Genomic DNA, 285,992 nt, shown 5'->3' on the forward strand with positions numbered 1-285,992 from the left:
CCAGGCCCTGGCAACCTGGCAACTAATCTACTTTCAGTCTGTGTGGATTTGCTATATTTCCTATAATAAAATCATACAATATATGGCCTTTTGTGTCTAGTTTCTCTCACTGAGCATAATGTGTTCATGGTCCATCTGGGATGTAGCGTGTCAGTTATTCATTCTTTTTACTGGCAGAGAATATTCCATTTTGTGGACATACCGTATCTTATTTGTCCATTCATCAGTCGATGGACATTTGAGTTGCTTCCACTTTTCGACTAGCATGAATCTGCTGCTGTAAACAATCCTGTACAAGTTTTTGGGTGGACCTATGTTTTCAGTTCTCTCAGCTAGAAACCTTGCAGTAGAATTTCTGGGTCACAGGCTAATGAAGTTTAGCTTTTTGAGGAACTGTGAAACTGGTTTCCCAAGTGGACGCACCATTCTACATCTTCACCGACAATGTCTGAGGGCTCCAATCTCTCCTCCTCCTCCTTCTCATCACTTCCTATTAACCATCCTTTGGGTTCCAGGATCTAGTTGGTGAAAGGGAGTTTCTCATTGTGGTGTTGATTTACATCTCCCCAATGACTGATGCCGTTGAGCAACTTTTCATGTGCTTATTCAACATTTGCATGTCTTCTTTGGAGAAACGCCTATTCAGATCTTTTGCCCATTTTTAAGTTGAGTTACTTTTCCTTCTATTTTTGAGTTGTGAGAGTTATTTGATGTGTTCTGGTGCTATCCCCTTATCAGACCCATGATTTGCAAATATTCACTCCCATTGTGTGGGTTCTTTTTTTCATTTTCTTGTGGATGTCCTTTGTCACACGAGGTTTTAATTCTGTTGAAGTCCAATCGACCTATTTTTTTCTTTGCTTGTTTGTGCTTTTGGTGTCACCTGTGAGAAACCATTGCCTAATCCAAGGTTATGAAGATTTATAGCTATGTTGTCTTCTAAAGAGTTTTACAGTCTTAGCTCTTAACTCATAGGTGTTTTTATGCTTAAATTATTATGTTCAGCTCTGGGAACATGTCTTCCATTTTCAGATAATTTTTATTGTATAAAAGAAAAAAGTTAAGAAATTAAAATTAAAAAAATATATATATTTTAAAAAAAATTTTTAATGTTTTTATTTATTTTTGAGACAGAGAGAGACAGAGCACGAGCAGGGGAGAGGCAGAGAGAGAGGGAGACACAGAATCCGAAGCAGGCTCCAGGCTCTGAGCTGTCAGCACAGAGCCTGACATGGGGCTCGAACTCACGGACTGTGAGATCATGACCTGAGCTGAAGTCGGACGCTTAACCGACTGAGCCACCCAGGCGCCCCTAAAAAAATATATTTGAAAGAAGAGGTATCAGACTGTAAGATCGATTTTTGTAATTCACTTTTTATTCATCTAGTATATCTGAAACATTTCTCTACATCATAGCTTTGATTTGAGTGTTCCGTGGTTTGGATAGACATGTTTTGTTTTATCCTTTACTAGAGTCTTCTCATCAAAAAAATAGAAGTAGTACAGCAATGAATGTATGATAATTTCCTTAGAATAAATTCTCAGAAATAGTTTTTGAAGAGTAAACTCCTATTTCCAGCATCCTAATAAAACAAGTATAACAACGGTTCCCTGACGGAGAACATTCAGGAACAAAATAAAGGACAGTTAGATAGGTAAAAAAAAAAAAAAAAAAAAAAATGAACTCAATACTGTGTTCATTTTTGAGAAAGTGCCTCCTTCACCTTGTCTAATATTCACATATTTTCTGTAGGTTACCATGCAATGATACCAAGAAACTTTTCTTTGTTACTACAGTTATCATTTTAATCACTGTGTAATATTTTATTGATTTGATGTGACATAATTTATTTTTGATGTACAGATGTTGAATATCTAAGTTGCATTCAACTTAAAAAATTTTTTTTTAATGTTTATTTATTTTTGAAAGAGAGAGAGAGAGAGAGACAGAGTGTGAGTGTGGGAGGGGTAGAGAGAGAGGGAGACACAGAATCTGAAGCAGGCTCCGGGCTCTGAGCTGTCAGCACAGAGCCTGATGAGGGGCTCGAACTCACGAACTGTGAGATCATGACCTGAGCCGAAGTCAGCCGCCCAACCGACTGAGCCACCCAGGCGCCCCGCATTCAACTTTTAATAAATAGAAAACACCACAGTGAAACATATTTGATATCTGTGTGCACAGAATTTTTGTTCTTCTGATTCGTTTCCTTAGGGCAGGTTCCCAGCAGATTGATTTCAGTGTCAAAGGGTTAGAACATTTGGAGGGTCTACATATGGTTCTGTTGCTTCTGGAAAGGGTTATAATAATTTTTACTGCCTTCAGGAGTTTATGAGAATCCAGTCACCAGGCAAGCACACCTCCACTCTGACAAATGTTTTAAAATGTTTCAGCAAAGAGTCCAGGTGAATGATTCTTGAGCTAGGGGAGGGCAAAATTACCTTCTATTTTATTGCTATTTTCAATTTTAAAATTTAAATTGAAGAATGATTCTTTGTGGACTGCATATTTCACATGCCTCCCTTTCTTGTTTGCAGAGAATGAAGTTTCAAAAATTATCTTTAATAAAACAGAATATATGAGGCTAGGCTATATTAGTAGGATTGATGTTCACGGTCTCTGAACTGTGAAATGTTCAAAGTGCACAGAGAGGTATGACATAGTTTCTAAGTGAAAAAAAAAAAGCCTATTTTTTTTTTCATGCAGTGTTCTTCCAGAGACGAAGATTCTCCCCATTTTATTGTTTTGTAACCAGCCCACGCCCTCCCATCCCCCACGATGGCTATAGATGGCTCACCATCACTGCCAACGTGGATCTTTGGGGATTTCTGAGTGTGAAGAGTGTGAAAATCATTTCGCAGTTATTGTAAATTCCCTCAGCTGCCTGGGTCCTCATCACCTGAGGGAGGTGGATTCACCCACTGTGTGATGTGCCCACCTTGGCCACCGGGAGGGCCGGAGACTCAACACCCAAGCCCTTTAATGAGAATCCGCTGCTGTCCTGAGAGCACTTGGGGCCTAGACTGTTCTGTCAGTCGTTTATAACGATATCATTTCCTTGGGGCAGGTTAGCCCGAGAGGGTGTTTGTGCTCTGTCTCTCAGAAGCAGAAAACCTGCTCTTCTGTGGTCGCTGTGGGACCCTCCCACCAAGTCAGGGTGGTTTGGCCACGTCAGCCTGGTGGGTTTGGAGAAGTGGGGGGTGGAGGAGGGGCGCTGCTCCAGGGGGAAGTTGGTGAGAAAGCAAGGGGCTTTCTTGGAAAGTTAATGACAGCCGAGGGCAGCCTTCCCTGTCTGTGGAAGCCTGTGAGGACAACCGGTGCGTGTTTGGTGACCGATGCTGCTTTCTCTGGTTGTTGAGGCAGCCCGGATCCTTTGCCTCTGTTTAGAGGCGTGTGGAGAGGAGGGTCCTGGCCCTAGGAGTTTTGATGCTGAAAAATGGCTTTGGTGGGATCCTGCAGACCTGATTGAGGAAGAAAACTTTTCACCTGGAAACAGAAATGAGCCCTGCCCCCGGGATTGGTCCCCATGAGCATGGCGTCTCCCTGGGAGATAGCGAGTTTCTGGGCTGCGGTGACCCAAGGGCACCTCCAATCTCTCAGCCTGTCTTTCACTTGTGCACCTGTGTCTGTTTGAGTCTAGGCCCTCCCCGTTGCCCTGGGTGGACTTGAACTCTGGCTTCCCCCATGTGGTCTGCCACGGGGAGATCTCGTGGCCCAGTTCTGGACTCTCTGAACCCGGCCCTCCCCCACCTAGGGGGTGGGAATGTGGGCCTTTCTGGTTCTTCCTCCGGAGTGGGAAAGAGCAGGATGTGTTTTCCTACAAACCAGCTCACGTGTAGGCACGTGATGCCTCCGTGGATCCTCCTTACCCGCGCTGGTGACAGCAGTGGCCAGGAGACTGAGATGGGCTTCTGGGAAGGCTGCCAGGAGGAAGCAGACACAACACTGCCGGGAGAGTTGACTTGTCTCAGACTCACACCCTCATATCTTGCAGATGGCACCGTGGCCCTGGCTGTCTCCCCAGTTAGAGACCACTGAAACCCCATACCCTGTGGGTGACCCTGTCCTGGCGTCTGCCCTGTGACACCTCTGCCCACCCCTCCCATTTCTGCTCCCACCCTCCGGGAACCCTCTGGGTTCAGGCCTTCATCATATATCGCATAGGGACTCCCTTCTTAATGAAGGATGCACATTAGCACTTTTCTCGTTAACCGAAAGAAATCAGAAGAGCAGGGAGAGTGGTCCCCCCAAGCGCCTTCCCCGGGAACCAAACTCCGCAACTCAGCATCCGGCCTCCAGAGCTCTGAACTGTGTCTGTGAGCATCTGTGATTTATCTTGACCTATTTTGAGCATCTGTTAGCAAGATGTGTGCTAAGGTATGAGAAAAGCCTGAGAGAGGTGATTTTGGGAGTCTGGGAAAGCTCAACAATTTCTCCATATACATTAATGGTAATTGTCTCTTCGCTTCATGCCAGTTTAGCTTATGGAAGTTTTCGCAGGAAGGCTTTACTTTCGATAGCAGGGCAAAGCCGTATTTCCGTTGTGTTTTATATATTGCACGTTTATCACGCGTAGTGTGTTCACCATGTATTGTATCCTCATGGAATATCGTGTAGCCATGGTATCTCGCATACTGCGTATCGACTGTGTACCGTTCGCTCCTCGGATGTTGACTCGTGGCCATGCGACAGGGCTCACGAGTGGCCTCTGTGTCAGGGCTCGCCAACCCTGTGTGCCCCACGTGTTGGGCTGAGTGGCTGTTTTCCATCCAGCGAAGCCTGTTGCACTCACTTGCCCTGGGTCACGGGTCGGGTTACACGTTGTCTCCGTTAGGCCTGAGGGTCCCTGGCCTGGGCCTCCCTGGCAACTTCCTTGCCTGCCTGTCGCTCCTCCTGGTTCTTACATTCCTTGACGTGTCTGCTGTCTCGCCCTCCAGGCTCAGCAGAGACCTGCCTTTTCTGCCAGGATCAGCCGCAGGTCTTTTCTGGAAACGTGCAGGCAGTTACACAGCACAGGATGGCTGACACAGCGCCTCGGTGGACTTGAGTCCATTCTCTTGACCGTTGTCCCAGGGAAGTCTGGTTGGCGTCTGAGGCGGCCAGACTGAGGGGGCTCTGAGGTTGGCTGGCTGGAGCAGGGTCACGCAGCTCCGGTGAGGCGGGCTGGGGTCTGACCCATTCTTCCGCCTCCAGAGCCAGGCGATTCCATGGCCCCTGGGATTCACGGAAAGGTCTGCATTAATGCCCCTGATTGTGGAACCAGATTTATCTCCATGACCCTCACTGACCTGCTAATTGTGCTTGGTCTTTATGGGCCACTGGGGACATTCCTCTGAACTTGATTCTCCATGTGGTCTTTATCTCAGTCGATTTTAGCTTTAGCTCTGCTAAAGGGATCCCGTGGGGGATCCCTCCTGGTCCTGTCCGGTCCTCGATAACCTGCCAAGGTGCTGGGGCTCAGGGCTCAAGAAGGGGAGCTTCCTCTGGTGCCCCGTCCTCCTGTGCAGCCGTTCCCCCACTTGGAGATCCACACCTCACCCCTCCACCTGCAGCCTCCCTCCAACACACCACACGCGTGGCGCCTGCAACCTCACTCACTCACGAGCACACATGGCACCCTTCATGCTCACGTGCTTGTTCACAGTCACCACGCACGTGCTCACACCCTCATCGCACAGGCGCTCACACCAAGGGCCAGTCACGGTAAACACGCTCACGCACAGCCACGTACCACATGACGCACCAGTGCTGGTGCGCCCGTGGTCCACACCTTGACACGCACTCGCTTACCTTTTGGTCACCAATTGGTCCCGGAAGCGCCCCCCGCCCACCCAGCATGCTCCAAGGATGCTCTGTAATCCAGGTTCCGGAGGAAGCCCCACTGCCCTCTTCTCTAGGGCCCGTAACTCCCAAGTGCCAGCTGTCTCCAGATAATCAGGTAGTTTTCCCGGTAGACTGATGGATGCATGCTCAAGGTATCCTTGTCTTTCGGGTGAGGGGGGGAAGCGGGAGAAGGAGGAGAGCTGAAACAGGAAGCAGGACTGCCCGCCACACTTGGGAAATGCTCCTGGCAGTGCGTGAGGTTCCCTTGGGCAAAATTACGACCTAAGTCTCCGATTTGGGCATTGCCCCGCCCCTTCCCGACGCCTCCGGTTAGTCTGAGCGTTTAAATGCCTTTTCCTTATCGAGTATTGCAACTTCTGGACACACAACCGCATGTAGTTTGGCGAAGGTGTCAGTGTGTGTGCGTCCCCGAGGGCGTGTGTCTCTGTGTAAGGTGCATGTGTCCGTGTGTGTGTTTGGCCTTGTGCCGGAACTATTTGGGAAAAAAAGGAAAGGATTCTAGGGCGCCTGATGAAAAAGTTCCCGGTGTGAACACTCTGGAATACTTCGGAGCTGTGGAGTCGTGGTGTGAAAGGTTCACCCCTTTCTCCAGGCTCGCGCTTCACCCTTCTGACTTGGTCTGTGACGATCTGGAATGGGCCATGGGGCCTAGGATGTGGTGGGGGCCCACTGTCTTCTCCTGTCCCCTCCCTCCTGGCTTGGAGGAGTCTGGGGGCTGCAGTGGGAGCTCCTGTGGAGCTAGGGGGTGTGGCATGCTGAGGACTGGGCCCAGAGAGGAGACGAAGGGCCAGTCCCCCAGGGATGAGGCTGAAAAGTGTGTCTGGAAGCGAGGCGCGGAGCCAGGCATCTGGGCTGCAGGCCCCTGCGCAGGACCATTGGAGCAGCGGGGAGCACACGGGTGGGCTCTGTGCAGCCCGAGGGGGGAGCAGGGAGGAGCATGAGTGGGGAAGTGGGTGTCAGCAGCATCCACATGGCCAGATTGCCGTCTGCACCACAGCGGGCGGGGTGGGGGGGAACCCCTCGCAGGGAAATTCCAGCCCAGAAAGCAGGCGCAGAGAGAGGCTGCAGGAGGTGAGAGCCGGGCGCTCCCAATCCGGGGTATGTGCTCACTACGCTTTGCTAGAGAAAAGAATATTTGGAAACCACTTGTCCTGGGAAGGATGAGAATTAGCTTCTAGCACTTTCGAATTGGCTTGCTGGCCGAATGACTCATCGGAACAGATATGGGTGAGGAGAGAAGGGACACGTGCAAGGGGAAAATTTCTGACATGGGGGGGGGGTGAGCTTTTCGCTCATAGGACCGTCCTCAGCAGCTTAAGTTTGTAATCAGGTGGGAGGACGTTGGGCATAGAGTCGCTGAAGGCAGAGTGCGGACCACGTTGTAAGGGACCCTGGTTCTGGATCTCGTGGTTCTGGATCGGGATTTGGAGTGTGACAAGCGGGCACAGCAGGGATCCTTTCTCAGGCCCTGGGGCCGTCTAGTGACAGCTGGTGACTCCATGACTCACGTCCTTTCTGCTTTCTGCTCATTTGCATGTTAGTACCCGCGTGTCTTTCCAAGGAAAACACATTTGTTATGAAGACAAAAAACAAACTACCTGTTATTTACTATTTAACATTTTTTTTGGTATGTGGAATCTCAACGTGCATCTAGAAGAAAGTCATTCGAATAAAGAGAAACGTTAATTTTTATGAAGGCATGGGCTGGAGGGCAACTTTAGTCTTGGGTTCTTATTTTATTCTTTATTTTATGGGTTTTTTTTTCCAATAAAATAACAGCAGGAAAAATAAAAATTTGTTTTTATGGTGTATTTTTTCAAGGGTTTTCACCGGATGGAGAAACAGGCTTCATTGTTTCCAGCTAGGCAGAAAGGAAGAAGCCCACATTGTAGCTTGGGCTAAATGACATCTTTTGAAAGTTTAAAAGGAGCAAAAGCCATTGCCAAATGTCCTCCTGGTTTTGGTGGGTAGATGCACTTTCGGCCCGTCTACAACCCTTCGTTCCAGGCCAGCGGCTTCCTGCGGGGAAGAGCAGCCTTAGCAGTGAATGAACTTGGCTTCCCAGCCAAGAGGACACTTCTGGGCTCCTGGCAGCTGAGGTGTTCTCTCGTGAGGAAAATGAAGTTAAAGGCGTTTCCGGGGAGAGCTGGGGGGCTCTCTGCCCCGCTGCAGGGGAGGCGCTGGCCCACTTAGAACCCCACTCCATTCGACCGTCTCCACGCTCCTGGCTAGGGATCCAGCCCACCTGGGCGCCACCCAGCAAGTGAAGCTACTAAACGTGTCTCCTCAGAGCGGGCAGGAAACAGAGGCCTGGACACATTCCGTGGATGGCCCGGACCCGCTCTTAAAGTTATAGCCACATTGTTATTTATGGAACAGGAAAGGGAAATACATCATGTCCTCCAAATACATGACCATGGACGTTCTTGGTCAAGTGTGCCGTGACCTGGGGCAAAGCTTTACCTGGGGTGGGGCGGGAGGGCAGGTGGAGGTTGGCAGCGGGGAGAAGGAGAAATAAATTGAGACTGTTTCATCACACAGGTCAGCTGACACTTGAACCCCTCTTGTCACCTTGCAGAGATCTCCCCTTTCTCAAGGTGGTGCCGAAATCGGGATTTACCATGGGCTATAACCAGTGCTTGAATCAGTAGGAGCAAACTTCTCTTTTACTGAGGCATGGACGTGTGTGGGGGACAGCCCTTATAAGGACTTTGAATCCACTCTTCTAATGAGGGCAGCCACAGAATGCTCCAAAATGAGATGAAAAATATGGAGGCAAGAGATAATTATTTATTAGTTTGCTGGAACTGCCATAAAACTGAATACCAGACTGGGTAGCTTAAACAACAGGAATTTACGGTCTCCCATTTCTGGAGGCTGGAAGTTCAAGATCAAGGGGTTGGTTTCTCCTGAGGCCTCTCTCCTTGCCTTGTAGGTGGCCACCTTCTCTCTGCCTTCTGTTCCATCTTGGGATTTAGAAGACCGTGGACGGGAAGCCGAGTGGCTCCCCAAGGCTGAAGTTAGTCAGCAGCAGAGCCCAGAACAGAGTCAGGTCTCTTATCGCAGCCCCAGAGTCCAGCATACCCGTCCCTTCTGAGAACCATCAATCCCACCTTGCTGACACCTGATAAGCAGGGAAGCCACTCAGGCATGTGAATGAGGGGAGGCTGTCGCTCAGGATTCAGCCAAGAGCCCTCTTCTCGAAGCTCTGTTCCTGTTACATTCTGCTCCCCACCTGCCCCCTCCCATGGACTCTTGGCTTCTAATGATAGTCTTTGTATGTGTCTGTCTGTCTGCTAACTGGTTATCTGTCTGACTCAGGGCCTCTGTGCAGTGGGGAAATTTGTGCATTGCAAAACCCGCCCAGCTGGGCGCGACAGCCCTTGTCTCATATATAGTGTCAATCAGACTGTAACCCCCTGAATTCAGGAAAGATTTAGGGTTCAGCTTTCTGTGGGTGATTCCCAGCATGTTGCTGGGCATATAGGAAGCTCTCTGTATGCTTGTTGAATAAATGAATGAATGAATTTCAACATGGAATTTTGGATATGGTAAAAAAAACCCAACGCTTCTTTCTTCTGACAGGTGCAGACATCTCTACGATGTCTTTGACTGCATGACCTTGAATGTTGTCAGGGATGGGGCACCCACTCACCAAGTAACAATTTCCCTACTGGGAAACATGGGCACTAAAAACAATTTGTTATAGCCGTTGAACTTTGGCTCCTTCTCTTCTACGCTGTGCTTTTAGCTCAGGGCAGGACTTTGGAGGTCCCTCATGCAGGGGTTCTCAGAAGGGAGAAAGAAAATGCCTTCTGGGTGGGGCCCAGTAGGGTGGAGAAGTCAAAGATCATTTGAGAAAACTAACACGCTGTTATGTATTTTGAAATTTGGAAAATGAGAGAAAAACCCTATTATTTTAATGATAACAATTATTAGCAATAAAAGGATGAGAGATTATAAGGGAAGGGACAAGGTGGGGGGAATGAGGTGGTGATCTGTCATGAGGTGGAAACCGATTTCTCAGAGTTCACCTGGTTATGTTGTTTTGAGTTTTGGACCACATGAATATTACCGCCTGGGTGGAGTGGACATTAAAATGTTAAAATGAAAATCAGGACAAACAAAAGGAGACAAATCTCACTCAGTTGGGATGAGAAGGACATAATGATTCCCTAGCCCATCCCCCACCCAATTGCTTTTGGCTGCCAAAACAGGGTCCTTTTTCGTGAAGGTTACCAGACACTTGGGTGATTAGGCCCCCTCTCTTTGGGGGAAGAACTGGAAACTAGAGAGGTAGTGTTCAGTCCGGTTACCAAACAGTCACCTCCATTTCTCTGCCTTTTGGACGCCCCATGTGCATAGGGATTTCAGATGCATAGGGATTTAGTAGGATGCAGTTTGGCCTGAAAATGTCTGTGAACCCCTCCATTCAATTCCTTATGAGTTATTACCTTGGAGCTGACATCAGGTGTAGGTATTTGCTCCTCAGCTATGGAGAGAAACATTTGAAAACTTACTTCTTAACTTCTCTGCACCTACATTACATGACAAAATGAAAAACCAGTCACTTGGGAATACACGAAAGGATGCTCATCTTTATTGACTCATACTTGCAAATCAGATCAAGATGCCATTTCTTTTCCAATTATATTGGCCAGGATGAGGGCGTTTGGTCGTCTGCAGTATTGATGAGGTCGTGAAATAGGGTTCTCAAATGCTCTCGGTGGTAGTCCCCAGATTTGTGTAAATTGATTTAGATTTCATTTTATTTGGTGGCAATTTTACATTAAATATCAACTTCACAAGTGCATATATTTTGAGTCTTCCTTTTATTTTATTTTTTATTTTGGAAGGAGAGCAAGTGAGCAGGGAAGAGGGGCAGAGGAAGAGAGAGAATCCCAGGCAGACTCCAAGCCTGATACTAGGCTTGATCCTACAGCCCTGAGATCATGACCTGAGTCGAAATCAAGAGTAGGACACTCAATGGACTGAGCTACCCAGGCACCCCAAGGCTTCCATTTCTAATTCTAGGGATTTGTGCTGCAACAATACTCTGACAATGTGAGCATAGGTAGGTGAGCAAGGTAAGAGCTTGGTAGGTAAATTCTGATACACTATAGAACGGAATATTATACTGCCACTGAAATGAGTAAGACACTTTTTGTGTGGAAAATATGACAAGATATGCTATTTGACATAAACAAAAACACAAAAACTAGTGATGATGATATACAACTATTCTTTGCACAGAGATATTTGTACGTGTCTGTGTAGATGAAAAATTTCTGGATGGTTGCATAGAAAACTGTAGACAGTGATTACATCTAGAGAGTGAGGGGCTCTATGAAATGAGCCGGAAACTGTCTTGAGATTATATAACATTTTGGAGTGACCAAATTTGTTCTCTATGGGCACATGAAATTTTTGTTTTGACAAAGCAGCCCCTCCTGCCACCAAAAATCTAACCCCTCATAAGCCATTCTGAAAATCAGATTGGATAATTCAATTCTCAATTCAATAAACTTTTATACACACGGATAATGTTCCAGCCACTGGGTAATGTATGTAAAAAAAAAAACTGCTTCACAAACTGTTAACCACCATAAAAACTGAGAGCAACGATTTATTTTAAATAGTAAGGCTAATTAACCAAATATTTATAAGAACCAGCTTCCATTTATAAGAAGGGACCTTCTAGAACATCGAGATTCATTGCAAATAAGCAGCCATTTTATCAAGTGCGGGATTTTAACAATACAGAATCACAGCCTTAAAAAAGCACATACCTAACAGCTCCCTCCAAAGCCATCCAGAAAGCCAGAAAGTGGTGTGAAGAAATTTTAGGAGCTTGGAGAGGCGGTACATGTCACAAGGCCTGTGATGGGCGGGAGGCAAGGGGACAGAGAAGGCTATGTCGCACCCATCTGTGGGTCACGGGGCAGGCATCCTTTCTCAGGAGAGCCATTGTACCACCTTCATTCTCTGACTCATTCTTACTGTGACTTCTCAGCTTGTAGAGGTTTAAAGGTGTTGTAAATATTCGTCATTCCATTAAATAACATCTGGTCTGAGCACCCACCACCTCTGACTGCAGTGCTGGGCAGGGGGGTGGGGTTGATTTCCATCTCCCTGGACGCTCCCAGGGCACTGATGGTATCAGGCAAGTCTCTTTAGCTCAGATTTCCTCTGTAGCCAGGTGGCCTGCCAGCTCTGGGCGGGTTTCTTCTTGGATTGTAGGAAATGGGCTATAGCGTGTGTCCTAATGGTCCTACGAGGCCGCGGCCGGTGCGTATTCCAACCTCGTCCCCCAGACCAGCGTGAGTCTACAGATCAATGAGCCGGCCATCCTGGCTCTTCCAGGACTATTCCTAGTAGGTAGAAGAGGATACAATTTCTTAGAGTCCAAAAGATACTACACTGCCCTTCGGGGTTTCACACGGCCGTCCTTCCTCCCCCTTCCCTGCAGGAAGCAGTCAGTGTGCATGGCCCAGCTGCTTTGTGCTTTGGAGGAGGGAAGACAGGCTGTCCTGCAGGCAGGATGGCTACTGAGATCGGTCTCACCAGGCGATGCTCTTCCTGGGGAGACAGGCCTGGAGCCATGTGACTTGGGCTCAAGTCCCAGCTCTGGTGCTTAGCACTACTAACACCCTGGGTGGTCCAGGCAGCCTCTCTGTGCCTTAGTTTCCTGTCTGTGAAAGAGGGATAACAACAGTGAGATCACCCAGTGAGCCAGGACAGGAAGAGCAGAGGGGACTGGACTTTGGTTACAGAGGATAAAGGGAGCACGGAGCCACGGGCACCTTTCTTCTTCTCTCCTTCTAGTCATGCTTTGGCTTGCAAGACTGTTCTGGTTGATCTCTTTTGGAGGCTTTTGACCTGAGGGCCTGTGGGACTCCGTGAGGCTCTGGGAAAGCCAGGGGGGTCAGTGTGGACCCTGAGCAGAGGAGGGTGAGGAGGGCTGCTCAAGGCCAGAAGCTCTAAGGGGAGGGGTACGAGGCTCTGAAAGGTGGACCTGGCTTCAAACGAGGCTCTGCCTTTGACTGGCTGGCTCTCCGGGTTCTGGTTTCCAAATCTGTAAAACGTAGATGGCCTTACACCAAGTTGGTTCAAGAAGTGGAGAGATTAGGCATTTAGTGCAGTGTGCCAAACTGGTATTTATCACGGAGCTGTTGGCTCTGCGACTGGAACTGGGGGAGGTGGGCGGGACTCAGGATGAAAACCCTGCTTCGGGGAGGGAACCAGAGGGCTTCCCCTGGTTGTACCTGGGCCCTGCAGCACCCAGGCTTGCTGCAAAGCCCTGCCATTGTTCCGTGGCACTCATGGTTGGGGCCTGCTACGGCGGGCTGGCAGCTATGGTGACATTTGTCACTGCTGGAGGACACCTTGAGTGAGACAATGAGCTGGGACCCGGGAGATGGGGTGGATCTGGGAGTATAGGGTGTCTGTGCCGTGGAGGTGCCGCTGGTATTATCCTGTCTGGCAGCCTTCTAGCAGGCAGAGCCTTTAGGGGAAAGCCAGGTTCCCCAGGAACCTGGGGAAGGGCCCCCCCCCCCCCAGGAAGGCCGGTGGGGGAGGGGAAGCAGAAGTTGGACCGCTCACTTCCTCCCCTCCCTGGTGCGCACTCAGCACGCTGTACTCCTTGGGGTCTTGATCGGGTTCACCCCAGAGTAAAGCCGGCAGCCTCGGAGGGTCAGATGTGCCCTTCCAGCTGGGCTGGGCGTCTGCCTGGGGCGGCCTGGTGTCCACACCTGGGGTCCCAGCCCCAGAGCAGGCCTCCGGGCAGCCAGGGAGACCCTGCTATTCCTGCTGCACCGCCAAGTGCGGAGTCTGCCCTCACCCCTCGTTTTCTCACTTTACGGCAAAAGTGGGTAGAGTTGACAAGGATTTTGACCTTCCAAACTCGTCTTTGGGTTTTGCGGCACACCCATCCCAAATTTGGGGTGGCTTTAAGATTTGTGGCTGGCTCTCTTGAGCTCTTCCATGCCCTGTCTTGGAAATGAGCTGTTCTGGCTCTGGAGGGGGTGATCTGACCCAGGACTGCCTTCGCAGCCCCTGTGGGGTCCGGCCTGGTCCCTGGCTGACTCTGACTCCACCCACGTCGGTGTGGACGGCTGCTCACCCGCCCCCACCTCGCCCAGGCTCTGCCCCACCCCCTTGCTGCAGCCCCTCTCTACTCTACCCTGCGGCTCTCAACTCCTAGGCTTGTTCTTAGTGGTAAACGAACCAGCCAGAAGTCCCCCTGGCTCTGTACCCATTGCTCTGTCTTCTGAATTTGGCTCGAATCCTGCCTCCGGGACCCTTGGCACTGTGACCCCTGTGGCTTGCCCAGACCTACCCCGGCGTCCCCAGGGGTCCAATGTGAATTCGACTTTAGGAAGAGGCAGGCAAAGCTGGACATGCACAGAGGGGTGGACCGTTTCTTGCTGCCTTCCCTCCTGCCCCTCGGCCTCTGAGACCTGCCAGCCCCTTTCTTGGAGCCCAGCGTCTCCTCCTGTGTTGCCAGCAGCTGAGGGCCAGGCTCCTGTTTGTGAGCTCAGAGCTGTGTTGAGGACGGGGTGTGGGAATACCATATGATTTCACTCATATGTGGAATTTAAGGAACAAGCAAAGGGAAAGAAAGAGAGGGAGAGAGAAACCAAGAAACAGACTGTTAATTACAGAGAGCAATCTGCTGGTCACCAGAGGGGAGGTTGGTGGGGATTTGGGTTAAACAGGTGATGGGGGTTAAGGAGTGTGCTTGCCGTAATGAGCACCCGGTGATGTAGGGAATCGTCTAGATGGTAGACCTGAAACTAATACGACACTGTAAAAAAATAAAAATAAAGTTACACTTACAAAAAAAGTAAAAAAGAAGTCTAACTCCACCCACACACGAAAAACATAGGGGAAAATAAAAAAGAAGGGATGTGGGAGCTGGTATCATGGAGGAAAAGCTTCTTCTAGAAGTGCCCAGTGCCATCTCTGGGGGACCAAGTTCCGCACTCCATCGCCAGGAACCTGATCACTTCCGGGGCGCCTTCAACACGGCCACCTTTCCTTCTGTTTCTGAGCACGATGGCTTCTCAAATGTCAGTATCTTCAATTGTCACCTTGCACCGTCCATGTCAGGTGACTTGCGGCCAACTTAGAAGTGGAAATTCCAGACATTTCTGTGTGGTTTGAATAACAGTAATGAAAAAGGATCCTAAAACAAAATGCAAAAGGCCCCAGAAAACCCAAACATTCACAGATCCCCAAACCCAGTTGTGCTTCTCCTTCCTCAGGAAAGCGACGGAGTTTTGAGCTCTTGCTGCTGAGGTGTGTGACCGAGGGCACATTTCAGGTGCTCTGGTGCTGTGGGGGCTTGTGGCAACGGCGAGCGGGTCGCTCGGGTTCCAAATGGACCGGGAAGGTTGCAGCTTGTATTAGTCTCTGGACTAATACGAGGGTTCTCGGGAGAAACAGGACCAGTAGCTGATAGGAAGGGTATGTGTGCCTCCATCAACAATTTTCTCACCCATAAAACAGGTAACAATACTTTTTAACTTGTAGGGTTCTTATAAAGATTAAATTAAATGATGGATGATGTATATTTGATATGCTAGCCAACACTGGTTGAGTGTTTCCCAACAGTCCTGGACACTGTTCTAAGTACTGTACAGACTCATTTAACCCCTTCCCACAACCCTATCAGGTAGATATATTATTATTATTATTATTATTAATTTTTTAATGTTCATTTTTGAGAGAGAGAAAGAGAGAGAACTGGCCTGTGTAAGCTGGGGAGGGGCAGAGAGAGACAGAGAGAGAGAGAGATCCAAATGATCCAGGGGATACAAAGCAAGCTCCATGCTGACAGCAGAGAGCCTAACTCAGGGCTTGAACACCAAATATTATCTCCACGTATTTTTATTTTTTAAAAACAGTTTTATTGAGACATAATCCACATCATATGATTCATTGCTTCTTGGTAGATTACATTATTAGCTTTGTAAAATCGTGATAAATCATACGTAACATAAAAATGTCCATTGAAACCACTTGAAGTGACAAGTCAGTGACATTAATTACATTTACAGTGCTCTGCAGCCCCCACCACTATTTCCCAAACTTTTCATCTCCCCTAAACAGAAACTGTGTGACTGTTAAGCATATTATACCCATTTCATGGATGAGAAAACCGAGGCACAGAAAGGTGAGGAAACTTAGCCAAGGTTACTCAATAAACACGTGGTGGAGGCAAGGTTTGGCTCAGGTAATCTGGGTCCAGAGCTTGTGTTCCGAATCTCCAGTCTGCACTGGGTATCCGGTAATGGCCAATGTGTACTGACAGCCCGTAAGTGCCCCCGCTTTTCTTCAATCCTTACAGGAAGTCTACAGATAGCTATTTATTGTCCCTATTTTACAGTTGAAGAAACTGAGGCTCAGGGACGTTGCCTAAGCACAATCATGGTGTGTGGCAGGCAGAGTTGGCCTGCCTGCCCTGAAGGGTTGCGGTCTTCCCACCTTGCAGCACACCCTTGCGCCGGACCAACGGGGTCTTACGGCTCTACTGGTCCTCTAACACCCAGCACACGTCCGGTGCCCCAAAGACCAGCGGAAATGCCCTCCAAGACTGCACTTGGGAGGCAAGCCCGGCGGTTTCCAGGAGCCAGAAGACAACGCAAGGCAGGGAGGAGGAAACTTCAACCCAAAGGCAGGGCCCGGGGTTCCTACTCTGGGTCATGAGAGTCGGCAGGGGAAGGCTCAGTGTGAAGCTGGAACTGCGTGCGGGGGAAGGGATGCGAGTCGTCTCCATTCCATTCCACAGACGGTCCTCAAGGAGCCCCCAGTGTCCGGCGGTAGGGCGGCCCCGGGAATCTGCCTGAAGCACAGAGTCTGATCAGCAGTAGAGATTTGCACAAGTTGCGAGGGTGGGGGTAGGGTTTTGGGGGGGTGTGGAGGTGGGGTGATTAAAAGAGAGAAAAATTATATCTGGGTTCAGGAATAACGAAAGGCTTCCTCTAAAAAAGTCTTGAGCAAAGAAACGGGATTTAAAAAGAGGTGATTTTGAGTTACAGGAGATGCCAGGAGGCAGGCACGCGAGGGTGTAAGGCGGACCAGGCTGGGAGGTTCACCAGGTGGAAACCCACCCGGGTGGGGCGGGCGGCGCAGCGAGCGCGGGGTGGGCGCGGCCTCTCCGAGCCCCGCCCCGGGCCCGCCCCGGGGCCCGCCGCCTCTTCCCGTGAGAGGTGGGGGGCGGGTCCGGCCGCCCGCGGAACCTGCGCCTGCGCCCGCGCTGCGGACGCGGCGACCGGTTTTTCTGACCCAGCTGGAAGGGCCGGCGCAGGTGGCCTCGAGTGCGTGTTCCTCTTGGCCTCTGATGTCTGCGAGGGGAATTCAGCAACAGGGACCCCTGTCTGGTGCTCTGACCCCAGCTTCCTCAATCCAGGCTCTAGAGAGGCGCCCTCAGCCGAGCCCCGGGGTCCCGCGGGCCGCGGACCCTCTCTCCCTTTCCCTGCTCTGCACCCCGGGCCGGCGCTCCGTCCTGGGCGGATGCCCCTCTGCGCCCTGTGGGCCCGCGCCGGCGCTTGTCCCCGTCCCGACCTGGGTTGGCCATCACCCTGCGTTGGGTCGGGTAAGCACCAGTCTCCCCACCCCGCCTCCCCCCAGCTCTGAGACCGCTTCTGTTTTAAGACCGCGCGTCGTGAGGCATCCAGGGCGTGTTACGGGACGAACGCGTGAGTGTGTGATGCCCGCGTGCCTCGGGCAGAGCGCCCCTTCCCCATGGCCGTGAGCAGGTGGAGAAAACACCGTCAGGGGGCATCTCCAGGGCAGGAGTGGGGCCTCCTCCCCGCTGGGGCCCCAGCCGAGCCTCTCCCCTCAGGCCCACATCCCACAGCGCAGGTGTGCCCCTATCCTGTCCTCAGGCATTGAGTCCCCAAGCTGGGTGAGGCCTGGGGCGGGGGAGGAGGAAGCAGCTCCAACACGCAGAGGAAAGGCTCTTTCCTACCGATTTGGGGCTGGTGGGGGTGGTGGCAGCCCGGGCCCCCGCGTCTCGGGACTGCCTGCCCTCAGAACAGGAGCTGGGGGACCTGTGACTGGGACAGTGCCCTGTATTTCAGGGCTGCGGAAGGCAGCTCTGACTTCTTCAACATTCCTGGAAAATGACCTCAATTTTCTGGAAGAGGGAAGGAGGATCTGGTTCTTGGAACATTCCCACTTCTTCACACAGATGCCACTCACTCAGTTGCACGTGAAGGCTGGGGCATCTGTGGTCAGCACTGGCCACCGCCCGCGGTCAGGCTGTCCCCACCCAGGGAGCCCAGCCCTGGCTCAGCTCCTGCGGTGGAGATCCGTCCAGCGGCTCTGCGTGGACCTGCCTGCTCTCTCATGCCTGTCCTGAGCCTCCTTGACAGGAAGCCGGTCAAGCAGGCCAGTGACGGCCCTGGGGGCTTCCTGGGGGAACTCTGTTATGCTGTAAATGGCGTCCTCAGGCTGCTCTGTCCCAGGGCTGACTGGCCACCTGCCACCCATCTTTCTCTCTTCTGCCACTGTGCCTTTCCTGCGTGTGGCCTCTCTGACCAAGTCCTGCTGAGCAGGGAAGGACTAAGAGGTTAAGCAAGGGCAGGAGGAAGGTGGGGGTGGAAGGGCTTGCCACCTCTGGGCTCTGGGACCATGTCGTGACCAAGGAGGATAAGTGTCAGTGGATCCGTTTGGTGTCAGAAAAAGCAGGCGCCCTGGCCCTTTTGGAGGTGCTGGGATCCTTTCTCCAACTTTCCCTCCAGCAGGTGCCTCTGGCCTTGGTGTTATTCTTGCTTCCCTCCAGGGTGTCCTCATCCTAGAGGGCCGTCTGGGGGGGTCCTCTGGGACCTTGGGTTGGCGGTGTCTCGGGGCCACAGTCCACTTCACCTGAGCCCTTTGTGGCATGTGGCTCTCTCACGATTCCCCAGCGGGACTTGGGGCTTTGTTGCTGCATCTGGCTGTACCCGGGAGGCACTGACATGTCTGTTCACCACTTGATCCGCAGGGGCTGTGTTTGTGCTTTCTGGCATTGTATTCGGCCCCGAGCGCTTACTGGACACTCAACAAATGGCTGTCCCTTCTCTGGCTGCTGTCTGCTAGCCCTCTCACCAGCCTGGGCTCTGTCATTCGGCCTGTCTGCTTTAAGGAATATACTCAGTCTACCCCAGCACACTCCCTCTGCTTGAAGAGCAGGTGAGTTCTCTGAGTGCCTCTCCAAGCCCCGTCTCACATCCTCTCCCCCTCTCCTGGCTTTCGGTTCACAAAGGGCTGCCCCAGGTCCTCCCATGTACACAGAGATGCTGCAATTTCCAGAAGAATCCTGGGGCCCAAAGAACCCACCCAGCAGGCAGTCGGCCCCATCACCCTGCTGGCCATTTCCTGGCCTCCCTAGGCCCTTCTCTCTACAAGCCCAGCTCTTGGGAACCCCGGCTCTTCCCTGCCAAAGGGGAGGGCCTCACCCCCACCTCTGTGACCCCAGGACAGTTTTGTTCCCCCTGCCTCAGCAGCTTTCCCACCTCTGGTAGGGTCAGCAGATTCTCTCCTGCCTGTTGGGCACCCTGCTCCAGGCCACATGATCTGGGCCACGTCACAGCTACCCACATATCTGTTCCGTTGCAACCTGTGACCTTGTTCTCTAAGACAAGGCCGTAGGGTTTTCTCATTTGCCCCAGAGTTACCTAAAGGGCTGTAGGGTGGTAGGCAGCCCCCACACCCTGAGGGCCAGGGCATGATCTGATGTGGTCACCCAAGGTTTCTCAAGGGAGCGTCATGAAAAATTTCTGAGTTCCACATTGTCGCAGAACAAAATAAAACCCTAATTGCTTCACACCCTATACCACCCTACCAGGGATAAAATCAGAGATTGCACTGGGGGGGCAGTGATGGGTGCCTTTGTCACGGGGTGTGCAACATTGCGTGCCTGCCCTTTCCCCTGCCTAGCCCAGTTCCCCGAACCCTGGGACGTATGGAAAGTCACAAGTGTTTTTTCTCGTGCTCGCTTCGACAGCACGTAGACTAAAATGGAAGCAACACAGAGAAGATTAGCGTGGCCCGGGTGCTGGGATGACACCCAGATTCACGAGGCGTTCCGTGTGAAAAAAATAAAGTCACAACTGATTTTTCTTTTCAAGTCTGTTGACAAGTTGCAGAGTTTGCCTTCCGAAAGTGGATGCTCCGTTCAGTTTAACGCATTCGTTAAATAAGTAGAATTACTTGAGTCCCTGCTGTGGGCCAGACAGCATGCTGCGTGGACCGTGGGGACACAACGGGGAGCAGGGCAGACGCAGACCGCCCTCCCCGTCTTTGAATTCAGCTCACATCCCAATTCTGCCATTTACCGGGTCACCTTGTGCAAGTCATTGGATCTCTCTGCGCTTCAGTGCTTTTTCCTATCAGACGAAGATGGGAGTTCCTGCCTCACTGTATTTGCCTGGCAAGTAGTAGGTGTTCAATAAACGGCCGCTATTCTCATTGCTCTTTTCCAGGCTGGAAGGAGAAAGGTGTCCTCTTTCTGCTCATGTGGAAATTGCCTGGGAAGCTAGTAAGCTGTTGGCTCTGAAGGCAGTTGGCTGTCCTGAGTTTTCGAGTCCCTTGGAAGGATTCTGGGGAGTTGGCCGATTGGCTGCAGGTACCTGCCAGGCTGCGGGCCATGCCGAGTGACCCGGAGTTGGGGCTGCCGCTATGTCCTGTTCTAATTTCTGTTTCTCTGTGTGCTTTGTAATTGGGCCACTCTTTCAGTCGGCTAGAGCAGTTAATGACCTTGAGAAATGATCCCAGCCCTGAATATAGAATCCTGCTCTTTTGAAGTCACCCACTTCCTTTGTGGGTCTAAACGTGTTTGTGTTTTCCCTCTCGGGCATGCCTTCTCTTCCGCTTTGATGCCCGCCTCTGTAACAACAGGGCTCGGAATTATTAATTCCTACTGCGCAGTGAGGTGCAGTTTTATTACACAGAAAGGGGGAAAATATAATTGCTGTCTCGAGTAATCATTTTCTGAAGGCTGCAAGCATAACCTTTCATTAATATTTCATTCGTGGCCAGGGTGGGTAACTTGAATAGGCCTAAAAATATTGTCCCCTTTGCATGGCGAGATCAGGAGCTGGGAGCCAGTGGCTCTTCAGTTGTTTGCAATTATTTCTAAAATTAAAAATGTTTAACCCATTAACCCATAAAAAAGCAGATGAGAGACTTACAGAGACACAGCTTTTTACTGATTGGGGTAAAGGTGCAAATCCCAGGCATAACGCATCTCAGCCCCTCCATTTGGGGAGTCATCTCACTGCCCTCGCAGTGGATTTGGGGCACGGGGTCTGGGGGCCAGTGACTCACTGATCGAAGTGAGGCCGTCAGGTCATGTCCTATAGGTGCCATGAGGCCGGACATTCACAGGTCACTGGGTTTAAGGATGCCGTGGGAAGTGCCATGGTCTTTGATGTTCCCTGGAGAGAGGCACTTGAAGCCTTCAAAGTGTCTCCCTGGAGAGAGCCAAAAGCTGATTCTCAGGTTGGGAACTGGGGAGACTCTGCTCTTGGGGCAGAGAGGAGGCAGGCCAGCGGGGAGGGCAGGAGCTGAGCAGGTGGAGGGAGCATTTCGGAGCCTCGGTGATTTCTGGCCGTTCTGGGCAGCTTCCTTCAGCTTCCTTCCCAGTCCTGGGGAGTCCAGCTGGTTGGGGACCCAGTGATGGCTCCTGGGTGACTAAAGTCCCCGCTTTTCATGTCCTCACACTATTTCACAGACCCGAGCTCATCTGACGATGTGAACAGCCTCCTGAGACCTGCAGGAATGTGATGACATCAGTCCTTGTCCCCCTAGCTGGTCCACGTTAGCTCATGGGATCCTCTGACGACCTCCCTGGAAGGAGACGCTCCCTTACAGATGGGGAAGCTGGGCCTTTTGGCTGAAGTCATTGATTCCTGAGGTCACATGGTTGTAGGTGAGCTGGGATTACTCAGTGGCCTGGCCGGGTGTGGGCGCCTGTGGATCTTGGCGGGGGTGTGGGCTGCTCAGCGCTGGGTGACCACAGCGGGACTGATGTGTGAGGCCACGGCACTGTGGGTTCTTGCCTGCCGTGCCTCCCTCCACGTTTGGGTTTGCAGGGGTCCTGACTCCTGACTCCGGGCATGTCCACGTGAGGGGGGAAGATCACTAAACTCTGTAAACATCATGGGGATTTTTAAGAACATCCTTGCTCAAGGCCTGGGGTTGCTATGTTTCTGTGTTCTTGGCTCACTGTGTTTTCCTGGAAAAATAAATAAATAAAAAACACTGGCCAATAGGTTTATTGCCATATATCATTCGTGACAAAGATGGTTATCTTTCTTAGTTACTAATCACCTTGGGATTTCTAATGTTTATTTATTTTTGAGAGAGAGATAGAGCATGAGTGGGGGAGGGGCAGGGAGAGAGGGAGACACAGAATCTGAAACAGGCTCCAGGCTCCGAGCTGTCAGCACAGAGCCCGACGCGGGGCTCGAACCCACAAACTGTGAGATCGTGACCTGAGCCGAAGTCGGACGCTTAAGCGACGGAGCCCCCCAGGTGCCCCAGTCATCTTGGGGTTTCTAGATGTGCTCACGTTTGGGCCCCAAGACGTGATGTTGTCAGGGGCTCTCTCTTCAGGAGAAAGGCCACAGGGTCCATAAACCCTGAGACCGGGTTGGGGGCCCTGGGGGAGGCTGGAGAGGAGTGAGGACTTGAGGAGCAGCCGTGAGATTAGTTTTTCTTTTCCTCTGCACCCGGAACAGGGCAGAAGGTGTCAGGACAGACACGGGTGGCGGCCCCCCTGTTCCGGTTGCTCGCTGTTGAGCCCGTTTGACCTGCTGACCTCGTGTTACACACAAGGAAATGGAAGTCCTCCGAGGCGAAACAACACCCAGGCGCCAGGTGAGTGCACAGAGCATGGTTCGAAGCCAGGTCCTGTCCCCGCCAGCCCAGGGGACAGCTGACCCCACAAAGCGGTGGCTCCTGGCCTCTCCCTCTGCCGGACGTTTCCCCTCTTCCTCCCTTCTCTCCGTGATTATGTGGAGATTCTCTCCGTGATTATGTGGCTCCTGCCAGATCCAGACCCTCTGGTAAAACCACTTCTGAAGAGGTTTAGACAGTGACTGCATTTTGTTTATTTCCCCCCCGTACTCATTCCGTTTCGCAAACATAAAGTATTGCTTACCGAGAGCCTGAGTTTTCTTTCCTAATCCCCTGCCCCAGAAGGAGCCGCAGCTGATGGCCTGGTGTGTGACGTGCCGGACTTCTGTTTCCAGGCAGATATGAACCTTTAAAGATATATGTAGTTTTTTGCACGCAGAGAACTTTTTATTTATCCAGAACGAGTACCTATAAGCAGATGATTATAGCGATGCTTGTGAAAGTCAAAGATTGCCAGTAGCCTTAATAGGGGTTCGGTTCGATCTGTGATAGAGCCTTCCAGAGAATTACTGTTTGTCTGGTAGAAAAAGGGCTCTGCACGCACAGCCGTGAGAGCTGTTTACAACATGTCATTAAACGTAAAAACCGAAGGACAGATTGTCGGCATCGTGCGGACACAGTGTCCTGGGCAGCTTCACGTGGAAGCATATCTGGCTGGGGCAGCCGTGGCAGACACAGCCCAGAATCCCCTGGGCCGACTTGACAGCAGGTCGGTGGCTGGATGTCTGTGGCCCAAGCTGCCTGTGACACCGGGACGCCTCCAGAGAGCCCTGGGCTCCCCTCCCTCCGGAAGTTACTCGCTGCCATGTGCCAGAGAAGTCCTGTGGAAAGTGCTCGGGCAGGGGCGGGGAGGGGCCAAGGGCAGGGGAGACCGTGGTGATCCCCAGCTTGAACTGAATCCTCCCTGGAGGGCAGCGCCTCAGAACTGTTCCGGCGACCACACCGATCGCACCGAGTCACCTCATTCGCACACAGGCAGAAACCCAGGCCCGGAGGGGGAAAGTGCTGTGTCTGAGGTCACACGGCAGGGCTGTGGTGGGGCTCAGCAGGCTCCCCAGAGGCACTCTGGGTGTGACTCTGGCGTCTGTGCTGGGATGGGGTGGAGGGGGCTGCAGCAGGTGTCTTCTAGCCTAACGTGGCGTCTCCTCAACTTTCCTCTTCCTCTCCCTTCTCCCTCCTGTCTGCACCCCCCTCAATGTGGTCTACATACCCCCTTGTCAGAGCTGAGGAAACTGGGGCAACTTGTTGGGGAAATCGGGGCAAGCAGATCCTGGGTGAGAATCTGGTTTCATGACCCTTGGATGTTCCTGGTGTGTGCTTTGTGCCTGTGTGTGTGCGTATGGGTGTGTGTGCGCACATGTGTATGTATGTGCCTGTGCGCGCGTTTGTCCATATGTGTGTGCGTGTGTATATGCTTTTACATGTGTGCTGTGTGCACGGGTGTGAGTGCCCATATATGTGTGCGTGTATGGTGTGTGCTGTGTGCATTTGCGTAAATGTGAACGTGCATGAGTATGTGCACACATGCATGCTGCGTGTTAGAGGAGACAGGGTGACTCCCAGCCACAGCAGTGTTGGAAGTGACCCGGGAGCAGAGGCAGCCCCGGGCCGCCGCGTCACCCTTCCTGCAGGCTTCCAGGGGAGTCGTGTCTCCAGAGCCCGTCCCTCCCGGCAGAGCCTGGGGCTCCGGGTGAAGAGAGGCGCACGCTCAGAAATAGTAAACCACTGTTTTCTTGCCGGCTGTTTGCCCTTATTAATTCAGGTAGCAATTACCCATTCCGAATATTTGGCGACTAATTAGGTTTTCCTGTGGAGAAGGCAGAATGAGGGATGGTTTGCTCTGACCCGATCCACTTTCTCGGTTTCCTGAGGAGGGGGCTGGAGGGACGGAAGGAGGGAAGGGACAGAGGCTGAGAGAAACCTGCCCGGCGCCTGGGATGCCCCTTTGGCTGTTGGGTCTTTGCTGCAAGTCTACAGTGTGATAAAAATAACCCACCCAGTTTTGGTTTTGTTCTTGCTTTCATGTTGCCTGGCCTATTTCCCCTGCGGGTGCCGCTCCTGGCAGTTTGCCTGGTGATGTATCCGTGGTGTCAGAGCAAGAGTTCGAGGCTGCTTGCTAAGCGGGCGTCACCCCCTTTGGGAGTCGTGCCCCCTGAATCCACCAGGTGACCAGGGACCCTGCGTGCAGGGACGGCATGCTTGGCGAGAGGAGGGGCACAGTTGTGGAGGCTGGGAGGCCAAGAGGTGCACCTTTTGGGGGGATAGGTTGGGAAAGATAGCCACGTGTCCTGTCTGCCTGAGCTTAGCTATGAGTTGACTTGGAGGTTGCCTGTAGTCAACATCTGGCCTTGATTCATTTCGCCTTTTTAGTTCTTGAACTTTTTGTTCCTGGGGAATAGTCATCAGGGCTTGTATTGCTTGTGTGTGTGTGTGTGTGTGTGTGTGTTTAAAGTTTATTTACTTATTTTGAGAGAGAGAGAGAGAGAGAGAGCGTGCATGCAAGCTGGGGAGGGGCAGAGAGAGAGAGGGAGACACAGAATCCGAAGCAGGCTCCAGGCTCAGAGCTGCCAGCGCAGAGCCTGACACGGGGCTCAAACTCACGAACCATGAGATCATGACCTGAGCAGGAAATCAAGAGTCGGGATGCTTAACTGACTGAGCCACCCGGGCGCCCCAGGCCCTCTCTTGTTCTTCGAGGCACCTCTCAGAAAGAGTTCCAGTAGGCAGGAGGGTTTGTAAGTCAAGTCAGAGCAGCCTCCTGAAATGGAGCACGTGATGGGCATGAGTCTAGTTTGGGGAGGTGGTAAGTAGGTAAGTCAAACAAATATTGCTATACCTTTTCTGGGGACTGGGGAACCGTGGCACCCAGACTGTGCGGGGGGAGGGGGGCAGGACACAGATCTGGGCCCTGCAGCCCAGCTCACCAGAATGGGGAAGTGGGGGGCTTCCTCTGAGCCCCTCATGTGCTCGCTGCCTGCAAGGACACGCATGGATCCACGAGGTCCTGGCTCTCCATCCAGCACGGTTGTGGTTTGTGTCCCTGAAGGGCACTCTCTACCCGCCTCTCATTTCAAATGAAAATTTCTGACTGGGATCGGAAGGCCTCCCGGCCACCTTCTTCCTGCAACCGTGTCGTGGGGCCTGGTCTTGGCCGGGCCTGCCACCCTACTTCCTCGTTCTCCTCGGCCACCTAGGGCGGGCATCAGCACTCACGGCCCGACGCCGGCTGGCTGCACCGGCCCCGCCCCCGCACAGCTGCAGAGGCCTCCTCCAGCCCCACCGTGCCCCTGACCGCTCCGCACGTGCTTGTCTGTGTGTCTGACACAGCTGGGCCAGCTCTGCTGATGCAGGAATTTGGCTCTGGTCATTTGCACAGTTGCACGGCCGCCTTACAGCTTTCTGTAGTTCAAGGCCACAGACTTTGTCTTCTGGTGTGTGGGGTTTCCCCGGAGTGCCAAGGCTTGTGCTCTGTGGCAGAGGGCGGCTGACGTCCGGCGACCCCTGCGGGCTGGTTTCCCGAAACCGTGGTGGCTCCAGTTCCTGCTCAGGGAAAGTGCCAGGGCCTCGGAGTCAGGCTTGGCTCTGTGTCCCTCTTCTTCCAGTTAGGTGCGACCTCGGGCAGCTTACGTAATCTGTTTGAGCACCGCCTCCCTTGTGATGCCTGTGTCTGTGGTTGTGTGCTACCCGCATAGTTGGCATCAGAAGGAGCCGGATGCTCAGAGTTCCCAGTGAGCAGCCTGGACAGGTGGCCCTGCGGGCTCCCTTTAATTCCCCAGGAGCCTGTGGGGAACAGGCCATGGCCCCCTCCTCCCTGAGGCCCAGGCCGGGAGTTGGAGCCCCCTGTGGGAATGGGTCCGCTTGTAGCCGAGGGTAGGGCGACTCCCAGATGGGTTCCAGGTTACCCGAGGGGTGACGTTTAAATAAGCCCCCACACCACACCGTATTTCCAGGCGGGGATGTGAAGCGGCTCGGGGGCCCAGTCCAGCTGTCCCGATGGCCACAGACGGGTTTCCTCCAAGGCGTGAAGCTTCCTACACAATCCCTTCAGCTGTCTTGGGAAATGCAAAACACCAGGTGCAGGACTGTCGGTTAGAGTTTCCATTTACATTACCTGGGGCTTTTCTGCTCAGCTTCCCCCACCCCCCTCCTGCAGCTAGGACTTCGCTGTTCCCAGGCCAAAGCCACCTGAGGAATGTGCCAGTCAGCGGGGCTGCTTACAGCGGGCGAGGTACCTTCCACAGGGACTTTTGACCCCAAGAGGCAGGGCGGCACAACGGCTTTGGAGGCAGGGATCCTTGGTCCAGATCCCTCTCATTACCTGGGTGGGCTTGGGACAGCCATCTGAGCGTGGAGACTGTAATGCTTCCTTGGGGGCCGGGTGAGGCTGAGGTAAGCTAAGGAACAGAGACGTTTTGGCACAGGGCTTGACAACTGACAGCTGATAGTATAGTGACAGCAGCCACCCATGCCAGGCTTCCCAAACGTCAGCTCTGCGGAGTGCCTGAGAGCATCCCTCCTTCAGAGGGCGCAGCAGTCTTAGAAAGCATGATTGCCCCCATCTTACTGATGGGGAAACTGAGGCACGGAGAAGCGAAGTAACGTGCCCACATTCACAGAGCTGGTAATAGGCAGAAGCCCACATCTGCACCCAGGGAGTCGGGCTCCAGCGCCCGTGGGGTCCCCATTCCTCCGTCTATGCAAGATGTCACCACGCTTGGAGGCTGCTGGCCACTTTGAGCCTGTTTGAGATTCTCTCTCTCTCTCTGCCCCTCCCCGCTCGCACACTTGTGCTCTGTCTCAAAAGAAATAAATAAACATTAAAGCAAACTTCAAAAAATTGTTTTCAACATTTTTTTACATTTATTTTTTTTTCTAGAGAGAGAGAGAGAGCGGAGGAGAGGGGGCCGAGGGAGCCTGACATGGAGCTTGATCCCATAAGTGATTGAGTGATCTTCTCACTGTATCATTTCACCTTTTCCAGAACATCATATAGTTGGAGTTCTGCAGCACGTGGTCTTTGCAGAGTGGATTATTTCACCCAGAAACATGCATTTACGTTTCCTCCACGTCTTTTCATGGCTCGCAGCTCATTTCTTTTCGGTGCTGAATAATATTCCAGTGTCTGGAGCGTATTTATCCATAAGCTCAGCTACTGAAGGACATCTTGCTTGCTCCCAAGCTTTGGCTATTAGGAATAAAGCTGCTATGCACGTCGTGTGCAGGTTCTCATGTGGATATGCTTCCAGCTCGTTGGGGGCAAATACCGAGAAGCACGACCGCTGGGTCACAGGGTAACGGTCTGGTTTTGTAAGGGGCCACCCGGCTGTCTCCCAGAGTGGCCGCTCCCCTCTGCACTCCCACCAGTGAGCGTTCCTGCTTCTCCTCGCCCTGGCCCAGCAGGCTCTGGGTCTGGTCCTTCTAGTCAGCATGCAGTGGCGTCTCCTTTCAGTTCCAATGGATGTTAGCTTTCATTTCTAACCTTACCTAGGTTCCCCTGCTGTTTCTTTCTATGCTTTGCTTATTCAACAAACCTTTCCGGAGGAACTTTTCCTTTGAAGTGGGTGGGTTAATGGGCACGACTCAGTCCTTTCTCATTGCCTGTTAGAATCCGCATTGTGCCTTGTGTGGGTGCGTGTTGCATGGGTGATACCTAATTTTAAGGATGTATCGGTGAAAGGGCTCTGCAAACAGGGTTCTGGCAGAGGTACTGGGGGAGGTTGGGGGCATGAATCACTGCAGCATTTACCTGCTCCTTGAGAGTCCAGGCAGGGACCCCTCCTGCCTGTTCTCTGCTTGTTGTCAGCCCTGCAAAGTGCCTGAGCCCGGGGGGGACACTCAGGAAATGTTTGTTGAATGAAGAAGAGGAAATCAAAGAAGGCTTCCTGGAGGAGGTGGCCCTTAAGCTGAGGCTGAAACGGAATTCCTGTTTCATGAGGGAGAGCAGAGGGGAGATGGCAGGCGCCAGGCTCAGAGACGTGGAAGGTGCACACAGCTTGCAGACCGTAAGCAAGCAAGAGGTCTGGTTGGGCTTTGTTTTGTCACAAGCTATGTGTTTGGGGCAAGCGAGTTCCTGGAAGAAAGTAATAAAGATCCATCTGTTTGTTCAATAAACATTTACTTGCCATATACCCTGTCTGAGGCTTGCGGAAGGCTGGCACGAAGCTGTGGGCAGCGCTGGCAGGCGAGTGGGGGAGCCATTGGGGCTCCCATGGTGTCCTGGGCGCTGGGTGGGAGTCATGCAGGGAGAGGGCGTAGGAGGAGGGCGTCAGGCCAGGGTCAGAAAGGAGGGTGCCCTGTGGGAGTGGGTGTCAGAGAGGGAGGGACGGGTGCAGCAAGGAAGCTGGGGACGCAGGAGCCTCAGTGTGGGTGCCCTTGGGAGGGCCCTGGACATGCCATGTGGAGGTTGGCAGGCGTGCGACGTTTTCAGGGCAGTGTGCTCATGTCTCACTGAGCTAGGAACTGCTTGGTAAAAGTGCAGATCCTTGGTTTCGACCTTGGTGCAGAATGCGGAGATTTTGACCCCATGGGCCCAGGCATGTGCATTTTCGTTTTGTGGGCATGTTTTTGGCACCCCAGGAAATTCCGGTTCTGCTGACCCTTCGACAGAGCAGAAATGCCTCTCTCAGGGCCTCGGGAACCCCTGAAGCGCAAACCCATTAAGGTGCCTAACCTTGCTGCTTCTGCGGGGGCCTGAGGCTTGTGTCTGGACAGCCTGTTCTGCTGTCAGCTGACCCTTGGGGACACATGGTCCCGGAGGCCACGTGCAGGGACATCATATCAGGGCCTGATTTCCCTCCTTGGTCAGGTGACAATCTGACAGCTCATCTTGATTTCATCTCATTTCACATGTTGCCTGTTCAAGAAGCAATTTCAGGTGGCTTATAAGGCATAGAATACATGACTATGGCATAAATTAAAAGTGGGAGAAAGAGAGAAAAACAGAGGGGACGAAACAGAGTGAAGAATAATGACGCTCAATTATCGGGCGTCACTTCCCTGAAACCCGTTCTAATTTCTTGCAGGGTTTATGGCTACTTTGCGGGCCGTGTGGAGGATTAGGGTTTAAGCTGCCAGTGCTCCTTCCGCTGCAAAAAGCCTCGCGTCTCTATAGAAGCTAAAGCCACCAAATCCGTACTTGATTTGTTTAATGAAATGTGCTTCTTAGCAGGCGCGCGATGTCGAGCGAGTATTGTCTGGCGGTGAGAAAGTCTGGATGCCCGGCCCGCAGTGCTGAGCGCTGCCAGTGACTTTTTTGTGCCCGTGAATGCGGGGTCCCGCGGCTGCTCGCTAAGCCGGCCCTGAATGCACAGCAGCTGGCTGCAGGGCCGCTGGGCTCTGTCCCTGACCCAGGGGGTTCCCAGGTCCCGGAGACTCAGGCCTCAGGTCAGCTGTAGGCGGCCACCCCACACTCCGGGGCCTTCCGGGAGCCAGCGGGACAGTGGGCCCCCATCTTTAGGGTGTTGGGTTCTAGGGGAAGCATCTGTGATAACATTTGCTTCATGGAGAGAGAAACCCCTGGTCCAGTAGCGTTAAAAGCCTCCACTCTTCTGTGATCTCTGTACTGCAGACCTGCCCTCCCCCCCGCCCCCCCCCCATTTGCTTTTGTGTTCCTGGTGGTAAGAATACACTTGTGAGTGAATGAACCTCCTGGCTGAGAAGGTCAAGCAAGCTAAGCTGGATCCGCCAGAGCAACAGCAACCTCCCTGTCCCAGCCTCTCCAAGGAGGGCGGGGCCATGCTGTGTTGTCTCCAAGGAGGGCGGGGCCATGCTGTGTTGTCTCCAAGGAGGGCGGGGCCATGCTGTGTTGTCTCCAAGGAGGACAGGGCCATGTGTGGTTACCTGCCCAAACATAGGATTTTTTTTCTTTTCTTTTTCTTTTTCTTCTTCTTCTTCTTCTTTTTTTTTTAGGTTTGTTTATTTATTTTGAGAAAGAGAGTGAGGGACCAGGGGAGGGGCAGAGATAGAGAGGGAGAGAGAGAGGATCCCAAGCAGGCTGCTTGCTGTCAGCACAGAGCCTGACCCAGGGCTCGAACTTACCAACTGTGAGATCACGACCTGAGCCGAAACCGATGATGGGCCCTCAACCGACTCGGCGCCCTGAAACATAGGATTTCTGAGATCTGTGGTAATTTCAGTCAATGTTCTTGGAATAGAGAAGTTGATTCTTTAATCCAGTGATCTTTCTTGTCTCCCCTTCTTGAATTTCCTCAGGAGCGCTATGCCAGTGCAGCATCTGCACCGTGTGTGTGTGTGTGGTCGCGACTTTCTCTGCGGACTTTCTCTGCAGAGTAATGATTAAGCAAAACCAAAGGGCAGTCTTCTGTAAGGGCGCTGTTGACAAATATTTCGGTTACATAACTGTGAACTGAGGTTGCAAAGTGTTGTATCCCCAGGTCCTTAACTCACCCCTCCCGCCACTGGCTCGGGAGCTGGGCCTGGTCCCCTGGTTGACACCACCTTGTCCACAGGAGTGGCTTCTCTCCTGGGACATAGTCTTCACCCCTTCCCTCTACCCTCCCTCCTAGTGTGGCTTTTCCGGGGCTCTTCATGCAGGTTCCTGCTGCAGCGTCCTGAGGCCGTGGTGCTTTGGGTCATCTTGGCTGGTGAGAGCCTTTGGCTGTAGGGAGGAGCGTGCGTGCGGGTGTCCAGCCCAGGGCTCATCATCTTGGCCCGCGAGGCTCCTGGCCGCCAGTGGGGAGGATGAGGCAGGGCTTAGGTTGGGCTGCCGGTGCAGTGCCCACAGGGGGGCCCCAGGCGTGTGGCCTCAGGAAGTGTCCCCTCTGTGCAGCCCAGGGCTTTGGATGAACAGGGGCAGGTGAAGCAGTGGAAGAAGAAGGGTGCTCGGGGGGTGAACACTGGAGCTGTTTTCCAGGCTGGGGGTCTATGGGTTGTGTGGGCGGGGAGAAGCAGGGGCCGGGAAAAGCGAGGGGCTGGTAGAGGCGGGGGGGGGGCAGGAGAAGTGGGGGGCCGGGAGAGGTGGGGGCAGGGTTGGGCTCACCTGGGTGGCAGTCACCGTGGGTCCCAGATGGGTCACCAGGGAAGCGTGATGGGAGCTCAGTCCTCCGTGGGGTAGGAGCCGGCCTTACAGCCTCAAATGGCAGGTGGTTGGCAGAGGCCCAGACCAGGCTGGTGGGTGACCTGGAGGGAGCAGTTAGCGGGGCACAGGGCTAGGACATAACCCTCCCTCTCTCCTTCTCTCCTGTCCCTCCTTCCCTCACTTACTCATCGCCCACTCTGTATGTCATGGCCTCGTGTTAGGCACCGGGGAGATGGAGAATGCGGCACGGCCCACGCTCAGGAGGTTTCTAGCCCCTGACTTCCTGGGGTAGGAGGGTCCGTAAACACCAGAGGGCCAGGCCCCAGAATTTCCAGCAGTCTGTGTGCCTCAGGAAACAAGGATTAGGGGTGTTTCTGTAGTACCTTCCAGCAAAGAGTGACACCCCCTCATCTGGGTCCCGCCTCAGCCCTTGCTGCGTCAGGACCCCGGCTCGGGAGAGGAAGTGACCTGCCCCCGGCCCAGGCAGCGTGCCCCAGTCTTTCACAGAGCCAACCTGTTGCCCATGTAGATGGGATGCTGACATGGAGAACATTCTAGAGGATCTGTAAGAGAGGACTCTGGGTGTTAATGGGGCTTTATTCAATGTGATCTAAATTATGAGGCATAATTAGATGTATTAGGTTAACTGTATAGAATTACTGTTTTTACAGGGCAAAGATGGTCAAATACGGTTTCATAGGGTCTGGCTAATGGTTGCAGGGGATATAAAGAGAACTCATATTGTATTTTAGAATATATTAGTTGCCTCATTCTGACCGAGGCAGTGCCTCCAAGGATACCCATTCGACAGTATTTCTCGAAGAGTAACCTGAGGATCTGTTTGGGGTTGGAGTTGGGGGGTTGGGCTTCGACAGTCAATGTTTGAAGGCATAGCCCCATATTCTCCTGGGTTTAGAGATGTCCTGTGACTTGTTAGTTCATTAGCCACGAGTATATTCAGCCTCTGTTCCAGTCTGTGTGATATACTTTAGTATCTTTTGGGATAAGCAGTGTTTACCGTCTGCTGTGAAATGTTGTTCCTTTTTTGCCTCTATATTAGGGTTTTCCAGAGAAGCAGAATCAGTTAATGCGTGTGTATATTTATCTGTCTGTGTCTATGTCTGTGTCTATCTCTACCTCTGTATTTATCTATCTATCTGAAAGAGTGAGCAAGCAAGCAAGAAATTTTAAGGAATTGGCTCACATGATTAAGACTGGCAAGTCTGAAATCTGCAAGGTGGGCCATCAGACTGGAGACCCAGGGAAGAGCTGACGTTGTATTTCAAGGCCAAAGTTCCTCTGCTGGCAGATTTCCCTCTTGTTTGGGGAACATCAGTCTTTGTTCTATTCAGCCCTTCATTTGATTGGATGAGGCCCACCTACATTATGGAGGGCAATCTGCTTACTCAAAATTCACCAATTTAAATTTTTTTAAAATGTTTTTATTTAGTTTTGAAGGAGAGAGAGAGACAGAGCATGAGCAGGGGAGGAACAGAGAGAGAGGGAGACACAGAATCCGGAGCAGGCTCCAGGCTCTAAGCTGTTAGCACAGAGCCTGATGCGGGGCTCGAACCCACAAACTGTGAGATCATGACCTGAGCCAAAGCCGGACACTCACCGAGCCACCCAGGCGCCGCTCAAAATTCACCAATTTAAATGTTAATCTCATCTGAAAACATCCCCATAGGAACTTCCAGATTAATGTGTGACCACATATCTGGGCCCAGCCAAACTGGAAAACAAATAACTATCACAGCACCTAAAATGACATCTTTCAAATAGCCAGAAGTTCCTTTGGTTCTAGAAGGCCGATATAGTTAGTATATGCAAGGTAGGTTCTAGATCCCATGGGGTGACAGGAATGCTTAAAAATGATCAATAGATAGAAAGCCTGAGTTCTTTCTACCAATTAATTGGTAGGCATGGGATAGCCATTCTGTGCCCATCTTGGACAAGTGCACGCATTACATGGTTAATAACATATGTCAGAGTCTTCCTTATTGCAACTCAATTTTTTTGCCTAACCCATCCTTCCATCCTCTTCCCCTCCTTTCCTCCCCTCCCCTCTCCTTCCTTCCTTCCTTCCTTCCTTCCTTCCTTCCTTCCTTCCTTCCTTCCATATTTATTGGGCATCTAGCATATTCCAGGTACTAGGCCAGGTCCTGGGAGGTAGGGGCGGGGGGTCAGGAATGAAGACATCCTACTATCAATAGTGGCTTAGAGCCTGAGAGGGGCTCCTGGTGTAGAGTTAGTTTCCCGAAGGTTTGAGGTCAGCCTTGGAAATCAAGTTCCTTTCCCTTTCTCCAGGGCTTCCTCAACAACATGAGGTCTTAACACGCAGCCTGCAATAGTCCTGGGTGGTCCTGGGGGGCAACACCGTGTCTTTTTTATAATGCGTCTTTTCTTCTAAACAGAGGGACCTTGCCCTCTTTCCCGAAAGGAGGGATGGAGGGTCAGCACCTCACCTGGCAGCTGGTTCGAAGTGCAGACCGCAGGTGCACTCACAGCAGCCTACCCAGGGAGCACCTGCATTTTAACAAGATCTTCAGGAGATTCTTGTGCACGAAAGCCTCACATGTGCTTTCCTAGTCCTCCTTTCCCTCAAAGACACAAAGTTCCCTTTATGATCTGGAAGAAGTGAAGGTCTAGCCAATGGACTCGCTTCCTCGGGAAGATTCTCAGCAAGTGCAAGAGGTGGAACTTTATTCTGAAACCAAGCAAAATAAAGCGTCCTCTTCTCAGGCTCCGACGGATGCAGACCGAGGCTCCCCCCGAGGGGGAGAGGCTGTGTCTCTGCACCTGAGCTGTCCTCTGGAGGGAGCTTGGGCAAGATGCTTCACTTCTCCAAGACAGTTTTCCCTTCTGTAAAATGGGGATGAGAAAAAAGATCCTCCTTTCTGAGTTGTGGGGAAAGTTCACAGATCCACACGGGGTGGACGGTGTGTTGGGAGCCAGGTGTGGCTTATGATGTCACTGCAGTGGGGAGGGCTGGAGCCGGGCTCCTCATCGCTAAGTGGGGGTAATGCCTGCTGCATGGGCTGGCCCAAGGATTAAGAGGCTATGCATGCACGATGCCAGGGTGACAGCTATTATTTTCATAACAACTGGCTTGTGTAACTGCCCTGTGTGCATGGCAATCAGCCGTGGCTTCAGGGAGGCCCCGGTACCTGAATCATCCAAGGACAGGTGGGGGCAGGTGGAGGAAGAGGCCACTTTGGGCTGCGGCAGTGCCTTCTAGATCGTTCACAGAGGCACGGTTTATCCCAGGGCACTCAGGCCTAGATTCCTGAGAGAATCCGTAAGAAGCACTGAAGTTGACATGACATGTTGCTAAGTAGATTTCTTTTAAAAGGTGTTCTCTCTCTGAGGTAATGACAGATGTGAGTGTTGCTATGGTGACAGGTTGTCTGTTTGGAAGTACACAGCACAATGGTTCAGGTGGCTTGCCTACAATTTATGGTCGTAGAATGTAAGCAAGGCCCCTTTTGGGAAATTTTACCAAGGGGTCTTCTTCTGGGTTCTGGTTTCCAAAGCCGAGTTTATTTTGTGCCTTGGGTGACTGCGCAAGATGGGGAGACCATTGCATGTATTTAGAAGGACAGAATCTATGCCCACCACACGGTTGAAAGTTCAGGGCTTTCCAGGAACTGAAGGTGATTGAAAAAAGTCCCACGTGGAGCTTAGAGCGTCAAAGGGAAGCAGAATCTGCAGCGAGCCTCGAAGTTATTTTAATACGACAAGCGCTCGGGGAGTGCCCGCTGTGTGCTGAGGGTCCTACGGAGGTGGAGGGTGGGTGATGAGGTATGAGTGAGCCGCGGTCCCTGCCCTTCAGAGGTCAGGGCAGAGAGCCCAACGCAGAGCGGACTGGGCTACAGGCTTCAAGTGCTATGGACACAGCTGGGTGTTTGGGGGCTGGGACCAGTCCCAGTGTCAGGGCTGTGGTCTGGGGACTGTAGCAGGATCTTGAAGGATGAGCAGGGTTCCTGCAGAGTCCATTTATACAGCTGCCTATCATTTCATCCTATGGAAACACAACATGTGTTTTTTTTGTTTTTTTTTGCGGAGGGGAGGTATCTCCTCTTTGAGGCTCACCTAGGCTGCTTCCAAATCATCTCTGTTATGAGCAGGGTGGTGAGCACTGTCTATGCCTTTTGAGCAAGACAGTTGAAGTAGGAGATATGTGAGTGTAGGCAGTGTGTTGTTTTGTTTTAAGAAAGGCAGACTCCCACCCGCAGCGCCTCATTCGGACGTGTCTGGGGTCTTGGAAGCTTGTCTACCCTACGTTCTCCTCCCAGTGGTCCTTGAGAGCTTGCTGGGAGGTCCATTGGTAGGAGGGGAGCACAGCCACTCATACACCCTTGCCCCAAGAATGGTCCTCCTGTGCCGGGGACGATCATCCTCTTCCACCGAGCACGTAGCTTCTGGAGGGACACACATGGGCAGAGGGGGACACCCGCCTAGCCAGCCAGATCAGCCAGATCAACTCTGGAGATCAATGGGGTGACGGATGTCGCAGCCAGAAAGCCCCAGTATCCTGTTCCAGAGAAGCGTACCCCCAGGTCTCCCCGTCTGCCAGGGCCTGGCCTGCCAATGTTTCACCTTGAGCAGATGCAAATCCTCGTCTTGGTGTTTTATGGCCTCTGCATCTGTTCTCTGATTTTTCTGTATTGTGTCTCTTTTGAATGAGAGGAAAAAATGCCCGTTTATGGGAACAGAAAAAAAAACAGGTTTCAGGAAATGCGGCTCATTTCTTGGTGTACCAATGAATGGCATCTCGTTGCTGTCCAGCAAGTGGTCTGCTGTGGTTTGTTCACCAGGACCATGAGCTGTCACTGACACTGTCCCGGGAACATTCTTCTCAGGCGCCGGCTCTAAGCTCATCCTCTTGGGTTATTCTCTAGTTGCTTCTATTCTCTTTTCCCAGCACAGCCCAGAAGGCAGCCACTCTCTCTAGAATCCAGAGCCTGCCCTGCTCTTCTTCTCCTACTGGATCTTCTGATCACAGATCCACTGATGGAGGAAAGAGACACTCTCTGAGGACAGCCCCGCTCCAGTGACGTCATTTCCTGCCTAGTATTTGGACTCCTTTTGTTGGAATTACGAAAAACACGTGACACCTGTAAGGGGCTGCCTGGTACCTTTCCTGTGACAGTTTCCAGCAGGGATGGGACAGAGAAGGAAAGGAGATCGCCATCTGTGGGTCTCCATCAGACGTGGACCCTGACCTAGGTACCCACGCACCAGCTAACAATTGGCTTTGACCTCAGATCTGGGCTGTCTTGTGGCACTAAGTCACAGACTTGCCAGCTGGCTTATACAATGGCCAGTCAACTGTGTATAATCCCACAGATGTGGACCCAGCAGAACCACCCAGCTACGGCTTGTCGCTGAGCGCACAACTGGGTTTGGACAGAGTCAGTTTAGATGACAGCTGTGTGAGAGGTCACATAGCAGTTTGCACATGGGCAGTGGGCAAATTCTCACAGTCCAGGGGCTGGGCTAGCTGTGCAGGCTCAGACAACAAATCGCAAATCCCTCTCTCTGGGGTAGACTCACATTAACCACGCTCATGGCACTGATGTCTATGCTGGATGTCAGCTTGTTATTTTACAATGAGAACTCCATCTGTCGAAGGGTCTAGAGGGCTGAGTCCTCGGCTTACCCTATTCTGTGCGGAGAAATCTACCTGGCAAACGGTTGATCTTAATCCAACGGTTGCCTGGTGACTGCGGGATCAGAGCCAGGGAGCAGGTTAGCAGATTTGAATGCTTAGTGACATTAGGTTTCCATGCATTTCTTCCCCCGATGTGTTGTGAGAGGTGCTTGCCATCGGGACTGGAGAATTAAAACCCATTCCTCAGACAGACCTGTTTCTCTTCTGGCTCCCTGTTGTTCTGGGTTTCTGTGGCTGAAAGCTTCTCTGCTCTAAAGAATCATTTTCTTTCGTTATGAGACTTGTTTCACAGGCTGTCTTGACTTTCTCACTATTTCACTTACATCGTGGCTGTTCTGATCTCCAGGCTAATGGTGTTTCCTGTAAAATTGCCCGAGTTTCTCAGCACACTGTGAAAAATGACTTCTGGGGTTTCACTGGGGTTATGTCTGCCCATTGGTAGTTCTTTGTTTTGGGGGGATTTGTTCTTAGTTCCTCTTTTCTGACCTTGCTTGTCGCTGCTCAGCCTGTAGGAAGGCCTACAAAAGGCTTGAGTGGGAAATGTGCCTGCCCCTGTACAGGGCTGTGACACCAGCGTGAGCAGTTGTAAGGGCAGATGCAGCTTTATCGGGCTTATTCTTTTTAGGCTCCTCTTTAAGATGAAGGTACAAAATGTAAAATGTAGTATTAGGCACAAAAAATAACTACTTTTTGTTTTACATTTATTTTTTGGAGAGAGAGAGAGCAAGCAGGGGAGGGGCAGAGAGAGAGGGAGAGAGAGAATCCCAGCAGGCTTCACTCTGTCAGCACAGAACCCAACGTGGGGCTCAATCTCATGACCACAAGGTCATGACCTGAGCCAACAGCAAGAATCAGATGCTTAACTGATTGAGCCACCGAGGCACCCTCAAAACGACTACTTATTTAAAAAGGACCTAGGAGGGTGGGAGGGAGGGGAGGGTGGGTGATGGGTATTGAGGAGGGCACCTTTTGGGATGAGCACTGGGTGTTGTATGGAAACCAATTTGACAATAAATTTCATATATTGAAAAAATAAATAAATAAAAATAAAAAGGGCCTAGGTTAGTAAGGACCCTGAGGCTTTCAGTTTTATGAAATGCATGAAAAATTGACCTCTTCCAGAGGCTGTGGTACAGATAGGGTGGGTTTGGGTCCAGAGAAGCCTTGATCACAGACCATGGGCGCTCAGGATGGGGTCATAAAAGTTCCTGTGCTTAAGCGTAAAAAGTTCACATTGACAATATTTACACCAATAATGCATGGATTTGCTCTTACACAACACAGAACAATCCAGAGTGAAAAGGACATAATTCTCCTCTAACTAATTCTGTTTCTCAACCTGCCTTCTGTAAGTAATCCCTATGGACAATTCAGGACGCTCCCCCCCCCCCCCCCCCGCCCCGGGCCTTTTTCATAACATACGCAGATGCACACCTACCTTGTTATTTCAAAGGATGTGTAGTAATCCAAGCCAAGTGTACTTGGCCAATCACTTATTGATGAGCATGTGGGTTTATTTCAATTGGTTGCTTTTACAAACAGTGTGGCAGTGATTGTCAAAAAAAAAAAAAAAAGAGCATTTTTTTGCACATCTGGGTGTTTGGGGATATTTCTGCGGGGTAGGTGACTAGAAACGGCAGGTGGGGTGAAAGTGCGCGGGATTTAACGTGGTAGATTCAGTGACTCGATCTCCAGGAAGATGACCCCAATTTACGCGCCTACGATGGTATAATAGTACTTCTTTCTCCGTATGCTTATCAGTATCCATTTTTAATCAACATGATGGGTGAAGAATGGTATTACTGGTTTTTTGGGGGATTCTGCTTCCACACGAACGTATACGATCGTCAGGGAGTACGTAACTCACTTGACTTGGGCTAACCCCAGAATGAATGCATTATCTTAAAATCGAGAAAGCCAGAACATCCCATTGAGCCAATGTCCCAAGTATGTACAGGTTCTGGACGCTTCCGCCCACCTGCCTTGTTACCACCTGGTGGGTGCCACCATCTTCCTTGGCCTGGGCGACCGCAGTAGAGCCCTCGCTGGTCTTCCAGCCTCTCGTCTTGGCTATTTTCAGTGACGGCCGTCAGATCGTCCCGTTACAACTCCAGGGTTGGAGACCTTCCAGAGCTCCTGACCTCCCCTCCCGCCCATCAGGGAGTGTCCTGCAGGGTCCTGCAGGGCCCGCATGGCCTGGGCACCACGTCAACCCCTCTCCTCTCCCCGGTTCTTACTCAGTTCCAGGTACACCAACCTCTCTGCTTTTCCTCTCATCAGATGAGTGTCCACCGAGGGCTTTGGCACTGGCTGTTCCATCCATCTGGAAGGTTCTTCCCCCAGATGTCCACAGAGACAACTACCTCACCTCCGTCACACCTCTGTTTAAATGTCATTTTCTCAGTAAAGCCTTCCCACATTGAAAATGGCAAACTCTTAATCTCTCTGGCTGTGTTTATAGATTTTATGGCACTTTCGAACATATTATATAATTACTTACCATTCTGCTTATTGTTCATTATCTGTTTCTCTCCCAGCTATAACGTCAGATTCTTGAGCAGAGGGCTCTTCCCCCACCCCCTTAATTTATTTAAACAAACAAAATACTAAAAACGGTTCACCCAATTCTCCCAACCCCTACACCCCACCTCTGGCAACCACCAATCTGTTCTCTATGAGCTTGGGAATCTGAGTGTGGATTTTTTTTAAATTAATTTTTTCCCCCTAAGATGCCACATGTAAGAGAGATCATTTATCTTTCTCTGTCTGACTTTTTCACTTAGCATCATGCCCTTGAGGTCCACTCATGTGGCAAATGGCAAAATTTCATTCCTTTTCGTGGCCGAATAACATTCTATGACATAGATATACCACAGTTTCCTTACCCATTCATCCATCAGTGGACACTCAGATTGGTTTCCATGCCTTGGCTATTATAATAATGCTGCAAAGAATATGGGGGTGCATCCTTTGAAGCTGGCATTTTCATTTTCTTTGGATAAATCTGCAGACGGGGAATTGCTGGATCATATGGCAGTTCTATTTTTTTGAGGTACCTCCATACCATTTTCCATAGTGGCCACACCAATTTATATTCCCACCAAAAAGGTGGCGGTTGCGAGGGTGCCCTTTTCGCCACATCCTCGCCAACACTGGCTATTTCTAGTCTTCATGATGATAGCCACTCAAACAGGGGTGAGGTGATGTCTTATTGTGGTTTTGATTTGCATTTCCCTGATGATTAATGATGTAGAGCATCTTTCTGGGGATCAGCGGGCCATGTGTAGGTCTTCTTTGGAAAAACGTCTATTCAGATCTTCTGCCCATTTTTAATTGGATTTTTTTTCTTTTTTGTTGTTTTTTTGTTTGCTTTTTGCTATTGAGTTGCATGAGCTCCTTATACTCAGATATTAGCCCCTTATCGGATATAGAATGTGCAATCAGTAGGAAAACAGCAGCAGGCAATGTCGACAACCTTCTCTTGTGACAGAAATTCAGATGAGTGGTAAGGTCACTGCAAGGTGAGGGTCACCAAAGGTCCTCAAGAGGGAAGGCCCGGGTAGGACAAGACTCAGGTGAGAGTACACCTGAAGGACCTTGTGGACAGAAAGCCAGCGGCTGCTGGGTACTCCCTGGCCGCGCCCGGTGGTCCAGACGTCACCTGCGCGTGCGTGCTGTGTGCTTCGGTTCCAGGTGTCAGTACCCGTCTTGCAGGTACTTCCTGTTTGAGTCCCCTGTGCCGACTCCGCGCCTCTTGGAGTGTCTGAATCAAAATGGTCAGCAGCCTGTCCTCCGCCCCACCTCCCCTTTGCCTTGACGCCTGTCCCGGAGCACTGTGCCTCGTGGGATGGGGTCTGGCCCTGCCCTGCGGTGGGGGAGAGTCCCTCATGGCTGGTACAGGAGGAGGCCCTTGCTGGGCGGGCTGGCGCGCCCCCTTCCCGGCGTGGGGGCTGTGCTTACTGGGGTGGCCGCTCCCTCACAGCTTCCCCCAGATGCAGGGCATCCCTGCTTCGTGCTCAGCTGCCGGACTGGAGCCTCTGGGCACCCCCCAGGTCACCTGTACTGTCACCCGTGCCCCCGCCGGAAGGTGATGATGGCAGGTCGCCTGCCGCCATCTCCTCCTGGCCCCGCAGGACTCGGGTGTCGGGGGCCCTGTTGCCGGGCCTCTCTCTCCTCACTGACAGGAGGGGGAGGAGAGAGCCAGGAGGGCTGCCCGTAGTTGAACTTTTCTAGATTCCTAGACACACTGTCACCTGAGACAGGGGCCACGTGCTGCCTGGGGGGTGGGAAAGCCGACGGGTTGCGGAGGCCCTCCCACCCAGTGCAGGGCCCCGGGCCCGGCCCTCTGCCGAGTGCCAACAGTTGCCTCTAGTGAGGTCGTCATCAGGAGCTCGCTGGGTCCCCACAGCAGCACGGCCAAGCAGGCCCATTGTACAGCCGAGGAAACCGAGGCAGAGAGCAGTCGGAAACTGACCCACTCACGTGGCGGAGCCATGAGAGAGCCGGGATTCCAACGCGGGGACCTGGCTCCGGGGTCCATGGCCGGGAACATCCGTCTCACTGTTGTCCCAACCTCAGAGAAAACGAACAAGGGTGAAAGAAGCCTTGTACTGATTTTTTTAAATGTTGTTCAATGAAAAGGAATTAAAGGATCAGAATGGCTTCGTGTGGCCCAACGTCATGGGTCATCGGCGAGGGGCTGGGTTTCTTGTCCAGGCTTTCTGCGCAGCACGGTGTTGATGAAAAGGACAACTGACTGTCAAACCCAGTTGTTTCAGACCTGAAAATAAATGAAATGAGCCTATTTCTTTAAGAAAAATATCTGACAATATTTGTTGCCAATTATAAAATTGTAATTTTCAAGCGGCACCTGGGTGGCTCAGTTGGTTACGTGTCTGACTCTTGATGTGGGCTCAGGTCACGATTTCACAGTTCATGGGTTCAAGTCCCATGCCAGGCTCCGTGCTGTCAGTGGGGAGCCTGCTTGGGATTCTCTGTCTCTCCCCCTCTCCCTGCCCCCCCCCCCACCCCGACTTGTGCTTTCTCTCCATCTCAAAATAAATAAATAAACTTAAAAAAATTGAAACTTTCAAGTGAAAATTAGAATTTTAGAAAACTTGTATCCACTGCTGTGAGTTTGATAGCTTCCTAATTCAGAGTTTTCTGATGAGCTTAAATGGTTATGTTACTGCTATGATTTATGGATGTTGTATAATGAGATATGTCAACATATCACACATGCTCATAACTCAATGAATCGTATTTCCCAAGTGATGAATGCATGATGTTGCAAATGCTTGACCAGGTAAAGAAATATCCAAAATATATTACAGTGGGTTTCAATGCAGCAGTGTTTGAAAAATTAACTGATATGGTTTCAGATTTGACAGTGCAACTAACCTTTGAGAAAGTACCAGACAGGTGCCTGGGTGGCTCAACCGGTTAAGTGTCTGACTCCGGATTTCTGCTCAGGTCGTGATCTCGAGGTTTGTGGGATCGAGACCCACGGCTGGCTTTGTGCTGACAGGCCGGAGCCTGCTTGGGATTCTCTCTCTCTCCTCTCCCTCTACCCCTCCCTCACTTGCTCTCTTCCTCTCTCTTCCTCAAAAGAAATACATAAAAAAAAAAAAAGGAAGTACCATTTGTTGAGTTTTGGTGTACTATCAAAGAAGAACATCCACAATGACGTGAAAAAACCATCATGACGTTGTTCTCTCTTGTCCAACTGTATACTTGAGGCTGACTTTCCTTCACATCCCTCAACTAAAACAGCATAATGTGCACATTGAAAGCAGAAGCAGATGTGAGGATACAGCTGTCTTCCATTAATTCAGACACTTAGGGAGCTTGGGAAATGCATAAACTGTTGCCATTCTGCTCACTGTTATTTTTGCTTTGGAAAATGCAGTTATTTTCTTAAAATATAAAAATGTATGCCAATGTGTGATGAATCTATATTGTGATTTTTGATACAAATTGAAAAATATTCGAAGATTTTCTCAGTTTTAATTTCTAGTACAGTAAATATCTTCAAATACAACTCACATGAACACAAGCTCCTTAGGGATGCTCGATAATTTTTGAGAATATAAAGTGGTCCTGAGATGGAAAAGCCTGAGAGAAGGTGCTTTTTAGAAAAGCCAGCCTTAGTTTAGAATAGTCAAGAGACTTCCTTCGAGGCCCCCGGTCGGGGACGGCAGTGCCCTTCCCTGTCAGCTCGCACTAGCTCTAACTTCTGCCTTCCATGCAAATGGCCTGGACCCCGTCTGGTGTGGCTCCGAGAGCCCTAGGCGAATCTCTTCTGTGGCAGGCTATTAATTTTTTTTTTTTTAATATTTATTCATTATTTCTGAGAGAGAGAGAGAGCACGAACAGGGGAGGGGCAAAGAGAGAGGAAGACACAGAATTTGAAGCAGGCTTCAGGCTCTGTCAACACAGAACCCGACAGGAGCTCGAACCCACGGACCATGAGATCATGACCTGAGCCGAAGTCAGACGCTTAACCGACGGAGCCACCCAGGCGCCCCATGCGGCAGGCTATTTAAAAGCAAAATGTAATGTGGGCACCAGCGTTTATTTCTGAACAACGTGCGAAAAGAGAACAGCAGGATATAAAGTTCAAGAGTGAATGTGTAGTGAGTAATGTGGGTGTCATATGTCCCGCGGCCAGGGAGCGGGAGGCGGTACCTGGAAGACTTGGGGGCCACGCCGACACGGGGAGTGTGGGTGCGATGCTCCCAGTGCGCACCGCGGGCCTGTTTCACGTCGGCCTCTCACATCCGCGCCTCTGTCTGCTGCCTGCCTGTCTCACCCTGGACTGTTGGACATCGGGACCTCGGACGCACCGCCTCAGTGGCTCCACAGCTATGGCAGATGAGGCTGTTGTTCACTGTTGACCTTGAGCATCCCCGTTGTGCTTTCCTCCCTGGCAGGACGGTACCGAGTTTATGTCGTTCGGTTTTGAAGTGGAAAGATATCCTTGGATTTCTGAGCACTAAAGAAATAACGAGTGAAGCACCTTTGGTGTGTTTTATGGAGGAGTCCTATCAATGAACATTCTTTGTCTTCTTCACCATTCCTGACCATATTTTCCGTGTCTGAGCCCTGCTCTGGATTCAGGGATGAATCAGACTCAGCGGATGAAAGTGCTTAGTCTAACTGGGATTACCTGGGCAGCGGGAGATATGTGGGGCCCAGAGAAAGCCGTCTCTTAGGACATGGGGTTGGGTGGTAGCCAGTGGTCATACAGAAGGATGTTGGGAACTGTTGCGCAGGTGAGCTGGAAGGCTGAGTCCAGAGTGCCCCGGCGGGAGTAAGCAGGTAGTGGTGATGAGGACAAGGCTGTAGGTTTAGGGAGGAAAACTCAGACAACTTTTCCGGAGTGGTTTCCTTGCTTTGATGAGTATTTTTTTTTTTTTTAAGTTTATTTATTTGGGAGAGGGTGATAGAGAGACAGAGAGAGAGCAGGAGGGGCAGAGAGAGAGAAAGATCTCAACCAGGCTGTGCACTATCAGCACAGCTTGATGAGGGGTTTGAACTCACGAACTGTGAGATCATGACCTGAGCTGAAACCAAGAGTCGGAAGCTCAACCAACTGAGCCACCCAGGGGCCCCTTGATGAGTGTTTTTATTTAGCTGACCTTGTTGAACACACACTGCCTTCTGCCAAGCCTGGCCTTGGGTTGCTGGAGGAGTCTTGGAGAAGTTCATTGAGAAGGTGGGGCATGGACTTGGCCGTGAAGGGTGGCCAGGATTTGAGTAGGTGAAGAGGAACAGGAAAAACACTCAAGGCTTAGGAAATGGGGTGAAACGGAGGCATGGGAACGGGAAGATTCAAGGCACATGGACCAGCTTAACTGGACCACCGTTACGTGGGGAGCAGGTTTGGGCTGCAGAATGGAAGGTCTTGAACTCCAGGCTTGAGTTTGGAGCCACGGATGGCCTTTGAGTGGTGACCGGGCCCGTGTGCGAAGGGCTCCCAGAAGGGATGTTGATGGCGGTGCTTGGAAATGACGGAAGGAGAAACTCTAGCCCTGGAGCCACAGGGTGCCTCCTCTTTAACGGGCAGTGGGAGAGAAGAGGAAAAGATGTGGAGAGAAGCACTCTAGGGGGGCCGCCCGAAGTCGTATGGCGAGGGCGTGGGAGTGAAAACTGCTGCCAAGTTTTGAGCCCGACGCCAGCGAAATACAAATACACTTGTGTTTCCTTACATAGCCGAGTGCGCCGCTGATCTTTAAGAAGTGCTTGTCTTATTTGGCACTTAGTTTCTGGGAAGAACAGGAGGAAGAATTCTCTCAGGCTGGGAATCAAGTTTTAGCTCACTTCGAGACTATTATTCTTACTTAAGAACACACAGTCGGGATCTCTGGGGTTAGGAACCGGGGGGCAGATAATGAGCTCACGCCTCACATTGTGGATGCCTGTCTCCTCCACTAGCCCGATGTGGCGGGCGGCCTCTGAGGTGGCCCACGGCCCTCACTTCCGGTGTCCGTGCCCTACTGCAATCCGCTTGGGTGTTGGCCAGATCCGATGACCTTGCCTCTCGTCAAAAGACAACAGACAAAGGCAAAAACGACGAGATGTCGCTTCCGTGACTGGGATACAAGTCAACGGTGACCTCTGTCCTGTTGTCCCTCTCTCCTGTTCCCTCACTCTGAGCAGAGTGGCTGCTGTGATGTGAGCTGCCCCTTGGAGAGGCCCATGAGGCAAGGAGGTGAGGAATCCAGCAACAGCCAGCTGAGACCTGAGGCCTGCTGGCCACCGCGAGAGCGAGCTAGGAACGAAGTCTTCCCCCAGTCTCCCCCAGAGGGGACACGGGCTCTCTTCTTTACTGCAGCTCAAGAGAGGCCAAAAGCCAGTCCCAGATTCCCGACCCATGGGACGTGCAAGATGACAACTCTGTGTTGTGTCAGGCTGCTAAGTGGGGGGACATCTGTTACACAGCTGTAGATAGCTAATACACTCAGATCCTCTTGGTGGTGTCTGAGAGCACTATTGGAGGCCAGGCTGCATAGGTTCAAGGCCTGGCTCTGCCGTTTACAAGCTGCCCAACCTTAAGACAATTACTCCCGAGTGTCCCAGTTTCTTGTCTGCAAAATGAGAACAAGAATAACACCTGTGTTGTAGGGTGATTGTGAGAATTAGGTAAGACAGTCCTCATAAATTGATCAGAACAGTGTTAGGGCTCAGTAAGTATTAGCTGCCATTGTTATTATTTTCTGTTCTTTAAAGGGGAACCTGATGCTAATCCCTCCTGCAGTTTCTATTGTACTGCTCCGCCCATGCTGACCTCTCCTGCTTGGAGTTTCTATGGCATCTTGTCTGTACTTTATGCCCTACTTTTCCATTTAAAGCCCTCTGTCTTATTCTCTGATCATGTCAGATGTAGACACTCTTCCTAATGCTGAAGGGTCTCCAGGACTCAGCAGTGCGCTTGACACAGAAAAGGGGGTTAGGGATTAAATAAGGCAGGCAGATGAAGAGGGAAACAGGATCAGAAGTGACCTCCTTGAGGCCAGGGACATGTGGAGTTGTTGGTTACTGTGTGACCAGGGCCAAGCGCTGCCCCAGCACAGAACGGTACGAAGCCATCTTGTTAAACTGATGGATCGAGCACGCACAAGACCGTAGACCCAAGACGCGAGACGTGCTGGACCGCACGCATGTGCACAACGGGAGAGGCCAGCACAGGGGGAACATGGAGGTGCGTGCCGGGGTGGTCCCGATGACACAAAGTGGGTGCCGGACAGATGTCTGTCGCATGAATGGACACGGAACCTAAGGTGAATTCATTGGTGAAAGTTCACCAAACTGGCTGAAGTGATTGGAATCTGGATGATGGGGAGAGAGGCTCATAATGTGAGAGGAATTGCAGAGCGGGAAGCCAGAGGGAAGAGCTGGGGCCTTGATCTGGGGCAGTACCCATCCCCCACTGGCCCTCCCCTCCCTGATGGCCTGGCCTGAGAGTCTGGTTCTTCTTGGCAGTTAGCTCCACACGGGGCAGGGCTACGTGGAAGTTTGGCAGCAGGTGGGGAGAAGGCAGAGAGCCCGACAAGCAGAGAAAAGTGCCAGCGGCTTCTCCTGGGCACACGGTCAAGTGAGGATCGGCCTTGTCACCCTGTGCCCGGAGTGGCCACAGATGGTGAGACGGTGAAGGGGCTGACCGTGGTCCTCTGTGCTGGAGCTCTGGGCGGGCACCGTGAGGCGACTCTGTCGCCCGGGAGGTGAGGCTCACTGTCAAGTCCCACCACAGGCCAGATGGCCTCCTGAACCCCAACTGCAAGTCCCTGAGTGGTGCCTGCCATGGCGGCCGGCATGGCTTGTTCAAAACCCTCAGGCAGGAGCTCCGTTCCCTCATCCACGTGTGTTTTCAGAGCATCCACTCTGTACTGGGCCATCCACGGGGGGGTGGGGTGGGGTGGGGGGCAGGACAAACCTAGATGCACTCCTGTCCCCTCCGCTCTCACCATCTAGGGCAGGAGGCCGGGGGCCAGCCTGCCAGGGTGTGTGGAAATGTCCACGGGCTTCTAATGCCGGCACAGTGGCTGGGAGGGTCACAGGCATTTGGTGGGTGGGGCTGGGCCCTCCTGCCAGTTCGCAGACAATGCCCCAGGGTAAAGCATTACCCTGCTCAAAATGCTGGTCTGCTCTGGCTTTGGGGACTCCTAGCCCAGGGGGAGAGATAAATGTTAATTAACCACACATATAAGTGAATAGTTCCAAGCCTATTAACAGCTATGACAAAAATGATACAGGAAGGTCGGGGGGCGGATAGTACAAGGTATCTCCTGTGTGCGGGTAAGGAGCAGAGGTGGCACAGGGAAGAAGGAAGGTCTTCCCGCGAAAGCAGTGCTTAGGCTGGAATCAGAAGCACGAACGGGGCATTGGGTTGCACGGGTGAGTGCAGGGGCAGATAAGAGGAACATCGTTCGGGAAGAAAGGGGAGAGAGAAAGAGAAAGAGAAATAGTCTGAGGCTAGTTATGCAGGCCCTAAGAGGCCACGTTGGGATTCTGGTCTGTGTCCAAGAGCGTTCTGGGTGAGGGGGACCTGACCGCGTCTCAGGTGTGGGAGCAGACGGCAGACCGGAGGGCGAGGGTTAGGGTTAGGGTTAGGGTTAGGGCGTGGAGGTGGAAGGACAGCTGGGTGGCTGTAGCGTTGCCTGGTCCCTGAGATGGTCCTGGCTTACGCTGCGGGGGTGGGGCGAAGACAGAGGACCAAGTGGATGCGTTTGCCGGATGCCAGGAGGGAAACAACTCGGGGTACGTTAGTCCGGGGCAAGGGAAGGGATGGTGACAAAGAATCCATGTGGGTGACCATTGAGGAAGCTGCCGACTCGGGAAGCAGAACAGGTCCAGGGAGGGAGTCAGGAGCTCGGGTTTGGACGGGCTGAGCCAGAGGCGTCTCTGACCCGGCCGGCGGGGCTGGTTCGGACTTGCACTGGTGTTGCTGTGGGGGCCGAGGGGAAGCCCGGACTGAGGAATCCGGGGGAGACTGGAATACACACAGAGCAGCAGAGACCGTGGGATGGGCGAGCTTACCCACACGGCGGTTAGCAGGGGACACGTGACCCCGTCTGAGGCTTGAGGCACCCTCATTTATCGGCCAGGCAGAGAAGGATGACCCAGGCAAAGAGATGGGGAAAAGAAGCAGGAGAGGAACGAGGGACACACATGTCCCTGAGGCTGAGGGGTCAGCAGGTCCTAATGGAAAGTTGAGCAAGAGGATGATTGAGAAATGTGTCGTGGATCGGAAAGTGGGGCCACTGGTGACGTGGGCAAGAACTGACGTGGTGGCTTGACGGGGGCAGCGGGTGGACCAGTGGGCGGGAGGACAGGAAATGGAGGCGGCCTGACATCCCTTTGAAGAAGTGTCGGAGGGAGGAGAGAGAAAGCGGCAGTGAGGGGGTGTGGGGTCAAGCGCAGGCGTGTATGTGTTTGATTTGGGGTGGGTGAGCCTCTCACATGCTCCTTCCAGACCAGAGCTGGCCGGGAGAGCCCCGTGTTTGACCTCAGTTACATCATCTAAAATAATAGCTCATTAGGTACAGATTATCACCACCAGACAGTTACCCTTATAACGAGGGTGGTGCGACGGCTGTCCTCGCTTCACAGGAGAAGCCCAGAGTGGTTCTGTAAGTCGCCCAAGGCCACACAGCTAGTCAGCAGAGCTGGGCTTTAACCGGACACAGTTAACCACAGGGTTAACTGAAGTGTCCACATCTTAACTCTTACACGTATCCCCCTACGCCTCAGGCTGTCCCGCGAGCCTCATGTGGGGCGGCTGGTATATTCATCGCCAGTGATGTGCTGGACGGTGGAGCTCATGGCAGCTGAGCGTGCTGTCTTCCCAAGTCCACGTTCGGAGATCGCACTGGCCACGATGGGAGCATTTCCATCACCGAGGTTGGCACAAATCACACTGTTTCAGTCTCTCGCAGAGCCAGCGTTAGCGTCCCCCCGGAGGGCACGAGGGTGAACTCTGCAGAAAGCCACCATCTCGGGCAAGCCTTCTGTGCTGGACAAGCCACCTGAGGGCCTCCTGGCTCCCTTGGAGCGCCTGCCCCCAGCGGCGCTGCACTTGGGGGGCCTTCCACCCCTCAGAGGCCACTTGGCCTAGGCTCTACGGGCTGAACTCTAGGGGGGCGGGCGGGAGAGAGTCGGGGCCTCCAGCCACCAGGCTGAGTGCCGCCTTCGCTGCCGGTCACACGCACGGCCTGTGGGTCCCTTCCTGTCACCTTCTTCCCCTCTGAGTGTGCGCCCGCACAGCGTCAGCCCAGAGCGTGCCACTCTCACTTGCCAGAATGCAGCATGGTTTAAGTAAGGACACGTGAGAGGGGAGAGAGGCTGAGGACGCCCTCATGCCTCAGGGAGTGAGCCCGCCCCTCCCCAGCTGTGCGTTCATTCGGAGAGCACCTGCCTGCGTGGGGCTCCTGGTAGGGACCCTCTACCCTCCCGGGATGATGTGACTACGCTTTATAGGTAAACAAAGTGAGGGGAAGCGGGGGAGGTGCCCCAGAGCACACCGATGGTGAGTGGCAGTTCTGAGATTTTCTCCAGCCCCACGACAGCCTCGCTTCTGCGTTCTGCTGCCCCCGGGCCTGCCTTGTGTGCGTTCTAGGCTCAAGGTCCTCGCTGTGGCCCTGGGGCTCCTGGGCTCAACACTGTCGTGGGGCTTGAGCGGGGCTGCGTCCGCCCCGCCACCTGCCTCACACGAGGACAGGGAGACAGCGGGTGCCCGAGGCTTCCCTTTTCTGCCTTCCACGCCTCGGCCACAGAGGCTGGAGCCCCGGCCCTGTGTCCCAACCTGCAGCCGGCCGCGCCCACCCCCACGTGACGGACTGGCCCATACATTTCCCCATTCAGCTGATGGTGAGTGCTGTGCTATTTTAAGCCCACATGGAAGTATTTTTTTTTTTTTTTGTAAGGACCATCTGCTACCGGCCCCAGCCCAGATGATACAGTTAGAACCTACCCACAGCATCCTCTCCCGCCTTCAGACAGTTCCAGGAACAAGGGTGAGTCAGTCGCCCAGCTGAACTCCTGTCTTGCTACCCTGAGAGCTGGCCTCAGTGCCAGCAGACGGGCCGCTCCTGCCAGAGGGGCAGGTGCCCCTAGCGGCTTCTCAGCCCCTGGAAGGGCACCCCCACTCCCCCCAGCACTGCTGTCTGCAGGGAGAGCCGAGGAAGGCCCCTGGAGAGCTCCAGCCAGCTCTTCTCAGCTAAGCCCCACCCCCTGGGGCTGCAGTCTGGTTCTCAAGTTCCACTGCACATGTGACAGCTTCCACCGCAGCTCCTCAGGAAGCCCGCTGCAAAGAAGCAAGGTCCAGAGGTCTCTGGAAGGATCCCTGGATCTTTTCTGGGGGGGTGCCAAGAGGTTGGGCCCCTTCTCGCTGGGTGGAGTGGGCCCGGCCCGGGAGGATGTCATTAAACACTGACCGTAGGCACTCAGCCGGAGGCTTTGCTCGCCTGCCCTCCTTCCCTCACCTCCACACCTCCAGGCTGTGAATAGAGGCTATTTCACCGGGCGGACAGCGCAGACTGCACTCAGGTCGTGACTCTGGGTGCTGCCAGGGTAAGGTGTATGCAATCCCCTGAGCCTCAGTCTGTTCGCCTGTAAAGTGGGGGGAAATCTGACCTACTTCCGAGGGTGTCTGAGCAGTCAAGAGTGGGAGGGACCTGGTACAGCACCTGGCTATTATTTTCTCTATCATGAACTTCAGAGGGTCTGTCCTTTGAATGGCCCACAATGCTGGGGGACTTTTCAACAACGTGGGCCTGTAACTCAGCACTTCCCCCCCACGCACTCTCCGTGGGCCTGGCCTCTCTCCTCCTGCCAGCTGGCTGTTTTTGCTGCAGGGACCCAGGTTTATGAAGCACATGGGCTGCAGCTGACTGGCTCCCAAGGGTGTGATCATCAGAACCACTGCCCTCCCCACCCCCGCCGGTGACAGAAGCCCCTGGAACTCGCAGCCCCGGGGTTTTCTCAGTGCCCCTCCGTCCCTCTGACCCCGCTGCTCTTCCCCGGGGTGGGGGCCCGTGCCCGGCTGGCCTCGCCCTTCACTTCCCCGCGACCCCCCAGCCGCGTCGCCGAGCATTATCGGGCGTGTGCAGCCGGCGGTGGCCCGGGAGCGCCCCGGGAGCGGGCGTGGGGCCGAGGCCCGCCGGCGCCGCTTCCTGTCCCGGAGTCAATCTGCCGCTGCTCTGCGGAGTCCTACAGTTTATCTGTGGTCAGTGCTCCTACCCATTTCCTGCCAGCTGCTACTGGTTTTCTAGCCCCGCGGGCTACAGTAACTGGGAAGGGGCCCGGGCTTCGTGATTCCCCGGCGCGGCGCTGACCCGGTCCGAGGGGTGCAGGGGGACGCCCCGCCTCTGTGTCCGGGCCTTCCCCGGGCCGCGCCGGCGCCGCCGCCCAGAAGGCCCACACACTCATCGCCAACCGAAAGCTGGCGTGCGTGCCTGCGCGCGTGCACGCGTGTGCGTGCGTGTGCGCTGGCAGGGCTTCCCCTCCCCGCCCCCACCCCCCACCCCCCGAATGTGCCCGAGCCAAAATCAATGGTAGCGTGTCGTGAGAAGTCAGAGCGTTCCTCTAGGCTGGGCTTCGCCCCTGTCACGGGCAGCCCCGGGTCCCCGAGGCGTAACTGTGGTGAGTTTGCAGGGCCCCGGATTGGGATATCACAGTCACCCTGAAAATTTTACTTCCTGGCATTTCTATAAATGCAGAGCAAAATCCCCCGCTGTCACAAATGACTCCTTAAACTAGAAAACGGAGAATGGGTTCATGAATTTTTTTTTTTTTTTAACGTTGTGTGCCAGAGTTTCGAAGTTGACCAGGATGTGGGGTACGCGTGTAGTCCAGTGTCTTGATTGTCTAGAGCATTTCTTCCTAAGGATAAGCTCAAGGCGAGGGAGCCGGCGTGGTGGGGGGCGGGGCCAGGCCAGAACCTGCTGCGGGAGCACCTGGGAGCTCTGGAGAAGTGCAGGATCTCCGGCGCCCCTGCAGGCCTGCGGGGCCAGCACCCCTGACGCTGGGGTGGGGGCGGGGCAGGCGGTCTGGGTTTTACTTGGCTCTCCAGGTGGTCCTGTTTTGCATTCAAGCATGACTTTTGTAGTAGATTTTATTAATTTTCTTGACAGATGTGGTTTGTGAAGAAGGAAAACAGTCCCCCAGTGCTGAATGGAGCTGTTCATTCAGTGCCTATTTCTTGCCTCCTCCCAGGTGGACTGGGCTCTGTGCTGGACCCAGCAAGGCACTGCCTGGCAGCCGGAGCCCAAACCTACTCTCAGGGGTCCTGCTCTGGAGGAGACAGGATGTCACCTGATCTGGAGAAGCTCCCTCTTCTGACCAGGGCCTAGGGGGCTGGGGAGGAGTGAGCAGGGGCTGACTGGAGTCGTAGGTGATTTGGGGACGATTTCATTCATGGTGGGAATTAGACAAAGGGGTGGGAGAAAATGGAGAGGGTGGTGGTGGTGGTGGTGTGCAGAGAATGGCCTTGGGGGGTTTGGGACTCATCCCAGGTCTGACAGTGTACAGTGCCGGAAGCTCAGACAGGGCTCTGTGCTAAGCCTCAGTGTTCTCATCTGTATAGTGGGTTTAATGATACTTCCTTTGATGACTGTGTTGAGCCTTAAAGGAGGTAATACGTGCAGAGTGCTGAGCACAGCCCTCTCTAGAGTCTAAATGGACAATGGTGATTATTGCATCTGAAGACCCTGGGGCACCATCGAAGGGTTTTTGTCTCGTGAGTGACGTGAACACCGTAATCACCCCAGGAATGCCTCGTACACTGAGGCCAGCAGAAGCTCTCTGTTGAGCCGAAGATCCATATACCACTAATATTTCAAGCTATAATCATGTTTAAAGTGTGTCTGAGAAAATATCTTAAATCCTAAAAAGCATCCCTCCCTTCTCTCCATTGCCATATTTTTGGATTCTGAAATCAACAAATGCAGAATCTGACCACTTTCCAAAGCAACGTGCCTTTGGACTGAGCACAAAATTACCGAGCAAAGCTTTACTTTTTTCCTCTCAAAAAGACACAATGCCCAGAAGACAAGGGAACCTTGGCTTTCGAAACCCGCGCTTCTTGGGGGTGGCTGACAAGCTCCACTGCGCACGGGCACGACCAGCTCTGGAAGGCCCCGCTCTGGTGACCTGCTCTCCGCACTTGCTGGCGGGAACAGCCGTGGGCAGAGCCGAGCAGGATTTGTTCTTTCAAAGACGGACGCCCCCTCCGCCGCCCCCCAGGGAGCAGAGCGGGAGGTGAGCCCTTGGGAAGCATCACCGCCCCCAGGACCCTCTGGGGAAAGCCTCATTTCAGCGCAGCTCAGCACAGACGGCCTTTATCCTGCACAGGAATGCTGGGCGCCCTCCTTGCTCCGGTCCTTAGCGGGGGAGATGCTGTGCATTCAGCAAATCGAGCTCCAAGAACGAGGGCCCTGGTCCCACAGCCACGCAGGGCTCTGCTCGGCTGCGTCTCCTTTCTGGCCCTAGGGTTGGCACGACTGTCTGCCATCGTCAGAAGGGGGGACGGCATTTCAGGCGGGGCACCTCACGGCACCCGGATGCCCACATTTGGACGTGACACGGGCGACCAGGTGCATTCGCAGGAAAACGCGTGCAGCTGCTGCACCCACATCAAAAGCGTGTGGTCCAAGCGTGGGAGTCCAGGGCGACGGGAGTGCTATTCCCGGCACAGGCACGGACTTCCTGATGCACAGCCTCCCTCTATCTCGGTTTCTCCATCTCTAAAACGGGGCGAGCTCGAATTTTCCTGGTTCCACAAAACCTCGTGGGCAAGCCGCTTCCCTGGGAGGACCCAGGGCACCAGGGACACGCCAGACCCTGCAGTGTGCTCCCCGAGGTTTTCTGAGAATGTACGGGACACGGTCTGCACTGTGTTTCTTCGAGGAAGCGAGGCCATGAGAAGCTCCCTGGTTTCCAGGGCAAGCTTCTCGGTGGCTCTCCCAGCTCCGGCCTGGCGTCTGCACTGCCTCGCAAGGGCGGCTCCCGACCCGCAGCCTCACTCTGCCTCTGAGGTGAACGTGCTCGCAGCCCAGAGCAACTTCGAGTTCCCCAGCGAGGCGGGCCCCTTTCCAAGTCCCGGGGCCTCTGCAAATGCTCCTCCCTCTGTGCACTGTCCTCCCTTCTAGTCGACTCGGCAGACTCCTCTTCATCCTTCAGAACCCAGCTCCTTTCCATGCCCTCTGGGAAGTCTTCTCCGGGCCCTGCTACTCCCTCCACCCTCAGGCTCGGCAAATGGGGGCAGTGCCGTGCCCAGAAGCCTACTCCCCGCCCCCACCCCCAGGCCGGGCTGGCCGGAGCGCTGCCCCCTTCGGGACTCCTGCCCCCTACAAGGGGGCCTGGAAGCCTGGGGTAGCCCAGGGCCTGTTCTTGGGAGGGGCTGGTGCCCGTGGGGGCCCCTCTCTGTCATTCAGCACAAATCCACGTGGGGTCCTTGTTTGCCAGAAGCCTAGGGGAGGGCGGAGGGCCACCGGGTGCCAAGGATCCTCCTGCCCTCAGGAGGAAGAGGTGGCCGTGAGAAAGGCTGGCCTGACTGCACAGGAGATAAAGCCTGGGAAGGGAGGTGCTGGCAGCCGGTCCCCTTCCTGCCCCAGGCTGACAGCTTGTGACATTCAGATAGCTCCCTGGGTCTGGTTTTTCCTGTTCCTGGAATTGCTGCAGCATGGCCGTTTCTCCGGGCTGGGTCAGAAGTGGCCGTTGTGTGTGGGTCTCAGTTCACGGAAACAGGAAATTCGGGATTTGTACGAGCACCGAGTCCCACGCGGCCTTATTTCCTAGAAAGGACAGGGCTGATGGCCCTGAGCTGGACCCCCACTGAGGTCTGGGCTTGGAGGAAGGGGCTCACTCCTGGGTCTGACCTGGCTTTGGCCCATGGCAGTGTCTGATCCCGGCGTGTCCTTTTTCTTCTCTGCTAGGATGAGGCCCAAAGCACTCGCCTGCCAGCCTGGAAGGTGCCTGTGTGGGTGCTGGGCTGGCTCAGTGAGGTCCTGGACTCTGCCTCTTGCCATGTCTCCAAGTTCTGGTGGCCTCTGTCCCGGGGAAGGCAGCGCTGATAGATGACATGGGCCCAGAGTGAGGGCAAGGCTATGCTGGAAGGGAGGGGGGTTACTGCGGGCCAGGAGCAGCTGGACGGCCATGGAATCAGTGGCTGGGGGGCTCCTGGGATCTGTGAAGTGGCAGGTTCCAGACGGTTTAAGGCAGCGGGGCAGCTAGTGTCCTTCACAGTGGAGGACACTGAGGCCACAGAAGTTGAGTGGCTGGCCCAGGGTCCCGTGGCTCTCAGCTGCTGACACCACCAGCCCCCACATGACGGTCTGAGGCGTCCACGCTCTGAATTCCTGGAGGTGCGTGTTCCTTCCCTCCTTGCTGAGGGAGCCTCCCCTCAGTGCACGCCACGCGGGCCTCTCTGCGGGGGCATCTGGGCCAGAAGCCTCCAGTGTAAGCACAGGGGTCTGGCTTCTCCGGTCACCATGAGGGAGCCGGTCCTGTGGCCCCTCGGGGTAACGAGGTCGGGCTTCCTGGGCTCCGCAGAACAGGTCATGGAGCTTGAACTCTTTTGACGTATCTCTGTCTCTATCTGCTAATCTTACTCTGCTCAGAAGAAACATGGTTTGGGTGTCCACGTAGGAGGTACCCTCATGGGACGGGGAGGAGGCCTGGAGCAGCCCGGGGTGGGGGGGGGTGTCCTTGAGTCTGGGTTGTGGGTCCTGGGCCTCTCCCTGGAGTCTGTTTCTCTGCAGCTCCTGGGACCCAGACCTCAGACGTCAGGTCTCCCCACAGGCCTTCCCTCTGGAGGCACCTCCGCCTGTGCCCCCGCTCAGTGCTCCTTGCTCCCGGGGTTGAGTGGGCGCCTCTGGGAGGGGAGCTGGGGCAGAGCCTGGGGCGGCCCGGGCCGGAACAGCTCACTCTGTACAGTCTCCCTGCACCAATTTCCCCCTTAGCTTGTTCCACTTTTAAAAATAGCTAATGAGGAAATTAATTTTGTCACCCAGATGTATTCGGTAAAAACATGTCAGGGAGAGATAATTAACCTCTGCACTGATAAATCCTTCCCAAATTAATGAAGTTAATATTTGTAGATATTGGGACATTCATTTGGGGAGAGGGTCCATGAAAGTAGGGGCCCCCCAGGCAGAGAAGGAGAAACAAAGAAAAGGGGGTAAGAGGAGGAGGGGGAGAGGGAGAGGAAGGGAGAGAAGGAGAGAGAGTAGGAGAGAGAGAGGCAGAGAAGAAGGGAGAGAGAGGGAAGGAGAGAGGGAGGAAGAGAGAAAGAGGGAGAGAGGAAGGGAGGGAGAGGGAGGAAGAGAGAGGAAGGGAGAGAGAAGGAGGGAGAGAGAGGGAGGGAGAGAGGAAGGGAGAGAGAGGGAAGGAGGGAGGGGGGAAGGAGAGAGGGAGGGAGAGAAAAAAGAGGGAGAGAGGGAGGGAGAGAGGGAGGAGAGAGGGAGGGGGAGGGAGAGAGGGGGAAGGACTGGCTGAGCAACACAGAGAGAGGGAAGGGGAGGCAAGATGGAGCTTCTAGGGAGCAGGGGAGAATATTAAACTTTCGAGGCATTCACCTGCTGTAGGCTCTGGGCAGGAGGAGGCTTGACAAAAGTGAGTCACAGAATGAAGGATTGGGATGTGTTTAAGATAAGGAATGTTCAAGCCCACTCTGATGGGGTCTGCTCTCTGCTTAAGGGCTCTGGATTCTTCTTCTCATGCGAGGAGGCCTTGGGGAGCCCAGGCCCCGGGGAGTGGCTCACCAGCAGGAGGGGCCAGGTCGGGAGTAGGGGGTGGGGGGGCTGGCTGGTTCCCGAACGCCCATCCCATGTCTCCCTGGGGAGTTCCAGAACCCTGACTGGAGGCGCCCCCAGGTTGAACCTCCCACCCAGCGAGGACTCCTACTTCGCCTCCTGCCCTTCACGTCCAGGAGTCAGGCTGCAGACGACAACCCCTTAGAAGAGGCCAGCCTCTGCCTGAGTTAGACCTGTGCTTCCCAGGCTGGCGCTGGGGAGAAAGACAGCTGAGCTCACGTTAGCGAGCGGAACGGTCAGGGGGTGCGGGCAGGCCGGCTCCCCCGTGGGCAGCCCAGCCAGGCCCTGGGCGCTTTCCCCTGTGGAGATTTGGCCCCCATCCAAGGGGCGCCAGCTTGGGAAGCAAACTGTGATGGGGCACTCGGGGAACTCAGATTGAAACGGAAACTTCTCGGGGGACTTCTGGCTTTGGAGACGTCTGCTAGAATGGCCGAGGGGCTGTGCGAGCTCTTGGGGTTTGGCCACCTCTAAGACTGAAGTCGGGCCGCTCCTGGGGTGCTGACCGGCAGGAGGCACCTGTGGAACCTGGCTGGCGTGTTTTCCCAGAGGGGGAGACCTGGCTGTCAGACGCCAGCCAGAGACGCTGCTCTGCTCTCCTGCATTAAAAGACCATGTCTTTATTCATTTCTCCCAAGTGCGTAAAATGCCAGCGAGATACAAGCATTCACCGTTTAATCCTGTCCAATGACCACTTTTGGGAAGGGGGTTCAGGACCGGGGTGGGGGGGTGGGGCCTGTATTGCCGTGGAGTTTCAGTCGGGAGGCAGAGAAGAAATGCCAGAGACACGTTCGACTGGGAGCCTGTCCAGAAAACCCAGAGGCAGCGACGATGACCAGCCAATGGGAGGTCCCCGAAGGCTTGGGCCGCCATTTTGGGAACCCGAAAGGCCCTTGGGCGAGAGCTAATGGTGTGGAGGCCGAGACCCCAAGGGACCTTGCAAAGGAGAGGCCTGCCCGCCTCTTCTACACTTGAAAAAGTGCCAGCAAAGCTAGTGTCATGGGCGCTACGGGCACAGACAGAAGACAACCAGATATGAGTTATCTCGAGTTGGATTTATGATGACCGGGTCCTCACTAATCTAATCTTCGCAGGCAGAGTGACAGGCTTGCAGATTGCAGGGAACCGATAGATGTTACCTATCTTGAGTTCGGTTAGACTGTTGCTCTGCTCTGAGTGGCATACGTCCCCCTGCTCCCAACCAGGAAACAGGAGGGATATTTGTCCTGATCTCTGGGTCCCAAGTTGAGTAGGTCAGAGACGTCAAGGGCCCACCCGACTCAGACAGGGTCTCAGAGTGACGTCTCAGGGCCCAGATGGTGGCTAACACCGGGACGGAGGGCAGGACACCCGGCCGGTTTTGCAGAGGGCCCAGTGTGAGCGGAGAGCTGCGAGGTGGAGAGAAATAGAGCCGAGGTATAGGGGCCAAGGGCAGAGCAGGGCTGGACGCACAGGGCAGAGGGCTCACCTGGGCACCGCAGGGTCTGGGCCTGTTCACGGCAGGCTGTTTCCCAGCACTGAGCAGGGCTGTGTACCGTCTCATTCTGTCTCATTCCAGGGAGAGGGGGAGCCCGGTGACGCCTGCCAACTTCCACAGCGGGCTCTCTCTGCCTCCCACCTGCCTCCCACCCCCAGACCACTGCCCCCAGAGATTAGTAAAGGCTGGAAAATTAGAAGCAGGAGGGAAGTTCGGGGGAAGCTGAGTCTGAGGGATGATGGTTACGTCTGCAGGAACACGAGGGTTTTTGCAGAATGGGTGTCGAGTGGGTGGTTCTCTGTCTTCTGCTCTGGGCAGAGCACAGGAAGCTGGCTCAGGCTGCTCGGGCCCGGGGCTGGGTTAGAGGTAAGGGGGGGGGGGCGGGATTCGCCAGTGGGGTTGGCTCTGAGTTCATTAGCCATGGGAGCTCCCTGGAGGACATTCCTGGCGGTGGCTAGGCGCTGCCTTGCGACCCATCCCGTCTGTGACAGGTGCATCGTGCTTCTGGGAGTCCCTCAGGCTTGAATTCCAGCCCAGCTACCCAGCCAGCCCCAGTCTCAGTTTCCCCATCTGTGTATTAACACGACAGCTTTATTTTTTTTTAATTTTTAACGTTTGTTTTTGAGAGAGAGAGAAGGGGAGAGAGTGAGTGGGGGAGGGGCAGAGAGAGAGGGAGACCCAGAACCCGAAGCAGGCTCCAGGCTCCGAGCTGCCAGCTCAGAGCCCGACGTTGGACTCGAACCCATGAACCGTGAGATGATGACCTGAGCTGACGTCGGACGCCCAACCGACCGAGCCGCCCAGGCGCCCCTGAACACGACAGCTTCCACCTCGTGGGGTTGCTGCAAGGGTTGGAGGGAATAACACATGTAACATGTGGGTTTTTGGTTCCGAAAGACCACGTGCCCGCTGCTGCCCCAGTGACACATGGGTCTGCCAGCAAGTGCCCTGGGTCGGGATGAATTGAGCGTGTTTCCGGGAGCGCCCTGCTGCTCTTTGGCACTCACCCACTTCCCCAGCACCTTCCCGAGGCGCAGCAGACGGCACCCATCTGCGTGAGTAACTAGGTGAGACCCCCTCGGTTATCTTACCCCCTCTTCTGACCTTTCTCTGGGAGGCGAGGGGAAAGAATCCAGCAGAGCAAGGTCGCCGTCTGGGTTCGCTCCCTCCAGGATGCTGACTCAGGACGACTCTTGTGGAGCACCCGCCCCCCACCCCCACCCCAGGAAGGGAGGTTTCATATACCCCTGGCGGCTCCAGGCCTGGGCTGTCCCTGCTGTCCCCAAATCCCTCTGCAGGGGCCCCTCCCTCTGGGCTGGGCCCAGCTGGCCTTAGGCGGCTCCGCTGACCCCCAAGCCCAGGCTTTGCTAGTGTTAGGGGTTAATTAGCAACCACGCAGGGCAGAAGGGTGGGTACAAAAGGGGAAAAAGTGGGGAAGTGGCACAAGTTGAAGAAACCTCCCAGAGCTCTGCGAGCCGGGATCTAGTTCCTGATTGCTTGTTGAGATAGTGCCTCCGGCTCCCCTTCCACCCTGCGGAGAGCAGGGGGCCACTGACTCAGCTCCTTCCTCAGGGGGTGACCATGGCCAGGGGTCAAGTGCATTTCCCAGCTGGCCTGGACTGGATGCCTCATACTCAGGGAGGTCAAGGGACGAGTGCCCTGCTGAAGTTCACAGGGTCAGCGGTGCACCCGGCGTGCGGGTGGGTGCCTGGAACTCGGCCCCGCTCGGGTCGAGGAACCTTGGCGAAAAGGTCTCAGTGATCCAGACCTCCCGTGTCCTCACCTGTACACCAGGTGCCGTTATAGCTCCCGGGCACTTGTGTTGGTCACCGGGGCAGCCGTGACGACATAGCTCAGAGTGGCGTAGCCGGCAGAGACCCGTGATCTCCGGCTTTTGAAGGCTGGAAGTCACTATCAAGGTGTCAGCATGCTCCATTTCTTCGGTGGCTGGGAGGGAGGCGCTCTCCCCTGGCTGCTGGGGGTCTGCTGAGCTTTTGTGTGCCAGGCTCTCCTCCAAGGCCTTTCCATGTCCCCTCACAGCCGCTAAGAGCCTTGCGCCTGCCTCCCCCTGTTGGCTGCCAGCCCTTCCTTGGTGCTGACTAAGCTCCAGCCCCAAAGCCAGATGCCGATTCTCAGGCTGCGGGACGGAGTCCTGCTGCTCCCGCCCGGTTCTGCATCCTCCCTGCCCCCCCGCAGCCGGACCTGGATTCCCAAGGAAGAGCGTTCTTCTTGCTGAGCCTTAGGGACCAGGCAGGGACTGACGGGGGCTTCTTTTCCTCCGCTCTCTTTTGAATGAAAAAAAACCCCGAACGTGTTGCCCAGTTTGCGTGCCTCTTGGAATTTGTCTCTGCGGCCGGCTGCTAATCTTACTGCCGTCCTGAGTTGCATTTAGTACCTGGGAAGGACGGTGGATGGATGTCCAGGGCTGGTGTGTGTTCAGCGCAGGGATTCCTCCCGGAGGCATCCAGAGCATTCCTCAGAGACTGCTGCTTTGTGGGGGAGGGGAGCCACCGGTCCACCAAGGAGGTCATGGTCAGGGGCCAGGGGCTGAAGTGCACTTTGGTCTCTCCGTCGTCTTGGCCAGACGTACAACATCCTTTTCGGAACTGCTAGGGCTGACCTGACCCTGTCACTTGGAGCTGCCGGAGCCAAAGCGGAGGGCAGTTTCCCTTGGACGAGGAGGGTGGGCACACCCCGCAGGAGGGGTAAATTAGGCCCAACTGGGCCCCTCCCTAGCCTCTCCCATCCCCCCCCCCTTCTTTCTCTGTCCCTCCCTCCCCTTTCCTCTCCGTAGCTGTCTGTGCCTCTTTTTATTTTTTTATTTTTAGCCCTTTCTTTCAGCCTCTCTGTCTGTTTCTCTATGTCCCTCAGTCTCTCTCACTGCCTGGCGTCTTCCGTGCATGTGTCTTCTGTGCTCCCAAGCCATATCCGTGTTCCTCTTCTCCACCCTGTCCTCGGGTGCAGAGATCTGTGTGGGACCCTGAGTGGGTGCCTTCCACCACGAGGGAGGGGACGCTGTGAGAGCTGTTTCCGTCCCACGGATGAAGGACAGCGGGAGCCCTCTGGAGAAATCCTTGTCCCCTACAGGCCCGGCCGCCAGGATTCGGCCCAGCATCTCAGAGAAGCCCGTGGCCCGCTGGGCACTGGATGCATGCCCTCTCCCACCACGCGGTTCTGTCTTTAGGTCTTTTAGTGGCGGAAGGGGAACAGATATCCTCCTTCCTTTTCATTTTGAAGCAACTTGGATTTTGTTCTCGTGTGGAACAAATTAGTCTAAAAAATTGTTATGGTTTGAGTTTCAGCTGTGCTCGCCGTGTAAATATTTTAACCCAAATTATCAGAAGAATAATTACAGCCTGTGTCAGCGGGGCTCTGAAGGACGGCTCTGTTCTGTCTCCGGTGGCGGGTGCCCGCACCTTTCAGGTCGCCTTCCGAAGCCGCGCTTCCCCCTCCCTCTGCCGCCTCTGGTTTTCTTTCCCTTTTTCCACTTCCCTGATCTCAATAAGACATAGCCCTGGCTTGCTGGCTTGCTTTTTTTTTTTTTTTTTTTTTTTTTTTGCCAGAAGGCAGCAACATTCATCAAAATCTGCACAGGCCAGACCTCGTGCCAGGACTTTATCCACACTCTTTCCACGGAGAGCTCATAACTCCCCAGGGAGATAGATAGGCTTTGCTTGTTCCCATTTTACAGATGACCGAAAGGAGACTTGAGGAGCTACCCAGTGACTCGTTGTGGGTCTTGCGGTCAGGGCAGGGTGGCCGGGGCCCACGCACCATCGTGGGAGGTCGGAGCAGCTGGCGGCAGACAGAAGGGCTGGGGGGATGTGTGTATGTGAGTGGACGTGCACACTCGTGTGCAGTGCGTGCGTGCATGCACGGGAACACACGTGTGCATACCTCTAACGCGCCAGGGTGCGGGTGCCTGTGCCTGCGGTGCCTGGGGCTGGCCTGGGTCGCAGTGAGCCACACGGTGGCTGGCGATGTTGCAGGAGCCAGTACTGGGACCAAGTACGGAGCGCCAAGGACACGGTGCTGAGTCTGACCGCTGTCCTGCAGGACCTGGGGAGACACAGCTTTCAGCGGGAAAGTGTGTGGTCAGGAGTGTGTTTTGGAAGGCTCACCCCGAGAGCAGTTTGGAGGGTGGACTTGGGGGCAGTAGAGAGAGGGGAGGTGAGGAGGCCAGAGCACAATGCCTGGAGAAAGCCAGTGACGCTTGGTGGGGGCAGGTGGCCATAGGGGGGGACACGGCTACTCAGGACAAAGGAGGCCGAATTTCCAGGACCGCGAACGGGCTGGGCGAGTGCACACGGGGCTCCGGTCTGGCGGGCATGAATGTGTGTGCACTGAGACCCTTCCCCAGGATGGAAGGGATGGTATAGAGGGAAGAGAAGTGGGCTTGGGGGCAAAGGGGCTTTGAATGCAAGACTTTGAGGACCAGAGTCCCTAATTCTCTCCATTCTACTGTCCCAAATCTAGAGGAATGGGAGTGAGCAACGCATCCCTGGAGGTATTCAAGCCTAGTCAGATGGCCTCTTGGTGGGGGTTGTTCAGAGGGCCTTCCTGAAGGTCTGGGAGGGCAGGCGGAGGATGTCTTAGTCAGCTTGGACCGCCCTCCAGAGCACAAATTGCTGAAGACTGTGGGGTGTGACAGCAGGAATTCTCACAGTTCTAGAGGCTGGGAGTCCAGATCAAGGTCTGGCAGGGTCAGGTTCTGGTGAGAAGGTGACAAAGAGAGTGCTCCGGTCTCTTCTCCTAAGGCCACCCAAATTGCCTCTCCAAAGCCCTATCTTCAAATACAGTGGCCCTGAAGGTGAGGGCTTCCACGTGTGAACTCTGGGGGACACAGCTCAGCCTGTGGCAGTCGATCAGCCCGCCTGGTCCCTCTGGTTCACCATGCTGCGGCCCTGCTCAGCCTGAGCCCCTGGTGGCTCAGAGGAGGGGGAGAGAGCCAGCAAGCGGCGGCATGGCCCTGACCTTGGTCACGGTCCTCGGGGCCTTGGGTGTGCGTGGAGAGTTGTGCTTCTCCGCGTCCCGTGGCTGCCGCTGGTGCATCTAATTCATCCTGCCCTCCAGCTGACAGCTCTCAGCCCCTCTGACTAAATGGCGGTTTCCCCCCAAGTGCTTCCCTCTGGCAAAGCTAAATATTAATTATCTCGCTTTATTTCGTGATTATTCATGGGTGCCAGCGTCACCCCGTGACCGAGTGAGAAGGCAGCACCGGGAGAGGTGAAAAAGTCGTGTGTCGTAGTGAACTGCCCAGCAGTCTTGGAACGCATCAGAGATGGTTCGTTGCCTGGGGATCCTGGGCCTGTTTGTTACCAGGCGGCCTCGGAGCCATGCCTGATGCACGGGCCGCCGTCTTGGGTGGGATTTCAGGGCCCCAGGGAAGAGACACAGTTTGCCCAGGCAGGAAGTGGGGGGTGGGGGGCAGGGGGGAGGCGCTCCGTTAGAACCAGGGCCGGAGACAGATGTCACCTGGAAGGGCCCTGTACGGTTCAGGAGCTAACAGGTGAAAACCACCCACGGGGCACCCAGGACACTGCTGGTAACACGCCGGCCCTGGAGGAGAAGATACGGCCCACTTGGCATGCCGTGCTAAGTCTAAAACCAGACACATGGCAGGAACCAGCCCCGGGGGGTGTGAATCTGGGTATACTGGCGTGTGTGTGTGGGGAACATTTGGCACACTGGGGTGATGGGGAGTAAGGGGAATGGTGAGCTGTGACGAAAGATCCATTTCTTCGTATGACACGCCTTCTCGGCACGTGGAGTTCACCACACGTCCGCGCATCGACTGAGACACAGCCAGCCCGGGTCCTGCCCCAGCCCTTAACTCTGGGCGTGCGGTCCCTCCGAAGGCCACTGGTGTGGAGGTTGCCAGCATACAGCCCAGAGCCCCCAGCATGGCGGGTGGAGAATGCGTCAGAACATTCTGATCATCTCCTAGTGACAGAGGTCATGAGGTTGTCTTAATTAGAATGGTATATAAATAATGTCTAGTTAGGCACCATCCCACCTTTTCGAGACTTGTCATAGATTCAGATGGGAAACCTTTTAGCTTCTCTGTGGTGAGCCTTAAAATTCTCCATTAGTGTCCTCTCTCTCTCTCTCTCTCTCTCTCTGTCCCTCCTAGTAAGTGACAGGGCAGACCACCTGCTCACCTTCCACATATGCTCAGCCTGTGTGCTGGCCTGCCTTGGCCCATCTGCCATACAGAGGGAGAGGCAGAGGGAGGGAGCCCAGGGGGAGACGGGAAGGGTTTGGAGAGGGCCACACTGCCCCTTTTGCCCATGGGGACCCTCCTCTTCCAGGAGACAGTGTCATTGAGGATGGAAAGCTCACAGTAGGCTCCGGGACACCTGACCTCCTGCCTTGGCCCGACTTCCCTTGCCAGGCTCCCCTGTGAATGCCCCGTGTCTCTCTGACCCTTGGTTTCTTCATCTGCGAAATGGAGCTGGTTTTTGAGCGGAGGTCAAAGAGGGAGGGGAAATAGCACAATGGTTCTTAAACAGTTTCTAGGAATCTCAATTTTCAAGGTGGAGGGGAGGGTTTTGCTGCTAAAACCTAATAGTAATATCTCCCCCCGGGTCATAGATGGAGTGACACAGTGCCCAGCGGCAGCGTTGGGACCCCATCTAAAGGACTTGCAGGCCATTCTCAGGCATCTCTGAGTACTCTGCTCACTCCTGCTCACCTCCAGCCAGGTTGCCACGTTGGGCTTTTCCCCCTGGGCCCTCGGACCAGCTGGTCGCAGCATGCGTCGGCCCCACCCTTTCTGCCCCGCTCCAACAGTGACAGAGCCCTCCCCGTGTCCCCCAAGCTGCCATGTTCACCTGACCTCACTGACGCTGACGAGAGGGCGAGGCCAGAACCCGGCTCTGCTTCTGCTCACGTTCCTGGTCTGAGGCCGGCCTTTGGTCTCCTCACCCCCTCTTCCTCCTCGCTCGTGTGGCTGGGGCAGGTCTCCTTCCTCCAGACCGAGTGTCCCCTGCCCTCTTGCTCCTCCTCCTGCCCCTGCCTTTGAGACTCGAAGATGGGCCTTAACACCGCGCTCTGAAGAATCTGCATTTGGGGTATTTTACCGTTTAGGGCTTCCCCCAAATAACGGGGAAACACTCACCTCGCATCTGCATGAATGAAAGGCCAATCTAAGAGAAAGTCAGGGTTCTTTCTGAACATCAAACGGATGCAGTCACCAGAACGGACAGACTGCCTGGAAACCCAGTTGCCTCCTTTGTGTCAGGTCTTCTCACACAGACCAGGACATCCTGTTTGAAGTTTCTCTTTCATAAAGATTTTAAATTGCGGCAAAATACTCAAAATAGCAAAATTCACCATCTTAACTATTTTTAAGGTGTGCAGGTCAGTGGAATTAAGTTTCTCTGCCATAATTTTTAATAGCTGTTACTGGTTACCACCTGACACTTCTACTGTCCTCTATGAGGTGGGACAGAATAACATTTGAAGTCGAATGTCCCTGTGCCCTCGGGTGACAGGGGGCACCCGTCTTGGGGACACATCTGGAGCCCTTCCCAGCTGAAGTTTTGGATTCTGCCCAGATTCGATGTCGGTTCAGAATCCTCTACTTATTAGCTCTGTGGCTTTGGACGGGTGTCTTTGGTTTTCTTGTCCGTAAAATCTAAACAGTGAGACTTCCCCGGAGAGAGAGAATGAGTAAGAGAATAACGCCCAGAGAGCAGCCAGTGCTGGCTGGTGGCAGTGAGAGGCACATCTCACTGAGGCCGCCCTCGGGTGGTCACGAGCAGTGTCTTTGCCAAGCAGGAAGTGCTGAACAGGCCGGATCCTGTTAGAGCAGGTTAAAAAAATGAAAGTAACTCCAGCAGGAAGAGACTGGGTGAAAACCAGCCCGGCCTGAAGCCGATCACTGACCTCCTGCTTCGTGAAGTCGATACCGACTATCCATTTCATTTCTGAGCCTTCACCTAGTAGGAAAGTCCCTGCAGGTGTGAGCTGGGACTTACAAAGAAGGTCGGGAGATAGCAGCCCTGGAAAAATAATTCCACCTATAAACACCTGTGTTAACAAGTGCTGTATTTGTACAGCTCTTTTCTTTTTCAAATACTGTTTACACACACCTATTCTCTTACCCGCTCAGGTGTGGGTTGCATGGCATCTGGGGACCCACTGGCTGGGGGCCAGCCTGCCTGGCAACGCGCGGCTCCGAGGCCGGGCCTTCCTGCGGCCTGTTGTGGCGCCCCCACTCCTGGGGCGACCGCCTGGAGCTCAGCCAAGTCCCGACCTGCATACTGAGACAGACTTGGGGCCCATTAGGGGACAGTGACCCCAGCTGGATAAAAGAGGACACCTGCTCCCAGGTCGCTTTGCATTTTCACACGGAGAGGAAATTTGAACCCAGCAAGCACCTGATTACAGCCCCGACCCAGGACGCGGGAATGGGAGTCACCAAGGACCAAGAGCGAGTGGACGTCAGGAGAGGAAGCCGGTTCCGTGCAGATGGGTCTGTAAGAGCTCTAGATTTTGGCTAGAATCCCATTGGATTCCAGGGAAGCCCTTGGACGAACTCCTGTCTCAGCCTGGAGAGAGGTCTCCGCCCTCGTGCACGGGAGCCTCAACGTCTTTGGATGCCTGGTGCTCGGGCCTGGACTCCACATGAAAATCTCTGCATCAGCGTGATGTGGGGGCGGTTAAGAACAAGTACCCTGGTGGGAGAGCCAGACGCCTCTGCGCGTTTATTCACTATAAACCTTTCATCTAGAAAAGCTGTGCATTTACACACCCCCCTTGCTAACAGCTGACAAAGCCACGGCGTGTTTGTCTCCAGCAGGCCCCAGCATCCACCCGTCACTGCGAGCTGAACTCTGCAGGTTGTTGGGATTTCGCTAGTTTTTCCTGGGTCCTTTTTCTGCCCCAGGATTTCCCCCCGGGATCCCTCATGACATTCGGTTTCATGGCTCCGGGATCTCTTCGGCCCCGTGACAGTTTCTCAGACTCTTCCCGTTTTGGATGACCTTGATGGTTTTGAGGTCAGCTGTTTTGTAGAACGCCGCTCAGGTTGGGCTTGTCTGACGTCTTTCTTTTCATGGTTTGCCTCGGGTGAAGGGTTTGGAGAGAAGACCACAGAGGTGAAGTGTCATTTCATGATATCATGTGAAGGGAGCGTCCCATCAGGTGCCTGAGCCTCTCGCTGTGGCCTTTGAATGCCTCTGCCAGGGGTCTCCGCTCTCAAGTCCCCCTGTGCCCCTTCCACGTCGTCCTCCTCAGAGGCAAGTCGCAGAGAGCAGTCCACACCCAAAGCGGGGGGCTGGTTCCTCTCCAGGGGCAGTACTTACAGAAATGATTTAGTATTCTCCTGCAGGGTGAATCCTTTCTTCTCCACATTGTGTATCTACTCAATCGTTTATTTATGGGGGTGCCGTTGATACTTATTTCCAGCTTTGTGCCACATTACCTATTTTGTTGCTCACCTGGGACAGTCCAGCTGAGGCTCCTTCAGGTTGGCTCCTGTGTTCGGGGCATGCTCCCATCCATTTGGTTTTCAGGGGCTCCCTTAAGAAGAAAGGAACTGCTTCGCTCGACACCTGCTGGCTTCTGTTTTGGGCGCTTTATTTGCATTTTCACTGTTTAATAATAACCACTCATTTCTTTCCTTAGCACGCTCTCTCTCTCTTCCTCCCCGACCTTCAGTTTTCACTCTTGTCCTAAGAGTGGCGTCACGGGGTAGTGAAAGGAACATGGATGGAGAGGCAGGCGGTCAAGTTTATCCCAGTTTCACTCCTCACCAGCTGTGTGACCTCGAACCCCAGCCTCCAGCCTCTGATCTATGAGATGGAGACACCACCGTGCAGCTCAGAGGAGGGCTGTGTGTGCCTGGGACCCGTGCAGACCGTGCCCGGCACATGGGAGGTCCTCACAGACACAGCTTTGCCTTTCCTGTCCCTGGCTCTGTCACTAATGACTGTGTGATCTTCTCAATGCTTTGAAGCTCAGTTTTCTTATCTGTAAAATCAGGACTGGACCAGATGGTCTCCAAGATTCCCTTCCTGACGTTGCCTGTGGGCTCAGGTGCAGTTGGTCGGTGGGGGGAGGCGAGGGGTAGGAGGGGAGAGAGAACAGGACAGAGGCAGCTGGTCCCGCGGCCGGCCCCAGCCCCAGCCCCAGATCAGGATGAGCTTTGCAATCTACCAAGCAGAGAAGATGGCATTTTGCACTAAATTTTACACTGAAAACGTACCCTGCACGTCTGGGCGGAGCCCCCCATGTGATTCAGCACTTAGCGTACCTTGGCTGGCTGGGCACCAGCTGGAGATCATAAGCCAGTCCGGTCTGCCAGAACGTGAGGCACGTTTGCTCTCACTCGTGTACAGATACGCACATCTGTGCCATTCGTTCTTAGATATCGGGTCTTTTCAGCTTGCTGTGTCCTTCTCTCCCCACAGTAGTATTTGTCAGCTTCTGTCGGAAAGTGGGATTTGGGTTGGGGTATGAGGTTGGGTTTCTGGTGTGAATTTCCGAGGTTACAGGTGCTGAAACCAGGCTCGGGGGCCTGGCTGTCGGTGGGGTGTGGCCGCCCACCGAGCATCCTGTGGGAACTGGGTCTCAGTAGTGATGTGGGCCTGTTCATCAGAGCAGAAAAGGGGCAGATTGGGAGGGCAGGCCCTGGAAATGGCGCCCGGGGGTGCCGGGCAGTGCCGGGGGGAGCGGAGCAGGTGGCCACGGCTTGTTTGGCTGCGAGCAGATGGGGGTGGGCTGCAGAGAGGGCTGCTTAGAGCGAGCCTGAGTCTCGGCCCCAGAGGAAGAAGGCCAAAGACACTCACCCAAGCTGGGTCTCCGGTTAGCAGGAGCCCGGGGCTTTGGCCAAGGTGGTGGGTGTTCCATGGTTCAGGGCTGGCAGGGGGGTGAGTGAAGGGGAAGGGGAATCTAAGTGTGAGCCTCGGTGTTGGTGGACCCAGGGAGAGCGAAGGAGGCCTCGGAATTTCCAGTCAAGGGGGTGAGTGGGAACAAGGACAGGATCCAAGGGAACAGGTCTACTGGCCTCCCTTCTAAACAAACAATTGCACAGATTACTGTACATTACTGGGAAGATGTCTTCCCACATGTGTATAAGGATGCATCTACTAGGATGTTTGAGGAGGCAGTGTTTGTAATAGGGTAAAACTGAGACAATGAGAGTGTCCATCAGCAGGGGATCAGGGTTTATCTGAAATATGTATCTATACCATGGGATACTCTGGGCATATTGCAAAGAATAAAACAGGCCCGTAGGAATTGATATGGAAAACATTGAAGAGACGCATTGCGGAGGGGAGAAACCAAGTGCAGAGCACAGAGTATCTTATTCCAATAAGTGAATCTACAAATAGTGCTTGTATATCATATCAGTTAGGATGGGTTTTCCCGCAAGGAGCAAAAGACACGACCCATACTGGTTAAAAAAAAATAAGGGTTTATGTTTCTCCTGTAATCCCACATCTGGAGGGAAGTAATTGCGTCTTACCTAGGTTTTTAGGGATCCGGGTTCTTTCTTTCCTGGGCCACCTGCATGAAACACGTTGGCTTTTAAATCCTTCCACTTATTTCCTCATGGTCCTAAAGTGGCTGGTATAGCTGCCAAGTTCACATCCAAGTTCATGGAATGAGGAAGGGGACTGGTCAGTGCCAGACGCAATTGTCTTTTTTTTTTTTTTTTTTTTTTAATAATCTGGTCATCGAGAGCTTTCCAGATGCCGCCCGGCGCCTCCTTCCCCTGCCATGGGCCAATTCAGTCCCATATCTTGTTCGGGACAGGGCCACATGCCCTTGCTCAGTTGCAGGGAAGGATGGGAGAGCAAATGTCTGGCTTTGTAGCCACTCCAACAAGGAGAGAGAGTCCGAAAAAGCAGTTAAGTTGGCCAGCCCATAGTGTTAGCCCTGTGCATGTAAAAGGCTTGTTGGAAGGATCCCCAGGGGTGGGGGGCTCTTGATAGTAACAGCCACTGGGGCACGGGCTGTGGGCTCAGAGAGGGGAGAAGCAGCCTGTTTTTTCATTGTATATCTTCTCATGCTCCGACTTGTTTGTTGCCGTGTGTATATATGGATTTTTCAATTATAAAAGCATAGTTAATTAAAATCAAACTAAAGCATAGTGAAATGTGGGGGATGAATATGCCCAACTGAGACAGTTGATTCAGGAGACAGTCGGGGTGAGCCCTGAGGCTCCTGCTTGTGGGGGGCTTGGGGGCGCAGCCCAGGCCTGGGTGAGCAGGCCGCTGATGGGGGGGTGGGGCGGCGGTGGTGGCCGCAGACCCCTTTGCTGGGCATCTGGGTGTGGAGCACGGGGGTGGGTCTCACCCAGGTCAGCACCAGCAGTGAGGAGAGAAGGGAGGCAGGGGCAGGGGGGCTGGGAGAGCCGGATCCCCTCATCTTCTGAGCATTGACTGGGTGGGCATTCATGGCTTTCTTGCTGCCTCTTCTTCTAGAGGGCAGTGTTGAAACTAACTTCTGAGGAAAGTCCCTCCCTGTCTTGCCATCGAGACTGATGTATGTTTCTAATTCTGCTCACCAGCTGGACACATGTCTTTGATGACACAACACCAAGTGGAAATGGGAAGATGATCCGAATCAGTCCTTGAACCCAATGACCCAGGTGAAATTGGGAGAGAGTGAAGGACCATGTGGTTTTGCTTTTCCTGAGGGTGATCTCACTTCTGGTGGGCAAAGGGGGGCATTTGTGGCACTGCACCTGTGGGGGAGGGCCAGAGGGAAGGGGAGGCCAGCGGCCCCAGTAAGGGTCAACTCTGTCTTTTCCCACCCGGTGAGTGATCTGTCATGGCCCTACATGACTCGGGACAGGACTTCTGTGTGGACCAGAGAATGGAACACTCTGACCTTGACCTGGTTTTAAAATCAAGTTGCAGAGTTTTGCAGGAGAATGGTCCCCCAGCTCTCCATCGATCTATCTATAGGAGGGGCTTCCCCATCAAAGTCTAAGGTGGGATATACTTCGTTTGAGCCCTTGAAATTTCCCTTTAGCAAAGGATCTGTCTGTACCAGTGGGTATTTGATTTGCTTGCGTGCCAAGAGAACGCTCAGCATCGCATGAATCTCCATGCTCGTGAGCTGAAAAACCAGTGGAGAGTAAGCAGTGCTCCGGCACCTTCCCGGCAATGTATCAGGACCGACCGTAGAGTCCAGGAAGGGTTTTATAGAGACTCCAAGACTTTTCTGGTAGCCGTTCCTTAAACTACAAAGTACACGAACTGCCTGGATCTGAGGACACAAGGGCAAGTGTGTCAGTCAGAACTCATTGTGGGAAACAGAAACCGCTCCAGACATGTTAAGTGGAAAGGGTCTTAATACAGGAGATTTGGTCTTTAGAAAGGGCCGAAGGAGCAGGTTCTAGGCTGGGCTACTGACAGGATCCTAGAAGAACACAGAGCTGGCCATCGGGAGAGCGGCTGCCTCTGAGCAGGGCTGGAAGCATGATGTACTGCGGCATCTGATTCCACTGGAGAATCACCCCCCCCCCCCCCCACACACACACACACTGAAGGCTGCAGTCCAGGGCTCAGGAAGCCAGATCAGAACACCCAGGAACTGGAGGACGGATACTGTAAAGTTGCTGCTGATATCTCTACTGCTTCTTTGACAGCAGCGGTGAAGCTCTTACAGGAATATCATATCCACCTCACTCTGCCTGCTGATGGTGTCCTTTGGTGCGAGCCAGTTTGCATCCAGAACCTAGCTGTGAGGAGGCCTGCGAAATGCCTTCCAGTTCTTGCCTGGAGCAGAAGGAAAGGCCAAATGGGCCATTCCAGAGAGTCCGGCTCCCGGGGCAAGGCCAACAGGTGTCGGATGGCTAGCGTGGATGTGTGCAACATTGATTCTCTAGGAAGAGTTCGGCTCAGACAGACCTCATGCTTTGGGTGGGTACATTATGAAAAGCAACCATGTCTCCCAGTTTCCACCTGTGATGCTAGATGCTTTCGGTCTTAGCTCTCACCGTAGTTTCACACGTGGCCTTGAGCAAACCCCAGCTGCCCCAGTTGTCAAATGAAGGTGTGTGACAAACTCGAGGGCGGCTTTGAGCTCTGAGGCGATCCCGCACGGTATCTCTTGAGCTCACACTTTGGGTCTTGAGCTGAGCAAGTCTTATAAAACACTTCTGTGAAGAGTGACTCTTTGTTCCTGGGTTTTCCAGACCTCAAGGGCACTTCACTGGGGGGTTTTCTGAGAGCTCATGGAGATCAAAGCAAATTAGGAGGAAGAGAACTTGTGGAAAGCTTGGCAAAGCCCGGGCAAAAGTGGACTGTTGCCCAAGCAACCGTGTCTGCTGTTAAATGCTAGGCTTCGTAACCTCCAGGGCTCTGTCTCATTTGCTGCTTCCATGCTCTAGCCTCTTTACGCAGACGAGGACCCGTGGCTTGGCCAGGCTTGTGACGTTGGGGTGAGGCCGTAGGGACACACGGCAGTGCAGAGGAGAGCTGCTTTGGTCCCGTGATACGTCCACTCAACCAACGAGGGTAAAGGGCATTTGGAAGTGTGTCAGTTCCCAGCCAACTCCTTGGTATCCAAAGGAGGAAAGGGGGGGGGGGGAATCAAAGCTTCGGATGGGATCCCTCCTACCTGTCTACCGCTGGGCTCCAGTGATACGCCAGAAGCTGTTTAACAACTGACCAAAAGAAGAAGGAAAAAGCCCATGTTTGACCATTTTTGTGGTGTCAATACTGTCGTCCTGTAGCATCTCAGGCCGGCCAGCGAGATATCCCCGAACGCACATTTGGGAAGCGATGGTCACGCTTGGCTTAGCGATCTAGTGAGGGCTGGCCTTAGCATGCCACCGACTTCCGTGGTCCCCCTCATTCATACCCGTCGGTGAAATCCCCCGGTATTCATGGAGGGGTGAAGAGCAACTAGCCTGAGGCTCAAGGAGACAGGGGAGCACAGGTTGCCAAGCCCAAGGGGTCTTGCCCTGAGGAGGCAGAGCTCGCCCTGAGGTGGAAGACGGTCTAATGTCACATGCGTGACTGTTCTCCGGAAGGAATGGTTTCAGGGCCCCACCCTAACCATTTCCTGTCCGGTGCCAGTGACGTCAGATCAGGGACTTGTCCAAGGTCACATAGTAAGTAAGTGCCCTTCTCCAAAGCTCTTGCCTCAGCTCTGTAGATAAGCTCGTTGATTGGACGCCTCGGAGGGAGTGATGCTTCCATGCGCAGTGGGCCAGAGGGGAAAGTGCTGACCCGAGGCCTGCGTGGTCACTTCCCCACGCCCCCAGCCCTACCGGAACCGCACTCTCTCTCACCCGTGGCTTGTTCCTCCTCCCTTCCCCTCTTCCAGACCCAGGAAGGAGCTGGAGTCCCAGGGCGTGCAGAGGACGTCCAAGGGTTGCCCCTGGAGTTGTTGGAGAAGCCCTGCGGAGACCCCTTCCAGCAGCGGGGCTGAGCCGGGCTGGCACGGGGCACAGATCACAGATGCCCCCGTGGCTTTTCCTGAAGGACTCCAACAGGAAGGCCCCCCCCCCCCCCCCGTCTCTGTTTCTAAGCCTCAGGCAACACTGCATCCTTGGGAATGTCGCCTCTGGGACCCCACCTCCCACTGCAGGTGCATCCGCTGTCTGGGGGAAGATGCCCAGGATCAGAAGAACTCAGGCGGGCCCGCAGTGCAGCTGGTGCTTCTGAGCTATATGACAAGGAGCCTTTTCCTCCACCTCTCTGAGCCTTGTTTTCCTACCCTTAGCCAGGAAGCAAACTGTTGCCATTTCTACTGACATTGATTGTGAGGAGGAAGGAGGCACCTTTGTGAATGCTGAGTGAGCTCATCGAAATGTAGCCGACCCAGGGTGGGAGCACGGTCTCTCGAACCCTAGTGCCGAGCACTCCTCCCTTAGGGCACTCCTCCCCAAACCCTGTGAGGAGTCATAGTTCTTAGTAACCCAGCCTCCAGATGATCTGATGGAGGCCGAGGGCCATGCCACCTGCCCAGAGGCCACAGAGCCAGGCCACAGCCGGGTGGGTGCTCGCCTCACCGTAAGCTCTCAGGCCACCCAGGAGGCCCTGCCCCCTCCTTCCTGTCTTTCCTCCTTTTGCCGTGTTTGAGGAACTCGGCTCGAGAAACAGCGGCCACAGTCCTGAATGGGCCCTTTCTTCCAGAAGGACACCTGGATGGAGGCTGGGGCATCCGGAGGTGGCACGGCGACAGCAGATGCACAGTGGTTTCTGTTTGCTTCTTGGTTCTTGAGTTTTTCCTCTGATAACATTCACGGAGGGCCTGCCCTGCTGGACATTTTCTTCCTGCCCTGAGGGCTGTCTGGGGCCCCAGCTGGGAGGAGGGGGAGGGACAGGAGGAGGAGGAGGCGCGGGAGCCTGAGCACACCGCTCCTGAAGGTGTTTAGAGAGTGGCGTTTTCTCCACGGGACCTTCCTTTTGGGCTGAGGAGTTCTGAGACATTTGCAATGTAAAGGGCGGCCGTCCCTCCATGACGCAGGGGGGACGAGATACCATCGGAACAAGGGTATATTTAGAAGACAGGAAATAAGCCCTCCAGCCTGCCCTGATGTTACCACAGGCGTTTCTCGCCCTGTGAGCACAGCGGCGGGCGGCGTTGAAGGAGGCCACAGAGCCGAGCGAGAGGAAATGGCTAGGGCCTTCATGCTAATGCATCCTTTTTTTTTCTTCCCTTTTTCTCCTCCCTCTCTCGCTCTGTCTCTCGGCTGGCTGGGGTTGTCCCAAGGTGATGGGGAGAAATTGCTAGGAACTGAGTCATTTTGCTGGATTTTTTTCAGCTGAGTCCCTGATTAGTAAACCTGTTTCAAGAATGGGAAAATGCACAGGGCTATTTTTAAGTGTTCTTAGCACCAACGTTCCTAACCAATTGCCTTTCTGCCTTCGAGTGTAGACAAACACTTAGCAGCTGCCTGACCTTTGGCTAATTAGACTTGCTGAGCGCCGGTTTGCTCATCTGTAAAATGGGGTTAATAGCACCTACCTCAGAGGGCAAAGGATGCGATGACCTTGCGTGCGTGTCCTCCCCGGGCCCCCGCCCCCGGGGCGAAGTGCCTCTTGTTGCTGCTGGGGTAAGGCTGACTGTTCCAGGACCCGCATGGGGCCCGGCTGAGTTCCCCATGTGTTTTGTGCAGGTGTGTTTACGAGTTTCCAGTCTATCTTTGGTTAGCTACTGGAGGAACCAAACCAAAACTTATACTTAGATCATCAACCGGGGGAAACTTGGCAAGTTTGTTGAGTAAACGAGCATTTGCCAAGCCCCTCTGTGCTCGCCCTGGGAAGGCCACTGGAGACAGAGGCAACACGGCCGGGGCCGGGGACTCTGTCTGGGGTGGAGACAGACATAGGAATGATTACAGTGGCAGTGTTGAGGGAGAGGTGGGTGTGGAGGCAGCCAGCTCAGCCTGGGGACTTGGGGAATGGCTTCTCTACAGAAAGTCCGAGGGTACCCTGGGGTGCAGCGGCATGAGAAAGGCTGGCGCAGCTGATCAAGGAGTTTCTACAGGTATGCTCAGGGCAGGCACATTCTCTAATTTTTTTTTAAATGTTTATTTATTTTTGAGAGAGAGAGAGAGTCAGAGAGAGAAAGACAGAGTGCAAGCGGGTGGGGGGAGGCAGAGAGAGAGGGAGACACAGAATCCGAAGCAGGCTCCAGGCTCTGAGTTGTCAGCAAGGAGCCCGACGCGGGGCTCGAACTTGTGAACCGTGAGATCAGGACCCACGCCGAAGTTGGACGATTAACTGACTGAGCCACCCAGGCACCCCCAGACACATTCTCTCAGAACAAGACGCGTGGGATACGCTACCTTCCAAGAGAAACGCATCTATGTGTCTAATATAAGTACCAGTTACTGTACGGTTAGTGTTCGTCGAGGGCTAGACACTGTGCTCAGGGCTCTGCAGGGGCTTCTGTCTTCAAAGCAGCTCCGTGGCGTCAGGACCATAACCATCTCCAGTTTACAGATGGGGCCCAGACACGTGCTAAACTTTTTACAGCGGAGAGAGGGCGAGGTGGGATTTGAACAGAGGAGGCCTCAGCCGCTGGGTGAAGGGCTGGCATGAGGCTCACCTGGGCAGTGTGTGCCGAGAGCGTGGGATTAGCCTCGCCGTGGGATGCCCAGCGTGCTTCACAAAAATCCTGGTTAAAGAACTTCAGCAGAATTACTGCTCTCCTGCACGATGTAACTCAGTGTGTCACATCACACGCGTTTATATTATGCGGGAAATAGAATACACAATTAGCTATATTATATATTACATGATTGCCGTCTTAGTTAATTCCCAGCCCTGCGGCTTTCTTGCCAGAGGGTCAGGGTTGAACTGAAATTAGTCAGTGTGGCTACTGGTTAGCATTTTCCATAAGTTCAGAGAGGGGGCCTGTGGGAGCTGTGGTTGGAAGGATCATAGGTGAGTCTTGACACTGGGGAACGGGCATTTGGATTATTCTCGAATGACCTGGAAAGCCCAGGTGTGATAGTCTGAATGCAGTTGAAGCATCGCACCTGGGGTTTGGGAGGCTGGTGTGCTGGGGAGGAGGCCCCTGAGGTGTTGACCTGCATCCCTCGGAGCAGCTCAGTGTCTTATGTGTGAAGTGAGGAAAAATCATGTTCCCCTGTTAAGAAAGAACAAAAACGCCAGCACAGAAAGCCATGTGCCGGGGCGATGACGAGGGCCATGAAAGAGTGATGGTTCTCAGCTGGGAAAGAGCCCCCGCGCACTCTCAGGGTGCCGTGATTGTGGGTGACGGCAGGGCTGAGGCATCTGGAGGGTTTGTGGAAGTTCTAATGTGCGCGGAGGCCCCAGTGGGTTTGCAGTGTCTGAGGTCCCCCAGCCCCTGCCCAGCTGCCGGGCTCTTAGGAAAAGAGGCGAGGTGGTGCAGGAGGCCTCTTGCTGGCTCAGCCCTCGGCTTTGGTTTCCTTCTGTGCTCTCTAGCCACTCAGAGCCCCTGGGGGGACCAGTCAAGGCCCCGAGGCCCATCCTTACGTTCTACTCGTTGTCTGGAACCCACCGGACACTCCACGTGTGGTGACAGGTGACGGAGGAGCAGTGAGGCGTGGAGAGTGCCCGGAAAATTCTGGCTGTGTGGCCTCAGACAGGCCGTTTAAACTCTTAGAGCTTCAATTTTATCTTCTTTCCAGTGGGGATAAAAATATTTACGGCTCTCAGTGCAGAGAGAGGTAAACCACATGAGATATTTACGGAACGTGCCCAGCACAGCGCCTGGCATACAGAAGGTATTTGATAAGCAGAAACTATTATTAATAAAACACAGCAGTTTGGGACAGCAGATTTGGCTTCTTTAAGGGAGCTGTCTTGGGGAGAGTTTTACAACCTACTGTACTGCTAAAGAGACAACTAAATTCCTGTTTACATATAAACCTAAACGCTCTTATTCTAACTGTGCCACCACCTTAAAAGACATATATTTATGCTTTCGGTTTTAACTGTTCATATGTTTAAAAGTGGCACGCACTTCCAGAGTGATTATGCTAATGTACATAAGGAGTTTAACAATCGCACTGACTGCACTAACCATCTATTTGAACTACATTGTGCAAATAAGATGTTATCTTAAATAAGCTCCTAATATAACCCAGTAATCACTGTAATGCTTTTTGGTGAAATTGTGGTGTTATTACTGAATTTAGCCATGAGTCTCAAATACCAAACCTTTGAGGAAACACCAGCAGTGCCCGGCTGCTGCGTTCCTGGCTCCAGAGGAGTCGGATGTGTCTGTCCTCGTAGGCCGGGGAGAGCCAGGGTCGGCTGGTATGTGCACGGTCCCGGGACCCGACCCCCACAGCAGCAGGTGAGCCCGTGTGAAGGATCGCACCTGTCAGAGGTAGAGCCGCCTTTCTCAGAAGCCTCACCAAAGAGAGGAAAAGGAACTATAAATATCGCACCGCGTACCCATTCCTGTGACGGCAGAGGCAAGAGTGGGGCTCGGCCTGACTCACCTAGTGGAATGCAGACCAGAAGGGACTTCCGCCGGCTCCCTGCCCTCTCTGCAGGGCAGACCCCACCTGCCTGGCCTCCTGATGCTCACAAGGAGGGTGAGAGGGGGCCGTGGGACCTTTTGGGGCAGGTGGATTTCTCTGACTGGCTCCAGGCTGAAGGGAGCGCTCAAGTCTTGAAACCAGCAGTTCTTCCTCCCATCTCATTAATGAAACGGGAAAATAGAACCTCAAGGTACAAACGGAGGATTTAAAAATACAACGACCTTCCTTCCTTCCTTTTTAAAATTTCAATGTTGGAAGCATTTAGGTTCAAAGAAGGAAATGGGAGCCGAGCCAGCAGAACGCAAGGGATCACATCAAACGCCCTTCTGGGAGAACTTCGGAAGCCTTGGTTAGCCAAGGAGTCTGAAGGCAAACGTGAACTCCAGGTTCAATGCCTGGCGGGGACATTTCAGGGCGGCTCTTGTGCAGTGCAGGTCCCTGAACTTTCCACAGGGGGAACAAAGCTTTGTCTGTGTGCCGTGGAGACAGTGCTGATCTGGTCAGCAGACCTAGGTGAAGAGTCCCCGTGGCAGGTCACTTAACCTCTCCGGGTCTGAGTATTCAGGGAGGCCACGTGCTGTCCCAGGGACGCGTGTTGGCCGTCTATTAAACGATGGGCGCCGTGAGGCACTTCGCACACCTAAGGCGGTCTTGGAATATTTGCGGGAGCTAGAGCGGAGAAGACCTTGCCTATGTGACCTGCTTGTCAGGACTTACGGAGGAAGCTAACATGATACGTAGAGGCTCACAACGACTCTGCATAATGTTCACTTACGTAAGGAGTTGTTAGAAACGATCCCACGGTCAAGTGCCTGATGAACTTCCTTTGCACCTGGAGAAAGTAATCCCGGGAGTGGCTATGGCACTTGCCCCCAGTCAGTCAGTCAAGATGCAGAGACGCTTACGAGTGGGGTCTCCCTGTCCGGAAGGCAGCATCCTTTCTTCCTTGCCCTACCAGCTTGAGGAGTGGCACACGTTTGCCTTCTCTTTTCTGATTTTATGGGTGAGCCACTGGGAGTCCAGAGGTGGAATGTTTACATCATGAACAAAAATGGCGCCAGGATCTGGAAACTTGGGGCTTCTCTCTCTTTCTTCTGGAATGCAGGGTGGCCTCACGTGCACCCGTCTGTGGTGAGTGCCACACTCAGGAGGACACTCCTGCAGAGGACAGTGAAAGCCGGCTGGCTGGCCAGACCTATCGAGGGGCGTGTCTGTCTGCGTCAGGGGTGCCTCTGTGGTCTTGAACCCTCTAGAAGAACTGCGATCTGTTTTCCTTCACAAACTCTTAGACATTCAAAGAGGCTGGCGGAGTTTGGTGTGGAGGCGGTCTTAGGCAGAGGACTTATACCTGTGATTTGAATTAAATTATGGCTGTAAAATTAAACTTCCGAGGCATGTACAGTGTGTGTCCTCAGGTAGCTTCCGTGTGGCGGGGCCGTTTCTGTTTGCTCCTTGTCCTCGTCCCAAGGTGCTTACTGGTGCAGACTTCGCGACTTAGGGATTTAGTATTAACTTCCCCATTTTACAGATGAGGATATTGAGGCTTGGCGAGCTTTAAGCACATGACTTGTCAGAGACTGGAGCTGGGCAGGGAGTCTGACCCATGAGCCTTTTGTCTTCCAACCCAAAGCTCTTCTGCAAATGAGTGGGAACTTTCTTCAGGCTACAGTTCAATTTACAGGGCCGTGGAGAGGAGAGAGAGCACGTCTAAAAAGGTGGTGGGAGGGGCAGAGGCTACAGGCTCAGGGCGAGCACTGGACTCTGGCCTCTAACACCAATTTGCTGTGAGATCTAGGAAAAGCCTGGGCTTTCTCGTCTGTAAAATAACAGTTGGGGCGATATTATGGTGTGATTTGTGTACCCCACGTTCATATGCTGAGGTCCTCACTCCCAGTACCTCAGAATGTGACTGTATTTGGAGATTGAGTTTTTAAAGAGAAGATGAAGGTAAAATGAGGTCCTCTGAATGGGCCCTTATCCGGTAGGACCGGTGACCACGTCAGAAGAGGCGATGGGGACACAGGAACACACAGAGGGCTGACCCTGTGAGGACACCGTGAGAACGTGGCCATCTGCAAGCCATGAAGAGAGGCCTTGGGAGAAACCATCCCTCCCCACACGTCGATCGTGGACTTCCAGCCCCCAGACCTGTGAGAGCTGGACCTCTGTGGTTGAAAGGGCCCAGGGTGTGGTGCTGAGCTGCGGCGGCTCTGGCTGGCTAACCAGACGAGAAGATGGAAACAGCCGTGTAGGGAAACCTCGTTCCCTGCTGCGGGTTACGGCGGACCCTCGTACGATCCGTGGTTGTGGTTAGCTGGGCGCTGAGCAAACGAGACTGAGGTCTTGAGCTGACGTGTGTGTGTTCAGGGGACATCCTCCGCGCCCTCCCTCCTTACCGCCAGCACGCTGCCCTCCGGCTTCGTCTTAGCCAGTTTTGTCCAGATGTGAGACACAGAAAGCACAGCGACCCAGTAAGTGGTGTCGAAGGAGCAGGGAGAAAGGTCGGAAACGGTCTTCCACGGCCAAGGCCGGCCGGCCTCGGTGGAATGAGCGGCCCTCCCGGTCCCATCGGTGGGGCCGGAGCACACGCGGCATCACCTGTCCGGGCCCCGCCCCCCGCAGGTGGGACCCTTGGGCCGGGGGAAGCGTGGGGTGCCCAGGCAGCGCTGCTCCTGGACCACCCATCCCTTGAGCGCCTCTCGTGATTTTTACCCCAGATTGTACTCCGTGTGGGGAGCAGAAAAGGAATAAAACTTCTCTTCAGTTTCAAAAATGCCTGAAGTGGAGACAACAACCCGGGGGAGCTCCAGAAGTCTCCTCTGAAAGCAATTGCTTGTTTGTAAGGCTCATTCTTGGCTGTCTGCAGCGTGTTTAGAAACAGTTAGACGTTATCATCTGCCCATTGTGAGAGAATGACAGCCAAGGTCAGAGAAAAACACACGCTTATCTCGACTCATCTGAAAATGACCCTCATCACCGGCATTGTCTGTGTCCCGCAGAAGCCCGGGTGCCAGTCTCACGGGGCTCTCTCCAGGTGTGCCCAGGTGAGGGCCGCAGAGGCGGGGGCTGGGCAGGATGCGCTCTGCTGCCTCCCACGGAAGGTGCTGGGTGACTCTGTGGCTGCCGAATGCCTCCCAGACCAGCCTGGCCTCAGCCCGGACTTTTCTAAAGAACGGACTTCGTGACCGGTGTCAGAAGGAAGCAAGACCAGTGGAATCGGACGAAGGCAGCTGCCGACCATGACCTGGGTTCAACTAGGTTCTGTAAACTGTAACCTCCGATAATTGGGAGCCCACTGTGCATGCTTGTCTGCGGGGCCTACACAGCTCTGCAGGGCTTGTCATATTGCAGAGAGGACTTGGAGGGGCACAGGGGTTTGGGGACCCATGTGCCCAGAGTCACACAGCCAGAGAATGGGCAGAGCTGGAATTCACCTGTTTGTGGCAAAGCTTAACCCCTTCATTTGACCCAAAGCCCGTGACCTGGGGGGCTTGGTCCCTGACTTGGGACTGTCACAGTGGAGCATCAGGGTTCATCCAGAGAGCCACGGGCGTGGGGCTGGAGGGAGGTAGAACAGGGAGCACAGGTCTTTGAACAATGAAGTGCATGTCTAATTAAACAAGTCGTACTCATCGCTGTACATTTTAAAAAGCAAAAAGAGTAAAGAGAAGAGAAGAAAAAGAAATTGCTTGTATTTCCCCAACCAGAAGTTTGCTACTTTATGCTTTGGTACATCTTGTTCTAGTCTGGTTTCTCCTACACAGTAATTTTCTTACCTGGTTGCAATTGTCTCTTGGCTGTAGGCCTTGGTAGACAGGATCCAAATTTCTCTCATTTTCCATTTTGTTCCTCTGACTTTTTAGTGTTCAACAACAAGTGGTTTTATTTTTTTAAGTTTATTTATTTATTTTGGGGGGGGGGTAGGGGCAGAGAGAGAAGGAGAGAGAGAATCCCAAGCAGGCTCCCTGCTGTCAGTGTAGAGCATGATGCAAGGCTCGAACTCAAAAACCTGGAGATCATGACCTGAGCCAAAATCAAGAGTCGGACGCTTAACTGACTGAGCCACCCAGGCGCCCCTACAAGTGGTTTTAAAAACAGTTGTAGAAAAAGAATATATATAATCAGTTTTGTAGCCTCTTGCTCTCATTTAAAATTAAATGTGTTTTCCCACATTTTCACTGTCTTTTTCCAACTAGCATCTTTTAAATAAATGCATATAAAACATAATTTAATGTACATCGCTGTTTCCCTACTGTTGGACATTTAGGTGTTTTCCAGTTTTTCAGAATACAGTGTATTCTTAATAAATAACAAAGCAATGAACATCTTTGTACATAAAGCTTTATTTCCATATTCTGGGGTATTTCATTTGGATGGATTCCCAGAAGGTACTTAACGGACCAAAGCATACGAGCGTATCTTTTTCAGAGCCTTTGATACAGATGGCCACTAACAATTTTTCAGAGCACTGTGTCCACGTAGGCTCCCAGCAGTAGGGTAAGAGGCTCAGGCAGACAGCCTGGGAGGTCTGAGGTCTACACAGCTTCTGCAGGGCCGCTTACCCCACAGGAGGGGAAATGCAGGGGCAGGGGGGTTGAATCCTGGCTTTGCTACTTACTTGCAGGGGACTGTGGTCAATCACTTAACCTCTCCTGGCCTCAGATTCCCCATTTGTAAAGTGGACATGATAGTGTGCAGCACCCGGGGCTCAGGTGTAATACTTGGGGCTTAGGAGGTTAGTCCTAAGAATGCTGTATTTTCCTGTCCACCTCCTCCGCCTGGGTGGAATCTGAGCCCCAGCTTCTCGTGTGTTCCAGTTCTATGACTCAGTTTGCGGTTTGCTCCCTGGCCTGAGTACACAGCCTCACTGTTCTGTTACTCGTGGCTTCCAACGCTCTGTTTGCCAAAGGATCACGTCCAGAAGCACTCGGAAGTGAGCAGTGTAACTTCTTTTTTCTGGTTAGATATATCAACATCAGAACTATCCCCAGAAGTCTCTTCCCAAAGCTGCAGAGGCAAAGGAAGAACTCGAAGAAACACATGCTGAATTGCAGCCCCCGGTTGGTGAGGGACAGGTCATAGGAAGGGACGAGGCCAGCAGAGGGTCACAGCACAAAGGGAATATACACCTGGGGAACGAGTTCGTTTCCCACCCTCATCCCTCTTCAGCTTCCCTTCTTTCCTGTGTGCTCCTTTATGCAGTGTGCACTTGTGGTGGGGACGTTAGGACTCAAAGGCTCAGCCCTGGCTCTTAGGGGCTCTGGCTCTCAAGGCTGCCACTTGGCAGGCAGGTGGGCTCTGGGGGACGGGGCGGGGGCTGGGCACTGGGGCTGGGTGCCTCAGGGGACAGAGATGCTGCCTGGTCCAAGGCGGGGCGGGGCGGGGGGGTGGGCAGCCAGGACTCCTGGGGCCCAGGAAAACCTCTCTCCCAGATCCAAAGGGGGTGGCAAATTCTCCTGCTGCTGCTGTGCTGAGAACGTGCGGCACTCTCCGTATCCGGAAGGAAGCTGCTTCGCTGCTCGAACACATCTTCCCATCTCGGCGGACTCCCGTGCCGGGAGCGGGGCTTTCTCAAGTCCGAGCGTGTGCTGACCATCAGGGGGAAAAGGGCTTCCCCTTTTGGGTCTGCGCTATCGAGGATGGGGAAGCAACTAGGTGTTTCTTTCTCCTGTCCTTCTGGGATTACACTTGGCCGTCTGTAAAAACGCACAGGTGCTGTGGCTTGCCCTAGCGTTAAAGGAAAATATCAATAAATGCATGTATGGAGGGCACTCCATGTGCCAGGCCCTGGGCTTGCACGCTGAAACCCTGTGCTCTAAAGAAGCCCGTGGGTTAGGGACCACACGTCGCCGTTTTACAGGTGAGGATCCGAAGCTGAGAGATGCCAAGTGGCTTGCTCCAGATTACACAGCTGGTAAAAGGCAGACAGCAGGCCATCGATGCTGGGATGCACGGTCCTAACCACTCCTCTGTGCACCTGAGGCGGAAGAAAGGGCACGGCAGCGTGTATGGTATGCATGGCTTTCAGGGAGTTCTGCATTAGGGAGCTGGAGTTGTCGGGCCCCGGTCTGGAAGCCTCCAAATAACGTTCATCTGGGCCAGGCCCTGGAAGCAGGTCTGGGTCAGAGGCACAGGCTGACGACTTCCGAATGTCTGAAGGAAGATCGATACAGAAAGGGATTAAAACGGTGATTGGTGGGCTAAGATGTGGAACGGAGGTTAGAGGGTGGAAAATAGCTCACGGAGAAATTTAGCACAATAGAAATGAGGGGCCCTATTAATAATGAGATCAATGGTAAATGTGGAGTAAAGCCGAGAAATGTGCTCGGGCCAGCTCGCATTCTAACGGCATCAGACATCCGTGGGAGCCTGGGGCTGCCTTAATTCTTTCGAGTCTCCCTTTATCCTCAGTTGGAGAGGGTAAGGCAATGTGTAACTCACAAGGTACTTATACAGATTAAGGAGAAAATATACTTGGAGGCACCTAGGCTCACTGGCACACACTAGGGGCTCAGTAAGTCATATTTCCTATCCAACAGTGAGAACTAAAAATGGAATAATCTGCCTCTGTGGGTGGGAAACACCCCAGTGGGGCCTTAGATAGCCTCGTGGTGGGCTAAGGCATGAGAAGGATACTGTGATACGGCCCCTCCTCCCAGCGCGATAGCACAAGGACAGTGCAGGGGAGAATCTCTGCCCAAGGACTGGGGGATCGCTCTGGGCTCTCGCAGGCAGCAGGGGGGCTTCTGCAGCCCTCTTGTCGTCTGCCTCCTGCCTGATAAGGACGTTCACTGTGTTGAGGACTCGGCTTGAAATCCGCCACACTAAACAGAGGGATGGTGGGCGCGGTGGTTGGAGTGGGGCATGTTTCCTGTGGTTAGGATCCTGGTCAGGGGAGGGGCAGACGTGGGGGACCTTCCCTGACCTTCCATCACAGCCGATAGCAAAGCATGCGAACCAGGTCCTGCCCTGATGCCAAAGCCCTGCTTTCTATTTGGGGAGGAAGATCTATTCCCATCAAAAGTCAATAGCAGTAGGGGACGACTTATGATTGAGCAGCATCAGGTAAGAAGTCTGAGTGGTGAGGTTACTGGGGCCGGGGGTGGGGGGCTCTGGGGGGGGGTACAGGGATGGGGCCGCCAGCGCCCGCTATGTGTGCTTCCTGCTTCTGTTGACGCCACCGGAGCCCAAGACAGCACGTCGGACAGGTTGGGAGCGCTGAAAACTTTGGCTTGACCGCGGCCACTGGAAGGGGTGACGGTCCTCCTGCTGTCACCTGCTGAGCACCAGCCACGCAGCACGAGCTGTGCTAGGGGCTTGACACACACACGCTCAGCCATTTCCCTGAGGAAATGGACACAAGACGAAGAAGCGGATGGCTCGGTGTAGCGGGCCAGTAAGGGGTTCTGGGACAGAAGCACAACTCCCCGTTCTCCAGCCCCCCCCTCCGGCTGCCACGTGGTGGAGACTTCCTCACGTTTTCTAGGTCCGGGAGCAACCTCCCTGTGGGGGGTCAGCCATTCCCTTTGTGGCTCAGCATTTGCCCTTCCCTGAGTGGCGGACTTGGAGCCATTGGCCAGAAGCTGGTCCCCAGTAAGTGCTAATCGTCTGGAGGACTGTCTCATTCCACCGCCCCCCCCACCCCCCCGCCGCCCCCGTGGTCATGGTCAGTCCACAGTTTTCAGCGCTCCCAACCTGTCCAAGGCACTGTCTCGGGCTCCTGTGTGTCAACAGCACGATCAGCTGTTTCTGTGCCCAGTGGGTTCCTTGCAGGAAGGTGGGCAGTGGATGCCGAGTGAGTGACTTCTGCAGAAATCCTCCAGGTGATTTGTGAATCTCAGAGGGCTCACAGGGCCCAGCGTCGGCTGCCTGCGCTCAGGGTTATCTCTCCTGGGTTCAGTTATGACGGCCAGTCGCTGTCGAGCCGAAGGTTCTACATAGTAGGCATGGGTGTTGGCCAAGCGAGACTGTCCCTGATTCTTCAGGTCTTCCCATCTCTACAATGTCCTGTCTGCATCTTCTTTCATCTAAGGAGCAGGACGTGTTAATGTCTGCTGATAGGTTAGGTTAAGTATGTGTGAGGTCCCTCCACTTTGTTGAACATTTATGGAGTGTCTGCTACTTGACAGGGGCCATGGGGGAAAGGAAAAGCTCTGAAGAGCTTGCAAAACACTAAGAGAAATAAAATTATTCATTATTCTGACATAAAGTAGAAGGCAGTTGAGTCCCTTACGAGGAATAAAGGTTAGGGACGTGGATCTCGGTTTCTTTGCAATGGAGGCCACACAAAGAAGCTGGGGGGCGGGGTGCGGGCATTTAAGCTGGATGCTGTGAGAATGGGAAGGGCTCTCCTGGAGGAAGGAACAGCATGACCAAAGTGCAGAGGTGGACATGGGCCAGGGGTGTGGGGGACCCTTGGGCTGGTGCATTACGACAGTGTGGGGACAGCTCATGGGGGGCCTGGAAGCAAGACTGGGGTGTGGACTTCATTCTCTGAGCAAAGAGCAGGAACTGAAAGGTTTTGGTGACTGTTATGCGTTGCCTCGCGTGCCCCCAAAAGATATGTTGAAGTCCTAGCCCCTCAGTACCCCAGAATGTGACCCTGATTTGGAAATACGGTCTTTGTAGGAGTAATTAGTTACGATGAGGTCACGCGGAACCCGGGTGGGCCCCTGACCCAGTATGACTGGTGTCCTTATAAGAAGAGAAGACACGGACATGAGGGGAGGTGGCCACGTGACCATGGAGAAGGAGACTCCGGTGTTTCAGTTTCTGGCCAAGGAAGGCCAAGCCAGTGTCTTAGCTCGCTCGGGCCGCTCTCATGAAACACCACAAACTGTGTGGCTTGTCCACAACAGAGGTTGATTTCCCACGGTTCTGGGGCTGGAGGTCCAAGACCGGGGTGCCAGCGTGCTTAGGTGCCGGTGAGAGCCCTCTTCTGGCTGGCCCTGTTTCCTCGTGCATCCTTGCAGGGCAGAGAGAGAGTGAGCTAGCTGGCTGGCCTTGTCCTCTAAGGACACCGATCCTGTTCATGAGGGCGGTACCCCCAAGGCCCTGCCTCCAAATATCATCACACTCGGGCTAGGGGTTCAATGTGTGGATTTGAGGGGGACGTCAGTGCTCAGTCCACAGCACTGGGGATGGATGGCCAACCCCCGGAAGCCTGAAGAGGCAAGGAAGTATCCTCTGTTGCACGTTTCAGGGGGTCGTGGCACTGTTGACCTTCATTCTGGACTTCTTTCCCTCAGAACTGTGAAAGAATAAATTTGTGTCGTCTTATGCTCCCAGTTGGTGGTAGGGGGAGTCTGTTGGTGGCACTATGGCCTGTTTGGCCTTGCTGTCTTAGCCCAGGGCCCCCTGGGCATGGGTTGCTCCTCAGCTCACTCCTGACCTCCAGAGTTGTGTGTGTGTGTGTGTGTGTGTGTGTGTGTGTGTGTGTGTGTATGCATGTGGAGGTGCTGTTCACTGGTTCCACCCAAGCCCAGCTGAACCACCCAGTTCTGATGACGTTATGGGTCGGTGGTCAAAAGCTTGAATATATTTGTTGGTGTTGTTTTCGGGGAAAAGATACGGGCTTTGGGAAGAAAACGATATCGTACGAAGAAGAGAATTTAGGGGCAGAGTGCTAAAGTCCCTATGGGGGGAATGGGTGCTGAGGCCAGGGAGGAAGGGAAGGGGGAGGCACCTGTCAGTCAGGTGCAGGGACCGAGGATGCCATGGCTTGCGTGGGTCTGGTTGGGGAGATATGCCGTGTGCTTCTGGCTTTACCTGGTTAAACTATCGTCTGTGTGGCTGTTTCTGCACACGCTAGGAAAAGCAAACAGGGCTGTGGGGCTGGCTTCAGCTGATGGCTGCAACCTGTTTGAACCTGGCTTGGCTGGCTTTGCGTGAGTCCAGGGTGGTAGCTGCATCTACTGAGAGAGCGTTGACATGGCTTTCCCGTCGCCCACTGTGTCCTGTGCAGCTCTTCTCACTGCCGACACCGTCCCCTGCCCAGCTCCTTCATCGGCCTGTTTGTTCAGAAAAGGTGAAAGAAAAAGTCACCCTTACTGGATGCCGATAGACTGGCTGCCTGTGTCCTGCACACTGAGGACATTGTTCAAGACGGTGCCACCTCTGTAAAAATATTGGTTCTGTAGTGTTGCCAAGATTTCTGAGTTAGCTATCAACCAGCTCTCCTTGGGCAAACCCAATCTGCCCTCTGACAGGTTTAATCAGCGTGCAATCCCTTTAAGAAACTGCACACAGTATTTGTGTGCACACTTGCTCTGTGCCCTGCTTGCCACCGGCAGCCCCTGGGGTAGGGGTGATGTGACGCTGTGAACTTGGGGGCAGAAGTGGGCGATCAGAAAAGGCAAACAGAAAAGGGCAGGAGAGCTCTTGCCTGGACGGGCTGGGAGAGATGTCGTCTCCCAGAGATGTTGTATGGATGTGTCTTTAGAGAAGACCTTCAGCCAAAGATTTAAAGGAAAAGTGTCCCATCTCCTCCCAGCAGTGGAGGAGACCTGCTGTTGGTGCTGGAACCTTTGGCGTGTAGATGCTGAGACCGTCATTAAGGAGGATTTTGCACCACAGGTATCTACTGGCCTGGAAGGGAAAACTTGGTGGTATTTCCTTTGATGCAATCACCTTGGGAGATGGACTGTTGCAATTCCGAGGCTCTCAGCAAACTCCACAATCTGTTTTTGGTAAAATAATTTTATACAGGTACGGAGGTTGACGGGTAGAATTTCTCTGGGAGTGCGGTTATTTCAGCCATTAATCCACATGGGATTAGAAAAGATTGTTTTCAAGCTCTGAAAATAAATAAGGAGCTCAAAACGTAAGCAAACCTTCGGTTAACATTAAAACAAATGAAGCATGGACCAAAATTAGTAATAAAATATGCTGGACCTTTGAAGCAACTGATTTGATACTCAGCGTGTACAAAGGACAATAATTTGATAGAATTATCAGATACATTTCCACGTGCCTTTCCTTACTCTCTCGCAAGTGTCCTAAAAATGACTGTTTTGTATTACGGACTTACAGTAGGAAATTAATAGAGACACGTGTACTTGGGGCAGGGGGCTGGGAAGTTAGTGTTTGGGCCGCTCTTCTCTGCTCTTGACTTAGTGACCGTGGCTGAAGCGATTAACTTCTTCTGGTCTCAGCTTCTCCATCCGTGAAAGAGGAATATTGAGTGTCAGCTGCCATATGAGGGGGTAAGACAAATGAGCCAGCACTTGGGAAGACAAATAAGGAAAAGGCTCAGAGACCTTCGGATGAAAAGCAGCAAGGGGAAGAACAAATGGTACCCCCCCAACCCCCCGCCCCGCCATTCCCATGCCTCTGATTCTGGCCCCTTCTCAGGACTGGCTGGTGCCTCATTATCTGTGGTGCCATGTTGATACGGTCTGTGACTCAAAAATACTGAAAGCCAACATTAACTCTAGATAACGTAACTTGAGCCATGTGAAGGCCAGTGAACCTGGAAAAAGAAAAATATCAACCGTATTTTAAAAGGATGGCACACGATGTTTCCAGAACTGCTCATAAATTCCTGGTTTGTGGCAGCAAGAACACGTTTGAGAAATTAATGCTGGGGTATCTCGAGGCAGCTTTATAATCATGTCAGATCTGCACGCTGTCCCCGATTGCTGAAACTCTTCATGGCTGATAAGGTGCTTGTTACAGAAAATGGGAACTAAATTCATAGTCAGCTTCTGTAGAGCCAATTTACATGTTGTACTGCTGGAGCTGAGAAGGAAAGGAAATGTGCTTGAAGCCAAAATTGGCTTTGTGGCTCTGGTTGCCTCGGCTCAGCACCACCTGCCTCCAATCAAACTGTCCAATTACAGGAAACAATTGTTTTCTTGCTTTCTGGGAAGTGAAGAAATTCATCCAGTAAAGGTCTGATTTCTAAATGTTTCTCCCCCTTCCCCACCCCCCCCCCCGCCCCTTAAAAAGAAAAAAGAGCAGGAAAAAAAAAAAAACAAAAACAAAAACCCAAAACATCAACACTGTTTTGGGGGAGAAAATGTTTCTTTAGCAAATTGCTTTCCAAGCTCAAAAATCAGGACGATGCAGTCCATGCATTTTGGGGTTATTGACCAGACACCTGATCTATAATTACCTCCTATAATAACGTTATTAGCCATTCAGAAGAAAGAGTCTCCCTTTTAAGACGTGAGGCAGTAATTAAAGGCTGTGAATTTCGCAGGTGAAATCTTGCAGAACGTGCGGTTTTAAAGTCAAAGAATTTAGTGATCCACCTCTGGTTAATTAAACTTTCTTCTCAAAATAAAATCTTGTATTTGAAACAATGAAATCGGTGGCAATGATACTATTTATCTCCGAGCCCAAGCCTCGTTTCTTTAAGCTCTGATTTGACTTGCTAAAGCTTACTTCTCTGAGATGGTTGAGGACTTGAAGGAGAAGAGACCATCGGCTGCATGTAGATGATACTGAGCATACACAGAGCACGGATGTGATTACAGAGCATGCGTTCCTCTGTCAGGTGACATTTTAATGGAACTAACAAGCAAACGTCACTTGATATGTTTCTATGTCACCTCCTGAGTTTTGCTTTTTTTAAAGAATAAAACCAGAACTTCTCAGTATTTCATGATCCGGTTAAAATGTGACCTCATGAAAACCCCTTATAGGTACCTTTTCAAATCCTAAGGCATTTTTATCTTTCTGAGACTACCTCCCCAAAGCTGACTTATACATTGGATTTGTGCCACATCTGGGATGCCCCGAAGTTATTTTGAGGGAATAATCCCACTCCACGCCATGAGTTCTCCTGTGCTTGGGACATCGGCTCCTAAGTATTCCTGTTTTCCTCCTCCAGGAAGCCCCCCGGTCTGATCAGCTCTCAAGTTTGTCCCTGGTCAGCCCTGGTTTGGCCTCCGTCCCAGGCGGTGGTTTCAGACCTGCCCTGCAGACCAGCCCCCTGGGCATATGAACTTGTTGAGGACCAGCCCACCTTTTCCATTCAGAAAAAAACGAATAGGTGGATGGTTTCCTCCTCTTTTTCTGGGTATTTCCTCTGAGGTCCCTTAGAGCCGTTTCCTTCTCACCGGGAGTCCATTCCTTAGCACCTTTTCCTTTCATTCCAAAGACTGCCTGGGGACCTGGTGCCCTCTCGTGAGCCCACTATACCTTGTGGCCCCCAAACAGCCAGGCAGAGGTCTTGGGGGGGGGCCAAGCCCACAGGCTCTAGAGCCTGACCTCAGGGTGGGTGCAATCACCTGAGTCTTTGTTTTCTTACCTCATCGGGGGTGGGATCCCGGCAAGGTCAAATCGCTCTACAGACCTCGGCTCTGCTCATGGGTCATGGCTCTGAGGTCCCGGCTGCCTGCAGGCCCACCTCTGCCACCAGCTTCACGCGGCCCGGGGACCTCCCCCATGGCGGGCATGTCCTGCTGCTTGCTCCTGTCAGAGCCACTGGGAGGTGAGTTTCTCCGGGGCCGGGGCTGAGCGTTACTGAGCCTCGTTTCCCTAGTGTCTAGAAGGCTCTCAGGAAATCTTCACTGAGTGGATGTTTTAACAACAGAGTCTGTCTCGTCCTGCACGATGCTCTTTATCCACAAGAATGAGTTTCGGGTACTGAAAATCTACCGCTCCACGGTGATCTGGTGACTCAGGGGCTAATTGTGGGCATGGGGGCTTTCCAGCAACCTAGTTAGATGAAACCACATAGCAACCTTCCCACCCCACGGGGTGACCTATTTCTCAATTTCTGTAGTCTCAACATCCATTGCCGCAGGAATCTGACGAGGCGGGGCCGTTTCGCCGCCGGTGTTTGATGAGAAAAGGGAATTGAAATGGAGGTGATTGATTTGGACCTTGAGACGCTGATAGGAAGTCATCCCGTTCTTTCCGACCCTGGGAGCTGCTCTGTGTAACGGAGGCTTCCCGTGACCCCTACTAGGCCTGCCGGGTCTAATCTGTCCCCACGGGGCGAGCGGGGTGGGAAGGCTGCCGGGTCTTACCGAGCAAGAGACTGATAGTCTGGGCTCTCGTAGCCTCTCTGGGTGAGTTTCCCAATTAGAATGAAAAATCTCTAGCAATTCTGTTGCCACCCAGATCCTCATTTTGCTTCGTAGAGCTGAAGTGAAAATTGAACTCTGTGAGTCTTGCCTGATGGCGTTCATCTATGAGGCAATCGGGCTGGTGCGTGGAGGTCCTCTGGGCCGCTGGGCAGAGGTTCCTTCCTCCCCACGCCCAGCGGGACCCAGAGGGGGGCAGAAGCCGGCCGTGTTCTCTCTGCCTGCTTAGCGGTACGCAGCAGGGGAGATAGGTTTCTTTTTCTCCCTTGTTCCGTCGGCTAACTCTTACCATCTTAAAGTGCCCCCCCCCACCATGTATCCTTCCCTCACGATCCCCACTCCTCCCCAAAGTACGTGGCCCAGATCTCACCCCTGTGACCTCCCTGGTGCCCTGGATCTCCCCAGCGGGGAAACTCCTCACATTGGGTGTGGCTCAATCAGACTGCCACCCGCCTGGCAACTCCTGGAGGGCAGGAAGTGGGTCCCTGACCACTGACCGGGGCACAGCAAGAGGGACCACTCAGCACACATTTGGAAGGAATGAGAAAAGCGTGTGATAGTAATTAGCCCTCTGCCCAGTGGGCTATTAGAATCTTCCAAGGATTGAAAAAATCACGCAGAAGCCCAGGCCCTACCCTGGGCCAATGGAATCAAAAACCCGAGGGGGTTTCTGCTGTGAGGCTAACTCAAAATGGCGGGAGCCAGGCTTGGGGGCCTGACCGCCTGGGCCTGTCCCTGGCTTCTCTCCCGACTGTGGTTTTCTCAGTTATAATGGGGAGGCCTGTGGGGTGAGGTTGCTGGGTTCTAAAGTACCTTGAAGAGACTAGGCACCCAGTGACCTTTAACCTCGTAGGCGGAAATGCTTGGCACGCTTGGGTGTAGGCCTATGAGCCTTGGAGTTAGGCAAGGCCTGGTTTGATAAGTTACCAAATATCTGAATCTGGGTGGGCCATTTGACTTCTCTGAGTCTCAGTTGTTTCTGTGTGAAATGGGGATAATAATATTGCCCGCATCATGGAGGCGTAAGGATGAAATGAGCTAAGACATTCTAGTAATAATGTTTGCTTGCTAGCTATTTATTATTGTTATTACTAGGTCATTGGATACGCAGGGGAAGAACATAGGGTGAGTGCTGATTGAGTTTACAGAAGAAAACACAGGCAGATGATGCCATACAAATTGTGTTAATTCTGACCTCCCTTCTAAACATTCCTCTTTAAGCCTTGAACTTTAAGGAAAAGCTGTGTGCTTTGATTTCTCACCTTCGTAGGTCAAAATATCGATTAGACTTTGTCTCTATTATATAATGCTGGGTTTGTGAACCTTCCAATACATTTCTGGAGTGGAAATACATTTTCATCTGCTAATTTCTGTTAACAAGGCAACAAGCTTTCTTAAATAAACAATTATATTTTTAGGGAAGTGTAAATTAAAGCACTATTCTTAATTTTGCTAAACTTGTCCTCCCTCTGACTGTAATTTACTCTGACGATCTCAGTGTTCTTGTAGTTGCTGGATTGAGTTGCCGCTCACAGCTAGCCCGGGGTCCTAGCTGTTAGAGCATTGTGATAGAGATTCTGTTTGGGACTGAGGCCTGTGGACTGGGAGGCAGAGTTTACAAGCTGCTACCTGAGCGAGACCGTGAGGCTCCTCCCAGAGTGCCCCCCGAGTATTTCTGGCATTTCCCCAAAGCCCCCCCACAAACCAGGTCACTTGGGGTCACCGACGTCTCTGCCATCGAGGGCTGCCGCTTGCGAACAAATAAGCTGGCGTCTTATTGCTGTCATTGTCAGCTTCCAGAAGGCCGCTGTCCAGGGCACAGTGCTACCTCCGGGGGTCTCCCCAAATCTCCGGGCCTCAGGGGGACAGCAGGTGCTGAGTGTCCTGCAGAGATGGATGAACAAGGCACATGTGCTGCCCGGTGTCTCCCCATGCATCCAGGGAGTAGTTCTGGGGTCCCCTTCCTTGGGGTGGCCCCCCAGGCTGGTCGGGGAAGGTACTTGTGGTCCTCCCCACACTGGACACCTCGTTACAGAGCACAGTCCCTGCGTGTGCACGGATGCAAACGGGTACAGATGTGGGAGTACAGAGGAGGGAGTAATAGGTGAGGCCCTCACTTCGCCAGCTGAAAATTCCCAGGTACATAAGTAAAATCCAAACCGATCTCATGGAGCAACCGACAAAGGTAGCATGACGTGGTAATGCCTTCCTAGAGAGCAACTTGGCAATATTGATCAAGAGTCTTAAAAATGTTCACAGCCTTTTACTCAGCATTTTAACTCCTAGCAATTTCTTCCTAGGAACTTTTTCGATGTGTTCGTAAAGATCTAGGTTTGAGGATTTCATTCTAAAATTTAATCTCACTGACATAGGTATAAAATTGGAAACTAACAACCTTAATGTCCAAAATAGAGGAATAGCTAAATATATTCTGATATGTACATACATATTTTAAAATATTTTGAAGCCATTAAAATCATATTGAAGAGTAGTTCAGGATATAGGGAGATGTTTATTCTGGAATGTTACGTTTAAGCTATTGCATATAGAATTATCAGTATAGTGTGAGCCCAATCATGTAGAAGCATGTATATATAGCATATATTTTTTATGTGTGTGTGTATGTGTGTGTGTGTATCATCATAAAAAGACTAGAAAGAATGCCACCAAGACACGGAGAGTGGCTATACCTGCGCAATGAGACAACTTAGAATTTTTTTTCTCTTTTATAAGTAGTCTGTTTTCGGGGCGCCTGGGTGGCTCAGTCGGTTAGGTGCCTGACTTCTGCTCAGGTCATGATCTCGAAGTTCATGGGTTCAAGCCCTGCGTCGGGCTCTGTGCTGACAGCTCCGATCCTGGAGCCTGCTTTGGATTCTGTGTCTCCCTCTTTCTCTGCCCCTCCCCCTCTCCCCCTCTGTCTTTCCCTCCCTCTCTCTCAAAGCTAAATAAACATTAAAAAAAAAAAGTACTCTGTTTTCCCCTAATTTTCTCTACAGAACATGTATGACCCCCATCTCAGATGCTGCAGACTTTGCCTGGGACCTGTGTGAGTCTGAGCCCTGAGCCCGGGAGAGCCATCGTCCCTGTGGGGTCCTGAGGCTGGCAGACAGTAGCAGGTAAAGGCATGGGCTCTAGGTTCAGCTAAGTCCGCGCTGGCTTCCCAGCTCCGCTGCTTAAATACCTTCGGCCTTGGATGGGTCTCCTCACCTCTAAAAACCTTAGTTTCCTCACCTGTCAAATGGGGATAACCATAGCACCTGCAGGATCATAAGGGAGATGATATATAACAGGGACTTAGCATTGTCCCTGCCATGTAATAGATGCCCTGTAACTGCTGTGTGTGTATGTGTGTGTGTGTGCAAGTATGTGTATGTGTGTGTGTGCACCTGCGTGGCTGGTGTGTGTTTTCACCTGATAAATAGATCCACAGTCATTTTCACCACTCTCTTCTTCGAGCTTTGCATGAATTTATGTAAGAGCTGTGTTGTGTGACCCCCTGGGCCCATGCCAGGTGGGGCAGATGGGGGTCTCTTTGTGCTGAGGAAAAGAAGGGGGTCAGGGAAGGGTGCTCGCCATCCGCATGCGGACAGAACTGTTGTCGCCCTCTTCTCTCCACAGTGGAGTGGAGGAGGGCTACCTGTCCACCCTCCGTACCCACTCTCCTCCCAGCCATGTGCTTGGACCATGGCTTCCCTGGGCCAGACACACTTTGCTAGGCAGAAGAGCCCAAAACAGTTGCGAATGCCATTTCCCTCCCCCCAACAAGGAAATGATGCGCTTGAAAGGAAGCCGTGTAAGGAGTGGATGAGGTCCAGGTGTTTTCCTGGAAGCTCGGAGCCTGCCGTGGCTCTGCCGTGGCCCTGCCGTGGCCCCTGCCCTCTCTTTGCCGCCGGTTCCCTCCTCTGGACTCGCCCTGCTCAGAAGCAGCCGTTCTCGGACCTGACCATACCCCTTTCTGGAAAGCACTGCTGCGGCCGTTAGGTGAGCTGGCGGGAAGGCAGGGTGTTCTGGGCCCGGCTGTGATGCCAGCCGCGGAGGCCGTGATGGAGCTTTCGGGCCATCCTGGCAACGGGCGCACGTGCAGTTTACGGCGATCCCGCGCTCGCACCATGGGGGTGATGCCGGCGAGAACGACACGGCACGGGGCCAAACGCAAATTGTTTTAAAACGCACGAGCGAACTTGGTTCAGGTGGTGCCAGAGAATTCTCGATTTCAGTGGAGGGTGATTTTGTGCACGTTTACTGCTCTCATCCAATAAAAATGCAACTGCTCGCGGAGACATTGGGTTGCGGTTTTAGGAGACGCTGTCAAAGAAAGGCCACAAATTTAACCCAATTTGCCGCACTGAGTTTGGTTGCTTTCTTCAAAGCGCCGTCAGCCCTTCAAATCTGCGAGCTTTCTTTTTCTCTGCGAAATGGTTACTCTGACCGTTTAGAATAATTTGAGTAAACGACGCTCAACTTGAGCCACTCAAAGTGCCCGAGTGCCCTCAGGTGAGGCCTGTCAGGTGTGTGGTGTGGTTCCTGATCCCAAGGAGTTACAGAAAGACAGCCTCGAATAGCAGGGTGTTCATGGGAAAACGTGGCACGGGCCGTAGGTCCCACCAGGGGTCAGGGAACGAACGGCTGGGGTCACCCACCGTGTAAGCAACACCTGCTCCATCCCGAGCTGAATTCACAGTGTACGACCCGCATAGCTGTAGAGAGGGGGTCACGCCAGGGTGCATCACGTCTGTACTTAGAAGGGTCCTGCCCGTGATCGAATGCTCCGTGTCACCCTTCTGAAACACTTGGTCACCAGGAGCCTGGAGCTGTGTATTTGCAGTTTGTGCCAAAGTCGTTTGCTTTTCTTTCTGGACACACAGCTCGACCCCATCACTCACCGTCTCCTGCAGCTAGGAATGGCCATGTGACCAGGTTTAGCCAAAGGAATGTGAGTACCGTTTGCGCGCCTGGCCCTCCCCCAACACGAGCTTGGTTCAGGGGGGTGCCAGAGAGTTCTGGAGCTCAGCGGAGAGTTACTTGTGCACTTTCACAGCCGCCAGCCAGCCACGATGCAGCTGCTCACGGGGTCATTGGGTTGTGCTTCTAGAAGCTGCTGTCAAGGAAAGTAGACCAGGCTTCCCCCCCTGTGGCTCACTGGGCTGTGTCCCCCAGGGGGCTGTGGAAGCCCGCGCTGAGGCTGGCGTAGCTGCTGCTGGCCTGTGTCTGGGCGTCTGGATAACTGTGCGGAGCAGGAGGCCCCCTCCCTGTCCCGGGCACTCGGAGCTGCTCAGGACTCTCACCAGAGCAAAAAATAAATGTCTCTCGTCAAGAGACTCCAGACTCAGTTCTGTGTTTTCTGTAGCCCCACCTGCCACGATGCTTCTTTTCAGAGGAAGGAAGTCTTTCTCAGAAGTCTCCCCGCGACTCCCTCCCCTTGGATTGTTGCTTGGAATTCAGCCTCGTGGCCGTCCCTACACCAATCCCCGTCCAGGGCACGGGCCCTGCCACCATCCGCTTGGATAATCAGGACTTGCTCCTGGAAGGCCCGTGGCTCTGCACAGCTCAGCACAACTGGGCTTTGAACAGCGGGCAATGAGAGACACTTGCCAGTGGGAGAGCAGCCAAACAGTATTTGCCACAGGGCAGTAAAAGGAAGGCTGTGGGTTTTCTTTTTCCCAGCTTTATGGAGATAAAATCGACTTATAACATCGCATAAGCTTCAAGTGCACAAGGTGATGATCTGATCCACGTATGTATCAGGAAACAGTTACCACAATAAGGTTAGTGAATACATCCATCACCTCACATAATCACATTTGTTTTGTGTGGTGAGAACATTAAAGATGTACTCTCTTAGCAACTTTCAAGTCTGTGTGCTTTTTTTTTTTTTTTTTTTTTTTTTTAGGAAACAACAAATATTCAGTTTTGATCTTCTTAGGTGAGAGAGTGACCATTTTATTTATTTATTTATTTATTTATTTATTTATTTTGAGGTTTATTTATTTATTTTTGGGAGACAGAGCACGAGCAGCGGGGAGCGGTGGAGAGAGAGAGAGAGAGAGAGAGAGAGAGAGAGGGAGAGGGAGAATCTCAAGCAGGCTCCACACTGTCAGCACAGAGCCCGACACGGGGCTCAAACTCACAAACCATGAGATCATGACCTGAGCCGAAATCAAGAGTCAGACACTTAACCAGCTGAGCCCCCCAGGTGCCCCTATTTATTTTTTTGAGTAACAAATCATCCTGTGTAAGTTCTCATGAACTGGGGGAGGGAGGTGAAAAAATGATACATGTTGCACTGGGGAAGAGAAACCTGCCCCATGACCGTGACATTTCTCTGAAAATAAGAACGTTCCGTGTGGCTCTCCAACAATAACTTCTAGCGTAAGCCCTCCATTTTCCCACCTCGAATGGTCACGGTGCCACACAAGGACAAAGACTGCACAGAGCTCCCTGGGAGTTAGTTAAAATAGGCCACTGGGCCCAGGGTGGGGCCGTGGTGATTGAGTTCCTGTGGAGTTGCCTAAGCCGTCGGACAAATGACTCTCTGCTTTGGTCCCCTGGCCAGAACGGGGTGACACCCCCCGCCCCCTGCTACCAGGGAGGCCGGAGAGCGAGGAGCATGTGGTTAAGACTGGCTTAGACCAATCACGGCCGTCACCCGGGCCTACCCTACAGCTGCTCTGAACCGAAGTGGGATTCTTCTAGCAAGAAACGAGGAAGGAATGGACATCGACTAGGCAGCAAATCGTGTATGTCATGGTCTGCAAAGACATCCGGGGAGAGGTTTATAAAAACAAGGCAAGTGAGGTTTAAAAAAAACATCGCCTGCCCAGGGGGTGGGAGGGTCTAGGTCTGGAATACTTCTTGATACAAACAAAGCCGAGATCAAGGGGAAAACTGGAGCACAGCTGGAATCTGAGCTGATTCTGATGTCCAGCACGGAATCTAACATTCTTGCTGTTAGCGTTTGTTCTACTGTTAATCCCATCCCTGTTATCTTTCTCGGGTGTCATTGAGTCTCTCTAGGACAGGCCGTGAGCGTGGCAGATGGCCTGTCCAGTCAGCTAGACTGCTGGTGAGCAGGGCTTGACCTTCATATTTGAGCTCTTTAGGCCCAAGTGTAGCATTTCACGGGCATCCCCGTGGCCTTCCTTCACTGTCTCTGCCTCCCTGGGTCACAGGAGCTCTGTGGAGCTCTGTCCCCTCGCCGTCCTCACCAGGTCTGAGCCTGGAGAGCAGCGCTGCCCAATAGAAGTCCCAGGTGAGCCGCACCCCTAACTTCAAACTGTCTAGAAGCTGTGTTTTAAAAAGTAAAAAAGAAACCCGTGGAAATAAATTACAGACTGTATTTTAGTGGGCCCCGTATAATACAAATGTTGGTTCGATACCCAATCATAGAAAAATTATTAGTGTGCTATGTCTCACTGTCTTCCAGCCCACGTCTTTGAAGTCTGGTTGGTAGCTCACACTTTACACATGTCGGTGCAGACTGGCCACGTTTCTAGTGATCAGTAGCTGCACGTGGCTAGTAGCTATCGTGTTAGAGGGCGGTCGTAGAGGACACGCACGGTTCTCTTCGTCTCAACAGTAGGCCCTTAGTAAGTGCTGAAAGAACACGTGTGGCCACACTGTTGGGAATGGGTCTCGCTCAAACAGAGATATTGGAGAGGTAGACCAGGAAGTCTTGGAGCAGTGTGGGTGGCAGTCAAGACCACGGACTCGTATACCCAGCCCTAGGTGTGGTGTTATAATCAGGTGGGCCAGATCAACCCATTCAGCCTCTTTAAGGCCGCGTTTCCTCATCTGTAGAGAGTCAGCCACATCTATCTTGCGAGCTGCGAAGAAGATCAAATGGGAAGATGTACACAAAATGTGTATGTGGTACCTGGTACATAGGAAAGATGGGAGAGGCAGTAGCTGTAGTTATTTTAAACTAGATGTTCTGCGAGTCACATGGACAGCTCGGGTTTTCGTGGCAGCAGTGTGGCTTGGCCGGAGCAGTGCCGATGTAAGGTGTGGTTTCTCCCTGCTTTAGGAATTATCTTGGGGAAATCTTAAAGCGATTCTTCTAATTGTATTTCTTTTTGGCCGGAGCTGCCAAAGTCACATGCCATCCATAGGGCTTGATAAGTGTGGGCAAATGCCAAAGGGGGGTGGCCCTTGCCCTGGGAGCTGCTAACTGTTCATTGTCTGTCCACGGCCTGAGGGTTCAGCTTCCCCTGGGAACTTGGTGGTAGTCAGGCCCTTTCAGAGCGGGGTGAGGACCCGGGTCCCTATGCCTGCCGTCTTCTGCTCCCACCGGGCCAACCTCACATGCCTTACCCCTCCTCCCTGCCCTCCTCACGATGCCCAATGACGTGTTTTGTCGAAATTGACTGTCTTGAAATATGGTTGTTTTAAGCAGTGGAAACAAGTGTTTCCTTATCATACCCAGTTTTGAAAACAAAACAAAAAAAAAATGGGCAAAACAAGCCACATGCATAGTGACATTAAGAAAAGGAAAGGCTAACTTTATTAAAAAGCTTCTTTGTGGTATCAGGCAGGAAGTGAAATGGCTTTAAATGGCAAACATTTCTCAATCATTTCATGCACCAGTAATCTTGGCATTCTTTTCTGTCCCCTTGAAGAAAAAAAAAACAGTGCCCAGATATAACCCAGACAAGAGAGGGGGAGGAAATTGAGTCAGTGCATTGTCATGGAGTCCCTCGGAAGGCCACTTACCCCTTCTGAGAAGGTTTGCGGGAGGGCCAGTGATGGACGCATGTGTAGAGGAAGGTGCACTTTCTGTTGTATGTTTGAGCCTGGGCCACCCAATGAATTGCTTTCTTTTCATTGGTTCTTCTGACCAACTGGTTCTCTCAAATCTGTCCCTGGTGGAAATACCAGAAATGTCAACTTTTGGATTTTACCTTGGAAATCCATGTTCAGAGGATGGTAAAACCCCAGCCCCCACATACAACATTTACTCCTCTGGCCAAATGCCATTGTCATTCTTTCTACTGTAAGTTAGTCTCTTTGCACAGAAAATAAAAACGCAGTGAAGCATGAGTGGCTAAATCTTTTCTTGAAGAGAAAAAAAGTTGCACTTACTTGGTGAGTACCAAATGAATAGAAATGAAAGGGGGAAACCAGGAGATTTATACCACTGATATACTCTTGCTTAGTTGCACTTTTTAAGACTTATTTATAGATGTCAAACAGGATATGGCACATGGGAGGTGTTCGGTGAATACTCCTCAATTGATTACAACACAGAAATACATTTGAAAATCTTTAAGGAAGCAGGTAGACTTAAAAAAAATAGCAGTTAATTTTAATCGGTAAAAAATGGTGGCCAGATGAAGTAGAACATCAAGTCTGCCCATTATAAAATAGCTCTCAAGTGTTAGGATTTTAGGATCTCCTCTAAAAATTCTTAGGATGGTTTCCAACATCGTTTTTTTTTAATTAAAAAAAATTTTTTTTTAATGTTTATTTATTTGTTTTTGAGAGAGAGAGAGAGCACAAAGAGGGGAGAGACACAGAGAGAGGGGGAGACACAGAATCCGAAGCAGGCGCCAGGCTCCGAGCTGTCAGCACAGAGCCTGGCACCGGGGCTCGAACCCACAAATTGTGAGATCATGACCTGAGCCGGAGTCAGAGACTTAACTGACTGAGCCGCCCCGGCGCCCCTCTCACATCTTCTTTTAATCTTTGCACTGTTCTGTCCTATCAGGTGGCAGGCATTCAGAAAATGTACTAAGGAAGTAGAAGTTATGTCCCAAGATGTGGCTGGAACTCAACAGTTTCTGGGCTTCCAACACCATTCTTTCTCATCCTATCTCCACATGTGTCCTTCCAGCAAAATCACCCTGTCCTTAAACCTCAGAGTGGAGGGGTTGGTTGCCATATCACCTGCTCCTACCCCTGGTATGGTACTGGTCCCCGGTCCCCGTTAATATCGTTGTTTGCTTAGTGTCTGTGTTTCTCATGTGGGCGCCTCAAGGACACAGGCCTAGATTATTTTCCTTGACATCCTGGTCACTCCCACGGTGTCTGGGAGGTAATAGTTAACAAACCCTGTTGAATGAATGAAGAGCAGATTTATTATTCTTTGGCGTTCCAAGCTATCACCTCACTTTGTTGGTGGTGTTCTTCGTGGTATATTTCTCATCTTGCTTCTTGTCCTTGTCCCCTTTCTCCTGAAGATAAATAATGAAGCCAGACTTCTCACCTTGCAAAAGGTTAGTCCTATTTCTAAAGCCATTTGGTGGGCTCTTTTGAGAGGCTTGAAGTGTCTCCTGGATCCCCGGGGAGACTCTTAGGTGAGGGGCTGGCCGCTGTGGCTGCAAACCAAAAGAGCTTGCCCTTGAAGTTAAATGGAAAAGGTCATTGTGTCCCTTCTCTTTTAATTTTAATCCCCGTCATTGTCATCGGTCTGGCAGGGAACTATGCAGGTTGGGGAAGCCTGGTTTCTCTGCTTCCCCGAACTCCCTGTAGCCAGACGTAGTTTGTGATTTTCCTCTCTTTGTTGTTGTTGTTGTTTTTATCCTGCTTAAATGTACTTGAAATAACCTTCTTGAATATGGCAAGGGGCGGCCGCATAGTCCCAGCAGCGGGCAGGGGTCTGCCCTTATGCTGGCGGTGCTGGGCTGATTTCAGCAAAGTGCTTTTGTGAAGCCCTGACAGCAAGTGGGTTTTCCCAGGTGGTGCTATTGTATAAACCTTCTAAACAATGGCTGCTTGTGGAGCCCAGTAGAACTTGTCGGGCTCACATGTCTCCAAAAGTGCTCAGGGGCTTGATGGCCCGGTTACGGTTCTTCCTTGTTTCAATCCGTCTGATTATTCTAATCGTCAGACCCATGATTCCCTGTTTGGTAAGGCTCCAACGGTTCAAGGGAAGTCCTCGTCATCTGGGCACCTGGTTTCAGGGACAAAGTGCTCAGCTCCCAGCCGGGTAAGCCATTTCAAAATAACCTTTGTTCAGGGATCTGAAAGAGCCCAGTAACTCAGCAGTGAGGACCGTCCTACTAGCTGGGCAGGGGGCAGGGATTTCAGCTGAGCAGGGCTTTGGCAGTTGCCATGGAGACTATCAATCGGTTGCCGAAACCTGCTGGGAGGGGGTGGGGGTGAGAAACTACAAGACAATCATCTGCCTTTCGGCAATTTGTTAGCACCTTATGTAGCTCTCAGACTCAAGCCTTCGCAGGGGGAGCGTTATTTGGGGGCACCTGCTTCTGGAAATTAAGAGAAGTTAAGATACCTCTTAACTTCTCTTAAGAAATGCATCTGATTTGTGCATCCGGGGCCTTGTGATTCTTTTGAGGCCCTCAGAGCCTGACGCTAATTTTGTTGTATGTGTGTGCATGCGGGGTGGGGGGTGCTCTTTACCGTAAGTCCCCTCTTGGGGCCTGTGCACAACTTGGCGGCTCTGGAATTCCCTGGCTACAAAGAGGAATCCTCTTCTCGAGTTTTCTGTTCGGAAGCCTAGTAATTGGTCGCTCCAGTGTCGGGTGTTCAGCTAAGGGGCGGTAACGTCAGCTGTCCCGTATCGAGGACCTCCCGGGTGCCAAGGCATTGCCCACACCGTCCCATTAGTTCTTACAAAAACTTTGCAAGGAGGTCTTGTTAACTGTCTTTTGCAGAGGAGGAAGCAGAGGTCCAAAGGGTGGAAATAACCTCTTTGAGGCCACGAGCTAATAACTGCCAGAACAGAGCCTTCACACCCGCTGACGGTGAACTTCGTGTTCGTCCACTGCGGGGTTGTCTCGGGGGATTTGATGAAGGCACGCCCTCTGTGGCATTGCTAACAGGCAGTCACTCGGGGCAACTGCTTCATCAGCAAATCCAACGGCCCCTAGGGATGGCCTTGTTTCAGTTCTCTGCAGCGTTCATCAGTTTGATGCACGCCCTTCCTTGAGAGGGGCCAGTCAGGACTGTCACCTGCTAACACTTGGTGGGGTTAAGGGGGGGCCTCAGCCATTGGCCACCCTGGGTCCTGCCGAGGGCCAAGTCCGTCAGTCTGATCAACTGAACGTGGGTTTCCAACTTTGCAAAATGGCTTCCAACAGAACCCCCCGTGAAAGGAACTGCACTTTGGTTGTTCTCGGGGACGCTCAACAGACTTGTCAGTCTAGAAACTCAAGCACTGCTACTGACTGAGGGTGAGGGTTCCGTGATGACTTGGGGTATGGACGGCTCTCCTGGGGAAGTGACTTAGACCACCATGATGCTGTCGCTTCCTCGTTAGACTTGGGTTTCTTGACATGGGCTCCTTTTCTCGTGGGGAAGACTCCAGACTCTATGGACAGGTAGGGCTAGCTGGGGTCCGGGTAACCCTTTCCCTGGCTATGGTGTCTGTTTATGCCTCTTCGACCATGTCCCTAAATAAGGACTGCCTTAGAAGAACAGGAAAGGAAAAGTCGAAGTCTTCCTGGTTCATCATCATATTACAATATCTAACGACCCCTGTGGCTTGTGGGAACTCTTCTTCTAGAGCCGTAAGCAACAACACTGGGAGAGGGGTTGTGGCAGTGGCAGTGGCACCAGACAGACCTGGCTCTACCGGGACCATGAGGGGGAGGTCATTTACCTCTGAACCTCACACTCCATACCTGCAAAAATGAGAAGAATAATGTCCCCATTGCAAGGATAAAAAATAATGCAGGTTAAGCACCTGGTAACAACCATAACAGGTTGTTGTTGTTGTCATCATATAACAATCTTATCATACGAGCCTCAAGTTTTCAAGGTCTTTCTACGCTCATGGGAGTTGGAGGGGCTTAGCAACATTGTTCCCAGAAAGGATCCCACCGTTCTCTCCCTCCTGCAGTTCTTGGCTGGTCTGGCCGCGAGATGTGTTGAGCGACCAGCTTGTCATTACATTCAAATACAGACTGTGTCTCATCTGACTCTTAGATTGAAGCTCACAGTTGGTGGTGGAGCCGAGTACGAACACTCATCCTGGTCCTCATTCCAGGGGGATAGGGAGCGTGAGGCAGCAAGCTCTTGAAACTCAATTTCTATTGATTTTGCATAGAGGTGGGGACTAGCAGGTCTCCGCTGTCCCCAACTGGGCCTCTGGCACACAGCATATTTGGTAGGAGCTTACCAACTTGCTGGCTTTCCAGTCAAGGCAGGCGGCATGACTTAGAAGCACCCCTAGAGATATGGGCGGAAGCTCCTGATAAAGAGGACAGCCGTGGAGGAAGTGCTCAGAGAGTGCGGGGCTAGCAGGAAGTGGGAGCTGTTTCTAGCACAGACAAGGTATGAGAAATGAAAGTCAAGGAGGAAGTAGAAGTAGGATCCGTAGGTGCCTCGAGGACAAGGAAGTGGCTTTGTTGGCAAAGGTGGAAGGAGAAAACAGTATCTAGGCTGAGCGTGGAGGTGGGTGTGGAAGCCATTTTCTCCTCTTATAATGTGTGCGTGAGGGCTGGTGTTGGAAGCCCGGGGTTAGACATTTGGTCAACGGAAATCCTCAGTCAGCCCTCATGGAAGCCACTCGAGGAGAAATTTCACTCCTGAAGGCAAAGAAACACTGAGTTCAAAGAGGTTTGGTTGACTGGCTTGTGCTGGTGTTTTAGTTCCGAGGCAACGTGAGGTCCTGTGGGGCGTGCTGGTTCCTCTCGGGAGGCAGCTCTGGTTTGCCTTGACAATGAGGGACTTCATAAGGTGTACCGCCCGCTGAGCACCAACCAGGTGCTGGGGGTTTACAGATATTGAAGAATTTTATCCGCACAATAACACCACGGCGTGGGCAAATGCTATTACCCACATTTCACAGAGATGAGGCAGCTGAGAGTCACAGTACCTGGGTATCTTGTCCAAAAGTAGAGTTCAGCTGGCAACACGATTTCAACCAGGTCTCTCTGATGCCAGAATCGAGACTCTTTCTGCCAAGCCGCCTGTTCACATACAGATCTTGCCTGAAACATTTTCTCCCGTGTATGAGAACAGGGAGCGTCATCAGAGGCCCTATTTTGGGTCAAGGACCCCTTTGAAAATCAGATGAAAGCTAATATGCGAAAGTAAACATCCTCTACAACTTTAGGGGTCAAGGACTCTCTGAAGTGATCCATAAGCCTCTTACTGTCCACGGACCCAGTTCAGGAACTCCTGAGGTAAGGAGAAGGTAGCCCGGAGAAGGTAGAAGAGAAAGAAACTCCAACAGAAACAGATTTAAAAATTGAATTGTCAATACAACGTATACATTCTGAATTTGTTGCCTGGCACTTAACCATCTAAATAAACATGGTTGTATTACCTCACAGGATAAATGTCCTTCTTGTGTGCAATGTACATGGGAAAATGGACAACCCATTTGAACATGGTACAGGTAGCTCTTTTCTCCCACCGTGGGGCCAAAACCTAAAATAACTTAAAACACTACAGTGGGATGCCTACACCATAGGATCCATTTCCTTTTCCCTTCCTACACAAATATTTTCTGCTTTGGGTGACCATCCATTCTTACAAGTCATGTAGGGGTGACTTCCATGAAGTTATCCAGAATCGTCTTGCAATATTGTTGAAGTAATTTTTTTAATGTTTATTTTTGAGACAGAGAGAGAGAGAGAAAGAGAATGTGAGCAGGGGGAGGGGCAGAGAGAGGGAGACACAGAATCCAAAGCCGGTTCCAAAGCTGTCTGCACAGAGCCCGACGCGGGGCTCAAACCCACGAACCGAGAGATCATGACCTGAGCCCAAGTCGGACGCTTAGCTGACGAAGCCACCCAGGCGCCCCTGCTGATCTTGAAGTAATCTTAAGAGGACTTGCATCTCATTGGAATATAGTTATTTGTGTATGCTTCATTAAACTTGTTTATTTTATGTCACTTTTAGACAATACTTGAAAATGCTCATGCCAGAGACTCATGAGCTACCAAAGATGAAAGGGAGCTCAGAGATCATCTAGCCCAAATCTTCCTCCTTTGCAGAAGGGGAAATTGAGGCAAAGAGAGGTTACACTGACAGTCTCCAGGCTACTGGTTGAGTTCGTAGCAGAGGGACTAGGACCCTAGTGTCCCGACTTCCTTTAGGGCTCATTTCCTTGCAACATGTCTGTCCTCCAGGCATTCAGTGCCTACCTGTTAAATGTTTGGCCAGATGGAATTTTCTTCTGGCCTTACTCCCTCCTTCCTTCTGCTCCAGTGTTCTGGAAAGGAGGGCATCTTTGGTCACAGAGGGAAGGCACAGAGGCTTTGCTAGCCAAGAGACTCCATGCTCCTGATGAGGGCCATGGCCACGGTCAGAGAAAGGTGTGCTGGTCCAGGATATGTAGGTAAGACCTACCTCTGCCCTGGGGATGGGGCCAGAAATAATGGTCATCACCAGCCCAAGGACTGTGGGTGGCAGCTCTGGGGTGGGGTGATGTCCTAAGGGGCCAGAAAGTTCTGGCATGTGGGGCAGGGACAGGAGGGCTGTGGGCCCTAGAGGAGAGGACTCTTAGTGCTCCCTGAAGTAGACCCTGTGTAGATTGACAGGTGACTTGACAGCAAAAGTGAAACAATGTGGCTAGGTGTCTTATGCCTCTTGTGTGTTTGGGACCATCTGGGGTGGGGGCAGAGCCCGGCTATTGGCAAGTGTGAGGCACTTGCGTGAGCACATTTTGGAGGCGCCATGGGAAGTCATACAGGGTGGGAGTTGGGGGGTCTCCCTTCCAAGTTTCCTAATCTCAGAGGCTGATGTGATTAGGTGCCAAATTAGCCCCTTAACCTTTGGGATTTCGTATTTTCAGACATTTCCCCTGTTGGATTAAAACCTGGCTTGAGGGGCGCCTGGGGGCTCAGTCGGTTAAGCATCCGACTTCGGCCCGGGTCACGATCTCGCGGCCCATGAGTTCGAGCCCCGCGTCGGGCTCTGGGCTGATGGCTCAGAGCCTGGAGCCTGCTTCTGATTCTGTGTCTCCCTCTCTCTCTGCCCCTCCCCCGTTCATGCTCTGTCTCTCTCTGTCTCAAAAATAAATAAACGTTAAAAAAAATTAAAAAAAAAAAACAAACAAACCTGGCTTGAAATGCAGTGCAGGCCATCACCGACTGGGCAGCCTTGAATAAGTGAATCTCTTACTTTCTTCCATCCTCGGTTTCCTTGCTGGCCTAATGGGGCTTCTTCCGGACAAGTAATTGGAAACAACCCACTTTAAGATTTAAACTCTAATTCAAATGAGAGGAGAAAAAGAACCTGGCTCCAATCAGGTCACAATATGAGTACGCCCAAGGAAAGAGTGTGTATTTGCAAAGGGGAGCGACAGTCCTGGAGGGGAACACTCAGGGGGCAGACCCTGGGGACGGTGTCCAGCCTGGGACCGCCCACCTCCAGTGCCAACAGGGCCCTGCTATGAAAACAGGCTCACCTGACATCAGGACACATTCAAATCATAGCCAGTTCTCCACGCTCTCGCTCTGAGGTCACTGAACAAACTTCTGATTGTAATTTGGTTTCCGTGTAATTTGCCTCCACGGAGCAAATGTTTGGCCATAGGAAGTGAGTGCTGTGCCCTCGGTGGTCATACTTTGTTTTAATACGTTGACCCACTCTGGTGTCTGCACTCTGTTCCCCTGTGGGTTGGTGAACAGGAGTCAGCATGGCCCACATGCACAGCCTCTGACCCCAGTGCTGTGTCCTTCCAGAACAACGTGTCATTCTCTTTCCTCCCGGCCACTGCCGCTGTCCCTCTTCGCTGACCACCAAGCGTTCTGAGCCAATTTTAATTCCAAGGGAGGGCTGTGGGCTGTCGCTCAGCCCCCATAACCCCATCCTATTGTAGGAGGATCTGTGCCCACAACCTGGGCCGAAAGGCCTGGCAACACTCAAAAATGCTAACGAAGGAATGAATGCTTGGATTTATGCAGAAAGATGATGGAAGGCAAAACTCTGTCATTTGGAGGGCATCCCTGTTTGAAGTTAGTGGTGGGAGCTTTAGACATGGGGACTGGGGCTCTAGGCTGGTTCTTCCTTTGGTTCTCTGCACCGTTGTGGGAATGTCAATGGGGTCCTTATTGGTAAAACAAAGTCGTTGGAGTTGGGACCTTGGTATCATGGGTGGGAAGGGACAACATCACAAAGGCTTCAGTACAAACTTAATACTAATCTACAAATTCCATGCAATTCAGGAAACTGAATAGAGAATTCTAAAGTTCGTGTGCAAAAGTAAAGAACCAAGCTAATTTTAAAGGAAAAGAATGTGATGTGGGACTTGTTTTCTAAATAATAGGATTTATTAAAAATAAAAAGCTGTTGTAATTAAGACAGTACACTGAAGTTACAATAGGAAGTCAATCAACTGGGCAGGCCAGAAAACCCAGAAATTGAGCCATACGGAAAGTTGGTCTGGGACAGAGGTATATTTACAAATTACTGGGGAACGTCTGATTGAGGCATTTGACCATCTATATGGGGAAAAAAATGTCACATTAGGTCTTTACCTCATAACATACAAAGAGGCCAATTCCAGTAAGTTAAAGATTTACATGGGAAATGTGGAAATAGAGGAGAATATCTTCTAACATTGCAGGTGGAAAGCATTTTAAATAAGATACAAGAAACAAAAGTCATCATGAAACATTCGTAAATTTTACATTCAAATTAAAATCTTGTACAATAAAGATGAAGACAGTCATGGGGGGGAAGATAATTGCCATAAATATAATCAATAAAATATAAGTATTAGGAACATATAAAAGTGACAACAGTGTGACAGCTCCTCAACGAAGTAAACATAGAATAGTCACATGATCCAGTAATTCCCTTGCTGGGTATATATCCAGAATAATTGATAGTGAGGACTCAAATATATATTTGCACACCAATGTTCATAGCAGCGTAATATCCAAAAGGTGGAAACAGCCTGAGTGTCCGTGAATGAATGATGAATGAGTGGATCAACAAAATGTGGTCTATACACACAGTGGAATCTTATTTAGGCTTAAAAAATAAGGAAATTCTGGCACAAGCCACAACAACGGATGGGACCTTGAAGACATCAGGGTAAAAGAAGTAAGCCAGCCACAAATGGACAGATACTGGCTAATTTCACTTATATGATGTACTTAGAGTTATCCAAACTCATAGAGACAGAAAGTAGGGTGGCAGTTGCCAGGGGCTGGAGGGAAGAGGGATGGTGGGGAGTTTTTGTTGAGTGGATATAGAGTTTTGGCTTGGGAAGATGGAAATTTTCTGGAGATGGATGTTGGTGATGGTGGCATCACGATGTATTTAATGGCACAGAATTTGTACACTTCAAGATGGTTCCAATGGTACCTTTTATGTTATGTACACTTTACTACGCTAAAAAAATAAATCAAGTGTGGTTACATGTCACAACAAGGACAAACCTTGAAAATATGCTACATGAAAGAGGACAATCACAAAAGACCATATGTTGTAGGATTCCGTTTGTATGAAATGTCCAGAATAGGCAAATCCAGGGGGATAGAAAAAAGATTCGTGGTTGCCTGGGGAAATGAGGAGACTGGAGGTAGGGGCTAAAGTGCACAGAGTATTTCTGGGGGCTAATGAACATTTTCTGGGATTCTAGAAATTGCTTCTAGGATTGATTTAGTGATGGACACCCAACTCTGTGAGTATACTAGAAGCCACTGGATTGTGCACTTCAAATGAGTGAACTGTATGTATGGTATGTGAATTATCTTTTAATGAAGATGTCACCAAAAAAGTAAAAAAAAAAAAGAATATACAAATAACTCCTTTAAAGTAAAGGCAAGCAACAAGGAGAAAAGTGGGCAATAAGAAAAAAATGTGATTAGACAATTCTCAGGAGACTTGAAAGGACAGCAAATATATGAGGCCAAGTTCAACCCCAGAGACACGCCCGTGAGAGCGACAATGAGATTGTGTCTTACACTCTCCGATGGGCAAAAATTCAAGTCTGAAAGACCGGGCATTAAAAATGCCCAGTGTTGGGGAAGATATGAAACAGTGGGGACCATCACGTGCCACTGTGTTGAAGGCAGAGAACTTGGAAACACCTGAATGTGTATCCTGAGCTAAGAGATGAACATATTGTCATATGTTCAAACAGTAGAATACTATACAGCAGGGAAAATGTACCCTGCGTGGGCTGTGTTAATGTCGATGAGGTTTTCAAACAAAGCATGAAGTGAAAAAAATTAGCTATTAAAGATAAGTAGCACGTGCCATTTATATAATGTTTATGAACTGGCAATACAATATTCATATTACTTATAAAAAGGGCTATAAGACATCCGCGTTGTTCTTTTCTCTTTTATTTTTTTAGTTTTTAATTAAAAATGTTAAATTCCAGTACAATTAATGTACAGTGTTCTATTAGTTTCAGGTGTGCAATGCAGTGATTCGACAATTCTGTCCTTTGCTCAGTTCTAATGACAGCAAGTGTTCTCTCAGTCCCCTCCACCTACTTTACCCGCCCCCCCCCACCCCCATCCCCTCTGGTGACCTCCCATTTGTTCTCTATAGTTAAGAGTCTCTTCCTTGGTTTGTCCCTTTCTTTTTTCCCTTTGCTCGTTTGTTTCTTAAATTCCACATATGAGTGAAATCATATGGTATTGGTCTTTTTCTAACTTATTTCACTTAGTGTACCATTTAGATCCATCCACACTGCTGTAAATGGCAAGATTTCATTTTTTATGGCTGAGCAATATTCCGTTGCACGTATACGTCTCGCTTCTTTATCCATTCGTCTATAGATGAACACTATGGGTAGCTTCCGTATCTGTATTGTTTTTTCAAAATACCTTTTTCCTTTAGGGTGCCCGGGTGGTTCAACTGGTCGAGCATCTGACTTTGACGCAAGTCATGAGCTCACCTGAGATCACGTGGCTACGAGCCCCTCATCGGGCTCCCTGCTGTCAGTGCAGAGCCCGCTTCCGACCCCCTGCCCCTCCCACTCTGCACGTCCCCCGCTCACGCGTGCGCTCTCGCTCTCTCTCTCAAAAATAAACAAACATTAAAAAATCACTTTTTCCCCTCTCAAATGAAAGCCCTGAAGGAAATTTGTCAAAATGTTAGGAATTATTAAATCTCAAATGTATTTCTATGGGTGTTGTATTATTTGCATAATTTTCTGTGTATTTGAAATATTACACGGTTCAAAAAATATTTTAAAGACACTGTTATATAATCGAAGTCGTGTACATTATTTTGGAAAGTAGAGGCTTCCCCGCATTTCATTTAATGGTAACCTAACCAGCAGGTCTCCTAGACCAGGGGGTAAGTAAGCCATTTTTAGCATCTAGACTCACTCTGTGCCATGAGTCAAAGAGCAAACACTTCTCAGTCACCCCCAGCGGGAGCAGCATGAGGGCACGTCCCGAGTCCTACTAAGCTTTTTTTGTGCCTGCCCCAGTACCCGGCATAAGTGATTGCCTAGTGGGTGAACTGTTACCTTGACATACTCAGATAGGAAATGCTGACTTGAACCTGAAGAACTGATTGGGGTTTTGCAGAGATGAAGGTGTCGAAACCTCAATGGCTCTGCCAGCTCGATAACAAAGCTATGTCTAAAGATAGTCACCTTCTGCTTGTTTTTCTAGATTGAAATGCAAACCTACATGCCGCGGGGCCACCTTAGTAGGCTCATTTGGTCTTATGGAAGACACTTCTATTTTTAATTTTTAAAAAGAAAATTTATATTGAAGGTGTACAACGTGATGATTCGACGCACAGGAAATCGATGCACAGAGTCAGGCTAATTAACATCCCCCCTCAGAGTTGCCATATTTCTCTTGTGATGAGACAAATCCGGAGTCTACTCTCTTAGCAAGTTTCTGGTGCTCAATACAATATTATTAACTATAGTCATCATTGCAGTACTTTAGATCTCTCGATTTCCTCATCCTACGTAACTGCAACTTTGTCCCCTTTGACCAACACCTCCCCTTTCTACCACGTGTCCACCCCTGGTAACCACTGGCCTACTCTCTGCTTCTCTGTAGTTGGTTTTTATAGATTCCACATATAAGTAAGCTCATGCAGTTTTTTTCTTTCTGTGTTTGCCTTATTTCACTTACTATAATGTCCTCCACGTTCCGCCATGTTTTTGCCAATGGCGGGATTTCCTTCTTTTTTTAGGCTGAATAATATTTTATTGTCTTTCTATCTATCGATCGATCTATCATCTATTATCTATCTATCTATCTATCTATCTATCTATCTATCTATCACCTACCTACCTACCTACCTACCTACCTACCTACCTACCTATCTGTAGGTGTATATTTATATACCATGATTTCTTTATCCATTCATTCTTGGAAGATACTTCTTAACCATGTGGGCAACCACAACCTCTCTCAATAGTGTGAGTATTTTTAATTAAATGAAGTAATGCTCATCACAAGGCTATCTATACCCCTTTCTTAAAAATGAAAACAACTTTAGTACTTTCAGGCAACTTGATAAAGTAGGCTGCGGTGTGTGCCCCTGCTAGGCTGAGCAGAGATGTCGGGCTTTCGTTGTAAGTGGCGGAAAGAAAGAAAGCATGGCAGCTTCTCTTTTGTTGATGTGATTCTTTTCCTGACATGGGCAAGGGGGAGCTGACTGTTATGGACACAAGAGACAAGACAGTTTTGCTGGGAGAGGTACATGTGTACACGCGTGTGTGCACAAAGGGAAGAGAAAGCAGTAGTTTTCCTCTTTAAACTAAATTATTTGATTTTGCCCTCATGAGCATAGCAAGATGCTGGCCACCACCCTGGCGGTGAACGCACGACTGTCTCACTTCTGGTCCAGCAGCATAGTCCGGACACCGTCTCCACCGAGCGCCGAAGCATCAGGAAAGCCCGCAGTGCCTTTAATAAAAGCCCTTGCTCCTCATTTCTGTGCAGAAGAAGGAGTTTAACAATCATTACCTTAGCAGCTGAGATCCAGGCGGCAGATTTCCAAGTGTTGACGGCTTCAGAAATGTGTTTGCTTGGCCTCCAAGTAATGACTGAGAATATATTCAATTTAATGCTGAAAATCTGAAAATAGTGCCCAATTAGCTTAGTGTGGAAGAGTGTGATAATATTTTAATAATATGGGCTTTATGCAAAAATTTGCTTTCATCTGAGTAATTAGGGCTGGTGAAAGGTTTAATGTGTATTTATTGAGCACATAGTAATAACAGCACGTGAGCTGAATAACAAGGCAATATGGATGCATTAGGGGCTTTCTTTTCCGTTCACTGAAAGTTGAGTCCTTTTTTCATTATGTCTGTCATGCTGAACAATAAGATTGGTTCTCAATTGAAATTAGAATGTCTAAGTGTTCAGCCCAAGCGTATTAGAAAAATTACATTGGTAGAACACTTCCTTCCTCTTGAAATGCTTTTGGGAAAATAGTTTCTTAAATTGGCCTTGCAGAGCCTTTGACAATATTCTCAATGCTACAAAAGCCTTATTAAAGAACGCCACAAATCTTTGCTTTAGTCTAACCAGTGGGGAGTGATGGACGGCAGAAGAGAAGAGTATCGTTTAGTTTTGAATTTTAAAGCACTTTGTGTAACGTGTTTCTTTCATGTCCGTCGACCTCCCATTTAGAAAATAACCCAGCTCTAGGAGAAATGGTTTCGTGGGATTTTGATTCCCCCGAGAGGGATGTTCCTCTGTGGATGTCACCTGGCAGAGAGCAGGCAAACGGTAGGTGGGGACCGACAGGATCAGGGGCAGTGTCTGGCCTGTGTCAGTGGCAGGATCCATGCACCGGGGGGGGGGGGGGGGGGGGGGCCGGCGTAGCCTGACTTGGGTGGGCAGCCGGCCAGCCCGCCCGAGGGCCCGAGGGCCAGGACACCGCATGGCTGCTTTAAACGGTGGAATCAATGTCACAATCCACAGAGAAGTCATAGCGTGTGACCAGAATGACAAATTGGGGTTAAAAATTCAGAGCCATGTCTTTAGTTTCATTCTTTGACCTTAGCAGTTAACATTAATTTCTTTCTTAAGTAGGTGATTTCAATGCAGCTTATCAGAGGATTTTTTTTTTTTTTTTGAGTCTCTGTGGTTCCTTTTATGTAGCTTTTTTTTTTTTCTTCCCCTTTGCTTTTCCCTCACTAAGTGCTTTACAAGGCACGACTTTGAGAAAATAGTCATGTCTCTAGGGTCCGTCCCAGCAGATCCTTGGAACCACGTCCAGCAAGGAAGCAGGAAGCCAGGCCAGGCTGGGATGGAGACAGAGCTCCTATGTCCCCGCCTGACAGCGTGTCCTGCCCACGGCCTTGACCGGGCTCTGTCTGGCTATCCTTACTCAGGGTCCACACTGGCTGCTGGCTGCTGGGGAGGGTGGTGGGTGGGCCTCCGGGAGCCAGCTGGGTGGTTGGGTTCTTCCACCTGGCTTCTGAACTGCCTTCAGGGGCCAACCCATGCCTTGTCCCTTGACCCTCACCCGCAGCTTTTTAACATTTACTTAGGACACTTTTAGGGGCTCCTCTTACTTCAAACTGCTCCCCCACGGTGGTCTCTGTGTTCATCATTGCCTGACCTCTCTCGCCACGGGTGTGCTGTCCTTAGCCGCCCCCTTGCTCTGCTCCAGCCTCCTAGACACGCACCTTCTCTTTGGTTCCATCCTTAACCGACTTGCCTTCATCCTCCACGTTTTCTCCCCCTGGGTTTTATCCGCGACTCCGTGCCAGTGTTTGTCCCTACGCGGTACCCTTCTCCCATCTCCTGAGGCGCAGCCCCACATTTCTGTTTTCCCATCAAGACAAGTCCTCAGCCCTAAAACCGGAACCCACGTCCCATCCTTCCCTGGGTCACAGCCCCTGGATCCCGCCTGGACCTTACAAGAGCCAGTCCCCAGCGGGGGGAGGAGGGGGGAGGGCTTTCCACTTCCTCTCTCATCTACCCCTTCTTTCCGTTTGTCTACTTGCCCCTCGGCAGCGCATCCCTCGTCCTTGGCAGAGACTTCAAAGCCAGTTCTCTCCCCTCCGTCTCAGCCCTCTCCAGTCTATCCTGGGTACTGTGGATGTCATTCTCCCCCAAATGGGCACCCCTCTTCCCTGCTTGGCTTCCGAGCATATTAAGAACGGAGACGGTGAGTAATGAAGGAGGCATCTTTATTCCTGACGGAGGATATGACTCTGCATGTGTGAACCAAGTGGCTTTCTGGACAGACCTCAGTGTAGGCTGACCACACGGTGGGTAGAAAGCAGGGCAGTGCCTAAAGTCCTACAATTAGCGGATGACAGACACACCAGCGGAGTCCCGCTCTGGTGGATTCCACAACTGGGTGCCTTCCGTCAACCCTGCCCCGTCACCTTGATGAAAACTCCATTTTTCTCTGAGTCCCACCAGCCTTTTCTTTCACACTTGCCTGTGTTCCATATCGTATTCTACTTGTTTGGGTAGGACGTACAACGTATTGCAAGGAACCACCGCTCACTTTTTTCCCCTTGAATTCCTTTTTTAAGTTTATTTATTTATTTTGGGAGAGGGAGCGTGCCTGAGCAGGGGAGGGGCAGAGAAAAAGGGAGGGACACAGAATCGCAAGCAGGCTTTGCACTGTAAGCGTGGAGCCCTCTGCGGGGCTCAAACTCGTGAATCATGAGATCATGACCTGAGCGGAAGTCAAGAGTCCGATGTTCAGCTGGCTGAGCCACCCAGGCGCCCTTCCCCAACCCGGCTTTGAATTCCTCAACTAGAATCCTATGAGAAGGTAGTGCAGTGACTGGAGTATGAGGTCAGGGTAGAATCTGTTCCCCAGTACCGACGGCAGATTCCTGTCTGGTCACAAAGGGACAGCCATGAAGACTCCATCAGTGGGAAGAACTAATCAACCGATTGGCAAGGATATTTGAGCTCCTTCTAGACTAAACTACACTTGCTCCTTTTGGGCAGGATCCAGAAAAAGAAAAAGACGAAGACATGGGCCCTGCCCACGAAGATACACACAGGGAGACCAGAACATCCCACGTGAAACCACGGTGAACACGACAGGACAGCCTTATAATTAAATGCCCATTTGAAGGGTGGGAAGTGATGCTGGATTCAGGGGTGGGAGAGATTTGGGAGAGCTGGAGCAGCCTGGAAAGACCTCGTGGAGAAGGTGGGACCTCATTTCAGTTCGGAAAGACGAGCAGGATTTGGAGGAGGGCAGAGGGCACTTTAGGCCAGGGCAACAAATATCCCAAAACACTGCCTTCATGTCTCAGAGACAGAGCATCTCTGTGGCGTGGTTTGTGTTGGGCACTCTGACTTCATGCTAGGGAGCCTCCACCACTGCCAAAAGTGACTTGATATTTATTCAGACTTTAAAATACATTGGCCTATTACATCAGGTATGAGGAATCTCATTTGGACAGTGACTAGATTTGAAGCGTTGGTTCTTTTGCAGTGTCGGTTTTGTGTGTGTGTGTGTGTATGTGTGTGTGTGTGTGTGTGTGTGTGTGTGTGTGTTTTAATTCCATGGTGAATTCAGTGAATCGAAGTTAAATGAAAAGCTGAAATTAATATAATTTTTTAAATCAATGAAATCTGAAAGTCTGGGAGCTGCTGATCTCAGAACACAGGGAGAAGGGGACAGTGAGGAAGGACAACTGGTCGTAGCCTTTTTAATCCTTTCATTTGTTTGCTCATGCACTCAGGGAATATTTATTACTGGCCCTGGAGCCCACGGTTTTTGTTTAATCTGAGCCACTGCAGACTTTTGAGGAGATGAGGGGGGAAAACGGTCCTGTGCTGCATGCATGCTGGCTTTGTGGGGTCCCCCTGCAGACTCATTTAAGGTGACCAGGCCAGCTCTCACAGGGGAGGGCGCCTTGGGGGTACAGGAAGAGTAAAGGGCTGAAGAAAATCAGGGAGCCAAACACACGTACCTTAGGGGACATTCAAACTGAAAAAGTGTAAACATGGCAGGTTCTTCTAGCAATTGTGGGTCCAACAAGGAATGTTTACTGAGCGTAAGCCACATGTTGTGCCAGATAAGTCCTAGGTTACTGAATAACGATGTTGATTTCCCCAACCTAAGTAGGGTTTTAAAGACCAAATGGGGGGAGCCTGCGTGGCGCAGTCGGTTGAGCGTCCGACTTTGGCTCAGGTCATGATCTCATGGCTTGTGGGTTCGAGCCCCGTGTCGGGCTCTGTGCTGACAGCTCAGAGCCTGGAGCCTGCTTCGGATTCTGTGTCTCCCTCTCTCTCTGTCCCTCCCCAGCTCATGCTTTCTCTCTCTGTCTCTCTCAAAAATAAATAAATATTAAAAAATAATTAAAAAAAAAAAAAAGACCAAACGACATCACAAAGTGATCAGAAGTCCCTGTATCTTCTGATTGTTTCAGGGAGTCAGTAGTTGAGAAAAACACTGGGGTGAATTTAGTGTGTCGATGCATAGGCGTGCATGCATGGAGTGTAGTGGAAAGATGCCTGTGTGACTGGGATTGGGGGGGGGCATGACGTTTCTGGGGTGGAAGGGACCCATGCAAGAGCCAGAAGTTCAGAGACTCACTGGTTTTTGAAAATGCCATTTGTAGGCCCGGTGTGGTTTATGCCACTGATCCAAATATTATGCACCTCACTGCAAACTTGTACCTGGTCACGTCAGTATGGTTAGCAGTTGTGGCTCAGGTGGTAAGGTGGGTGGGATTTAATGCCCAGACACTTAATGCCTGGAGACGTGAGTTGGACTCCTGACATCATTTCAGAGTCAGAACTCAAGTATGCCAACTTAGGGAGGAAGCAGGTCTGGTCACGGACTGACACTGGAGTAGGGGCTGATGAGTCACGCAGGGTGTGGTGCCCAGGTGACATGCTGCCTGCTTTCGGCCGGGCATTTGTGTGAACACAAGCATTCTAGGTTTATGTCCTTCCTCTGCTCCACGGTGTACTTTAGTAATGATTTGAGCAAGGTAATAATCCTCATTTCAGTATGAAATACGCCACAGACACGAAACTAACCTATGAGACCAGAGGAGCAGACGGGCAGATAGGTGAAGTCAGTCTACAGCATGGCGGGTCCCCCGGTTCCCACCTGGAGTAACGGATCTGTAGAAAGGAAAAAAAAAACAACAACAACACTCATGTCTTCTCTCTATCCCATCAGTTTGCTTGCATGCCACGTTTAGAATGCATTCACTCCCTCAGTTGGAAATTAGGATTTTCTAGTAAGGCATTAAACATCAGTAAGTAAATATGGCAACAGTGGGGGCTACCCTGGGAGCTCGAAGAAATAATACAGACACCAGGCAGAAAATGCAAGGTATTTTCCTGTGGTGTAACCCAGCACTTAGTTTTTTATGCTGATTATATAGTTACTATTCAATGTTATTTCACATCTGGAAAATTGACTTTACTGTTCAGAGAGGGTACACTGTAGGATGGGGTGGGGAAGGGAACGTTCACAGGCCTTAAGTGGAATTAAAACTGCTTGCTTACATCAAACAAGGAAGGTACCAAGAAAAACAAAACAAACCAGAAAAGGTCCAGGAATCCAGTGAGACCCTAAATATCGTACAGCAGGTAACAGAGGATAAATATTTCTAGCAGGTAAAAGCCTAGAAGGTAAATACCAGGTGGCCTGCCCTGGTTTTTCTTATCTAACTTTTAAGATAAGCTGTCACTGGTTTCCCGTTTTTCCACACCTCCAGCTGAGGAAGGAGACTGTTCCTGTAGGAAGATTCTGTTTGCAGTGGTTTCTCTACATCGCCTTCCACAAGGCTCTGGCTTTTCCGATGATTTCATCTTATGGATTTACCCGCCATGGGGAAGAAGGCCTTTGAAACCCGGGCTTGGGATACGTGGTTGCTTATTTTCCATTTTTTTATTGAATACGCTTAAATACATAAATGAGCCCTGAGTCATTTCTCCACACTTCTTTCTGCAAGAACTGTGTGCGTATATACATCCATACTCAGTAAAGTTGGAAAGAAAGAAGGGCTTGAGAGCGTCTCTCTGTTGCACAGACCTGCAAAGCTGGCCGAGTAACTCCACCCCACCCCTCCCTGCGTGGGGCTCAGAAACCCTAGCTTTCCTGCCCGGCTCAAGGGTGCAAGGGTGCGGGTAGGCAGGAGCGTGGTGCCACAGGCTCCAAGTGGGGGGAGGGGAGACGGGGGAGCGATTGCGCCCAGCTTCCTCGCAGGTGCAGTCACCCGAGGCAGGGCGTGGGTGCAGCCTGGAGACAGGCGCCGCCACGGCACCCCCTCCCCCGCACTCCCCCACCGTTGGCTTCCCGTTCCCCCTCCATTCCTGCCCCCCCCACGCCCCTCCATCCCTCGCGCCCCCACCCCGCTCCCACCAGAGACCTCGGGGGGGGGGGGCGGCGGGGAGCAGGTGCGTCCCCCAGGGCTGTCCTGGGGACCCGAGCTCCAGGGGAGCAGCCTCTAGCCTGGCAGGTGATGCAGCCGGCGCGGGGCTAAGCATCCTTATCGGTCCTGAGTCAGAAAAGACTGCCAGGTGGAACGGAGTTCTCCGACACCTCTCCGGCCACGGAGACTCAGTTTCCCCTCCGAAGGTGTCTGAGGCAGCGCAATCCCGGGAGAGAGGGGTGGGGTGGCGTGGGTGGCGGGGACAGCGCCCCCAACTCCCGGTGGATGAGGCTGCGGGCTGAGGCGCGGCCGGGGATCCTGCACCCCCACCCCCAGTGCCTGCCCAGGTGCCCCAGTGCTCGGGCTGCCCTGCCCTCTGCATCCTTCCTGAGGGGCTCTAACCAAGCCGCGAAGCCACCTCCTGGGATGCAAGATTTTAGGGGCCCCATTGCCCCTTGGCCGGGACAGCCAACTTGCCCGTTGCCCATCCCAAGACGAGCAACAGAAGAGCCCCCACCCAACGTACAGCCTCGGCTGACAGCGCTCAGTGGGGTCCGTGGACCTCCGGGTGGAGGCTTCCTCAGAGGAGCCCCTGCCCACCCCCAACCTGCCGGAGTCGGTGGCTTTGGGACATCACAGAATCTCAAAGATCTGCAACTTTACCCACAAAGCCAGCCTTCCCTACCTGCCCCTCCCCCCCCCCCCCCCCCCCCCCCCCCGTTTGCTTTGGCTGTGAGTGAGGCTGCAGACCTGGGGGAGGGGGGAGGGGGGAGGGGGCCGGATGAAGGCTGCTGGCAGATGGGGCTTTGCGTTAAGGGGGGACCGCCTGCACTGAGAGCCTTTGAAGGGCGTTTTTGGGGAGCAGGGAGGCTGAGTTCCAGGGACCAGACAGCTTTCATTTCCTTGGTGGCCTTCATCAAGATACCTCATGCTTTGACATTTCCTGCCCAGAAACCTTTGAACCATATAGATGTATTTTTTGCTGATTGTGTGTTGTGCTCTCTGAAGGCATGGGTTTTGAGTCTTTGCTGTGGCCCGGTGCCCTGTCAGGCCGAGGGAAGGTGGATGGGGGGATGCGTCTCTGCCCCACTGTGGGCCGGAGAGCGGGTGAAATGGGAGGCCTGTCTCAGGCCTCGTGCCATCTGTGGGACATCACGATCCCCTCCCTGCGCCATCGTACTGGTCAGGGAGAACCCGACCTTGTTTAAAGGAACCCAGGACAAATAGCCCAAGTGCCCTCCTCAGATCAGACAGGTGCTGTTGCCTACATGCCTCTCTTGGTCGGTTGCCCTCTGACTTTCAGATCTGAGCACGTCTTTGTGAGTAGGCACCTCACCACCACGGCCAGCGCCGAGAGAACGTCCACTGACCTGTCAGTGATGCCGTATTTGGTATCTGGGTCAAGATGGAAAAAAACTGGTTTTCTGTTCAAAGGTTCCTTATGAGTCATCTGTGAGGACATACTTTCTTGGTGTTCAGGGAACATGTGAAACGGGTGCTGATGGCCAGATCTGGGGGAAATTCCCACAGAGCTTACGATGTCCCCTGGTCTCCCATTTGTCACGGCCGTGTCTGCTCTGGTCTTGGGTGGTGCTGTCTCTGGGTCTGTCCTGGTAACCTGTCTTTGTGTGCTTCCAACCTGGAGGGGCTTAGGGGCTGTGCCTTCTCCCCACCTGATGTTTCTCCCCCCCGGCCTGTGTGAACATGGTTTCCTGAGGGTGGAGTGGGGTGGGGCTGGGGGTGTGGGCCTGAGGCTCTGCTTTCTCTAGTAATGGTTTCCGTGGAATGTGGTGGAGGGAAGGGAATAAGCAGCTAGGTCGGGAATCCAGCCACTGGCCTGTGTTTTCATGCTTTGGCCTGATGAGGAATGGCCTCTACAGACAGGATGCCTGGGCTCGATGGGGTGCCATCAGAGGAACTCCCGTAAGGTGGCGCTGGACTCCTGGGAGCCCTCACCCCCAGATGGCCCCAAGAGTGACGCAGGAGCCATTGCCATCCCTGATCTCCATAAAGGAAGTGCCTTTCTTCCCCCGTCAGCCCCGATTGCTCGCCGTGATGATGCATTATCATACTGGGTGTCTTGAGTGTGGGCACGTGAAGCGCCATATTGAATGGAGGAAAGATCTAATGAGTACACCCGGGTGGCTGGGGTGACGTGAGGGGATGGTTGGATGCTGCGGCCTTAGAAAGGGTTGTGGCCTTTAGGGGTTGTTTTAAATTTCTATAACGACTCTTGTGCTTCCCGGAGTCCTCTTCCTTTGCTTTAAAACTTTCTTGTCTTCAGCTCAGCATCCAGAGCCGCCCCTGCTCCACTTCTGAAACATCCGTGTCACAAAGTGTAGACTCAGGAGGTAGACCACCTGGGTTGGAATCCAGGTTGGAATCTGGTGGCCAATTATTAGTTGTGTGGCCTAAGTGTCTTTGTGCCTCAGTGTCCTCATTTGTCAGTTGGGGGATAATAGCAGTATGAACTTCACAGGGTTGACTGAGTTAATGTAGGTGAAGCTTCTGGATGGAGCATGATGGACTCGAGGGCTCTGAGCTGTTATTTTACTCTTGTGTTGTTTGGCTAAGCCACTGATCTTTATCTAGTTCTTGGTGCGTGACGTCGAATTTTCTTGTTTGGAGAGAGAGGGAGTGACAGAGAACGAGAGAGAGAGAGAGAAACCTATTTGACCTATTTCACTATTTGACCTAATGGAAACCATTTGCTAATGTGCTAATGTACATCCTGGGGTTATCATTTACTTAGTAGATTCATGTGGGAATAACCGGGTTAATTTCATGTGAGTTTTTAGGTCTTTAGACAGTTTGGAGTGGTGAGGCTTGAGTGGAGTTCTGAAAGAACACTGGTGCCATGCACTGTTTACCCTGGCGAGGGCTCCACGAAGGGGGACCTATTCCAGGAGGTGCTGGTCTGGGCAGAGTCAGTGCTAGCTCCAAGTTGATATAAAATGCCGTTTTAGGAGGCTGTTGGTCAAAACAGCCCCTAGTCTTATGAATGTGAAAAATGAAGAAAGTATGGTGATTGTGTCAGTCTGGTCACTTGGCACCAGTATCTGAAGGTCGCAGGCATGCCCCATGCCCCGTCAGAGGGAAATCTCTGGAAAACCCAGATGGAGCCACGGGCTGGGCAGAAGTTTGCTGTCTATTTCTGACCAGTGTGAGGCTGGGCAGCATGTCAGGCTGGGACACATTGAGCAGGGCGTGCACGAGAGCCTTGTGTGGCTGCGCCTGTGGTTGCTCGGAATGTCCACCCACCTTCGGGAGAATTCTCGGGCGCAGTGCCTGCCGATGGGTTCTGTGTCCTGAAATTCTTCCTCTTCTGGGAAGCTCTTTATGGCAATGATTCCCAATGGAGAGCTCTGGGAGTGTGTTTGGGAGCCTGCATTTGTTGTTCTTATTTAAAAAATTTTTTTATGTTTATTTATTTTTGAGAGAGAGAGAGAGAGAGAGAGAGAGAGGGAGAGAAAGCAGGTACAGCAGGGGAGGGACAGAGAGGGCAGAAGATCCGAAGCGGATCCTGTGCTGACAGCGGGGAGCCTGACATGGGGCTCGAACTCACCAGCCAACCATGAGATCATGACCTGAGCTGAAGTCGGAGGCTTAACGGAGCGAGCCACCCAGGCGCCCCCGGAAGCCTGCGTTTGCGACACCCGGGTGATAATCCCTGGAGCAAGTACTGAGTACTGAGTCAGGGAGCACAGTGGAAACCCCTGGTTTGCACCATGTACAGAATGGGCCGTAACTCAGAGCAATTGTGCCACAGACTCAGTCTCACTAAGACAAAGTGGTTTGAGTTGTTTTCCTAGACATGGAAACAGACTTGCCCTGAGTCATTCACACCCTGGCCAAATCGCTTTTGTTAGCAATCGTTCACATTTCCTAGATAATCTTATATGCACGTAGGCTCTTCTCAAACACACCTCCTCCACGCAGCCTGCGGAGTGACCAGAATTATGACCTGGGAAGTCGTCACTCCCTGAGCCAGCTGGGAAACTCAGGAGGATGCCAGGTGGAAGTGTCACCATCCTAAAAAAGAGATTAATGACGATACAGAAGAGAGAGGGCCAGCTACTGGCTGCTGTTTATTGTGCAACAGCTATATGCATGCGCTGGCTAAGGGCTTACACCCCCAGATCACATCTGCAATCTTCACAGGCAGCGTGCCGTCTGCGTCGGACAGATAAGGACAGTGAAGCTGAGCGAGGACGTGTTCATCTTAGGGTGGATTTCAGAGCGAAAGGAAAGGCTGCTGACACATCGCCAGCGGGTTGTGTTCTACCCCTGGGAGGGGCGACGATGTGCTGATTCTCCACCGCCTCTTGTTCCATGTGGCCTCCTCTGTGGCTGGCGTTTTGAACGTGACTGGGCGTGGGGCGAGAGAGGGACAGCGGATGAGCAGCGAGGCCCGACAGAGGACCGTGTGAGGAATCCGGCTGTCCGCCACCTTGACCTTGGTTGGGGAGGCAGACTTACTGCTCTTTGCTGCTGTTCCATGCGCGTCTCCCAGTTTGGAAAGCTGCACGCTTGTTGCCTCAGGGCAGATGTAGTGCAACGGAAGAGGGGAAACTCAGGCTTGAGTTTCCGAAGAACTCAGGGTGTGAACAATACACTTGGCAGAATAGTAGCTTGGGGCCAGTTTTTGTTCCAAGCCTCCCGGAGATTAAAAAAAGGTTCTAGAGACTGGGGAAGGGAAGAAGGGCTCCAAGTGGGTGCCCAGCTGTGAGTCCCAGGTGGGAGGGGTCGTGGAGGGTCCCTACAGAGGCTCCAGATATGCTGGAGACGCCCCGCAGGTCTCCTGTTGCCCCTGAAATTTGCTGGGGGATCCGGGAAAGTAGCTTTAACCCAGAGTCACCCTAAACGGGCAGGTGAATGTTTTCCCCAGGGATTTAGGCAGACAGGTCTGAGGGGCCTTGGCACGGGTTCCCTGACCTTGTGCTGACTCTCCCCGCGTGCAGAACAGGCAACAGCTCAGAATGTTGACTTTGTGGCCAGAGAGGCCCAGGGGCTGCTGTACCTGCAGAGGGCCCACAGCTGGGACAAGGAAGATTTTGGTCATGAACTGCTAAATGTAGGCATCACAAAACTAAACAAACTGTTGTTTCTTGTGCACTCAAATCTGAAAGTCAAGATTTGCAGCCATTGCTTGCATTGGCTAGTGACGAATTTGCTCTCATAGAGGTGCTGGCAATTAGAGTTCTTGGTCATGGTAAGGTTTTAGACACACCTTTAGTGACAGTGCTGCAGGGTCATAGGAGAAGGGTCATGGGAGTTTGAAAGCCTGGTGTTTGGTTCTGACCTTGACCTTTACTCAAAGCATGGCTTTGACCATTGATTCATTATTCTGGACCTTTATTTTTTTTTTAAGTGTTTTGTTTATTTTTGTGAAAGAGAGAGGGGGGCAGAGAGAGAGAGGGAGACAGAATTCGAAGCAGTCTCCAGGCTCTGAGCTGACAGCACGGAGCCCAGTGTTGGGCTCGAACTCATGAACCGTGAGACCATGACCTGAGCCGAAGTTGGACACTTAAATGGACTGAGCCACCCAGGCGCCCCTCTATTTTTTTATTTATAAATTCATGTTGGGTAAATTATCTCTAATATCCCTCGGAGTCCCAATTTTATAAGATCATAAAATTAAAAGCAGATGTTAAATTCATTTCAGGTGGGGAAAGGAAGACACCACATGGACTTCCTTTCCCCCCATTACTCATATTATCAACCAACTCACAGTCTTTTCATTTCTACCCTATTTTGTGCTTACTTCTGAGGCATCCTCTCGTTGTGTGGCTTTTCTCCCAGGTGGCTGCCTAGGAATTCTTGATGTTTGCACTGGTCCTTGGTTCTCTGGTATCCTGCATTTGGTCTTAAAATAGGCACATGCTTAATCATGTGCTGACCTACTAATGTGAAGAAATCCCCAATGTCGATGAGGTTTAAAAAGGGAGCCCCAGGACGATCACAGCATTCTTGACCCCAGTGACAGTCATTAAGTATGCAGCCTTCTTCATGCGGACATCTGTCCTTGGATGTAAGTTTTGCACTTTTCAAAACCATGGTACCAGCAAGATCAAAACAGCGTATTTAGTACATATGTTATTCCCCAAACAAGTAGGAATATCTATATTGGAAGATGTGTGAATTCTGATATTTCGTATTTTCACTACTGTCCTAATTGTTGAACATATTATTTAGTTCCAAGGGAAGACTAAAGGAGGATATAGAGAGATGTAGTTACACCTGCAAATTGCGCACCTCTCTCTGTGCCTGTGCCCTACACACGATAGCCGAGAATTTAAGAATTCAGCGATACAAAATATGACTTTACAGAAATAACAGTGCGTTTCCTGTGATTTGGACTAGCTATCCACCCTCCCCCAGCATGGTGTCAGGTGCCCCTCTTCTGTGTTCTCATGGCACCCTTGACTTACCTCTCCTATAGCATTTCTCACCCTTTCTGGTGATTTCTGCTAACTTGTCTACTTTGCACAATGGATGGTGAGCTACTTGAAGACAGGAATTGTGTCGTTCATTATTGTAACATGAGTGCCTACTGAAGGGTTGAATGGATGGAAGGATGGGTGGGTGGGTGGGTGGATGGGTGAAGGGTGAGGGGCAGAGGTGGTGAGTAGAAAAAAGGAGCAGAAAACAAGTGACAATTGTTTGGCACAACGGATCCCTGTCAAGTGATGCATGAAGTTCAACTGATGTAGGTGAGCTGCCCGACCAGTTGGAAACACTCTATGGTGCAAAAGTACGGCTCGTAGCTAGAATTGTTGATTTGCACACAGGTTTTAAAGAGGGTAAAGATAATTCATCATGTAAGCAATTTACTTGTCCATTAAGGCATGAGGCATATTTGTCCAATTACCAACTTGATTAGTGAAGTGATGTAGGAAGTCGGGTTTGGCTCATTTGATGTAGTTGACCAATTTCAAGAAGGATGTCTAATTTGAAGCTCTGCTCGTTTTAAGAATACCAAGCTCGTTATCTTATAGCATTGGTTCTCAGACTCGGTTATACAGGTGATCCTTGAACAACTCGGGGATTAAGGGTGCCAACCTCTGGGGCAGTTGAAAATCTGTGTATAGCTTTGACTCCTCCCAAACCTTAACTACTAATAGCCTACTGTTGACTGGAAGGAAGCCTTGCCGATAACATACTCGATTAACACATGCTTTGTATGTTGTATGTATTATATACTGCATTCTTACAATAAGCACAGAAAAGAAAATATTAAGAGAGTCATAAGGAAGAGAAAAGACATTTACAGTCCTGGGCTGTGAAACATCGTGTATAAGTGGACATAACACAGTTTAAGCCCACATTGTCAAAGGTCAACTGTATGTTAGAAGCACTGGGGAAACTTGGAAAAAAACCCTGATTCTCGGGCATTGTCTCAGATTCCTGGAGGTGGTACCCAGGCAGCAATGGCTGTTAAAGCTCTCCGAGTGATTCCAAGAGGCATAATGACCTCTTAACTGGGCTCTGACATACACATGAACACTAGACTATAAATTCCAAGAAGGAATTGGCCCAAATACAGCAGCAACTTCGTCTGGAGCTTTAAAATGGATACTTTCTTTAAAAAAATTTTTTTGTTAAATATTTATTTTTGAGAGAGAGAGAGAGAGAGAGAGAGATTGAGAGAGAATGAGTGGGGAAGGGCAGAGAGAGAGGGAGACAGAGAATCTGAGCTGTCAGCACAGAGCTGGACACGGGGCTCGAACTCACAGACCGCGAGATCATGACCTGAGCCAAAGTCAGACGCTTAACTGACGGAGCCACCCAGGCGCCCCTAAAATAGATACTTTCTCAAAGCATCTTCAATTAATAGTTTAAAAACTCATACTCACTAAAAATAGTGAAAGTGCTCTGCAAGTCAGTTTCATCGTTTTGAATTCATTATTAACTAAAGTCATTGTTTTGTGCCCAACTTCACTGGATGTCACGCACTGAATCGAGCTTTCCCCATGCTTGCAAAGATAAAGATGCTGTGTGTGTGGGACATGGACCGGTTTCCTGGCTCAGCTGCCACTCACTTTGTCTCAAATGCCACAGGTGCGGCAGGACAAGTCTTTTAATACCACGTCCACCCTTGGGGATTAAATTCATTCCCAGAGAAAAGGGATTCATAAATCCTGGCCCTGCCTTCCAAACGGCAGTCTGATTTCACCAGGGTGATAAATTGCTCCTATCAAAACAGACATCACGTCTCCCAGGGAAATAATGGGATCCGACAGAACCGAGGGGAATGTCTTCAGCACTTACCAACAGGGGACCGATGAAGAATCAAGTCTTGGGAAATCAGTGACTATTTTGTTTCATTATTATTTTCGAGCCTCTCTCAACCTCTCTTAAATGGTAAGAGGTACAGAAGAACAGATAGAAGGGATAAGGTGATTAACTTTAAATGAAAAAAATCCCTCATAAAAACGTCCCAGCAACGCGTTCGTTGGAGGGTGTGGGATCGGGCCGGGGGTTGGGGGGGCTGGCGCAAAGGTGTGTGGGGTTATCTTTTATAGTCTCTTTGGCGAGAGGGGGGCGTGGGGAAGCCGCCGTAGGGGTGAGGTGATTTCCTGGGCAGAGAGGCACTCCTTGCCGAGAACCCCTTCCTGCCCACCCTGCCCCACAGTGAGACCTATGGTCTCATGTTCCTGGTTGGGGGGTGGGTGGCGTGAGAAAGTCCGAGGGCCTTGGAGAAAATGCGAATGTTATCCGGCCAGAAAAACTTCTTAAACTCCGACTAGCTAGTAACAATTTTGATAAATCACTTTCCCCAAATAGCCAACTGGCCTTTTCCTTGGGCCTACGAATAAATGGGAGAGTGGAAATTGATGACATAACTTCTCTTTCGCCGATTTCCCAGCACCGTATCTTGCCAGACTTTAGGTTTCACTCGTACTAGGACAATAGCCTCTTCCCGGACTCCCAGTGTGAGTCAGGTTCCTATGGCTGTTTCCTCGGCTGGAGATCTTCTGGCTGTATCTTCCGCCCTCCCCACCCTCCCAAAGCTCTTGGAAGTCTCTCCGAACATCCCCAGGAGGATTATCGGCTGCTTTTATCGCTCTTTGTATGTCCTCTAATACCTGGGAGCAGAGAATAGCCCTTTGAGTGCATTCACTTGTGCATTCATTCAATAAGACAGATCGAGCTCCTCCTCCTATGTGCCAAGCACTGTGCCACATACCCAGGATAGAAAAAGAGAGAGTGGAGACAAATCTGTCCCTGTGGAAACCCAGATCAATGTGCTTTGCATGGAGTTTCAGTGGTACTGGGAGGCTGCCCTGGGTCCTGTGAGGAGGTGGCAGAGGGGGCTGGCTGTCCTTGCCGAGACCTGGCTTTCGTCAGCAGTCCAGAACACTGGAAGCATCTTCCAGTTCTGAGTTTCTGTGAACTGGAGTCATCTGAACCAGAAAGCCTTTTTTTTTTTTTTTTTTTAAGATGTGATTTGTTTGGTCCCTTAATTGCTAAAGTGATATACCTTCCTTATGGAAAGTTTGTACCATACAATGAATCAGAAAGGAAATAAATTCGTCATAATTCCACCACTTAGGGATAATCACTGGTTAACGTGCTGCCTTGATAATCAGCCTTTCATTATGCATTTATTCCTTTAATGAGGTCAGGAGCAACTACTTTCTTGTTTCTCCATGAATTCCCACAGGCATATATTGTTTTCCCCCTCAGTGCGTCTTCCCCTTCGACACGATTTTCATGGTTTACTGTTACTACCGCTACCATTAGGATTAGTTCTTTTATTATTAATGGGTGTGGGTCAAGTGTTCACAACGCGTCAGGCACGATTCCGAATGCCCAGTGTCCAGGTAAAGCAGGTGGTTACCGCTGTTTCTCACACGAGCCCATCGAAGCCCACAGTGCCTGTACAGCAGGCTGAAGACTCACCTTGCAAATCGGTGTCCCGGCTGAGGAGCCTGGGTGTCCGCTGATCACACCACACGACCCAGAGCTCCACACCTTTTCCACGTCTGAGTTCCAAATATCGGGCCCATCGCCACTACTTGCCAGTTTCCCACCATTAGAAATGACACCTTGATCGAACCCTTGCAGCTAAAAATTTGCATAGGGTGTATTCTTCTTTAATTCAGATAAATCCTTGCTGTACAATCATAAAGTCAAAGGACATGCTAGCTCTCGGTATATGTTGCCAATCGCTCCTCTGTCCTTAACTAGAGGTGAGATGTCCAGTGCCCCAAGCCAGGCAATGAACAGACAGAGGGACCGGACGCGATGCTGAGGCGGAAAAGACCAGACACATCCAAAGACAGACCAGGACGCTGAGTATGGAGGGAGAGGGCTCACCGCATCCTGGCACGTCCAGCTTTGCCTGTACCAGGAACCCTTGATTTATGTTTCGTTTTTAAAATTTATTTACTTATTTTGAGAGAGAGAGGAAAAGCAGGGGAGAGGCAGAGGGAGAGGAGAGAGAGAATCCCAAGGAGGCTCCGTACTTTCAGCTCGGAGTCCAATGTGGGGCTTGAACTCACCAACCGTGAGATCACGACCTGAGCTGAAACGAAGAGTCGGATGCTTACGTGACTGAACCACCCAGGTGCCCCGGAACGCTTGATTTATAGCAGGTACAGGGATAGCCTTATAGGTTATGGGTTTTACCAGCTACATCATCTAAAGTTACTGATACCACACAAATGCTGACTTTTCATTTGCCCCAAGTTAAAAAAAAAAAAAAATTGTGGGTCTTTATTGTCTTTCTCTGCCTTAGTCAAGCCTGAAGCTCATGCCGACTCTTCCCATGTAGAAATGTCAGACGAAATCCCAGTGCCATCAAATGAGACCTTTCTTCCTCCACCTGCACATTATGACTCTAATAAACACGTTATCAGCTCATGAAAATGATGGCAAACAGGTGACTGAAGGGTTTGGTAAGTCAGCAGCAAAGATTAACAGTTCCTTTCAGAGAAAGCTGTAAGAGGTTCCCCTATTTAAAACAATTGTGGCATGTGAATTTACAGCACTTAAATCATTATCGGCAATTAGTCCTTGTCAAAAAGGTTGCAGCTGGCTTCAATTACAGGTAAGATTTTTCTAATTTGAACTTAGTAGTGCGTCTGATAAGTACGACTTGGAGAAACACCCTTTGGGAGATTTACAATTTGAGGGAAACTGTGGCACTTCAAAATTCAAAAATTCATCCTTGTCAGCAACGCTTTGTCACTGACGTCTGTTCGTAAGCATCTAGAAAAATTTCCATAAACTTCATCCTTCAGCTGTAGTCTTCCCTAACACAAAATTTTACTGGTGATTAAAAAATTGCTTTTTAGATTACAAAGCACTACGTGCCCATTATATAAACAAAATTCTGAGAAGTATAGAGGATACAAAGTAAAAATAACTGTCTTTGACATCCCCTCATCCTTACTCCACTAAGCTTCAGATCTAAGTAATTTTGGTTTTAAGATCTAAGCAATTTTGGTTTTAATTCTTCTAGAAATTACCACCATAGCTTTATCTAGAATTATTTTTACCCCTGTGTCTTAATCAATTAACTTTGGACGGTGTGTATTAACTATTTACTAAGGAAGATGTGGGGGGCGCCTGGCTGGCTCAGTCTGTAGAGCATGCAACTCTTGATCTTGGGGTTGTGAGTTCAAGCCCCACGTAGGGCCTACTTAAAAAAAAAAAAAAGGAAGAAAGGAAAGAAAGATGTGAGACTTAGTGCCTTTACATACCCTCCCATCTTTCCTTCGCATGTTGACTTTTGCTGATTAGGTGCTTAAGTTTTTCTGTAGCTTCAGAACTTCAAGTACTGTGCTTATCTATTCCTTGATCCAACAACTTTAGATTTTCGCCATTCTGATAGGTGTGTTGTGGTATTTTGTGGTTGTTTTAATTTGCATCTCCCTGATGACATAGATGTGGAGCATCTTTTTTTTTTAAGTTTTAAAAAGATTTTATTTATTTATTTTGAGAGCGAGCACGAGCAGGGGAGAGGCAGAGAGAGAGAGAGAGAATCCCCAGCAGGCTCTGCAGGGTCAGCACAGAGCCTGACATGGGGCTCAAACTCACAAAACCGTGAGATCATGACCTGAGCTAAAATCAAGAGTTGGACACAACCAGCTGAGGCACCCTGGATCATCTTTTCATGGGCTTACTTGTTGCTAGTCTATCTTCTTCAGTAAAGTGCCTGTTCAGCTCTTTTGCTCATTTCTAAATCAGTTGTTTACTTTCTTATTGTTGAGTTTTAAGTGATTTTTGGGTACATTTGGGGTAACAATTTTTCCCAGATACATATTTTGCAAGTATTTTCTCCCAGTCTGTGGCTTGTGTCCTCATTCTTTTGACCATGTCTTTCCCAGAGGAGACGTTTGTAATATTAATGAAGTCCAGCTTATTAATTCTTTATGGCTCATATCTTTGGTCTTGAGGAGCCATCAACCTGAAGCATTATCTGTTGATTCCCCATTAAGAAAGGTGCGAAAATTAGCATCTTTGTAATCCCCACCTTTATTCCCTCTTTATCCAGCTATGTCATCATACTTTTATATTATACTTACATGTTTATTGTAACTAAAAGTTTTCTATGTTCCTAAGGATCAATTCTGAAAACAAAGAGTTGAAAAAACAGCATTTATATTACAACCATTATTTGTTTGTTTATTTATTTATTTTAAGTTTATTTATTTATTTTGAGAGAGACAGAGACAGCATGAGCAGGGGAGGGGCAGAGAGAAGGAGACCCAAGAATCCCAAGCAGGCTCTGCCCTGTTAGCACAGAACCTGACGCAAAGCTTGAACCTGTGAACTGTGAGATCATGACCAGAGCCGACATCAAGAGTCAGAAGCTTGGGGCACCTGGGTGGCTCAGTCGGTTAAGCATCCGATTTCAGCTCAGCTCATCACCTCATGGTCCGTGGGTTCAAGCCCCATGTCGGGCTCAGAGCCTGGAGCCTATTTCAGATTCCGTGTCTCCCTCTCTCTCTGCCCCTGCCCCACCTCTCAAAAATAAATAAATATTAAAACAATTTAGAAAAAAAGAGTCAGATGCTTACCTGACTGAGCCGCCCAGGTGCCCCACTACTGTGGTTATTTAGTATTTTTCCTGCAAAACAAATGAAGGAAGAGTTCTCTGTTATTACACTGGTGCTATTTGAAGGATAATCTTCCAAGACTCAAGATTACACGTATTTTTTTTCCCCTAAACTCCATCTATTGCTCAAAATTAGGACACCTTTAAAGTTGCACCATCTTTAGGTCATGCATGTTTTTCACTCCTGCCTCTTACCCCCTGGTGTTTCTTGTTTCCATTCTTTTTCTTTGTTTTTTATTTTTGTAGCCATTGACTGAAGGAACATTTGCATCCTCCTGTCTTTTAGACCTTTTAGGATCTTAACTATACGATATCCATAAACGGATCTGTTTCTGTCTTGAAGACGTTTCCCTGAGCCCTCTTGGTTTCTCTTTTTATGGGTCCATTGCTTTCCAGACACCCAAGCACAGCCCTCAGCCTTGGACTGCTTTCCTTGATCTCCTCCTTAGTTCACTGTGAGTTAAATTTTATAGCATCTTTATTTACTTTTATTTTTTTTACTTGAGAGAGGGGTGGGGAGAGGGGCAGATGGAGAGAGAGAGAGAGAGAGAGAGAGAGAGAATGAGAATCCCAAGCAGGCTCCATGCTCAGTGCAGAGCCTGACATGGGGCTCGATCCCATGACCCTGGGATCATGACCTGAGCCAAAATCAAGAGTTGGATGCTCAACCGACTGCCCAGTGTCTTTTTTTCTTGACTTCCTATTTCATTTTCCAAAGTGTAACTTCTCTGTGCCACAGTTTTTTCATCTATAAATTTAGAATAAAAATAATGCCATAGGGTTGATGTGAAGGTTCAAAGTTAGTTCCCGCGAAGTCCTAAGAAGACTACCTTGCAAGTATTGCTCTGTAATATTTTCAGAAAGGGAAGTAAAACTCCCTGAGTCCAAAAACCCTTGAAATATCTTTATTTTCTACCACACCACTTGGTTGATAGTTTGGAATAGAATTTCAGTCTCAAAATAACTTTCCCTTAAAACCTGTGCCTTCATCCTCCAACATTATATTCTGTTGGTAAGTCTAGGGTCAATTCAGTTCTTGTCCTTTGTAGACCATCTTTTTTTTTTCTTCCTTCTAGAAGCAGCTAGGGCTCTTGTTTTCTCATTGGGGTTCTCCAATGTTAACAGAGTATAGGAGGTAGTTTTGTATTCTCTTCCACTCGTCCTACTTAGTACTTGCTATGCCCTTTCTATTTCAAAACTCAGGTTCTGTCTTTAGTTGAGAAGATTCTCCTGTTTTCTTTCCTTTACTTTCCCTCATCTATTGTCCTTGTTATCTGATTCTGGAGATCTAAGGATGCTATTAGAATTTTAAAAAATTATCTTCTGTTCCAATAGTTATTTCTCTTCCCACTGGGATTAGTTGCCCATTTCTTCCTCTTGAATATTCTATTTTCTTTTTTTCCTTTCCAAATTCCTGCTGTTTTTTGGTTGCGTCTTCATGAATGTTGAGCAAAGGTAGTTGGTGAGCAAAGGTAGTTGATGTGGTTTCCGGTGCAAATGTGTTGGTCTGTAAAGCAGAACCATCACCCTCTTGACCTGGATGCACATGGGCGGCTCTGGTAACAGGTGCGCTTCCCCTGGGGTGCCAGAGCAGAGAACAGGCTTGCAACCTTCCATGATTGGTTCTTTCCTCAGATGATCCCAATTATTCAGAGGTGAAAAATATATCCAGTAAAATAATTATTTAGTTGTCTCGTAAGGCAAATCCGTACATTAACTGAATTTTATCTGCTTTCATTCTGGGGAGAAGAAGGCAGCAGAGCGCATGATAAGGGACCAAATTGTAATGAAGGACTAGGCAGAGAGTTGATAGAGCGGCATAAACGTTTGCAGAGACAAAGCACCATTACATTTCTCCATTCGTGATTGCCCGTGGCTCATCTGGTGTTTTGTTGCTCAAGAAACTGACAGCCTGATGGGCCTTCCCACGTGCCCCTCCACGCATTCCCTGGGCATCACTCACTAGACGCTGTTTGCTGGATCCTTGTGGTGGGTCTCTTCCTACCTGGTCCCCATTTCTGGAGTCTCCTTGCAGTGGCCGACTCTCCTGGGATCTCTGTGGGATCTCAGCCATCATCACAGTGGTTAAACCTCCGTCTCTAGCCCACGTCTCTCTCTGAAGTCCCACCTGGGGGTCCCCTTCTCCCACTCACAGCCCCCAGGCTGAGGTCAGCATTTTTCCTGCTCTCTTGTTCCCAAGTGCCTATTTTGCTTTGTGGTGTCCCATCTATCCGGTGATCCGAGCCTGGCAGCAGGAGACATCACACGCAGGGCCCTTTATTTCACCTCTGACATCTTAGTAATTATGTGATCTTGTCTTTCATAGCATGAGCTGCTTTAACAAACACCACGGACTGGGGGGCTTAAACAACATAGATTTATTTCTCACAGTTTTGGGGGCTGGAAATCTGAGATCGGGGTACGGCCTGAGCAGCTGGGGGTCCTCTCCATAGTTTGCAGATGCACGCCTCTAGCAGAGAGGTCACCTCTGGTGTCTTTCTTAGAAGGGCACTAATGCCACTGAGGGGGCTCCACGCTTATGACCTACTCACCTCCCAGAGGCCCCTCTCCTGATATTGTCACACTGGGGACTGGGCTTCAATGCGTGGATTTGGGGGAACACTCACTTTCAGTCCGTGGACTATCTTGTATCTTTCACGCACCTGTTGTGTGTCCCCTTCTCAGTCTTCTCATGCTTTAGCTCAAGTCTTCCTTGTCCTGGTCTGCGTGGCCTCTAGATGTTTTCTCCCTGTGCTTGTGTGTGTTTTTCTCTGATGACACTGCACACATCCAGAGTGTGGCTCTTGTGCTGCAAGGTCTTGTGTGCGGGATCATACCTGTCTGTCTGTCTGTCTGTCTGTCTGTCTTCTCCTCTAAGTCCTTAGGGCCTCCATCCCCAATCTCTTATGCACCCACAACAACAACAACAATGACAACCAGTGGCAATTAAGCTCCCCATGGGTAGGGCTTTTTATACTTTTCCTGTTTTATTCACGGCTGGTCTCCAGGACCTAGAACAGTGCACGACCTACCATTGGTGTCGAAGAAATAGGGTATGAATGAATCCACTCATACCTATTTCCATCCATCTGACAAGTGCGTCTTCCCCAGCTCCTGTCCCTGTCTCCTGATTTTTCCTCTTTCCCTCCCTATCAGGTGTCACACACGAATACAAACCACTCTGATAGCACCTTCCGGATAATAGTGGAGAAGAACGCATTGGCCACGCCTGTGGCTGCATCCCTTGGGCTGGGACACATTAATCAGCTCTGGCAAAGCTACTCCGACTGGAAGTCACAAAGGGGGTTGCTGCTTGGTTGTCCTGTCCTGTAGAGTATGTTGGGATTGTTTCCAGGCCAGATTGGTGAATGAAATAGACGTGTGTTGGGTTCATACCCTGCACCCCCCTCAGTCTTCAACCTCTGGTGTTCCTTCCAGGTATGTGATGTATTTTTGGTTTTCTGTTAATGGGGCAGGGAAGCATTTCAGGGACTTCCATTTAATTTGCCCACCGATCCTACTCTAGAAATGAATGTAGTAGTTTTTCCAACTTCAAAGTCCCTTTAAATTATATCTTTGGGGGCCAGGGGAAGGCCACAGTTGGGTCTGTGGACACGGGAAAGCCACTCTGAGCCAGACCTAGCCGGGTCTTCCTTACAGCTGGCCCCCATGCCTCCACTTTAGTGAGGGGCTTCAGGATCATGCCTCAGGTCCCCAGTTATCAGTGTCACCTCAGGTCTTGTGCCCAATAGTCCTCAGCGGGGCTGGGCGTCTCCTGTCCTCCAGGGTGTGGTCACCTGAGTATGTGGGGTGGCCTCTCTAGGGAAGAACGAGGGGAGTCATTCACACGTGCACTTGCTGTGAAGCTGCGGGTCTTTCCTGGGGACCCTTCTGTTCTTGGGTCAGTGGGTTCTAGACCTAAAAGCAGGCTCAGGTCCAGGTACCAAGTCTGGTGCTGAGATCTGGCTTTTTCTGGGGCGGTTCGATTGTCCTGGTTCAGCCTCTTGATTGTCTTTCCTTGATTTTTTTTTTTTTTTTTTTTTGAGTGTATAGGATGCACAATACATCTCTCTTGGCCACCCATCTCCTACAATCCTAGGCATGCTGTGTCCACGACTGTCTCTGGGTCAGGCCCCTCTGGAGGCCGCTCCAGCCATGTTGCCAAATTATAGCTGTGCCCCCTCCCCCCATCCTGCATCTAGTTCAATGCCACAGTGTCTTTTGCCATTTCAAGACTCCATCAGCCCATTTCCAGTAGGGAGTCCAGTTTTGCAACAACAGGATGGCCACTTCTGGGCTTTGCGGCCGCGTTCTCCCAGCCAGGGTGGCCCTCTCGTTGGCTGTGCACACAAGTGCTGTTTCTGGGGCTCTTTTGATGCACATGGCTGGTTGGTGTTCTGAACTCACGTGATACCTCTGCTCTGGAAAGCCCACTTCCCTGAGCCTCTTCCTCTTTACTACCTGTGTGGCCGTCCTGGAATTTCTGCTTTTTTAGTGTGGGCCGTCCCAGGAGCATGTCAGCACGGCCTTGGGGCCTTGCCGGAGCTAACACTGTGCGTGTTATGGCAGACACGCCCATGTGGATGTATTCTCCCTATTGCACACTTAGGGTCTGTGCATCTCGGTCTGGCCTGTGTGTTCCCTTGGGTCCCGTCCATGCCTCTCAGCCACTTCCCCCACTGGGTGTTGCTGTGACCTGGTCTGGGGGTAAGAAGGCAAGTGGGAGAAATTGCTGCTTGTGGGGCACAGGCCTCTGCAGCATTTTCACACCAGGGAGGAGTGCTAGCCTTCGATAGAAAGAGAGGGTCACTCTGCAGGCCCAGAAGGTCCTTAAGGGTTTTTCTGTGACCTCTGACCTAGAAGTCCCCATTACAAGTATCAGGGTCCCACTCCCGTCAGCCTTTGGCATTGTGGACTTGTCGGGGCTGAGGATGTAACCTTCTCCGGAGCTTTGCAGCCCTGATAATTAAGTCCTGAGCCTGATCTTCAGCGTTCCCTAACCTCTGGCTAGAAGAGATGCGTCTTCTCAGATGCTGCTGGTGAGGTCTCTGACTTGCATGAGTCACCTTAAATTGGTGATTAATAATTCTCAGGTGCTCATTGTCTTTCTCCCATAGATGATGAGACTCAGGGACCGCCGTTCAACTCCATTATCCTCGTAATTACCGCTTTCCAAAGTTCTCCAGCATCTGAGATGTTGTACCTACAGTGCATTCCTTCCCTTCCACGCTGTCTGTCCCAGTGCGCCAGCGGTCAAAGTTTTAACACTGCGCCATGACTTCCTGCCAAGGGCTTTCAGTACCCCACCTGCCACCAGTGTGGTAGATGGATGCCGTGCACTCCAGGGCTGAGTTCTCCCATCTGAATTGCTACTTGTAGACAATCTGATGGACTGGGCACCTTGGGAGCGTAAGGAAGATGCCAAGGGTAATTCTTCAGCCTTTGTTCTGATGAAGAGCACAGGGCACGTGTATATTCCCACTGCATCGATTTGAAAATACTTGTGTGTGTTTACAGAGGAGGGGACTTGCCAGTTGCAATGATGGTGGGCCTCATGGGTGCAGGCACGCCTGGCGGGGACCTAGGGACCAGCAGGGGATTTCCATCACCCAGAAGAGAGAGGTAACTTAGGCCAAGAGTGAACTTGTTTTAAATGACAGGAGTGGCTAAAGACTCAGGTAAATGAAGACAAAGACAAGATTTGAAGAATCTGGTAAATAAATAGTTAGCCTTTGTGTGTCCTAGGAATTTTTATTTTTTCGGGATTTTTATTTGCATTATTATATTTTTGAAGCTTATTTATTTATTTTGAGAGAAAGAGAGAGAGAGGGGGAGAGAGAAAGCTCTCCGTGCTGTCAGTGCAGAGCCCGACATGGGGCTCGAACACACGAACCACGAGATCATGATCTGAGCTGAAACCAAGAATTGGATGCTTAACTGGCTGAACTACCCAAGCGCCCCTTTTTTTTCAAGATTCTTAAGAAACATTCTATCGAGCCAGTAATTCTCACCATCAAATTAGTAAACAAGGCCACACTATTTTCTTGGGAAGGACCTTGGCATAATCTCTTGAAAAATGACACGTGACATGGCACCATCCCTGCCCCACCCACCGCCTTCTCCCTCCCCTCTTTCCTTCCTCTCAGTCGTGTCTCTTTATTGAATGCCTACCCCGTGCCACACACCAGTATCGTCCCGGGATCACTCAGCCAGAGGGTCTGTTCTGTCCTTCCCTAGTGGTCTCATCAGCTTGGGAATGACCTTGAGGGACTTGAGCTTTCTAGGCTCCATTCTCACGGATTCCCTCTCCGATGTATCCGGGCCCCTTCATAAGGACTCCCTCCTTGATAGAATGAACAGAATGATACTTTACATTGATTTAAGGAGTCTTAATTATTATTTATAAAGTGTTGTTGAACATGCAAAGCGCAACTGCGACAAATGTGAACTTAGGACACATCTTACTGAGTTTCTGTAATTGCTAGCGTGTTGGCCTGGCAGGGCGTTATCGGCACGACCTGTTACCGACTGCATACATTTCCTGGTTTTAAAAAGAAAAATCTCCTTAAGGAAAAACTCATACATTAGAGTCATCCTTTACACGGGAATCCACAGGCCCGGTGGCTTTCTGTTTCTTCACGTGGGAGCCAATGCATCCAGTAATTAATCTTTTGTTGACTTCGAACTTTCACGTTCAAAAGGTTTCGTTTTCACTTCCAAACTCCCTGCGCTTTTGTGCACTGAATAATTGTACTGTATTTCTAATTACGAGGCTTCACTGCGACTCTTGAGCACCGCTTTTCTTCTCGCTCCTCGTCTGAGAAGTGCGCGAGGAAAGCAGAATTTGTATGTTTCCCTGGTTTGCACGTACCTTCACGTGGGGCGGTCTCCGTTTGGTCCTGGGCTCTCAGTCTTCTCTGTGTTTGGACTATATATAGCACAGATATGGTCCTCTCAAGATTCCGACCGGCAAGGAGCTGCTTATTTTGGTCACCAATCCTTTCAAGCCAGAATTTTTTGAAATAATAAAAGTAATTTATAAAACGCGTCCCCTGGGAGCAGCTGTGAGGCCACACAAGCGGAGGGCTGAAGCGCTCAGTCTCCTTGACATACCCGTGCTTCCCGCTGATTTCCTTTTAGTCCCCTTGCTTTCACTGAGTTTGGTCGCTCTAGGAAACTGACAGTCTTGCATGGACGTTCTTGGGAGAGCAAGGAAAGAAAGCAGGTATGGGTTTGCCCACCCCTAGTGTTTGGCCCGTGGAGGGAAGGGATGGTTGTGTCCTCATCTTCGACTCATCAGAATTTGGCTCCATTGGAAACTGGAGAAACAAAAGAATGAATGATTAAAAGAATGAATGGGTAGGGGCACCTGGGTCACTCAGCAGGTTGAGCATCCGACTCTTGATCTGGGCTCAGGCCATGATCCCAGGGTTGTGGGATCGAGCCCCGCATTGGGCTGTGTGCTGAGCGTGGATCCTGCTTCAGATTCTCTCTGCCCCTCCTCTCCCTCCTCTCTAAAATCAATCAATCACTGAATCAATCACTAAACAAATGAATGGGTGAATAGTAGGTGTGCAATCAATGTTTACATTAACTCTGTGATGTAACTCTGTATAGCTGTAGAGTACACAGAGGCATGTGCTATCTCCCTATGCTTCCCCCGTTTGGTTGGAATTCCATTCTTATTTAGATTTCCCTTCCTTTCTCCTTCCCTTCCTCCTCCCTCCTTTCTTCCTCCGTTCGTCTTCCCTCCTTTCCTTCCCTCCTCTTCTCCTCCTCCATCTTCTTTTATGGACCAGAATCTCAGTATCTGTGAGCCGCTGGCTCACATATATCGAGTCATTAGCTTTACAGAGCTATCAAGAATTCCTTTGTCTCACTGACTATGCCTTACCTTTATATAATACCCCAGAGCAGAGCCAATTTATCCATTAGGTATGGAGGAGACGGTGCCTGAGGCCCAAGATAGTTCCCGGGGCCTAAGAAATGTTTTAACTTTAATTGAAATTGAGACAAGAATTTTTACGTTGAAGAAAATGCCTGAATAAATAATATTAACATATTCATCTTTTTATCAACATGCAGTAAAATATAATTTTAAGTATTGTTTTATGGAAGGAAAAGAGGCAAATGCCTACAGCCCATGAAAGTCGTAATGAGGTTCCATCCCAAAGCCTTCATAGATTTTGATACAGCCTATGGTTCTGGGTCTTGGCTGGACATTATGTCACCTAGCTTTTGAAAAAAAGCCCAGACTCCATACCATTCTTTTTTTTTTTTTTTAATGTTTATTTATTTTTTGAGGGGGGGGGTGGCGAGGGGCAGAGAGAGAGGGAGACACAGAATCCAAAACCGGCTCCAGGCTCTGAACTGTCAGCATGGAGCCCGACATGGGGCTTGAACTCACAAGCTGTGAGATCATGATCTGAGCCAAAGTTGGACGCTTAACCGACTGAGCCACCCAGGCGCCCCAGGCTCCACACCATTCTTAGGGATTCTGAATTAACATGTCTGGGGTGGGGCTCAGGCAGGGGTTATCTGAAAGCCCCTCAGATTATTTGGATATGCAGTCTGGGCTGAGAACCACTGGTTTGAGTGTTAGATGCTTTCAAACTCTACCGTATACAGCAGTCACCTGGGGGTTTCGGTAACTGGAGATTCTGGTGCAGTTGGCCTGGCGCTGGGGCCAAAACCCCACATTTCTAACGGGCTCCTAGGTGATGGTGCTGCTGCTGGTTTGTGTCCCACTCTTCCTGGACAGGGGTCTAGAGCGTGTCCTTCATGGAGGGAACATGCCATTCTCTGCCCGTAGTTCTAGCACCTGCTATTTGTTGAGCACTGCTATTTGCTGGTCACTAGGTGTGTTTTCCGTGCTATTTTTAATGTCATAACTTCCTTGTGAGGGAGGTGGTATTATCCCTGTTTTACGGATGAATAAATAGAGGTTTGGAGAAGCTAAGATCGGATCCCAGGATCCCACAGAAACGAACTGGTAGTGCTGGGATTCGAGGCAGTTCTGAGCCGTGCTACGCCCACAGTCTTTCCCCAGCACCCTGCTCCTCTGGCCCCCAAGCGTCTGCCTTGCTGGGTGCCGAGCCCTGCAGCCAGGGGGTCATCGCCTTCTTGCCATGGTTTTGAGGAAAGAAGCGTGGTTTAAAAAGAGAGAACAAATAAAAATCAAGACGCGAACTACATTATTTTATGTTATATGGTGGACCATATTATGTGTGATATTGGCTAACTCCAGCCTGCATTGTCTCCTATCGCTCAATTAAACCCAACATCGGTCTCATGGCATCATCCCCCTGCTCACAGGCCAGCTAAACCATCTGAGTAATGGTCAAGGACCTCTGCAGTCTGGCTCGGCACACCGTAGAAACTTCCCAACACACACTCACTCACTCAGCAACCATTTCTGAACCTCTGCTCTGATGCAAGGCTCTTGTCTACACGCTGGACCTCCTGGTTTGTGGAGGGGCCGTCGCTATTTGGGCAAGCAATAAAATAAAGACTTACGTAACTTATAAATTATATGTGTATTCTAGGTGAAATTTAATTTTCTTGACACAGCTTCAGCAGAATAATTATACTGTTATACTTAAGATTCCCACAAAATTTGTGTCCTATTTACAGCGAATATCTCAATGGATAAAATATCAAATGCAACTGTTTTCAAAGTCTACAAAATTTGAATACATTTTCATTAAGGTATACATTTTAAGTATGCTAAAACTTCAAGCTATCAGAGTTATTTTTCACATATGTTTTCAAGGAGTTAGTTTTCTTCCAAACTGTTTGATCTGTTCAAAAGCAAAGTTAGATTGTAATTCATACATTCTGACAGTTAACATCGAAATTATTTGAATGTAACTGGTCTTTGTTTTTGAAAAATAAATCTATTGCGGTTTTCAATAGAAAGAAAAGTTTGCAATTCTAGTATTCAATACCCATTTGGTTGCCCATATAAAGAATTGGTACCGTGTTTTATGTCTGGACCTACATATATACACATATAAGAGTAATTGCTTAATATTGCAGAATATTCCTCAGTCACCATGTCCACACCGAATGGTGTAGGCTTCTGGAACCGTGAGTTGGAACATGAAGAGAAGCAGGAACAAGAATGATTAGCTTGTCTGGGAATCCACTGCAGGTGTGCCCTTTGAGAGAAGGGATTAGACAAGAACATTAATCTGTCTTTTCTCTCACCTCATTGTTTCTACTGCTCCAACCCTTCCTTCCTTTCAAAGCAGTAGCAGTATCCAACCCTCAGACCTTCATGGCCTTTGGATACGGCCATTTGATTTCGAAGACCCAGGGCCAGCAGCGTGGTGAGGCACAAGCCTGGGCCTGCACGGTGTTATCATGAGAACAGGGGTTCCCGTGTGCTACGTGAACTTCCTGCTGCCTCTGTAATAAGTCGAACCACCAGGAGGGCTGACAACAACAGGACCGTGTTCTGTCTCAGTTCTGGAGGGCAGAAGTGTGAAGTCTGCATCACCGGGCTGCAGTCAAGGTGATGGTAGGGCTGATCTCCCTCAGAAGGCTCTAGAGGAGAATCTGGTCCTTGCTTCTTCCAGCGTCTGGTGGCCACTGGCATTTCTTGACTTGCCATAACCTCTGCCTCCGTGGTCCATCAGTTCCTCCTCTTGCACACATGTCAGAGCTCCCTCTGCCTCTCTTTTAGAAAGATATTTATGATGGCACATAGGCCCACCTCGGTAATCCGGGAGAATCTCCCCATCTCAAGATCCTTAACTTAACCACATCTGCAAAATCCTATACAAGGTACTGTTTATAGGATCTGGGGATTCAAACGGAAATTTTGGGGGGGTCCATATTCAGCAGACTCCAGGTAAGCTATGTCATTGTTGCATGCCAGATCATGAGTGACAAGGTGCTCCCATGTTCTTTATTGAATGAAATTTGTTTTGTGTCATGCTATGTTGGACCGTAAGCATGGCGCCTAAGCAGGGGTTTTCCTTCTCTCTTGCCTGTGCTGAGGGCAGTATTGGCTATGAAGGTTACCATCACTCAGTGCTTAGAAGAGCGCCCGGCCTATAACAAGAACTATATAAGCGTTAGCTCTTATAGTTAGGACCAGGTCGCGGTGTCTGGTCCTGAAGTGTTAATCAATGATCTCAGGCTCAGGGCCTTTCTAGGCGCCATGTTGGAAACAGAGGTTCGAAGATGGGGAAGACTTGGTACCTGCCCTCAACAGGCTCATGGTCTGCAGGGCTTCTCAAACTTGAGGCATAGAGTGACTCCTTTGAAAGGACAAGAAATCTCAGTCACCTGGCGTTGTTTTAGACAAGTTCTGTTTGTACAAACGCACAACGAAGACTTGACTTTTGATGCTTGTAAGCTCCTACACTTCTCCAAAACACATTTTTCTACTTTGGTGCTAACCAAACTGAAGTCTACTCAAGTCTAAATTCCGGCGGTGGCGTTTTGCTGACAGGAATGGGTGGTGCCGCTGGCGGCCAGGCCAGGCCCCGACGAGCGTGTGGCCCTTGCTGTCTGCCTTGTCCCTGGGCGACTCAGCTCTCCCACCCGAATCCTCTGTTTGAACTTGTGCGGCCTTTCGTTCCTACAGTGCCCTGTGAAGTCATCTGACTTTTCTCTCTGTTCCATTTCATTATCTGTGCGTCAGGTGGGTCTCTTCTTCTCTCGCGAGACTGCATCCATCACAGCGGACTGCCACCACCACCAAAGTACAGAGGCACACAGGTGCCTGGTTATTAGGAAACTCACCAGGTGACAGAGAGGCAAAGAGTAGCATCTTCTTTCACGGTGATGATCACAATGAAAACTTTTCCAAAGGACAAGCATAGGCCATTGAGAATATACGCTGGGCTCTGCGTCTGATAAACACCCATCCAGTGACCATATCTCACGTGTCCGGGGCCCTTTCTCCTGTCACATGTCCAGCTTCTTTGTCTCCTTGCTCGCTGCGTGACACTGCTCCATTTTGGGTTGAAGAACGGTGGCCCCAGACTTAGCTTCTGGCCACCGACCTTGAGTCATTTGCGCTGCGCCTTTGCTGACACCCTTCCCATCATCTGGGATGCTTCTGTCTCTTTCTGGCTGTTGAAGTTTTCTCACCCTTCAGGGGCCATCTCCCATGCGGCGTCTTCCACGAAGCCCTCTTAGCTCTCGACCCAGTTCTTTTCCATCACGGCACCGACGGGGAATGGCCACGTGTGCTTCATCCATTCCGTGCTTGATGTTCTATCCTCCCGGGTACTTGTGGGAGTCCCCTCTTCACCCCACAGCTCCTGAAGGAGGGTCTGCTCACACCGGGCACTCGGGGCAGCTTTGGAACTCAGCTGGACTTGTGGGTCTCCCTTCTGCATGATGGAGGGACCGTGGAGCTGGCGAACGGCCACTATGGGAACAGGGACACTTGGCCTTGTGTCCCTCAGCTGAGTTCCAGCCGACTTTGCCACACTGATGTGCCGAGGAAGACCCAGGAAGATGCTGGAACAGGGACGAGCGGTGCGCGCCTGTGCGCGTGTGCCAGCCTGTGTGTGTTTACTCACATCCTGGAGGTGCCTGTGGAGGTGAGGACAACGGTGGGACATTCTTCTCCCCCCCCTCCCCGGAGGTGCCCCGCCCCTGGTCTCCCCACATCCCTCCCCACTTTGTCTCCTTCCTCCCGAGGGCTCAGCAGTGAATAAAAGGGCAGTCAGGTGCTCCTGAGGAATTTTTCTTCCTGGCAGTGTCGTTGCAAAGGGATTGTGGGAGGTGATTTCCCGTGTGAACTCCTCTGCCACCGTCCTTTGATGCAGACACTCTAATTGCGCCCCCGGGGGATGGCCAGATACAGGAGCTTGGAGCATCTCTCCTTCCCAAGTGGTGTGGTAACATCTCTGACTATGCACAGCCCTGCAGCCCTTCCTTCAGAGACCCACCCCTCTTCGGGGCGCCCTGTGCGTGTGTGCATGTTGCCACCTTGACATTGGTGGCCGGGAGCCCCCTGCCCATGCAGCGCCGGGGGCCACGTGCGATTCCCACCGGCCGCCCTCCTTTGCGACAGTGGCCTCTGGTCCAGGCTGAGCAGACACTGAGTGCGTCCACGGTGCCCGTGATCTCTGTCCCCTTCCACGGTGCACCGCTCCCTGCCTTTGGGGGATTCATGCAGTGTGTTTTCTGGGTTGGGTGACAAGAATTTGGGGGTCACTTGGGATCTGGAGAGATTAGCATTTATGTCATATTAATGAGGTGTTAATTGCTCTTGCAACCTTTTTAATGCAAATGAATCTAGTGCCCGTTACCCAGTGCAATACCTTCTAGCCTTTCTATTCTTGTCAAAGCAATTGGTGGTGCGCTGTTAATGAATAACATGTTCTGTGTCTGCTCGCCTCTACACACCGGGTGTCTTTTGGGGGGAAAGAGACTGTTCCAACATTGTTCGGGTCACTGTAAAGTTACCGTCTCTCCCACACACAGGGACATCTGACAGAATCTGCACTGACATCTGCACGTGGAATTTGCCTGGATGGGACCAGCCTGCAGGGCTGGGGACTCTGATGCCATCCAAGACCCCGCTTTGCCCATCTCCTCTCTGCTTTCTTTGTGGATGAAATGATGAGCGGTTTGAGTGAGGGGGAGGGGCAAACTGGGGCCTGAAGCAAAAGGAAGGCTCTGCCCCACATGGTACTTAGCAAAAGGACCTCCAGGATTCGAACCATAGAGACAACGTGGATAGAGGCTGTGCAATAAAAAAACCGTGGCTACATAGAAAGCCCACACTGCCCGCTGTGTTTGCACCCCACTGTTAGTCCTTGCGGAGCTGTCCCGAGGGGTCTCACGGGCCGAGGGGACAGGAACCCGGGTCCCACAGCTGGGAAACTGGAGGACCATGAAACAAACCACAACCCGTCTTTGTTTCACATTTTTGAGATTTTGTACATCACGGAGTCTTTGCATTAATTTTTGCCTTTAAAAATATTACATTGGAAATCATTTTGTCTTGATTTCTGAGACGTTTGACTCCTCAGATGATGTCTTACTACGCCCCATCCTGGCCCTTCCCTGAGCACTTGAATGAGTGACTGTACTGATTTTGTGGCAAGGGTGGTGGCCCCGGTTTAGACAGAGTATTGCTCTAGGGGCTTGGGGATTCGGGGACTTTCTTGGCCTCCCCACCTTCTGAAACAGTTGGGGAAAATCCCAACATCTTCATTATCTTTAAAGTTGAGAGATCACTCCGCTAGGTAGCTGGTGGCAGGGTTTTAATAGAGCTAGCTATTCTAAATCTTCTTAGATAGAGATTGGATATTATAAGTAAGACAAATAATTCTTCAGATAAAATTGAGTCATCTGAACATGTGCAGTGTTGAAGGTGGACTTTGGATGCAGAGAGTAGGTTTTAATTAGGCTCTTCCACTTTTTAGCTGAGTCAGATTAGATTAGTTGCTTAAGATCATTGAACCTCCGTTTTCTTATCAGTAAATGAAAAAGGTGCCTATTTATAGAGTTGTTATAAGGATTAAATAAAACGAGCCAAGCAGAGGCGCCTGGGTGGCTCAGTCGGTTAAGCGTCCGACTCTTGATTTGATCTCAGATCGTGATCTCACAGCTTCATGAGTTCAAGCCCCATGTCGACCTCTGCACTGACAGCACGAAGCCTGCTTGGGATTCTGTCCCTCCCTCTCTCTTTCTGCCCCTCCCCTGCTCATTCTCTCTCAAAATAAATAAATAAACATTTAAAACAAACAAACCAAAAAACAATCCGAGCAAAAATTGGGCACGTGATAGACGTGGCCGATTCCTAGTTTCCCTCTTCATCTGGAAGGAGGACCTGTGTTCACAAATGAATTCTCAGTTCAGTGCCCCAGTAAAGGGTCATGCGGTCTCTTTCATTTATTCTATCACATGATGAGTAGATCCCAGTCACTGAATGTCACCGTGTTTCCCCAAAGCCCAGGGATTTCAGTGTGGTCCATGGTGTGGCAGGACCTTTAGCGCAGGCAAAGCCTTCAGTAGTTTCTGGAAGAACTGGGGCTCTGCACAGACGCATGCCAGTCCCTTCTCTTCTCCCTGTGGCACCTCCCTTTGTCCTTCTTTTCTGCTCAGGCGCCCCTGGAAACACCTGTGTGTGCCACAGAGCCCTGCACTGCTGTGGTGGAGAGGGGCACACCAGTACGGGTGGTGCCGTCACCATGTGAGGCGGTCCTCGGCGTGTCCAGAGCACTCTGTGTTCTTTGCAGATGTAGGAGGAAGCTGCTTTCTTGGGTTGGGAGTGTGGGTGTTACTGCCTATCCCAAAGCCTAATCCTGTATGACAGGACTCCTCTTAAGGGAGATACTGCTGGCTGGTGGTCCCAACCTCCGTTTCCAATGCCCCTTCTAGTTAGGGGTGACCACAGGGTACAGGGCTGGCCCAAGGGACAAAAGGAAGCCATGTTTGCTTAGGGTTCCTGAAAATTTGTGCTACGGTGTTGACTTCTTTCTTCTTTCGGATGGAACTAAAGCAGATGTGGTGGGTGGCGCCCCCTATAGTTCTCGCCAAGCCAAGGCCACAAGGGAGAAGCCACTAAAGTCTTAGAATGGCACCACTGGACAGAAAAATAAGTCCCTTCTTTGTTTAAGCGATGCTGTGGTTAGGTTTTCTGTGACTTTCAACCAAAAGCCTTCCTTTCTATTGCACCAGCGTCTCCAGTAATCCAGGGTGGATTAAGAGCCCCCAGAGGGTAAATATGAGACAAGGCCACTCCAGTGCTTGGGATGGTCATCCCTGCATGTGATGAAGCCTGCGTCCCTGGCCTTCTCCAACCTTTAGATGAGTCGTCGTGGAGGCCCTGTTGTTCCTGAGGCAGGTAGAACCCTTCAGGGTCCAGCCCACCTTTCAGCCAGACCTGCCCAGTCGTGTCAATCAAGACGTCAGCCTTTGCTTGGGCTCCAGCTGGGCCTCCTGCTTCTGGAAGTGCACGGTGAAGCTCTCGGGGAGAAGAGATGTTTCCTGCAAAGTAAATACCTGAGAAGAGGGACCAGGGGGGCTTTTTAACACCATCGTTAAATGCCAAAATATGGCCTTATTCTAAGAAATTCTTAAAAGCCTACCCCTATCGATTTAAAGTTGGTTGATGAAAAGTCATACAAGTACTTATGTAAAACTGGAGGGAAAGGGTGTTTCAGAATCAGAAGTCATGAAACGTGATTTTCAACACATTCCAAATACGTCAAGTATGTTGGAGTAAGCGAGGTTATGTTTTATCTGCTTTTCAGCTAGGCTGCAGTGTGTGATGAGGACAGCGAGGTTGGGGTCCTCGGGTTGCTCATTGCGTGCCCTCTCCCTCTTGGGCTCTATGGCCCTGCCTGGCCCCGGGGCCCCTCTGGCCTCCTTTGTCCCTCCTTCCAGCTAGATCCTGCCTATCACCAGCTGTTGACGTCTGAGCTGATTACTAATGTCAACAGCAGGTGAACACATGACGTAAATTCAGTTTTCCAAAGATTCTGCAAGTTTTAACCCAAAGGAGTGAATAGAATCTCAGGTACCAGAATAGACTTTGTTGGACTGGGCGGGGGGCGGGGGGTGGTGGTGGCTGATGAGCATTGGTGAGTCGTGGAAGCATGACATTTTTTTTTATCAGACAGTAAGATGTATAACCCTCTTCCAAAATTCTTATTATATGTAAGGGTGGCATATGTTTATCTAGAATAGATCCTGATGAATCTGCTTTTTAAAAAGCTTTAGACAAAAACAGTCTTCTGTAGGTTGTGGCAACTGTGGGGATGCTAATTTTATAATAAGCCCTAAATTGATTGACAGGAGGAAAAACAATAATGGGGAAGAAGACAATTGGCTCAGAGAGAGAAGCTGGCAGCTAACAGGAGGTGACTTGGTTGGAAGAGGTGGGTGAGGACACTTGAAGCATGACGCCATAAAACAAGCGTGGGGAGGGATTCCCACCAGAGGTCATGGGGCTCAGTCATGGGCTCCAGTGGAGCTTGGAGTAGCAGAAGGCCCTTGACGTTGACCTGGCTGCACTCTCTGGCTTGTTGAAGGGAGGTCTGGGGCTGAGCGATGGGGAAGGAGGTACTTTCTGAGCGGAGGCAGTAACACCTGTAGCTCAGGCACAAAGAACCACCATGCCCAGACCTGCAGAGAGCTCCAAAGAGAAACGTTTCTGGTCTAGGAGAAGGAGCAGAACAGGAAGAGCTCAGTTTGGATTTTCCAGTTTCATCTTTGTTCCTGTAGTTTGCTTGCCTTTGAATAATTTGTTACTTAAGCTCAACATCAAGACTCAAGTGATTGCAGTCATTGAGGGTGGGGTCTTTTCGCTCTGCTGTTTCCAGCCTGATGTTTGAACACAGCGGCCACACTGGAGTGTTTGCTGATCAAATGGAAACATGTTGGTGGAGAGAAATGAGACAGAGCACTGCGGTCTAAGAGAGAAGAAGCTCGTATTCCTTTGCTGGTGGTACTGGGGGTGCTGGCCTCTGCTTTGGGAAATCTGCTGCGGGAATCTCTCTCCACCCCCCCCCCCACCCCCCGTAGATTCAGTCCTTTGGGGACAAACTGGTGAGAGACAAGACATGTCACTTCTGGGCCAGACATTTGCCTCTGGGTCTGCTACCCCTAACCAACAACAATAACATCAGAGGCAGGATGACTGGAGCACATTTTCTCAGGGTTTCTCATGAATGGTTTTGGTCGGGAACACGTAGGCACAGTCCAAGTGTGATTTTGAGTGAGCCTTGATTTTCACTTGATCTATTTTTCTAAATGGACCCCATTTGTAGAGTTCTTTGCAAACTCATATGGACCGTTCCCTGCCCCATGGCCCACTGTACAAGCTTCCATGACAGTACCAGTGTGCCCGATGCCATCATTGAATGCCAAAATATCACTTGAGTGTCCTTGTTCTATGGCGGCCCTCCTCTGATGAGACTGGGGCTTATTTTTGCCACCCACACGTTTTGTGGCACATGCATATAGTCAACACAAAGGCATTTTGCCGAAAATGCCTCCAATGCTAAGATTCCTTTGACGTGTATCTTTCATATACGGTGTGAAGTCCATGCTTCAAACAATTACCCAGCTGTTTCAAACCAAGAAGTTTACTTTGACTTCAGCTGCCTCTGTGTTTTAGGAGAAATTCTATTTTTTTTTTTTTTACCTGAAACATATAAATAACAACACTCTGCCTCCTAACGCTTGCTCAAATAAATAGGTCATTGGCCTTCCCAGGTACAGTGGAGTCCATGGGTGATCGTGCATGAAGCATTCACAAAAATAAGATGTGCATCAATTATGGTTCGGTAGTTCACTTTGGCTGCCCTGCCCCAGTGTGTGTGTGTGCGTGTATGTGTGTGTGTGCATGCATGCACGATTGGGGACTGACAGCATCCGTGCATAGGATAGTACCGGTATTTTGTGGCAGCTCTCTGCTGGGCTGGTCCCCAGGCCTGATGCTACTCTGGGTTACAAATGTCCTCACAACAAGTAAGATTACATACAGAGGTTTACAGAGGTTTAAAAACTCCCTGCAAGTCAAGTATGCAAAGAGAAAGGAGAAGCCCCTATGTTTGCTTAGCGATGTCTTCTAGTAATTAAAATCGTTTTAAAAGGACAGAAAGTTGAGTTCAAGGGTGAATTTAACAATGTTAAATCGATTAATGCTTAGCAGCTACCCTCTCCGATGGGTCAAAGGGTGAATTGGGAATGGTATCTGCTCCCAAGGAGCCGAAACTCCATTTCAAGGAGAAAGATCTAGATAGATATGGATGTTTGGAGACAGGTAGGCAGGCAGGTAGATGAAGTGCCCATGTATTGAGCGTTTATTGTATGCCAGCCTCTGATGCCTTACTTATATCATCACAATGACTCTCCGCAGTCTTCCTGGGGAGTAGATGTTATTACTGGTGCCCTTTTTCACTCAGGCACACAATAGTGACGTCACTCGTCAAGGCGTACACAGCTGGTAAGCAGGAAAGGCAGAGTTCAGAGCTGGATTTGATGACTGGGACGCTTTTCCCATGGGCCATATTGGCCCCGTGTTGTTTGAGATTCTGATTTCAGCTTGCTCATCCATAGTCAGCCTAGGATGTGATCGACCCAACTGACAGAGGAGAAGGGGTGTTGAAGGGGTGGCAGGGATCATGGAAGTTGGGTGCTGTTGGAGTCTCTGTCCTTCTGGGGGTGAGAGGCCGACCTTGGGGTGTCTTGCCTGCACAGGGCCAAAGGGAAGTGTGGGAGAGGGGAGGGCGCAGGCAATCACGTCTCCTTGGTGGCGGCACACAGGGGACTCTGAATTTCCCAGGCCAGTTGTTAAGCATCGCCATGTGTTGGCAGAGTGAGTGGTTTTAGAAGACTTTTTTTTTCTTAAATTGAAGCACAAGTCAAAATCAAGTTTAATCTGACACCGAAAGTTAGAACCTGGTTAAGGTTAAGGAGTGGTTCAAACTTTGGAAACAAATGGATCAACCACATGAAGTTACGAGAGGTTAAGGACTGATTAGTTTTCAATTAAAATAAGATTTTGGAGCTGGGATACAGGTTTGTTGGCAACAGATGTATCAGGGAGGATAACAGAAAAACTAAAGTCAGAGAGATATTAAGTCCAGCTGACTGCTTGGTTCAGATAAGTGAAAACACTAAAATATATATGGAAGAAATGCTGTTAGAAATCCTTTCCTTATGTAGTCACGCATTGTTTGCATTCATGGGCTGAGTAATTCATGCCATATTTTAGAGGGTCTTGACATAAGCCCACCTTGAGAACATCAGTACTCTGTTCTGCTGCTGGAGTTATTGACAATATTGGATTTCCTCTTTCCAGAAGATAAACTATTGCTGTGAACAGGAATATCAAGTAAGAAATATTGTTGCCATGGTGGTGATCCCAGATGCTTGAAGATGAGGTGGCCATTGGAAGAGGCCAGTGGGCTGCAGGGCACAGTCCCACACGATGTAAAGACCACCGAGACATTGCAGATGTGGGTCGCAGAAAGCAGAGGCCTGCTTGTCCACTCATGTGGGGGCCCTTCCACTCCGGGGAGTGAGCACACTTTTGCAACCATCTGGTAAAGCTGACATTTAAAAATGATGTTTACGTCCCACAGAGCTACAAAACTCTGATGCAGGGAGGCTGTGGGGTAAATGTGTGGCAACCCTGATTGGCCACTTAATTTCTGAAAGCCAGAAAGATTCCACAAAAAGGTAGAACACAGGGAAACAGTGCATTCACTCATCCGTCCATCCACCATCCATCCATCCATCCATCCGTCCATCCATCCATCCATCCATCCATCCATCCATCCATCCACCTATTCATCCATCCACCTATTCATCCAACCATCCACCTATCCATCCATCCATCCATCCATCCATCCATCCATCCATCTGTCCATCCAACCATCTACCATCCATCCATCCATCCATCCATCCATCCATCCATCCATCCATTTAAGGAAGCACTATTGAGCACTATTTGATTTGTGCCTGTTTCAGGGCAAGATGCTGAGAACTCCCAGAGGCACAGGCTTGGTCCACGGCTAGTTGTGGAGAGGGTAGCCAGACACACAGGGTTGTGAGGCCTGACCAGCAGAAGCATGTCCAGTGTGCAGGCCCGTGGCAGGAAGGCTGATGCTATAATTGGAGCAAGAGGGCCAGGACCCCAAAGGGGACCCTATGGAGGTGACTTTAAGTTGCATGTTGCAGAAGGCTCAGGAAGACAGTAAAGGGAGGTGTAAGTGAGGCCTCCCTGATTGTGCAGTGTCTTGGGGGTTTGAAGCAGCCTCCTGACTCAGGGGAGTAGTCTACTGAGTCTCTTGCCTTTCTGAGATTTTCTAGTTTGTGTGGACTCAGTAGCATAGAATTTGGGATCGGATTATTTTCATAAGTTTCTTTCTTCCCCAGTTACATCTGTGTGGCTCCTGCAGGACACAGAGCAGGGCATTGGACACAAAGAAAGCGCTCAGTAGCTGAGAAACCACAAATGTGTGGATCTTCATTTTCAGAAATAAAAAGTGGCTCCATCCACACCACCACCTTCCTGGAGATGACTACTTAACACTGCAAAATCCAGTTCTTGAACCATAAGACCCTTTTCATTTCAGACTGAATGGGGTGGCACTCATTTGTGATAATTCAGGGATCGACCGGAGTGTTAGGCTGTTGGAACGAGTTACAGCAATACAAGAAAGATAGAAATGTTGCCCTTTAAGAGTCTTTGGGGAGCTACGATACTAAATATTTAACAGTGACTTACTTCCTGTGACAGTTATTTGCGAGTGAGTGCCTCCGATGTGTGGAAACAATGGATTCTCTGATGTGTTTGACTCCCCCCCGCCCCCACCATACTGTTTATAAATTTAAATTGCGGTGTGAAGGGACACAAGGTAGGTGTGCAAAGTTAGGCTTCTGCCCTAGTACCAATGATTTCAATCCAGTGGGTTCTGAGTTAGTGAAATTTTACTTTACTTCACATTAATAGGTTTTGCTTTGCCAACGTGTGAAACATGCTTGGGGAAGGGGAAGAGGTGGAGGCCATGTTTTGGAGGATGAATGGATTTTGGGCGGACAGCCCACAGAAAACAGAATTCAGGGAAGTTCTAGTTCCATCACATTGACCACACAGAACAGGTGTATTAACAATAGGTGTGCTTCCGCAGTGACCGCTCTCCCAGCTGCCTGCTTTTCGCACGTTGTCTCCATCCGAAGAGTCCTGGAATGCTAGCCTTGTCTCAAGGTCAGTAGATCTGCTGAGCCCAGAGGGAGAGCCCGGAGCCCAGAGCATTCCGCGGGCACTACGCAGGCTGCCTTAAAGTGGGCGTGTGGGCTTACAGCTTGGCCATGGCCGTGCCGCTGGGGAGAGAAACGCTTCCTCTTCCTCTACCGTGTACCTCTTGATGAGGCGCTCCTCATTAACCCACATGATACTCCAACACCAGGAGCGTCATCAAGAGGTGACCACACCAAGGTGGAGGTGTGAGGTGCTGGGAAGCACTTCCCTCCTTTTGGTTTGCATTTGACCATGGGTCTAGGGGACTCAGGTGTATTTTTTTTTCATGTTCTTTTTTTTTAAATGTTTATTTATTTTTGAGAGGGAGAGAGAATGTGCGAGCGGGAGAGGGGCAGAGAGAGAGAGAGAGGGAGAGAGAGAGAGGGAGAGAGAGAACAGCAGAGGGTCTGATACAGCACTCGAACCCACGAACCATGAAATCGTGACCTGAGCTGAAGTTGGACGCTTCACCGATGAGCCCCCTGGTCTCCCCTCCTTTCTTCTTTTTTTGTTGAGAGATCCAGGAGTAAAAATTCGAGAAGAAGCTGTTGAAGATAGCCCTGTTGATTTTGTGGGTTTTTAAAATCATGGTGTCCCTGACTTCAGACTTTTTAGGGTGCCTTCTTTCTTGGTGGAGAGGCTGGGCTTGAAGAAAGCCCATCTCAAACTACTTGTCCTTGATGTAGCAGACAAGAGCAGCACCGGGGGATTGGCCAGCTCTGAGGTTCTGAGGGAAGCTTTGAAGCTGCCACATGTTCTGTATCCGTTTCTCACCTCTTTTTCAACATCACCTGATTCGAATACAAATTATTTTTGCCATGCAGAGACACTTAGACACGTGAGGCAAAGCTTCACTTCTATGGGCTTATTTTTCAAGGGGAGACACGCGGGTGCCTGCCAGATGACGGTCGCCTACCTTTGAATCATCCGGTTCCATCTCTAACTCGCTTGCACACCTCTTGCTAAATGTCTTCCTGTTTGTAGAGGCATGCTGGTGTGTTGAAAGGATTTCACAAGAGCACTGGCCCATTTCTCCTCCAGTCCTGCCCGGATTTTATTGCCTGCTTTTGCTGATAAGAAATGTCCATGCGATTTAGGTCGAAACGGCATCGGGGAAAACGGGCAAAGCACCAAGTCTGGGGAGAGCGTCTTTAAAAAGAAAGTCGGTTTTGGCCTTTATAACCTTGGTACACTTCGTCCTCTTCACCAAGGATATAATTCACAGGGCACACCGCTCAGAGTGGTAACCGTGCTTACTCGTTTGCCTGGCCAGTACTGGTTAAGACCCAGATGGCCAGGTGAAATTAGTAATAATTTCTCTGTTTGCTCCCCAAAATGGCCTACTTTGGACACTATGTTATGCGAGCAATCTGCTCAGAGCACAGAGTTTTTGGAACAGTCTTTCCTTGTATTTGCATATTGCATTTACTTTGCATTTTCGTTTGATGTTTATTTATTTTTGCGAGAGGGAGAAAGAGACAGAGTGTGAGCGGGGGAGGGGCAGAGAGAGAGGGAGACACAGAATATGAAGCAGGCACCAGGCTCTGAGCTGTCAGCACAGAGCCCGACGTGGGCCTCGAACCCACGAACTGTGAGATCAAGACCTTAGCCGAAGTCGGAAGCTTAACCAACTGAGCCACCCAGGCGCCCCGCGATTTGCATTTTAAAAGTTGCATCTTTACAGCTGACCTTGTGTGGGAAAACAATCCTGTTTATTTCCAAGTCATTCATAGTATAGTGACCAAATTGTTTGACCCCTGGCTCCTTAAAAAAACCCGAAGCGTCAAAATGTGCCTGGTGTTTCTTGACCAGTTTTCAGTTGCAGACTGAGAATAGAGAAGTGTACTTGCCTGATTCCTCATGCCCTCCGAAGTCGAGGCAGCGAGAATATAAATGATCTTTAGAGCTCAATGGGGGGTGGTGGGAAACGCCTGGGCATCGGGGTGCATCTGGGCAGCCTGCCTGACTAGAGGCTCTGGGGTGCGTTTGCAGCCAGGAGAAATGTCTGTGTCCCCGTGATATTATAATGGAGCTTGTTTTTCTGCTGGCTGTCTGTTGCATTTTATAATGTAATTTCCCCAGATCCTTGAGGAATGTTTCCTCACAAAGGCCTGCTCTTGCAATGCCCGAGGGAGTCGTTCTGTCTTGATTTTCCCCTGTGCTTTTTATTACCCCACGCTTGATGAACTTTTCCTGGCCATTTCAACTGTCAGCGTCTGAAGTCCGCTAGTGAGTGTTGGTTGGCTTTCTCTGCGCTAAACTGTGGCAATTATAGTTCTTAATCAGCATGAGAAATTTGAGGGAAAGGTAGGTCTTCCAAGAGTCTGTCAATGTAGCAGCAGGAAGTAGGTCTGGCAGAAAATGGAGGGAAACCATGGTCCATTCTATTCTTGTGGGACAGAATGTGGCACGGAGGGTCCCACAGAAATAAAGCCAAAAGGAAAAACAAACCAAAAAAAAGATGCCACATTGATTTCTCCCTTCGCTGCTATTGTTTATACTAGACAATTGGCGTTTGATCCATTCATTTTTGGGTTCATAAATCATTAATGGAATGCCTACTTCAGACCAGGCGGTGCCTAGGCATTATTCCAGAGACTTCTAGATAATTGTGAATGATTCTGGACTCTGAGATTAGTAGGATAACCAGCAATGAACCGCTCTTGGGGAATAGTCCCTGCAAGGGGAGACAGACCTGGGGTATTATGAAGGCCCAGAGGGGCACCCATCTTGGCCTGAGGAGGGCCTGGGAAGCTGACAATTAAGCAGGGAGCCAGCTGGACAATTTATGAAGGCAAGCAAAAGGCCTGTCTTCTGGAATGATGTGTCTAGAGAACTGGAAAGAGTTCAGAAGGGCCAGAGGAAAGGTTCTTATGGAGCCTGTGGAAAATTCATTCATTCATTCATTCATTCATTCATTCATTCATTCATTGTTTCATTCATTCCACAGTTATTTAAAATTTTTTTTTATGTTTATTTTTGAGAGAGAGAGAGAGAGAGAGAGAGAGAGAGAGAGAGACAGCACAAGCAGGGGAGGGGCAGAGACAGAGGGAGACACAGGATCCCAAGCAGGCTCCAGGCTCAGAGATGTCAGCACAGAGCCCGACGACATGGGGCTCGAACTCATGCACCATGAGATCATGACCCGAGCCAAAGTCGGACGCTTAACCGACTGAGCCACCCAGGCACCACTATTCCACAGTTATTTACTGAGAGCCTGCTCGGTGCTAAATGTGAAGCTGGCCATTGTGAAGACGGGGCCAGACAGGCAGATGAGACGATGAAGAGCCTTGTGCACTGGCAGGAGTATAGGCATTATCCAGAGAGCCGTGGAGAAGCATGGGAGGCCTTAACCACGAGATGACATGATTTGACATGTGTGTTGACTGTGGGGTGGGAGACGTGCTGGGGGTGACGCAGCCTGGAGGCAGAGGGGATGGACAGAGGAGAAATGATAAGCCAGTGGCAGTTGGGGTGGAAAGGAGTTTAGGTTTTGAGTAAATCCAGTCTATTCACTGGCTGGACGATGAAAGGCAAGTCTCGGAGGAGCATCTGAGTTCTCTTTGGGGTAATTGCCAGATGGTGATGTCATTACCCAGATCAGGGGCAAAAGAGGAAAGGTTGGCGAAGATACTGAGTTCTGTTTTCAGCGGGTCTGACGAGTCCGGGGTAGCGGCCGGCATTGCAGGAGTGAGGGCGATGTGCCCCAGACTCATGGGTTGGCCGGCTGGTGGCCTGGAGAGCGCCAGCGCTTTGGGAACCGGCTGGGGGCTCTCAGCCTGCAAACGATGAGGAAATCGTGGTGCGGATGAGATCACTCGGGAGGGGCGCAGCAACCCACAGTGACTGCGTCTGTGAACAGTGACTACGTGTGTGCTAAGTGCCCCACGAAGCACTACACCCTTTCAGCCTCAGTAGGACCCTATGAGAGACTGCTGTCAGTCGTCCCCAGTTTACAGAGGGGCCCTTGGAGGCAGAGAGCAGTTAGGTAGCCTGCCCGAGGCTGCACAGCATGGAGGGGGAGTTGGGGCCGGGTGGAGTTTGGGGCACGAAGAGGGCAGGGCAGTACCCTGATGAGGGCCGGGGCAGGGAGGAACAGGTACAAGTCAGGGGGCAGTCTAGCTCTCTTTCACCTGGGAACGCCCGCCCCCCAGGTTCCCGGTCTGACCGCTGACCCATAACTGCTGAATGTTGATGCCCTGCCCTCCTTGCAGGGCAGGGAGACCATGTCTCAAGATCACCCTGTCTTAAGAGGGCACAGGATGTGAACGCAAGGTGCACGGCCCACAGCCTGTGAGACCTCCTGCTTCAAACCTCCAGGAAGGGAAGAGAGCTCTGTGCCTGGCTTTCTTCAAGCCCAAACCAACCTCCCATCTTGGTAGGTTGAAATCCTACTCATCCTGGAGGCTCATGATAAATGGCGACCTCTCTGGGAAGCTCTATAGACTCTTCCGGTCACACGGGGTCCCTCTCGTCTCTACAGTCCCCTGTTGCTTTGCACAATCAAATAACTCACAACTTCCTTCCACTCGTGTTTCGGTCTTGATGTCCTGGGCGGAGGGTGAGGGGGTGGGGAGGGCAGAAACTCTTCCTTATTTATTTGTGTGCCCTGCCTGTAGCAGGCACGTAATATTAGTATCATTAGGTGCTCAGTAATTGGATTTGAATGAAGGGAGAAAAGGTCCTGGAAGCTTCTTTCCCCCACCTTTCCCCTTTATAGGTGATTTTGCAACTGAGCTATCCTTGCGGGCTATCCTGTTGCTTCTCTGTTCCTTCCCTGCATGTTCCCTGGGTTTTCTATTGCTTCCGCGTCAGCCTGACATGTTAGAATTGACTCCATCAGCCTGACATGTTAGGATTAGCTGTTCTGTGTGCCTGGGTCCTCCCCAAACTCCACATCCTGGACGGCTGGGTTCTTCCTCTTCTCTAACTGCCAAGCCCGGTACCTGTAACTCGTGCAGGCATGTAAGTGGCAGCAACGTGGGGTGGGATGCTAGTCCCCCTCGAAGCCCCTCTCCAGTCATCCCTGGTTCATCCCCCCCGCGCCCCCCCCAACACACACACCAGGTTCTCCCCGGGGCAGTCAGCTGTACCCTTTCCTCCCATCCTAATGGGGGAGCAGGTGGCCCAGCCTTGCTCCATGCCCCTCCTGTGCTTTTCTGGGTCTTCCCAGGCCCAGGCTCACACATGATGCTACAGTGATATGGGCTTCAGCTCTGATCAAAGATGAAAACCGCAGCTGAGGCCCAAACTGGCTGGTAAATGAGCAAAGACTCACTTCAGCCAGTTGGGCCAGTGTCTGCAAACAGCGGGTGCCAAGAGCCTTTGCCACAGTTACAAGTCAGAACCTTCTAAGCTGTTCCTTAAAGAGAGAGGCACCGTGGGGGAGAAGACGGCTGTGTTGCAGATGTAGGATAACATCGACGAGGCTCCCTGTGACCGAGAAGAGAGCAGATGCATTTGTCACTGCTGATTTTCTGCCAGGTTACTCCCCGTCTCTTAATAAAGAGTGAAGGATAAGACGGAGGGGTGACAGGCAAGGAGAGAGCAGGCGTGTGTTTCGGTTACTTATTTCCAACGTAAACATCTCAAAGCAAGCTCATTGGGGTAATGTTTTCAGTGAAAATACATATTTCTACTGGACACAGTGCAAGAATTTTTTGCTCATGGAATTTTCACTCAACAATAGGAAAAAAGATGTTTTCACACAGGCATTTTTAGCTCCATATACGGATTTGACAATGTTTCCCCCCGATGCCAGCAGGACCGAGGAGTGCAGCTGCTTTGGAAATTTCAGAACCCTCAAAAAGAACCTCAGATGCATTTAAAAAAAAAAAAAATCACTGAGTCACGTATTTAAATTGTGCTTTCTGTCGTCGTTCCCAACACTTGAGGACGATCATTGGAGAGATCTGGGAGATCTCGGGTGAGAGGAACCTTCAGCATTTGGTGAGCCGGTGGGCTTTCTGCCTTTCACGGGGCATCGTGGCGAAATAGTCTGTGTGGCTACTTTCCCATCGTCTTCACCGTAGATTTTACTCTCGGGGCCAAAGACACTGATGTTTGGGTGTTCCGAACAGAAAGACGATCTGAATGTGAAACTCCTGTGCCTTTGTACTACACGTAGTGAAGCGTCACCGCCACAATCCAAGTCAAAAGCCACCCGGCACGTCTCCTCTCTCTGCTGGGATTTCTGGTCGGCTTAATACATCGGTGCGAAAACACAGGGTCAGAATCAAAGAAAGACAGGGCCTCTATTCCACGTGTCGGTGTTTTGAACCAGCCCAGTGGTGACCATCGCCACCGGGCTCGATGCAATTGATTGGCTCACAGAAGAGAATTGTATGACCTCCCTCTTACAATCGCGCTGGAACTTTCCCTGGGGCCTTGAGATTGTCTCAGAGATGACTCAGCTCTCTCACGGTTGTATGTTTTTTTTAAAGCTTTTTCCACTCGGGCTTCACATTGGTTTTCTCTCTCCGTTCCTTCTAGTTAATCTTATTATCTTCCGAATGTAAAACTACCCTGCTCAGTTTTAAATTAATTTATATGCCGCAGATTTGTTTTAGGTGGCTCTCTTTAATGGTGCCATCTTGCAGGGAGGGATCATGCTGACCTCTTAGAGCCCGTCCTAGGATTAATGGGCAATTGAGTCCACACGCAATAAAACCTTCTCAAATATTCACATTAACCGATAGATGCGGCTTGAGTGAAGATAACCTCACTGTGAGGACAGAACAAGAGGCCCTCATTGGCTTTGCTGTCCCACGCATGTGGGTGGTAGGTGTGGAGAGGGAGAGTGACCTGTCCTTAAGTCCTTCTTGATTTTTAGGGTGACACCTGTTGAACTTTGACTCGATTTTACCTTTTCCAGTCACCTGAATTGGTACCGTCGCTGGGATCTGTATTTAACATAACCAGGTAAATCAGATCGGACTTTCTTTGGATGGTTCAAGCAGGGGTTGGGAAGGTCACTCTGCTTATGTTGGGAGCTGGAAGAAGTGGAGCTCATGAAAAAGCTCCCATCTCGAGGCCCCAGAAGTGCTTTCAGTGCGTCGCTGGATCCCGGAAAGCGAGGACGGGAGAGGTCACTTCGTGGGAACAAGCTGCTGGCTGCCGTGGGAGAGGTCGTGACGTCAGGAGGAGCTGGGAGTACGAGGACACGTGAGTCGCACAGCAGTGACGAGTGGAAGCACGAAGCTGGCCACAGGATGCCCCGGAGTGTGGCCAGATGGGCAGCTTGGAGCCTCCAGCCCGAATGGACATGAGCTCGGGCCGGGGACAGGGAGGGGGCTGACCGGTGTGTCAGGGCTGTGCGAGGGGTGTGAACTGCAAGGGACCTGCAAGCTTGGGACCGTCCAGAGCCCCTCTTGTCGTGGCGGGCCGCTGCTCACAGCCCGAAAGGATGGCAGGCCACCAGCCTCACAGGACAGCTTCAGCTACTGAGGCCATTCCTAGTGAAGCTTTTGGCTCAGACACAGGTTCAAAAAGTCTGCTCGCTCAAAGACACCGTTTTTGGGATCCCCAAGAGGAAAAGGCAACTCACCTGTGTTTGCTGCCTGGCCCGACGGTGCCACTCGTCGCCGAGAAGAGAGGAGGGTTAGGATTGAAAGGGAAAGCCGGGAATGCTCAGAAAGGACAAGGAAGTGGGGGAAGTTAAGAGGAAAGGAGCGAACACACACAATCAGACGCGAGAATAGGTGTGGGTGGGACAATGCCTGGAATGAATGCTGGTGGGTTTCTATTGTCGGAACTTGCTTCGAGACAGGATCTCCTGCTACCGCCTCTCTTAGGCTTGGTTTCAGACGTCATTGGTCAAACGGTGGTCGTAATTTAAGGGGAGCCCAGGCACACCGCGAAGTGGCTCTCCAGCGGACACCCTTACGCTTCGGTGTTGCTTTGTTGATAAGCTTCTTAAATGTCTGGACCATTTCTTTTTGAGCCATTGGGGAGATGATCATTTTCCCTCTTGAGTACTCCTCCCACTCAGATCTTTGCCATCACTGGGGACTGGGGGTAAGGGGGATAACTGGGTTTGTTTCCAAAGTGACCAAGCCAGGGTTGGTCTTGGGGAAGGGCACCCTGTTTCGCACCAGATGCCCAAATGTCAAGAGTTCATTGATTTCCCTCCATTTATGCCAAGTAGATGGTACCTAAGCCAAAGGGCCGAGCAGAGTTTCTGTTAGAAAAGGAGGCTAACATCAAGTTTCCAACCAGTGGATTTGGAGCAGAGACCCTGGATGTCTGTCTGTCTTCCGCGGATGTCCAAGATTTATCAGCCGACTCCAAAAGAGAGCCTGTCTGTGTCAGGAAATGCTGATAACCAAGGGATCTGTGGACAACAGGGCCACGTACCCCCAGGACAGGTGATGGAAGGGACACAGTCTGTCAGGATAAGAGGCACTGGGCGAATCTCTGATTTACAGTTGCCAGTTGGCCCACGACCAGGAATCTGGATGGAAGGGGCAGGAGGGAAGAGATTTGTTCTACTGAGTTACGCTCTCTCCAAATGGTGCCTGAAAACTTACTGAAATGAGCTGGTGAGAGTCATGAATGAAAACAGAAGCCATGGGCAGGATGCGTCTGCAGTCGTTACAGGGACTGCTCCAGCACCCCGGTGGGGACTGAGGTCACCTCTGTCGCAGAGGTCACAGAGCACTCCAGCTTCAGGGATGCTGTCCCAGCCCCCTGGAGTAACAGACAGCCCGCTGCAGGAGCCCTGGCGCTGGAAGTGGAGATGACTGTAGATGTGAAAGACAACACCCTCCTTCCTCTGAGTGCACTTGGCTGGCGCATTCTGTTCCACGGGAATGGTGGTGCTCTGTGAGTGGGTTCACAGGGGAGCCCTGTTATAGGGTGGTCCCGTATCCTTGCCTGTGGGCAGCCACTGGCCACTGCGTCTGGAGCCCCAGGTTGGGAACGGGTCCTGTCCCCACTGCGGTGGGGGCCCAGAGACAAGGCGCAGATGCTCCGGGATCCTCGGGGCCCAAATGTGCAGGTGCACATGTTGGGGACTTTGCTAGAAGGGCAGTAAAGGCGCCTGACTTTCAGGAGGGTCCGGAGTGCCTGTCATTTACCAGCTCCCTCCCCTTGTTCCCAGGCAGCCCCCCCCCCCCATCTCTGATTGGTTCCCTTCAACCCAAGTCTGTACCAGGCCCCTCGGGGTGTTCTGGCTTCAGTGTACTTTTTCCTGGCCTAAATATGTGCTTTTTGGTGCCTAGGACTTCCGGTTTCACTCTGCCTTCCAGCTTTGCACCCTGTGGGTTAAAGACACCCCCTCTTTCAGCCAGGGCCCCAGGAGAGCAGCCCCTCGCCCTCCTCAAGCTCCGTCTGCCAGGTCTGCAGCTGGAGAAGGGAGGGAGGGAGGCTCACGGGTGGAGAATGAATTCCCCAAGAAACAAAGGTGATTCTGGCAACTCCTGCCTCTTACAGTCTGGGAGTAGAGGTGCCTGATTCTGGTCCTGTGGTATCACCGGCTACATCAAACCCCAAAGTTGATACAACGCAGGAGGAGCCACAGGCTTGAGACTGGTGGGGAATGAACGTGAGGAGAGAGGGGCCAGAGGGCAGCCTGGTCCAGAGAGGAGAAGGCTCAGCAAACTGTCATCCAGACCGACGCCAGGTGCATTTAGAGTTGGGGAAGTGACCCAAGGCCACGGCCGGTAGACTGTGACAGGCGCTGTGTTAGATGCTGTGTTTGGGCGGGAGCACTGATCCCATCTGGCTGATGAAGGAATAATGCTCCGGAGGTAAGCCTGTCGCTGTGCTGCCGAGGGCAGACGCGAGCTTGTGGCCTGGGTCTGGTCCCCTCCGTGTGAAGGGAGGACTCTACCTCTAGCTGAGACCCGCCAGCCCCGCGCCAGACGGAGTCATCTGGTAACGCTCAGGGGCCGACACTGCTCAGCATTGCTTCCTGCCTTCTTTTCAGAGCAATTAGACGCGATCCAGTCGGGCTCCCAGGAACAAATAATTTAAGACCGATCCCCGACCGAACAGGTAACTGTAAAATCGTGGGCTGCGCGAAACAGCTCACACGGTGAAGCGCAGGACCAAATGAATAAAGTCGACTTAGAATTTAATAAGGCCTCTGTGGCACGCACATCGAGCTGTTGAGCTGTGCGCTGCAATGAATCTAAATTTAGACGGGAAATTAGAGCAACAGTACTTATTTATTAACGCACCGCTTTGCAGTGAACTGTTGTCCTGTTATGGGCAGGTAACTGACACATACGATCTTCCCCACTAAAACCATAAAATTTACATTTTCTTGAGCATCTTGTCTTTGATTAACTTTCCTGAGTGCTCTATTTTAAGAGCTATGCTGCCTTTTCATCCCATTTCTTTACTACATGTGTATTTCCAGGATCTTCTACTTTTCCTTTATGGAAACGAGTTGGCCGCGCTGAGATTCTCTCGGTGTTCCCCAGGTATGGCGTAATTACTGGTTGCCAATTATTCTTCCGTAAGGGATACTCTAAGGCTTCTTTTAAAAGCGTTTCTCCTCCGAAAACTGGCACAACACAAGGGCTTCGTGAGAGTCATGCCAATCCCAAAGGAGAGGCGTTCCTGTGCCAAAGGCTGAAGGCTGGAGGCCTCCTCGCCTCCAGACAAATGCTGGAGACTGCAGAGGGGCCAGGGCTCAGGATGGCCCTTTTTGCAGCTGATTGCAGAGGGGAGAGAACGCATTAAATGGTGCCGTGCTGAGAGGTGGTGAATCACTGCTCCGTTGGAAGGAAAATTGTAAAAGTGGGTATGTTTCTCCCTAGGGAGGCGGTTCTTAAATTTGAAAACTGCAAAAGTGGATCAAATATCTGAAGAGGGCGAATGGAGAGCATAAGTCATTCATCTATTCATGCAAAGATGCAGGGCAGTGATCTGAAGGAGGGGTGAGAGCTGATGAGGGAGAAGGTGAGCAAGAGTGTTCTCAGCAGAGTGAGCAGCGTGGATAAAGGCCCTGTGGCCAGAGGGAGTAAGTAAGGCAAGTGGGAGGAATTGCAAGGCTAGTGTGTTTGGAGGTCTTAGAGTGAATCCTAGGAACCAGAAGGTATAGGGTCTTATGCGTCAAGTTCAGAAGTTGTGTTTTACCTTAAGAGTGCTAGAAAGCCAGTGAAGGTCTTCCAGTGGAGTGTGTTTGTGCAGGTGCATGTGCGTGAGTATGTGGGCAGGTTGGAATGGGGATGGTTATCACGACTTGATGTGTACTTGGCTGGATCCCTTCTGCTGTAGGTCAGAGAGCTCAGTGGATGGAGGAAGGCTAGTGGACATCCACTGCAGCTGTCCAGGTTGGACACGGAAGGAATTTGGGCAAGAGTATGGTATGGAAATTGGAAAGAAGTAGATGGATCTGCGTGTCAACTGTAGGGTTTGGCGATGGTTTGCTTACCAGCCATTGGGAAGAGCAAAGGGTAAAGAACGACCTGTGGACTGCGCCCCCACAGCCAGGTAAATGGTGGCCATTCCCTGAGCTGGCCAAAGGGTGCTCAAAGGGGACGAGGATCAGGAGGGGGGTCATGGATTCAGATCACGTTTCAGGTGTCTGTTTGAGTTGTCTTTGAGGTGTCCTAAGGAGAGGACAGCCAGGCACTAAGGTGGACGTGGAATGCAGAAAGCTTCGGGCTGAGTCGTGCGTTCTGCGGGGTCCGTGGCTGGATCTGAGTGTGACTGAGCTTTCCCAGACAAAGGGTCCAGCAGGAGAGGAGGGGCATCTGGACTTGAGGCTTCAGGAGCTCTAGCAGCAAATGGCTTGGGGAAAGTCAGCGAAGGAGACAGAGACGGTGAGACCAGAGAGGCAGCAGTTGGACAGAATAAGACAGGGCTTCCGGGGTCAGAATATGGTGGGTGGTGCTGAAGACTGCTGTGGGGTTAAATTAGATGAGGGAGGAGCATTTTTGGCTGAAGCGGTTGGCAATTTTTGATCATGCTAGGATTTTGCAGAACAAGCCTTCCAGGTCATATCAGAAAAGACTCTTTCTTACAGAGGCAGAATTAAAGGAGGTAATCTCAGCCAAGCACTGGTACACTCAAGGCACTCAAGTACAGAGGACGATTTCTCTTATTTTCTACAAGAAGGACGGTTTATAATTGGTACATCCAAGGTTTTCACCCTCGGCCCTGTGGACACTCGGGGCAGGAGGATTCCCGGTCGTGGGGGCTGTCCTGTACACCATAGGATGTCTAGAAGCATCCCTGGCCTCCACCCACGAGACACCAGTATATCCTCCCTCCCCAGGAGTAACAAGAAAGACACGATCCACACCTGGGGAGCAAAAATCTGCCAGCTGCCCCCCCCCCCCCACACTTTGGGGCTTATGCTTCACGACAAACTTTTGTTAATATTTATGAAGAGACCTAATGCCTTTTGGTGTAAAAAAAAAAAATCTAAATGAACATTGCTAGCAGGATGGTACCCTGTCTCCCAAAGCGTATAATCTCCCTTTTGGGGTTACCATACACTGATGGCAGTATTTATCTTCGACACCCTGTGCTATTGAAATTCTTGATGCCTGAGAGCTGACTTCAGCAAACAAATTTAACAGCCTAGTTAAAACCAAATAGTTTTATAGAGAGGCTGTAACTTCTTTTTTTTTTTTTTTTTTTTTTTGAGTTATAGCAGGACAGATTAGGGAGGCAGACAATAAAAGTCCTGTGCTTGCTCATATACTGTATACTTCTGCAGAGCAGTAATGCACTAACACCAGCCTCAGAGGCGGCCCGGGATGACTGCGTTTCTAGAATTCAGGGCTCCTTTCTCTCAGCCCTCCTCTGTGCCAGAACAAAGGGCAGTTTAATTTCCTGCTATACTGCGCAGTTTTACAGGAGCATTTGTTGAATAATTCTTTTTTTTACCCTAAACGAACTAGTACAAAAATCATGCTAATCAGTTCCGATGGGATGCTGTGAGAAAGGGCAGACTTCTCAACAGGATGGGGTGGCATTGTTTTTCCAGCAGAAGCCAATGATGCTGGAACAGGAGCTCTAGACTGTCAAGTTTGGGCCACCCACAAAAAGAGACTCCTGAGCCCCTGGAAGAGGAATCACAGACTTTGTCTTACTTTTTCTCTAAACGAGTCAGAGAAGACTGTTCTTTTGTTTCACAAGGTATGCATGTGAGCTAGTAGCTCATGGCTCCATTTCTGGGTCGATTCAGCCTGATCATGTTACAAATACTGAGCGTTCTGGATGGATATCATGGAGAATCTGCTATAGGATTATAATCCGGAATCACAAAGGAAATAATGAAGGAAGGGGGAAGAGGGAAGGGCTAGTTTTTATAAGCCTCTTCTTGGCAACCGTGGCCCACTGGAGGGCAGAGTTCTTCAAGTGTCTCCACACTGGTGTGCAAGAAGTTATCTTCATTCTCACGAGGACAGTGGAAACCACCTCATGGGGTCATCTGGACCATGAGTCCCTTGATGGTTGTATTTGTCAGGGTTTCCCAGAGAAACAGAACCAACAGGCTATGTATAGATAGATGATAGATCTAAAAGGGATCGGTTCATGCAACAATTATGGAGTCCCATGATCTGGCATCTGGAAGCGGGAGACCCAGGGAAGCCCGCAGTGTAATTCAGGCTGAGCCTTCAGGGGAGCAGAACGTGTAGATCCCAGTTCAGATCTGAAAGCCTGAGAAGCAGAGATCAGTGCCCTAGCCCACCAGTCAGGCCCAGTTCTGCCTCCCCCCACCTTCCTGTTCCACTCGGGTCCTGAAGAGATTGGATGATGCCCATCCACACTGGGGAGGGCAGACTGCTTTCCCGAACCTACCAATTCAAATGCTCATTTCACCTGGAAACATCCTTGCAGATGCACCCAGAAACAACGTTTAGCCAAATATCTGGGGCACCCCATGCTCCAGTCAGGGTGACACATAAAACTGACTATCACAGTGAGTCTTTTGGGAAGGCTGTTCTGATTCCAGGAATGTCAGGATTTCTATCATGGAATAGAGGGGATTTTTGTTGAAAGAGCCCTGTAGAGCTTCAAATGCAAGTAGGTTGTGGGAACAGAGGAGGAAGGTAAATCCCAGAAAGGTGATGGGACTTGACCCAAGTCACACACTAAGTAGAGACAGAGGGGACCAGGGCCTCGATCTTTTGACCCCTAAGCAGTATGCTCATCACCCAATCACCTTGGGCTGACGGTTTCGTGTGATCCCCACAAAAGACAAAATGGCGAAACGGCAGAGGAGCTCTGGGCAGCTGAAGCCCCTGGGCGGGGCAGGGGTGGGGGGGGGGGTCAGCCTGCTTCCATTGGGCCATATGGTTGTCACTCCCTTGAGCCCCGTGACCGAGTTGTGAGGTGATAGCACTGTCATCTTTGTGCCCCATCCAACAACCCACACTGCTTCTCTCCTTGTCCCATCGATCTTTGCCTTAGAGACACCCGCCATTCACGTCTTAGAAATTAGGTCATTACCTCCTCCAGAAGGGCCAGAGACAGCCGTCCGCACCTCCCTACCTCAACTTCCTTTCTGCGTTCTACTTCCTCCTTCCCGCCTGCTGACCTCACGACTTCCCCCAAACCTAACTGACGAGCTAGAAACCCACAGGGAAGCCTGTGGCCTGCAGAGGGGAAGGGAGCCGTCCTATTTCTGGTTCTGGAAGATGGCCCCCATGGAGAGCTTCCACGAATGACCCTGCTCATTGTAGTCGGTCACCTTTCCAGGAGAGGGTTCCGGGGCCCCAGCCTGGAATGAGTTATCCAGGAACAAGAAGGGCGCGCAGCTTCGGCCTGGCTTAGCGGCTGGAGCCAAAGCACAGGAAGACGTTGGCAATGTATACCGTGATTTCTCATTTTCATTATTTTTGTCACCACGTTTAGAATGTTCAGCCTATTTAAAGGGAGGTCCTCTTTGCTTCACGAATGTGAATTTCTTGCAGAGAAAGTCCAGTTACTTAGTACTAGCCCTTCATCCTGGGCTCTCCGGCATTTTCACACAAATTTTTACAAACCGACCGATGTTTGCGGGACATGGAATACGGGCTATCTGTCGCGGACATTGCAGGGAGGGGGCGACACAGCCCTGCCTTCACGGGGTTTCTAATCTAGAAGGAAAGTCAAACTGAAGCCAGGATAAGTTGACTAACAGTGAAGAAACTGTGATTTAAAATGTTCTTCTTCTTCTTTTTTTTTTTAAAGCTTATTTGTTTGTCTTGAGAGGGAGAGAGAGGATCCCAAGCAGGCTCTGAGCTGTCAGCTGGGAGCCCGACGTAAGGCTCGAACTCACGAACCCGGAGATCATGACCTGAGCCAAAATCAAGAGGTGGACGCTTAACCGACTGAGCCACCCAGGTGTCCTGAAGAAGCTGTGATTTAAATAATAAGGATTTCTCGGAGCAGCAAAGGGCCAGAGGCCGACAGGGCTATGCTTTCTGAGGTGAGCAGTGGCCATCTGGGATTCCAGGATTTGAACTCACTGGGTGCGGGATAAGCAGAGAAGCAGGTATTCTTTTAATCTTTTTTTAAAAGTGTTTTTATTACTTCTGAGAGAGAGAGAGAGAGAGAGAGAGAGAGAGAGAGAAAGCAGGGAAGGGGCAGAGAGAGAGGGAAACACAGAATCCGAAGCAGGCTCCGGGCTCTGAGCTGTCTGCACAGAGCCCGACGTGGGGCTCGAACTCACAAACCATGAGATCATGATCTGAGCTGAAGTCGGACGCTTAACCGACTGAGCCACCCAGGCGCCCCCAGAGGAAGGTATACTTTAGACGGATTCCTTCTTCCTCAGAAGGTCACGGGGTCTGTGAAGTGGGGACTCTGGCATAACATCACCTCTGAGGCTGCTGTGTGTGTGAGGAATGAGTTAATACGGGTAAAGCCCCTGGAACAGCACCTCCCCATGGCAAGGCCAGGCTAAGCTGGCTGTTACGAGGCCCCTGCAAGACAGGGACTTTTATCACAGTGTCACATAGGAGGAAAGCAAAGTCGTGCTCACGTGAATCACGCGGTTGGAACCCAGGTCTGGCTCGGCACCCCCTCCGCCCGGAATTCCTGCCCTGGAAGATACATCAGCACGCCCCGGGAAGGTGTGATGCCCCATTGTAGGGTTGACCACAGAGTCAGTGTCAAGAGAGAAACAAGCTTCAGGGGGCTTTCTGTGCGGCACTCAAGGCCACGGAAACATTTCCTCCTTCTTCTCGTGTATTTTTCCCGTCAGGTCAAGAGAGTGCTCTTCCCTGTCAGTGCTAAAGAAACAAAAAATTAACCTTTTCTTCCCTCCCCAAATACACCTTATACTCCAGAAGCCTTCTGCAGTGCCAATGCCCTGGGGCACGAAAGTACACTTACGGGGAAGGGTGCCCTGATGCTCGTGCAGGAAGGAACCGTTTCCTTCCAAGTGTGGACTTACGGGTGCTTCGCATCTGACTCGTTTCTGATTATCATGCTAACAGCTTATGTCTTCCATACATGTCTCCTCCAGCCTGAGCCTCCCGCATCTTTCTCGGTGGCATCCCTGCATCCCGTGTCCCAGGCCAGAGACCGGGCACGGTTTGCTGTCTTCTTCTCCTTGCCCCCAGCCCCCGCCTCAAGTGGCTGCCAATTCCCTCCCCTCCGGTCTCTCCCAAGCTTTCCCTCTGGAGACCATCCTTCAGGACACGCCCCCACTGGCCTGTTAGTGCGCTTGTCAAGGATGGGGACAGGCGGGGGGGGGGGGACCTTCTGGGGACAGAAGTCCCCCAGCTCGCCTCCCAGGCCCGGGTCTGCCCCAAAGCTGGGCACGGCGGATGGGAGATGGGCTGACGGGGGGGGGGGACACCTCGGAAACAGCGAAGACCGGCGGTGCTGGGGTGGGAAGGGAGGAGGGCCGGGCAAGTGGGCTCAGCCAGGACCCCACCTTGGCATACGGCCGGCCGGCGGGGCCCTCTGCTACCTGTGCACTAGGATCTCAGGGCCTCCTGGACAGCAACTCTCTGTATTTGTTCCCCGAGACCTGACCCTGGGGCTGGACCCCTAGTTGGGCCTGAGAGAATTAGGTTGAAGCTAATGGAGTTCTGGGCACCCCTCATTTCCATTGGCAAGGAATACACTCGATTTGGGAACTTCAGGTCTGCGTGGGCCTTTTGCTTCTTTGTCTCACGGGGACTTCCAGCTCCCACGGATTTGCTTTAGGGGGACCTGCTTCTCACCCTCCTTTGGCACTTTCCCAGGGGCTAGTGAGCGTTTGAGACTAGCTGTTCCCTATCGAAATGCACTGTCTGTTCTGACTGAGCACGCCTTGCTTTTTTGCCTAGTAGCCGTTATTCAAAGGACTCCTCCCCCGGAGCAAATTTGCCTAGCCCCCCTGCTGGGTAGTATTTCTTTTTTTTTTTTTTTCCAGGAGCACTTACCTCCTCAGAGCAGGGTTTGAGATGGGGACTACGGGTCTGGGTCTCCCGTGATTCTTTGATTCTAAACAAAGATTTCCTTATAAGGAGTTTGCTTAGGGTAGGAGAATTCTGCCTGGAGCTATCCCTGTGACCTGTGGCAGGCTGTGACCCCAGAGGGAGCTGGCCTTCTGGAGTATGCCTACCAGGTCCCAGGGAGAGCTCAGGGCTTGCCCTGGGGATGAAGGCCACAGGCCTAAGGAGCACAGGCTGATTTTTAAGGTGTAAGAGATTCCAAGTCCTGTTTGGCCTGGCCACTTGTCCCTCCCAAAAGCAGCAGGGCAGCCCAGGAGGACCCTTCCCTCTGCTGCATGAAACGTGTTGCCTGCTTTGGCCAGATGTGACCCCTTTTCAACCTCGAGGGCCTGCAGCGGGTTCAGCATCTCTTGGCCCTTGGATGCAGACCTGCAAGGGTGGCCGTTACCGTTCGGTCCCAGCTGTCTCTTTCCGGCTCTGCCCTGAGTCCCTGCCTTGGGGCTCCAGTCCCCAGGCCTCAGGGATTCCGTTCGGGCTCCTCCGATGGCACGTGTCAGGGGACCTCGGACTCTGGGAGGCAGCTGAGATCTTGTCTCACTGGCTGCGAGCCTTGAAGCCACGACAAGACCGTGCCGTGTTCTCCAGAAAGAAAAGCAAACCTTTCCTTATACTCCACCTCTCGCAGATGTCTGGAGGGAAGAAGTGAGGTGTGGTGCGTGCAAGCTCCCCTACCCTCGGGGTCACCCTCTGCGTCCAGACGCCCGGTGATCCTGTCTCCTGAATCGGCTGGGCAGTCCCCGCACACCCCATGCCCTTCCTCTGGAACTCTCTTTGGTTGGGCGGGCCCACCCCATGCACCCAGGCATCCGTGCCCGGCTTCTCTGACTGCGCCCTCTGCGGGTTAGGTGTATGTCCCTGCAAGGCTACTCAGCCTCACTCTGACTCAGTTTTCTCACCTATAAAAGGGGAACTCACAAGGCCATCCCTCTTTTGCAGGTAAGTGCCAGGCACGTAGCAAATTGTAGCAACTGCCCCAAATTTTGTGTGTTTCCATGCCTATGAACAAGGCAGCGCCTCCACTCTCCATCGAGTGTGAGTGAATCCGGCCCACGTCCCCAAGCCTTTTCTCACGTCCCCTGCAGATTCGGTTCTGTGCTCTACCTTGGCTTCAGGAGGGAGGGATCATTAAAATTTTTTTTTCTTAATTAGAAAAAAAGGGGGCACCTGGGTGGCTCAGTCGGTTAAGCCTCTGACGTTGGCTCAGGTCATGATCCCACGGTTCGTGAGTTCGGGCCCTGCGTCGGGCTCTGTGCTGATGGTTCAAAGCCTGCTTAGTATTCTCTCTCTCTCTCTCTCTCTCTCTCTCTCTCTCTCTCTCTCTCTCTCTCTCTCTCCCCCCCTCCCCCACTGTCTCTCCCTCTCTCCCTCTGCCTCTCCCCCATTTCACACTCTCTCTCAAAATAAATAAACTTAAAAAAAAAAAAAGAAACAATAGGAGTTGAATACTATTTACAGCTTCTCACTGCTTCAACAGTTTCTGGCCCCTTTGGAGGAGACGGGGGTGGGAATGTCGCATCAGGCTTACTCTGGAGCTGTTATTACCGTCCACGCTGTCACGTAGTGGTTTGTCCTAGATGCCTCTGTCCTACGGGAGTGTCAGCTGGTCGGAGCGGAAGGAAGGAAGGCGGGAACACACGAATGCTACGGTGCCCGGGGTACTTGACCCAAGATTTTCAAAGTGATTAAAACAGCCAGCTGTGCTCTCTCCTCTTCCAGTTAGGGTTGAGAGTCTTCTGTTGTGCAACAATTTATTTCTTTCCATTTGAAGAATCTTGTGACTGCAGCTGTCTCAGATTTTTTCAGAAGAATACATTTTAGATCACTTTTTCCTAGGAGTGTTGGGAGGAAGGTTTGGGGTGTGGACTTTCTGGTTAAAAACTGAGGGCGCGAAGGGGTCGGATTGTGTATTTTCTGATGGCTCAGTTCCTATTTATGGTAGGGGGATGACTTTCTTCCCCAGGAGCCAAGCTGGAATTTCAGTGATTGACCAAGGGGGAAGTAATTCATTCCTTCCTGCCATCGCACCCTCTTTTCTCCGGGGCTCTCTCTTCCTGTTCAGTTTCTATTACGAACTTGCTTGGTCAAGGACGTTTCTCATGATTAAGTGCTTATATACCTGCTGCTTCCCAACATATCTGTGTGGATAGATTTAGGACAGATCAAAAGGCTAAAAATAGCCTGGTTTCCCTTTACTCCGGACAGAAACCTAAGGAAGATTTTTAACTGACGGCCTCTGACTTGTTTCCATTATTACAGAATTGTCCATATTTGTGCTCTATAGTCCTCTGGAAGTCCAGATCTTCCTGGTATTAAAGAAAACATGAAAAGCTGGAGGGAACTACCTGGCGCCACCTGATCCTTTCTGTTTAATAGAGATTGAAGATAGTTGGCCATCTGGAAAAGACACCGGGAAACAGAGGGGACTTTGTCCCCGAGCTGGGCTCTGAGCCTTTATGAAATGGGTCCTGATATCAAGAAGAATGTCTTGCTCGAAGCCAGTTTCGTTTGGGGTGAAGTCTGCACTTGAAGTTCCTCTGCTGACCTGACTCTGTGTGCAGGTGGGGCGGGACGGATGGAGAACCTTGGCCAACAGCCCGCCCACCTTGGGTCCCTTTCTGTAACCACGAGGGCTACGTGGAACTACAACTGTAGGTCTTGTGGAAGTGAAAACTGTAGTGGTCCCCACCCCCCATGTTTATTTTGGGGCTTCTGGTTTGGGACTCACCTCACCTATCTGAAGGACTGGCTTGAAGTGGACTTATTTGGGACCTTTCTTTAGAGAACTCAAAAGCCTTTGTTTGTAGCCATATCTTCTTTGATAATACCGACTGACATTAGAAGCAGAGATATAGCTTCAACGACAGTTTTCCACAACTCACGTTTTTTTGTCCCAACCTCTGTGGTCGCTGGCAGAACTGCCCTGAGTTCGGGTCTCATTCCCAGAATGTAGCCTGGGTATAAAAACCTGGGGCCAGGAAGGTCTGAGCCACTGGCGGTTGGACCTGTGGTATCACCAGAGCTAAATCGAAACACAGATGATAACAACTGCCCTCCTCACTCCCCCACCCTTCGGAAGAGCAGAAACTGAACTTGAAGCTGTGAGAGCTATAAAGAGTGTTTAACTTCTTTTATTATTATTATTTTAGAGACAGAGAGCACACGCAAGTGGGGTAGAGGGGCAAAGGGGGAGAGAGAGAGAGAGACAGAATCCCAAGCAGGCTGCACACTCAGTGCAGAGCCTGACGTGGGGCTTTATCCCACGACCCTGGGATCATGACCTGAACCAAAATCAAGAGTCAGATGCTCGGGACGCTTGGGTGGCTCAGTTGGTTAAGCGTCCGACTTCGGCTCAGGTCATGATCTCACAGTTCGTGAGTCCGAGCCCCATGTCGGCTCTGTGCTGACAGCTCGGAGCCCGGAGCTTGCTTCGTATTCTGTGTCTCCCTCTTTCTCTGCCCCTCCCCTGTTCATGCTCTGTCTCTTAATAATAAATAAACGTTAAAAAAAAAGAAAAAGAGTTGGATGCTCATCTGAGACACCCAGGCCCCAAGAGTATTTAACTTCTGTTTTTTTTTTCAATTCTGATTTTTAAATGATCCATTCTGAGGTTATTAGAACATAATGTAGAATTTGATTAGAGTAAAACCAGAGTGACTTGTATAACTTGCTTTAACCCCTGCAAGTGCAATTGTGGTAATATCACTTCTAAGCTTCCAATTAATTTATTACACATGCACATGCTCTTCTGTAACCTGCCTCTTGAGGGTATCTTCCAAAATGTGTGTAAACTTGGAAGGAGGGATAACTTAGTCCAAAGACGGTCGGTTAATTCTGCTTCTAAAAGTCAGCTGTAGAAGGAACTGGAAAGTTGCTCAATCTCCACCATCGTACCTGCCCCTTACTATCACCTGGTGTCACTGCTGCAGGTTATCCTGCAACAGCTCTATGGATGCTTGTCCATTATGCGTTGATGTTCTGTGTTCTCTGCCCTGCACAGGCTGGGATGATGGTTCATGGGTGGCCTCTCAGGGCACAGTTCTCTAGTTCACAAGGGTAAACTTAAGCCAGGTGTTCCTGGAGCAGAGCACAGTGCCTGGATGCCGTGTTCTGAGGAGTTACCAGCACAGGCTATGCCAGAAGAATCCTTCTCGACAAGCCTTAGGCCACGTATCAAGATCCAGCCAACAAGTAGACTCCTAATGACTTACTAGGTGAATTTCTCTTTGGGACTCTTGATATCGCTTCTTACAGATCTTGGGTCAGGGCCACCACTGTTTTCCCCCACACGCCCTGAATTTTGAACATCTGGCTCTTTTGTTTTTTCCCCCATGGGCTTTGGGCTTCCTTTATGTATCTCTTTGTCTTCAGTGGCCAGTTCCTCATACCAAGAGGAAGGAGATGTTTGCTTTTGTCCAAATACAACATGTCCATTAGGTCCCAAAGGAGGCCCTCAGGTGAAGCACCGTTGAGCAAAGAAAATACGTTCAGAAGTGGATTTGTGTCACACGCAAAGAAGGATGTGTGTGTCTGTGGCAAAGGGTGGCGGGTTGGGTAGCAAATAGTTTTGATATTTGGTTACAAAAGACTCAAAACCCTAATGGTTTTGCATTTAACGGTTTGCATATAGCACTCATGGTCTCTGGGCTATGGACATTGAATCTCTCTACAAACTGTTCAATATCAGAAAGTCTCACAAGTTACTTGTTGGTAAAGTAACCCAAAGCTTCCAGATTGGTTTCTAAAATTTAAGTAATTCCTTTTCATAAGAACAAATTCTTCAAAATCTGGGGGAATATTTCTTTAAAAATGACTTTTGTATTTTTAATATTAAAAAGTAGACCTATGTTAAAGACTAGTTTTTAAAGAATTCTTTAGAGCCTTAAGGCCTATAACCCTTAGACAAATACAAATGAATGCCCATCAAAGATTTTACTTAACTCATTCATTAACGAGGGAACCAATAAAATGTTACAACCAGCTCAAAAGAGAATTCAAAATACACACACACACACACACACACACACACACACACACAGAGGCCATCAGGAGCACTGAAGTGAATTTACAAATAGATGCAAAACTGGTCAAAATCTATAGAACGATAATCAATTGCATCACCACACAACACAATTTGCATTTCTAGAACAATAATTTCTATTATTAGAGGGAAAGTGGAATGAACAATGTTCAACTTCCACCCAAGTGCTCTTGAACTTGGCCTGTTTTCTTTTGCTAATCATTGGTCTCTTCTACACCATTATTACTTTCTTTCTTCCCCAGGAAGAGAAAAAGTCTTCTCAGGATGCACATTAATTTTAGAACCTTTACATTATTAGGAAAATCAGGTGAGATAAAGCTAGAAGTCATTAAAAAGCTTGTAGAATCGTTTGGCTTTAGAAGAACGTTTACTTAAAATCTTTCTTTCTGGCCATAAAAATGAATCAAGGCAAACAATTAAACGTGAAAGTGAGCAGTAAAGAGAGACAAACGTATTGCTAATGGGGAGAGTCATTGTGTAAAGTTTGTAAGGTGTGCCCTTCCCCACCATCTCCACGGCTGTGACTTGTAGACTGGCGTGACGTGTAAGCCCGTCCCCTGGGGTCTGCCCCCCACGGTGCTATACAATGGAAACGAGCCTTTAATTCTGTTGAAGTTCATATAGGGTCTTGCTGTGTAGTTTAGCCTGGTTTACACTGACTGGACAATATATAGTAATGCAGGGTTTGCACTATTCTGGAATGAGGCCCTATATACCGCTTTGACAAAACATTTTATGTGTCACTTTAACCTTGGATATTGAGAATTGTCTCCATATATCCTTCATAAGAATAACCTTGGTCTCACTGCCGAGAGTCGAGTGGATTTTGAATGCCACGTGAACCTCCCAAGTCACGCGTTTCTTCTATGCACATCTGTCTGTGGATGACCCATCTTGTGAGTCTAAGAAGGATGGGCCAGAGCAGGGGTTTTATAGTTTGGCCTAAATGTAGCTATGGAATCCACTTAAAAAAATACTTTTTCCTGGATTTTATGGCAAGGGTTTTCGCTGCCGCTGTTGTTTTGATCTCGTTTTCGGTTGGTTTTCTGTCCCCACCTATGTTTCCTTCTTCTGTTCTTACCCACTCACTAATGCGACAGCTCCAAGGCGGGCTTGGCCTCCCCACGGGCTCATGACCGCTTGGTGAGCGGAGCACCTGTCTTGTTCACGGGTGGGCCCCTTGCTCAGTATCAGGCCCAGACAAAATTCCTAGCCAATGTTTACTGAATAAATTGGTAGTGCACCTCGTGATGTAGGGCTTTGGGGCAAAGGGGAGATTTTGTATTTCAGTGTTAAACCAAGTTCGGTCTAACAGGGGCGTTCTGATTTCCCTGTGTTTGGGGTCATAGCATGGTAATATTGCTATTTATGTTTGGAGCAAGTCCAAGATCACCACTCTAGTGAAGGCACTTCCATCTGAGAATGGAATGAAGGCAGGATGAAAGGGAGGTCAAGCAGTCAATGTCAAGGAGAGAATTGATGGAGGGAAACCATTAGAGATCATCAGGTCCCAGGCCACACAGTTACTCTGAAATCTGGACTAGATCCCACGGGGGCCACCAGAATCTGGGCACCCCCGCACCCAGTCATGCTCCCTCCCTCAATCCCTAAGGACTAGGGTGTGGAGCTTGAAGGAGAAAAGTATAGACAGGACCATGGTGCAGGGAGAAGACCCCTTGGCTTCCAATCAGGCAGCTACGGAGTCAAGGTTTTGCATTCCTAGTCATGCAAACGTGACCTCTGCAAAATGGGAGAATGCTGCTGAATTCAGAGTCATTTTTATACGGATTAAGCAAAACAGTGTCTGTGAAAATGGATCTGGCACATGCAAGGTGCAACACAGAGGGTCAGACCATGACCTGATCCAGGTGTTGGGTCTTAAATTGTTCCGGTGTCATCTTTTTTTTTTTTTTTCTCATTTTATCCATGAATGATCTATTTCCTCATCCAGGAGTTCAACAGTGCTTACTGAGCACCTGCTAGAAATCAGGGGTGCTCTGGGAATTGGGAATATTAAGATAAGCGTGTCATCCTGGTGGCCTGACTGGCTCAGTTGGTTAAACAACTGACTTCAGCTCAGGTCATGATCTTGCAGTTTGTGAGTTCGAGCCCCGCATCGGGCTCTGGGCTGACAGCTCAGAGCCTGGAGCCTGCTTCGGGTTCTGTGTCTCCCTCTCTCTCTCTCTGTCCCTCCCCTGCTCACACTATCTGTCTCTTAAAAATAAACAAAAACATTTAAAAAAAAGTGCCATCCTATGCCAGCCTCTTTGTGGGGGGCAGGGATGGTTTGGGGTCACACCGTCTTCACTATCAGCATGGAGACTCCAGGGACACACAGGCGAGGCGTCAGTCCAAGCTAATGGATTCTGGCGGGAACCCCAGTGGGGATTCCGAAAGCCTCCTGCAGGGAGGCTACTTATGATTTGCAGGTGATTTAAGAGATTCTCCAAAATTTTGTCAAGAGTGAAAACATCCTGTGATCTGACATCTAATGGTATTATGTTTGTCGCCCTCTGACCTGTGTAGACTCCTTATCATGTTGGTAAAAGAATTCCATTCAAGGGGGCATCTGGGTAGCGCAGTCGGTTAAGCGTTTGACTTCAGCTCAGGTCATGATCTCATGGTTTGTGGGTTCGAGCCCCGTGTCCAGCTCTTTGGTGTCAGCGAGGAGCCTGCTTCAGATCCCCCGTCTTCCCCCTCTCTGCACCTCCCTGCCCGCACACTCTCTCTCTCAAAAATAAATTAACATTAAAAAAAATTCTATTCAATCAAAAGCAGTCCTGCACTCTGGTTCAAGATTTCCCTTGATGTAGAACAGGACAGCATTTCCACTAGACAGAGGCCTGTGAAGTGCTCTGTGAAAAAGGGTCAAACAATTGGAGACACATTCTTGCTCTAGCCTCCTCCTAAGGAGTCATCATGTACAAAGGTTTGGAGAGGATGCACAGACCTATTGAACCTTAGTTCTGGTTACCTCTAGGGCTGGGACTGGAGAAGAGAAGAAGAGATTATCAATATTTATTTTATAAACATCTCAATTGTCTGTTTACCAGGAGCTTGTCTTATTTTTAAGTTAAAGCATTCTATAGGGACGCCTGGGTGGCTCAGTCGGTTGAGCGTCCAACTTCGGCTCAGGTCACGATCTTGCAATCTTTGAGTTTGAGCCCCGCATCAGGCTCTGCACTGACAGCTCAGAGCCTGGAGCCTGCTTCGGATTCTGTGTCTCCCTCTCTCTGTGCCCCTAACCCACTCGCATTCTGTCTCTGTCTCTCTCAAAAATAAATAAACATTAAAAGAAAACTTTAAAAAATTCTATAAAATAAAGAAAAATAAACAAAAAAGGATACCAGAAAAAGGTTCTGAGAAGTCCTGCCCTAAGAAACCCAGCACTTCCCACATGTTTCTGATCAGGCATCCCTTACCTGGCTCTCTGGAACATTCTCTGGGAGGTGCTGTTCTCATAAGCATCCAGTTTCCTCGACTGTGTATGTCTTAGAATAATTTAACTCTAGAGTTAGAAGAGAGTTGACATGTAACCCATGAGCTTTATTTTACTTGAAAACAAAGTGAGGACCTGAGAGTTTAGGTGGCTTGCCTCAGGTGACATGGCTCAGTGGTGGCAGATGGGGAGGGAGCTCCCCATCTCCTTCACCAGGGAGAAGAAGCCTCCTGTAACCCACTCCTGGGGGGCAGGACACCCTCACCTTCATAACTGAGACAGGTGAGCAAGAGAGGCCATGGAGACAGGTCATGTGTCCTGGGAAGTCAGAACACCAGCTCGGCCGTGTGAACTGCTCCGAGACACTCACCATCGTATGTCTTCTGGAAAGATAAATAAACTTTCAGACCTGGGCTCAGAGACTCACTGTCACCACCCTTGGCTACAAGAATACGTCATCACCCCTCTCTCTCCCAACGCCCGTCCTCCATCAGGGAAGAGTCTGGGCGAGGGCGGCCCGCATCTTGGCTCTCCAAGGCATTGCAGCCGGACCTCGAGCCCTCACCTCCTTGATGCACTTCTGCCCGGCTTCCCAGATTCTGCAGACGCTGGACAGAAGCAGGAGGCACAGCAAATGACTGACTTTGGGCATCCTTCACCTGGGTCCCGGTAGGACATTTTGTGGGAAGCTTTTGTGGGTATCAGCCAGCTTCCCCCACCAAATGAGAAAGCGGCCCAGTGCTTCCTGTGATGGCCAAGGTGATTTCGGCCTCCATCCACGTCCCAAAGGAACTGTCTTTGCAAGGGGACACGGAAGGGACCAGGGGCACAGCTGCAGTTCTACAGCCAGCGAAACACAGGAGGCACAAAGATTTTAATCTTGACATTCCTTAATTCAAAAAATAAAAACAGAACACAACCAGCACGCTTGCCAAGACCAGGCCTGAAGCCCCCTCGGGAATGAGGAGCAGAGGACAGCCAGGGGGTGCCGGGGAGGGTCAGGCGGTCTCTGATCTGGGATCACTCACATCTCTTATAAAAGGTAAGTACACCGGCCCCCGGGGGGCCCTGAGCGCCACACCGCAGCTGTGATTTATGTGGAGGAGACTGGCTACGAATCAAACGGCTTTAAGTAGTAGTTTCAGCGCAGCAAACGAATTGACACGCAAAGAGAATGGAAAATGGCTCTGTGTTTTAATCCACAAGTGTCATAGAACTCGGTTTTCAGGCTGGAACAAAGTTTTGGCTCTCTTTGACAAAGTGCCTCTGTGTGGAGTACTCAGTGGGGGTGAGAGACCAGAGAGCGACTGTTGGGCGCCTCCCGGTCGATGGCTTTGTCACCTGAGAGAAAGCCAGCCTCAAAGTAGGTTAGTAAATGCTTTCTCCGAGGTCTTAGTGGGGATCCAGTCTTGCAATTGCTCCAAAGGGCTGCTGGGGAGCTCGTTAGCTACAGGGGATCATATATCCAAGAGGGGAAAAGAGTATATACGTGCTTGCAAGCAGCTCTCTAAATACTTGCGTGTCACGGGGTATAATTTGTTACGGTTGTAAAAACCGAGGTTTTCTGATTTCTGAATAGACACAAGAAAGACCCTTAGGTCATCTTCACGCATTATGTTTCTATCGTATCTGATTGCTCCAAAATATCACATGCCTCTGCTTCACTGGTTTTCCGGTTCTTCCTGTTTTTGATAGCTCCTTGAGGTCACTTGAGGTGGTCACAGAAGGCTGACATCAGTCACCTCCTGTAGCTTTCGTGCAGAGCCCGAGGGGCCCCAGCGAGAAGCCTTCCGAGCTGGAAACCAAGGAGTCCGTTCGTCCTGCTGCTGGTGGTACAAGGCGTTCAGAGCCCTCAGAGCATCTCTGCCAGGAAAAAGTCTTGGGCTGTCATTGTCACCACCGCTTTTGCGCCATGTGAAATTGCTGGTCCTGGCGTGAACTAAATCCCGAAGGATGCAAAGGCGAGACTGGGGTTCATACCCGTCAGCCCCCCCTCCCCACACCGTAGCTGGGGATGAGACAGAAGATGTGGCTGGAGAACACCATGCCAGCGACCAGAATTTCTGGAATACATTCGTTCTGCTAATTTGAACATTGGATACCTCTTATATCTTAATAATGATTCCTAATTATTTCACACGTGTAGATCTCATATCGCTCAAAAGATGAAAAGCTTCCCCCAAAACAGGGATCAAACTTATGGTCCTCTTGTATTTCTCAAAATGCCTAGCACTTCGGGAAAGAATAGATTGAAGACGTACTTGTTGCCTTGAGTCAAATGTCTGTGGAGACAGGAGGGAGCCACTGCATGATCATCGAAGTCCCGGAATTATTCAAAGCCCTGATTTCAGCTGTGGAATTGAGCACTCTTTCCCCTAAAGCCTCTTATCATAAATACAGTAGAGAAAAAAGGGGGTTATTATGATACCATCTCTCTTTGCTTCTCCTACTCTCCTGCTGGTATTGAAATGATCAAGAGAGTAGAAAAGTGGCCAAAAACAAAACAAAACAAAACAAAACAAAAAAACAAGAAAAAAACCAAACCCACGCAGAGGCAACACATGAAGAGAGCCTTGAGAACCACAAATAAGGCAGCCCTAGAATGACTGAGCAGACCAAGACCTTAGAAACCCCTGCCTATTTCTTGTGAAACTATCAAGTCTCAAAGTGTCCGTATCACAGAGACTTCTTTTTGGTTTTGGTGATGGCTTTCCCAGCCGGGGCAAGCTCGTTTTTTAGACATTTGCATATGTTTTCACCTTATGGTTTCAGGTTGACTTTGAAGTTCATTCTTTCAAGGACAGAAGGGAATTCCTAACAGTTCACTAACAGTCAAGTTCCTGGCAAAGAATTTCATCTGCATACCGTTGCTGTAGACTTGGGTGCTCATGGAGATTTTTATACTTTCTGTTTTAAAAGAGAATCTTTTCATTGCATGTAACTGTTCTGTTTCTAATAAAATGTTGAAGCATTATATGCATCTATCAGAAGGTGATATGGCCTGAAGGCGACCTACAGATGGTCAGTATTTTCTAGATAGCCGTAATTGTTGGCAGGGAGAACCAGGCCATGTTACTTATGAGTTGTGCTCGGTGAATTCCAGCTAAGACAAGGACCCTGCCCTACAGATCCCAGAGAGGAATTGCTGCTGTGTTGGGTAAAGGGAAGACCAGAAAGTTTCTGGAACTGCTCACTTACTCCCTTAACAACCATTCATGGAAGGTATTGCACTGGGGGTTGAGAATATAGTGACCAAGGGCAATGCAGTCCGTGCCCTCCAGGAACTTGGGGTCTCTCAGGAAGGAGGGCTGTGGTGATAGATATGTCCCGGGCTCCGGAAGGGATCCCCCAGAGTGACAAGGGAGAGGAGAGGGGCCCTGCCTCAGCCAACCGAGGGAGGTGCTGGGGGAAGGGAAGGGTGTTGTTGGGATAAGAGATTTGGTTCACTTTTGAGTGATGTGTCCTATAGCCAAAGAAGTGGGAAAGGCGTTTCAGCTATGCAGATAGATACCGGGATTTGAAAGGACAATATTTGGGTAAGGTGCCTTTTCCAAAACACAAATATGATAGAAAATCAAACCCTCTTTAATCTAAAATCCTGATGATTGGTGCATTAGCGGAGGCACTGGGCTGAACTCCTAGAGCACAGCCTCCTTGTGTTCTCATCCATCAGCACTATCGCCGGGCACAGGATAGGGGCCCAGTTTGTGTTTGTGGAAGAATCAATGAACCTCTTAAACTTTTATTTCCTTCATCTCCTTCTTTTCACACTGAGAAATTAGTGGAAGTAGAAAAAAATGTAACTGCGTCTAATTTAATGGCTATCTTCTAAGACAATGTACTCCGCATTATCATAGCCTAATTTTCTCTACATAAATCCGTCTGGTTCTTCTAAGGTGACCAATCATTCTGCTACTGTCTCCCTGGCCCAGTGGAAGAAAGTAGGTTGGGGTTTTTTTTTTCGTTTTTTGTTTTGTTTTTCGAGAGCGAGCATTTTAAAATATGAGAAGTCCGTAAGCTGTGGGTTCCCTTTGTGCCAAAGTCAGAGGTAGAGCACGGGTTTCTGGTTTTTCAGTTGTCTTACCTTCTCACACACCAAGAAACCACAAACAGGGAATTAGGACCGAAAGACTCAAGCCCCACACATACCCCGCGGGCTCACTCTCCCTCAGCAGGCAACCAAAGGGGACACTCGCTTTTCAAAAGAGCTGCACGGAGACCCCAACCCTGAAAAAGAATCGTAGCTACACTTCTGAACCAGCAACCACGCGTGTTTCAGTGCTCCACGAGAATGAACTCATGCAATCCTCACGGCAGAAGGGTGAGGAGGAAACCGTGATCATCTTTAGTTTACAGATGGGGAAGCTGAGTCACAGGAGGGCAAGAATTTGCTCAGCGTTACCAGCCGGTAAATGCCGGGGCTGGACTCGGGAGGCACGGAGAGTGGGCTGCAGCTAAAGTGCAGACCACATCACCTCCGTCCTGAAGAAGGGAAAACGCTGTGCCACGGATGAGACAAGTGCACCGGAACGACGCTGGTACATTTTGTGCTTAAAAACACTAGCAATATAGGACACTACGTGTTCAGTGTAAAACAACTCGAAAGGTTGTTATGAGAATCGAAATTAGAACAGTTGTTGCTTTTTTTTTTTTCAAGTGACTGAGATGTGCGTTTCGAGATCTAGAATTTGATGAGCATTCCAAGTCTCCAAAGAACCCTTCAGAACTAGTTCTTAGGAGCACATGAGACAACGTTCAAACCTACGAAGCAAGTACAGTGAACAGGAAGCCTCCCCTCCACTTGTGATTCATAGTCACTGAACTTCCTCCCTCAGAGGCGACCAGAATCAGGTGTTTGTTGTGTAACCTTCTGGAGATATTCTGTGCACATACAAGCTTATGTGTCTACATAGATGATTTGGGGTATGGGTGGGGAAAATGATAATTTACTACGTCCAAGCAGTTCAGCACTTTGCTATTTTTACTTAAGATTATATGAAGGAGTGGGTGCCTGGGTGGCTCAGTCAGTTAAGCGTCCAACTTCGGCTCAGCTTATGATCTCACCGTCCGTGAGTTCGAGACCTGCACCAGGCTCTGTGCTGACAGCGCAGAGCCTGGAGTCTGCTTCTGATTCTGTGTCTCCCTCTCTCTCTCTACTCCTTCCCCTCTTGTGCTCTGTCTTTCTTTCTCAAAAATAAAATAAAAACATAAAAAAAAAAGATTGTATGCAGGATCAATACTTGGTCCATAGTAGTATATTGAGTCTCGTCAATCTGGTCATTACAGTTGCTTTTAATTGTTTTTTATATTGCTTATAAAGGCGATTGATTTTCTCTCTATAAAATTTGCATCCAGCCATCGTTCTAAATTTCTCTTGGTGTCTGTGATAGTGTTTCCAATGATTCCCTTGTATGTTCCAAGTTAGAGGTCATATAATTTGAATTCCCCATTCTAATTTTTATACTTCAATGTATTTCTCTTATCAGATTGGATGGACTAGTACCTCTAACACAGTGTCAGTGGGCATTCTTATCTTTTTCTTGACTGAATTGGAAGCTACTAGTTTTTCTCTATTAAACATGATGCTCATTTTGGTGTTGATGCACACACACAAACTAAATATCCATCCATCCATACTTAATTGACACTCTTTTTATAGATGTTATATTTTTATATCATATTGATGAATCATCTATCTTTTCCTGTATTTCAGAATATTTATTAAAAATGGATGTCAACTCCTATAAAATGCCCCTTATTCATAGATGGAGATGATCATTTGATTTTTTTTCTTTTGATGTGTCCAACAATGATATATGGTTTTTAAATTTTTTTTTCAACGTTTATTTATTTTTGGGACAGAGAGAGACAGAGCATGAATGGGGGAGGGGCAGAGAGAGAGGGAGACACAGAATCGGAAACAGGCTCCGGGCTCTGAGCCATCAGCCCAGAGCCTGACGCGGGGCTTGAACTCCCGGACCGCGAGATCGTGACCTGGCTGAAGTTGGACGCTTAACCGACTGCGCCACCCAGGCGCCCCTGATTTATGGTTTTTAATAAAAAAATTTTAATTCCAGTATTGTTAATATGCAGTGTCATATTAGTTTCAGGTGTACAATAGAGTGATTCAACAGTTCTGTATACTACTCAGTGCTCATGATAAGGGTCCCCTTTATCCCTTCATCCATTTCACCCATCCCCCACCCAAGTCCCCTCTCGCAACCATCAGTATGTTCTCAGTGGTTTGTTTCTTTTCCCTTTGTTCATTTGTTTTGTTTCTTAAATTCCACTTATCAGTGAAATCATATGGTATTTGTCTTTCTCTGACTTATTTCACTTGGATCGCCCTCTAGGTCCACCCATGTTGTTGCAAATGGCAAGATTTTGTTCTTTTTATGGCCACTTAATATATAGTGTGTGTGTGTGTGTATATATATACATATATATACACACTATTTCTTTATTCATCTGTTGATGGACACTAGGGTTGCTTCCATAATTAGGCTATTATAAATAATGCTGTAATAAACATAGGGGTGCATATATCTTTTTTAAAAGTTGGTTCCACACCCAGTGTAGAGCACAATGTGGGGCTTGAATTCACGACCCTGAGATCAAGATCTGCGCTGAGACCAAGAGTCGGGTGCTTCACTAACTGAGACACCCAGGTGCCCTGTGCATATATCTTTTTGAATAAGTGTTTTTATACTCTTCGAGTAAATAACCCGTAGTAGGAATACCAGATCATATAGTAATTCTATTTTTAAATTTTTGAGCAACCTCCATATGGTTTTCCATAGTGGCTGCACCAGTTTTCATTCCCACCAACAGTGCACAAGAGTTCTTTTTTCTCCACATCGTCACCAACACTTGATGTTTCTCGGGTTTTGATTTTAATCATTCTGACAGGTGTGAGGTGCTATCTCGTTGTGGTTTTGATCTGCATTTCCTTGATGATTACTAATGTTGAGCTTCTTTTCATGTGTCTGTTGGCCATCTGTAAGTCTTCTTTAGAGAAATGTCTGTTCATGTCTTCTGCCCATTTTTGAATTGGATTATCATTTTTTGTTTATTTATTTATGTATTTTGGGGTTGAGTTGTGTAAGTTCTTTATATATTTTGGATACCAACTCTATCAGATATATCATTTGCAAATATCTTCTCCCACTCACTAGGTTGCCTTTTAGTTTGTTAATTGTTTCCTTTGCTGTGCAGAAGCTTTTTTATTTCGATGTAGTCCTAGTAGTTTATTTTTGCTTTTGTTTCCTTTGCCTCAGGGGACCTATCTAGAAAGAAATGTTATGGCTGATGTCAGAGAAATTACTGCCTGTGCCGTCTTCTAGGATTTTTATGGTTTCAAGTCTCAGATTTAGGTGTTTTTTTTTTTCCATTGTGAGTTTATTTTTTGTGCATAGTGTAAGAAAGTGGCTCTGTTTTATTCTTTTGCATGTAGCTGTCCAGTTTTTCCAACGCCATTTGTTGAAGAGACTGTCTTTTTTCGTCATTGTATATTCTTGCCTCCTTTGTCAAAGATTACTGGACCACTTAATCGTGGGTATATTTCTGGGCTGTCTATTCTGTTCTATTGATCTATGTGTTTATTTTTATGCCGGTACCACACTGTTTTAATTACTACAGATTTGTAGTATATCTTGATATCTGGGGTTGTGATACCTCCAGTTTTGTTCTTTTTCAAGATCGATTTGGCTGTTCAGAGTCTTTTGTGGTTCCACATGCATTTGAGGATTATTTGCTCTAGTTCTGTGAAAAATGCTGTTGGTATTTTGATAGGGATTAAATGTGTAGATTGCTCTGGGAAGTGTGGACATTTAAACAATATTTGCTCTTTCAATTCATGAGCATGGAATATCTTTCCATTTGTTTCTGTTCCAATTTCTTTCAACAATGTTTTATAGTTTTCAGAGTACAAATCTTCACGTCTTTGGTTCAGTTTATTCCTAAGTATTTGATTCTTTTTGGTGCAATTGTAAGTGGGATTGTTTTCTTAATTTCTCTTTCTGCTTCTGTTATTAGCGTATAGAAATGCAATGGATTTCTGTGTATTGATTTTGTATCCTGCGATCTTGTTGAATTCATTTATGAGTTTTAATAATTTTTTGGTGGAGTCTTTAGAGTTTTCTATGTATAGTATCATGTCATCTGCAAATACTGAGAGTTTTACTTCTTCTTTACCAATTTGGATGCCTTTCTTTCTTTCTTTCTTTCTTTCTTTCTTTCTTTCTTTCTTTCTTTCTCTCTTGTCTGATTTCTATGGCTAGGACTTCTAGTACTATGTTGAATAAAAGTGGTGAGAGTGGACATCCTTGTCTTATTCCTGACCTTAGCAGAGAAGCTCTCAGTTTTTCCCCATTGAGGATGATGTTAACTGTGGATTTTTCATAGATGGACTTTATTATGTTGAGGAATGTTCCCTCTAAACCTATTGTTGAAGATTCTTATCATAAACGGATGTTGCATTTTGTCAAATGCTTTTCCTGCATCTGTTGAAATTATAGTATGGTTTTTATCCTTTTTTTGTTGATGTGATGTATCATGTTGATTGATTTGTGAATATTGAACCCCACCTGCCTCCCAGGAATAAATCCTACTTGATTGTGATGAATGATTTTTAAAAATTTTTAAAAAATGTTTATGTACTTTTGAGAGACAGAGACAGACAGAGAGAGAGAGCGCATGAGTGGCAGAGGGGCAGAGAGAGAGAGAGACACAGAATCTGAAGCAGGCTCCAGGCTCCGAGCTGTCAGCACAGAGCCTGCTGTGGGGCTTGAACTCAGAGACCGCGAGATCATGACCCAAGCTGAAGTCAGACGCCCAATCAACTGAGCCACCCAGGCGCCCCTCGATGAATGATTTTTTAATGTATTGTTGGATTCAGTTTGCTAACATTTTGTTGAGGATTTTTACATCCATGTTCTTCAGAGACATTGGCCTGTATTTCTCTCTCTCTCTCTCTCTCTCTCTTTTTGTAGTGTCTTTATCTGGTTTTTGTAACAAGGTAATGTTGGTCTCATGGAATGAATTTGGAAGCTTTCCTTCCTTTTCTGTTTTTTGGAATAGTTTGAGAAGAATAGGTATTAACTCTTCCATAATGTGTAGTAGAATTCTCCTGTGAAGCCATCTGGTCCTGGACTTCTGTTTGTTAGGAGTTTTCTGATTACTGATTCCATTTCATGATTGTTCTGTTCAAATTTTCTATTCCTCCCTGATTCAGTTTTGGGAGGTTTTATGTTTCTAGAAATTTATCCATTTCTTCTAAGTTGTCCAATTTGTTGGCATATAAATTTTCAAAATATTCTCTTATGATCCTTTGTATTTATCTGAGTTGGTTGTTATTTCTCCTCTTTCATTTCTAATTTTCTTTGAGTCCTCTCAGTCTCTCTCTTACAGGTCTGGCTAAAGGTTTATCATTTTTTTAAATCTTTTCAGAGAAAGAGCTCCTGGTTTCATTGACCTTCTCCTTCTCTTCCTCCTCCTCCTCCTCCTCCTCCTCCTCCTCCAACTCCTCCTTCCCCCTTCCTCCTCCTCCCCCCCGTCGTCGTCTTCTTCTTCTTCTTCTTCTTCTTCTTCTTCTTCTTCTTCTTCTTCTTTTTAGTTTCTATTTCATTTATTTCTACTCTAATCTTTATTGTTTCCTTCCTTCTACTAGTTTGGAGTTTTCTTTGTTCTTCTTTTTCTAGTTCCTTTTCGCGTAACGTTAGGTTGTTTGAGATTTTTCTTGCTCTTTAAGCTAAGGCTGTGTTGTTATAAACTTCCCTCTTAGAATAACTTTTGCTGCATCCCAAAGATTTTGGACTATTGTGTTTTCATTTTCATTTGTCTCTATGTATTTTTTGATTTTTGATTTAATTCCTTGGTTGATCCATTCATTGTTTAGTAGCATATTATTTAACTTCCATGTGTTTTTGTTCTTTCTAGATTTTTTATTGTGGTTGATTTCTACTTTCAGTGTTGTGGTGGGAAAAGACACATGAAATGACTTCAATCTGTTTGAATTTGTTGAGACTCATTTTGTGACCTAAAATGTGATCTAATGTGGAGAATGTTCCATGTGAACTTGAAAGGAATGTGTATTCTGCTGTTTTAGGATGGAATGTTCTGAATATATCTGCTAGATCCATCTTGTCCAATGTATGATTCAAAACCACTGTTTCCTTATTGATTTTCTGTTTGGGTAATCTATCCATTGATGTAAGTGTGGTATTAAAACCCCCTACTATTATTGTATTAGTTCAATTATTTTCTTTTTGTTTATTATTGGCTACTTTATGTATTTGGGTACTTTCATGTTGGGTGCATAAATATTTTCAATTATTATATCTTCTGGTTGGATTGTTACTTTTATGATTATATAGTGTCCTTCTTTGTCTTTTGTTACAGTCTTTATTTTAAAGTCTGTTTTTTTCTGATATAAGTATTGCTACCTCAGCTTTCTTTTAGCTTCCATTTGCCTGATAAATGCTTTTCCATCTCTTTACTTTCAATCTGCATGTATCTTTAGGTCTGACGTGAGTCTCTTGCAGGCAGCATACAGATGGGTCTCACTTTTTTATCCATTCCCTATGTCACTTTATGTCTTTTGATTGGAGTGTTTAGTCCATTTACATTCAAAGTAATTATTGGTAGGTATGTACTTATAGCCATTTTGTTTCCTGTTGTATCATTCTTTTTGTAGTTCTATCTGTCCCTTTCTTCTCTTGTTCACTTCTCTCACAGTTTTCTGGCTTTCTTTAGTAATATATTGGGATGCCTTTCTCTTTATTTTTTGCATATCTATTATGGGTTTTTGATTTGTGGCTACCATTCAGTTTATATATAATAATATAATACAGACTGCATCTAGCAGTCTGTATTAAGTTGATGATTGCTTTAAGTTTGGGCCCGTTCTTGACTTCTATCCCTTCCCACATTTTAGTATATGATGTCATAATTTACATCCTTTTGTTTTGTGAATTCCTTGACATATTTTTATAGATAGACTTAATTTTACTGCTTTTGTGCTTCCTACTTTTCTTACTCCTGCTTATGGTTTATCCTTTCTACTCAAAGAGTCCTCTTTAACATTTCTTATAAGGTTGGGTAGTGATGATAAATTCCTTTAACTTTTGTTTGTCTGGGAAACTATCTCTCCTTCTATGCTGAATGATTGCCTTGTTGGATAGAATATTCTCGGGTGCAGGTTCATTCTTTCAACACTTTGAGTATATCATGCCACTCCCTTCTGGCCTGCAAAGTTTCTGCTGAAAAATCAGCTCATAGTCTTTTGGGATTTCCTTGGTATGTAACTGTTTTCTTTTATCCTGCTGCTTTTAAAATTCTCTATCACTACTTTTGCCACTTTAATTACTATGTGTCTGGTGTGGACCTCCTTGGGTTGATTTTGTTGGAGGCTCTCTGTGCTTCCTAGACCCAGATTTCTCTTTCCTTCCTTTTATTCAGGAAGTTTTCAGCTATTATTTCTTCAAATAATTTTTCTGCCTCCTTTTCTCTCTTCTCTTTCTGGGATCCCTGTGATATGAATGCTATTATGCTTGATGGTGTTACTGAGTTCCTTTAGTCTATTTTAAATTTTTATTCTTTTTTCCTCCTTCTCCTGTTCAGCTTGATTGCCGTCCATTACTCAGTCTTCCAGGTTACTGGTCCACTCTTCTACTTCTTCTCATCTATTCTTTATTCCCTCTAGTATATTTTTTGTTTCAGTTATTGAGTTATTCCTCTCTGGTTGGTTCCTTTGTATGTTTTCTGTCCCTTTGTTGAGGGTCTTACTGATGTCCTCCACTCTTTTCTCAAGTTCAGTGAGTATCTCTTTATGGCCATTACTTGAAATTCTCTATCAGGAATACTACTTATCTCAGTTTCATTTAGCAGTTGTGCTGTGATTTTGCCTTGTTCTGTCATTTGGGCCATATTACCCTGTCTCCTCATTTTGTCTAACTCTCTGCATATGTTTCTATGTGTTAGGAAGTCAGCTATGTCTCCTGCTCTTGAAAGTAGTGGCCTTATGAAGAAGAGTTCCTATAGTGTCCTGTAGTGCAATCTCCCCTATTTACCAGAACTTGATGCTTCAGGGGTGTCCCCTATGTGTGTTGCATGTGCCCTGCTCTTATGGTTGAGCCGCATTTGCCTTTAGTCCAGTCACATGCAGTGATTCTCTTTTCTTTTTGTGGGCAGGGTTTAGCCCCCGTGTTGTTAGGGGGCCAGTCTGTGGTCGCTTTGGACTTGAGTTGAGTTAGACCAGTTGTTGGCCAGAGATGCAGTGTCACCAAGCTGCAGAGTGCTTTCCCTGTGTTGTCCCCTGAGAAGCTATGGTTGGTGGTTGGGTCCTGCAGAGACACCTGATATCTGCTCTTACCCCACCGTGAGAGTTGCAGTTGGACTGGTGTGTGTGGCTATCTGCTCCTCTCACTGGGGCAGGAATCACTTTAGAGTAGTGTTGACCCCTGTCAGGGCTGCTACACACTGCAAGGCTTGTGGCGCCACTTTGGATGAACTCTGGACAAAGGCACATTGGAGGGGGCAGGTCTGCAGGAGAATGCAGGTGCATAGTGTCAGCAAGGTCCATGCTGTCCGCTGCAGGAGGGGGTCTGAAGCAACCTGAGAAAATTCTTACTTAGGTTGGCCAGGTTGGGAGGGGCAGATCTGCAGAAGCTCACCAAGGTGGGGCATGCTGTTAGCTAGCCAGGTGGAGAGTGTTGGCGCTGTGCTAGCTCCTGCAACTGTCCATGTATCTGGTGTATCTCAGCAGGGGCTGTTTGTTATGCTGTCTCTTTAAGGGTGGGGACTCATTTTCCTATTGCTCTCCAGCTCTCCCAGAGCCAAGTCCACTGAATTTTAAAGTTCAGGTGCTAAGCCCCACTGATTGTAAGAACTCATGAAGCCAGGCCCCTTTAGTTTTAAAAGCCAAATGTTACAGGGATTTGTCTTCCCTGTGTGGGCCCCCCATATCTGGGGTGCTTGGAGTGGGGGTCTACTCCTTTGCCCTCTCTGCACCGCCATGTCTCTCCCTCTCACCAACAGTCCTGTGGGTCCATTTGACTCCCAGCTGTGTTTCCATTCTTTCTACCTTCTTTTTTGTGGCTGCTTCTCTACATTTAGCTTTGGAGGGTCTGTTCTGTCAGTCTTTGGGTCATTTTCTGGGTTATTTACACTGATGTGGCTGTTATCTAGCTGTATCCATGGGGGGAGATTATCTTCGGGTCCTCCTGCTCCTACGTCTTCCCCAGAAGTTCCTCAATGATGATTTGTGTTAATCAACTCAATAAATTGTAAACATTCTTGAATTTTGAGATTAATGATACTTGGTTGTTGTATACTGTTCTTTTAATATCTTCTTAAAGATTTTGCATTGATATTCATAAATTATGGTTTCTTTTTTCATGGAATCTTTGTTGTTGTGTTAAATATTATGGTAGCTTAAAACAGGATTGGTAATCTTCCTTATTTTTCCCTGATCTAGAATACTTTAAAAGAACAGTGAGATTACCTGTTTCTTAAAGAATTGAATAGAATTCTCCTGCCAAATCATCTTAACTTACTGCTTTGGGGGAAGTGTCAACCCTTTAGCAATTTCTTTTTAATTTCCTCTAGAGTAGTTGATCTACTTTGAATTTTCATTTTTTAAAGTTTGTTTATTTATCAAAAATTTTTTTATATTTATTTATTTTTGATAGGGAGAGAGACAGGCAGACAGAGTGCAAGCAAGGGAGGTGCAGAGTGCGAGGGAGACACAGAATCCGAAGCTATGAGCACAGAACCTGATGCAGGGCTTGAACCCACGAACTGTGAGATCATGACCTGAGCTGAAGTTGGACGCTTAACCGACTTAGCCACGAGGCACCCCTAATGTTTATTTTAAGAGAGAGAGAGAGAGAGAGAGAGAGAGAGAGAGCATGAGTGGGGAGAGGGGCAGAGACAGAGAGAGGGAGAGAGAGAATTTCAAGCAGACTCCACGCTGTCAGCACAGAGCTGGCTGTGTGGCTTGATCTCATGAACCATGAGATCATGACCTGAGCTGAAACCCAGAGTCTGATGCTTAACGTAGCCACTCAGGTGCCCCTGAATTTTCATTTTTATATAAGTTTTGGAAATTATTATTTTACAGAAAATAGTCTCTTCAATTCAGGTTCTTAGAATCACATAGAGTTCAGAAAAGTGGTGTCTTATGATTCCTGAAGTTTCTCTCCTTGTAATTTCTTAGACTGTTTATTTGTGCTTTCTTATTTGTTAAAAATTAGGCTAAAAACATTAGGCTAGATAATAGTTGATGTATGTATGAGTGTATGTAGGTACTTAAATTCTTGGATTTATCATTACTATCATTTTCACTTTTCTAGTTAGTTTTATATTTTGTTTACTAATTCCTCCCTTCTGTTTTTCTTGGCTTTCTTTTCTTATCTATTTTCTATCATTTTTCATTGGATGATCTACTCATGTATTTTTCATTTTTTCTGGTTATAATATACATACAGGACTATGCACTTTTCTCGGAGCTCTGCTATAGATGTAGCCCATGGAGTCTTGTAGGCATCCTTTTATTTGTTGCAGTTTTCTTAGTTATAATACAATTTTAGTCCTGACTTCTTTTCTGACTATGGATTGAGAGTCTTTAAGTTTGCAAGTGGTAGATATTGTTTGTTAGTTTTTTGTGTTTTGGTTTCATTATTAATTTCTAGTTTGCTCATTGTGATCAAAGCATTTTGTCTTATTATTTCTACTTTTGGGAATTACTTGAGGTTATCTTTGTGGCCTGATATTTTGGTATATGTATGTTTCTTTCAGTATTATCGAAGGTTTGAATTTTTGTTCTGGCATTCCTTTATAGAATACACCTTCTCTTTTATTTCTTCAGTATGTCTATTGCCTCTGTCAGTTTTTCCTGGGAACCGCCTTTTGATTCTGCAGATTGAGATGTTTTATTTCTGGAAAGTTCTCTCTTAAAAATTTTTTTAAAATGTTTATTTTATTTGGGGGGGGGAGGGGCAGGGAGAGAGAGGGAGCCAGAGAATCAAAACAGGCTTCAGGCTCTGAGCTGTCAGCACAGAGCCTGATGTGGGGTTCAAACCCACGAACTCTGAGATCATGACCTGAGCCAAAGTTGAACACTCAACCAGCTGAGCCACTCAGGCTCCCCTGGAAAGTTTTCTTAACATATCTATTTAAACATATATATTTAACCCTGTCCCACCTTGTCAATACCAATTAGGCATTTGTTGGATCTCTTGTTTGTCTTTCTTATCTTTCATTTCTTTCTAGTCCTTGTTAATTCTTTGCATATTTTCACTTTATTTTGATTGTTTTTCAATCTTGATTGTTATGTCTTTGGGTAGGTTCTCAACATTTTCTTTAGTCCTCAGAGCTTTTCCAGCTAATTGCAAAAGAACACAATGAAGGGCAGGGTTATGGACACATTTGTAGGAATTCTTCAAAGGACACAGGGACTTGGGTTTGAGAGCACTTTCCCCAGACTTTACTTGTAAAGTCCTCTGAAATGTTCAGAAGCAACTCTGCCCATAATGTCAAGATTCTCTTCTACTTCTTGCCTCACCAACAGACTACTTCCTGAATATATGGCGGGTCTGGCTGATTCCCTATCTAGCCCATCATATCCCACTTTCCTTGTGCCAAACTCAGACTATGGGAGCTACTCACTGCTCACCTCTGCCAGCTGTCCTCAACAACAGAGGTGCGTGTGACCTTAGACTATGCCACTTTCTTTGGGACTTTTACCTTCTCAGCCTTGTCTAAATTTCTGCAGCCATGGAATCCTCTTTTCTGCTTGACCATCAGTCACCACATTTCCTTTCCATTTCTTATATACTTTGGTTTGGGATTACCTGTGCCTTTGAGTTTTGTCAAAACTTGCAGGTTGCCTTTGAAGAAGGTTGAAATTCCTTTTGTACTCTTCCATATTAAAATGGGAGGTCTCCATCATGTTTTCAACATATTTGTATTTTAAGTATAGAGAGGTTCAATTTTGGGGAAGGATTTTGTGCTGCAACACCTGTAATATTTTAGTACTCTCCCCTGGCACATACTTTGTCACAATTCAAGAATTTTTGTTACATACAGAATTTTATATGGCTTATAAATTTAAAAAAATATTTTAATGTTTATTTATTTTTGAGACAGAGCATGACCAGGGGAAGGTGAGAGAGAGAGGGAGACACAGAACCTGAAGCAGGCTCCAGGCTCTGAGCTGTCAGCACAGAGCCCCACATGGGGCTCAAACTCACGAACTGTGAGATCATGACCTGAGCCGAAGTCGGACGCTTAACTGACTGAGCCACGCAGGCGCCCCTATATGGCTTATAACTTTAACTTGATTATCAGATAGAAGTTTTTGACATGAAGAAATATTTATGTGATTTGTGAATTCTTATACTTAGGCAGTTATATTTTATTTTCTGCATCAATACAATTTTGGTAGAGTTTACATGAAACTCTCTCTAAAATTTTTAATGTCTAAGAAAACTGGTGTCACATGCTAAAATCCTCAAAATGTTTAATGTTGCAAAAATATACACACTCATATGAAAATATAATAATTTCTCTTTGCATGATTCAAATATTAAGGCCTATTTTCATCTCTCTTTTTTTACCATCAGGTGGTGCTAAATATGTCATATTCTTAATGATAAAATTTTCAGGAATATTCTCTACGTGTAGTTAATGAAGGTAGGATCTTTGGGTAGATTTGACATGACTATTGCATCAAAATTAAAAACAGCATGATTGGAAAGTACAGGAGTTTAATATAATTCTATAAACTATAGAGATATATTAAGTATCAATGTATCAACCACATTTTTATTGGGTCAGTACGAACGGCATCCTATGCAAAAGTGAATCTGTGGCCTTTTGGGAAGAGCTGATTGGGAGTACCTTATCCCATGTTTAATGAAGGTATGAAACCTTTTATCAGTATCATTTTACTCCTTCGTCTTCGGTAAGTTAAAGCTGGTTTACTTAACATCGGTGTATCTGATTTTTTCCACGTCATATTTGATTTTGGTTTATTGCATTAATTTTGATGCTTGGATGAAAGATGGTTTCTCTAATTTGCTTATTTGGAGACTTCATGTAATTGCAGCCTCAACAATTTTTTTCTCTTACATTTACGCTTCTGCTTATTACGGATCTTGAAATGTAATTGACCTTCCAAAGGGGAGCAGGTGACTCTTAGAGGCTCTGAATTGAATTTCAGTGGCCAGACGGTTACACTGAATAGTTCGTGTTTAGCAACAGCGTAATTGTTAAATTTCTTTAGAAAAGGGGAAAAAAAGAGAGAGATCATGTGTTACTGAGGCACAAATCCCCGGGGAGCGCTTACAGTTATCCAATGCTATGTTCTTGTAACAGACATTCTCCTTGACAAATAGCTATTCTTTCTTATATTTTGAAACTATAGTAGAACTATGAATGCAGATATTTGGAGACTCTCCATTATCTATTTTTAAGAAGTGTCTTTAAATTGCTAAGGGCTTTTGTAGCTCTATTGTTAAGCCACCCTCACGCTAGGCAGTGGTGAGCTGCATGTGTTAAGTTCAGGGCAGCTCAGTGGTTACCCGAGCCAGGTGGGAGCTGACTTAGGGGACAGTGTAGGCATAAAAAGGGGGTGATCAGTCTTGCCTCTTATACATGGGTGGCTCTTAACAGACAGGATGGTGAGGAGACTCGGAAAATAGCCCCCTTTCCATCCCAGTTTTCGTGTGTTCTCGTGGTCCTAAGGGACCGGCCCATCATCCTATGATGGCTCCTTGCTGATGGGGTCATAATGTGGAGGCCAGAGAGGCTCTTGTGCTGCTCAGGCCTGGGGTATGGGTGAGGGAGGAAAAGAAGGAAAGGGGGGAGGCCGCAAGAGAGACCCGCCTGTCTCTGCAGTGACTGTCCCTGCCCCCTCCTGCATTTAAGCTCCGGGGACTCTGAAGGCTAGGCAGGGAGCGCCGTCAGATGGCTGAGCCCTCCTGTCGGGTAACTGGGGAGACTGGGCACCCGTAGCTTGCATGACAAGGATTTTATTCCTGGCCAGAGTGCTGAGCTGTCAACGGTGGGGAGATGTTCTGGGCACAGTGGCTTTCTTCAAATCACAGTCTTGGCCAACTGCCATCCATGTGAACAAATGGCCCCACTCACCTGTGTGCTTTCATGAGGAGCTTTTCCAACAGAGGGATCTGCTGGGAGGATCCCCCGACAGGGGCTTATCTCCCAGCCAAAGAGCATCTGAATAGGTTCCAAGCCTGGCCCTTTCCCAAAGGACGATCAGGCATGTGCAGGCCACTGTGTGACCCGCATGTGTAGATCACTATTAAAATAAAGCACATGCCAAGAATTTAACCAATTCTTCCTACCGGAGACGTTTCATTCATTAATTAAATATTTTAGTTGTACCAACTTCTCTGGAACGTTTCTGCAGGCTTGGCTTTTTTTCCTTTTTTTTTTTTTTTTTTTTTTTGGCATCAGTCTCTGTTTGGGGGATTACATTTTAAGCAGGGAATAGAGGGATCGGGGGGAGACTCAAATTTTACGCGGTGATCGGTGGCTGGAAACTAAACACAGATGAAGGAGAGGGTGGCCGCCAAGGTCTCCACTTGCTGGCAGAGGATGGCCCCTGGGGTCATTAAGGGAGGGGACTTGAAAGAAGGGACAGAGAGCATTCTTGTTCAGGCGGAGGGTGGGGGGTGGTGGTTTACAGGCAGAAGACCAGACTCGGAAACTCGCAGGGGAGATACTGGGAGCTGGCTAGGGTTATCTGGAGATGATTAGTGGAATATTAGGGTGGCTTCAGTTGGGACCTTAGCTGTGGGTGGGAGAAGGAAATAGGACATCAGGCTGGGAAGGAGTTCTCTGGAGAAGCAGAGAGGACAAGCCAAGGACTTGGGGAGCAAGCAGGTGGGGGTGGGGCTCGGAGGGAGGACTCAGAAGTGTCCATCCCCCCGCCCCGGGGTTCGGTTCCCTGGAGACCAGACCTGCCATCATCGGTTCAGAAGTGGGCCATGGCGGGAGGGCGGTGCAGCCTCAGGACTGGTCCTCTAGAAAACTTGGAATGGACTAAACTTTCCTTCAGGCAACTCCCTTTCCCCTCCGAATCTGATTTTCTGTCATGGTGTCTTAGTTTGCTCAGGCTGCCATTACACTACACCGTAGAATGGGTCGCTTAATCAACAGACATTTGTATTTTCACTGATTAAGGTGCCAGCAGAGTTGGCTTCCTTGGAGGTCTCTCTCCTTGGCTTGCAAATGTCCACCCTCTTGTTAACTTCTTCACATGGTCACCTCTCTGTGCAAACGTGCCCTGGAGTCTCTCTCCTCCTGACGCCAGTCATCTTGGATTAGGGTCCAGCCTAAGGGTCTTAGTTTAGTTTAATCACATCTTTAAAGACCTTATTTCCAAAGACAGTTGCCTTCTAAGGTGCTAGGGGTTGGGATGAAAAGAATTTGGGGGGTGGGCACAACCCCGCTCATAAGCGTCTTGCTGTCTCTAGCAACCCAGGGAAATATTCCAGCTATGAAACCAGCATTTCATGCCTTTGTGAATCTCTTGAAGCTTAAACATGATAAGAGTTATCCAAAACAGTCACACATAATTTCTCTTTCCAGGGCTTAAAAATAAGGGATGCTTCTCTCTTGGTAAACAAGGAATGCTTTACAGGCATCCTCGTAGGCAATGAGGACTTATTTTGGACAGGCCAGAATTTCTCAAAGCCGGGGGTGTGTTCAGGTTTTGTGGGGTTTGAAGCTTATATGGTTTTTGGTACTCTCTTTAAAAAAAAAAAAGAGTACAAAATGATGAATATAACATTAAGAAGGGAAGGTAAAATTTATTTAGGGTGGAGAAAAATCACAGCAAATTACAAATCTAAAACACTGACCAATATCACAACCATAACAAAAATCCAGAAATCTAGCATACCCGGATTACTGACACATCTCCACAATACCTTTGTCCCCTAGAGTTTTTGGCTCTGTGTTTTCTGAACGTCTCTTCGTAGGACGATAATTTTGGAATATTACTGCCTTTTGAGCGCGTAGAAAGAGAATTCAGTCTTTCTCCTGGCATGGCTGAGGGGTACTTGTTTCGGATTATTGGCACTCTAGGGAAGTCCCTTTCAGCTGCGAGACCATGCGCTGGCACCTGGGGGCCGCCTCTGTAGGACTGCGATAGCCTCGAGCATGGAGCTGAGCCAACAGGACGGACAGCTGCCTTTCAGATCCTTCTTGATCAGACTCGGTGCGCGGTCAGGGCTGGCTTGTTGCCGTGGCCGGGGTGGCCACAGCCGCTTTCCATCACCAGGGCAGAGAGGGAGGCCCCCCCAGGCTGGACAAACTGCACGCTTGCAGAGTGGGCTGGAGGCACTTTTTCCCCTACCCATCCAGGAGCGGAACATGCGGGGCCTTGGAAGGGGACCCATCTGAGTGACGGCTCTGGGGCTTCAGCTGCATGAGCAGATGGCATCTGCTTAGAAAGCCACCCTTGGCTGTCATGACCCACCCCCCAAGTGAAGATGGGTGAGGGGTTTCTTTTCCTTCCTGAGTGTTATAGGGCAACAGAGATGAGATGTGTAAATGTGTAGCTAAGTTTCTGTCTCGTGGTAACTGTTCAGTCACTGGCAGCTAGTATGGTTATTAGTAAATTACCATCTGCTTTAATCATTCTCCTAGGAGTTTTATCTGAACGTACGAGTTTCCCAGAGCCCGCTCATGCTTGTGAGAACTCACAGAGCTGAGGACCAACTCCAACCAGGACTCTCCGGGTTCAGTCCCCACTTCGCTGGAACACCTTGAACAGACATGTGGATGCTGCTTGGTGAACAGTGTGTGAATTTCCTTGCCACGTCAGGATCTGAGCAGTTCATTCCCTCAGGGGGTGTTAGCTGAGTGCGTCCTCCGGGGGCAGCATGCTGGGTCCAGTGGAGGATACACACAGAGAAAGATACCTGGCTCTTGCACTAATCGATTGCCCCAGAGCGGAGGGAATTCAACACGTTGTTCATTTAGATGCTTTGATCGCAAGGCAGACATTCTCTTCCATAGCTTAAGCCAAAGAAGGGAATTTATTGATTTATGCAATCGAAAAGTTTAGGGTCAGACTCGCTGGCTCAAGTGAGCAGAACTGGAGAAAGAGCTAAATGGAGTCACAGAGTCTTGACCTGCCCCGGCAGGTGGTTCTGGTGTTCAGGTGCACTTTCTCTGCACGGCGGATCCAGGCAAATTCAGCCTTTTGTCTCCCCAGGTCAGATAAACCAGTGGAAAGAACACATCAGTCTCCTATTTTCTTTCCCCCAGTATTCCAGGGACTGATGCTCTGGTTCTGACTGGCCTATACTGGGTCACATTCTCCCTTGACCTGCTTGTGCCAGAATGACAGGCAGCTCCCGCGGCCCAGGCCTGAGCACCGTGTCAGTCTAACCCTCGCCATCTGCCTTGAGAGTGGACGGGGGCCCCTGAAAGTACAGCCTGGTCCTTCCCCACAGCTGGGGCTGAGGGTGTTAGGCAAATATTGTAATATACACAGTAAAATAATGAACAGTAACTAGATTATGAAACTATCACTGGCCTTGTAGCATCTGATATAAATGATAAATTTGGTCACAATGCTGAGCAAGTGATCAAGAAATGTTCCTGATTTGATTTGCCTCCAGACTTTCTGGGAACACTGTTGTATTATTATCATCCTGCATATTGCTTAGTATATACAGCGTTTTCAAAAAGATGTGTTGAGTGACTTTGCTCTAGGATTTTGCGGTGGGGAGGAAGAGAGCATATTAAGATTGCTTTGCCCTCAGGGCCTGAGATGATTCATTTCTGGGACCACAGGGCTGCATTCTTTCGAAAATACAATGCTACCCTTTTTTCCCCCGCTTTTGTAAATTTTCAAATTAAAATGTGAAGGGAGCCATGGGTTTGTGGCCCCTGGGAAGAAGGTGCCAATTCTACGAACATGGGGCAAGCCTGTTTATTCATGACGTCATAGGAGTGCTTAGTTTTTCTTGTGTTTTCAGACTTCATGTTACAGTGATTCCTTAGAGGCCATGACAGATGGATTTCAATATACGTTCCCTTATACGAACAAATCGTTACATATTCACCTGTCCACACACCTATCCTTATCCTCCAACGCCGTGTGGGAGGCCGCGTGGCTGGTGAACCCCAGGTGCAGAATTGGTACTTCCTTCTTGGGGCTACAGCCAGCACCCTCCTCCTCTGTCCAGGTCTCTCTCACATCAAGGGCACGTATGTTTCCTTGTCTGTTCCCCTCCCCAACCAGGGAGGAGCCCGGTCATATCGATGCCGGGGTCCCCTGTACCCAGCACCAACGCCCGGCGCACAGCATGTGCTCAAGAAAATATGTACGAACCGAAGGATTAGGGCCGTTTTGAGGAATATAAATAACCTTTAAAAGGCGGGGGAGGGTGGCTATGGGTTACTTTGGGAAAAAGTCTATTGAAAGAGGGTGGAACATCTAAATTCACGCTACAGCGTAAATACACAGAAGGTCTTATGAAGCGTTTTTTATTCCGCGTTGGAACAGGCTCTGTGGGAGTCACAGAAGGATATAAAATGAGACCCTTGCCTGGTTGAGGAGCTCAGGTTATATTCAAGAAGGCATTAACAAAAACCCCAAAGCAGCATGTCCTCTAAGCCACAGAAGTGTGATGCAGCTGTGTTCTCTCTACCCTTTGGAGGTTGTGTGGAAAAGGCAGGCCAGGAACTGACCTCGAAGGTGATCGGTTGGTCAGGATTCTTCCAGGTGCAATGACAGGAAACCCTAGTGGGACCCATTTGCTCTCTGCATGGTCTGGCTCTGGTCCCCTCGGGGGGGCGTTGCCTCCGGCCATCACCTGCACATTCCCCAAGCAGCTCCAGCCTTCCGTCCTCATGGGTTTGGCAGAAAGTGGGACCCTCTTTCCAGATGGCTCCAGTAAATGTCCTGGCTGAATTCCAACTGGCTCTGATCGCCTGCAGCCCTGCACCAAGCCCCATGGGAATGCAAGGTGCTGTGTCTCAGCCTGAATGGCCAGCTCCCTCCTGTTGCTGGGGTGGGGTCAGTAATCACACCTGTCAATAATGTGCATAGAATGTAGAATGAAGACATGAATAAATGAGTGAGTGAGCCAATCAATGGCAGGATGGACTGTGGACTTGGGGAAAGCCAGGGCCATAGTACAGAGTGAAATGTGCTTTTGGCTTCTGTGGCTGTATAGCCCTCTTACTTGTAGCCCCAAAGGGGGCCCAACACGGCTCACAGATGCACTGCCTCATATGCTGCCTGAGTTTACTACCTGGCAGCGGGACATGGATGCCACACAGCATGGGCCGTGGCCGCCTGCTGATGGAGAGGCACCCGCTTTCTTTCCTGAGCAGGTGCAGGATCCCCTGAAGGCTTAAGCTTCTGGCCCTTACCTGTCCCTGGATGGCCGAGCCCAGGAGTGGGCTGAGGCATGGTGCAGTGGACACGTGGGGATGTCGAGAAGCTGGTCTTGCTTTAAACTCTGACGGCAGGACAAGGCACGGGTGCTGTCCCTGCCGAGATGGTGCGGTTGGGCACGGCCTTCCAAACGTCAGAATCTCAGGTTCTGAGCCCACGGGGACTTAGATGCTGGGAAGGTGGCACGATGCAGGCTTGAAGGATGTGTGTGGTTCCAGACCTCTCACCAATGGGTTCCCTTGTCCCTGGGTCACAGTGGGTCACCCTTACTTACCACCTGACTGTTAACCGTTAACGTCTGACTCTGAACACTGGGGGCTCAGGATGCAGGCTGCACTCTGCAAATGGCAGGACCCTGCTGTGATGGTGGTCCCCACGCCCCCCTTGTCGGGCACCCGGGTCCTGCTCCAAGTGAGCTCGCTCAGCTGTCCCTGTTCTTATTCTGAGTGTTAGTCACACAAACACACCCTCCTCCCGTCTCCCACCTCCACTCTCTTCCTTATATGATTCCGAATGGAAATACGATGTTAGATACATAAATTAGAGAGAGATGTTGAATCAAAGCACAAATACTCAGTATGACATATTGTGATCCATGGCATGGCATATTAAGTCTTACAAGGTGACTCCTCTAATTATTCATCAGTTTTCAGATTGATCTTTCAAAGGTTTGTATTATTAGTCAGCTTTCTAAGTTGATATGCGAGAGCTGCCCTCACGTCTGTCTTCCCTGAAGGCTGTTCTGGTCAGTCACGACATCAATTGCACATCTTCAGGCCTGTTGTTTGGATTTCTTGTCCAAATCACCCAACTGGTCTCTCTGCCTTTGACTCTGCTTATCTCCCGTCCATTTTCCATGCCTGGGTCAGCGTGATCCCACGGAAACCCCATCCATTTACTTCTTTTGCTGACCCCAGAGGAAGATCCCTATGGCCCGTGCAACCCCCCGGAGCAGTCTTGGCTCTCACCTGCTCCCTGACACCGGGTCCTTTGCGAAGAAAGAGATCGGCTTTCTGGCAGAGGGTCACTAGGATGATGACCCTGATGTTTGCATCTTCTGGATTTCCTCCATCCAGAGCTCCCAGGTTCAGCGCTGACATCTGCTGCTTCTGGAACAGGCAGGCGAATTTGTGTTCCTAACTGCTGCGTTTGCAGTGAACCAATCTCTCCGACTTTCCCCCGAGAGGCACCATGGGCCAGGAGACTCTCTTGTCCCGACTCTCCTTTAACCTACCTGCAGAGCTCTGCGTTTGGCTCTCTTACATTTTGCACCCTCAGTTTTATCCTACTGACCTGAACAGGACAGCACGGGTCGCACAGCCCCAGCACAGCTGGAGTTCAGGGTCAATGCCAGTTTCCGTTCAGTTGCACATTCTTCTGCCTGTCTTCATGCCTTCCGCAAACATAAGCCGTAACCCTTGTTCCCATCTGAGTTATCGACCAAAATCTGGACACTGGCAGTGCTGGGGGCAGGCTTCGGTGCCGGGGAGCAGACTTTATTCTGCCATAACAGAGGCAGTCACGGGGTTCGGTTTTGCAGTCAGTTAATTCTGTATTATTATTTTTTTTTCGAGGAAACCATAACGAATTAGGTCAAGTTGATTGCTGAACTCCAGAAATACTACGTGTAGGGTCTAGGCTGCCATCAGATGGAGCTGGGCTTAAATCACAGCTTCCTGGTGTGGATCTGAGTGATCCCAGACACGTGGGGAGCATATCGCAGCATTGCAGTCTGCCCCCTGGGAGCCATGGCCTGGGCTTAAGTCCTGGCTCCACCCATGTTTCTCCGTATGACTTTTGCTGAGTCTTAGTATCATGTGCGCACCGGGTGATGACAATGACTATGACCCCTGCAAGTGGCTCAGGAAACAGGATCTATAAGAAACACTGAACTGTGTTAGCTCTTGTGTTGGGTACAGGTACTACTATTTAACTTCTCTTCACCTCAGATCCCCATGCCCAAAGTGGGGATCGGCTACTGAAAGCTGTCCCGGGCTGTCATTAGAGGAAGGTGGGGGAATGTCCTCACCAGCATCTGGCCTGGCAGAAGTCCCCAGTCAGTGGCAGTGGTGAAATGCATAGCACTCCCCCCATCTATCAGGAAACGAGACTGCACGGTAGGAGAGGGCAGTGTGTGTGTGTGTGTGTGTGTGTGTGTGCGTGCCCGAGCTCAGCTCTAACAGATCTCCTCCTGTGTTTGGAAAAGCGTGATGGCTCCTTGATTTCACGAGTTCAATCCCTGCAGTACACCCCATCACAGGTTGGTAATTACACCCTTGGCAATTGGTATTCCCTAAGGATTAATGTTTGGTGCCAGGTTTAATGTTAGAACCATAATTAGAATATTCATTATGCTAATGGCATTACACCATCCATCTTATGTATATTTATGTATGAGAAGATATGATGATTCTATACAACTTACTGGGGAGCAGGTAGGCTAGTGTATCACGTGAAACATCCTTTTCCTAATCAGCTGACACAGGAAGGAGGAGGAAATGAATAGTAACCAAGGACCTGCAATGCACCCAGACCCGCCTTAGGTGCTGTGCAGACGTGATTTCACCGAATCCTCACTGTCGTTGTGAAACAGGCGTTGCCATTATCTCCATTTCATGGGTGAAGAAAACAGGTTTGGGGCAGGAAGTACCTTATTCCTGTCACAGTAGTTAACTGGTGCTTAAGCCAGGAGGTGGCCACAAAGTCCCATTCACCGAAGTGTGAATCAAGACGGGCACTTCCCTGTCCAGCTCTGGGGACCTGGAGAAAGACCTCTGCTGTTCGGTCCCCCATTTTCACCTTCCCCACGAGAGGAGTAGCTAGACCCGGCTGAGATGTTTGCAAAGCAGGTGGGAGTGTTCAGCAAGAGAAGGACGAAGACAAACATGAGAGAAAGAGAATCCCAAGCAGGCTCTGCACCGTCGGCACAGAGCCCCATGTGGGGCTCAAACTCACGAACCATGAGATCAAGACCTGAGCCGAGACTGAAAGTTGGACGCTTAACCAACTGAGCCACCCAGGTGCCCCTGGAAAGCACTGTTTAAATAAATGCAGGATCTTGGCACTTAAGTTCTTTATGAAAGGAATAGAAATGAGTTAGTGCTAAACCAGAAGCAGGGCTGAGAATAATGGCTGGTTCTCAGTCTTGGTCATTTTTAAGAGATTTCTAGTCTAGTCTGGGGGTGCAGTCTTTTCTGCCACTGTGACTATAGGGCCAGAGGGGCAGGAGCAGGAATGGAGGGGACCGAGAGAGGACGCGTTGAACATTTCAACCCTTCATCTTCCTGGAGGTGAGCTCTGGACTCGGGGCCTGGGCTCCTGCAAGTCCCCACAGAGGATCTGGACAGGGCCCAGCAGGATGGCCCTGAGTGGGCCCTGGGAGCCCTGGGGTCTCCTTCCAGCTCCCATGAGCACTGTGTCACCTGTCCAGGCCCTCCCCTCCCCCCGTAAGGTAACACTGTGCTAGTTGGAATTCTTTCAGTTGCAAGTGACAGAAACTCCAGTCATTTGAGCTGAAGCTTCTTTATCTTGGCCTGCAGACCAGCCTCGTTGAGGCAGTGAGAAACTTGGCAGGTGGTGGCTATGGGCTTACCAGCCCCAGTTTAGGACTCTAGAGAAAAGAAGGCTATCCTCTCTAAGTGTCCACACCTAAAATTCCAGGGAAGGTTCTGGATGGTCTGTTCGGGGTCACAGCTTTACTCATGTGCCTGTGGCCAAGAGGGTGGGATTTTGTGGCTGATTTGTTGTCTCAAGAAGGTAGGGAGCAGAGATGCTGGGCAATCGCAATTGATGCCTGCCAAGGAGAGGGAATAATCCTCGTGAATTCCGAAATAAACCAAAATGTGTTTGCCTGTTTTACCAGTTAAATATTTACTAACTTCTCCCAACAAAAACCTTCTTCTTTCCTTGTTTTCTTCCCTCTTTAGTGTAAACAAAATTGTTTTCAGAGGAGGAAGGAGTTCAATCTGCCTGTTCAGTATTTCTCCCATTGAAGAGTTGTTTAATCGCTGACTGGTTTCTCTTGTCATTGGTAGGTGCAACAGATCGCCCTGCAAATCCTGGGGCACCCGCCCAGCAGTCAGGACAGACTCCCACTGTGGGAAGGGGGCTCTTCCACTGCCTTCACCAGAACAGAGCAGGGACACCTGGGTGGCTCAGTGGCTTAAGCATCTGACTTTGACTCAGGTCACGATCTCACAGTTCGTGAGTTCGAGCCCCGTGTCGGGCTCTGTGCTGACAGCTCAGAGCCTGGAGCCTGCTTTGGAATCTGTGTCTCCCACTCTCTTTGCCCCTCCCCAGTGTGCACTCTGTCTCTGTCTATCTCTCTCTCAAAAAATAAACTTTAAAAAACATTAAAAAAAAAAACAGAGAAAATTTAACTCCTCTCTACCCCTGTGTTAAAATGTACCCAGAGCAAGAGAACTTGCCCTGAGCGCGCGCACACGCACACACACACACACACTACATACGCACACTCAAATGACTAAGCAACCAGGAAACCAAAACAGTAACAGCAACGGCTCAATACATTTAACAGAGATAAATTAAAATTTAAGGCAGCAAAGAAGTGAGTGGACGGGTGGAACACTGAGACATAAAATAATAAGAGTGACCATGATTTGAGATCACATTTGGTCCTGAGGTTCTCAGCATCAGGACAAAGAGACGTTTTGTGACCTTGGAGAGCATATCAGTTTCTCAGGGCAATGAAGTTTTCCCCCTCAAGATAGGCATTATCTTACCTTTTCTTTTCTTTTTTTTTTAAGTTTATTGATTTATTTTGAGAGAGAGAGAGAGAGGAAGTGAATGCACACAGCAGGGGAGGGGCAGAGAGAGAGTGAGAAAGAGAATCCCAAACAGACTCTGTGCTGTCAGCACAGGACCCAACACAAACCTCGAACTCATGAACCATGAGATCGTGACCTGAGCCAAAAGCAAGAGTCAGATGCTCAAAGAACAGAGATACTGTATTCTAAATGAGATTTCATGTCTCGATTTCTCTATAAATATCTATGAATGGCACAAGGGATTATTTTCTGAACTACAGAAACAGACTGCATGTGGAAGGGTCTATTGATAGGAAACACAAGTTGTGATGTTGAGGCCTTCTGGCCGGTCTGACTGGGTCCAAATGTAGAATTCTTCCAGGGGGACAGGTGGGGGCACTCGTTTTAGAAACTAGGATGTGGTTACACATGTCCATGAGTGTTCGGTTCCAGGCATGTTGACCTGTTGCTTGAACAATTTCGCGTCTCCACATGCGGCCACGTGCCGTGTCCCCTTTCTGAAATGCCCTGATGCCCTTAATGTGCTTCAAATGCTACTTCTGGGGAGGTTTTCCAATTTCTCCTCAGGCGAGCTTGTCTTTCTCACCACACTCGGCCGCCTGAGGGCTCAGTCTGTCCACATACGCCTTGCATGGTGCCTGGTAGAGCTCAGTTCCTTAGCAGTTGTTTGTCTAATGACTGGACAACATTTAAAGGCCAATGACCTCTAGAAAATCGAAAAAGAGACACTAGTTAGGCAAATATCAGGTGAACTAGCTTACAGTCTTGAATTAGATACCATTTTTAACGCAAGGGCGATGATGAGACAGATAAAAATAACATCTACCAGGGGAATCCGAAGTGGGAACCTCCCAAAGGATTTAAAGACTTTTATTTAAGCCATTCATCTGCAGAGAGCTGAAATCATGCTTATGTTGGAAGAGCCCGTCACTCTGTTGATGGTATTTAGAAGGCCTACTGCAAGTCTAGGCATTGGAGACCTAGCAAGGATAAGAGGGGGGACCCCATCTGTTTCTAGTGGCGTGAGACGCATGGTCAAACAGGTGAGGTCATTTCAGGCAGTGATAAGTAGTATAGAGAAGATGTCAAATGTGAAGGGGGGTGGCTCTAGTTTGAGGAGGAGATGGCTCTGGAGCTGAGACATGAATGGGGAGGAGACGCAGCCGCGTGAGGACAGCGGGAGAGCAGCCGCGTGGCGGGGAGAGATGCACACAAGTCCCGGGGCTGGAATGAGATTGGTCCGCGCCAGGGACAGAAGGCCAGTGTGGCTGGCACTTTCAGACGACACACAAAGACAAGTCACGTGACCAGGAGGAGCTGTATTACGCAAGGGTTGGTGGGCCCACTGATTTGGACTTTATTATGAATACGTCAGGAAATTGCTATAAGGTTCTAAGCTGGGGAGTGACGAGATCCCACCATAGGCTTTGCAAAGATTACATTGGATGCCTGGGTGGAGCCCGCTCTGAGTGAGGTGAGAGGAAGTGGGGAGGCCGGACAGAAGTGTGGCAGTCACTTAGGCTAGCACCGATGCCCAATGGCCATGAGGAGTGGACGTGGAGCCATGCGGGGAACATGGGCAGCTGGACAGCGCTGTTCTGGAGCTCCCACTCATTGGACCCACGGCTTCTAAGTTTCTGGCTAAGCTGCTAGATGATGTGACGGGGAGGTGGCGGCTGGCTTACAGGGAAGGGGGAAGGGGGTGGGGCCGCTGAAGAGAGTATTGTGACCATGTTGCATTTGAGACACCTACTGGAGGTCCAAGTTGGTTATCAGTCGTGGGAAGCTGCTTCATTACAATTGCATTCTAAAAAAACAGAAAAAATCTCAAACTACACTGTATTCTACTTCTATCACAGAGGTCTTCATTTTATTTGACTTCTAGGTACTAAATGCCACTTTAACCCTAACCCTCCTTTGGTGTTTCTCTCATCCTTCTCTTTCTATTAACTTTGTTTCTCTTCTGTTGCTTTGGAGGAAAAAGGATAAACCCCGTCATTTCCCACTGCCTTCAGATACAGCATTTCAATATAGCGAATGCCTGTGGTTCATTCATTCGCCCGCTCATTTATTCAGCAGACTTTTATTGAACTTCTGGCTCTCCGCTAAGCTAACATAAGAAGTTGAACTAGGTAGGTACAGAGATGAGCTAGAACAGAACGTGGGATGTAGGGGTGGCCGGTGGTAAATAAGTAGTTCTGACATTCAGTTGCCAGGAACAGAGAGAAGAGGGGACCCATGGAGGAGGTGACCCTAGAGGAGGCTGAGGGTGTCTTTGCATGAGGAATTTGGACTTTGAGAGGTTGGAGCCAAAAATTAAAATACTTACACATGCTCTCCAGGGCTCCTGGTGGGACCCTCTATACCTGCAGTCTCGTCACCCTGGGGACACAGTGCCCCAGCCATGACCCACTTACCATGGAACAGAGCTCGCTCTCTGGACCCCTGTTAGGCTGACCCTTGCCTCCAACTCTAGAAGGAATGAAGGGTAAAACCCACTGTGGGTGGTGAGATTGCTCATTGTCTTCTGTGGCCAAAAAAAGTCGGGGTTCCATCTGCCAGCGTTTTGAAATAAACATTCCAGTTTTTGCATCTGGTCAGACCCCACCCTGGTGGTGACACAGAAATGCACGTGTTAACGTGGCTGGCACGGTGGGCGTGAGCGGGTCTGTGGGTGAGCGTGAGCGGGCGTGAGTGTGTGCATCAAGTTGACTCCTCTGGCAGCCAGAGCTCACCTACTCTGAAAGAACTCACGTCAACGTGAAGATAAAACGCGTGCAAAGACGATTCAGAGGCAGAGAGAAGGGCTGTTCCCGTCGTGGGAGTATTTTCAGGCAGTTTAAAACAAGAGGCTTCCAGACGCGGTTGGAAGCTACACTAAGTAGGGAAACAAAGACCTCTGCCGCAAACCTCACGTGAAGGGCATGCCAGCCGTAAATATTGAGCGTTATTAAATGCAAGTATTTATTAAAAACACGAGGCTTTATTTTAAAGGATTTCTGGGCTCATTGTGCTTCGTGTCAACCAGTGTTAGCGCGTATGGCTTTACCTTTCAGAGAAAAGGTTCAATAGCCTGTGTTTAGTGAGATCCGTGCACCTACAAGCTGCAGATGGTTTCGTTTCCTAAGAGGTGAAACTGCATTTGGTGGAACTGATTAAATATAAAAACACCGCCATCTGCCATTTATCCGAATATAAAATGGTTTGGGCAGATGCTGACATCTTCCGAGATGATTGATTCATCCCTGACAAGAAGAGATGAGCAGAAGCTTCCAGCTGCCCACTGCTCAGACAATGCTGGTTTACAGGGGCAAATGCCAGGCCACGCAGGTCGGTGTGGACGTAGCAGGTGAACAGACGGCACTTTCATAACAAGCAGCCGGGAATTTCTATGCCCGCTTGCTGTCTTGTCCCCACTCCTCACCTCCCTTGACTTTTGGCCCCCACTTAACACAGAATATTCTACACACACCCTGCATTCTATCACGAGCCTGATGCCTCAGCACTGGGGTAAGTGGAGGAGTCTATTTCGGTGCTGAAAACTTTCAAATGCTTTATACATGTGCTACTGCTGAGTATAGAATGATCTTTCCTAAGTGGACTGTAGGACTTCATTGCGAAATATATTGTTTACAAAGAGGCCGGGCCACATGTTACGGACTGGCTTCGACACAGCTGTGTCACTATTGCTAACATCTATGTTGCTCCGGTGCCCTTTGCAGAAGTGTATAAACTATATCTTCGTGTAGGAATGTTTTCCTAACACGTTTTTTTTTTAACAATTTGGAAGGAAAATTTAGACATCAAGACATTTATTTGGTGCTATGTTTATAAAATACCTTCTACTTACGTAGTGATGGCTCAAATGATTTATCTTCTCGGATAGAGTTAAAGCCAGAGGTGAAGCTGGTTTGTTGTTGTTGTTTTTGCTGTCTGGTTCATCACACTTTTAAATGTTTGAGTTCTTTATGGATACTTAGGGAAAGTGATTTAAGACTATTTCTCGACATTATTTCCGATTACATGCAGTGAGCCTACGTGTATCCCCATGCACTTGGGCTGGGATGACACGTGCATGTAATTGTTCGTGTTTGCACAGATATGTTTCCATTTTGGTGCTGGTAGAAAATTTGGTTATGTTGAATCAAATGCTCCTTCGCTCATTTCCTTTCTATTTCTTGTCGCCCATTTCTTCTGCTTTCTTGTCTGGTAATCATACCAGGAGCATTAGAATTTGTCTATTCCTCTGCCAGCAGTTTAAGTGATCCTTGTAGTAAGTGTTACTACAAACTTCTTTCTTTTCTTAGCATCTCTCCTCTCTTCTTCTCCTACTCATGATTTAGTCTTTGAACATTTTTCATACCCGGCCTGCCTATTTTTACCCGCCACTTGTCCACTGGCCTTCTTGATGCTGTTTATTATCTCGTTTCTCCTGTTCCTCCAGATTTGGAGAACACTAGGGTTCACCTTTTCGAAGTCACAGGACACCCTGAGGGGTGGTTTCTGTACTACGTCACCATACCTATCCCCACCCTTCTTCCCCAACTTTCTCTCTCTGTGTCCTTCCCTCACTTTTCTCTCCCTTTCTAGAGCTACTTGCTGAGAGCTGGAAACACAGGAATAATCAGATACTGTTAGGGGTAGAACTGTGTCCCCTCCTTTCAGAAAAATTCTTCTGTTGAAATCTTAACGCCCAGCCTCTCAGAATGTGGCCGTATTTGGATATAGGGCCTTAAAAAGTGATCAGGTTAAAGGGAGGTCATTAAGGTGGGCCCCTAGTGCAATCTGACTGGTGTCCTCCCAAGAAGAGAAAATTGGGACAGAGGCTCACAGAGAGGGAAGACACGCGGAGAACGCAGCCATCCACAAGCCAAGCAGAGAGGCTGGATCAGAGTCTCCCTCATGGCTCTGCAGAGAGCTGGGTCTCCGACTTCCTGTCTCCAGAACTGTGAGAGAAGACATATCTGTTATGTAAGCCCCAAGTCTTTGGTGCTTTGTTATAGCAGCCCAGCTACCTAATCCAGAGACCGCCATGCCCTTGGGGGCTCTGCTGGATGGGAGCTGAAGTGGCCGTCTAATGGAGCTCGGAGAGTATAGGTGATCTGAAAGGGCCAGAAAGGCTTCTTGGAGGAGGGGGCATGAACGTTGCAACTTAAATGATGAATAAGGAGTTTTCTGGCAGGCATTTAGAGGAAAGTATTCTGGGCAAAGGGAAACTTGTGCAAAGTTAGGAAGGTGGAGGAGAGCTGTGGTCATGGGTGTTTTGTCTAGTCACTTGGGTAATGACGGTACATTTTCCCCGCACCACCCGTCCCTTGCGACATGGCACTACCTCCTGCTTCTACATCCACCTTCATTGAAGGACAGTCTCTATTCAGTGAGCAAATACGCTTGTCTCTGGAATCCTAGGTAGTGTTTCAAATCTTGGACTTGAAATGTGAGTGGAGCATGAGTCCTGCTCATCTCTCTGCACAAGTTACTGGCTTAAAACAACAACAATACATGGCTGTGTCTCACAGCTCAGCTGGGCACTTCTCCCCAGGGTCTCACAGTCAGATGATGACCCGAACTGGAATTTATCTGGAAGCCTGACCAGGTGGGGCTGCAGACGGCTTCTTCGCTCACGTCTGGCACCCAGCTCGCTGGCTGAGACCGCTGCGGGTGCCTGGCTCTTCCTCTCCGGGCTGCTTCTCCACACGCTAGTTGGGGCTTCCTTGAACATGGCTTTCTCCATCACGAGCCTTTCAGGAGACCAAGGCAGAAATTTGCACGCCAGCCTCAGAAGTCACGCAGCCAGGCTACAGCCACATTTTATCGGTGACGCCAGGCCAGCAAAGATTCAAAGTGAGAGGGGGCTGCAAGATGTTGGGGACACATGGTTAATTGGAGAGTAGTTCCCACGAGTATTTTTCAGGGAAGGACACCGGGTGTGTGTTGAGTTCCACCCCACTTGTGGTGGTGACGTGGTCTGTGAGGTCACAGTCAAGGACTTGAATGGCAATCGGCACAACCAAACAGGTTTTCTTTGCGCAAGAAAACTGGACCCCCGGAGGCTCAGGTGTAGTGACTAGGTCTCCTCAGCGAGAGCCAGAATGCCTGCATGCAGATGTCACAGGCCAGCGGAGTGTCCAGCTGGGGCCAAAGTTTACGAGCAACGGAGATCAGAGAGTTTTCTGGGTGGTTTGATGGCTACAAGGTGACTCAAGGAATAAGAAGCATCTCTTGTGAAGCCATTAGCCATTTAATGCATGAGGGCCCATGAGATGACCATCCTGTCTGCTTATAGGGAGCATCTTTGAGCCACTTGGAAGTAACGATGGAGAAGCATTCACGGAAAGCTTCTCTGAAACATAAGTTCAGTGAAAACTTAAACTGCGAGTTATCTTTCAATCCTACTTAAAAGAATTAATTCTTCCAAGCAAGGAGCCTTGTTGGCTAAAACGTTGCAAGAGTCATGGACAGCGGCAGGGACAGGACAGTTGGGTTTCACGTCGCAGGCAGATGCCAAGCGTGATCTGAACTTCCTATGTGTGGCTTCCTTCCCGGGCTTGCCCACCTTTCTGTGGCTCCCGGCTCCTGATCCTCAGGTGGCATCGCTCTGTCCACAGCCCCTCTAATGGCTCTCCCTAATTTGCGCCATTTTCCCTGTGATATTACTTTTCATTTTTTTCCCCCTGCAAGCAGATTTCTTCTGCCATATGCTCATTTAATTCTAATTGTGGTGCATGAACATCTTGTGTAGTAAGTGGCCGTGTCTCTGGAGGCTCCGTGAAGCTGAGTGCTGCGTGACCCGTGAAACCATGTCAATGTGAGAATCTCATTGGGCAGGTCTGTTAAGTCGGATCTCCCATTCCTGATTAAAAATAGCACGGGTCCAGAATATTTTTGTCCTTTTAATAGGAAGGCCATACTGTTTGATTGCTCCCAAACTGCATCACGATTTCATATCTGTTGGTGGGGGGGGCATCGCTACGCAATGTATTTTTAGAAGTTCAGTTTCTCTGAGTACAGGACCCCAAAGTTTGAAACTGGCAAGCGAGGGCTGAAAGAAGGAGTGTTAATTTTTAAATTTCTCACGCCACGAGTAGAAGTTTCCCAGGCCTGGCAAGTTGACAAGATGTTGACGGTCCTCACCAGTGGGTCTTTTTGGGAACATCCAAGGCACGCTTGCTTTCAGATATGCGCCTTGTCAGTGGAAAGGTTGGTTTCCATCTGTTCGATGTCGCCCTATCTGTGCTGCAGGTGAAGGGAGGGGGAGGAAGGGCGGGGATGGCAGGCTGCCCCGTGGTGCTGAGCTCCTGCCTCAGAGCTAAACAAGGGGACGGCCTGAATTTGGGGCAGAACTGTAGCATCTCTCTTTCTGGAAACTATCTGATACCTCTCTGTTCACACTGGCCAAGAGTCATCAACCGTTTCCTCTCCGTGCCCCTCCTACAGGCTGTCCTTCCCGAGAAGCACTCCCGAACTTGGGAGCTCTTTGGATGGATGCTCAACACTGTCAGTTTTTGTGGTGTGGTTTCCACCATCTGGAGGGGTGCTGGCGTCATCTTTGTTAATCATTCCAAGTGAATGGTGGTGGCCGCTCCGAGGCTGTGAGCTCAAGTCTGTTACGTCAGCAATTTAATAGAAAGAGATGTTTTCTGTAAATCACTATGAACCAGGTTCTTTCATACCTCTGAGATTTTCCTCGGTTCTGTCTGAAATGCCCTTCTTTCCCTTGTATACTCATCCCTAACAAAACAAAACAAAACAAAACAAAACAAAACAAAACAAAACAAAACCCCACAGCTAGATTTGAGTCACTTTTGTTGAAGTTGATCTCCATCCAGCATACAGAAATGATCAACAATGCTAGTTTAATTTTTTTTTTTTTTTTTTTTTTTTACTGCTTACTGCCTTTTTGGCTTCCGTTGGCTCATTTGTCACTCTTTGTATTTCCAAACTATTTTCACATGGATACACTTCTAATCTTTTGGGTTATTTTTGTTGCCTTGCTTCTGGTTCTCTTGCCTCTTTCTGTAGAGACGTCCACCAGACCAGCACAGGGTGTTTTCAGGGGAAAATTAATTCCTTTGCCATTTCACAAAGATTTAATCTGATCTTGTTTTTTGTTTTGTTTTGGTTTTTTTTTTTTGTTTTTTTTTTTCACAAGAACTGCGTTCACTGTGTAATGGTTGACAGATGCTTTTTGTTTACCTTACGATCATGTTTCATAGTTTGGCTTGCTGTTTAGAAGGCAGAAATACCTTGAACTTTCAAGAAATAGCCTAGACCAACTCCTTGAAGTCTCCCGTGGTGGTTAAACACAGCCTTTCTTCAAATCAGCCACCGTGGGTGCAGTTACACCATGGAAATTGGCAAACATTGCAAATCAGGCTTTTCTTGTCTTGTCTCGTCTTTCTTTTTTTAACGGAGAGCCAGTTTGCTGTTGCATCTGTAGTTACAGCGGGTTGCTTTGCGCCCCGTGGGCTCAGATGTATGATTTAGATACGCGTATGGCTTGTGAGGCATTGGTATTCTATGGGACTGTGATAGATGTTCATTCAGAAAAGAAAAGGGATTTTTGAAGAATTATGGGGTAAACACAGTTAAAGATGGTTTTTTAAACCAAAGGACTTCTTACGGGCTTTAAAAATGGTAACGTGCATTGTGAATATTCACGACAGAGGGAGATATTGAATGAGGTCTTTCCTTAGTTATTTAATCAAAGAACCCTCTCCCCCCAGCACACTTAACCTTCGATGTCACTGACTGAGAGATCCTGGTTGAATTCTTTGTCCTGAAAGTGTTACGAGCTAGGCTTATCTCAGTTATCCCCCCAGTGGGTTTGTGAAAGCTTGCTGTAGAAGGGGTGCCACCAGAACTATGGGGGAGCTCCAGGACTTCCTGGTCTGCACTCATCTCTCCCTCTCTCCCAGTTCTCACCCAACAGCTCCTTTGTATAAAAACATCCTTATCGGGAACACACAGTCTTTGGGACTTGATGACATATCCTTTTGGAAAGTCTAAGTGAATCTGTTGTGTTTGTTTTTCCTCAAGCGCCGTCTTCTCTTCTCTAAAATCCAAATCGGTTAGATATCGCTGTAAGGAGAAGGCTGTCCCCCAATAATTGTGTTGATGTGCTGGGTGATACTGCCCTTGACTATGGGTCATGTCTGCGTGTGATGCGTGCAGTGGTGCTAATCTAAATACAACGTGGCCACACGGCTTCTCCTCTTATAGCCGTGATTCAACGCCTATGTTTGCACAAGGCTGGGACGGTTCATTTTGCCTAAATTCAGTGAAATGTTGAAGGCCACATCAATGTTTCTTATCAAGCATTTTTGTATGTTTTTAGCATTTTTTAGTGGTTCATCGATATGAATTGTGAGAAACAGTTCAAATGAAGTGTGACTAACAAGAAAAGATTTTAAGATGGAACTGAGACTCAGAAAGGAATTGTTAACTCTGTGAGTACATACACGTACACTTTCTCAAGATATTACCGGCATGTTTCCTGAGGTCTGTGCTCTGATGGTTTGTAAATCTGTCTTATGGGGATTTTCCAGGGGGATCGGGGGGTCAGAGGTGACTAGTGGCCTCTAGTCACCTCTTAGACCTTATGGATGGTCTAAACCAGTGAACTTTCTGGTGATAGATGCCCTTGAAGTCTCCGAGCTGTTGGGATAGGGGACGTCTCACGTGAATATTCATGAGGGGACGTCTCACGTGAATATTCATGAGGTGAAAGCTGCAGCACCCAGCTCAGCTTGGCAATTGGTAACAACCTCAGACGGGCTTGGATGTGATGATTTCACTTTTAGGAGCTTAGGTTAAAGAGTAACATGCAAAGATATTCACTGCAGCACCATACAGGTAAAAGGAGGAGAACATTCATGTCTAGCTATGGGAGGTTTGTAAACCACACTTTGGTAGGAATGCAAAATAAATACTAAACCAGTCACTTAAAATGATGGTATTGATTTGTACTTATTGACATGGGAAATATGCATCACATGTCATCACATAAAAAATGAAGCTGCTGATCAAATAGTCTGTTAGTGTAAGTACCTCTTTGGGACAGATTTTATATGCGTATGTTCGTTAAACCCCACGAATATCTGTGTGCATATGTGTAGGAATAATATGGAGGTTTACATATCAGGGTGTTAATGATAGATTTCTTTTAAGGAAAGAAACATAGGTTAAGTTTCTTCTTTGTGTTCTCTTCATTATCTGATTTTTTAAAACCACCGCGGCTTTGTGTTATTTATTTATTTATTTTAAAAAGTAACCCTGAAGCTGTGGGTTTTACCTGTCAGGTCTGGGTATATTTGCAAGAAATCCCTTACTTTTCACTACTGGGAGCTACTCCCATCTACCCGCCACCCGCCGGCCCAGTCCCATGTGTTTCTGTCTCCGTGGCCAGCCTGACTATGGGCAGGGGTACCTGAGCTCTGTATTCTGGAGTCCTATGATCTGGAGTTCAGCCTCCAGAGGCCTATCTGGAATTCTCCTTGTTCCAGAGCCCTGTATGGGGGTCCTTGGCTTTCTTGGCTTTTTTTTTTTTTTGGATTCCTGTCTTTGAGTCCTTCCTTGTAATCTGTAAGATCTCTGTTCTTCCAGTGCCATCTTATCTTTGTCAGCTGCCCCTGACATTGGCAGCTGTGGTTGCCAGCATCTTGCTACCTGCTGCCAGATGCTCTGAAGACCTCCCTTCTTAGGGTCCATCACCCACTGAGATGGTTACCTCACTGGCCACCAACCATATGCCTGGGATCTGGGATCTGTAGTGTACCCACCAGGCTGGACTGCCTCTCAGGGCCCGCAGGGGGTCCTGGCCCTTCATCACTCTGCCTGGCCATGCCGTGGGTCTCCTCCCTGCTCAGGCCTGGCCCATTCCGCCTGGCACCGGCATCCATTCTCGGGTATGAATTGGGGGAGATTCTACCCCGTGAGGCCCCATGGCCTTAGACAAACCAATTCAGACCTGATATATGTGGTCGAAATGATAAATCTGGATAAACTCACCCATTTAATGAGAAGTCTGTTGGAAGCAACAATATGCCAGGCACAGAAAATCTTATGTGAGAGTCATGACAAGAGCAGTGTGTGGATCATGGGCCCTTCTGAGGATTTGGTGAGGATGCTTCTGTGCTGTCATTTTTGGGCACTCTGCAGCCTTCCCCCGTCCATCCCCATGGGCCTGCTTTCTGATAGAAACCAAAGGAGCTTTGCCAATGGACTATTACAATTAGGGATCAAGGGTCTGTCTTTGAGTGGTCTTCTTGGATACTGTTCCAGCCCCAAGCCAGGCTAGGGTGACACCGGGCAGGCATCACACGTCACCATCCATGTGTAGGGTCACCTGGCCTATCCCGGGCCAGCTGTAGAGCTTGGGCCTCTCTCTGAGCACCAGCCGCTGTCTGTGTGCCAGGCTTTGTCTCCTGCCCCACTCTGTGTTCAACTCTGCCTTTTTCACAGTATTGGTCCTTCGGCCCCCATTTCCATCACTGATGAGTTTTGCGGGACACGTTTCAACCCGTAACTGTCCACGCTCAGGCCCCTAAAAATCCGTGTCCTTCTCATATGCAAGATGCACGGCTACCCATTCTCTTGGCCTAGTCGAGTGACCCTAGGTGAACCACGAGGGGCTCTGACATATAGCCTATCTGGGAGACAGGATTTTTAGGTGGGTTTACCATATGCAGAACGCGTTTGTGTCATGAACTCATTGGATACAACCTGTGGTAGATAGACCGGGCCTGAGGCCAGTGGAGCAGACGTTTGACACAATTATTTTAAAGACTGGAAACGAGCCCAGGGGGTGTCAGTGGGAGGTAGAAGATCCCAAGGCTGGTGGGGGAAGGGGAAGGGCCAGGTCGAGACCCTCTTCAAGTTCCCGCTGCTCCCACTCTGTAACACGCATTTGTCTGTGTCTTGTCTAGCGGGAATTGATTTCTTGGTGGCTGACCTCAAAATCAATGCATTTTTTTCAGGTAGTGTATGTAATATGCATGGTATGGGGCAGAACTGGGGAAAAGAAGTCACCTGAAAGGCCAAAAGCATCCTGGAAATCACCATTGTGGGTTCTCATGACTGTTGGTATCTTCTCTTTAGTCCAACTGTTTGGAATTTGATTTCGGGGATTCTACCGCATTGATAGTAGCGTGGAGAGCGCACCAATATGCTTTTGGAAGGTTGGAGAAGTTCTCTCTTGCTGCCCAGGGAGTCTGGGAGGGCGTTCATTCTCTTTGGTGGCTCTCCCACCCCTCTTGTTACTCAGTCACGTCCCAGCCACGCTGGGGGAGGCCTCTGCCTCTTGTACGAGACATCGGCTTTTCCCTTCGGCTTTGTTAAATGTCCTGATAAAATACACACGGTCTATGGCGGTTCAAACGATGTTGCTTTTTTGAAGCAACATCTCCCTATTCACTTCCACTATCACAGGCCTTATCTCAATAGGTAAGATACATGCCCCTTAGTGTTAAAATTGAATAAATGGGCAGTGGAAACAGTGTGAGATGTGATTGCCTAGAGTAACAACGGGAGGCTCTTTTCTTGCTGTGGCCAAGATACCCTCTTTCGCGGTCCCTCTGTGCAAGTCACTTAAAATCTTTTCCTCTGTCTTTCTGCCTTATCCCGTTCTAAAATTCATTTTGCAGATCAATATTATACCTCCGGTGCCAAATAATTGATACAAAAGCCTCTTCTCATTCAGAGGCCATTTGCAAAAAAGGAAAATCATTCTTCTGATGAAAATTGGGCTTTAAAAATTTTGCAAGGGAATTAGCTATAGAAATGGCGCTATTAGAAAATGTCCATCGTAAATCATGCAAGTACAGCACTTAAAGCTTATTAAAGTCATGCTTTACTACGCAGAGCAATTTTGGTCTATGGTGAATGTGGCTCATTTGTATTGTATCACTATGTAGTCTAGGCCACTGCACGGAGTTTCAGAAGGCTTGCAACCAGGTGCACAGACTGAGACCGAACTGTGTGTGACACCTGGGAAATTCTTGTTGCCAGAATAATGTCATTTGTTTCCACTCGTCAGCAGAAAGCTCATCCATAGAAATCTGGAACAGAAGTTAAAACAGACACAGCAAGGCTCTGTCTCTGCTCTCTCCCCTGTTTCAACTACTTACCCTGGCATGCTATCCTCCCCCAGCTCAGTGCCTCAGTTTCCTACCTGCACCTGCGCCCTGTGCCTGTTGGAAGGTGGAGTGAAATAACACACACTAAGTGTTGAAAAGAAAGCCTGCATGCAGTGAGCACACAACTAATGCTAGATATTATTTAAAAATTTTTTTTCTTTAATTTTGGGGCTTCTGGGTGGCTCAGTCGGGTAAGCGTCTGACTTCGGCTCAAGTCATGATCTCACAGTTCATGGGTTCAAGGCCCGAGTTGGGCTCTGCACTGACAGCTCAGAGCTTGGAGCCTGCTTTGGATTCTGTGTCCCCTATCTGTTCCTCCTCTGCCTGTGCTCCCTCCCCTTTCTCAAAAATAAGTAAATAAACATAAAAAAATTTTTAAATTTTATGATTATTTATTTTTGACAGAGAGTGAGAGAGAGAGAGAGAGAGAGAGAGAGAGAGAGAGAGAGACAGAGCCTGAGTGGGAGAGGAACATAGAGAGAGGGAGACACAGAATCCCAGGTAGGCTCCAGGCTCCGAGCCATCGGCACAGAACCCGACGTGGGGCTCAAACCCACAAACCGTGAGACCATGACCTGACCCAAAGTTGGACGCTTAGCCGACTGAGCCACCCAGGAGCCCCAGATATTATTTTTTTTTAATGTTGATTTTGAGAGAGAGCGGCAGAGGGGCAGAGAGAGAGAAGGAGAGTGAATCCCAAGCAGGCTCCACACTGTCAGCATGGAGCCCAACGTGGGGCTCAAACTCACGAACTGTGAGATCATGACTTGAGTCGAAGTCAAGAGTCAGACGTTGAACCAAGTGAGCCACCCAGGCACCCCTAGTCTTAAATACTACAATCATTGTTATAATCCCACTAGCCACCCAGATGCAGCTTGGGTCCTATTCTTCAAAGGTAGTACTCAGCACAGCCACGTTTATGTCAGATGAGGCTTTCCACAACCAGAACTGCAGGGTGTTGTGCTGGGGAACGTGTACAGCTACTTGTGGAACAGCTCACAGACTGGACATTCGTGCTTCTTGGAGCTAAAACCTGCTTTAAGCAAAGTCCACTCAGACGTGTCAGGAGGACCCGAGTCAGGTGGCTTCCAACAATGCACGGGGAGATGGCAGAAATTACATATGGCTTGATCCTTTTACATAAAACCTACCAAATTTTGTGACCTGAACCCTGGACATCGGTCTTATTAACATATACATTGTCAGCTCACTGTTGCAGTGGTCACGATGATGTATTTTGACAGTGATGTCTGCCAGCCCTTACGTGGCCTGTGTTTGTTCGGCTGGTGGAGCTGACTATGTGGGATCCCGTGCCACCTGCTACTTCCTGTGCATCTTCCCAAACTCCAGGAGCTTTAAATTAACGCCGCTTCTGCTGGAGGAGGAAGGACCTCTGGCCTCAGCTATAACCTCTAATCACATGCCAACAGCCTGTGCTGTTGCCAAATACGGGATTGCATGATAATCATCAAACACGTTCGAGTATCCCTTGTGCACAAGGCCCTTGGGAAGAGTAAACACCCAGGATTTGTCATGAGACTTGGTTATGGTTGCAGTAAAGGTGAGAATTACTATAAAACCAGGAGCCAGAGCTCATTTCCGTGAGAATGTGCAGCTACCTCTCCCCAACCACAGTTTTACCCGAGTTGTTAACAAGTCAATCTATGGACACGTGTGAGTTTCATTTGCAGAAAGATGATGCCGGGGCCTTTCTTGTGCAGCTAGGACCCAAGGGTATAAAACAAGACATGTGAAGTGCTCCCAGATCCCACACAGAGAGCTAGAGCTTGGGGTCGGATACCCCCGCACCACCCATCACACACCCACACGCACCCCCGGCCATATGAGAAGAGCAGTGGGGAGAGGAAACAGGTCTGGCGGCTGGCCTTCTCGGGGTGCAGAGTCTGGGGTGGGAACAGGGCCCTCTCTCGTAGCTGGAGCTCCCTTCTCATCCCCCTCGGACCCAGGGAAGGCTTCCGGCCATGGCTACTTCCTGGTCTCCACTCCCTGGTCTGTTTCCTTTGCCTGCCCACCACTCTGTCAACAGCCTCCTCATTCGTCTCATTGACAGCCCTTGAACGCGCCGTCTCTTTCCTGCTGGGACCTGACTGAGACGCCAGCCACCTCACTAACCCTCCTTCATCCTGAGCTAGCGCCGAGGACCTCGCCATCCGATGCTGCTCATGGGCCAGCGGCGTTGGCACTACCTGGGCATTTGTTCGAAAGGCAGAGTCTCTGGCTTCCCCCTTCCAATGGGGTCAGAATCTGTCCTTTAAGAATATCCAAGGGATCTCCACGCGAGTCTGCGGAGCACCCCCTGGAGGGGGAAGGAGGCGTTGTGTGATGACAGGACCTTGCCCTGCCCGACACTCCACGGTGTGTTTATAAACAAGCAAGGCAGACTCCTCAATCACTGGCAACATACCTCTTCTTCCCTGTGCCTCTCCTGGGCACAGAACAGGAGGAGCTCATCCGTTCTGGATGCAACCAGCCTGGGTTCCAATTTGCCTCTCCCCCTCCCTAGCTGTGCCGTTCAAGGAGAGTTCCTACCCCTCTCTGTTTCCTTGGGGGAGGGCAATGGTGCTTCCTTAGAGGATGGTGATGATTAAGTCATAGGAGGCATAGGAAACAAGGACCAAGCCAGGTGGATACACATGGGAAGAACAACCCAAGCAAGGAAGGATAGTGAGGGTGTCGGTGAAGAATAACGAAGGCGCTAAATGTCGCTAAATGGATGCTGAGGAATATTGGTGGTAGGCGTGGTGGTGTCATTTTGGGCAGGAGTGGAGGTGGTAGTTTTAAGTGATGCACAGAAAATTCGCTTGTGCGTCTCTGCTCATTGATACAAGACGATCACCTGCAGTGATACTCACTACAACATTTGCAATTACTGGAGGGTTTGCAAGGCCCTTTCAGAGACATAAAACAGATACTGAGGAGTATAAGAAGCAAAGCCCTGAGAAGATAGTTCCAGGCAGCACTCAGTCAGATGGAGACCTTCCAGCACAAAGTTGACTGCAAATGAATCCCTGCTTCCAAATGTAATTCTGCAGATGCACTTTGATTTCACAGCCATTGATCAATAATTCATTTGGCTTGTGACTGCTGATGACATGATTTAATATGTCCAGCTAAATTATGTTCCCATAGGAACACTCATGCATACCAAAGGAAAAAATTACAATTACACAGTGCCGGCCCCTCGTTGAAGCCAGCCTGCATACAGGCCTGGACTTGCTGTTTGAAGAGAAAAGGGCCTTGTGATCAACAGAGGCCCCGAAGCGGAGAGATCGCCATGAGTACAGGACTAGAGAGACCTTCGATTAATGTCACCCTAAGCAGGGGCACCTGGCATTGTCGGTCAACAGGCATAACGCAGCACCGAGATCAGAAGTGGAAAGTCCAAGGTGATGTGCACCCAGGAAAATGAAACCTAAGCACTCACTCGGGCTTTGTCCTTGTGACCCTTGGCGGGTGTCTCTGCCTACTTCTCTGCAACCCCCTCTCGGCCTCCTCTCGCTGCACTTGGGATCCGCCAGGTGAGCCTCCAGAAGCATCAGGGTGCACGTCTAAGGGCACCATGACGGAGGGTGTGTTACCTGAAGCAAAAATGCTCCAAGGCTTGGTTTCTAACAGAGAAAGGAATCTGGAATCCAGGAGGTTTGGTGTGATACAAAGTAGGACACTACAAAGAGTCAGAATAATCGCATACCTCCTTCGCGTTCACTGTGGTTGAACATTTGAAAGTCAAATCGGGTACGTTTCTCCTCATGCTGGGATCTCCTTTCCCTGGCTGCCGCCACTGCCCTTGAATATAACAGCGACGACAGTGTAAAATAGTAGCTCAGAGCCCTGGCTTGGCATCAGAATTCCGGGCTTCAAATGGTAACTCCACTGCTCCCTGGTTGTGTGAACCCCTCTCTGCTTCTGTTTTCATGCTATGAACTAGGCTTAGGAACGTCATCTTAGCCCTGTGGTTGTTGTGAGGGTAAATGAGCCCTCAGGTTCACATTCTTAGCATGATGCTTGCTATCTGCTTACAGTACCTAAATATTAATTATGTGTAGTCTTTATTGTTATCGTCAGTAGGAGTATTACTATTATTATTGCCAGTGGTCTCCTAATTGGCCACTGTTCACACCGCAGCCAAGCTAAAATTCTAGGAGACCTATTCTGATTAAAAAATAACCTTAGTGTCTTCCAAATTCCTATAAAATGAAGATCGGGGATTTTTGGAAGAATATAGAAAACACGCATGACCTGGCCTGCTTATCTTTCCACCTTTCTCTAGCTCTGCTACCTTATTCCCAGGTTTCTAGAAGTCCTGCATTTGTGAACTTGTATGTTCATGCTATCCCTTCCTTGTACCCACCTACCCATCCAATCACCCATCCATGCACCATCCATCCATCCACCTAGTCACCCTCCCATGCACCCACCCACCCACCCACCCATCCATCTATCCATCCACACACCCACCTACCCATGCACCCACCCATCCATCCATCCATCCATCCACCCACCCACCCACCCATCCTCTCAACAAATATTAATTGAACACTTACTGTGCCATGTGCGCTGCTAAGCATTGAGGATGCTATGATGAATAAGTAAAGAAAAAACAACAACAAAAAACATTTGGGATAATCACAACTGTTGCCAAGAAATGTAACCAGATGATGTGGGTAGAGATGTTTCTTCAGGCAGGCTAGTCAGGAATCCCCTTGTGGGTAGAAGGCATCTGAGTGAAGATTCAGGAGGCTGCTCTGGAAGCGTCTGGAATGAGAACATTCTAGGTAGGGGGAAGCCAAATGTTGCAACAAACAGTCCCCAAATTCCAAGGGCTTAACACAGTAAGTGTGTTTCTTGTTCACTTTAGAAGCCAATATGGGTGGGCGGGGCCATTGTTTCCCCAGCTGCATCGATGATGTGACCTCACAGCCTCCAAGGGTCTCAGCATCTTGTGCACCTGGCAGTCAGGTGGAACGGAATGAAATTTGGAGGATGGCAGAGCAGGGGCAGTGCAGTTTCAGGGGCTGGACGGGGCAAACATCATGCTTTACCCATACTACGTGCCCAGACTATGGCAAGAGGAGCTCAGAATGTTTGAGTAACAGAGAGAAGGTGCCCTTGGCTAGAGTTTCGCCTGCAAGGGGGTGAATGGGAGGGTACAGGGGCAAGAGGTAGGTTGGAACAGTTTGGATTTCATTCTAATACCAAATGGAAGGCTTGATAAAGAATTTTATGCTAGGAAGTGGCATGAAAAAATATATACCTTGAGGAGACCCTGGGGATGTGGAGACAGAATGGGGGAGTGTATTACTGCTATAAAAATTGCCACCAATTTAGTGGCTTAAGCCAGCACATGTTACTCTGTGACAGTCTGGCTGTCAAGAGTCTAAATTCAAAGTGTCAGCAGGGCTGTGTCCCTCCTGGAGGAGCTTCAGGGGAGAACTTGCTTCCTTGCCTTCCCAGCCTTTGGGGGTCCCCCCCCACACCTTCAGAGTGCACCCCTCCAGGCTCATGCCTCTGGCTGTCATTCTACTGTCCCTGTCTTACAAAAACCCTTCTGATTACCCTGACTCATCCAGAAGATCCCAGATAATCTCCCCATCTCAAAATCTGTAACACAATCACAGCTGCAAAATCCCTTTGGTCACATAAGGTAACATGGAGGTTCCAGGGATTAGGATGTGGACATCTTTGGGAGCCATTATTCAGCCACCACAGGGAACAAGGGTGATGACAAGATGGCCAGTCAAAAGGTTGATGTCATGGTCTCAAACTAACAGAGCTGTGAGCGGCCAAGAGAAGTGTATGCATTTGAAAGCTGCTTGGGGGCAGGATGCACAGGTGATGGTCACGGGCTAGTCCCCAGAGATAATGAAGGAGGGTCAACAGAGACACCCAGGTTTCTTGCTCAGATGTTATTGATGAAATTGACCGGAATCATTCAAAAGAGTCTATTCAGTAACCAGTGATGAGTGAAAATTCTAAAATTGTCTGTAATTTGTAAGGTTTATGACAAGGAAAGAACTCATAATTATAAACTGGTTATCACTGGATATTACACACTGATTTTGTCTGAATCATTAATTAGCAAATGAATCAACAGCTGCTGATATCTCATAAACAAGCTATTCCAATTTGTTTTTTAAAAAGTACCATGCAGTAAAAGGGAAGACCTATAGAGGTGAAGATTGAGAAACATTCCTTAGAATTATTTTTATGTTTCAGGGTATCTTCTAAAAACGGTATTTGTGAGCTATCAACTTTTACTCAAAAAGCAAAGCAAAGGCTGAGCTACAATAAATTAAACACTTTCATTTACAAATTGATGTGCAATAAACAGATGTGTGTTTTCTTTCCTTTTTTTAACTTTTTTTAACGTTTATTTTCACTTGAGAGACAGAGACAGAGTGAGAGGGGGGAGAAGCAGAGAAAGGGAGACACAGAATCTGAAGCAGACTCCAGGCTGTCAGCACAGAGCCCGACGTGGGCTCGAACTCACAAACCATGAGATCATGACCTGAGCTGAAGTCGGACGCTTAACCGACTGAGCCACCCAGGCACCCCCAGATGTGTATTTTCTAGTGTGTCAAAGATGTTTGAGATCATTACTCTTCAAAGACTCTGAGACTTCACTTTGACTTCCATTTTCCCCTTATGTCTTCTTCAGCTCTGTTCTGGTGATCTCCTGCTGTATTGTGAACTGCCCCATAATGTGATGGCTAAAGACAATAACCATTTCGGTATGGTTTATGGTTTTGTGGGTCAGGATTTTAGTCAGGGCTCAACTGATGGCTTCTACTTCCGTTGGTGTAGACTGGGATTACTTGCTGGCACCCATCTGGTGGCTGTTCTGGTCTGGACCATCTCAAATGGCTTCTCTCACACACCTGCACTTGGCAGGGTGGACGGCATGTCTGGGCTTAGTGGGATCTCCCTCCATGTCCTCCACATGGTCTTTCTGGCATGGTAGTTCAGACTTGTTATACCGTGGCGTAGGGCTCCAAGGAACCAACACAGAAGCTTCCGGTTCTCTTAAAAGCAAGTCTTTGGAGGGAATGTTCTTCAGAGCCCCAGTGGAGCAGGGGAGAAGGACAGCCAGATTTATTTGGAGTCTAAACATGGATCAAATGAGATATAGGCCAAGTGTTCCACAAAACGACTGTCAAAGATAAAGGCACGCTTTAGGACCTCTCCCAGCCAATAAATTCACTTGGATGAAAGGCCGTATGTAATAAAAATGTCGCATCGAAGAAATTAAATGATCTTGTCATTTATAACAAGGATTAATAGAATTTTAAAACAGAATGAGCTAAAACGAAGCTTGGTGAGTCACGATGGCCTTTCACATTTGCAATATTCCTGAGATAATTATTAATTAACACACCAGAAATGATTCTAATGTAACATTATGGTACAGATTTAAACACCCAAATGGAAAATGCTTCTTATTAAGCCTTCTCATCTTTTCTTAAAATTAAAATGCTAAGCTAATTAAAACCAAAGGTACTTTAAAAACAGTTTGCTTCCAAACAGATTTTTAATATATGCCAAGGCAAATATGAGCCTAGAATCTTTGGTGGGGGGTGGTGGTGGATAGAATCAGAAATTTATTAAAAATGAAATTTCTAATGCATACACTAGCAGCCTCCCCTCTATCTCCATGTAACCTATATGGCAATAAAGACATTTAAGGCACAATTTGGCTCTACGTTGTGTATTTCTTAAGAACATTAGTCAAAACTTTCTCAAAAGTAAATCCCACTTTGTGACTATTTTGCTTAAGATATTCCTTTGGTCTTCCATTGTCCTCAGTGTCAATGTGGGTTTCCTTGCCATGACCTAGAAAGCCCTACATGATCTGGTCTGTACATATTTTTTCTCTCTTGTCTCATTTTTGTCATTGTTGTTATACATCAGCCATTTTAGCCTTCTTTTACTTTTTTGGACATGCCAAGCTTGTCCTTGTCCCCCAAGTTTTTGTGTTTTAAATATCTTCTAGAATGTTTTTACCCCAAATCATCACATAGCCAGCTCCTTCTCACTATTCTGGTTCTAACAGCCAACCTCTGTGATTAGAGTCTAATCTATTACCCTGTGTTATTCTCTTTAAGGTACTTACTCTCTAAAGTATCTTGAGATTTGTTTCTTTATTTATTATCGGTCTCTTCCAACTAGGATGTCAGGTCCATGAGCAACAGGTCCTTCTCTGCTTTGTTCAGATCTGGATCCTGGATACCGGTAATTAGTCTCAGTCAATCGCTGTTGAATGAAGGAAGGTGCTTGCTTGCACCATCCATAAATGACAATACATGACTACAGAGCAGCTGGCTGGGGAAATCACATTGGGTTTTAAAGAAGTTGCTCATGTCTCATTGTGAGACCTTGAAGAAATTTAGATAAAAGCGTGTGGGCAGGAAGTGGGAAGCATACACATTAATATGCTCACTTGCTCTCTGAATCAAAGAGAAAGGAATCAAGAATGAGGACATTAAAATAAGTCTCAGAACAGCGAGGGGTCTGAGGGATCGATGTGAAGAAATAGAGGCTGATGTTTTGTGATGTTTTTTCAATCTGAGTCTCTCTTTCTTTAAAAGGCCCAATTTACTTTCTTTCTAGATTTGGAAGTGTTCAGAAAAGGCTTGTCAAATGTTTATTTGGGAATCCCAATAGTCTCTCTCTCCTTAGTCTTCTTGGCCAATGTTGACTCAGATAAACCCACAGTTGTCAATTAATGGCTTATTTACAATGGCTTATTCTGTTTCGCCCTGCCTCCTCTCTCTTTTTTCACGTAATGGTCACCCCAGTCTTCTCTGTCCTTCTGCGCCAGTTTACCTTCTGACCTGGCAGCACCTGCTTCCCAGAAACTTATCTGACAATGTGTGGATGGGTCATAGAGTTTTCTGGAAACTTGCTAGTGCTCTAGCACTAGGGACAGTCTTCAGAAAAGTCTCTGTCTTAGAAGTTTTGATCAAATTTTTAAAAAAAGTTTTAGGATTGTATGAGTGCTTTTTTCCCTTCTCTGTCTAAACGACTCTCTCATAATATCCTAAAGTCATACATTTGTTGTTACTTATCAGGAAGGTCTATGGCAGCAAGCGGAAGATCTGGTCACCAGCCTGTTAAAAATGAGCCTGGAATACTGAAGGACTCACTATATAGTATGTGTTAATAGTAACAGTGACTATATATCTATACATAAAAAAGCTGAAGGAGAAAGAAAACTTTATCAGAGACCCTATTACCTTCTCATCGGTCTGCAAGATTACTAGTGATTACTATAGTTTTCCTTTAGCGTGGCTCTCATGTAATTTAGAAAAGATAAATTTAAATCAAAGACAATCTAGATGTCTATCGGTGTATCTATTGTATATGTAATACATATGCTGAGTAGACAATTCAGCGAGCACGGATTGAATGTCTCTATGTGCCAGGACACAGGGGGTTGAGTCAGCAGTGATTCCAGCCCAAGGCAAGGTCACCTCTGGTCAAGAATGTGCATTTGTCAGGAAGTAGCTCAACCACTTGATGATGTTTCTGAAATTCAAAAATATGGTTTCTGATTTCAAAACATTGAGCGATCACCCTCTGTTCGCACTTTATCACATTTTTGTCAAGAAAGAAAACCACCAAAGCAATAGTTGATTAAAGGGGAATGATTCATCAGGGCAGGGGGCCGCCAAGCCACCAGTGAGCTTGGATAAAGAAAAGGTCTATTTTAGGAAATTAGCAGGAGCAGGGGAAAGAGCATAGATTTGGGGATTATGAATGGCCATCCTGAAATCCCACCCAACCTCTGCTAGTTGTTTAGCCTCAGTTCATTTGATCTCACCAAGTCTCACTCATGGCTTCGGTGAACCAGAGGGTAAGCCTCACCCTCGTCGTGCTGTTATGGGAATTAAGGTAACACAGGTACAATGGCTAGCACAACACTGCGCCTGTGCTAAAACTGCTGAATAATCACAAGTGATCGTGGGGCACCTGGGTGGCTCAGTCAGTTAGGTGTCCAACTCTCTACCTCGGCTCCGTTCATGATCTCAGTTTGTGAGTTCAAGCCCCACGTCGGGCTCTGCGCCTGCTTGGAGTTCAGTCTCTCCCTCTCTCTGTCCCTCCCTGACATGTGCACCTGTGTGCTCTCTCTCAAAATAAATAAACTTAAAAAAAAAAAGTGATTGCAATTACTTTCCTTGGGTTACTGGTTTGTTGGCACATGTACACCTAAAATTTTCACCTTCAAAGCACTATTTGTATGTATGGCTTGTTCCAGTCTCCCTCCTGTTCATCTGCACCTTGGTGATCCTGTCACCTCTCCGAGGCTTGGTTTCACATTGAAACTTTAAAAAAAAAAACTTTTCCACTTCTATTTATTATAATAATTTGCTTAAAGATCACACCTCAGTCGTAATCATTGGAGTTTTAAAAATCACGGTAATCATTCCTCACTCTCTAAAAAATAGTCTTGTAACCAAAATGAAAACATGTGACTGAATACATGAAATAATTAACTTGTTACATTTTAGAAATAATAATAATATTTTCTCAATTATTAAATTAGTGATTAAGAAAAGAAACTATAACACCAATTGCTCAGTAAAATGGGAATCCATTCCAAATAGGAAATATAGTTATAAAGACTGAATGTAGACATTGAATAAAATATTACTTACTAAAATGTGATTAAAGAATGAATTACTTAATATTTATGTTCACATGTATAATCATGTATTTTTAAATATTTTTATTTATTTTTAATTATTTATTTTAATTTGAATCCAAGTTAGTTAACATACAGGGTAATAATAATTTCAGGGATAGAATTCAGTGATTCATCACTTACATATAATACCCAGTGCCCTCCTTAATGCCCCTCACCCCTTTAGCCCTTCCCCCCACCCAACACCCCACCAGCAACCTTTAGTTTGTTCTCTGTATTTAAGGGTCTCTCATGATTTGTCCTCCTTTCTGTTTTTATATTATTTTTGCTTCCCTTCCCTTATGTTCATCTGTTTTATATCTTAAACACCACATCTGAGTGAAATCATGATATTTGTCTTTCTATGACTGACTTATTTCGCTTAGCATAATACCCTCTAGTTTCATCCATGTTGTTGCAAATGGCAAGATTTCATTCTTCTTGATCGCTGAGTAATATTCCATTATATATATATATATATATATATACATGTGTATATATATACATATATCTATACATATATATATATATATATATATATATATATATATATATATATGTATACCATGTCTTCTTTATCCATTCATCAGTTGATGGACATTTGGCCTTTTCCATACTTGTGATAATGCTGCTATAAACATTGGGGTGCATATGCCCGTTTGAATCAGCATTTTTGTATCCTTTGGATAAATAACTAGTAGTGCAATTGCTGGGTTGCAGGGTAGTTCTATTTTTAGTTTTTTGAGGAACCTCGATACTGGTTTCCAGAGTGGCTGCACCAGTCTGCGTTCCCACCAACAGTGCAAAAGGGTTCCTTTTTCTTTGCAGCCTTGCCAACATCTGTTGTTGCCTGAGTTGTTAATTTTAGCCATTCTTACAGGTGCGAAGTGGTATCTCATTGTGATTTTGATTTGTATTTCCCAGATGATAAGTGATGGTGAGCATTTTTTTCATGTGTCTGTTAGCCAATGTGTTCTTTGGAAAAGTGTCTATTCATGTCTTTTGCCCATTTCTTTACTGGATTATTTGGGTTTTTTTGGGGGGGGGTGTTGAATTTGATAAGTTCTTTATAGATTTACCTAATCCTCTATCCCATATGTCATTGGCAAATATTTTCTCCCATTCTGTCAGTTGCCTTTTAGTTTTGTTGATTGTTTCCTTTGCCATGCAGAAGTTTTTACCTTGATGAGGTCCCAATACTTCATTTTTGCTTTTATTTCCCTTGCCTCTGGAGACACGTCAAGTAAGAAGTAGCTGTGGCTGAGGTCAAAGAAGTTGTTGCCTGTTTTCTCCTCTAGGATTTTGATGGCTTCCTGTCTTACGTTTAGGTCTTCCATCCATTTGGGTTTATTTTTGTATATGGTGTAAGAAAGTGGTCCAGGTTCACTCTTCTGCATGTCGCTGTCCAGTTTTCCCAACACCATTTGCTGAAGGGACCGTCTTTTTTCCATTGGATATTCTTTCCTGCTTTGTCAAAGATTAGTTGGCCATACATTTGTGGGTCCATTTCTGGTTCTCTATTCTGTTCCATTGATCTATGTCTCTGTTCTTGTGCCAGTACCATACTGTCTTGATGATTAAAGCTTTCTAATACAGTTTGAAGTCTGGAATTGTGACACCTCCAGCTTTGGTTTTCATTTTCAGGATTGCTTTGAATATTCAGGGTCTTTTCTGGTTCCATACAAATTTTAGGATTGTGTGTTTTAGCTCTGTGAAAAATGCTGGTGTTATTTTGATAGGTATTGAATTGAATATATAGATCGCTTTAGGTAGTATTGACATTTTTAACAATATTTATTCTTCCAATCCATGAGCATGGAATGTTTTTCCATTTTTTGGTGACTTCTTCAATTTCTTTCATAAGCTTTCCATAGTTTCAGCGTATATATTTTTAGCCTGTTTGGCTAGGTTTATTCCTAGGTATTTTATGGTTTTTGGTGCAATTGTAAATGACATTGATTCCTTCATTTCTCTTTCTGCTGCTTCATTATTGGTATTTAGAAATGCAACTGATTTCTGTGCATTGATTTTATAAGGTGCAACTTTGCTGAATTCATCTATCAGTTTTAGTAGTTTTTTGATATCATGTCATCTGCCATGAGTGAAAGTTTGACTTCCTCCTTGCTGCTTTGGATGGCTTTTATTTCTTTGTGTTGTCTGATTGCTGAGGCTAGGACTTCCAACACTATGTTGAATAACAGTGGGGGCAAGTAGACATCCCTGTCTTGTTCCTGACCTTATGGGCAAAGCTCTCAGTTTTTCCCCATTGAGGATGATATTAGAGGTGGGTCTTTCATATATGGCTTTTATGATCTTGAGGTATGATCCTTCTATTGCTACTTTCTTGAGGGTTTTTATCAAGAAAGGAAGCTGTATTTTGTCCAATGCTTTCCCTGTAGCTGTTGAGAGGATCAGGTGGTTGTTGTCCTTTCTTTTATTGGTGATTTATCACATTGATTGATTTGCAGATATTGAACCAGCCCTGCATCCCACGTATAAATCTCGCTTGATCGTGGTGAATAGTTCTTTTAATGTATTGTTGTATCCAGTTTGCTAATGTCTTGTTGAGAATTTTGCATCCATGTTTATCAGGGAAATTGGTTTTGTAGTTCTCTTTTTCAGTGGGATTGTTGCCTGGTTTTGGAATCAAGGTAATGCTGGCCTTGTAGAATGAGTTTGGAAGTTTTCCTTCCACTTCTATTTTTTGGAACAGCTTGAAAAGCATAGGTGTTAACTCTTCTTTAAATGTGTGGTAGAACTCCCCTGGAAAGCCATCTGGCCCTGGACTCCTGTTTGTTGGGAGATAACATTGAAACTTTGATTCTTAATTCCTGGTGACTCAATGTTTACACAGTTTTCATTTCTAATGTGGTAAATATTGATGACGCTCGTAAACAAAACTCCTTTGGAATTCCAGTGTTTAAGAGCGTGAAGAGGTCTCGAGACCAAAACCTTTGAGATCTGTCGATCCATTTAATGGGATTAAAGCTTAGCTGGATATGTGGCATGGGATTCTCATCTCTTATGACTGCCAGTGGATATGGAGGCTGGGCTCGTGCTCTGCCCAGTGCCAGATTGATTGCTAACCTTGCCACCTCACTTTGCAGGATGGTTTCCAGCTCACAGAGTTGGTGGACAAGCCCTCTGTCTTTCCGGGAAGTCTGCATGGCAGTTGAGGTGGCCACACTGATGACCCACATGGCAGTAACTGCTGCTTCTGCTTTTCTGCTTCTGGGGCAACCCGAGTGTTGTGGGGCTACTCTGTGGCGGCCTCAAGTTAACAGTCACCTGCACCCAACGCCCCGAGGTGCATAGCCCCGTGACGTTGACCGCTGATCAGAGTCCCGACAGATAACCATCTGCCGCGTCCCTTCACCTGCAACTACAATTGTAGACAGAGCTCTGAACACAGTTTGGGTTCTGTGGTCTTAGGTTGGTAACTGCCTTTTCTACACCCCATTCCTCTTTGAAACCGTGTTCCTGGGCTCGGCCCTCAGAAGAATGGCCTCCTTTGACTGAGTTTTCTGCTCTTTTACCACTTGGGGTTGGAGAGGCCACACGTGCTGTCAGAAAACTTCTCTTCTTACTCCTGGCTTATTTGTGGTCTCTCTCATTCTTCTGTTGAATGCATGACCCAGTTTTCTTGCCTTCCTTCGCCACCAAGCAAAGGGGAATCAGAACAAAAAAAAAATATTTTCAATAATTTTATGAGGAAATTCAGACGGACTGAAATTTCCCATTGGTTTAGCCCATGGGAAATTTCATCTTCGGTTTGTTTACACCGGAGTTTCCAGAGAACTTCCAGGACTTAATATTTGCTTGACTATTCGGTGAGTGACATCATTTTACCCAAAATAGTTACATGCAAGGTCTGAATACAGAAACAGCCATGTTCTTTGGACTAGTTTTTGCCTTTCTTATTATTACGCTATTCTTTCTCAGGGGGGCGTCTTGTCTGATTAGTGTACTGTAGTATGATACACCCCTTCCCATTCTCAGTAAAACAATAGTAATAATGATATTGATTTGCATTAAGGGGTTCCGCAGTCTGCGCTTACTCCTTAGAGACCTTTAGTTTCATTTTTCATTTTACTCTGAAACTACCACCAAAAATATATAGCAAACCATATAGCGTATCCGGAACACCTGTAGAGCATCTCATAGGCAGAGTCTGGAGGCAGCAGGTTCAACATTCGCTGGGCATCCATAGTACGTAAGCAGCATATTTCCTTGTTTTCAGGGTTCTCCCCCCCACATGTACTAGCCTCTTCCCTTCCTCTTTTCTGAGACTTGAAATTCCTGGGATACTGGGGGTTCCATCACGATGGAGACAAGAGGAGGAGAGGTCTCCAGGAAAGGACGCTGGCTACCAGCTTCCACTGCACGGCGTCCTCTGAATAGAGAGAACGCAGGCTCTGATGATCCCTGGTTCGGTAAGAACACTGGCCCCAGAGAACTCAGCCTGGACCCTGGGTGTCAGGCCCCAAGTGGGATGCTGGAGACTAGCTCTGACCACCAGGGAGGAACTGGTCCCACCAGGCTCAGTTTTAGGGGCTGGAGGTAGGATCTTCCTTTCCTACCTCACATTGACTGCCCTGCCGGATCGCATGGCACTTTCGGTTCTGTACAACATTATATATTTAAAGGTCACCATCGATGCCTCTGCCGTGTAAACCGGAGGGCCACATCCCCGGAGCAGACTTGTTTGCGGTGGCAGTGTCCACGGCCCCGGGTGAGTCAGGACGGCCGCATGGCTGGGGCCGCCTCTTCTGGTGAGGTCCCCCTGTCTGCACAGATGTTCCCGTGGCCTGAAGCGCCATGGTTTGGCACTCGCGCTGCTCGTGATGCATCATTTATGGACTAGCCGGTTCCAGGGCCCATGATGGCCCATGCGTCTCCCGGCCAAGAGCCTCAGCTGTCTGGGGCATTTACGACAAGGCGAGGCGGCTCCGCACGGCGCCTGGAGTGGCCGTGAACGCCCTCTCTCGCTCCCCCCTTGGCTCACCGGGGCAAGGTCACGCTCACCTGCTTCGGGTCAGGGACCCCCGGTGAAGTGCGGAATGGCGATACCCGGGCGTTCTCTCCATCGGGTGCCGGATTGGGAGGGGGCCTTGGAAATCGTGCCGTTTAGCAAACACGTACTGCCTGTGGTATTAAGCCCTCCGCCTAATTGTTTCCCTTAACCCCACGACCACCCTCTGAGGAATACACCCAGAACTATCCTCCTCTTCGCAGGCAAGGAAACCAAGGTCAAGAGCGGTTAGGTAACTTAGATATGGCCACACAGCTAGAGGTTCAGTGGCCGAGTGGCCACTCCCGGGAGCCCAGCGTTGGCGGTGACGCTGGTCACTGCCTGAGACGTTCTCTGCGTCCCTTGCTGGCTGCCCCCCGGGCCTGGAGGGCGGGGGATGAGAGCGAAGACCCCGTGCCTGCCCCCGGACTGCCCCCCACACCCTGTGGTGCCGGCACATCCAGGTGAACACAGAGAACTCGCACGCGGGGCTTTTCAGAGTTGAGGTCGAACTGGAACGTGCACAGAAGTTCACTTATCCGACCGGCAGCTCCGGGATTTCTCTCGGTGGCGTGTCACCGTGTCTGACGCTGGGCCCACCGGGGACTGGGCGCTCAAGGGCCCGGCCTGCGTGAGGAGGACAAGGTCCTGCCGACGCCTCGCCATTGCTGCTCAGGAAGCACTCCTTGGAGGAACAAGTCGATGAAAAGTGACACGGGCTGCCACTGGCTTCTCTCCTGGCCCCGGTGAAAGCTGGCCACCGCGTGGAGGTGGCCGGGGCCGGGGGCGGGACAGCTGGGGAGGACCCTCCTGCTGGCCTCCAGGCCCCCCATTGCCTCATTCAGCCGCCTCTGGGCTCTGGGTTGAGTCCAAGCGTGTATGTTCAGAAAAGACTCCCTTAGGAAAACAATGTGTTTGCAGCAGGCAGAGGGAAGGCAGAGGGGCCGTCTGGGGACGGTGATGTGGGCATATGGGCAGAACCCCCTGGTCGGGCCCGGAAGGAGAAGACGGACGGTGACGTCTGGGTCGTCCTCAGCGAACAGGGGTTTAGTTCCCTCTGGCCTCGGAGGGGGTGATTCATACTGTTGTCTCTGGCCTCTAGTGAGGGCCATGAATATTATATTCTCTCCAAGAAAAGCAGGGCACCGCACAATTTCGGGAGCCCGGTGGACCCCCTGGATCTGGCTGGCTTTAGAAACTTTGCGGTAGAGGGGTGCCTGGGTGGTTCAGTCGGTTAAGCATCCGACTCTTGGTTTCACCTCAGGTCACGATCTCATGGTGTGTGGGTTCGAGCCCCGCATCAGACTCCGTGCTGATGGCGAGGAGCCTGCTTGGGATTCTGTCTCCCTCTCACTTTTCGCTTTCCAGCTCACGCTCTCTCTCTCTCTCTCTCTCTAAAGGAAATAAACATTAAAAAAAAGAAACTTTGCACTAGAGAGAAGAAAAGGGGTCATCACCGTAGGCCAGGCCAAATGAACAACACCACAGGTATCCGAGGCTGTCCATTTGTTCTTTTATTTATTTAGTTATATTTCCTACTTATTTATTTTTATTTTTTTTATTTTCTATAATTTATTGTCAAGTTAGCTAACAAACAGTGTATACAGTGTGCTCTTGGTCTTGGGGGTAGATTCCCATGATTCATGGCTTCCATACAACACCCAGTGCTCATCCCAACAAGTGCCCTCCTCAATGCCCATCACGCATTTTCCTCTCCCCTCCACCCCCCATCAGCCCTCAGTTTGTTCTCTGTATTTAAGAATCTCTTACAGTTTGCTTTCCTCTCTGTTTGAAACTACGTTTTCCCCTTCCTTCCCCCACCCACGGTCTTCTGTTTGTTGTCTTTTAAACATGTGTATCATTTAATGAAATTACAGTCTTTAGCATTAAGAAATGGTCGCAAGAATGCTAGTTCTTTCTATGTGTCAACTCGTTTTGTCCCTTGACTGGATTAAAGTTCGCCTGGAAAAAAATTCTGTACCCCTGAAACACAGAACACATGAAGGGTCATTCAAAGCTCTCTTTTGTGGGAGGGGGAGGCTCTGCGAGGCAAGGAACAAGTTCACCAACTTACTTCCCTGTAGGGTCACGGAAGAGGTGCACATCTTTACTAAATGTCTTCAAGGGCTTCCAGAAATCTGCCTGGGATCCCTGATGAAATGGTCATGGGACGTGATATTACTGCCTCTGCTGCTATCTGAGGCTTTCACGGGTTTATCTAGGTTGACTCACCCGGGCCACACGGCCAGGCCAGTGCACGGACACGGGAATTCCCAGAACCCCCCACAAAGCTGTGTGCATGTCCTGCATTCGATGTTTTTGCCTAATGAGGCTGTTAGCCTTTCGGCAACAGGAAGCAGTCACATCGCAGAGCCTGTGACCCCAGCCCTGGTCTGGACACTGGGCGTGAATAGAATCGGAGTGGGGGGGTTTGGGGTGGGGGGTCCAGGTGGGAGCAGGGCTGTGACCTTGGCAGGGGCGTTGGCTTGGCAGAGACCTTGCCCCAGGCCTGCCTTCTTGGACCGAGCCTCTCTGTGGCCAGCTGTGGCCCCATGACCCTGGCCCACACCGGGGACGGCGGGAAGTGTGGTGGGGACGGCCGCCCTGTGTTAACACACCTGTGTTTTCCTCCCAGCTGTTTGCTTCACAACAGGGTTGTGCCGCTGGCAATCGTGAAACGCATGACACTGCCCACCCATACCCGCTGCTATGTAACATTTGTTGGCACTCACCATCGGGGTTCAACTGCCTTATTTTATGTATTTTTATTTAAAAAGGGACAGCAGAATCCTTTAGGTCTGGGAATAAGCCAGCCTGGCCCAGTGTTGAGTGCAGAAATATCCCATCTCCCTTCTGTGCCCAGGATTATTTTTGTTTTCTTCGATACACAACCTAGATACTGCTACAGCAAGGAAATCGGTTGATTTTTGAAAGCAGAACTCCTTTCCTGTTTATCGGTTTTGAAAAAAAAAAAATTCCACTGCTGTTGACCATGATGCCAGTTCATCTCTGTGGGTGGTGTTCAGTTCATCTGCTCCGGGCTCCCATATTGCACCAAAGGAAGTAGCCATCGTGTCTTTGAGCCAAGGTTCGTGAGTTAATGTCATTAGTAGGACTGATCCTTAGCTCCTGGCACACAGGTAGGGCCTGGTGGTAGGTGGGACGTGGGCTGTGGCACGAGCCCACCACGGACACTTAGGAGTTCAGTGACCGCGGCAAGTGTCTTGCTAACCAACCCAAGCTTCCCGGGGCCTCATCGTGATGTGAACGGCATGCCCTAAGTGGGAGGGCGCTGTCGTGGCTGGTGGCTGGAGCTCTCAGTCTACTGCCTCCTGGCCATGTCTGGAGCCACTCCAGTTCGAGCTCCATAAGGGCAGAAGCGCGTGGCTCTTCTGTCCCTTGCTGTATCTCCAGAGTGTGGTGCCCAGTGCAGAGCAGCCGCTCAACAAATATATATTGACCAGATGAGTAAATGAGTGACTGAACGGATACCAGGGTGTGTGTTGGAACATAGCCTTCTCGAAGTACGTTCTTTTCATGAGTAAGGTGCACCGGATGCCTCAGGAGAATTTTGTGCCCGCCCAGCCTCTCTCTCCCGCCTGCCTCGCCATGCTCCTGCCTCCATGGATGAATGAAAGAGGTTGAGTGAAAGGGGGACACGTCCTTGAAAATCCGCAGGCACCCAGGGGGGGGTTCTACTGGGAGCCCAGGTATTAAAGATCTTAACATTTAAAATTGTGCATTTAGCTTACAAATTGTTGCATGCAGTGCCTCCTTACCTTCCTCCTTATCTTGACCAGGGTGGCCAGCTTCAAATGTGTAATTCACATTCCTTGAGGCCTCGTCCAGCTCACGGCAGCAGAGGGAGAGCTGGCTTCCAGCCCCAGCTGCCCAGAACCCTTCTCCCTCCACACGCATCGCCTCTCAGTGCCTCCTGGACCTCACTCCACCTGATGGGGGCCTCCTGCCGAGTGTGCACTCTCCAGACCGAGTACCCAGCCCCTCAGTCACCACCTGCAATGGTGACCGTGGTCCCCCCGCCCGGACTCAGGGATAGACACATCGCAGTGGGTTTTCTGGAGGAGGACAGAAGACCAGGGAAGGGGCAGCACAGGCCCTGGAAAGTGGCTGGGTGATACCTGGGCCAGGGATTCTGGGGTCCTGGGTGTACCCCAAATATAGTGTAGGTGGGGTCATGTCCCCCGAGGGACATGTCCTGGTCCCACAGACTCCCGCCCCCTAGGAGAAAGGAGCAGCAGGGGATATCAGAACGGGGGCCTCCAAACTGCAGGACCAAGGTAGGGGCTCCACTGGTCAAAGAATGTCCCTTTCCTTACGGCTGTGACACATGATAGGCCCCGGGAGAGGAAGGAGCCCACAGAAGGGCTGGCCTCTGTTTCCCTCACACAGGACGTGTTGGGCAAGGTTTTAGGCCAGTGTGGTAAAAGCTGCTCCCTGCTCTGTGGCCTCCAGGGCCCAGCCGGCTCTCCTGCGCCCTAAGAATAGCCCTGCAAGGCACCTTCCCTGACATCACCTGCTGGTGATTTTCACACCAGCCCCGGTCAGACCAGCCTAAGTCCTCACTCCACCTCACAGAGGAAGTGGAGGTTCCAGAGGCCGGAAAGTCCTGGTTGGGACTGTTTCCGCCCAGAAGAGGTTCAAGGCCTCAGCCAGAAGCATGCGGCCAAGTGAAGGAAAGGACAGGTGCAGGCCCAGAACCCCCTTCTCTGTCGGCCTTCCCCAACCAGGGTCAGGATGGTTCCAGTTCGGCACTATGGTGCCAGCCTGGGCTCTGGGTTTTGCTCGGTCTCGAGAATGTCAACAACCCAGCCTGCTCTGATGGTCTAGCGCCCTAGCTCTGGGGGCAAAGGTGGCCCTGGACAACTTGGACGGGCCCCCCCTCCAGACTTGCAAATTAGCCCAAGACTGAGGCATGTCACAGCCTCCCTGTCTGCAGTGACTTCTCCGAGGGACCCCAGGGCCCTGAGTCAGAGGCAGTTTGCCCTGCCTTTTGAGTCCCTAGGCCTCACTCGTCCCCCGGATCTCCAGGCTCTTACGAAGCACGTGGGCAGCTTCTTGCCTCCCTGAGCCCCTCATCCCCAGCAGGGTGAGGGCACCAGGCACGGAGGCTCGTACCGTTGTGTCTCCTCGTCCAGGCTTTGAAGGTCCAGGCTTCGAGGCTACCGGGAGAGTTGACTCCTAAGAAGTATAGGTGTTTATTGCTTGTGGGGTGTTGGTGAGCAGGTGCAGGAGATGGGGGGGTGCTGGCAGCAGGTTCTCAACCTTTCCCCTCTGTGTGCGTCAGTCTATGGCAGGGCTTTTCAGGGCAGCTGTTTCCAGATGTCCCGTGTGGCACGGGGACCCTTACTGTCTCTTGGTGGCCAGTGGAGCAAAATGCAGCTCCGTTCTTCTGGGTATCCTTCCCTCCCTTATTTTTCCGCCCCCTCTCTGTGCCTGTCCTGGTCTGTATCTTCCGGTAAACCAAGCGATCTAAGCCTGGCCTCAGTTTCTACCTCCTAGACAACCTGAGCTAAGTAAAGCCTCGAGGTAGCCATCTGGGGCCGGGTTTCCTCAGTCCGCAGACGTGTCCCCTTCAGATGGCTGCTCCCGGCCTTCTGCTCCAGCTTTCATGTCCCTTTGTAAAATTTCTTCTGCTCCAGCTTCCCTGGAGGAAAAAACAAAACAAACCAAAAATGAATCATAGAGCAATAGGCACTTGGCTGGAAATCCCGACTCACAAGCTTGACCGGAGGGGTCACCGTATCACAGCACTTGGGAAAGTGACCACTGCAGTCAGGCTGTCTGTGCTTGTATCACAGCACTTACTGTGTGGCCTCAGGAAGGTTACTTGGCCTCTCTGGACCTCAGCATCAGCTTTTGCAAGATGAGGATAATGCCAACATGTATGCCGCAGGACTGTTGAACAGATTAAATGAAATAATGAAAAAAAAAAGAAAAAAAACATGGTAGTTAACATTATGAGCTACCCTCTTGGTCAAGTCTTAGCCTCGTTGACTTGACGGCTCTTCAAATATTTGATAATTGTTACCATTTGTTGAGTGTTTTCCTCACACCCAGAACTTCACCCAAACCTCTTCGCTTAACCGTTTGGCATTTTGTAGTGAGGAAACTGAGGCTTACGATGAGCCAGAGGGCAAACTTGTTGACTCAGAAGTTGTGCTCAGGTCCGTCTGATGCCACAGCCTCTATTCTTTCCTGTACACGGCACTGAAGAACATTCCCATTCTTCCCTTAGGCCCAAGGTACCTGCCCTTTCCTTTCTCCACAAGTCTTCCAGGCTGGCCTTGGGGGCGCAAGGAGGAAAGGGCAGGTGTTAAGCCACAGCGAATGGGCTCCACCAGGAGGGGAAGGTATGAGGGCTGGAAGCTGCGAAGAAGCAAGCTCATGGCAGGTGTTACCATGTACAGCAGGCCTTTCCTAATGAGCAAAACAAGAAGAGAAAACTGACAAACAGAATTTGGCTCCGTTTGAAGGTGTGAAGAGAACAGCCCAGCTCTGAGAGACATTTCCATGGAGCGCAAGACCCAGGAGGCCTGGCTCTCCCGATGCCGGGAGGGCTGCGGTCACTGCCCAGCTTGGAGAGCAGCTGAGGCCCTGCCCTGAGGTCAGGCTGACGGACTTGTCTGCAGTGCCTCTCTCTCTCTTTAAGGTTTATTTATTTATTTATTTATTTTGAGAGAGAGAGACAGAGAGACAGAGAGACAGAGAGAGACAGTGTGTGTGCAAGCAGGGGAGGGGCAGAGAAAGGGAGAGAGAATCCCAGGAAGGCGCCACACGATCAGCACAGAGTCCAACGTGGGGCTCCTGAACTCACGAACTGTGAGATCACGACCTGAGCCAAAACCAAGAGTCAGAGTTTGACTGAGCCAACCAGGTGTCCCTGCAGTGCCTCTCTTGAGGACACAGACATGTCTCCCCTCTGGGAGTCCATGTCCCCTGTGGTTGGACAGTGAGGGGCCATGAGAAGGGCAGCCCTGAGAGAGTCTGGCTGACACCTGCTGACAGGTATGACTGGGGTGGTCAAGCCCTGCCATTCACCTGGGCCGAGAGAAACACTGTCCTGTCACCAAGCAGTAGAAGCATGACTGTTATTAGTCTTTCTTTTCAAATTGATGCAAAAGGTGACTTCTTCCACCCTCTCACACGTGTGGTCACCTGGGGTGAGATGCAAGGACAGCGTGAGGTTGCGGCCGCCGTTGTTAGCTCCTTTGGGATGGCACTGGTCGGGTCCTTCCACTGCTCAGTGGTGGCAGCCATCAGGGGGCATCAGGGCACTCCCGACAGTTGTTGGGGTTATGACGCTCTTTGATTTTTAGAGCACTTGGCCGTCATTAACTAAATGCCCACCCCCGATTACCACCAGGCCGAGCTTGGCTGAGGTCTGCAAAGGTAGCATGGAGTCCATGCCATCTCCTCTCCCAGCTGCGAGGAACCTGCTTTCACTGGCAGCGATGATAACATCTCGGGCTTGACCTAGTTTTTTATTTTTAAACTTCACCTGCGTTGTTTGTCTAACTCAGCCTTTCAATAGCTGTCTGACATTTGGCCTCTTACGAAACCTCCATAACAAAAAGAGACCTTTCAGGCAGCCGTGGGGGAGAGGGGTGCTTTAAGGACCAGGAAATGGGATGACAAAACCCTGGGTGATTTTCAGGTATTACAAAGGGCCTTCTGATTTGTATTTTAGAGGAAATGTGGAAGGTCTGTATTAGCATAAGTGATACCATAACGCTAAGTAAAGTGCAGATGAAATTCCCCCTTGTAATTTACCAGCTTCCCTCTGGTATTCGTGGATTTCAGAAGTAACATCAGCTGGGTTCATCTCCAGAAAATTCCTCCTTGGGATTGCTGATCTTCTGTTATTGGGAAGTGTGGTGGGTTTTTGTTTTGTTCTGTTTTGTTTCGTTTTGTTTTGTTTTGTTTTTTCTCTCTTTCATTAAAGAAAGTGTGCTTTGGCCCAAAGGAGAAATGTTTTGAAGATAGATCTGGATTTGGATTTTGGTTCCGATATTTGGTGACTTGGGACCCTGGGAAAGTGCATTTCTGATCTTCCACTTCCTCATCTGTAAAAGGGGGATCGAGGTGAAGATCTCAAGGGGTCGTCAAGATCAGAGGTAACGTGCATGGAAAAGAACAGAGAGAGGAGTTTCAATTAGTGCGTGTTCGCTGAGACAGAACGGCTGGCGGGCGGGAAGAGTTCGAGCACAAGTCACCAGGTAGTGAAAGCACCGAGGCTGCTCCATCAACGCGAGGTGCTTCTGTATTTTTCATGAAGAGTGAAGGAACAAACACGGGCAGCATCTGTCAGTGATGAACCAAATCACCGGTGGGAGAAACAAGATAAAAGCCTTGTAGGGCCCTGTGCTGCCTGCTGGCTCTTGGTTCAAAGAGAAGGAGCACCTGATAATTCCTTAGGAGATTGTCCCTCCACTGCAAGGACAGCATGCCGGAGCGGACTTGATCACTTAGGGACTCTGGACGGGTAGATAAATCTCTACTTTCTGCATCTTCCAACCCAGATGCGAGACACCAGCTTGTTTGTTTTTATTAAGCTGATTGTGTTTACCTTCTGAAACTTCTCCTCAAGGCAAAGCAAGGGGCTGGGAGTAGAAAAGTACGGGTGTTAGCTTTGCGCGGTGGCAGTATCGTAGCCAATGAGGTTTATCTGAGGCGCGATTATTGCTAATAGAAAATATGGATGTCATTCTAGGCTGTTCCCAAGTGCATCCCTTCAGCTGCTGGATTTATGCTCCCTCACGTGTAGGTGAGGGTTTGGACAGGGGGGTGCCTTGGGGGCTGTCCTGCTCTGGGAGTCTGGGGCCCCTACTAAATGGGGAGTGGCCACCTGGGCCACGTTCTACTCATGCTGGGGCACATCCCATTGGCAGAACAAGCACCTGGCCAATCCCATCGTACGCGGGGTAGGAAAGCATGCTTTCTTCCAAGGGCATGGGGGAGTGACTATTTGCTAAGCTATAATTCAATTTGTCACTGCCAGTCTGAAGGCAAAGAATTTAATTAAACAAATTCTCGAGCTCTCCGTCAGCTTTGTGTCTCTCCAGTTCTCATATAAAACATTCCAGGGAGCTTAGCTCTTCATCAGTGGAAACTGTCTAGTCATGCCCTGATCAGAATTCAAGGCCAAGCAGGGACCATTATTTGAGCTGTAGCTTTAGCTGTTTGGTATTCACACATCCCTAATGATCTTGGAAAGTATAATGTTTTCTAACAGCTGTAAAGACAAGAGATTCTAACATGATCAACTATACATAATATCCATGGAATTACATTGAGTAATGTAATGATGTGTTATGCTGTAATTAACACATTATGAATACCTAATTTGAAAGGTTAATGAAATTGACAAACATACGAACACTGTGGGTATCATCAATAACACTTAATGACAAATCTCTTGGTTTCATTTACGGAATCAAATAAAATGGGAAGATTCCACCACAACAACTGCATTTTTTTTTGGTCATAAATTAAAAAGAGTCTGCACGATATATTTTGTTTTAATTTGGAGTGTAGGTTTACAGAGTATTTTATACTGCAGATCTATGTGTAAATGATATTTAACATAACAAGCTCATAATTATTTTAAATGATCATTTTGTAGTTTTTCTGCAAAGGGTTATACTTGCTAAGGGGGAATATTTTTTAGTTAGACAGATCAAAGGAAGTGCCAGGACCAAGGGCAACTGCCATGGGAAAGCCATCCTCAACAGCAAGCTGTGTTCCTGCAGGAGGACCTTCCCATCTGGGCTAAAGATATACAGTTTGTCATCTTAAAACCGGGAAGAATGATGTAAGAACAAAATTTTGTTTCTCTTCAGATCCCTGGGTGAACTTTCAGTTTAACTGATAGGTTTTAAAGCCATGGAATCTACATCGATAAGCTAATTAATGTCAATAAAACTCAAACAAATAGAAGGGGCCCACTTTATTTTCATTTCTGATATAAAAGTCCTAAAAGAATGGATATCATCCATGTTAATGTTTTCATAGAAAGAAAAATTTTGTTCTTTTTTTTTAAATTTTGTTTTTATCTTTTAATTTACATCCAAGTTAGTTAGCATCTACTGCAACAATGATTTCAGGAATAGATTCCTTAGTGCTCCTTACCCATTTAGCCCATCCTCCCTTCCACAACCCCTCCAGCAACCCTCTGTTTGTTCTCCATATTGAAGAGTCTCTTCTGTTTTGTCCCCCTCCCTGTTTTTATATTATTTTTGCTTCCCTTCCCTTATGTTCATCTGTTTTGTCTCTTAAAGTCCTCATAGGAGTGAAGTCGTATGATATTTGTCTTTCTCTGAGTGACTAATTTCACTTAGCATAATACCCTCCAGTTCCATCCACGTAGTTGCAAATGGCAAGATTCCATTCTTTTTGACTGCTGAGTAATATTCCATTGTGTGTGTGTGTGTGTATATATATATATATATATATATATATATATACACATATATATATACCATATCTTCTTTATCCATTCATCCATCAATGGACATCTGGGCTCTTTCCATACTTTGGCTATTGTTGATAGTGCTGCTATAAATATTGGGGTGCATGTGTCCCTTCTAAACAGCACACCTGTATCTCTTGGATGAATGCCTAGTAGTGCAATTGCTGGGTCGTAGGGTAGTTCTATTTTTAGTTTTTTGAGAAAAATTTTGTCCTTGAGTTCTTACCTCTACATCAATAATGCCAATACTAATACTAATACCACAGTATTGATAAGAGTAATGATAAGAAGGATGACTTCACATTACACAAAACACCTTAAATGCATAATTGGTTGGACCCTTTTAGAAAGCCAGTAAAATTATTGAGAAAATGTTGTAACTCCATTTTGTTAACGTTGAAATGAAATCTGGAGAGCTTAAATGACTTGCCCAAAGTATAATGGTTAAGACATGACAGGCTGTGACCTGCTAATTCTGTGCTTTTCCCGCTAAGCTTCACGTTTCCATCTCTAGGCTTCCAGAAGCCATGGTTTTCTGTTAGCCATTTGTAGTTACACATTATTTTTGTTTTAAGTGATTAGTTTTCTGATTGTCAAAGTAACAAGTGGCCATTGTAGAAAATTTGAAAATATAGTGGAATATAAGGAAAAAATAGTAACCACCCTACTCCTGGAATCCAGCCCTGCAAAACTAACACATATTAACTGTTTCTTGTGTGTGTGTGTGTGTGTGTGTGTGTGTGAACTCCATCCTTCTTTGTCCTAGGTTTTTTCAGATGGTTGGATGTGACCAACCAGGATTTTGGAGGACACCAGGTCACAAAGCTGACCCAGTCCTGAGCCTCATGGAATCACAGAATCTGGAGGTCAGACAAAATGTAGGAATTGCTTTTGCAACATCTCAGGAAAACGGGCTTCCCAGTCCCATTTGACAGCCTCAGTTATTGTCAGGCTTACCGCTCATGTGTCGCTGTCCCCTGATGGTATCTCAGGCTGTCCCAAGGCTGCTTTCTGGGTGGGGAGGGCTTCTTGGAGAGTGCTGAGAAGTTGGAATGTTCCCTCTTCATTCCTCAGACTCTCCAAGTCCACTTCACAACCAATTTCAAGTCACTTAACCTCTCTGAGCCTCACTATCTTCATCTGTCACATGGTGATACAAGCATGGGATCAACACCTTGAATGGTGCCCAACCAGCGTTCATCCTCCATTAAGTGTGAATCCCTGAGATTGGTATTATTGTCACGACCACTGCCTCTGCCTACCTCGTTGGCTGTAGGCATGGACTGGGTCCACTAGTACTCACTTGTTCCCCAGACACTGTGCACCTGTATGTCTCCCCCTGATTCCTGTACCTTCCTCCCTAGGGGAGGCTCTGGAATATCTTCCTTCCTAGCCTGGTTCCCACACCATGCCCCCTCCCACCCTCTCTGAGAACTCTGATTCACTGGAAGGAACTCAGCTCCAACCCACTTGCCTTGCCTGGGGCACCCGGCCTCAGTGTGGGAGCCCAACGACTGGGGTGTGGGTGGGGGTCCAGCCTTTTTTTTTTTCACTTTTGGAGTATTTACTTAACAACCATGAGCCTCAGTGTTCTCACTCTTAAACCAAAGGGAATGTGCTGTGAATATGAATTGAGGCAAGCCACTGAAGGTGTGTTCAGGTAACACATGTGCTTGAGGTATTGGCCATCTCCTCCTTCACACGCATTTTCTCTCTTGGTCCTCACTGCCACTCGGGAAGCAGGTGTCGCTACAGGTAAAAACACTGAGCTCTGTGGGAGAAGTGACAGGCTCAAGGCCACCCAGATCCTCTGACTGGGCTCAGAGGTGAATCTAGGACTCCAGATCCTACGTGTTATCTACCATAACGTGCAAACGTACTGTGACTGATCTAGTAGCTTTTCAAACTTTTTTGAATTAAATCAAATACAGCAGCAGAATACTGTGATATTCTGATCTCGTATTTAAGTAATTTATTTGCATTTTATGCTGGGTTTTGATGCAGGACCGGGAAATAAACAAAACTTTTATTTTAAAGGGGAAAAAACTAGATGGATAGAGAAATTGCCTTCTCATAGCAGAGTACCAAAGGGAGTGTCCCAGGCTGCTTATTTTTTGGAGATTGAGACCCCAAATGTCACAACACTGGCATTCAAAAGCCCAAAAGGTGAAGCAGCTTCTTCTGGCATATTTGTGATGTTTCCTGTCACCAGTCTGTGCCTCGGATAACAGCAATACATCCATGCGCTTTACTCTGCACAGAAAATTTTTTTCAGCCTTGCTCGTTAGTAGATGTAAGCCAGCCAGTAACCCCGTGGGGGGTGTGTGTGTGTGTGTGCGCGAGCGCGCGCGCGCGCACCGCGTTGCATACTGCCCCCATCCCCTCGGGGATCTCCCTGGCAGCCCACAGGGGCTGTCCCCCTACCCCAGATTTCGTCTTGCAGCTTGCCCTTCTGAAATTGCTTCAGGTATGATTCTATCTCGAAGACTGAAGATCAGACTTGAAAAGGAGCCAGCTCTCATAGTGTCATTCCTGACAGATTTCTTAATTAATCTGCTCAGATTGTCAATAGTGTAATTCACTGTTGATTTAGAAACTAGTTATATGAGCACTGCTTAGTGCCATTGTGGGAAAACATCTGAATAATTCAGCTAATAGATGGGAAACTCACCCAGATTGCTGGGGCACAGGGAGCAAAGAGCTAACTCGCATGAGATGAGCTCGAGCAGGGTGATTCCAGCAAATTCCAGGGAGCGGGGAGAGGTTGTCATATTATTGGGGGCAGCAGCTGCCTGGTTTAATTATTGTCATTTCGGTTTTTGGAAAAAGGAACGTGGGCCTGGTATTCTCACAGGCAGAGACCATTAACACACTCTTGAAAAATATTGCAGAATTTCAGTGTAAAATGTGTGATCTAGTTGATTACTAACTCAGAGCTACTCAGCGTGTTAGTGGGTCCCATTCTTGCGATGCCATATTATTTTTATATGATTCTTATTCAACATATGTGAGTTTAGTGATATGTACCATCCAAGGAATATAAAAATGACTTCCTTCTCTTCTGGGAGATTGGTAATTATTTGGGGGTTTCCTAGAATTGAATAGATGTGTCCTGAGATTGGGGTCATCACCCATTTTACACCAAAACTTGGAGCTGTGTTGAAAATGAAGTTTATAGGTTGGTGAGTCTGCTTATGTGAAGAGTCTTATGTAAACATAAAAACTCAATCACTTTTAGTTATATACTTAACATTTTGTTTTTATTGAAAATCGTAAAATTATATGAAGTTGAGCTGTTATACTAAATTTTTTTGCCATGGTGGTTAGAGTTTTAACAACCCTTAAGTGCAGACGAGTTAGTGGCTAAATGTAAATGTTAATCAGAATCATGGTGCTTTTGATAGGAAATGTTAATTCAGTTCCATTTATCTGCAGCTTCTCACGCTTGTCTTCTATTTTCTATCTCCCTTTCTCCCCCCCAACATCTTCGCATGCATGACAGCTCATGTGCACACACACGTGCACACACACAAACATACATGCACACACAGTACACCAACACATACATACGTGCACGCACCCACATGTGCACACACATGCACATGCACGCACACTCTTGTCTGTCACCTCTCTTCCAGCTTTCTTTTTTTTTTCAACGTTTTTTATTTATTTTTTTGGGGACAGAGAGAGACAGAGCATGAACGGGGGAGGGGCAGAGAGAGAGGGAGACACAGAATCGGAAACAGGCTCCAGGCTCTGAGCCATCAGCCCAGAGCCTGATGCGGGGCTCGAACTCCCGGACTGCGAGATCGTGACCTGGCTGAAGTCGGACGCTTAACCGACTGTGCCACCCAGGCGCCCCACCTCTCTTCCAGCTTTCTATGTCACGTGAGGTCTTCAGAGAAAGGGAAAGAGCAAACGGCATCCAGGGCTGATAGCCTGACACTGACGGACTTCTAGCAGGTGAGAGGCAATTCTGCACGGGGTTCTGTGGCCTTGGATTTGAATACAGGCAGGACTGATTTTTAAATCCTAAACTACACTGGGAGCTTAGGGGACACGATTGCCTTTTGGGGGGTAGTGAACAGAAATGCAGCAAACGGTTCTTGGCTGTCTGGAGAGGACATGGGTAAAGTAGGGCGTGGGTTAGAATCTGGCTTGGCTGGAGAGAACATGCCAAGTCACAGTGGACCGCACGGAGATAGAGATTCTCTCTCTCACCCAGGAAGTCTGGTGTGTGCAGCCGGGGGCTGGGGCGGCCACTCCACGTCACCAGGGACCCAGGCTCCTTCTGTCCTGCTGTTCCACCATCCTGGTCAGCGCACGATTTGCTCAAATCCCATGGTTCATTCATGGTCAAGATACGTGTGGGCGTTGGCGCTATCACACCCGTATCTCAGAGAGAAGGAAAGAGGCAGAGGACAAGGGGTGCACCGCTGCCCTCCCTTCTGCTTTTATTAAGCAGCTGTTCTGGAATCGCTCCTTCCTTCGCCTCCACGCATTTCATCTTGCACATCCTCGGCCGGCGCCCAGAGGGCCACACCTAGCTGCAGGGAGGCTGGGCAACGTGGTCTTTTCAGCTGGACGCAAATAACACTGATGTTGTGTTACGGGAGAAGAGGGGACCGGGTATTCGATGGTAGCCTGAAGGCCACTTCCTACAAACAGTAGACGCTTTACAACAAGCAGTTGTTACAGCTCTAATGAAACCACAGATAAGTGCTTCCTATTTTTACCGAGTGCCTGGGTATTTTGAAAGGAGAAGATGATTTGAAAGGATGATTGTTTCACGAGAGCCCGAGACAACAGCACCGATCATGGCTTTCTGTCACTTGTGCTGTCTACAACCCCAGCTCCGGTCAGGGAGTCGAGGGGCTGATAGATGCTGTCAGTATGGAAAGAATGGGTGACAGGTCCCTGAGTTTTCTAATAGCATTTGGAGAACGGTATGCCTTTTGTTGAAAAAAAAAAAAAAGTATTGTTATTTATGTGTGTAACACCAGCCTGGTCTGATAGGGTATTCCCTGGGAATCTAATTTGTAAATAATTACTTGACAGAATGGAACTGACTGGAAAAGTCTGAATATGCGGAGGCATATTAGGGGCAAGTTAGGAAAGCCAACCTCAGGGCCCAGACACAGCGGACGCACTTAGCCAGTCATTAGCAGAGGTGCTGGGAGCAGCTGGTCTACCTGGGATCCTGACTGAACGCCTGTCCCCAAAGAACGGATACGGGGACAGCCGGGTTTTTCTCCCTGTGCAGAGCGGGAGGGCGGTGTTCGGGGGCAAGGAGGTGCTAGGGACTGAGGATTGGTGTCCCTGCCAGATTCTCGTGTGGAAGCCCAATTCCTAGTGTGGCTGCATTTGGCGATGGGCCTCCGAGGAGGTAACCAAGGTCAATTGAAGTCATGAGGGTGGGGCCGTGATCCGATAGAATCAGTGTCCTTGTGAGAAAAGGAGGATATGCCAGGGCCTTCTGTGGGTGGAAGCACCTGGGAGAGGTCACGTGAGGATAGCGAGAAGGCGGCTGTCTAGCGAGAGAGACAGGGAGAGAGCTCTCGACAGCGTCCATCCCGCTGGACCATAGTCTTGGACTTCCGCTTCCCGAACTGTGAGACAATAAATGCCCCTGGTTTGAGCTGGCCTGGCTGTGCTGTTTCGTTACAGCAACACAGACGCGCTAATACGGGGCGGTGAAATGGATGTGGGTGCCTCGGAAAGAATGTCAAAGCCAGATCCTGACAGTCTTGACTGGCCCCGTGGCTGTCCCGATGCTTCTGTTTTCACCACTGATGGGGTGCCAGCCTGGGCCTCCTCACTCGATTTACTCTCTGCGGTGAACACCCAGCCTTCCCCTCTCCTTCTGTTTCATTCTCCAGGTCATTCGTTTTAGCAGAGTGAGCACCTAGCAAGTCCCAACAGCCACGGGAAGAGGAAGGAGCCCGAGCTCTCGTGGTGACCCAGGGGGCGAACGCAGACAGCGGGGCCAGTATTCGTTACCTCTTCGGTGCCCTTCCTGCCGGCAGGGTCTACGGCAAATGCTCAGTAGTGCTGAATTATAGGAGGCTCGCACTAAGCCTGCGAGGGAGGGGCTGGTTTCACCCTACTTTGCAGGAAAGAAAGAGGCCCTGAAGGTGAAGTGACCTCTCCATGGACAAACTGGACCTCTCCAGCTGGTAAAGCTGGTAAGTGGCAGAGCCTGGGGTCACAGCCAGACAGTGGGGACCAGAGCCCCACAATCAACTCTGCGGTCAGACCAAATTGTTCCAACCCAACTTGAAAGTGGCTCGGGACCCTCTCAGGGGTGGTGGGCCAGGGAGAGTCTTCCCAGAAAGTCATGTCCGAGTGGGGATCTGGAGGACAGTGTAACTGGGTGTGAAGAATGAGAGGGAGGCTGCAGGCAGCAGGGGCACGGGAACAGGGGAGCCACGGGGTGAGCTGGGAGCGTAGGATGCCCGAGGAGGTGAGGGTGGCAGGGACACGGGAGAGGGAGAAGGGGTCTGCATCACGGAGGAAAGTGAAAACCATAGAGAACCATCAAAGAGTTTTTATCAGGGGGATGACAGGGTCACACTGCATTTTAGAAAGATTCCCATGGCTACACTGTGGGCGATGGGTGGGTAAAGTGGGAGAAGCAGGAGCTACTTTGGGGGCGGGGAGAAGGATGGTATAATACCCAGGATGCCTGAGCAGCTTGCAAGGTTGTAGAGGGAAGTGAAGGGATCACCCTGCGGTGAGCGGAAGGGCTGACGGGTTTTCTGGAATTTGGGGAGCTGGTTATTAAACACGGACGGCCGTTCTTAAAAATTAAGCTGTAACAGGGTGCCTGGGTGGCTCAGTCAGTTAAGCTTCTGACTTGATTTCGTCTCGGGTCATGATCTTGTGGTTCAGGAGTTCGAGCCCCACGTCGGGCTCTGCATTGACAGTGTAGAACCTCCTTGGGATTCTCTCTCTCTGCCCCTTCCTTGCTCTCTCTCTCTCAAAATAAATAAACTTCAAAAAAGTTAAGCTGTAACAATGTATAGTTACATAAACTAGAGTAAAAACAAAGATGAATATTGAGATTCATTACTTCCTGATTATCTTACTGTTACCCCTTCATTGTAATCTATTCTGTTGAAGGCACTTACGTCCGTTGCCCACGTCTGGTGGACACAAGGGTGTGCTGTTGTGAGTGGTGTCACATCTGTAACTTGGGACCGCCTCTGATTTGGTGGGAGTATTTACACCAAGGAAATCGGCAAACGTTACAGATGAGGTTTTGTCTCTTCAGCACGCTGTGGATGAGTCACCATCCTCCAGAGATAGAGCCTGAAAGAAACCTCCACCTGCCTCCAAGGTCCACCCGCAAGCCTTCGCCAGCCTTCTCTTCTGGAGCCTCCTGATGAGCTTGGCACACCCTCCCCAAACATTAACCTCTGGTAACCTGCTGGTGTCTGCTTTTATGGTCATTCTCCAAGCATCTTGATTCTTCTGTCGGCAGAGCTCAGCACAGAGTAGAGCTCACTCTGTGCTCGTGGGATGAACCCACCTGTGAGCGGGTGAGTAAATACGACTTCAGTTTTCTACATTGGTGTCTCTTTGGCCTTTGGGGTGGGCCGTACCTCACTAAAGGGCACAACACTAAGGTTATGATAAGCCCCAAACTGCTTTTGGCCTCAAAAACAGCCCGAAGCTGAAGTGACATTTCACACAAATGTGAGTCGTGCTTGATGTTGAAGTGTTTGCTGAGAAACTACTTGAAAAAGGCCACTTTTGGAAGAAACTACTTCGAAGGCGACTTGACAGTCCACTGAGCTGAGAAAATGTGCCCAGGGAGCCAGGACCCACACATCAAAGGGATTCAGAAGGACAATTTGCAAGGAGAGCCACACGTCCGGATCACCTTGGGGAAAGCGGTCTTTGTCACTGATCCGAATCAAGGGCAGGAGGGCACAAGGACATCAGATTTGTTTGAAGAGAACAGCATCCTGTTAGTCTTGGAAAAGAATGACATGAAGCCACCAAAACACCACTTCCTCCCCTCCCCCAGGCCCGCTCATCACCCGGTGAGACTCCGTACATCAAAGACTCTCTGAGCCCTATGTCTGCCTTGTGTGTCACCCTAGTTAACGATTTGAAGGCAAATGCTCAGAACACTGATGTGAGGGGGTAGAAAGAGCTCCCTGCCCCTCCTGTGTGGTTCTACCGTGTCCCCCTCCTCTGGGGCTCACTCCTCCAGGCCTTGGCAATTTTTCTAGGTCTCAAGAGGCAGTGGACCCAAGCTCATGGGTTAACTCCACCAACCCCTGTAGGAGCCTGGGTAAATGACTTGAGTTTTTTGCCCCATCTGTAGAATTCAACTGTTACTTTGGCCTGTGTTACACACCCCCCCCCCCACCCCCCAACATGGCTACAGAGAGGTCCGGGGAAGTGATCTGTCATAGACTCCATGGAGCTGCAAGCTGCTGTTCTTAGCTTTGTCAATGCCATCACTAGTGTCTGGGTCCCCTCTTATTTGACACAAGAAACCTAAGGCCCGGAGATGTGAAGTGACTCGATGAGGTCCCTGCCAGGGCCTTACACGGGGGTCTGGGAGTGGGTCCCGTGCCTCCTCTGTTAACAAATGCATTCCACTCTCGGTGCCCTTTCTTGTCAACTCTTACTTATCAGCCTCACAGCAGGTGAAGTCATCCAATAACAGAAAGCCACTGCCCATTTTGCTATGAATTTCTACCCAGGGAATGCGGACACACCCATACACCCCCGACCTACACCTCGCGTCACTCGGTTTTAGGATTAGTAGAAATACATACGCTCTTTTTTTTTTTTTAATTTATTTGAGAGAGAGAGAGAGAGAGAGAGATTGTGGGGGGGGAGAGGGACAGAGGAGAGAGACAGAATCTCAAGCAGACTCCATGTTCAGCATGAACCTGATGCGGGGCTCTGTCCCACAACCCTGGGATCATGACCTGGGCCAAAATCAAGGGTCGGATGCTCAACCTACTGAGCCACCCAGATGCCCCCAAATACATACTCCTTAACGAGCCACATGAACGTGGGGGGGGGGGTGCATGCTCTCGCTCTCCTGGTTTGATACGCTATAAAATTGGATTTTGCAAATTCTATTCCTTCTGTACATTGTGCCCTCAGGACCATAGCTCTCTGGATAACCTGGCCTTACACAGACCTCAGCCACCCCCCAAGATGGTCAATGTCCATCCACTTCTAGCCCTTTCCCTGGGAAAGCGTATCATTCCCGTGCTCTACCTTCCAAAGCATCTCCTTGGGACTAGTGGTGCCCACATCAGCACTTGCTGCGTTCACTTGCACGCTGAGTGGTTTTACAAGTGGGACAATGAACCAGACATAGAGCTGATGACTGCAGTATACTCCAGTGAGTGCCCAGAGGGGCAGCAAAGCCTTTCAATGGAGGGCAAAGCCTGGGAACATCCTGTCTCCCGCCAGCACCACCCTGAGTGTTCCACTGTCCCTTTGGCCCAATAACAGAGTTGGTCCTCAGTAAATGTTTATTGAGTGAATGCATTCCTGAGTCATCCCTGCCTTGCCAGGTTTGCTCATTCATTCACTCAGCCACTCATTCAATCAGTGTTTCAGTCACCTTCTGTTGTGTGCCAACTATGTGCTAGGCACTCTACTAAGTACTGAAAGTGCAGAGAGGCATTAGATTCACACTCTGCCTCAAAGAACCTCATTCCAACAGGGGAGACAGAAATATGCACGATCACTTTGCAACGAAATGAGTGCAACTGTGCAGATGTGACAAGGCGTCCAGGAGAGCAGGCCTGGTGGATGGGAGGGACAAGGTGTATAAGGGGTAGAGGAGGGATCAGGAAAGACCCCCTGGGTGGGGGAGGCCAGCAAGTCCCCCTGAGGTACGAAGGCTGGAGAGCAGTGTCGGCAACAGTTTGCCCTGAAGGTCCACGGCCAGCAGTCTTTTCAGAACAGACGATGTCACCTCTCAGCACAGCTTTCCACCAAAGCTTCTTGCTCTGGCTTCTGGGGTGACACTTGGACCAAGGGGAAGAACACCTGGCTCCTGAGTCTGATTGCTTGACCCCCTTCCCTTTTCTTTCCTTTGCCAGCAACTTCTAGGTGGGCTCAAGAAAGTCGGAGTGCAGTCTCCACTTTTGTCCTCCAGAGTCCACGGTCCAGTTAGGAACGCTGCTCCCCTGTTCACTACCCAGTGAACTTCATCACCTTCCATCCTTCCTAGGACAGAGTGCTCCTTGAGTACAGATTTCGAATACAACCCTCAGATAGGACAGTTTTCAAGGAACTTCAAAATGCAGATGGCCTCCTGGGTAGGCCTCAGGTTCCAGATCAACCAGAAGTCATTTAGAAACACTGTGAACTCTGTGACTAGCACTCACAGCCAGTACCTACCTTATATCTGAACAAGTGTCCATTTCTTTACGTTCCTTTTGGTTGAAAGAAAAGTCTGGGATGGGCAGACTTAGGGCGAGGTCCTTCCAAAGCTAGGTTCTTGCTAACAAGCTCACAGAAGCACCACGTCAAATGGGACTTGGATTTAATACTTGGTTCAAACTACTGATTTTATCGATAAGGAAACTGAGGTCAGGGGAAGTTCCAAGTAGCTCTGAACTAAAGCAACTCGTGGGTGGCAGAACTGGAGCCCAGCGTCTTGCCACTCAGGCCCTGTGCCTCCCACCACACTTTATCATCGGCATCAGAGCAGTAACTTCAATTAAAATTGATCGGGCATGGTCATCTACGCAACAAGCATTGTACCAGGTGTCGTGGGATACGGCACCAGTGGAGAGTGCAGAGCCCTGGTCTTTAAGTATATTGTGGTCCAGTCAGGGTCAAAACTCCTGTTTGTTAAACTCACGTTCAATGGCGAATGACATTGTTGTGGCGTAGAGAGGTGTAAGTAGCTACAAACTCCGGAGAGTTCTTTTGAAAACTGGTATTTGAACCAGGACATGCACAACACGCTGAAATGGGCGAAGACGTGGTAGACGGCTCCTGATATGCTCTGTCTCTGGAACCTACTTGGAAATCAAGGACTCTCTAAAAGCCCTACTTCCACTACGATTTTGACCATCATTCTTGCATTTTATTCCTAAATAAAATAGAAGTTTTGGCTTCCTTTTTCTTCTTCTTTTCCATTTTCCTGGGATGGGTGGTATTGTTTAAAGCTGTGAGCACACACGTGAGTACACACACTCCTTTGCACGCACGCTTATGCGCTCACAGGCACGCTCTTGCACACGTACACATGCGTGCGTGTGCACGCGCACACCCACGGACACACACACACTAGGAGCTTCCTTTTCAGGAAGGAACAGCAGCAGTTCACATGAAGAATCCTGCACCATAAACTCTTCTTCAGCTAGATTACATGCGGGACAAGTGCTGACTTTCAATTTATGCCTCTGACATGAGTCATTGAGTGCTCTGATTCTCAGTTTATTTGTCCTGTCTTCAGTACAATGGATTGAATGCAGGGTTATCCAGCCATGACGTGGCGCCTTGATGCCTCCAATATGGGGCTGATGAAACCTGAGCGCCTGCTGGCGCTGTCTTCCAGGAATACGAAAATTTGATTTGGGCTGGAGCCAGCCTCCCTCCTGCTCTGGAACCTGGGTGGAACATCTAGGGGAAACACTCAGGTCATTCACTGCAGCCTGGGGTATTTGCATAATACCTGATCTCTCGGGATCTGGCCTCAGATGTCGCTTACATAGCTTATCACAGTGATGAATTTTGCTTTCACATTTTCCATCCCCCGTCTTTTGAAGCGTCATACAGAACTATGGTTCCATCGTTAAAGGTTCAGAAGATAACTGTATTCATTTCTAAATTAATGTTTCAGATTTCCAAGCTTGCCTGGGTGCATCTCTCTGGAGATCCGGGACAGCCCCCCCCCCCCCCCCCAAGCCACCTCCCAGACCTCCCAGGTGATGCTCCCGGGAGCATTTGCAACCCTCACTGTGACTGCAGCTGATAAGTAAATCTCCAATGTGCTCGAATTTCCGCCAAGCTCACATCTCGCCACAGAAAGCAAGGTCAAGTGGACTCTCTCATTTGTAAGGACACCCATCCAGGCTCAAGAAGACGTTCCTTAAACAGATACCATCTTTTAAAAACTCCAGGAAGCCAAGCGTTAAGCAAACGTGGAACTTGAGACTTTCTCTCTTGGTTCCCTATTACGAGCATTGACTGTGTGTTTTGCAATTGCATTCGTGTGCACACTCACACATGCACATGCAAGGGCACACACACGTTCAGAGTGGACTCCTGTCCGAGGTGTGCGGATTCCCAGCGGCCCCAAAAAACAGCACTAGGTATTGACATTGGTGGGTAGGTTAACAGGATATTCTGGACAGGCCTGTGGAATAAGATACCTCCCAGCCACCAGAGTAAACTACCAAAAAAAAAAAAAAAAAAAAAAAAAAAAAAGCAAATGAGGAAAACAGTCCTTTCAAAACACATCTGATATCCTAGCTCCCTATGCACAGAGATGACCACATTCTTCCAGAACCAGAACCATGGAAGGTGCTTAGACTTACAGGTTAAAAGAAAATCATAGCTCTGCTCCTGGACTCCCATGCTGTTTTGTCATTGTCTTCCTGCATTGGCCTGGGAAAAATAATTACATCTTTCTGAGCCTCAGTTTCCCCCTCTGTGGAGTGAGAAGTTTTATGAAATGTCATCTCAGATCCTTTGTAGTTACCAAATCATGGGAAATCTCTCCACAACAGATTTTTAACCCCTCGGGGCCATGGGTCATTCTAAATATCTGTTGTAAATGCGGACCTCCTGTCTAGAAATAAATGCAAAGGCATAGAAACACACAGAGTTTATGCAGAGAGTGTGAGAGAGGATTCAGAGAATTCTGGAGCCTGCGCTGGGGGACATGCTTATAACTCTCAGAGGGCATCTCTAAAGACAGTCTCTCTGAAAAAGAAGTGAAAGATAAATCACATGGGGGAGATTTGGGTGGTGGCTCGGGAGGATTGTGCTGGATCTCCAGACAGACACAGCGTGCCTATGGTCCCATCTGCCTCATCAGAGACTGTGTCTTGTGAAAGCATAGACTCAGAAGCTGTTCGACTGCTAGAACCTTCAGAGACCAAGGGGTCTAAATCTTGTATTTCACCGGCTAAAGTAAGCGGATCCGCCGTGACTGGCTCAGCGACAGGTCAGAGATGAAAGTCCCAAGCTTGGGGGCTTGCCCCAGTGTCCTCTTGATTAGTGACATTGGCCTGCAGTAGGTGACACCCCAGGGCGAGTATCCAAGGAGGGAGGCCACACCCATTAATTGTCAGCTCAGCGGTGCGGTACTGTGAAAAGCAGCACCACTGAGACAATTATGGGGCGCCTGGGTGGCTCAGCTGGTTAAAGCATCCGACTTCAGCTCAGGTCATGATCTCATGGTCCGTGAGTTCGAGCCCCATGTCAGGCTCTGTGCTGCCAGCTCAGGGCCTGGAGCCTTCTTTGAATTCTGTCTTCCTCTCTCACTGCCCCTCCCCTACCCACACTCTGTCTCTGTCTCTCGAAAAAATGAATAAACGTTAAAAAAAATTAAAAGAAAAACAGAGACAATTACAAAAATGACAGACAGCATGGAGGGTGACGCGCTAGGCACTTTATGAGAGCGGTTCCATTTACTCTCTGCAGCAATTTCATGAAGTAAGTAGTGTCCTTACCATTGTCACTTACTCCAGGAGTCGCGAAGCTGCAACTCCAAAATGGGAGTTTGTAAGATCGTGCTCTCAAGACTCCCAGGACTCTTGTCAGTCCGTCTGTCTGTTCTCTCCTGGAGCACACCCAAGCTGCTCTGTGCTTCCTGTTGCTCAAAGGCCTTCATTGCCACTGAGCAGCGTGGGTGAGGGACAGTGAGCCTGGGATCTTGGGGTCTGAGACGCCCCGGCTGGTGGCTCCATCCCAGGTAAGGTGGGGTTTGGCTCAGCAGCTCTTTACTTCTTCCATTTACTTCCTGCTTCTCTGGCATCCCCTTTCCATGGGGCATTAAGTGCTCCGACCAGAGGCATTTTATAGCGATGTATAAATTGCTTTATAGCAATCGGCCCATTATTCTTTACAATAATTTGCGTTTTATTTCCAAATAAAATAACAGTTTGTGAACCTTTTTCTTCTTTTCCTTTTTGGGTTCACAGTCCCGATTTTGTTGTACCAAGTTCACCAACTCCACACATGCACTCATTAATGGAATAGGAGAGCTTCCTATTCAGAGGTGCGTGGGGCTCAGCGCTCAGCACAGTCACATTGTTTTCTTTTTTCCCCTTTGACTGTTAACAACACAAAACTGTGATAAAAATCTTGGTTTGTATCCAGTTATCCAAATGCTTGTGGTGGATCACTTGTGTGTGGCCTTTGTTACTCCCCAGATATGATTCCCTGCCTTGGGAAGAGTCAAGAGTGGTTTGGCGACAGGGGGAGAATCCTTCACGGCCATGATGTGTCCTGTGTGCCAGGGCCTGGAGAGGCAGAGGCGAGGGTGACACAACCTTGACCTCTTGGCAGCCTCTGTCACTTGCCTGTATCTTGCATTCACTTAGATCCCTGACTAAAGTGCGGGAGGGGACCAAACCGTGGGAGGAACAGAAACCAGAGATCTGGGCTAGGCAGGACCCTCCCTGCTAACCTCAGAACTGCCATGGTGTCTTCTTGGTTTCCTGTCACTTGCCAGAAGGAATGGCGTTTTAGTCGGTTTCTTGGTGGGTCAGATACCATGGCCTTTGGGTGGGTCTGACCCAGGTTGGCTCAGTGGGAATGTGCCCAATGTTTGGGTTGCCCTAGGGTCTGCTCAGGGCATGGGAAGTTCAGGGCCACCTGGTGGGTCAGCCCTGCTCTGCTGATGACAGTGGTGGTGGGAGGAGTTGAGGCTTGCCAAGAGGCTGGGGTTCTAGAAAGCATATGTATTGTGGACTTTCTTGTCAGGGTTGTGGAGCGTCATCCTTCTGCCCCCTCAGCCCTGGCTTTGGGGGCTTTTGGTCAGGCCCACGAGTCCCAAGGAGCCTCACCTCTTAGCCCAGGGTCCTGCTGGTCAGGGAGGATGCACATGAAATGGGTGGGGGTGGGGGGTGGGGAGCAGTGATTTCAGCCCAAAGTTACTGCCATCCACAGTACTTAGTTTTTTCCCCTTAAAGCAAAATCAAAATGGTGGCCAACATCAAGCCTTCTTGGTAGCTAATGATAGAGAATGTGACCTTTCAATTCACAGAAAACGATGTACTGAAACATTGGGGGAAAGCTTATAATAAAAAAGATAGTAACCTCTTGATAAACAGCTAGCATTCTTTGGAAGGATCCCAGCACATCAAAACTTCTGTTATTCTGCAACAAGAAATGATCTATCGATGCTCTGTACACATTACATATTTTAGTCCTTATAACACATTCAAAAGTTTGGGGTTCCTAACCCTTTTCATCACTGGGGAAACAACATTGTCAGAAGTTTGAGTGAAAGGCTCCCAGCCAGGAATCAGTAGGGCCGGGACTGAGCCACGGGTTTATCCGGTGTGATGGGTCCTCAGGTCTCCATCCCCAGCCTTTCTCCTCAGGGGAGCCGTCCACACGGAAGCCCCCAGGGGAACGCTTTGCACAGGAAGAGTAGATGTTAGCTCCTGTCCTCATGTGGGTGGCGGTGCTCACTCTTGTTTATGCGTATCTCTTACCCAACCTGCCCAAGGACCCTGTGGACAGCTGGATTCTTCTGTGAGCCCGCTGTGCGGACATAAAGTACGGCCTCGGAGGGTGGAGTAAGGCCAGTTTCTGGTTCTTCGCTCTAGAGATACACAGCGAAACCTTCTGGTTCAAGGCCAGGGCTCTGCCCGCCTGAGCCCACGGCCCAGGGTCCTGGACATCTGCGGCACTGAGCACGCCTGGCCGTGTTTCCGTTTTCGGTTTTGTGCGCTTGCCTCGCTACTACAACACATTTACCATAGTTTTCTTTTTCCCGTTTGAGGAAACAGTATGGTTTCTTCAGGTCTTTGCCTCGAATCTGTTGTGCTGTGTGATGTCCCGACATCCTCCATGGAAGTCTTAGGAAAGAGCCCTGGGCTTGGGGAGGCTTGAAATGCCCTCCTGCTATACCTTGGGGCTCCTCCCTTTGGCCTGGAATCCCGTAACTAGCCAGAAGGAATATAAATGAGTTGTTTGATGACCTCACGTATTTCCTCCACACTTGCTTTTGCTACCGTGTGAGGCTTGGAGGGTCCTGGGAGCTATAAGACAATTATGATCCCAGAGGCATTTCAGCATGGTGGGAAAGAGGGTGATGTGAACCGTGTCTTAGGGGTGCAGAATGGGGAAGGGGGACTCTTAGCAAACTGTCAAGTTGCTGGGTGGGATGATATTTTGAAATGTTAATTGAAGTTTCCTCTTTCACCCCAGATTTCTTTGTTCCTTTTTCTACTCTTCCTATTCAAACAAGACCTTTCTGCGGGTACCACTTTGCCCAGACCCCTCCCCAGGGAATGCACCCTCCCCTGCGCTGGGAACAAAGGCTGTAGATGGCTCACAGCTGAGTCATTTGCTGGACATCACCCTTTGCTGCCAGGAACTGCCTCGTTCAAGCTTACGTGCCCACGGATGGCGCCCGTGCTCATTTGACTGACCGAGGCAGGAATGCAGAAGCTCGGCCTCCTCACCCCAATTGGAGCCAAACCTGATGGGCTATTTCAATTCCAGAGTGCCTCTCAGGGTTGGCTGAGGGTAGCCTCCATCGCAACCTCGCTGAAAGTCAGCTTTTCCTCCTGAGATGTGCTGTCTGTCTTCTTTCCAGGGGACCTTCTCAGGAACACTCCCTGATAAACCTTCTGCATGCAATCTTCCACCTCAGGCTGTTTCCAGGAAACTTCTAAGGCAGTTGACACAGGAAATAGTTGTGAAAAAGTGGGCTCTAGATGGAAAACTGGAGAAGTGTGTGTGGCAGGTTGACAGCGAGGACGCCATCACTGGTGGTGGGGATGGTGCTGGAAAGGCTGAGGGAAAATGGTGAGCTGGAGGTGAGACCGAGTGATTGTGGCTGAGAGCTCCTCAGCTTGAGGAGAGCAGGAGGCTGAGGTGAGGTTCACCAGTTTAAGGTGAACTGTGAAAGCCCGAGTGCCTCCTTGGCAGCTTGTGAGAAAATCCCAGTGTTCTCCAGCAGGTCAACTGGAGTGCCAGTCATAATCTTACGTATAGCAGAGTTTTGGAGAAGGTTAAATTCTCAGGTCTCCAAAGTCGGGGTCCGAATAGAGAATTGGTGAGACCCCGATACTTGGGATGGGTACCTGGACAATTAAGAACCTTGCACCTTGGGGCGCTTGAGTGGCTCAGGTAGTTGAGCATCTGACCCTTGATTTCAGCTCAAGTCATCGTCCCAGGGTCATGGGATCAAGCCCTGCATCGGGCTCTATACTGAGCTTGGAGTCAGCTTGGGATTCTCTCTCTCTCTCTCTCTCTCTCTCTGCCACTCCCCCACATGCATTTGTGTTCTCTTTCTCTCTTAAAACTAACTAACTAACTAAATGAATAACTTAACAAAACAAAGAGAAGCACAATGCTTAGTAGGCCTCTTTGGACTTTGGAGGCAGCATCTTCTGTCCCTGTAAATACTGCTTCAACCCATTTTTCTGGGTGATATGGAAGGCGGTCATCTTTGAGTAGGATCCAGGAAAGAAAGCGTCTGCAGCAGGTCAGGTGGTGGTGTAAGTGACCCTGCCATTTGTGTCATACAACCTGGTCGCCCCTATGGTCCTCACTGGTAGGAGTGGGACGGTATGCTCTCTATGGCACTACGGAGATGTATGGTGGCAAAAGACATCACATGGAGCTTATGGCAAGCCCCAGGAGAGTCAGAAGGTAACCCCTGACATTTTGGAGAAAGGCCATGTCTATCGGTGGCAGAAAGGTATGCATCATTTGAAAAGTAGCTCTTAGTAAGCTTCTCGGCCCTGGTAGAGTGGGGACATGTCACCATGGGATGTCAACTGCATGGCCAGGCTGGGTTCTGTCAGACCCACTGACTTATAAGATTGGGTGGACTCATCATAAGGGGAAGTGAGATATCTAGGCCTGGACATAAGCAGGGTCAGAGTGAATGAGGAAGTTGCACAGTTAGCTGGGCCCCATATCACCCAGCACTGTTTTCCGGTATTTTTCCCTCAGCTCACATCGATGGTCCGCTACGGGGCCAGGGCGACTTGATTCACCGGTGCGTGTAAATAATGGACTACGCCGCTCAGGGATGGCCTTGGAAGATGGCAGCCAGGAGCAGTCCTCCAGGGGACATATATCTGGGTAGGTCATCTAGTCATCTACTTTGTAGGGAAAGAGAATTGGCCAAAGATAAGAATATGTGCCATGTGAAACTTATGGCAAAGTGCATGAACGGGGGTGAAAGAGAAAGATTGGCATCTGGGAGACAGGAAGAAGCTTGAGGATAGGCTCCTAGGAGTTAGCAGAGTGTGAAGATACACATATCACAAGGTAATGCCCAGCAAAGTGCATTCACCATGGAGGAGGTAGCAAGCAAACAGAGTGACTTGGCCAGTCGACACCAGTTAGCCTGTCATCAGCCATCCCAGTGCAGGTACAACAGATACCATAGCAGCAGAGATGAAGGCTACACGTGAGCCCATTGGAATGAGCTTCCATTCACCAAGGCTATCTAAGTACAGTTACTGCTGAAGGCCAATCTGCTAGCAGAGACTAGCCATGAGCCCCCAGTGGTAGTAATAGACATTTAGTAAAATACTGACTACAGGGATCTTTTCTATAATAGAAGGGATACAAATGAATCTTGAGTGAGATCATCACATAGTCTTGGCATAGGTTTGCCTTTCCTGCCCACAGGAAAGCACCCAGCACCTGCCTAAGCCAGCACCACCATCCACCAACACAGGATTCTACGTAATATCAGTTCAGTCGAGGGACCCACTTTATTGAAATGGGGGCTCAGCAGTGGGCACATGGCCATGAAATCCACCATTTTCATCATATATGACATCATCTAGAAGCTGCCAGCCTGCCAGAGTGGTAGAAAAACCTCTTACGAATATAGCTAAGGTTCCAGATTAGAGATGATGCCTTATGAGTGCGGAGCATGATCTTCTATGACACAGAGTGCATGCCGTGTCGATGATGCTGTGGCCTTGGCAGGTAGAATACATGGCTCTGAGAACCAGAAGATAGCAGTAGGAGAGGTCTTTCTCACCATTGGTCCCAGTGACCAACAGAGGGAACTGTGCTTTCCGTCCTTGCCACATTGGCTTCTGCGGCTTCCAGGGGAAGAACGTCTTCACCAGAGGACACAGTAAGACACTTACAGAACTTTATACCCACTGCCTGGTCACTTGGAGTTTCTCATGACGATTAACAAGCAGACAGGAAGAGGAGTTTTCATCATGGTGGGCATGATTGACCCTAGTCATCAGGGAGGTTGGGTTGTAGATGCACAATGAGGCCAGGGAAGATGCTCCGAGGTTGCTCCAGAGAGTCTCTTCGTGCTCCTAACACAGGTGGACAAGTACAGGAGTCATATCCTGAGAAGAGACTGATAACCTGGGGTTCAGACCCCTCAGAGATGATGTCTGCGTCCCCCTACTAGGCCCCCTGCCTAGACCAGCAGAGGAGCAAGTAGAAGGAGTGGGGAGTCTTGAATTGGTGGCAGAGGGGGGGATGATGAGTGTCAGTCACAGCCTGAGATCAACTGCGGCAGGGGGCAGTTGTTTATTATAATCACCTTCTTTTCTAAGTTTCTCAGGCAACTGGTCCGACCAAAATCCTGGAGAAGAAGCTTCCCTGATGGGGCACACTCATGACAAGAAGCAACTTCATCCGTGGTGACTCTGGACCACGGGCACTGTGGGGCTCTGCTTGGAGGTCTCTTCAGGGCCAGGTTGTCCACCACTCAGCTGCCTTTCTGGGAACTGCCCTCAGCCTCAGGGAAGTGCCCCCCTGCAAGGTTCCTTCACCTCTCAGAGTGCAGTCCATGTCCGATGACTGGCCTGGGGGGTCCACATGCAATCTTGGCAAGAGTCATCCTCTCCCAGTGCTCAATTCCACCTTCCCCCACTTCCTCAAAGATGTGTCTTCTGAGAACACTCCCAGTAAACCCCCCTGGGTACAGTTTTGCATCTCAGACTCTTTCCATGGAACCCAAGCTGGCTTTCCAGTTCCAAAGCCAAGGGCTTTAGGATATTGGAAATGCCTCATGGAATATATAAGGTTTTGGGGTAAAAATAAGAGTAACAGTAGCTTCTCCCAAGCCAAAGCAAAACAAAACAAACCAAAAAAATAAAATTAGGGCAAAAAGGTTTCCCAGTAAATTTTCTTTTATTGTTACAGTGTAACCCTCTTTGTCCCTAATGATGTTCTTACTTTAAAATCTACTCTTTTCCCCCTTTGATATTAATATAGCTACTCTGGTTTTATTGGTAAAATTTACCTGGCAAGTCCAAAACTCTTCAATCTGTGGATTTCATCTTAGTTAATGTTAATCGCGGTCGAAAGCTTATTTTTCATGACAAATTCTTAAAGGAGCACCTGCTCCTAGCCCGGTGCTCTTAGCACTGTGGTGGTCTTCTGTGGGCCTGAGTGTGGGGTCTGTTTCCCTCACCCTCATAGGGGGCTGGATTCCTCTGGGGTCCCAGCTCTGTGGAAGAATGGTCTCCTGCCATACTCTCCACTTTGTAATGGGATGCGGGCTTTTCATAAAGGCCACGAAGATGAAAGTTCACCGGATTTGCTCTCAAGGCAAAAGTGATTTCAATAGTAGGCTTCTCACTTACAATTTTCCCTTAGATTTTGGCCTGATATTCATAAAGATGTTTTTAAGAATTACAAAAAATATATATCCAGAGTTCTTAGCTGTTTTCAGGATTTAGTCCGAACACTGGGCCTGCCATATTACTGGAAACAGAACTCCTAGTAGTAAATTTTTTAAGAAAGAAATTATTGATGATGGTAGACTTTTACCATCTACTCGCTCTGCATATGCAGAGAACTTGTTTAACTTATGTGATGGAAATATCCTCTTTAATGTGGGCATGATGGATTATAGGATTCTAAAACTCCATCCTGTTCATTTTAATTCATTTCATGAGACAAAGAGGGAGAGGAAAATTCTTCACTATTTATTGGATGGGTGCACATTACTAAACAATTTCAATAATTGATTTGCATTATACAGTCAAGACAATAAATTTGAAAATCAATGAAAGCCACTTACACAACCGCTTCGTGGAACAAATATGTAAGATGTGAATATTTATGATGGTAAGTCAGATTAAGTTGCTGAACACTTTTTTCTCATCTGTCGGCAATGATGCAAAGCTCTGGGAGTAAGCTATCAACTTTTTGTAGTGTGTTTTGATTAAGTATAAATAAACGAATCACATTTTCACGGTTATAAACTAGTTCATCAAATGGGGGAGGCAGTGCAAACAGCCTTCTTCTCTAGAAACATATGGTTAGCAGTGTAGGCTTATGAAAATTGTGTCATAGTTCAACATTTAAATTAAGGAAAACTTCCAAAGGCTAAGACATGATAACAGATTTTACAGCACCCATGACAAAGCTTCACGTTGATTTTTTTTTTTAAAAAAACTACGAAACTGACAACTAAGTTTTAATGCCTCGAAATTGTCCCCAAAGAACCTTGAGTTTGTTGTGTTCATTAACTTTTTAGGACTGTCCTTCCTGCTGTCCAAGTTCTAAACACAGGCTTTGCCTTTAGGATGCTTTTCTTTTTTGCCAAAATATAGGTGTGACATTTGGGGCAATTTTGTAAGGTTTTTGCTAGGGAACATAAAAGAAAGCCCATCTTTTCTTTTATGCTCCTTCTACCTTGGACTCCTGGTGCTTCCACACCCGGTGGAGATGGAGACCTCATGGAGGCTGAGGAAACGGACATACCTTGAATCCCTGCTTTTACGGCTGCTGGGTGGCAGATGGCGATTCTGCTCCGCCAAGTGGCAATTTCAAAACTTCTTTGTTCTTCCCCAGCCTCCCGACCCATTCCTTTCTCATCTCCGCCATGTCAGTGGATGACCCCAGTTTCCCTGAGCTTGGAGAAGCTTAGAGAAAGGCTCCATGCCCTCACTCGCATCATCCCATCTGCGTGCCGCCCCCCTCCCTCCTGAAGGCCCTCGGCAAGGTCAGTGTCCCGGATGGAATGTGTCTTGGGTTGTCCTGGGCTCTTTGCTGCCAGCCCATGAAGGCTTCCTCCTACAAGGTCAGCTCTGTAGTTTCTGTTGGGACATTTCCATTAGCGTGTGACTCAGTGGAAGGAAATACACAAGCCGCGCCAGCCACCCATCTGACTCCTTAGCGAACTTCAGTGACCATGTCTGTGCTCTCCACCGCCTCTCCTCCCCTCTTTAACCCACTCCAGTCAAAGCTGTGGTGAAGCCCACTCTCTAGGAAGCTACTTTGTCACCGACAACCTTCATTTTAGCAAATCCAGCCGTCAAAACTTTCTCCCCTTGGACCGTATCTCGCATCCCCTCCTTTCTTTTGGAGATGCTCTCCCCACGGACTTGTGCAGCACAGATAGCCTCACACTTGCTTCCCTCCTTGGGCTCCCAGCTGCTGATTCCCGGACATCATTAGTGATTCCCTATATGAATTTCCTGCTGCTGCTGTGAAAAATTACCACAGACTTAGTGGCTTCAACAGCATGAGTTTATTATCTTACAGTTCTGTAGAGTACAAGTCCAACAAGGATCTCTCTGGGCTAAAGTCAAGGTGTGGACAGAGCTGCATTCCCTTTGGAGGCTCCTGGGGAGAGTCTGCTCCCTGGCTTTTCCAGCATCTATAGGTCACCCAATTACTCGACACGTGACCCCTTTCTCCACCTTCAAAACCAGAAGCATGGCATCTTCTCTCCGGTCTGATCTCTGCTTCTGTTCTTGCATTTTTCTCTGACCCTACCTTCTCTGCCCCCCTCTGATAAGGACCCTTGTGATTATGTTTGGCTCACCCAGGCATCCCAGGATAGTCTCCCCATCTCAACCTCCTTACCATCAATCACATCTGCAAAGTCCCCTTTACCCTGTGAGCTAAGATACTCACCAGTTCTGGGGATTAGGACATGGACATCTGAACAAGGGGGAGCCCTTATTCAGGCCACCACACACCCTCTCCTTAGGTTCACTTGTTAATTTTTCCATACCCCAAACTTGGCCCTTGCTTCTCCTCTTCTCCATCCACATTCTCTGAGAAGATCTCTCTGAGATGTCAAATGCCATGTTTAAACGGATGACCTCCTCCTACGGGGTGCCTGGGTGGCTCAGTCAGTTAAACGGCTGACTTCAGCTCAGGTCATGATCTTGCCGTCCGTGAGTTCGAGCCCCACGTCGGGCTCTGTGCTGACAGCTCAGAGCCTGGAGCCTGTTTCAGATTCTGTGTCTCCCTCTCTCTGACTCTCCCCCATTCATGCTCTGTCTCTCTCTGTCTCAAAAACAAATAAACGTTAAAAAATTTTTTTTTAAAAATAAACAGATGACCTCCAACTCATATTTCCAGTCTTGACCTCACCTCTGAGCTGCGGGTGTGAATCTGCATCCAGTCTGCCTATGTTGTCCATACAACTCACTTGGATGTTTAGTAATGATCTTAAATCTGCCATATCCACAAGACACTCTTTATTTCTTCCCTAAACTTGTTGTTCCTAGCTTCTTCTAGTAAATGGCTCCACTGTCTGTTACCCAGATCAAAAACCCAACAGTCATTCTATGTTCTTCTTCTGTTTTACCCCCTTCCACGATTAATCTATGAGCAAAACATTCCCTCTGCCATCACTCTATTCCAGACTCCACCTTGGCCAGTCTGGGCTCATGAAATAGCCTCCTCGCTCGTCTACTGGACCCCTCTCCCTCTCCAGTCTACCCCCCACCTAAGAGCCAATGTTCAAAACAGCATTTTAATTACAGAGTATTTCAAGCAATCCAAAAAGTACAGAGAACAATAGAATGAGTGTCCAGGTGGCCACCACCCAGGCACGGCTGTGTTAACATTTTGCTTCATATATATTGTTTTTCAAGAAGTAAAACGTCATATGTTTTTGAAATCTTCTACTTAGCCCGCTTTCGCCCTGTTCCCCTTTCTCGTTCCACTTCCCAGAGGAAACCAACATCCTGCAAATGTCGCATGTCCTTCCTCATGCGCATTTATACTGCACCACACATGTGGTTTCATAAATGATGAATAGTATGGTGTGATGTGTCTTTATGCTCCACAGAAGTGTTTTGCATTCTGTGTTTCTGTGGCTTCACGTTTTTTTAGGGTTATTTGAAGTGTATTCATGGTGATAGACATAAATTTAGGTCATCCATTTTAATAAATTTGAATAACTCACTTAATAAAATAAGCATAAGTGTGTCATTACATGAACATAGCATAATAGAGCAGATCATTTTGCTATTGTTAGAGATTTACTAGCAAAATTTTGCCAGTGAAATACTGCAACAGTGAACATCTCTGTGCACATGTGGGAGAAATTGTTGTATAAAAATCGTAGATTTTATATTTATTTATTTATTTATTTATTTATTTAATGTCTTACTTATTTTTGAGAGAGAGAGAAAGAGAAACAGAGTACTAGCAGGGGAGGGGCAGAGAGAGACGGAGACACAGAATCTGAAGCAGGCTCCAGGCCCTGAGCTCTCAACCCAGAGCCCGACCTGGGGCTCGAACTCATGAACTGCGAGATCATGACCTGAGCTGAAGTCAGATGCTCAACCGACTGAGCCACCCAGGCGCCCCGAACACTTATAAATTTTAAAGTAGCTGAGCTTATCGATCTTTTGTCAAATGCCAGTGCTTTTGTAACTTAAGAAATCTCAATGTTATGAAGAGGATATTTATATTTGTTTTTGCCAAAACTTTGTCTTTAAATTGAGGTCTTTAGTCATCCTGGAACGTGTGTGTGTGTGTGTGTGTGTGTGTGTGTGTGTCTGTGTGGGCGTGGCCATGTTTCCTATGGTTAGCCAATTGTTCCATTCCCACTTAATGACTATTCTTGCCTTTACCTTCTGAATTGTAATGCCACTTTGTAGAATACCGTGTTCCTAAAAGAGACGCTATAGCAGAGATTGTGGAGAGCCGGTCTGGGTGCAGAGCCCAGTTCCACTACTGAGCAGGGAGACCATCCTCTCCAAGTCGTATAATCTCTCTGGATTGCTACCCTACCTCCTCTCCTCTGCGAAAAGGAGATGATATTAATAAGTGTCTTTGGGGGGATTAAATGAGCAAGACTGGACTTTGAGTCTTCTGTGCATAACTTGGTATGTAATAATAAATGTTAACTTTCATGTTTCAATTATTATTATTTTTATTTCAAGTGTGAGTCTCCCTCGGGACAAGCAATTTAATTATTATAACTTTATGGTAATCTTGATATGAGAGGTCAAATGCTGATATTTGTCAGCTTGTTGGGCTTGGAGGAAAAAATATATGGAGATTTTGATTAAAAATGAATTGAATTTACAGATTTGTTTGAGAGAATTGATATATATTGTTGAGGCTTTCTACATGTAAGCATGACACATTTCTCTATGTATTTTGGTCTTCATGTCTTTGAATAACGCTGTGCAATGTTTCTCATAAATGTTTTATACATCTTTTTTTATTAAAAATTTTTTTAATGTTTTATTTATTTTTGACAGAGAGAGAGACAGAGCATGAGCGGGGGAGGGGCAGAGAGAGAGAGGGAGACACAGAATCCAAAGCAGACCCCAGGCTCCGAGCTGTCAGCACAGAGCCCGATGCGGGGCTCGAACCCACGAACCGTGAGATCATGACCTGAGCTGAAGTCGGATGCTCAACCGACTGAGCCACCCAGGTGCCCCTATACATCTTTTGTTAGATTATTTTTAGGGACCATACATTTTATCATCACTGAAATAGATAGTATTTTTTTTTTAACTTTTAAAACATTGCATTGGCTCTTGCTAGTATTGATTCTTAAAATTGGTTTTGTATTCCAGCAAGCTCATAACAATTTATTTCTAGGATTTTTTTTCTACGTCTTGTCTATTGCTTCCCACTCATTCTGTTTCTTTTCTTTTAAGATGTATATATCTCTACGATGGTTATCATTAAAATGTACATAGTGTTTTTGGAGTGTTAGATACTCTTTCTGCACTTACCTGTACTAGCTCTTTCCATCCTCATGATGACTCTATGAGGTCAATAATATTATTATTCCTATTTTATTGGTAGTGTTACAGAAACAAATACTCTGACGCTTGTAAAACTAATGAGACTTTATGCAGGGCTATTATAATAGGTGTCAAGACTATACGGGAGAGAGATGGAACTCAATTCTGAACGTAGCAAGGATGATAGGTATTTATACCCAAGGAGCAGGGTGGGGGAATCCGTAGATGGAAGATTACTAAGGGGGTATCAGAGATTGGGGGATTCTTGCTAAAGTGACTTAACAGAGTTCTTGCTGAAGGCAGGTGACGGACTTAGGCATCAAAGATCGAGGACAAAGAGCTTGATCAGGTATGGAGCGTGAGGATTCTTGCTAAGCTGACTGAGCGGGATTCTTGCTACAACTGGATGAGGTGAGCCCAAGCTAGGACCCATAGATGAGACCGTGTAGAGCATAGGGGCTGCAAGGAACCCAACTCAAGTTTGGTCAAGGACAGGGTCTTCGTCAGGAGGTAATTGGGGTAGAGGGAATTCGAGCTTGCCCAAGCACAGCTAGTTCAAAGCAGAGTGTGAGGCCCCAGTGGCTTGGCTCTACGGTCAGTGCCTTCCATCCCTCTGATATGAGCATTAGAGGTAGCTGTGTGGAGTCTTGCCTTCTTGTTGATATTAATGGGAATGTGGCTCAGTTTGCACTATTTAGTATTATACTGAACGTTTGGCTGAATGCCATCTATGTAGTTCGAGGAATTCTTGGATATTGCTAAGAAATTCTCTTCTACACCTTAAAGACATTCTGAATTTAATTTAATGACATTTCTGCGTCTCTTCAGCTAATCTTAGACTTTTTTCTCTTAAATCTAGTAATGTGGTGAATTACTTGTTAGATTTTCTGATTTGAACCATCCTTGTATACCCAGGATAAACCCAAGTGGGTCATGGTAGAAAACAACTTATCATAAACCCTAAATATCTTAATGTAGCTTTGATTTGTTAAACGTAGTTCCAAGTTTTTTGTTTTGCTTTGTTTTCTTTTAACAGAGAACTTGAGAAGCTGCCACTCAAGTATTTTCATGAATGAAAAGCACTGTATTATCATCATCCATTGAGTATAAAGATGAGAAAGGAAGTCCTTGATTCTTTACAATTTAGCCTTAACTCCACGTTTAGGTCCATCTATTTTGATTTTTTATTTTGCCACCATAAAGTTGAGTACAGAGGCAAAGAGCTTTCCTTTAATATTTAAAGACTTGCTCTATCGCTTCCCATGCATGTTGACCAGAATGCGGGAGCTGTAAGGGTGATCTCACCACTTGCTCTCCTCTGTGGAAATCGTACAAGTATTCTGGGTTTGTAGGTCCTGACCATATAACAGAGTCTGAAAGGACCAGTTGCTGCATCACTTACTGAAGAAGTTCCTGTAGCATGGGGTCAACATTCCTGCAATTTGGGGTTTGGAAGACAGGAGGCTTCTCTCTGAGGTAATGGCCAACCACGTATGACCAACGTATCTTCAAACCCTCAACACCTTTGGCTGGAAAGTGAGTGCAACAGCAATCGCCGTCCAGCCCAACGTGTGGCATGTTGTTGGAATTAAAAGAGATGGGGCTTATACATAAAAGCCCTTTGAAAGCTGCTCTCCAAATGTGAGACGCCACCTTCACCTTGGACGTGGTCCCTGGGAGGAAGGGCAAGCAGGTTGATGCCTCAGGCTCAGGTCAACTGACAGGTACTCCTCATCCACACTGTTACTGACTTCCCTGCAGCTCTCTGTCTGCTGAAGAATCTCTACTCCTGAGCGGGCAGGGGGCTGACACATGATTTCAGTCATTTCGCAAAAACAACCAAAAAAAGGTCCTAAGATTGAAATCCTGGTGCTTGCTCTTACGGTTGGATTCAGACCCTGTGAGTTGAGTTGATCGGTCTCCATACCCTATGATTATCTTTCTCCTTTTTTTCCTATTCCTTTTCTTTGCTCCTTCTAAAGTGCATTTATGGGGTGCATGTGGCAGTGTTCTGCCTTTGAGCTGCCTTCCCATGGGGCCCTAGCCTTTCCTGGGCCCAATTCCTATCTTTCTGACAATGTCCCACTTTGAATTGGCAGCTGGTCTTCTTATAAAGGGGCTCAATTGTACTAATTCCTATGTTCCAGTTTTGTTGGTTCAAAAGGGAAAAGAAATAAAAAGAAATTCACTTTCCAGTTGAACATCACGATGAGGCTCTGAGTCCAGAACCACTTGGCTCAGCAAGCGTCCCCCTCTCTGCCTAGATGTGCACCGACCAGGCTTGCCTCCATCTACCCCGCCCCCCTTGCTTGTCTTTTCCAAGGGTTGGAGTAATGCCCCCAGAAGTCCACTATGATGGGGGGTTACCCAGGTCCTTAAGAATACCTGCTACCTTATGAGCTTTCTTCTAATTGTTTTTGTTATGACTGATGTCATTATGGCATCAGTGTGCTGTAACGGGGGCATTTGTCTTCTTGCTGTTTGTGTATGTCAGAAATCTGAAGGGGAAAAATATGGAAACAGAAGGGCACATGTCTTTACAAGCGTGTTTGGAGGCAAACCAAATGGTGCATTTCTCTTTGGATGCTTTCTGGTTTTCAGTCCAGGAGTTGAATAAATAAAAGAATAAAAATAGCATGCCTTCTTTTTGCAAAGGGCTGCTAATGTGACTCCTTCATGGGCTGGTTCTTTTGGTACAAAAGGCAACTCCTGGGCTTGGATGTATTGACTCGTTAGTCATTAAGGAATTTACTCGTTGGCACTAAAGAATAACATAACGCAGGTTTAATTAGAGCAAAAGCTTAAAGTTGATGTTAATTTAATGGCACAGTCAACTTTCAATTATCCTTGATGCTGAAAGAGGGGATGGCATTGATAATCCAAATTAAGGAAAAGCCTCAAATACATTATAATTTCCCCCCTAAATTCGTTAGGATTCCTGCTCTAATTTTGCTACAAGGGGCTCATGTTGAAATGATCACGAAAGTCAATTTGGGGGAAAGCAAGACATTGGCCTGGGGAAGAAAGGTATGGCCTGCCAAGCACGCATTAGGCATTTTACCTTGTTAGTTTTTGAAATGTCACAACTACCTGTGATGAAGGTACCACTAACCATCGTTTATAATCGAGGAAACAGAGGCAGTATTGAAAGGCTTATCCATGGTCGTTTACTAGAAATTAGTATCAGTGGTTTTATGTTTCTCAACCTAACCCATGTCTGGAACAGAGGGGGAAAAAATGTTTTCGTCTAACCCTGAATTGCAATGTCTCCTGTACTTAAGAAAATAGTGGAAATTCTCTTCTGAATACTTGGCATTTTCTTGCCAAGCAAAACTCTTGCTTGGGATAATAGCACGGTTTGGAAGAAAGCAGCAAAACACCGTTTTGGAGCACAAATGGGATAAATAGGGGTGTGGGCAGAGAGGCCTGCGCAGGTGAGGATACCTCTTACTACAGGGTTGACGGGCCTCTCGAGAACAAGGCCATCTAAAAAGTCAACATTTATGCTACTGGCAGGGAAGTTCTCTGATGGAACAAAATTCCCTTCACTCTGAATCCTCAGCCAGCTCTCCTGGGCACAGACACCTGATGTTAGTGGTGCTGGTGGGTGGTTTTGGGGTAGAGAAAAGTGAATGCACTGGGTGGTGGCTAGAGCTGTGTATTAGTCAGGGTTCTCCAGGGAAACAGAACCAGTAGGAGACAGACATATACTTGCAGATTTATTATGAAGAATTGGCTCACGTGTTTATGGAGGGTGAGGAGTCCCACAGTCTGTTGGTGTAATTCAGTCTGAGGCAGGAGGAAATGAGATGAGATGTCCCAGCTAAAGCAGTGAGGCTTTAGGGAAAAGGGGCTAATTCCTCCTGACTCCACCTTTGTTCCATCCAGCCCTTCAATGGATTGCATGGTGCCCACCCACCTCGCAGAGGGCAATCTGCTTTACTGGGCCCACTAATTCCGACGCTAATCTCAATCTCACCGACGCACCCAGAATAATGTCTAATCTGGCCAGTCAAGTTGACACAGAAAACGAGCCACCATAAACTCCCTATGAGCAAGGAAGCCAAAATGAATTAAAAGACTCCTTGGGGAAAGTCTGATGCTCTGTGGGCTGAGAACGGAGTCAAAGTCATGTTATCTAAGTCTTCAAGGGCAAGATGAACTCAGTAGACATACGGCTTATATGTTATGGACAGCCTGACCGAGTACCTGGTTATCAGCTAGTTAGCAGCTTACTCTCAGCCAGATTCAGAGCCAGATTCAGAGCTACGTCGATGCTACCGTGGCACATCCTAGAAACTTGCTACTCAAAGGGTGGCTTCTGGGCCAGAGCTCCTTAGAAGTGCAGACTCTCAGATCTACTGAAGTTGAATCTTCATGCAAACAAATCCCCAGAATGTCTCCGGATAATTGGATAATTGATCTGCTCCTGAAAGCCTGAGAAAGGGTGGCCTGAAACCTACTGGTGGGGTCAAACGCAAGAGAGATATGAGTACAAGGTTGGAGTGAAGGTCACAATGGGGACATGGATTGGGGATTTTAAAATATTTGCCAGGTATCACCTGTAGTAACTAGGCATCGTTCAAAGTGGAGGGTGGGATGTGCATTCCCTAAGTCCAGAGCGAAGCACACGCTTGCAGGCTGGTGGTAGGCAGAACAGCTCACCTTTCCTGCGTCCCGAGCCGCTCGCCTCCAGACATATGCCCCCACTCTGGGTGAGAAACCCAGCCTGCGGGGGGAAATAGTTCTCTGTCTTCGTTCTTTTCTGCACCCTTGCATTTAAAGTGTGTTTGTGTGGTCACATGTTTAGCTCACAGGTCTTCATCAGGAGGGAAATCAAGAGGGAATGAATATTACCAGGGATAGTGGATTCTGATGTTGGAATAGCGGAGGCATGGCATTGCTTCGGGATTGACTTGATCTATCTCACTGGGGAGGGTAGCCTGTTTTCCTCAGTATACCCTGTTAGGTAGAGACACCTCTAAATGCACGGGAGAAGGTTATGGGGGGGTGTGCGTGTGTGTGTGTGTGTGTGTGTGTGTTGCTGTTGTTGTGTTTCCCACAGAGCTAAATGAAGAGAAGCAGCTGAATAATTTCTGGGGTGCCTACTCAGCTCATCACTTCTTGTTTTGAGGGAAGCTTTATGGCATACTCAGGGTATGTCTATGCTAGATGATCTCTTCCTCTGCCCAAGGCTGTTTCAACCTGATCTTCTCTGGGGCAATCAGACACCTGTCTTAAGGTAGGTGAGCCTTGGAAAGAGGCTGTGTAAGGTATTAAAAGAGAGTGAACCTAGAGAGGGAGCCCCAGGAAGGATCCCTGGAGAGGAGCAGCCCACCGAGGCAGAGGGACGGTGCTAGATGTGCAGGTGCGGGGACAGGGTGCCCCAGGCAGCACAAGGGCAGGTGCAAAGCCCCAGATTAGAAGGCAGCACGGTGTGCTGTTGGAGTGGAGAGCGTTCCAGCATCACAGAAGCCCTGATGGGGATGGGGATGGGTGGGAAGGCAAGGGGATGGGAGAAGTAGGCAGGGTCCATATTAAGGACTTTTTTAAAACAGAAGGTGGTGGCTAGCGGTGACCGGTCAGGTTTGCCCCAGAGCTAAAAAGAAACAAGTAACTAAAAAGGGAGGGTGGTTCTTGCAACTTGGAGAAAAGATTAACGTAGAAGCCCGATAACAAATCTTGTAAAGATCAAGGCGAAACTGTGCGGTAACCAAAACAACCAGTCACCTGCAGTGTCTATTGCTATAAACACGCTTTAGGAAGGGGCAGGAAGACGAAATGCTAGCAGCTGCCTGTACGGGCTCTGAAAAGGCGCATGAGTGGAGTTTTCAGTGAGAGACGGAGTTTTCAATGTTAGCAAAATTGCGACTATGTGGGGGTGCGTTATTCTTTTTTTAAGTAAAATGGGAAGACATTCTCTTTTGCCAGGAGAGCTGCAACTCCATTTCTCTAAGCAAAAGTCAAGGTTTGATCATCGTTTCAAGATGATTATTTACGGCTCAGCAGATAATCCCACCGTGCCCTTGGCTCTGGCATTGCCTTTGCTCTATCTCTTGCGGTCTCCCGAATTTATTGATTTCATTAGAAGATAAGAGTGACAAGGACAGCTTCTAATACTTGGGAGAAATGTAAAACCATTAGCAGGTCATTGTTGAAGTCAGAACATGCCCTGCTAAGCTCCTTAGGAAACCAGTGGCAGCCAACGATACAGGGATTAAGCTGCCTCTGTGTGTGTGTGTGTGTGTGTGTGTGTGTGTGCGTGCGCGCGTAGAGGCCACGCTGAACTGATGGATACACGGATTATTGACACAAACGACTACTTGCCTTTCTTTTTCTTGCTTCCAAAGTTTCAGGATCCGGTTAAAATGCATCCGTCTTACCTGAGGGCTGTGTTTTTGGGGCACGGGGGAGAAGGCTTTCCGAGCTTGGCATCTGCGAATCAGCTAGGGTCAGGGGGTGTAATGGGAGTGACCACCAGCTTCTCCCGAGTGGCCCAGTGGGTGGCACAGTGTGCCATGAGGTGGCCTCTGAGAGGCTGCCTCTGTTTGCTGTCCCCTCAAGTCAGAAGCAGCCACCAGGGGCTCAGTCCGTCCTGGCCTTTCCTCATGGGACGTGACGGGAGGGACGGTCACCGTTCAGTCTGAGGAGATCCTTTAAACAAACCAGAAGAGATTTTCTAACCGTGAAGCTACTGGTGCTCGTGAAGGTTGGAGAGCAGGAAAGGAATTCAGTTACGTCTCTGTTCTTGTTTATTCTGCCTGCTGTTGGTAGCGCGGCCAATATGCAGATACTTCACGTGGATGCCTCAACGATCATGAGGTGGAGGGACGTGAAATAATTGCTTGATGCACTTTGCATCGGTGGTGTACGTGGAAGAAGGTGGGCAGCTGGTCATGTTTCTGAGGACGGGGCAGGTAGAAAAAGGCTCCAAGGGCAGCAACCGAAGATTGAGGCCTCAGGCAGAAGGTGAATGAGGGGCATCTCTAACAAAATACCGCAGACTGCATGGCTTCAACATTTGTTTCTCACAGTTCCAGAGGCTAGGAATTGAGCTCAAGGCACCAGATTTGCTTGCTCCCTGATTCACGGGCGGTCATCTTACTGTGTCCTCACATGGCACAAGAGACAGAGGAGCAACCTGGGGTCTCTTTTATAAGGCCACCAACCCCATTCCCCCCTTCATGACCTAATCACGTTCCAAAGGCCACACCTCCTAGTTCCATCTTCTTGGAGGTTGGGCTTTAGCATGCATTTGGGGGAGACACAAACTTTCAGTCCATAGCGCATCCGTGGAACCCTGGCTGCGGGCTCCCCGGCCAGCCTTCCTCCTCACCTGTCTGAGTAGGACTGGCTGAAACCGAAGAGGAAACCTGCACCCACAACAGCACTGGGGGACCTAAAAATCAAGGAAGCTGGACCATGTGACTGCCACCCCTGACCACTGATGTGACCTTCATTGATTGCCACTGTCTGCACTTGTCTTGTCTGCCTTGAAATTGAATAATACCATGCCTGTTTCTCTCGCCCAGTGACTCTGAGAGCCCATACATGATATTTGTGAAAATGCACGGAAAAATCTCAAGTGCATTTCCAACATGAATGGACAGACTCATTGTTAGGCGTATAAGAAGGGTGGTTACACGGATGTCTGGCAAGTTCATCTCTATTTTTATCTTTTGCGCCGTGAACATCCAGTTTGTGAGCCTTACTAAATGACTCCTGGAGGTAAACTGAGTGCAAGTCAAATTTAAGGTAATAATCTGAAGGTACTTTCAAGGAATTTGCGTCCTAATAACTGAAGAATAATGTAGTCTTCAGTTTCAGATATGATAATTTACTGCAGTCTTGTTGCCAGATAAGCTCCAGGACATCCAGTCAACTTTGCATTTCAGATGAACCACAAATAATTTTTTAGTATAAGTATGTCTGAAGTATTGCATGGGACATACTTACACTGACTTCTGATGAAAAATTACTTGTGGTTTATTCGCAATTCAAACGTAACTCAGTATTCTGCATTTTCATTTGCTGAATCTGGCCACCCTATACTGGAGATAGGGGCTTCCAGCTGCGTAAAATCCCATATAAATGCATTTTAGCCTTTTTTTAAATATATAAATATTGGTTTTCTTTCTTTAAAGTGTATTTGTTATCTTTGAGATAGAGAGAGAGAGAGGCAGAGAGAGAGAGAGAGAGAGAAACAGAGTATCCCAATTAGGCTCCGCACTGATAGTGACTTGGGGCTTGAACTCACAGATTGCGAGATCATGACCCGAACCTAAATCAAGAGTTGGACGCTTAACCGACTGAGCCACCCAGGTGCCCTTTTTTAGCCTTTTTTAAAAAACATAAATAGGAATCACTGAATTGGCTTTGGCATGTTTGGTAATTTCTCTGAGGTTCTCATTCTTTACCTGTAAAATCCAGAGAACATTGCCTTACATGGTTCTCAGTTTTGCCTGCTATCACCTGGGGGACCATTTATACCTCCTGAAGTCCCAGCACCTTAGACCAATTACATCTGGATCTCTGAGTGGTGGAGCCCAGGGGTGTTACGTTTGAAAGCCCCGCCCAGTTATTGCAATGAGGCAGCAAGGGTGAGAACCCCCGCCTCCCTCCTAGTGACCTGTGGGGTTAAGTGACCCAGCAACTGCAGAGCACCAAACAGAGCGCGTGGCACGTACAAGGTAGTCCCTGCATTATGTTAGGAAGAAGTCTCTCATGGAAGAGGAAGGAAAAGAAAGGGTGTCTAGGTAGGGTGACAGGCTGTGCAGCGATGGAGTCCTATAAGCATATGGCCCACGTGGGATGTCGTGGGCTCATCTGTCTGTGTGGGTGGGACACAGCTTCTGGGGGACAGCAAGAAACCCAAGGACGGTGGGCTAAAGCCAGGTGATGGAGGTTGTGGGCCACAGCAATGAGTTTATGCTCCATCTTGTGGGCTATAGGGAGCCACTGCCAATGCTCTTGCTCCTGAATGGGGGGGGTTTTCATGGAAGCCCCTGTGTGGCCATCTTGTATGTGTGCATCTCATAGGAAGGTATGAGTCAGGTGGGACCAATGTGAGGTACCGTCCCCCTACTATGAATCTCTGTCTTGCTCAGCATTGTATCTTCAGAGCCAAGAACTATGTCTGGTGAATAGTAGGGACTCAATAATGGTGTTGATTGAGGGAGTAAATGGAAAAGAAAAAAGTAAAAATAAAGAAAAACTCAACAGAGGCAGCCTGGCAGGACTGGCAGTGGTGTGCAGGCAGAGTTCTCCAGTCCTGTGCCGACCTTGGCACCATTGGACAAATCATGGCCCCTTCTTGAGCTCTCTTTCCTATCTCTTAAATGGAGGGCATGTGCTTCTGGCTCTAAAATGAGAATGAAATTCTTCTGCTCCTGAGTAATTAGTGACCTTCCTATTGACATTGTGGTCCTTGGTGAAAACCCCTTTTGAGAGTGTTGGCGTTTCAATGATTTCTGGAAGTGGGGCCCCCAGACTGCAGAGTCGTGTGGCTCGCCAGGGCTGGTGGAGGAAACTCAGCCTCCCCATGAATCAGGCAGCCCCACATCAGGGGAATGGCTAGACCAGAGCCTCAAGAGTCATTTCCAGGTTGCAGGTATAAGCGGTGTGATAGTGAAGAGAGGGCCCAGGAGGACCTTGGACAGCCGAGGGGCCCCCCGGGCAGGGAGGGCATCCAGCTGATTCTCATCTCAGCTACCGCAACTCAGTGCTGGGGCTCCAGGCAACTCCCTTCATCTGTTTGCATTTTAGTTCCCTTCATGGTAAAACGAGGAGTTTATATTAAGTCAACTCCATAGAACATTTTCAGCTTTCAGCTGCCATGATTTTGTAGTGCGCTCTTGGGTTGTGTTTACCTTTATCTCTACACACCTTTGTTTCTAAAGATCCAGGCCCCATGACACCTTTCCTTCCCTGTGCCTTCAGAGACGGGAACCAAAAAGCTGACTCTGCACCTCTATGTGCCTCTGAGCCTTTTGCACATAAAGAAGGGAAAGCTGGATAGTTTTTTTTTTCCTTCTTCTTTACCAGATATTTTTAGCTTTTCTAAAAGCTTCTCGCTTTGAGCCTTAAAAAGAAATAAGAACCTCTTCCAAAAATGCAAATGCTCTGGCAAGAAGCAAGAGGGGTGTTTTCAATCTTTCCAGAACAATTGTTTTCTCTCCCATTGATATTTGTGGG

General features: G+C 49.3%; 1 protein-coding gene, 4 long non-coding RNA genes, 1 other non-coding gene and 1 pseudogene across 6 annotated transcripts; 6 read left to right on the plus strand and 1 right to left on the minus strand.

The window, feature by feature from the left end:
- The first annotated feature begins 17,044 nt into the window (after nt 1-17,044).
- Nucleotides 17,045-22,542, plus strand: LOC106982964 (uncharacterized). The gene is made up of 4 exons (XM_015081122.3): nt 17,045-17,441; nt 18,834-19,021; nt 20,314-20,456; nt 21,564-22,542. Exons 1-4 carry the CDS (start codon nt 17,187-17,189, stop codon nt 21,614-21,616), a joined length of 639 nt encoding a protein of 212 aa, XP_014936608.1. The 5' UTR covers nt 17,045-17,186; the 3' UTR covers nt 21,617-22,542.
- Nucleotides 19,820-19,926, plus strand: LOC113592549 (U6 spliceosomal RNA). The gene has a single exon (XR_003412456.1). It is a non-coding gene; the product is annotated as a U6 spliceosomal RNA (small nuclear RNA).
- Nucleotides 22,543-50,629: 28,087 nt separating the features above from the next.
- LOC128311322 (uncharacterized) lies at nt 50,630-187,904 on the plus strand. Its single transcript, XR_008289706.1, has 5 exons — nt 50,630-50,975; nt 96,237-96,356; nt 96,859-99,005; nt 171,355-171,592; nt 175,869-187,904. It is a non-coding gene; the product is annotated as an uncharacterized LOC128311322 (long non-coding RNA).
- A 16,606-nt stretch (nt 187,905-204,510) lies between these two features.
- On the minus strand, nt 204,511-207,222 carry LOC128311323 (uncharacterized). Its single transcript, XR_008289707.1, has 3 exons — nt 206,501-207,222; nt 205,508-205,777; nt 204,511-205,162 (listed from the first exon to the last, which is right to left on the minus strand). It is a non-coding gene; the product is annotated as an uncharacterized LOC128311323 (long non-coding RNA).
- Nucleotides 207,223-247,814: 40,592 nt separating this feature from the next.
- LOC113592534 (uncharacterized) lies at nt 247,815-247,886 on the plus strand (annotated as a pseudogene).
- Nucleotides 247,887-253,545: 5,659 nt separating this feature from the next.
- On the plus strand, nt 253,546-258,674 carry LOC113604915 (uncharacterized). Its single transcript, XR_003426942.2, has 3 exons — nt 253,546-253,620; nt 255,551-255,842; nt 256,780-258,674. It is a non-coding gene; the product is annotated as an uncharacterized LOC113604915 (long non-coding RNA).
- A 7,250-nt stretch (nt 258,675-265,924) lies between these two features.
- Nucleotides 265,925-272,895, plus strand: LOC128311324 (uncharacterized). The gene is made up of 3 exons (XR_008289708.1): nt 265,925-267,933; nt 268,795-268,948; nt 269,391-272,895. It is a non-coding gene; the product is annotated as an uncharacterized LOC128311324 (long non-coding RNA).
- The last annotated feature ends 13,097 nt before the right edge of the window (nt 272,896-285,992 follow it).

Source organism: Acinonyx jubatus, chromosome A3 (genome assembly GCF_027475565.1).
Source record: "Acinonyx jubatus isolate Ajub_Pintada_27869175 chromosome A3, VMU_Ajub_asm_v1.0, whole genome shotgun sequence".
Taxonomy (NCBI): Eukaryota; Metazoa; Chordata; class Mammalia; order Carnivora; family Felidae; genus Acinonyx; species Acinonyx jubatus.

Coding starts and splice junctions, on each gene's coding strand:
- LOC106982964 (XM_015081122.3), top strand. CDS start 17,187: ATGTCTGCGAGGGGAATTCAGCAACAGGGACCCCTGTCTGGTGCTCTG. Junction 17,442..18,833: donor ATCACCCTGCGTTGGGTCGG/GTAAGCACCAGT, acceptor CTTGATCCGCAG/GGGCTGTGTTTGTGCTTTCT. Junction 20,457..21,563: donor AGTTGGCCGATTGGCTGCAG/GTACCTGCCAGG, acceptor ACTATTTCACAG/ACCCGAGCTCATCTGACGAT.